Source organism: Bufo bufo, chromosome 5, assembly GCF_905171765.1.
Source record: "Bufo bufo chromosome 5, aBufBuf1.1, whole genome shotgun sequence".
Lineage (NCBI taxonomy): Eukaryota > Metazoa > Chordata > Amphibia > Anura > Bufonidae > Bufo > Bufo bufo.
In genome coordinates, this window is record NC_053393.1 from 218097874 (window position 1) to 218386231 (window position 288358).

The 288358-nt window shown below is 45.3% G+C and overlaps 3 protein-coding genes across 7 annotated transcripts in view; 1 reads left to right on the forward strand and 2 right to left on the reverse strand.

Moving 5' to 3' along the window:
* Window positions 1–8282, reverse strand: part of TMEM42 (transmembrane protein 42) — an 8625-nt gene extending 343 nt beyond the window's left edge. The window contains exons 1-3 of the mRNA XM_040432286.1: window positions 8118–8282; window positions 6963–7109; window positions 1–585 (exon numbers count right to left, since the gene is read on the reverse strand). The exon at window positions 1–585 is cut by the window's left edge and continues 343 nt beyond it. Of these exons, the coding sequence (XP_040288220.1) occupies window positions 448–585; window positions 6963–7109; window positions 8118–8261 (429 nt within the window). The 5' untranslated portion in view covers window positions 8262–8282 and the 3' untranslated portion in view covers window positions 1–447. The remainder of the gene's footprint in view (window positions 586–6962; window positions 7110–8117) is intronic.
* Window positions 8283–16053: 7771 nt separating this feature from the next.
* KIF15 (kinesin family member 15) lies at window positions 16054–159720 on the reverse strand. Of its 2 annotated transcripts, none has more exons than XM_040431884.1 (36): window positions 159536–159720; window positions 156846–156879; window positions 154528–154714; window positions 152571–152647; window positions 151405–151442; window positions 146691–146788; window positions 139521–139700; window positions 138387–138596; window positions 132188–132313; window positions 126540–126662; window positions 108073–108196; window positions 96623–96711; window positions 83385–83594; window positions 76896–77073; window positions 76052–76190; window positions 63048–63189; window positions 62185–62382; window positions 60140–60247; window positions 57454–57559; window positions 56907–57072; window positions 55670–55820; window positions 54393–54478; window positions 54180–54258; window positions 53977–54063; window positions 46118–46222; window positions 45791–45913; window positions 45477–45623; window positions 44265–44351; window positions 43986–44123; window positions 43800–43909; window positions 30084–30159; window positions 21486–21523; window positions 19823–19988; window positions 19173–19304; window positions 17343–17439; window positions 16054–17187 (listed from the first exon to the last, which is right to left on the reverse strand). In XM_040431884.1, exons 1-35 carry the CDS (start codon window positions 159552–159554, stop codon window positions 17377–17379), a joined length of 4140 nt encoding a protein of 1379 aa, XP_040287818.1. In that variant the 5' UTR covers window positions 159555–159720; the 3' UTR covers window positions 16054–17187; window positions 17343–17376. The 2 variants fall into 2 exon arrangements, with proteins under 2 accessions (XP_040287818.1, XP_040287817.1); XM_040431883.1 differs by having other exon boundaries at window positions 16054–17177; window positions 17333–17439.
* A 71-nt stretch (window positions 159721–159791) lies between these two features.
* KIAA1143 (KIAA1143 ortholog) lies at window positions 159792–166970 on the forward strand. Of its 4 annotated transcripts, none has more exons than XM_040431888.1 (4): window positions 159792–159852; window positions 163573–163682; window positions 164527–164665; window positions 165920–166970. In XM_040431888.1, the coding sequence occupies exons 2-4, from the start codon at window positions 163575–163577 to the stop codon at window positions 166132–166134; spliced, it is 462 nt and encodes a 153-aa protein (XP_040287822.1). In that variant the 5' UTR covers window positions 159792–159852; window positions 163573–163574; the 3' UTR covers window positions 166135–166970. The 4 variants fall into 4 exon arrangements, with proteins under 4 accessions (XP_040287822.1, XP_040287821.1, XP_040287820.1 ...); XM_040431887.1 differs by having other exon boundaries at window positions 159794–159852; window positions 163547–163682; XM_040431886.1 differs by having other exon boundaries at window positions 159802–159934; window positions 163547–163682.
* The last annotated feature ends 121388 nt before the right edge of the window (window positions 166971–288358 follow it).

Below are 288358 nucleotides of genomic sequence, written 5' to 3' on the forward strand. Positions count from 1 at the left end.
GCGATCCAGAAGCCGTTAAACGAGTGCCAATCAGCGATATCATCAACCAACGCTTGTCTCTGACCCAGTTTCATGCCATGTAAAAGGACCCTTACTTTTATATAGAAAACAAAAAGTAGTGCCTAGAGTATTGCTTAAAAATACACTAAATGCAGACAATAAAATTCCAGTCTGTTCCCTAACATTTTGGTCCATTTATTTGATTTTTGATAAATAAGGTAACGCTCTTTTATCAGTGAAGAATGAATGGAAAGAGAGTAGTTCTAGTTTAAGGGTAGATTCACCGGTGGCAGATCTGTTGTAGAAACTTCTGCGGCTGAAAATCTTTTCCATTGACGTAAGTGGGGTTATTTGGGAAGGAAGCCCAGGCTTTTCGGCCAGCATATTTCACAATAGAAGGAGGTATCTTGAACGTTTTTCGGTTTGTCTCCAGAGGTCTATAGTCAGTTAGTTCTCCTTTTTTGTTGAATCTTCGGTTTTTGAGGATGACGTGTGAAGTAAAACCAATCCACACAGTGTAATTGAAATTCCAACCCACCAGAGCATAGCGCGCGATTCTCCAAACAGAACTTTGCCAAGGACAGCCTGTCAAAGAGATTTTGTAGATATGGATCACATTCAATTAATAAGACCATATAAAACCCAAATGTTCACAACCTTTCCCATAAAGATGATAGAAATAATTAAATGGCGTTCTAATACTGTCTGTTTATGCTGTTTTTGAGCCAGGAGTGGATGACACATGTTGGGATGTACAGTATATATAAGAGCTTCTCAACTATACATACAACCATTTCGGCTTTAATATAGTATGGAAAATGGAACCCTACTATGACCACATTTTCTCCTAAACGCAGTGCAAACGGCAGGTGGAACTTATTAACCCTGGAATTTCATATGCCAGTCTTAAATTTAAAAAAAGTGCTGAAGTAAGGTGCATGAAATTTATTAAAGGGGTTATTCAGGCAAAGATAATGATGCCCTATCCTCATTTGCAGATGAGCTGTTTTAAGAGCTCCAGTGAACTATGTGGCCTACCGGCAGCTTACCAAGCACGGGGTTGTACATTGTATAGAGGTTGTGCTTGGTATTGTGGTCAGCCCCATTCACTTGAATTAGGCTAAGCTGCAACTAGGCCACGTGACCGATGAACGTGACGTTACTGGCCTAGCAAGAGGCCTCTTCTAACAGCTGATCAGCGGGGGTCCCAGGTGTCAGACCCCCACGATCTGATCTTGACGACAGGTCATCAATATATTCTACTGGATAACTCCTTTAAGTGAGGCAAACCTCTTAAATAATTTGGAGCATCTTTGTGTTATCCATGTGTCAGAAACTGAAATTATGCCAGCTATGGGACCGTTTGCACAAATGATCCCACCAGCAACATGCCAGACCAACATGGGCGACCAGGAAGATAGTTTAAAAAAAAAAAAAATAATGCCGACTGGTCCTTGAGCACAATAGCAAGTGATTGGCTGAATTTGGCTAACCATACCATGAACAAGAAGTTTCGGCTGACAACAGCTAAAATTTTCCACCATGGCTGATTAAATTTTCAGCAGACAAGAGTCTGCCATCGGCCATCACAAACAATCGTTTACGCCTCTTTTTAAAATGACAGTAAACCAAAATAGGCCATTCCAGCCAACTCTTATCTGACGTGTACGGCCAGAATTAAAGGGCTTGTCCTGGCTTTTAATATTGATGACCTATCCTCATATCCTAATATTGATGACACCCGCTACCCCCGCCGATCAGCTGTATGAGGAGACGGTGCGCGCAGTGCGCACGTGCCAACTCCCTTCTCTCTTCCTGCTCATCACTGCTGTCTATGGCAAAGCAGTGGCGAACAGGAAGAGACAGGAGACGGCACGTGCGTACTGCGCGTGCCGTCTCCTCATACAGGTGATCAGCGGGTGTAGAGGGTATAGGACCTTAGCCGATCTGATATTAATGACCTATCCTGAGGATAGGTCATCAATATTAAAAGTCCGGAGAACCCCTTTAAAGCGGTTAGCCCAAGATTATCACCACTTAAGCTGGCAATACACAATAGTTTTTTGCCGAAAACAGTAGGTTTGATTTGCACACTAATGTGTGTGCTGAACTCCTGACTCTCCTCCCACAGATGATAGAAAAACTAAAGGTTACGGCAGCATCTCCGGTATATCCTTTATTGAAGCCATGAGTGTGTACAAGCAAGCGATTGCGACGTTTCGGCTACATAGTAGCCTTTATCAAGTATGTGAACAGTGATTGTAACAGCCATAAATAGTAAAAATTACCTCCTCCCACCAATTGGTGGGACCAAACAGAGTGAAGCCACAACCCACTATCATCTATATAATTAAAAAGTGAACACAATCTGGTATCTAATATAACACATCGGTGCAGGATTAATCCCTGTGTTTACCTGGTGTAAGATGGTCCCAATCAGCCAAAGCAGAGCGCAGCTGGGCTCCATGTCCGCGTGTAGCAGGATGCAATGCGCATGTCAATGACGTCATCACGCTGCTGCCGCAACGTCATGGCGGAAGCGCACCCAGCGGACACTTTGTCGGCGTATTCATGCCGCTCCAGAGGGCACGCGGCTTGCGCGTCATCAGATCGAATCACATGGGGATCACGTGAGGATCACATGATCGCAATGCACTTGTCGCTGCCCGAGTCTATAAACAAATATACATATACAGCCGCATAAAGCCATATGAAATATGTAGATTAAAGATACTATACTTTGGCCTTAAACATGCCTATCTATCAATGATATAATATTCAGCCCCATATTACAACTCCTTATATGGCATGTTAGTTGCCTATCCTTATATGGCATGTTAGTTGCCTATCATATATTGCATATATATGAAGTAAGGCAGTGCTCCAGACTAAAAAAAATACCTAGTAGCCATTGGCTCCTGACCTGAAAAATTTAGGAGCCAAATCGAAACCGAATCAAAATTTTGGTATCGTGACAACGCTACGCCGATCAGATCGGTGTAGGGTTGTTTCAATACCAAAATTTTCATTCGCTTTCGACACCATAAAAAAGTACTGCGATACTCAATAACCACGAAAAAAAAAAAAAAAAAACACACCAAAAAAAGCCGCATGCATTTCGCATTTTAGGAAACGTTCGGCCCATAATAGAACAGTCCTATCCTATTTTCCTATGGGGAATCTGATCGGCGTAGGGTTGTTTCGATACCAAAATTTTCATTTGCTTTTGTCACCATAAAAAAGTATTGCTATACTCAATACCACGCAAAAAAAACAAAAAACACCAAAAAAAGCCGCGTGCATTTCGCATTTTAAGAAACGTTCGTCCCATAATAGAACAGTCCTATCCTATTTTTTGGGGTGACAAGATACTAAAAAATGGCGAATCACATGGTTTTTATTCATTTATTTCTGTTACGGCGCTCATAGCATAGGAGATATTTTTTAATAATTTAATAGTTTGGACTTTTCGGATGCAGCGCTATGTAATATGTTTATTTATTGTTTATATATTTTATATGTAAAATTGGGAAAGGGGGGATTTAAACTTAATATTTTAGGATACTTTCACACTAGCGTTTTTCATTTCCGGCATAGAGTTCCGTACTAGGGGCTCAATACCGGAAAAGAACTGATCAGGCATATCCCCATGCATTCTGAATGGAGAGTAATCTGTTCAGGATGCATCAGGATGTCTTCAGTTCAGTCATTTTGACTGATCAGGCAAAAGATAAAACCGTAGCATGCTACGGTTTTATCTCCGGCGGAAAAAACTGAAGACTTGCCTGAATGCCGGCATTTTTCCCCATAGGAATGTATTAGTGCCAGATCCGGCATTTAAAATACCGGATCCGTCCTTCCTGCATGCGCAGACCGGTAAAAATGTGTAAAAAGATACAAGACGTATCCGTCTGTCCGCATGACAAGCGACATCCGGATCCGTCTCACAAATGCTTTCAGTCAGCGGCAGTTAACCCTTCAGGTGCGGTACCTGAGGGGTTAACTGCAGCGGATCGCAGCTCCCTGTCATAGAGGTCGGGTGCCGGCTATTTGATTCCAGTACCCGCCTCCTGTATTTGTATTAACAGGTCAGTTATCTTCATTGGTGGCGCACTCCCCTCCTCCTCCCGTCTCTTATCCTATTGGCGGCGGCAGCAGCACAGGGGGGAGGGAGAGACTCCTTCTCCTCTGCGCTGCTGTGAAGAACATCGGCGGCGGGGCAGAGAACTATTATCTCCTGTGCCCCGCCGCTGTATTCAACTGCAGAGCTGCGGGTCTAGTCGCAAATGGCGACAAGACTAAAAAGTCTTGTCGCCATTTGTAAATTCTAAGTCGCATTGGCGACCATTTTGGTCGCCATCTGGAGCCCTGAAGTAAGGTGCAATATAATCCCTATCGTGTGTATATAGCTACATGGAGCCCAGGTGTATGACTGGACCTACGACCATCATCAACTTCTATAAAAAAAAAGTAACTTAAACCTACACTGTTGTTTACGAACAAACAACGACAGAATGCCCAAAAATAATCCAAAATAATCATAAAAATTATTCATTTTATTACAAAAAATTCACTGAGGATGCGCTGGGTGCGCTTTCGCCATGACGTTGCGGCAGCAGCGTGATGACGTCATTGACATGCGCATTGCATCCTGCTACACGCGGACATGGAGCCCAGCTGCGCTCTGCTTTGGCTGATTGGGACCATCTTACACCAGGTAAACACAGGGATTACTCCTGCACCGATGTGTTCTATTAGATACCAGATTGTGTTCACTTTTTAATTATATAGATGATATTAGTGGGTTGTGGCTTCACTCTGTTTGGTCCCACCAATTGGTGGGAGGAGGTCATTTTTACTATTTATGGCTGTTACAATCACTGTTCACATGCTTGATAAAGGCTACTATGTAGCCGAAACGTCGCAATCGCTTGCTTGTACACACTCATGGCTTCAATAAAGGATATACCGGAGATGCTGCCGGCGTAACCTTCCGTTTTTCTACGGATCTGCGGTCCTGTTGTGGCTGATGCATTCCGGGATTGGTCGGTGAGGTCCGTTGATGCTGCTCTACTTCTTTGCTTTTTCACTCCCACAGATGATGTCAGGGAAGACAAGGATCGGGCCATATGAACATCCAGTAAAATGATGGCTGTACATGTAAGGTTATCTCTGCAAACTTAGGAGTGATCCCTAGGACAGCATGATTACTGATGTTTTAGACTAGGCGCACCATGTCCATATCCTGCATGTGGTAGCACAATGAATGTTCATAAAAAATACTGAAAAACTTGCTGCATAAAGGCCGGCTTTAGTTTATGGTGGTTTCTTGACTATCCCCCCAACGTCTACCTTTAGGCACACCAGGGGTGGATTTCAAGAAGCATGACCCTTCGTTCCTCCAGGAGATGAGCACTACACCAAGCTTCTCCACGTCTTTCTTTGGCAGTAGACAATAGGGATCGACCGATATTGATTTTTTAGGGCCGATACCGATACCGATAATTTGTGAACTTTCAGGCCGATAGCCGATAATTTATACCGATATTCTGGGAATTTTCATTTTTGAGAAAAAAAAAAATTCCTACACAAATCTGCTGAAAATTAATATGTTTATTGTTAATGTGTATTTTTTTTGTTTATTGTTAATGTGTATTTTTTTTTTATAAATCTTTTTCATTTATACTTAATATTTTTGTGTTTTTTTTTACTAACTTTTAACCCCCTTAGGGACTAGAACCTTTGTCCTATTCACCCTGATAGATCTCTATCAGGGTGAATAGGATCTCACACTGTCCCTGCTGCTCTGTGCATAGTGCACACAGCAGCATGGAGCTGAACATGGCAGCCAGGGCTTCAATAGCGTCCTGGCTGCCATGGTAACCGATCGGAGCCCCAGGCTTACACAGCTGGGGCTCCGATCGGAGGAGCAGGGGAGAGGGGATCCTGTGGCCACTGCCACCAATGATTAATACTGGGTGGGTGGGGGGGGGGGCGCACTGCGCCACCAATGATTAATACTGGGGGACTTGGGGGGGCGCAATGCGCCACCAGTGAAGATAAGTCTCTCGATCATTCATATACAGGAGGCGGGAGCTGGCTGCAGAATCACATAGCCGGCTCCCGACCTCTATCAGCGGTAGCTGCGATCCGCAGCACCTGAGGAGTTAACTACCGCGGACCGCAGCTATTGCTCATAGAGGTCGGGAGCCGGCTATGTGATTCTGCAGCCAGCTCCCGCCTCCTGTATATGAATGAATGAGAGGCTTATCTTCATTGGTGGCGCAGCGGCCACAGCCCCTCCCCTCCTCTTATGTTCTATCCCCTCATTGGCGGCAGCGGCAGTACAGGGGGAGGAGACACTGCTTCCTTCTCCCCTGTGCTGCAGAGGGAACACAGAGAGCGCTGAGAGCAGCGCGATCTGTGTTCCCCATACGTTATCGGTATATCGGCAAAATAGATGCCGATACCGATAACGTTCAAAATCCTCAATATCGGCCGATAATATCGGCCAAACCGATAATCGGTCGATCCCTAGTAGACATGAATGCTGGGCCATTCAGAGCATGGATGTTTATGGGGAAGATCAGCTTTTGGCTAAAGGTCCTCTTCCAGGAGCTGATGCCAGTAATGAGCACCAACATTCAAGTCTAATGGTGCCACGGCCCGATGCAAAATGAATGGGGGCTGAATGATTGTCATTGCGATCATTCGGCACCCATTCACTCTGTATATTGTCAGCATAAGGTGATGTGTTACGGACATACGACAATGTTAGACATCACATGAAAGATACTACAGAGGGTTTTGTTCTCTTGTCGGGCGATCTGCGGCACCTTTACACGAGCCAATTATCTGGAACAAGCTTTGAATGTTCCTTCTCAACAGTAGGTCCGATCCTCAGGACCCTCACAGTTATAGTATCTGTACCTACCACATATTGTTTCTACTCAAATACTCACTGAAGACACAAAATTTGAAGCGGTGGTTGTCACAGTGGCAGCAGCTGAGGATGAAGAATATCTTAAAGCCTTAGCAAAGAAGGTCCACATGGCGGCATTACACAGCAACACCAGGCCGGCACAGCCCAGGCGGAGGACGAGGTGGACCTACAATCAGCACAGGGTAAAGTTTAACTCCTTATTTCATCTCATCACAAGGTTTGTGCTATAGTGAAGAATGACCTTCATCATGTCTGACCAAATGTGAGGTGACCCGAGCCCAAACCAGTGTTAGCAGAAAGTATGATGGCAATATACAAGGAAAAAATATTGTTAGGTTTTATGTACGATACATCTTCCTCTCTGGTAGCGCCCCCTGCGGACCAACATGTTCAGTGGCTTCTCTGCTCATGTAGTGATCCCACAGCAGATGGAGCGGCACAGATACCCTTCATTCATCCCTACTTTTATGCATTGCATACCACAGTGCTATTTCTTTCTTTTTTTGTGGACTTACAAGGACTGTTTTCTATGTAGGGGAGGAAAAGGTTAACTGCAATGCACTCCCGGGAGATGCAGCAGATTGAGGGTCACATCAGATGAGCTGCTGCCCGCCCCACAGAAAGGGAAGAGCCTGGAGCTGCAGAGAGGTGAGTAAAAAAAAAATAATAAAAAATAGAGAAAAGGAATGAAAATTACACTGGAGAGCAGTGCTTTTTTTCGCACTGACATAGTTAAATGATGGGTACATTACTCCAGATTTTTTTTATGTGCGAGACAACCCCTTTAATACAAAATGTAGCTTGACGGGGATCCTATTTATTTGTCTTTGGCCATATAACAGCACCATCACTAGAATCCCCTTAACCAAGCTTTCTCTGGGTTACAGATATTGATGACCTGTGCTCAGGATAGGTCATCTACACTAAATCAGTGGGGGTCCGACACCCCCATGGATCAGCTGTTTGTTTGGGTTAATTCCCCCCCAATAAACTCACACAAAAACAGCTGATCCATGGGGGTGTTGGACCTCCACCGATTTGCTATAGATGACCTATCCCAGGTTAATGCCCTCTGATGAACTTCAGGTCCCCCCATATGTTCGGTTTCCATTAACTCTTTACACCCTGACCGTCTATGTGAACAGACTGGTGGATTCTAAGGGCACTCACTCACCCACTCGCAGACATCTGCCCGCTCCCCTACTGTAACCGCACACAGGTCCCTCATATAATCCGCACCCAGGGCAAATTTAGCGGAGGAGGCGGACAGCGCCCCCAAAAGCCCGGCCGCCGCGCTACAGCCCCAGCTGGACCACATTGAACTGCAGGGAAAAACGCGCTTCCTGTTTAACCACGTGATCAAGGTGCGTGCGCTGGAGACGGGTCGGCCATGTTACTTATGGGCAGCCCGCCCAAATCCCAATACTGTGTGCGAGTGTCCTTATAGGGATCGGACGGCACCGAAATCCAGAATATTTGTGTAGTAGATTAATTAGGGAGTGCAGTAAGCATATGGAACAAAATAGGGGAACCACTACTCATCATGATGACATGTACAAGGTCTAGCCTGGTGACATGTTCACTTAGCAAACCACAGTACCCCCATTGTGCCAACCCCAGGTGCCCCCTTACCCAGAGTCCCCATGGTTGCCAGCCTTAGCCCTCATAAATGCTTTGCATAGTAGTCCGCTAAGTGGCCCCATGTTTGCTAGCCCCAGTGCCCTCATAACAGAGCAGACACAACATATTACTACCTGCCATGTTCAGACCAGACCGCTGGCTACATTGTAAGCGTGCCACCCAGGAGCTAAAGGCTCATGGGCCCTGGTGCAAGAGTTCAGCTTGGGCCCCCCTTCCCTCAGTGCTTTGTGGTCAGGGGGGCATATAGGCTTCCTGCTGGCTGAGTCAAAAATTGAAACAGCACCTTCCCCCCCATGCCAAATTCTCGACCTACCCCTTCCCTCCAGCCAGAGTAACTTGACCAGCATACACTTTCTATAATACTGGTGTCTTCTTATGTGGTACAAGGGTCTTTGGGCCCCCTCAGGCTCCTGGGCCCGGTAGCGACTGCTACCTCTGCACCCCCTGGCGCCACCACTAGATTATAAAGCAATAAAGGACGGACCACTGACCCATTTAAATGGGTCTGGATCTGTCTGCGGCAGCCGCACAGATGTTGCCCATGCGTTTGGGACCGCAAATTGCTGTCCTGCAATGCACGGAATGGCCGAGCAACGGCTGTGTGTATGAGGCCTTAAGTTTTTTTTTTTCACAGTGCTGCTAATAAAAACATCCACAAAACTGACCGATTAAGCTGCAGATTTTCTGCTTCTAATCTATAGCAGAGAGGAAAAAAAAAAAAAAAAAGCTGCAGATTAGACGCAGTTTCATTCTTTGCATTGGAAAGGGTGAAAACCACAGTATAAACTGACATGCTGCAGATTTCAAATCCACACGGCAGGTCAGTTTCTGCTGCCACGTACAACTGAGAATCTGTAAAAGCTCATTCACTTTGCTGGTACTGTACAATGCTGCAGATTTGCCGCATGAAACTCTGCAGCTATAATCAGTCACTTGTGAATCCAGCCTTAGGCCCCTTACAGACAAGCGTGCGTCTCGCTGCGAGTCCGCAGGACAGCTCCCGTCCTGACCTCCCAGCACCAATGAGGGGTCACATAGCATTATATTGATTTATGATGCTATGTAACCCTTACGGTTCTGGAATGTATTGGATAACATTGACAGCATTATGTCAGTGTCATGTAATACATTCCAGAACTGTAAGGGTTACATAGCATCATAAATCAATATAAGTGCTATGTGACCCGCCAGTGCTGGGAGTTCAGGCCGGGAGCTGTCCTGCAGACTCGCAGCGTCGTCTGCAAGGGTGCCTGCACACAAATGGGCACTGACCTGGTCTGCACCGCAAAAATATGTTGCGATTCTGTGGGCTTTCTGTCCATCCCTCTGCACCTCAAAAAAATAGTGCATGTCCTATTTTTTGCAGTGCAAACAGATCACGTACCCATTCAAGGGAATGGGTCTGCATCTGCAGACAGCAGTCACATGAACGGGGAGTTGGGGACAAATTTGCGGTCTGCTGCCCAGGCACCGACAGCCTACGGCCGTGTGCATGACACCTAATTCGGTATTTATTTTACTGACTCTTTGGTTTAAATCAGGGGTCCGGCGTGTGGCCCCCTGCCATACTGTATAGTGAAAATGCTAATGACCACTTCCATTAGCATGCAGGAGGCGAGAACAGCACTGCGCTGGCTATACTCACCTTTCCTAGTCTTCTTCTGGCCCCGCTCTGTGTTGTAGTGCACGTAGGTGTGCGCTGTCAGGTCACAGTACAGGGCGGCAGGAAGACGACCAGGGAGGGTAAGTGAATCTGACAAGTGGCAGCGCAGTTCGGAGCTGGAAAGTTTCTTGAGGGTGGGGATGGTCTGATCTGAGGCTAGGGAGGGGTCTGATAGCAGGCTGATGGAGGTGGGGGGCAGATCTGAGAAAGGGACAAAGACAGGGACAGTTGTGAAGGAAGAGGCAGGGAGAGTGAAAGCTGGGTCAACCCCTCTCTGGACCCCCCTGGGTTTAGCTTGGCTGCCATTAATGCCAGATAAAGAACTAAATAAATAACATTCTGAACTTAAAAATTAGACTGCTATATGTGGTCAAAATAAACAAACTATTTGTAATATATAGTGCAGGCGCCATTTTGTGCTGCAAAAATACAGCGCTCTAGTTTTTTTTTTTATTGAAGCGCAATTTCTGTAACTTACCCCTAAGTCAGTTATATGTTTGACCAAATATAGCAGTCACATTTTTAAGATGAGAATTTTGTATGGCCCACGAATGATGTTACAAATATCTAAATGGCCCTCGGCAGCAAAAAGGTTCCCCACCCCTGGTTTATTGAACCAGTACTGCATATAAAAAATAAAAACTGATGGAGATAGAACATGCTCTAGTTTCGTGAAAATATAGATGGTCCGTGTGAAAACCCCCCCACAAAAAACTGAAATGTGAACGTGAATTTGCCCATGTGTAAATCGCGTGTGCGAATAAACCCACAGCCATAATACAACCTCCAGGGAAGGCTACTGCAAATTTTTTAAATAAGGATTTTTTTTTCAGTACTTGATATCCCCTGCACCTCCGGAAGAGGTTCTTAATTTATGACGAGGCTAGAATGTAATAGACGTCAGCTCATAGTTGGTGTAGATTTTAGTTATCATTTATATCAGGAAACTGGTGTAAATGAAGATAAATCTGCTGGGGACAATGGCCCTGCCTACACCACACCCTCTCCACAAAACATTTTGTATAAATGGCATTTAAAAAGTCGTAAACCCTCTGTGTTCTATATCTTTAAAAGTAAAGCATACAGGTGAAACTCGAAAAATGTGAATATCGTGCAAAAGTTCATTAATTTCAGTAATGCAACTTAAAAGGAGTTGTATTAATGCAACTTAAAATTTGAATTTTGTGAAAAGGTTCAATATTCTAGGCTCAAAGTGTCACACTCCCCCCTGAGCAAAGGGTACCCGAGATTGTGACTTTGGGGTTTCATAAGCTATAAGCCATAATCATCCAAATTGTAACATATAAAGGCTTGAAATATCTCGCTTTGCATGTAATGAGTCTTTCTCATATATTAGTTTCACCTTTTAAGTAGCATTACTGAAATAAATGAACTTTGCACAATATTCGAATTTTTCGAGTTTCACCTGTATATGACCAGCTCCATCCACTGCACAAAGCAAGAAGCTGTGTAGTTCGGACACTGGTGCTAAACAGCTGATTGGTGGGGTGCAGGGTGTCGGTCCCCTGCAGATCAGATAGACCATCACTTGGAGAAATGTGGTAAGCAAGAACAGGAAAAATTGGATTACACTTACCGGTAATCCCCAGGAGAGGCCTCCTCAGGAAAGGAAACCGAACCGCTTTAAAAAGAGGGTCCACCCCCTCTATCCCCAGTCCTTTTCCAAGTACTAAGGAACATAACATCTTAATAAATTATCTACATTCCTATATATAAAAATTTTTATATATTATTTTTGGGGAAGGGAATTGACCGGGTGCTGTCAGAAAACCGATTACCGGTAAATGTAATCCAATTTTTTCCCTTCGCCTATGACAGCAACCCTAGAGACTAGGCGAGAATTTAATCTAGGGTGGAACAACAGCTTGGTATTGCCCATACGGCCTAGGTAGGTTTAGCATTAGGTCCCAAGCTACTTGAGAAACCTTGGCGTGGTGTTTGGACTCAGACATGTCCTCCAAGCAGGATATGTTGGCTAATCTCACAATTTTACACCAGTATGAGGGTTAGTAAGACCGCAGAGTGCACCTGTCTTTGTTTTTGTTATATTATCTCCTGTACACCCCATAAGGCTGTAATCTGATTGAACACTCCCTGGTCTAGGGACCATTCCCCCTGGCACAGACGATGAAGGCTGAGGAAGACTGCTTTCACATGGTTTGTTCCTGAAAATCTGATGACTGAGGGATATAAGGCCCGGAGCTCTGGGTACCTCCCTGCCGGTTGACATAGGCCACTGCTGTCATATTGTCTGAGTAAATCCTCACGTTTCTGCCTCTGATGATCAGGAGACTCTGCACCAAGGCTAACCAGATTGCATTCAGTTCCTTGAAATTGTGAGACTGAAACAGACAACTGTCGTCTCAGCTCCCCTGCAACAGAAGAGACCCCCACATGGGCTCCCCATCTGGATGGGCTGGCATCCGTGGTCAAGGGGAGGACCGCTTTCTTGAGCCAAGGAACACCTCCCTGTAGATTTTTCAGATCCATCCACCACCCTAAAGAGTCTGGGGTGATAGATAGATCCACACATCCAGAGAGAGGACCGTGCGTGTGACGGCAGCCGGACATGCGATTACAGCTGCAGACGCCCAGGAAAGCCGAAACCCCCCTGGACCAAGAAGGAAAACCGAGTGGGATAAGAGAAGGGAGCCCAGTCTTTTGCAGCGGCAACTAGAGGAGTCTTACGCCGCACGGGATAACCCTCCCAATACTATAACAAAGTCAGGGCTCTCACAGCTCAATCTTTAGCAGTTCCGATCCCACCTGTCTCTTAGTACAGGAAACAGAACTGGGGATAGAGGGGGTGGGCCCTCTTTTAAAGCAGTTCTGGTTCCTGTCCTGAGGAGGTGGAGGCGGTCTCTCCAGGCATGCATTCATAGGCGAAGGGGAAATTCAGTTAGACCTACATTCCTAAAGATATTTGAAAAATTCTATTTACCTGAATGCCATCAATGTGGAGATTCCACTCAGTCCTCTACTGAGCACTTCTCTCAGATTTTCCTAGGCCAGTGAAGAGACGTTCTGTCACGTTGCCTAGGCGCAGCTTAGCTCCATTTAAGTGAATTTGGTTGAGCTGCGATACATTATACAATGTATGGCACTGTGCTGGATGAGCAGAGAGAAGGCCCAGGTGTCAGAGGTCCACGATCAGTTGTAAAGAGCTGGAAAATCCTTTTAATAAAAACACTAGTCAAATAAGAAACTTTTCATATAGCAGTCCATGTGCGAGCTCACCCCTGTTATCATTTGGATACGTCAGTTTTCTTGCGTGAAAAAGTTGCAAACTGCATGTTGCTGACTTTTTCAAAGCCACTTGTGCAAAAATAAAATGTTGACGACAAGGGGGCATGCCTGGCAACCCCATCATATTTATTGTCTTCTATGCCAGTTTTCTGGAGCAGAATACTGAAATCTACACCAGCCAGGGGCTGGCATAGATTCAGTTAAGGCGCACGGACTGCATCCAGCAGTGTGCCTGGTTATCATAGTCTGGTGTAAATCTCGCCCAATGTTTCTGACGTCCAACGCTGCTTCGCTGTCTTGGCGGCTGTGGCATTAGCGAGTGCACCATCTCCAACCTACTTTACTCGAATTCCACTTCAGAGCTGGAGAAACTCATGCTCACTTCCTTCATTCCCCTCACAGTGGGTCCTTCCTGTGATCACTGACCCACGCTCAGTTGGAAGTATTCTCATTGACAGGGTGAGTGATACAGAGAGGCAGAGAACAGGCAAAAGCTTTGTGGAACAGTATAAGGGTACTTTCACACTAGTGGTTTTCTTTTCCGGCATAGAGTTCCGTCCTAGGGGCTCTGTACCGGAAAAGAACTGATTAGTTTTATCCTAATGCATTCTGAATAGAGAGCAATCCGTTCAGGATGCATCAGGATGTCTTCAGTTCAGTCTTTTTGACTGTTTAGGACGGAGATAATACCGCAGCATACTACGGTTTTATCTCCGGCCAAAAAAACTGAACACTTGCCGGAATGCCGGATCCAGCATTTTTTTCCCAATAGGAATGTATTAGTGCCGCAAGGCCGGATTGCGCAGACCGAAAAAAAATGGGAAAAAAGTGATGCCGGATCTGTTTTTCTGGATGACACCGGAAAGACGGATCCAGCATTTCAATGCATTTGTAAGACGGATCAGGATCCTGATCAGTCTTACAAATGCCATCAGTTGGCATACGTTTTGAGGGATCCGGCAGGCAGTTCCAGTGACGGAACTGCCTGCCGGATTTCTCTGCCACAAGTGTGAAAGTACCCTAAAAAAGCATCTCTCCAATGCTCTGTCTTGTACTTACAAAGGGTTTGCTTGAAACGTCACTGCCCGACTGGTTTTGCCTTAAAACAGTTTTGATGACCAAGTGTAGCGGTGTGGGTTTGAGTTAACAATTCACTACAGGAAGGACCTGTTTGGTGAGTATATCTAATGTGTATGGCTAGCTTTAGAAAGGTTTGCAAAAAAAAAAAAAAAAAAAAAAGGGGGGGTTAGTCAGCACCTCCCAGTGCGCAGGTGCACGCTGCCATGGCAAAGACCTAGAAGAGAAAAAAAGACAATGCAGCAGCACCCTGCAAATCAGATAAAGTACAACAATGCCATAGTCACAAAAATTATGATTACAAAAATTATAGTGCTAATGCTACGCTTATTTATAAAGTGAGATGCTTGGCCAATGCTGTCTAGCACCAGGAAAGGTATAGAGTGGGCTCGGCATGCATGTTGGTACCTGCATCCCTTGTAATGGAGGCCAATATGGCACAAAAAATGGTAAAAGGCAGAGTGGATCCAACATGCATGTGGATCCAACACTCCCTGAATTTTATGGCGGCCATTATGGCGCATAACCGGTAGTATTTAGTGTTAGGACCTGTCTAACAGAGATCGCCTTGACGTTCGGCAGACGGGCTCAGATGGTTTTGTTCAAAATGCATTGGCCAAGCATCTCACTTTATAAATAAGCGTAGCATTAGCACCATCATTTTTGTAATCATAATTTTTGTGACTATGGCATTGTTGTACTTTATCTGATTTGCAGGGTGCTGCTGCATTGTTTCTTTTTTTCTTCTAGCTTTAGAAAGGGTGATGATGAAAACCATCAACTCAGACCAAGAACCAAAGTCCAAGTTTATTTGTGGTACATGAATATACTGTGATCTCACACTCGGAAACAGTCATCAGACGAACTTCAAAAGAAAATAAGAACATTGATAGTAGACTTATTCATCTGTGCCGTCAACATATGAAATTTTTATTTTCTGATGTCAAAACTTGCGAATTCTTTTCTTAAAACATTACAGGAACATTACAATTTAAAGGTAATTTAATTTTCTCATTTGAGTACTTCACCGCTTCATTATTCAAATGGAAGGACGTAGACAAGATACGATTAATAGCCCCCCACCCCCTCAAACATACAATCTCAGATGCAAAAAAATATAATAATTTGAAAAACTGAACACGGACAGACAAGTACACACTTTACATTTATATCCTACAGAGAAAGAGACACACAATACATATTTACATTTCTACATTATATCGATAGAGCTGCCATTTTGTGGACTTGGGAAATACATTGTTGAAATAGAATTGTACAAAAACTGCGGTAGAAAAAAAAATCAGGCAGAATACACTCTTCAGATTTTCAAACTTCTCATAATGGACAAAGTTGTGAACCTCTTATTACCTATGAGGTTTGGATGCTATCAAGACCTCATTCTCTTCACCCCTCAAGGGAAATACATGTAAAATTTCCACAACACCCGTCCTCCGCTAAAGGGTCTGATCTGTGAACAGTTCTATGCTGCTCCTATAGACCTCAATAGGAGCCAGATTTAGCTTAGTTTGGATCAGTCTCCCAGATTATCACCTACATTTATCCTTCTGGGAGGGGACAGAGATTTGGGGGCTCCAAATGCAACTTGAACTTTTGAAGGGAAAAAAAATAATATGTACACATTATTCGAGATTTTAAAAAGGAAATCTCATCAACTTTATGCTGCTCTAAGTGGCACTCATGAGCTAATATTAAGTGGTTAACCCAGAACCAGCAGTATAATCATTGCAGCCTGGAAAAAAGTCATGGCTGCCTGAGAAGAGTCATGGTTATTTAAGGGCTCCTGCTCTCCCCGCCCACCTGCTGATGATTGACAGCTATCTCCATTTTCTGCCAATGATCTTGAATAACTGACGCTAGGCCAGGCCTGGCCTGTGAAGAATATACTGCTGGTTCTTGGCAGGTACTTATTAGCTCATGACTGACAGACCGCTGAAATAAGGGAGTTTGTCACTACTTTATCCCCCCCTAAGAGCAGCATAAAGTTGATGAGAAGTTCTCTTTAAATTATAGAAATAATTTTTCTTTACAGAAATGTATACCCCGTGCTCATCTATCTTCATTCACTATAAATGGCAAACAAATAGGCTACCAACACACCAACCTTACTCTAAAATCCAGAACAGGGAAAACTTGCACAAAAAGTTGAAAAGAATATTCATCTCAAGTTACACTGATCAAAATGATCTATATTTGAGGCGGCTTGCCCTTTCTTATCGCAAGAATATAGTAGAAACTGAGTTTGAAATCTGTGAAGTCAGGGTACGGCCACGCAGCAGATTTTGGGCATAAAAACCACCGCTGTAGATTTGACTCCGTGCATTCCAAAGGGTGGATTATCTGCAAGATAAGTTGACATGCTCTAGACTTCTGTTCGCACAACAGGTCAATTTATGATGCAGATTTTTCACAAAGGTTGTGGATGAGATTTGTTTCAGTTTCATCCACTTACCTGGTATGGTAAAATACCGAAAATCTGCAGAATTTACACCACGTGGCCATACCCTCACAGCGTAGACTGAACAAACATGGATCTATCTCTAAACTTCTATAGGACCTGGCTGGTTACTATAGAGCAGGCATGCTCAACCTGCGGCCCTCCAGCTGTTGTACAACTACAACTCCCACAATGCCCTGCTGTAGGCCGATAGCTGTAGGCTGTTTGGGCATGCTGGGAGTTGTAGTTTTGCAACAGCTGGAAGGCCGCAGGTTGAGCATGCCTGCTATAGAGCATGTGTACACCTTTCCACCACTGAAAAATCTCCTTTCAAGATATGTCCACACAGTGTTCTTTGAGCAAAAGAATTTCAGCTCGCAACAGATTTACTTCCTAGAGAGAAGAGAGAGAAAAAGAAAAAAGAAATGAAAAAAACAAAACAAAAAAAAAAACAAAAAAAAAAACTGTCCATTCGGTGCAATTCAATCAGACTGCATACACTAAGCAGCTGTAGTTGGCAATACAAGTTAGTAAGTAGCGCTCGCCTTATACGGTCACAGACATATCAGATGTTCACGGTATAATTGCAAGGGTCTGGGCATGGAGACCACACACCAATGACGTAAACAAATGCAACAGTATATGACTTGCACTTAAATGGGTTGTCCAGGATTTTATATTGATGTCCTATATTCAGCATCAGTATCTGATCGGCAGGGGTCTGACACCCTGTATGCCCAATGATCAGTGGTCCTGCGGTAGCTCCAGCGCCAAAATGTACACAGTTACCTCCATTGTGTAGTGAATGGAGCTGGTTACTGCAGTGCTGCTCCCACTGAAGTGAATGTGAGCAAGGCTGCAGTAACCAGCTCCATCCACTACACCAGGGATGCTCAACATGCGGCCCTCCAGCTGTTGCAAAACTAAAACTCCCAGTATGCCTGGACAGCCTGCAGCTTTTAGGGCATGCTGGGAGTTGTAGTTTTGCAACAGCTGGAGGGCCACAGGTTGAGCATTCCTGCACTACACAGTTGAGGGAGCAATGTAGTTCCAGTGCTGGAGGTGCTGCAGAACCACTGATCAATGGAGTGTCAGACCCCTGACAATCAGAGATTAGTGGCCTATCCTGAGGAGAGCTCACCAAGATAAAAATCTTGGAGAATTCCTTTAAGCCTTCTGATAAGTGAAGGTAACTGACTGGCACAGCACTCAGCAGGGTGATGCAGCCTCTTTGTTCAAGCGGTAAGGGTCTTAAATAATAGGGCCCCTAACTATATTTAAAAAAATAAAATAAAAAAATAAAAATAAAAAAGCTACATGTTTCTATAATAAGGAAACCCTTTTAACCTCTTTGTGATCGGTCTATTTTGGACTCTAACGTTTACATTTTTTTTTAATTAATTGTTTTTAGGATTTTCATCTCCACATGCCAAGACATTGTCTTTACTTTTCCGTTGATGGAGCTGTATGAAGGCTTGTTTTTTTTTTTGCGGGAATGGTTGTAGTTTTAACAAAAAATTTTTTACAGCAGGGTGGAGAGAATGAGGTAGAAACATAAAAAGGCAGCAGCCTAGCTTAAGTCTCTTTAGTAAGGGCACTCAAAAGGGGTATTCACAGTCACTAAGGGGTTAAATAAGTTGCACACGGTGTCTCATGTTTGGCTCCTGCTCATGATGGGCAACCAGTTTCCAAATATTACAATCACGCCTCTATGTAGTTGTTGTATGCTGCCTAAGGAGGGAGGAAATCTGGAAATGCAATTTACGGCTGTTGGAAACTCCCATCATTTGTCACAGGCAAGACCAGTGCCAGGCTGCTGCAGAGTCATCTTGTTTGGCCCTGTCAATAAAGGAGAGGCTGGCACAGGAAGCGCAAGGGTGCACTGAGTGGTTGGGCCCACCCTCAGTGCACTTAACTGCTTATTTGCTATGAAATAACAAGACCTTTTCTCCAGCATGAAGCAGTGGATCTCTAATTGAAAGGTGTCATTACATTCAGCTGAGCCATTCCTACAAGTCATGGAGCCTGGTTTAACAGTGAATTTCCTAGTGACACGACTCCCTTTAAATTTCCAAAGAACCTAATGGCAGCCTGTGTTTTGGCCTTTATGCCACGGACTCTCATACCTCCACAAGTTTGTTGTTGTCCCTCTTAAGTTTCACTAGATACTGGATTTTCTGTTGTGGATTCTGGTGTCCAAGAAGCTTCCCATTTTCTTCCACAAGAGAAGCAATCTGCCTTCTTAATAATTCTGACTCCTGTTTGAAATAAATTCTATTATATATATATAAATATATTTTTAGAATATTTTTACAGAAGCCAATGCTGTAGAATTTCATAAAATACGGCAGCAATACTATAGCAAAATTTCAGCAACACATTCTAAGAAATATCATTATGTAGACCAGTAGGCTATATGGGGGCTACAGAAACAGCTTGGCACTAAGGCGAGTCCCGATGACCAGTAGGCTATATGGGGGCTACAGAAACAGCTTGGCACAGCAAGCGATGCTGTTCCCGAGTTTGGTTAATGGCACAGCTTGCTGTACTACACAGTTTCCGTAGCTCATGTGAACTGCAAAGGGAACTTCCGAAAGAACGAGCTTTCGGCTGTTTCCCAGCTTCCTGGCGGTCGGGACTGTGTCTCATCTTGCCTTAGTAACAGCGAGATGAGAAAACCCCTTTAAAAGGAGTTTTATATATTTTTCTATGACTAGCTGGCCCCACTGATGCTGTATTAAAGAGATTCTACTGCATATGTATCATGATCAATTACCTGCAACTTCTTCTCAGTCTCCTCATTTTTTGCCTCTAATAGTGAACGTATTTCTTCTTTCTCCTGGAAGGCTTTAACCTCCAAAGCTCGTGTCCGTTCTATTTCCCTGTTCAAATCTGTGATTGATTGTTCTTTATTTTGCAGCATGGTCCTTACCTCTTCTAGCCTATAGAGATGTACATGGAATAAAAAGACACAAACACCAGAAGAATAAGCAATAGATACGTGTCTATCACATTGTGTATGACACAATGATGTGAACTTAAATCAGGGGTTCCGAATAACTCTCCAGTAGTTTTTATAGGAAATAAGTCACAGTTTGCAGCAATATTCTTTCTGTAAAAAATACTAACGGAGTACATCAATGTCAATGAGGTCTGTTGGTTACTAATCAAAAAGTTTATAGAAATAGGACCCTTAAAATACAATACTTTCTTAGGGTTATTAGGACAGTACGGGGAAACCCCACCGCCAGGAGCTGTCCCCGGGCTGAGGGTAGACCAGGGCTTTTGTTAGGGATAGTTCTCCCTTCCCTGGTCAGCCGGTTACTACCCCGTGTTCTTTTACCTTTAATAATCTATTGGTCCCTACGATAGTGGTTGTGTGTTATTTTGTTTCGGTGTTACTTTTGTTCATCTGTTATTTGTGTACATCAGAGTTAGCCTCTATATTAGGCTTGGGAGAGTTATCTAATTAGAAATAAAGTATTGTATTTTAAGGGTCTTATTTCTATACATTTTTTCATTTGTATTTACACTGATACCACGCTATCTTATCTATATCAATTTACGTTCCTTTCTGTTGGTTACTATCTGACATCTTGTGATGGCTTCAGTAACAAGCAGAAGTTATGACACTAGTGAAGAGTATGGATTACTGTTTAGTAAGCATCCTTATTTGCACCTGTCACCATGAAAATGCAATGTAAGCTACAGGTGCCATGTTATAGAGCAAGAGATGCTGAGCAGATTGATATATAGTATAGCAAAGAGGCGGTCCTATCAGTGATTGACAGCTCTCTCTGTATACACATTGATAGAGGGAAGGCTGTCAATCACTGATAGGACCATTCATAGCCCAGAATAAGCAGGAATTTAAATTAATAAAATACAAGTTTTAGCAAATATTTTCCCATATATATCAGTCTGTTCAGCTCCTCCTGCTCTATAACAGGCTGCCTGAAGCTCAAACAGCATGTTCAACGTGACAGGTTCCCTTTAAGTTTCTTAAAGGGAACCTGTCACCAGGATTTTATGCATAGAGCTGAGGACATGGGTTGCTAGATGACCGCTAGCACATCCGCAATACCCAGTCCCCATAGCTCTGTGTGCTTTTATTGTGTTAATAAAACGATTTGATACATATGCAAATTAAGCTGAGATGAGTCCTGCCCCTGACTCATCTCAGGGACAAGATTCATCTCAGGTTAATTTGCATATGTATAAAATCGTTTTTTTTACACAAAAAAAAGCACACAGAGCTATAGGGACTGGGTATTGCGGATGTGCTAGCGGCCATCTAGCAACCCATGTCCTCAGCTCTATGCACAAAATCCCGGTGACAGGTTCCCTTTAAAGGACCAGAAAAACAAAAAAAAACCAAAAAAAAAAACACACAACACACTACATAGTTTTAAAGAATAAGAAACAATTGTCTAACTTACTCTTTCTGCACCTTTAGAAGTTGCTCCGTTGTCTTGCCCTATTTAAAATAAGATAAGAAAAACATACATAAAAAAAAAAACCCCAGTAACAAAAAACCAAACAAAAATACTTACTGAAAGTAAGAGAAAACGAGATTTTGTAAAACTTACCAGTAAAATCTCTTTCTCGCTCTTCATTGGGGGAGACAGAGACCATGGGTATAGCCATGTCCTCTAGGAGGCGTTGACACTAGTAAAAGCTGTTAGCTCTTCCCCTGGCAGCTATACCCCCTCCAGCCTGGAGAGAGAGCTTCAGTTTGTGAAAAGGAGTAGGAGAAGCAAGTAAACCAACGAAACAATGTGGAACAGCAACAATGCCAAGAACTGAACCAGGTTCTAACCAGCAACAGCCACAACTGTGGCCGAACAACAATACTGGGTGGGTGCTGTGTCCCCCAATGAAGAGCGAGAAAGAGATTTTACTGGTAAGTTTTACAAAATCTCGTTTTCTCGCTCATATTCATTGGGGGACACAGAGACCATGGGACTTCCAAGAGCAGTCCAACAGGGAGGGAAAAACCACAGACCCATGAAGCAAGCGCCCGTGAAGTCAACTAAGAACTGTCGCCTGCAAGACCACGCGGCCCACGCAGTGACCATCGATGCATAAGTATGCACCTGGCAACTTCTTGCGAACATGTGCAAGGAGGACCGGAGCCACCTTACATTACTGTGCAGCCAAAGCGCGATTCCTCCTAGCCCAAGAAGCGGCCACCACTTTGGGGGAGTGAGCCGTGACACCTAAGGGTGGAACCCCGCTCCAAGCGCGGTAAGCTGCAGCACTGCCAGACCGAATCCAATGTGCAATCGCCCTTTGGGGGCCGCCAATCCCCAGCGATGACCCTCCTGAGAGAAAAAGGGGGTCCGTACGCAGAGAGGAACTGGAGTCTGCTAATAATGAGTATAGCACTGACAACGTCCATAATGTAACTCCCTTCCGTAGGGCGCGAAGGAAAGGAACGTGCTATGGAAGTCAGAGACTACCTTCGGGAGAAGAAGGAATGCTGAGAAAACCATATTCAGATCCCAAGGCTGTAAGGACGATACAGAGGAACCATATGTGCCGCTCCTTGAAAGAAAATTCCCACGGGCACCAGGGAACCTGGAAGGCTGCCCAAGACGGAAGCGCCAACACCTGACCCATCAAGGAAACAAGGGCTAAACAAAAGGTCCAACCCTTAAAGTAGAAAGGAGAGAGAAAACCCCAAAGTAAGGGGGACATCTTGGCTTCAGAGAAGCCTCAGAAGGACCTGCAGGTCCCAGAATAGATACTGGCGATGCAGACTTCCTGTCCTGAATCATAGTGAGGAAGGTATCCGCCGAAAAACCCTCTCCACGTTAGAACGGCGGTATCAATAGCCACGCTGTCATTGAAAAGGTCATGCAAGACTGAACCCCTTGAAAGAAGGACGTCTCTGAGTGGCAGTGACCAAGGGACGTCTCCAGGAGAACGAGGTCGGCGTATCACACACGACGAGTCAGTTTCGGAGCGACTAGGATATGTCTGAATGTCCTCCATCCGGACCTTCCATAGAACCCTGAGAAGGAGGGGAAGAAACTCCCGCCAAGGAGAATCAGGACCTCCATGGCGGATGCTTCCGGAACTCTGGCTCTGGAGAGAAGGCGGAAGCCCTTGTGCAGATACTGTTAGCACACCCGGACCAATGGAAGAGTCCCTGTAGGAGGAAGAATGTGAAGGGCGGCACAGCCCACCAGTTAGGACCAGATCGTGTCTGGAATGGAAAGGCACCAAACGAATACCCCATGCAACGCAGGTGAGGGAAGGTAGCAACGTAGGAACTACCAAGGCATACGGGGGGACAATGAACCATGAGCCAGAGGGGGAAAGACAGGAGAAGCAATAGGCTAGGTCTAAGCCCCTACCCTGTAAGAGACCGACGCTATACAGAAGTAGCCAAAGATCAAGCGGCCGTGCCAAAAGAACTCCGCCCGAGAATGAAGCCAGGCAAGGGAAGTCACACTGCAATGCCAGCCCCATATCCCAGCAGAGGAGGGAACACCCGTAGAAGCCACCGATCCGGTGCTAAAGAGTCTACCGCCTAGCGAGGGGCTGTGTAGTAAGAACCCAAGCATGTAGGGAAAATAATACCGTTACCACAGTGGTAGCCAGCGCTTGCCCCGGCAACGCAAAAATTGAGGGAGAGGCCCGATACTATCCGTAGAAACCACGTGCCACACTGCCTAGCTCCAGGGTAGGACCCCTACCAGAGGGGGATCTCCCACTGCAGCGACCATGAATTCGAACATTAGCGACAAGCCGCACCTGTGGAGGAAAACAAGCTGTAGGAGCTAAATCAGTCGCCAGCATAACCACTTCCCCAGAGAATGGTGGATAGAGAATACGGAGTCAGCGAAAAGAGTCGACCCGCTGGAACATACTCACTAGGTACGTACAACGGAGTATGTACTACGTATTGATGCGGACAATAATCAGGACCGACCGGAGCAACAGAGGCCCATGGAGATGGGGGGGGGGGGGGGGGGGGGGGGGGGGGGTAAGAGTGTCTAGTTACTCCCCCCGCTAGTGGATCACTAGCCTAGCGGAAGGGGGAAATGCACGGTGATGTGCAACACTCCGCCTATGGAAGGATAGCGGACAGTCGGAACCGTATTCAATGGTAGAGTAATTAGCTACCTAAGGAAGATGTGAGCATACGGCAAATACTAGTCAGTGGTAGGGAGCATACCCCACCTAAGAAGGGGGGGGGCGAATGCCCACAGCGAACTAGCGCATATGGCGAGTCCTGTACCCCGTGGAGTGCAATAGTGCACCTAAGGGGGTAATGCATGCAGCACATAATGTAACCAGTGACAATGTCATCGCGCCACCGATGGATCTGCATATGGCATGTCCCGAACCCCAAGTCATTGTACTTAGTCCACCTATGGCAGGGGACAATGTATAAAGCAGGCACTGTATCCTGAAGTAGTGCAGTTACACCACCAAAGGAAGTGGGTAATGCATACGACAGTACTGCTGGCCACCTAGACGCAATCTCTGGAAGATTGCTTCGGACTTATATCAGGATCCGAATCAGAGATTCTCCCCTCTTTCTGGACGGACCCGCCCCAGTGAGGTAGGGTGTGTCTGAGCATGATTTTTAGGGAGGAAGAGTAGGGGAGCGGAAATATTCGGAGGAGAAAATTGTCCTGCTGCGGTTCGCTTGCGCGTAGAGCTACCCTTCAGAATCTCGCCCCTGGCAGTTGTGGACTGCGCAGGCGGGGACTGATCAACCAAACCACCCGAGGGTGGAACGGAAACTCCCAGAAGTCTCTCCACCGGATTTGCGAAGGTGGAGCATTATCAACTAAAGAACCCTGGAGGGTGGATGGGAGATTTCAGCGGACCCCACTGGATTGCGCAGGTGGAGAATTATTAACCAACGACCAGGAGGGTGGTTGGGAATCCCAGAGGTCCTCCACTGTATGGCGCAGGTGGAGAATTTATCAACCAAACGGCCCCGTAGGACAGATTGGGATCCTGCAGAGATCCTTCATTGAGTTGCGCAGGTGGAGAATAATCAACCAAACGGCCCCGTAGAACGGATTGGGATCCTGCAGAGAACCTTCACAGAGTTGCGCAGGTGGAGAATAATCAACCAACGCTGCGGTGGTCAGTCACTGGATTTTGCAGGTGGAGAATCATCAACCAAACGGCCCCGGAGGACGGATTGGGATCCTGCAGCGGTCCGTCATTGGATTGCGCATGTGGAGAATCATCAACCAAACCGTCCAGAGGCGGTATTGGGAATTATGCGAAAGTGGCTGAGGAGGGGGACCCATATGGACGGACATGTCCTATATTTTTTTTTTTTTTTATAAAACTAGGAAGCCGGCCTCAATGACAAGAGGCAGTAAGGGGTTAAATCCTCCACTCATGTACAGTGTACTTAGGGGAAGGGCCCCAGATAATCAGGTGCCATCCTAAGAATGGTGGGTGGCCATGAATGGTTAAGGCAGTGGCTCAGCAGGTGACTGGGGGAGGGGTAGAAGGGCAGGAAGAATTCGCGCCAGAGTGTGCACCCCCCCCCTACCCCCTCCCCAGGGACGAAGGCTGCCCCCCAGCGATGCGGTGCACGGCCGATCGTGCTGTAGTTAACCCCTTCCGGAGCAGGGCGGCAAAAAAATTGCGTCCGGAGCACCGAAGCGGTGTCGGCCGAACGCAGGGTGGTTAACCCCCTGCATGTAAATAAGGAATTAGCACTAGGGAGTTACATAGTCCACCTAATTTGGTGCCAAAAACTGAGGGAGAGGCCCCTATTAACCCCCTATGTCCTCCTCAATCAAACCAAACAGCAGCCGGAGGGGAATGCTTCAGGGGTGCTGAACTATGCTGAAGCCCTGTCTGGTCGCAGACTATTGCCACCAAGAGGGAGGGGGGGGACACCAACCCAGAGGGTTAAATACTCACCTAGTCCCGTGTACTCACTTCTCTTCTCTCTCCTGCCGCCATCTTCACCCCTCCTCTGGTCCAGCAGGGCTACCCCTTCAGCTACTGGCACCGTAGTGGCAGGACGCTGGAAGGGGGGGCTTGGATGGGTGACCCCTTGGCTGGCGGGATGCAGGGGAGCGAGGCTGCCCTGGTCCACCCTTGTCTTCTGTGGGGGAGGCAGCAGTGCGGGACACTGGCACTGGCGCAACTCGACCCCGGGAGAACAGGGAGGCGAGACGTCCCTGTTTGCCCATCTGAAAAAGAAGGAAAAAAATTAACTAAAATAAAAAATCTTCAGGAGATCCCTGCAGAGCAGAGAGGTCTTGCCTCCTATTGACACTAGAAAAAACTGAAGCTCTCTCTCCAGGCTGGAGGGGGTATAGCTGCCAGGGGAGGAGCTAACAGCTTTTACTAGTGTCAACGCCTCCTAGAGGACATAGCTATACCCACGGTCTCAGTGTCCCCCAATGAATATGGACGAGAAATTAACTTTTATTTACATAAAACCAATTCATTATGGGCACTGCTGAACAATACATGTAACACATAAAATGAACTCCTTAGTAACCACCCATATGCCCTTAGGCTGGGCCGCCGCCATTTCACAGCGGTTCGGTCTAAGCGCTGCATGGGGGAGGGGCTCTGCTCTCACATGAGAGCCACACTTCTGCCCGGAGTGCCGATCCGTGCGGTTTAACCCCTTACATGCCGCGATGGCAATGGCGCCCGCCGTATGTAAGCAGTGACAGAAGCAGCGGACTCCTTCTGTCTCCCATCAGCACCCCGCAAATACGATTGCTGGGTGCCGATGTGTGTATAGGCTTGCTGTGACCTAGAGCAGGCCCCAAGCCTACCTTGAGTATTTTTCATTGAAAATATGCTTCAATTTAAAAAAAATTGCAAAAATAAAATCTCACCCACGTTTGTTATCATCGCGACCATAATAAACCTGTACTACACAAATATCATGTAAATTGAATGCTGTAAAAAAAAATAAAAAAAGCCAGAATTGTCAATTTATTCTTAGCCGCCACCGAAAAAAACTTAACATCAAGCAATCAAAAAGTGTCATTTACCCCAAAATGATACCAGTGAAAACTACAAGTCGTCCCGCAAAAATCAAGCCCTCCGTAGAAAGAAAAATATGAAAGTTATGGATCTTGGAAAGCGACCATGCAAAAAGATTTATTAAAGGGAGTCTGTCACCTCCATATGGCCATATACAGCGCTTACATTGTCCTATAGCACACCTATACATGAATGTAATGGTACCTTTGTCTTTACACGCAGAAGCTGGAAAAACGAACTTTGATGTGCAAATGAGAACTCTCAGGTACCCAGGGGCGGCGTTCACTGTGTTGGTGCCCAGGCTGCTCTGCCTTTTTTCATTGTTCCCCCGCCCCAGCCTCTGCATATGCCCGCCCTCCTATTCCCTTGCATCATCCTAAGGTCCGTCCGAGATCCCGCACCTGCGCACTGCCTCCGGGCCGGGGCATGCGCACTACAATGCCCATTGTTGGCACGGCATCGCTTTAACTACTGCGCATGCTCCGGCAAACAGCACAAAACCAGCGGCAATGTGGCGTTTGCCGGCCCGGCGAGGCAGTGGACAGTCGCAGGATCTCGGCCGGACCTTAGGATGACGCAAGGGAATAGGAGGGCGGGCATATGCAGAGGCTGGGGCGGGGGAACAATGAAAAAAGGCAGGGCAGCCTGGGCACCAACACAGTGAACGCCGCCCCTGGGCACTTGCGAGTGCTCATTTGCATATCAAAGTTCATTTTTCCAGCTTCTGCAAGTCTAAAGACAAAGGTACCATAGCATTCATGTTTAGGTGTGCTATAGGGCAATGTAAGCGCTGTATATGGCCATATGGAGGTGACAGACTCCCTTTAAGGTTATATTGCACAAAAATATCAAAACGTAAAAATAAAAAAATATGTATTTGGTATCGCTGTAACCGCACTGACCCAGAGAAATGAGATATTACAGTATGTTATTTATGCCGAAAAATTAACGCTGCAAAATTTATAACGTAAAAACTCAATGGCAGTATTGCTGTTTTGTTTCAGCTCTCTCCCAGAAAGAGTTAATAAAAGTTAATGAGAAACTAAAGTTATGTGTACCCCAAAATGGCACCATTAAAAACTAGTCCCGCCAAAAAAAGCCCCTCATACAGGTACATAGATGGAAAAATAAAAAGTTATAGCTCTGGTCATAAGGCATTAAGGTCATAAGGCACAGACTGGTCATAAGGCATTAAAGAAGCACTTCAGGTCATAGACTCTTTGACCCTTATTACAATGGTACCTTTCTTTTCTGTGCCCCTCGTCCAGATCATGAAAAACAACACTTTTTAAACGTATGCAAATGAGATTCTAAAGGTGCCCAGGGGCGGCGTTACTGGGCGATGTGCCCAGAAAAACACACCTATTTCAGCCCTCTGGGCCGCCCTTCTGTCCTATTATTACCTCCTCCTCCTCTGCCTCCAGCCGGCAGACGTCACGAGCGGCAAGAGAAGAAGTCAGGCTGGGAACTGGCCCGCACCTGCGCACTGCTCTGCCCATTGTGGGCAGAGGAACAGCTTTTCATATTGCGCATGCGCCGGCCAACTAAAGACAGCCGGCCTGCCGTCCTCTGGTGCCGCTCGTGACTTTCACCGGCTGGAGGCGGAGATAGGACAGAAGGGCGGGCCAGAGGGCTAAAAGGGGTGTGTTTTTCTGAGCACATCGCCCAGTAACGCTGCCCCTGGGCACCTTCAGAAGCTCATTTGCATGCATTTAAAAAGTTTTTTTTTTTCATGATCTGGACAAGGGACACAGAAAAGAAAGGTACCATTGTAATGAGGGTCAAAAAGTCTATAACCTGATCTGAGCGGTCTAAAACGAATTAAGAAAATACTTATATATTACTTTATTATAAATATAATTTCCAAATACCTTTCACTAGTTATAATGGCTTGTTTAGTTTTTTGAGCAATCATTAGGAGAAATAAAATGGCCGCCGTCCTATTAGTACACAAAACCTGTCCTAATCACACAGAAGGACGTTATTTCACAACCCTGAGGTAAAGAGCTGCCTCATCCTCCTCTCTGCTTGTCAGGAATTATGATCCTGAATACAGCTTATAAGATCTTCAGCTGAATCTCTGTAGGAATGGAGTTCATGAGGAGACCTGAAGTACAGAGAAGAGGTGGGTGTAATGAGCAGCAGCTCTTGTATGCAGTCTCCATTACCACAGTCTGTCCTGTTCGCCTATCTGCACATTATCTCCTCATGAACTCTATTCCTACAGACACTCATCATTCATCAGACATAGATCATGTTAAACTGTGTTCGCTATCATAATCCCTGACAAGCAGAGAGGAGGATGAGGCAGCTCTTTAGCTCACTGCTCTAAAGTAACTTGTCCTGTGTGATTAGGACAGGTCTTGTGTGTACTAATAGGACGGCGGCCATTTTATTTCCCCTGATTGCTCCCCAGCCAAAACAAGCCATTATAACTAATGAAAGGTATTTGGGAATATATTTATAATAAAGTAATATTTAGGTATTTTTATTTTCTTAATTCTCGGAGAACCCCTTTAAGAAAGTAGTAATGAACCGCAGCACTCCTAGGTCTTCAAGCAATATGTTATTTATTCACCAAAATGTGCGACGTTTCAACCTTACATGGTCTTTCTCAAGCTTGAAAAACTATATCTGAGGGGGGAGATGGAAACAAAATGGCTGACAACCCACAAATTGCACCTGTAATAAAAAAGAGGTTTACACAAGAGCCTCTATCTTTTTTTTTATAAATGAACTGGCCTGAATTACATAGGCAAGAAAATCTGGTAATGCTTCTTTAATTAGTTGTCCAAAATTAATAATCAAATATACAGGGTGGTCCAAAAGTATGGAGACATCTGAATAAATGGAAAACGGTGGTTGGAAACGCCATCCTGTGTATGGCAGGTTACTAAGGGAAAGGGGGAAAATCTGAGGGGCTGTATCCAACATTTTTTATTGCCAATCTTTCAGACTTTTTAAAAATTTCCCCAGAAGTGAAATATTCACAAGAGAACAGTTTTTAAAAAAAATAAAAACAAGCTAATACTAAATACCTTTTCCATTCGTTCAGAAACTTCCTTTTCAATATCTTTCTTTAGCTCTAGCATGTCAGATCTTTTATTCTCGTTGCTAGGAAAGTAGGGAAAAAGTGTTATTTTATTATGTTAATTAATGTAATTTTATAATAACATAACAGTCAGTAGCAAGCAAAACATTTTCTGCATTACAGTATGTCAAGGTGAGCTTTTCCTGCAAACCCGCGCCATCACTTGTGGATGTCGGCTTTATTGTGCACACCACACTAATGGCCACGACCAGAGATAGCGGCCATCCCATTAATGTCAAAAGTGATATTTAAAGGGCCACTTTTTACTAATGTGTATGTAAGATGACTATAGGACACTAATACAGCCTTTGTTTGCCAAACTTCATACGTCCCATTGAATCTAGCGAGCGCTGCCATCCTGGTTACTGTATATTACACACACATGCATGTTGTCCAGATATTATATGCTACCAAGCCAACAGTCTGTATATTATTTCAGGGCAGAAGAAAACTGAAAAAGTATCAAAAGAGAACCTGTAATGCAGTCTGCAGGCACCATGTTATAGAGCAGTAGAAGCTTGATATATATTTTTGTGGAAAAAGATTAGTTATTAGCTTGTAATTTATACATTTAAATCCCTGCTCTTTCTGAACTTAAAACCTCCCCCATATGCAATTATCAGTGACTGACAGCTCTCTCTGTATACACACAAACACAGAATGCCATCACTGATAACACCTCTGCCGTGTACAATTATCAGGATAGAGGAACATCCCCCGGAGCAAGGAAACAACCAGAAGATCCAGATAAAAGTAGATTTCCTATATTTATTTTGCAGATATATACAACGCGTTTCGGAGAGTTATCTCCCCTTCATCAGGTAAAAACTGCATATACACTAACATAACACTTCATACACATATATACAAATAAAAACCACTAAAAAACACCAAAAGCAGGTTCAAAGGGTAAAGGGGCTGTCCATAGGTCTCCAACAATATCCTCAGGTGAAGAATACTAAATAGAAATAAAAAGAATTAAAGGGATATTCCCATCACACACAATAGGGGCATATCGCTAGGATATGCCCCCATTGTCCGATAGGTGCAGGTCTCAGAGGATGGAGCGCATGCGCAGCCGCCCTCCATTCATTTCGGCTATTTCCATCTGCCCCATAGAAATGAATGGGAGCGATGTCTGGGGAGATCGCTGTGTTTAATGCAGTCACGTGACTACGGTCCGGTCCATGGTAACAGGACGCAGGGTGCTCAGGCTGGGCTGGATGGAAAATAATGTATTGCCAGGTCTGAGATAGAATAAATAATTCTATAAATCTTCTATCTCAGACTTAATCATCTCTCTCACAGGGCAATTTTTGCCATCCCATCTGGTCATGGCACTAGTATCCCATGGACCCCTGTTCCTCCCCTTTCCAAACAACCCCGACGCCTCCTTCAGCTTCGCCATACATTCTGTTCAATGGCTTAGGCTTTAGCATCTGGTTGCCTCGGTGACGCGGTACCACGTGACCGCAACACATAGCTCCGAGGCACCTCCTCCTCCATGGCAGGCCCGGCAATACATTCTTTTACAACCAACCCGGTCTGAGCGCCCTGTTACCAGGGCTACCGAGAGTCACATGGCCCTGACTGCGGGCACGTGACCGCATTAAACACAGCAATCTCTACAGACATCGCTCCTGACAATTTTTCTATGATCCTTGTGAATTTTCACACCCTACCACTTTTTATTTCTATTAGTATTCTTCACCTGAGGAAATTGTTAGAGACCTATAGACCGCCCCTTTCTCTCTTTAAACCTGCTTTTGGCGTTTTTTATGTCTGTATATGTGTGTATGAAGTGTTATGTTAGTGTATATGCAGTTTTTACCTGATGAAGGGGAGATAACTCCCCGAAACGCGTTGTATATATCTGCAAAATAAATATTGGAAATCTACATTCATCTGGATCTTCTGGTTGGTTCCTTGCGCAGAGGGATGCTCCTCTATCCTGACGATCTCTAATCTTCTTGGGGAATCAGGCATCCCCGATAAGAACAGCATCTGTGACTACAGACCAACTGTTCGCTTAAGGTTAGCACAACCTTCCAAGGTAAGCCTCTCTTTTGTAGCCCAATACTTACCTTATCGGTACGTTCTCACCCCATGGTGCACCTTTTCTTGTTCACCAACAGACAACGCCTGTATCACTGTGTACAATTATCAGTGACTGACCGCTCTCTCTGTATTCAGGCTTAGGCCTCCTGCATACAACCATAGCGCCACAGTGCCCGTGTTTTGGACCGCAAAACATGGGCACCGGCTGTGTGCACTCCGCATCGTCTTCAATAGGTCCATGATCCACAAGATACAGTGAAAGATAAGACATGTCCTATCTTTTGCGGTGCAGAGGAATGGACATGGAAGCCCTTCCGTGTCTCCGCACCACAAAAGATAGGACATGTCCCATTGTCTTCAATGGGTCTGCACCATGATGCGGAGTGCACATGGCTGATCCCCGTATTTTGTGGTCCGCAACACGGGCACGGCGGCAGTAAGGTTGTGTGCAGGAGGCCTTACACATAGAATGCTATCAGTCACTGATAACACCTCCCCTGTGAATAACTGAAGTAACCGGTAATCGGTTTTCTTTGAGCCTATGACAGCACCCCCTGGAGAGACCGCCTCCTCCTCCTCAGGACAGGAAACAGAACCACTTTAAAAGAGGGTCCACCCCCTCTACCCCCAGTCCTTTTTCAAGAACTAAGGAACATAACATCTTAATAAATCTAATAATTTCTTCATTACTTTCTTTCTCTTTTTTTTTTTTTATCTATTACCTCATAGACAAAAAACTTCATTTGTGTTTTTTTTTATTTTATTATTATGATTAATATTAGGGGAAGGGAATTAACCGGGTGCTGTCATAGGCTCAAAGAAAACTGATTACCAGCAAGAGTAATCAAATTTTTCCCTTTCGCCTATGACAGCACCCCTGGAGATTAGGAGAGAATAATCTAGGGCAGGACAACAGCTTGGAGCACCTTACGGCCAAAAGCAAGGCCCTCATTAGAAGGCAGCTGAAGTCTATAGTGTTTGAAAAATTTATGTGGGGAACTCCAGGTGGCAGCCCTACAAATCTGAAATTCTGATTCCCTATCATTTTTTGGAGAAGCACAGAAGGAGGGTAAAACTATCTCCTGGGAACGGTGAAAATGGAAAGAGACCTCCGGTAAAAAAAAGAAAGATCAGGAGAAATCACCACCCAATCCTCCAAGATCATCAAGTAAGGCTGGTCAATGGAAAGTGCAGCAATCTCACTAACTCTCCTAGCGGAGGTAATTGCTAAGAGAAATGCCAGTTTAAGGGAGAGCATCTTTGGGGAAATCGTACTGATAGGCTCAAAGGGATCTGAAGTGAGAGCTAAAAGCACTAAGTTTAAATCCCAGGGAGGTACCCTATTTTTACAGACTGGGGATAACTTAGATACTGCAGTCACAAACCTCTTAACCCAAGGATGATCAGCTAACAAACTCAAATAGGGCACTTAATGCTGAAATCTACACTTTTAAAGTGCTAGGTTTAAGCTTTTTTCTCTATCCCTCTTGTAAAAAATGCAATATAAGTGGAATGTCTGGAACATCTAGCACACCCACTGATCTATTGGCAAATCTGTAAAAAGCCCTCTCAAATAGATATCTAAAGTGACCTTCTTATGACTCGCCAACAGAGTGGTGATAACATACTCAGAGAGCCCTCTTTTCCTCAAAATTTCCTTTTCAACAGCCAGGTGAATATTTTTTACTTCTGGGTGAAAAATTGGGCCCTGAGCCAGAAGTGCCTGGAATTCAGGAAGAACCCAAGTGGTGGCTATAGACATCCTGCGGTGCCAAGAAAACCAAACCCTCATTGGCCAATCACTATCACTATGACGCTTTCTTCTCTGATCTTCCTGAGGACTCAGCTTTAGAGGGGGAAAGGCAAACGGAAGGTCCCGCTCCCACGTGGCAAAAATCTCTCTCTGGGACACCGCATAAGGCTGAAATCTGATTGAATACCCCCTGGTCTAGGGACCATTCCCCCTGGCATAGATGATGACGGCTGAGGAAATCTGCTTTCAAATTGTCTGCTCCTCTTAGAAAGGATAAGAGAGAAGCTTCTGCCAGATTTAAAAATTTGGTGACTGAGGGACAACAGACCCGGAGCCCTAGTACCTCCCTGCCTGTTGATATAGGCCACTGCCGTCATATTTTCTGAGTAGATTCTGACGTTTCTGCCTCCGATGATCGTAAGACTGTGTGTCAATGCTAACCGGATTGCATTCAGTTCTTTGAAATTGTGAGACAGACAGGAAATTGTCCCAGCTCCCTTGAAAAAGAAGAGACCCCACATGGGCTCCCCATCCGTATGGGCTGGCATCCGTGGTCAAAAATCTGTAGATTCTGCAGATCCATCCACCACCCCAAAGAACTCAGTCTGGGGTGATAGAGATCCCCGCATCCACACATCTGTCCCAAACTTGCAGAATTTGAAGCTGGAGGGGCCTTGAATGATACTGGACCTACTCTTCCCCTGGAATAGCGGCTGTCATGAGACCCAGCACAGACATGGCCTCCCTCAAAAAAAAATTACTGATGAGAAAGAAGGATCTGAACCCTCGACCTGATCAGAAGGGCCTTCTGTAGGGGCAACAGATACCTCCGAGATCTGGAATCTAGGATCATCCCTAAGAAGCTGCACTTCTGACTTGGACACAAACTGGACTTCTCCAGGTTTATATCCCATCCTAGTCTCTCCAGAACTTCCCTTAACCAGGCAATTTGTTCCCTCATATCTGACTTGACCGGGCGACAAGAAGAAAATCGTCTAAATAGGGTATGATAACTATGTCCTTCTCCCTCATGTGGGCCATCACCTCTGCAATGATCTTTGTGAAAACCCTCTGGGCCTGGGATAGTCCAAAGGGAAGGGCCTGAAACTGAACATGTAGGATCTCCTCCTCTAGCTGAACTCCTACTCTCAAAAAACACCTCTCTAATAGGGAAAAAACTTCTGAGATAATGGCCGACTGTCTTGGGGATCTGACCGATAATCTGTAATCACGAATCATTCTATAGGCAACCTTTGAAACCTTAACCTTAAGCCCTCTCCTATAACATAAATTATCCACAGGCTGTTGGAGATACTCTGCCACTGACCTGAAAAGAGAAACAGACGACCCCCCCACTGGAGGCCGGCACTTCTTATCTGCTCCCGCAAACTGTCTAGCCCTCTCTTTCCCCTTGAAACCTTCTCTATTTAACCTGGAACGGAAGGATCTCCTCGGGGGCTGCTGACTGGTGAAGGGAAAGCCCTTTTTTCTATCAGAGGCCTTTTCCAGTAAATCATCAAGGATCAGCCCAAATAAGTATCCACCTTGACACGGAATGGCGAAAAGTTTAGCCTTAGAACTAAAATCCCCATTCCAATTTTGTAACAAAATAGCTCTACGAGCAGAGTTAGATAAGGCGGAACTCTGGCAGATAACCTTATCCACCTCAGCTCCCCTAGCTTTAAACCCCCTTAATGACCAGACCACTTTTTACAATTCTGCACTACACCACTTTCACGGTTTATTTCTCGGTCATACAACTTACCACCCAAATTAATTTTACCTCCTTTTCTTCTCACTAATAGAGCTTTCATTTGGTGGTATTTCATTGCTGCTGACATTTTTACTTTTTTTGATATCAAAATTTACCGAAATTTTTGCATTTTCTGTTGTAAAAGTTTTCAAATAAAACTACATTTCTATATACATTTTTATCTAAATTTATTGTTCTACATGTCTTTGATTAAAAAAAAATGCAATAAGTGTATATTTATTGGTTTGCGCAAAAGTTAGAGCGTTTACAAACTATGGTACAAAAATGTGAATTTTCCGCATTTTGAAGCAGCTCTGACTTTCTGAGCACCTGTTATGCTTCCTGAGGTTCTACAATGCCCAGACAGTAGAAACAGCCCACAAATGACCCCATTTTGGAAAGTAGACACCCTAAGGTATTCGCTGATGGGCATAGTGAGTTCATGGAAGTTTTTATTTTTTGTCACAAGTTAGCGGAAAATGATATATATATATATATATTTTTTTTCCTTACAAAGTCTCATATTCCACTAACTTGTGACAAAAAAATAAAATTTTACTTGAACTCGCCATGCCCCTCACGAAATACCTTGGGGTGTCTTCTTTCCAAAATGGGGTCACTTGTGGGGGTATTTATACTGCCCTGGCATTTTAGGGGACCTAAAGCGTGAGAAGTAGTTTGGAATCCAAATGCGTAAAAAATGCCCTGTGAAATCGTAAAGATACTCATTGGAATTTGGGCCCCTTTGCGCACCTAGGCTGCAAAAAAGTGTCACACATGTGGTATCGCCGTACTCGGGAGAAGTAGGGCAATGTGTTTTGGGGTGTATTTTTACATATATCCATGCTGGGTGAGATAAATATCTCTGTAAAAGACAACTTTTCCCATTTTTTTATACAAAGTTGTCATTTTACAGAGATATTTCTCTCACCCAGCATGGGTATATGTAAAAATACACCCCAAAAACGCATTGCCCCTACTTCTCCTGAGTACGGCATTACCACATGTGTGACACTTTTTTGCAGCCTAGGTGCGCAAAGGGGCCCAAATTCCAATGAGTATCTTTACAATTTCACAGGGCATTTTTTACGCATTTGGATTCCAAACTACTTCTCACGCTTTAGGGCCCCTAAAATGCCAGGGCAGTATAAATACCCCACAAGTGACCCCATTTTGGAAAGAAGACACCCCAAGGTATTCCGTGAGGGGCAGTTCCTAGAATATAATTTTTTTGGCACAAGTTAGCGGAAATTTTTTTTTTTTTTCTCTAAGGCTACTTTCACACTTGCGGCAGGACGGATCCGACAGGCTGTTCACCATGTCGGATCCGTCCTTCCGCTATTTCGCGCTCCGTCCGGCGCAGTCCTGCATGTCCGACTTTTTAGTCCGGCGGCTTTCGCCGTGCACCGCCGGAGCTCCTCCCCCGTCCCCATTATAGTCAATGGGAACGGAGCGGCGGTCCGGCGGCACAGCGAAATAGCAGAAGGACGGATCCGACATGGTGAACAGCCTGTCAGATCCGTCCTGCCGCAAGTGTGAAAGTACCCTTACAAAGTCTCATATTCCACTAACTTGTGACAAAAAATTAAATTTTACATGAACTCGCCATATGCCCCTCACAAAATACCTTGGGGTGTCTTCTTTCCAAAATGGGGTCACACGTGGGGTATTTATACTGCTCTAGCATTTTAGGGGCCCTAAAGCGCGAGAAGAAGTCTGGAATATAAATGTCAAATTTTTTTTACGCATTTGGATTCCGTGAGGGGTATGGTGAGTTCATGTGAGATTTTATTTTTTGTCACAAGTTAGTGAAATAGGAGACTAAGAAAAAAAAATAAAATAAATAAATCAATTTCCGCTAACTTGTGGCAAAAAAAAAAAATCTTCTATGAACTCGCCATGCCCCTCAAAAGTGATCTTTATCGCGCCGCAGCGATTTTACTGTGTTTTTGCAGTGATCAGAAAAAAAAAAAAGATTGTCACTGCGGTGGGGCGGACTGAACGCAAGTGTGCGCACAAGATCAGGCCTGATCGGGCGAACACTGCAATTTTTGTAGAGCCTATAGAACATGTCCTATTCTTGTCCGCAATTGCGGACAAGAAAATAAATTTTCTATATAGTTCTGGAAATGTGCGAATACGCAAAATGCGGAAAGCACATTGCCGGTGTCCGTGATTTGATGATCCGTGGATCCGCAAAACACTGACGGACGTCTGAATGGAGCCTTACAGGGGGGTGATCAATGACAGGGGGGTGATCAGGGGTTAATAAGTGACAGGGGGGGGTGTAGTGTAGTGTGGTGCTACTTACAGAGCTGCCTGTGTCCTCTGGTGGTCGATCCAAGCAAAAGGGACCACCAGAGGACCAGGTAGCAGGTATATCAGACGCTGTTAACAAAACAGCGTCTGATATACCTTTCAGGGGTTAAAAAAAAAAAAAAAATCGCATCTACAGCCTGCCAGCGAATGATCGCCGCTGGCAGGCTGTAGATCAGCTTGTTTACCTTCCGATCCTGTGTGCGCGCGTTCACAAGAAATCTTGCGTCTCGCGAGAGGTCGCGCCGATGCGTCCAGGAGAAATAACCCGGCTGCCCGCAGGACGCATCCCTGCGTTAGGCGGTCGGGAGGTGGTTAATGAGTCTGCAGAAGCATCGGCCAGGAAATACAGAGCATTATATATAGTAGGGAAAGAGGATATTAACTGCTCCCTAGGGGTACCCCCTGTTATTTGAGCCTCCAGCTCCCCCATCCACACTTTTAGGGATCTAGCAACAGAAGTGCTGGCAAGAGCAAGTTTAAAGGCCGCCGAGGCTCCCCAATTCTTTTCTAAATAAATTTCTGCTCTTTTGTCCATCGGGTCTTTAAGACAACCCATATCTTCAAAAGGAAGCGCAGCTCTTATTTTTTTAGACATCTTAGCTACTGGGGCATCAAGTTTTGGGGCCCTATCCCAAGGGCAGAAACTTCTTCATCAAAAGGATATTTATGTTTCACAGAGGAAGGAATGAAAAAACTGCCTATCAAGTTTTTTCCACTCTTTAGCAATGACTGCCTGAACATTTTTATGCACGTCAAAGACCTTCCTTCTCTTGGGCCCAGACGCTCAGAGTCCTGAACTGACTGCGGTGGCTTCTGGTCATCTAAGCCCATGGTAGCTCTTACTGCTTTGACTAGGGAGTTAATGTTCTCAGCATGAAAGAGCGGCTTCCCTGCGGATTCGTCATCAGAGTAATCATTAGATCAGTGTTTCCCAACCAGTTCATTTTTTTGGTGATCAGTAGTATGACTCCTTGGGGTCCGATGTTTTTGATATTAATCTGTCCGGTTAATATTGGTTAACTAAGTGAAAACTGGTAAGCCCCTAATCCAGCAGCTATACCCTCAGCCTGGAGAGAGAGACTGCCAGTTGCGTGTCCAAGTAGTGAGAAAAGGCAATGTCCAACAAGTGGAACCAACAAGCCAACTACCCAACGGGGCAAACAAAGTCTGGAAACCGTGTAGAAAAAACAATGAATGGGTGGGTGCTGTGTCCCCCAAGGAAGAGCGAGAAAGATTTTACTGGTAAGTTATACAAAAATCTCGTTTTCTCGCCCATTTTCCTTGGGGGACACAGGAGACCTTGGGACGTTTGAGAGCAGTCCAAGAGGGGGGGGACCACAGCTCCAAGGCGAAGCACCCGAAGGCATCAAGGAACCGCCGCCTGCAAAACCAGGCGGCCCAAGGCAGCATCCGCCGAAGCCCGAGTATGCACCCTGTAGAACTTGGTAAGGCGTGCAAGGAAGACCAGTGGCCGCCTTGCACAATTGCGCGGCCGAAGCCCAATGTCTCAAGCCCAGAAGACACCGACCGCTCTTGTGGAATGAACGGCGACAACGAAGGCAGAACCCTGCCCATGGCGCGGTAAACTCAGCAATAACCATTCTGATGAAGCGGACGAAGGCCACCCTGGAGGTCGTCAAACCGTTGCGCGGACCCCCTGGAACCACAAGAGTCCGAGCGCCGACAAGAGCCGGTGATCTCCAAGTAAAACTGCAAGGGCCGTACAACGTCCAATCGGTGAAGTGTCCGTTCCCGGAGGTGGGAAGGGGAGGACGATGGCCTCGTTGAGATGAAAGACAGATACCACCTTCAGAAGGAACGGGATAGAGAACAGCCCTGTCCTGGGGAAGGACAGAAGGCTCGGAACAAGAAGGGCCGCCACTCAGACACCCGTCTGAGAGACACGACGGTTAAGAAACACAACCGTACAGGACAGAAGGAGTAGAGAGAACTTCTGTAACGGCTCCAAGGGAAAGCCTGGAGTGCCGAGAGCCCAGTATGTAGTTCCCAGGGCGGTGCCGGGGGACAGTACAGAGGAACCAATGAGCACACCGTGGAAGAAGATCTTGACAGGCCCAAGAGGGGCCAGGGAACGCTGGAAGAGGATGGACAGCACCGACACTTGACCCTTCAAGGAACAGAGTCCCAGTCCCAGGTCCAGGCCGGACTGGAGAAGGACAGAACCATGGGGAGAGAAAGGCAGAGTGGGGGAATGCCCAGCTTCCCACAGAACCCCAGGTATGAACTCTAAGTCCGATAATAGATCCTGGACGAAGCACGGCCGGGAGTGAACACTAGCGCGCCCGCTGGAATCGCCTGGGCAAGCGGGAAAAAACCCAACGTGATCAGGCGCAGACCAGTAGTACGAGCAGAAGAGTCCGGCAAAACCTCGGCCCCCGAGCAACGTCGTCCCGTATCCACCCGGAGTGGGGGAGCAGAAGGGCAGACGGAAGGAACCGAAAGGGTCCGCCCAGCATCCGACAGATGCCAGGACAAGACAGGCTAAAGTCCATGTCGATGTTGCCACCAGAGGAAGGGGTTCTACCGTCCCGGTGTGGGAGATCCAAGGACAATCTTGACCGAAGAGTAATCCTCCCAAGTTACCGAGAAGGTAAGTCTACAGCAGGACAATCGCCTAAAATGGAAAACACAATCTGCACCCAAGCGGGAGGAGAGAACGCGGTAGACCCGGTAAATGGGCGCACAGCTAGTACAGCCAGTGTGAACGAGTGAGACGGTACGAGGCCAAGGAACACAGGAACCATCCAAGTGAACAACCATGCTCTCCCCAGAGGGGGAGGGGAGTGAAGGAACAGCCTCTGAAGCCTGGCCGGGGCAGAAGCCACATTGGAGTGATATGCCCCGAGCGAGAGCCAAAACAGAGCCGGTGAGAAAAGGCTACTCTGTGAGACGCCCGGCTCACCGCCTCGCCGAAGGCAAATACCCTAAAGAAACCAAAGTGGAGGTCCCCCGGACCTGGATAATCGAGCACCCAAGAGAAGCTGGGTGACCTTCCTGAGGGGAGCAGCCCGAACCTGGTAGCAGAGCAGAACTGAAGTGATGTGTAACAATCCACCCAACACCGTATTTTGTGAGAGTGCAATTACTCCGCCAATGAAGGGGGACATGTACGAGTCGAGCACAGCATGTACAAGGACAGCCGTGAGTCTCATGAGCGTGCAAAATTCCGCCCATGGAATGAGAGGTGGTCATGCACAAGGCCAGCAGTGCACCGGCGAGAAAACAACCACGGTCAGTGAGAGTATATGTATGCCGCCTGAGGAAAGGAGGCATGCCCATGGCGAGAGAGAGATTCCGCCTATGGAAGGGGGTCATGCACATGGCCGGCAGCGAATCCAGTGAGTGCAGTATTCCGCCTATAGAAGAGGGTCATGCACATGGCCAGCCCGCAGCCAGGGAGAGTGCAGTATTCCAGCACCGTAACTGGAGAGGATGACTAATTCTGCCTATAGAAAGGGCGGGGGGGGGGGCATGCACTTGGCCAGCGCCGTATCCCGGGAGAGGGCAAGGGTCCGCCTAGAAGGGGAACATGCAACTGGCTAGCGCCGCAGCCGGGGAGCGCGAAATGCCGCCTATGGAAGGGGGGCATGCATACGGCCAGCACTACTGATAGCAGGCTGCAGCGTCCTGCGCATCCAACAAGAATCCCGGTATTTTTTTATTAAACACAGCCTCTCTGAGGCAGGAAGGGGGCCACCGTACAGGGGCACAGCCTCTCTGAGGGGAAGGAAAAGGGGCCAGCCCAGATTTTAGAGGGTCTCCTCCAGATGGGAGCCGGCCGGTACCTGAAGGGTTAACAAAGATCCGGGCTGGGGGGCGGCACAGCGATCAGGAAGAAGAATTTGCGCCTGGAGAAGTTCCCGCCCCCTCCAACCAAGGCCAGAACCTTGCGGCCTAGTAGGCCGCGAAGCCGGGGCCTAAATTTTTGCGGCACCCGGCCGACAAGAATGCACCGACGGTCGGCCGGGGCCTGTTGGAGCATCGCGCTCAGTACATGCAGGCCGCGGGTGCCCACCCCGCGGGCCGGAAGCAAGGGCCCTGCGCCCCGGCAGCGTCAAGAGCGGGCCCCTGGCCTAGAGCAGCGCACCGGTAAGGGGATGGGGACCCTGAAGTCCAGCACAACAAACCTTGCCCTTGGTGGACCGGGTGCCCGTGAGGGTAGAGGAGGGTCAGGGGCAGCAAGGCGCGGGCCCCCTGACCCTGAAGCAGCAGCTGGTAAGAGGGAGGGGGACCCTGAGACCGGGTGCCTGTGAGGGTAGAGGAGGGACGCCGGCATAACCCCTCCGTCAGGGGCAGCTAGGTGCGGGCCTCCGCAGCTCCCTAGGCATTCCTCTCGCAGGGATAAGGGGGCAGTGCCAATGTCCTATGAAGGCCAGGAGGGGAGGAGAGGGAGCAGATTGTCGCCCTGCGGCACCCCAGGGGCCAGCCTAGGTCCAGCAGGGACAGAAGGGTCCAGAGGCACCAGTATGGGGGTCAAGCACGCAGGAGACCGGGGTGGGAGAGGGGGGGGACGGGGACGTAGGGCTGGAGAAGCCACTCTCTCACCATCAGCCGTCTTCACCCTCGGTCCATTCCAGCAGGGTCGCCCCTTCAGCTACTGGCACCGTAGTGGCAGGACGCTGGAAGAGGGACTTGGCGTGCGGGCGACCCTTGCGCTGGCGGGATGCAGGGGAGCTAGGCTGCCCTGGTCCACCTTGCCTTCTGTGGGAGAGGCAGCAGTGCGGGTGACCGGCACTGGCGCAGCTCGACCCCGGGAGAAACAGAGGTACAGTGCGTCTCTGTTGTCCCTGATGGTCTGGAAGAAAAAGAAAAAAGTAAAAATCAAAAAAACTAAACAAGGAGAAAACAGGGAGTGTCTTGCCTCCTTGGACACTAAGCAAAAACTGTCAGTCTCTCTCTCCAGGCTGAGGGTATAGCTGTGGAGGAGGGGCTTAACAGTTTTCACTTAGTGTCACGCCTTCACTTAGTGTCACGCCCAAGGAAACTGGGCGAGAAAGGTGGATTATCCTCCCAACACTGTAAACTAGTTGGGTCTCCCGCAGCTCCTCTTCAACTTTTTAGCGGTTCCGATCCCACCTTAGAACAGGAAACAGAACTGAGGGTAGAGGGGGTGGACCCTCTTTTAAAGCGGTTCTGGTTCCTGTTTCCTATCCTGAGGAGGAGGCGGCGGTCTCTCCAGGGGTGCTGTCATAGGCGAAGGGGAAAAACAGGGATTTAAATTTATAAAGTGCAAGTTTTACTGAATAGTTTCCCATAAAACTATAAATTAATCTGCTCAGCTCCTCCTGCTCTATAACATGTCTTCTGATGGCACTGCATTTCATGGTGACAGGTCCTCATAAAAAACAAACAAAAAAAACAAAAACCTCCACAAATATTACTGAACTAATGAAACTGTCCCTATTGCCACTCCACTTTTTAAACATCTGAATGGCAAACTTGCATAGTTACGTACAGGAGGGGCATCATGCCATTAAATCAAGGATAAACCTCCAGCACTCCAATTGTGGTAAAAGTAACTACAACTGCCAGCATGCACACTTGCTTGGCTGTTCATAGAAGTGAATGGGGCATTCTGGGGGTTGTAGTTTCACCACAGCTGGAGTGCTGTTGGTTGCTGATCCCTGTAATCAATAATTAGATTTACAAATCCACCTCTCCATTCAAATGCTTCCTTGTGGTGGTTGGGGGCGGGGGAGATTTATTGAGTGGATTGGTCATGAACGGGTATTCTAGCCACTTCATTGTAAAATCCTTACCTAATAGTGTCTCCTTTTTTACTATTCTCCAGCTGAAGCTGTAAATCCGTGCACTGTCCCTGCAGGTTCTGAATTTCAAGACGCAGATTTTCGGTTTCACACAACTGGGTCTGTAATAGGAATAATTATAATGACAAATACAGCAGGTAACGCAGCAGGTAATTTAAGTAACAGAGCAAGACTTGCCTTGAGTCTGATTATTTCTTCATTCTTGGTCATTCGCTCCTCGTTTAGCTCGGACACAAGCTGTTCCAATATTGAATTTTTATTTGAAAGATGTGTCAGCTCAGACTCAAACTGGTTTCCCATTGGGGTTTTAGGAGTCTACAAAGAAACCAAGACATATTGGGGAGATTTATCAATATGTTGTATATGAAAAACCGGTAAGAGGGTACTTAAAACGGTCATAAAATACAGGATAATCTAAAAATCATAACATTCATTTTAGTAAGGTCTAAAAGGTACCCGGAGAATCAAGGCTGGAGGACTCCTGTTGCTGTTGGGTGGCTTTCCATCATCTTCGGTCTCTCCCATTTCATTCTCTTGTTTTAACTTAAAAAAAAAAAAAAAAAGATGATATTAAAAAGGGCATCTGTCAGCAGATTTGTACCTATGAGACTGGCTGACCTGTTACATGTGTGCGTTTGGCAGGTGAAGGCATCAGTGTTGGACCCATATACTGTTTTCTCTGCAATTGCCGCGTCCTCTCCACTTTGATTAACCAGGCAAGGCAGTGTAAACGTCATCGTGCCTGGCCTTGTCAAAGTTCAGAAAGCACAGCAGTTGCAGAGAAAATGTAGACTCTGGGAGTAAAGGCAATGCTCCCATTGCTCCTATAGGCTCATTTGCATATATTAAAACATTTTTCTCAGCAATGCAGGCACATATGGGACCAACGCAGATGCCTTTAGCTTCCAAATGCACATGCAACAGGCCAGCCAGTTTCATAGGTACAAATCTGATGACAGATGCACGTTAATAAACAAAGGGGCACATTTATTAAGACCGGCATATTAGATATGAAGGGGCGCATCCAGCACCAGTTCTAAATGCAAGACAGCTTCCGAACTGTCTTACATTTAGACCATTTTCTACACCTAAAACAGGCTTGCTGGCCCTTCCATGCCACGCACACAATTTTAGATCCGGCGTAAGCAGGGAAAAGTCGCAAATAGCATATTTCAATATAATAAATGACCCCCAAAGTTTAAAGAAAATACATATGAATGGGAAAATGTTAAGACTTCATGCCATCAAGCACTGTAGTCAAGTATGCTTTGTCATTCCAAATATATATATACATATTATGCTTGATGGCATAAAGTCTTAACATTTTCCCATTCATATGTATTATTTTTTAAACTTTGGGGGTCATTTATTATATTGAAATATGCTATTTGAGACTTTTTATACACACACACTGTAGTTTGTATCCAGCAATAGTCCTCCATGATCTGGAATGGAGGACTTTTGATGAGGAGTCTTCTTTACACTTTAAATAAAAAACTTGATATTAGCCTTATGCATGTTATACTGGCCGTTCTTATAAGGTTAGGAGTTAGGGGGCTTTCATCAGCTTTCCATCAAGTTCAGCTTCTTTGCTTTATTTCCAAAATGAAATTTTATATCGCACAAAACTATGAAAAAAAAAACCTCACAGCCACAATAATCTTTTACCTGGTTAGTAAGTTCTACAATTATCTGTTCCTTTTTCAGCAGTTGTTCTTTTTGGTCTTTAAGCAAAGCCTCCTGCTTGTGAAAGGCCTCGGTTAACTTGCCAAGCTGCTCAGTTGAATGAATCAAGTCATCACATAAAAGCTCCCTCTGTTGTTTAAAAGAAAGCCATGAATTTATCATTACGCATACAGCTCTATAAGCAGCTTCTCGGCTATTGTGCACATGCAAAAAAGCATCCCGAGCTAGTGGACAAGCATCCGTTTTACAACGGAAAACATATCAAGAGAGATGAAGCCCTTTGCGAAGCGACTTACCTCAATGTTATCAGCAGACTTCTTCCTTTCCAAGCTCTCCTTCAGCTCCTCAATTGCTTTTTCTTGCTTTTCGAAAAGCGATTTGCTTTCTTCTTTAGCGTGTAGTGCAGAACTGTATTTGCCCTAAACAACAAGCTATTTCATTATTTAGACAGAGCAATGAATAACTCTTTCTCAAGTCATTCAAAGCAGACAACCGTTCTTCATGGACTGTGCATTTCCTACTTTGGCATTAAAGGCCATCTAAAAAAAAATCTGGTCCAAGACAAAATTTTCAGCAAGCGGAGACCATAAACAGTGGTTATAAAGAAAAGAGGGCACACATACATTTACGTCTTCCAGCTCCTGTGTAAGAACATCTATAGACTCCGTTTTGTGCATGATTGTTGCTCGCAGTCCTTGAATTTGGTTCATAAGGTCGGTCATTATTTCCTTGTGTTGAAATAAAAAATATATATAATATTTTACATAGTTTACAAACTAAAACTCACACTGTACAATAACTAATCACTGTTTGCCACATTGAAGTGGCAGATGAAGTTAGAAACATACAAAGAACAAAAAAAGGAGACTTTTGTATTACTTACCAGTAAAGTCTCTTTCTCGCTCTTCCTTGGGGGACACAGGAAACCATGGGTATAGCTCTGCTCCCTAGGAGGCGTGACACTAAGTGAAAGCTGTAAGCCCCTCCTCCATCAGCTATACCCTTCAGCCTGGAGAAGAGACTGCCAGTTGCGTGTCCAAGTAGTGAAAGATAACCACCAACCGGAAAAAAGAACTGTCGAGCCCCAACGGGGGCAACCAAGCCAGAACCACAACTGTAACCCAAATGAAGGGCGGGTGCTGTGTCCCCCAAGGAAGAGCGAGAAAGAGACTTTACTGGTAAGTAATACAAAAGTCTCCTTTTCTCGCCCATATTCCTTGGGGGACACAGGAAACCATGGGACGTTCCAGAGCAGTCCCAGAAGGGAGGGACCAGAACAAACTAGACCAACACCAGAGGCATCAATCAACTGCCGCCTGCAACACCAGACGGCCTAAAGCAGCGTCAGCCGACGCATGAGTATGCACCCTGTAGAACTTGGTGAAGGTGTGCAAGGAGGACCAAGTGGCCGCCTTGCAAATCTGCTCCGTAGAAGCCCGATTTCTCTGAGCCCAGGAAGCCCCGACCGCTCTAGTGGAGTGAGCGGTAACACCGAGGGGCGGAACCTTGCCCTTGGCGAGATAAGCCTCAGTAACAGCCATCTTGACAAAACGGGCGATAGCAACTTTGGATGCCGCCATCCCTCTGCGCGACCCCTCCGGAACCACAAAGAGCGAGTCAGTACGCCTGAAAGAGCTGGTTACCTCCAGGTAAACCTTGAGCGCCCTGACAACGTCCAGGCGATGAAGCTTCCTCTCCCGCGGGTGGGAAGGGGAAGGACACAAAGAGGGGAGAACGATGTCCTCGTTCAGATGAAAGGCGGAGACCACCTTAGGAAGGAAGGAAGGGACCGGACGAAGAACCACCTTGTCCTGGTGGAACACTAGGAAAGGTTCCAGATAGGAGAGTGCAGCCAATTCGGACACCCTCCGAAAAGAGGTGACTGCTACAAGGAAAATAACCTTGCAGGACAGAAGTCGCAAGGAAACCGTCCGCAGAGGCTCGAATGGAGAAGCCTGGAGCGCTGAGAGAACCAGGTTCAGGTCCCAGGGCGGTACCGGAGGGCGGTACGGGGGAACCGCGTGAGCCACGCCCTGAAGGAAGGTCTTGACAGGACCAAGGGGGGCCAGTGGGCGCTGAAACAAAATGGACAGCGCAGACACCTGACCCTTCAAAGAACTAAGGCCCAGACCTTGGGCTAGTCCGCTCTGCAGGAAGGACAAAACGGTGGGGAGAGAAAAGCGGAGCGGAGGAATCCCCAGATCGGCACAGAACCCCAAAAAGGTCCTCCAGGTCCTATAATAGATCCTAGAAGAGGACGGCTTACGGGCGCGGATCATGGTGCGGACGACGTCCGCAGAAAAACCCCTACGTGTCAGGACGGTGGTCTCAACAACCACGCCGTCAAACGTAGGGACCCTAAACGCGGGTGGAAGATCGGTCCCTGAGAGAGAAGATCTTCCCTGGCGGGCAGCGGCCAGGGCGCGTCTGCCAGGAGCAGCATGAGGTCGGCATACCAAGACCGGAGGGGCCAGTCCGGAGCGACCAGAATCACCGAGACGCCTTCCGCCGCGATCTTCCGAAGGACCTTGGGCAGGAGTGGGATGGGAGGGAATATGTATGGGCGCGCGAAGCCTCGCCAAGGAAGAACGAGGGCGTCGGCTCCGCAAGCTCCCGGATCCCTGGCCCTGGACAGATAGGCGGGGACCTTGTGATTGAATTTGGAGGCCATGAGGTCCACGTCCGGTATGCCCCAACGAAGGCAAATGGCCTCGAATACCTCCGGGTGAAGAGACCACTCGCCGGGGTCGACGGTGGTGCGACTGAGGAAGTCCGCCGCCCAATTGTCCACCCCTGGAATAAAAATTGCAGATAGGGCCGGGACGTGGGCTTCCGCCCAACGGAGAATGCTGGTGACCTCCCGCATTGCTGCAGCGTTGCGAGTGCCCCCCTGGTGGTTTATGTACGCCACAGCCGTGGCGTTGTCCGATTGCACACGAACTGGATGACCCTTCAGCAGATGAGTCCAGTGTCGCAGAGACAGAAGGGCCGCTCTCAGCTCCAGGACATTGATCGAGAGTTTGGACTCCAATGGAGACCAAATGCCCTGGACGGATCGGGGAGGAAACACGCCTCCCCAGCCCAAGAGACTGGCATCGGTTGTAACCACCAACCAGTTGAGTGGCAGAAAGGACCTGCCCAGAAGAGGGGACTGTAACCACCAGCGGAGAGATGACCGCACTGGAGGCGATAGATGGAAGGGATGATCCAGAGACTCCGGCGATTTGTCCCAGGAGGAGAGGATCGCCCGTTGGAGAGGGCGGGAGTGAAACTGCGCAAATGGGATCGCCTCGAAGCAGGCAACCATCTGCCCCAAGACCCGCATGCAGAAGCGGAAGGACGGTCGACGGTGGAGAAGGAGACCCCGAACCGCCCGACGGAGGATCAGTCGTTTTTCCGAAGGAAGACGTACCTCCGCCGCTCCCGTGTCTAAAAGCATTCCCAGGAAGACCAGTTGTCTGGAGGGGGGAAGGGAGGACTTGGGGAAGTTGATGACCCAACCGAACCTCGCCAGAGTCTCTAGAGTGAGATCCACGCTGGCAACCGCTTGAGAAAGGGACGGAGCCTTGATGAGGATATCGTCCAAGTACGGTAGCAGAAAAACACCCCTGGAACGGAGTAAGGCCAAAACCGGGGCCAGGACCTTGGTGAACACCCGGGGGGCTGTTGCCAGCCCAAAGGGAAGGGCGACAAATTGGAAGTCCCCCACGGCGAATCGGAGGAAGCGATGATGACACCGGGCTACCGGAACATGGAGGTAGGCATCCTGTATATCAATGGAAGACATGAAATCTCCCTGCTCCAGGGAAGCCACCGCGGAACGGAGGGACTCCATCCGAAACCGTCGAAGGAGGAGAAAACGGTTGAGCTTTTTGAGGTCCAAAATGGGCCGCACCGAACCTCCCTTCTTGGGAACTACAAAGAGGTTCGAGTAGAACCCTTGGAACCTTTCCTCTAGAGGAACGGGGGTAATCACCCCCATGTCCAGTAAGGCTTGAACAGCCGCGGAGAACGCAGCCGCGCTTTTCGGGTCCCGCGGCGGGCGGGAGCGAAAGAACCGATCTGGAGGGAAGGATGCAAATTCGATTTTGTATCCGGAGGACACAATTTCGAGAGCCCAGGCGTCGGAGACGTGAGCCATCCAGACGTCCCTGAAAAGGAGGAGCCGGCCCCCCACCCGGGTGGGTGGGGGCGCGCCTTCAGGCAGAGGACTGCTTTGCTGCGGGTGTGCGGGCAGCCTGTGGCCTGCGCCAGGAGGGCTGCGCCCGAAAAAAACGGCTTCCTACGCTTATCCTGGGGAGGAGCCGAAGCGGCAGCTGTGGGGGGAGCCCCAGAGGCCCTGCGGGAGGACCGAAAACGAGACGTACCAGGGCGTCCGCGGGGGGCGCCCCTGGCTTGGGGTTGAGGAAGATGGGTGCTTTTACCACCCGTGGCCTCCGAAATAAGCTCGTCTAAGCGGACCCCGAAAAGGCGGGAACCCGCAAACGGTAGCCCCGCCAAGGAACGTTTGGAGGCAGCGTCCGCTTTCCAAACCTTCAGCCAGAGCTCCCTCCTGACGGAAACTGCCAGGGCGGAGGAGCGTGCAATAAGGGCTCCCGCATCAAGGGAGGCCTCACAAACAAAATTCCCGGCCCGAATAATAAGCTGGGCCAAGGAACGTAGGTCCTGGATGGGGACGTCCGAGTCCAACTCCTGTTCCAGCTGCGCGCCCCAAGCAGAGATTGCTTTACCTGCCCAAGCAGAGGCAAAAACCGGTCTGAGAGCAGAACCGGAGGCAGCAAAAATGCCCTTGGAAAGGGTCTCCATGCGACGGTCCTCCGCTGACTGAAGAGAGGACCCGTCGGGAACAGGGATGGCCGTGTTCTTTGACAGCCGGGCCACAGGGGGGTCCACCTTGGGTGGGGACGACCAGGTGGCCACGACATCGGCTGGAAAAGGATAGCAAATGTCCAGCTTCTTGGGGTTGACAAAACGGGCGTCCGGGCGAGCCCAAGCCTTAGACACCACGGAGGAGAAATCAGAGTGGATTGGAAAGACTTTTGAGGCCTGCCTGGGTCTGATAAAGGAGACGCTAGCCGCGTCAGAGCTAGGGGGGTCATCTTGCACCTTAAAGGTGTCAAGAATATCGGAGATGAGTTGACCCATTGCTGAGGCTAGCTTGGACGGCAGGGCCGAGTCCATTTCCAAATCTGAAACCGCCAATTCACCTTCAGAGAGCGAATCCTTTGGAGAGGAGAGGCCCGTCTGGGTGCGCACGCGTGGCGGGGAGAGGGAGGCCTCTGAGGAGGAGGCTCACTCTACTCTAAGACGCTTCTGAGAGTGCCTAGCTCTGGAGGGGTCACTAAGAGAGAGTCAACCCGCTGCAGCGGCAGAAGCAGTGGACCCGGAGGGCGCGACAGTAAGAGTGGCGTCCTGCGGGGTAGGCGGCCTGTCTATTAGGCGGCCCACGACATGAGTGAGGCTTTCCACGGCCTGGGACAGGGATCTAGCCCAGTCAGGCGGGTCAGAGGAAGCAGGGAGCGACACAGCGGGCGACTGAGGCTGCGGTGGAGCTCGGCATGCAGTACAGTGCGGATCAGACTGCCCCCGGGGAAAGGGTTCCCTACAAGCAGTACAGGCATGGTACCAAGGCTTGGCGGCTGCAGAAGGGTCTGACATGGTGGAAAAAAGATGTTGCACTTAAAGTGGGAGACCACAGAGAAAAGCGGAACGGGGATTACACCCAAGCAACAGTACTGGTGGCACGGAGGGGGTTAACAGTCCTACCAGACCCGGATGATGCAAGCGGCAACAGCAAGGGGAACAGACTGAAGGAGGCTGTGGAGGAGAGGCAGCAGCACGGAGATGAATGGCTTCAGGATCGGACGGCAGAGAGGATTCCACGCAGCACTATGAGAAGTGGAGCCCGACGAAACCGGAAGTAGCGGAGCGCATGTAGGAAGCTCCGCCCCCCTCTGCCGCGCTGAAGGAGAAGCCGAGCCGCGCGCGGCAAAATGATTTTAACCCCCAAGGTGATGAAGTGCCGGCCAAGATGAAATGGCGCCGTTCGCGCCAAGTAAGCGGCCCCCGCCGCGCCTGGATGTGGCAGACGGCCTCCTTGCCTGCAGCCGTCCCCTGAAGGCAGCGTCCGTGCCAAGGACCTGCCCAAGACAAAGTCCCCCCCAAATGATGCCCGGTAACGGTCCTGATATGCCATGGGGGGGGGGGGGGGGGGGGGGGGGGGTGTAGCAGCGGTGGGAGGGAGGAAGGGGAGGCTGGAGCAGCCACTCTCACCATACGCTGTCTTCGCCCTCAATCCATCCAGCGGGGTCGCCCCTTCAGCTCCTGGCACCGCAGTGGCAGGAAGCCGGGGGAGGGACTTGGCGTGCGGGCGACCCTGAGCTGGCGGGACGCAGGGGAGCGAGGCTGCCCTGGTCCACCTTGTCTTCTGTGGGGGAGGCGGCAGTGCGGAATTACCGGCACTGGCGCAACTCAACCCCGGGAGAAACAGAGGGGTCTAATGCGCCTCTGTTGTCCCTGTAAGTAGAAAAAAATCGAATTAAAACAACAAATAACGCAAAAAATAAAAAATTATAGGAAAACAACCCTGCATAAGCAGGGGGTGTCTTGCCTCCTTGGACACTAAGCAAAAACTGGCAGTCTCTTCTCCAGGCTGAAGGGTATAGCTGATGGAGGAGGGGCTTACAGCTTTCACTTATAGCTCTGCTCCCTAGGAGGCGTGACACTACCCATGGTTTCCTGTGTCCCCCAAGGAATATGGGCGAGAAAAATAACTTGGACAACCCCTTTAAGCAGAGCTCTATGTAGTATTTGGTGACAAATTTTAATCCATAGGAAGCTCTAATTTATTATAACTATAACTGGCCAGGATACGTACCACAGAATGTTTCAGATTTTACAGACAGCATTTAATGACAGGTTTTCCAGACAGTGACATTAAAGGCTATGAACACCTTTGAACTTAAATGTCGCCCCCCCAATTTACTTCCTAAATGGCAAATTTTTATTTTGCACATTGTGTGCAAGTCCTTCCCCTAGCTGGGGGTGCTTCTAAATCGGACATAAATTCATCAGAGCACTGCTCTTGTTTAGGATATCCCTCTTTCCCTTCTCTTAGTGTTAAAGATAAGAGCAGTGAGAAGGAGATGTTGTACACAGCAGATCGTAATGTGGAGGGGGGATATCTATGGACAGCTCGCACAGGCTAGACAGGGAGAGAAGCACATACAAGGTAGTTTGCAGGTGGAGGATCACATAGGCTGTGCACAAGTGTAGTGAGAGGAAACTCTGTGGAGAGGCGGAATCACAAACTCCTCAGCATCAGTGTCTCACTAACCCTGGGTTCACACCTGAGCGTTCTGAAAGGAGCGCTCTGAATGCGTGATTGTACGGGCGTTTACAAGCGTGCATACAAAGACAAGCGAACGCCCATTGTCACGCGTTCCCGAAAGTCTATGTAGGGGAACGCGCGACAAAACGCCCCAAAGAAGCTCAAGTACTTGTTTGAGCGTCGGGCGTTTTACAGCGCGTTTGTACGCACTGTAAAACGCCCAGGTGAGAACCATTCCCATAGGGAAGCATTGGTTTCTCCTTGTTGTGCGTTTTACAGCGCGTAGGAACGCGCTGTAAAACGCTCAGGTGTGAACTTAGGGTAAAAGTGAGAGGAAATCTCTCATGAGTTGCAGGAGAAGACATCGGTACAGGAATGACACTGTGCTGATAGCAGAGGACTAGTGAATGCAGCAGCATCCTGGGCACACCCCCCACAGCCAGCATGTAATACTTGAAGGGACACATCCACATTAGAAAAGCCTAGGACAGGTTGCAAATGGAGTATCAGGCGGTCTAAAAAAAATGAATGAAGATTGCAGCCTGAAATGCAATACAACTTAGTAACAACTAACATATGTAAAAATCATTTCTCCACGTCAAAGGGTGTCCATAGCCTTTAAAGTTTAAATAAGTCGAGAACATAACCCATATACACTACTGCTGTAACATTTTCACTCTAATATGTACAAATGTCACCTACAAACACTATGAATATTCTAACTTTTCTGCAAAGTTATTTTTATTAAATCTGATCAATCTGGCAGTAAGAGAAAAGTGTGGTACTGGCAAGCCCTCTTCCCTACCCCAAACTGAGAACCAATTTGGCTTTGAGCTGGAAAACGGAGATAGATTGATTACTAAGCATGTGCTGTATGAAAACACCACATACAAGGTGGTAACTGTTAGCCATGTATACCTTGAAGTAACAACTTCTGAAGAAGCCTCCAATGCTGACGTGAACAATGCCTAACCCCATAAAGGGATCTGTCGGCTGTGAATGTTGCAAGAATCGTGCTACATCCTGCACTATAACTGTCATCAAAAGCGCCCGGGAACTACAACAGAGTGCCATAGGGCAGGTGTGAACAAGGCCTGAAATATTTTCATGGTAAAATAATTCTGCTGGTAAACTGTGGCCTAGGCAAGATACCTTATCAGAAGACCATTTTCTCTCCAGTTCATGGATAGTTTCTCGGGAAGAGTTTAAACCGTGTTCTAGTGATTGAAGCTCGGCAACCTGAAATTGGCAACAGATTGCATTGGAACATAAAAGGATACGGATGCGTTATACTGAAGGCAGGTTTTTCCCAAAAGATACATAAAATGCCCAGTATTGACTGAATCATACCATACCTGCAGTTCACACTTTGTCACAAGGTCAGAACACTGCTTCTTCAGATTCACATTCTCCTCTAGAAACTTCACAAGTTCCCTACAAACAGAATAATTTATCCTTACATTCCTGCAAATCCAAATATGCTACTGTAGAATGCTGGCTCAAAGTCTGAAGATTACTTATATCAGCGGATGAGGGTTTTACTAGATCAGTTGTAATGTATCACATACTTTGTCTTGTTCTCCTTATCCTCCTCCAGCTGGCACTTCAGGTTTTGTCTGTGCTCCTTTTCAGTTTCTAAAAGCTCCAGAAGATTCTGTTAAATAAAAAATAATGTTTCTCATGAAAAAGGGATCAGTACGCTGTGTAAAAGTAACTAAAGTGCGCCACAATTTTGCAATGATTGAATTCTTTATAGGAATCAGTTTTTCTGCTGGTATAGAACCCCAACTCCCCTGTTTCCTTATACATTGCCACAGAGATAAAGGGATATTCACATCTGACACAATGGGGGCATATAGCTAGGATATTGCCCCATTGTCTGATAGGTGCAGGTCCCACCGATGGGACCCACACCTATATCGAGAATGGAACGGGGAAAGTGGTAGCTGGAGGACCCCGGGTCCGGTCACCACCAAGCACTATCCCCATAGAAGGGAATGGAAGCTCACTGCGCTTGTACGGCCACCGCTCCCATTCTTTTCTGTGGGTCAGTGCTCAGCTATTTTCGGCAGCCCCATGGAAATGAATGGAGGGCCACCGCGCATTTGTGGTGCGCCCTCTGGGACTTTGCCGATTGCCTTTACGAGATAGGTGCGGGTCCCGCACATATCACACAATGGGGGCATATCATAGCTTCCCAAATACCCTTCATTAGTTAAAATGGCTCATTTTCTAGGGAGCAATCATTGAGAAATAAAATGGCCGCCATCCCATTAGTACACAAAAAACCTGTCAATCAACACAGACGGATATGTTACTTCACAACACTGAGCCAAAGAGCTGCCTCAGCCTCCCCTCTGCTTATCATGGATTATGATCCTCAATACACAAGATCTTTAGCTGAATCTCTGTAGGAATAGAGTTCATGAGGAGACATGAAGTACAGAGCGGAGGGTGAGGATGTGGCTAATGAGCAGCAGCACTTGTATGCAGTCTCCATTACCACAGCCCCACATTACCACAGTCTGTCCCGTCCTCCTCTTTACTTCAGGTCTCCCGATGAACTCCATTCCTACACAGATTAAGCTGAAGATTGTATTTCGGATCATAATCCCTGACACAGAGCAGACAGGAGGCTGAGGCAGCTCTTTAGCTCGGTGTTCTGAAGTAACTTGTTGTCCTGTGTGATTAGGACAGGGGGCAGGTGAAAAGCTACAATCACATGCCTTGAGGGACAAGGATAGATTTGGATTGAATTGCAGGACAGGATAAATGAAGAGATGGATATTACGGCAAGTGTTGCATAAAGCAATATAAGTTCAGCATACACAAGAAATAATCTTACGCTAAGTTCAGCCTTGAGCGTTTCATTCTCCCGTTTGCTGTCAGAAAGCTCCTGCTTCAGTTGGTCGGTCTCAAATTTCATCACTTCCTCTAGGTTATCATAAGCATCTTGGATGGATCGCTTCTCCTCCAACAATGTCTCATGTTCCAGCCTAGTGTTTGTGAAAAAGATAATATAAAATCCATGAATACATATAGATAGGTATGTTTAAGTGACTGTGCACATTTCAGGTGTAGGTCTGCATGATATTTGTGACAGTTGGTCTCAAAGGGTGGTCCACTTTAGACAATCCGCTTTTGTTAAAACAGTCCCACAAAGATAAGCCGATTACAGGGTGTACCATTGCTGGGACCCCCAGTATTCAGCTGTAATATATGGGATAGTGGGGTGTCTGCTGACTGTTCAATTCCCCTGCAGCTCTAACACAGGAGAAATAAAGTATTTAATTTTTTTGCAGCTGCTGGCCAAGGGAGGTGGAGTAGCGGAGGTTGTCCGTAAAAATCGGCACTTGCGTCTATTTTTAAAAGGGTCATAGACACACAGTTTCAGACTTTTTAACGCAACTTTTCATGCACTAATTAAAAGCTAAATCTCCCCAATATATCAGCTTTACTATTTTTGTAGAAAACAAACATCTCCCATTGCTGCCTCATCAGCTATTTGAAGAGGCCACGTTGCCCTGTTGAGCTCTGTGGCCTCTTCCTAGGCCAGTGACGTCACGTTCATCGCTGACATGGCCTGTTTGCAGCTCCCATTCAAGGGATAACACCTGGGCAGCAACACGAAAAGCACAGTCGCTATACAACATACAACAGCTGATCAACATATGCATGCCAGGAGTCAGACCACCACAATCACATACTGATGACCTATCCTTTAACTAAGTTATAGGGGGCAATAAAAATAGGAACACAACTTTGTATTTGTAGTTTCCATATCTGTATCAATAGTGCCTAGATGGCAATATAGAAGGTGTTCTTTTTTTACTACAGTAATCATTAAAAAAACTAAAAACAGCAAGAAACTGAAAAAAATAAAAATAAAATACATTACAGACATATTAAATTTTATGTTTGCAGATTAAAGAGCCAAGTTAATGTAAAGTGTGGCGTCTCTTTAGTGCCTCAGTGATACAATCACTGATCAATGACACAGCGTGTTGTAAAGACTTCCAATAAAAGTGATGAAGAGGAAGCTCTATGGTACTTTTATGCTACTCTGGTTTACTAGGGAATACCTGACATTATCCAGTTGCAGCTGAACATTAATGTGTCGGTCAGACAATTGGCTCATTTCTTTCTCTTGCTTTTCTTTGAACAAACTGTATTCCACCTTCACTGCACGGAGCTCGCGGTCTGCAGACTGAAGAACCACCCGCAGGTCATGGACCTCGCTCTTTAACACTTAAAGAAAGTAGAAAGCATTAAACGGACTAGACCAGGCATGCTCAACCTGCTGCCCTCCAGCTGTTGCAAAACTACAACTCCCAGCATGCCCAAACAGCCTACAGCTATCAGCCTACAGCAGGGCATAGTGGGAGTTGTAGTTTTATAACAGCTGGAGGGCCGCAGGTTGAGCATGCCTGGACTAGACCTTATTAAAATGAATATCATCTAGCTTCAGGTTTATGCATGACGATGTAAAATAAAGCATTTGAGAGAGTCATAATCAGTTCGTTAGTAAGTTTTATAAAGCAGGATCCTAGGAACGTGTCATGGAGACTACACATGTGACCATAGCAGTAGTAAGCAGATAACCCAAGACGTACCGTCTACACAACTTACCATCCTCACTGCTTTTAAAGTCTTGCTGTTGCTTTTGAAAAACATGAATTTGGTCAAGAAGCTCCTGCTGCTTTGTGTTCCATGTGGCCCTTTCTGAAGTGAAGAGCTGTTAGGACCAGAAAGGACACCAGGCCAATGTCACCAATAGACAAAAAAACATTAGGCAAATCGCTTTATATTAGAGCAGCTACACATTTTCCAAATAGAGGTAAATTAGCCAACAAGTCTCAGCAACATCTACATGTAGCGCATGGTACCACCTCCAAAGGACACTTAGAGGGCTGTTTGATATACGTAAAAGCTAGACAACTTCTAGAACAGTAACTTGTAGATCTACTTATTTCATGGGGTATGACCTAGAGATAAAGGTCACAAAATATATACCATGAGCTTAAACTCACTTCCTTATTACAAACTACTGGGCTAGGTTGGTCATTTTTACTCTATTTAAAGAGAACCTGCCATAATGAAAATGCAATGTAAGATGCAGACAGCATGTTATTAAGCATGAGGAGCGGAGCAGTTCGATATATAGTTTTGTGGGAAAAGATTCAGTAAAACATGTCATTTACACATTTAAAGAGGACCTTTCACGGGTCCAGACATTGTAATATAACTAGTGGATTCTGTGGCGCATACTTAAGGCATATTACAGCGCTTACTATTTTCTGTATGCGCTGCTCTGTTTGCCCGTTCACTTTTCCCACCTGGTATGTAAATTCATACCATCGGTACAGGGAGGAGGAGACTGCCTGTTTCTCAATGGGTGTCTTCTCACTATCTGTGAGCGGTCCAATCACAGAGCAGAGCGTCAGTCAGGGAGAAAAAAGAGCTCACCTTCTCCCCGACTGTGACGCACTCTGCTGCAATTGGACCCCCCGAAATTGTAAAACACAAGTTCGCTCATACCCATCTATGACCTTTTAATAATTTAGAGATAGGTATTATTAGTCTACTTTCACACTGGCGTTTTGACTTTCTGTATGTGAGATCCGTTCAGAGTTCTCACAAGCGGTCCAAAACGGATAAGTTTTGCCCTAATGCATTCTGAATGGAAAAGGATCCGCTCAGAATGCATCAGTTTGCCTCCGATCCGTCTCCATTCCGCTTTGGAGGCGGACACCAAAACGCTGCCTGCAGCGGTTTTAGTGTCCACCTGACGAAACTGAACCAAACGCCTGACGAAACTGAACAAACCATTTTCTATTGTGTCAGTGAAAACGGATTGACTTACATTGTGTGTCAGGACGGATCCTTGTTCACTGACACAATAGAAAACGGATCCGCCCCCCATTGACTTTCAATGGTGTTCAAGACGGATCCGTTTTGGCAATGTTAAAAATAATACATCTATTCTGAACAGATGCATGCGGTAGTATTAATCGGTGCGGATCCGTCTGTGCAGACCCATGACAGGTCCGCACCAAACGTGAGTGTGAAAGTAGCCTTAGAAGACTGGCACAAAGTGAAAGTAAGATTCACACAGCTAAACAGTGAACCCTTTCTGACAGAACGGCTCAATATTTTTAATAAAGACCAACTTAAGAAATTATTTTTAGCCCAAAATTAGTAAAATGCAATCATGAAAAAAAATTGCTCCGAAAGATGTACATAGCCTTTCAATCTATGCTCATTAGAAACTCTGAAGTCCAGGAGGCGGTCCTATCAGTGATTGACAGCCTTCCCCCAGTCATTGATTGGACCATCTCCTTGACTTCAAAAGTCCAGAATGAGCAGGAATATAAATGTATAAATTACAGGTTTTACTGAACCTTTCCCTTCGAAACTCCTGCTCTACAACATGCTGCCTGCAGCTCAAATACCGTGTTCAGTGTTACAGGCTCCATTTAACGTTCTTGGATTGCAGTTTAGATATGTAAAGGAGAAATCCATTTATTATCCAGTTTGACACAGACTGCATGACTGTTGTAGCCAATACAGTGGTGACGTGTCACCCATGTGTCACGTTCAGAATGGGCGACAGATCACCCCTGCTGCCAGTGATTGGTTGCAGCAGCCACGTAATCTGCATCAAACAGGAGGTTGATGCGGGAAGAGCTAGGACCTGCAGGGCCTGTGGGACAGCGGTGAAGCAGGAACTCAGTATTGGGGGGGGGGGGGGAGAATCAGGTAAGTATGATCATCACCAGTGGTCTGACCACACTGTGGGATCTGTAGAAAAGCACTAAAGGTGAAAAATCCCTTTAAAAATACATTTCTTTGAAGCTAAACAATGCAAATTAAATATCACGTAACCATTTTGTATTGCTCCAATGCATGAAAAATTACAAGTTTAAAAATCGTATATAGAATCCTTGGAGACGAAGACGAAATTCAGGTGGCAACATGCAGTGGAGGACAAGTTCAGGGGCTACAACAGGTAATCTTTCAGCATAATTTATGCAGGGAAAAGAACTGAACCTGTGAATGAAGTATATTAGTAAGTTTTAACTATGCACTTACACAGTCTGAGGGAAGAGAAACTAATTAAATTAATAATAAAAAAAAGTTTAGTTACTCTTTAATGTTTTCCATGGGTACAAATCAGTGTCCCCTGATCCTGAGACCATCTCTTACTTTGTGACCTATTCTTCTCGCTTATAGCAAGTTCAAGAGGAAGCAGACAGAAGACAGCAACTACATGGCTACACGATCAGACTGTACAGACACTTTGCCTTCGCCTTACCTCTTGTATCTGTGCTGAATGATGTTCGATCTTATTTATCTGTTGCTGGAGCTTCATGTTCTTACTCTCTTCTTCATCCAGCTTGGCTTGTAAAGTTATAACTTGATCCTGAAAAATAAAGCAAAGTACTGTAATGATCCAATCTCTCAAACCGTGGCCATGTCATCCTAATATGCGGCTCTAATTAAAGGCAGCATATTAACAGCTCTGATCAGTCAGCAGTTTACGCTGAGCCATGAGCTCACTGTCCCCCATCTGACACCCCCTTCTCTACATCCTTAGAGCCAGTCTGCTCAGCATTTGGAATATAGCACCGCCTATTTGCTCTGTGCATCGTGGGCAGCCTCACTGGTTGTCTGAGGCTGAATACTCAGTTTTTGCAAGTACAGCGACCCTCTTGTTCAAGAAAAAATATATTCACATATACTGGAAAATGAACATAACACTAACATGGTGACCTCCATTTCATCTTTTCAATAGCAGATCTACTGTAATTCTCGGGTTCCGCTTCTGCCCTCCAAGATGGTCACAGCAATTCTCAGATTATCTGATGCATACTGTGCATCGGTAGCCCAGGACACTCCCTACTAGTCACGTGAGCAGTGCTGGCCAATCGAAGGGTAGCAAGGAGCATTATGGGCTACCAGGGAGGCTGAGAAGCCGTGCGGTAATCTTGAATGGCACAAGAGGAGCCTCGAATCTGACTAATCTTCAGCTAAAAAGGGGAAAAGTTGAGCAATGTTTTAGCAGTTCCTTCTCTGCACAGTAGAATCGTACAGACCATCAACTATACTTGTGCAATACATTATGGCCTAACTGAATAGGACTAACCATAGCTTCACAGACAACCCCTTTAAAGGGATTCTGTCACCTCGTTTTAGCTTATAGAGCTGCGGACATGCACGGCTAGATCGCCGCTAGCATGTCCGCAATATACCTGTCCCATAGCGCTGTGTCCCTTTATTGTGTTTAAAAAATGATTTTATAGATATGTAAATGAGCCTGGTAAGGTGCCCAAGGGGCTGTACTAACCTTCTTGGTGCCCAGTCACGCCCCCCTGTGAAGGAGCCCAGCACCGCCTGGTCCTCCGAATCTCCTCCTTTCTTCACAGTTAGATTGCCGTAATCTCGCTATGCGCGAGCTCACGCGTTCGGGTTCCTTCACAGGGGGGCGTGACTGGGCTTCAAGAAGGTTAGTACACCTTACCAGGCTCATTTACATATCTATAAAATCATTTTTTCAAACACAATAAAAGGACACCGCTTTATGGGACAGGTATATTGCGGACATGCTAGCGGTGATCTAGCCGTGCATGTCCGCAGCTCTATAAGCTAAAACGAGGTGACAGAATCCCTTTAAAGGGAATCTGCCACCAGAATTCTGGACTATTATCTGCAGTAACTTAAGTAGTGCTGCACATAAAGAGTCCAGATTGCCATTTTGTAATTTCCTATTCATTCTCCCTCTGGCAGCGCTGAAAGCTGCACGGAAAACAGTCTGGACTGCTGTGCTGCTGTAACATAATGGAGCATGCACTGCAGTCCTGTGTATTTCAGCGTAGCTTTAAATGCTGACAGCGGGGGAACCAGGGGCAGTAGGAAAATAAAAAGTAGCAATCTGGATTACTTAACTGCAGTACTACTCATGTAGTACTGCAGATAAGGGTCCATTCACACGTCCGCAAAATGGGTCTGCATCTGTTCCGCAATTTTGTGGAACAGGTGCGGACCCATTCATTTTCAATAGGGCTGAAATGTGCTGCCGCATACGCATTTGCGGATCCGCAGAAAAATAGAACATATCCTATTTTTGTCCGCACTTGCGGACAAGAATTTCTATGAGAGTGCCGGCGATGTGCGGACCGCAAAATGTGGAACACACACATTGCCGGTGTCCGTGTTTTGCGGATCCGCAAAACACATACGGACTTGTGAATGGACCCTAACAGTCCACGATTGTGGTAACAAATTTCCTTTAAATGCACAACAAAAGTTTATAAATTTGATAAAACACGTTATTTTACTCTTCCTGATTACTCTGCATACCTGCACCAGTCGTAGTTCTTCTGCAATAGCTTCATAGGCTTGCTCACTCATCTCCGGAGGGATAGGTTCATTCATAATATTGTCCAGATCGCCCCTTGACTTGGGTGTATTCATCAAGTCGTCCTGCAAATTATCTTGGCTCAGACGCGGCACAAGTCGAGACCTCAAATTGTAAGCCCTTGTGGGAGTCGTCATGTTCTAATAGCAGATGATAAAAAATATATAAGACTAGAAAAAGAAAAAAGGCGAGTAAGGTGAGGGACAGAAGTGGGAGCCAACTGGATGCCCTGGCATGTACCAAGCTGCCCACTAGCTGTCTGATAACACGGTGGGGACTCTCATACATTTTTCATAGTAGGGCCTTAGGAAGAGGGGTTGTCTAAAGCAGACATTAGCCTAGACTCCAAGTACCCGATTACTGCTCCTTTTTATTTTCAAATTTAACATACCCTTCCAGTGGCTAGAGCCAAAAGCTAGTCACGGGAAGGGCTCAGTGACCACCTTGCTAGATGGAGCTGCAATTTCTTTAACTTAAATACTATTTAGATGAGAAACATGATGTAGTCTGGCATTCATTGACACAAAACATGGGACTAATGGGACACTGGCGATGGGAACTTCTGTATAGAAAACAGTAGGAAAAAAGATGGAAATGGCCCCAAAAACCAAGAGTCGATTGTTCTACAAAATCAGTAGATTTTACTATAAAGGAAAAAGGATGAGAGATGGAGATTCCGATAGCAGACCACGTGTTATTAACATCATGCATAATTTACCATGACTAATGCACAATTCGAACAAAAAGGTGGAGAAAAATGGAAAAGAGCAGTAAAGCCATCAAGTTTCGATTCCTCTCGGTTTACCTTTATCGTCTCTACGTGCATCTTGTTCAGCTGGGACACTTCATTTCTCTTATGAGATTGGATTGCTTCCAAAATATTTTCAAGATGGTTGTTGGTCTTGTATAAAGACTGCAGTTCTGACTCGAGCTCAACTTGCTTCTTCCTAGATGGAACCACAATCACACAGTTATAGGACATCAACACAGCACTGAATCGCCTGTATTGTTTGGAGGATTTAAAGGGGTTGTCTGATCTTTTTATATTCATACACTATTCTCAGGATACGTCATCAATATCGGATTGGCAAGGGTCCAACACTGTGCCAATCAGGTTTTTTGCATTAGATCCGGCCATTGTAGGAGGTGCACGAGCTGGTGACTGGAGTGCTGCTCCTACAGACACAATGGACAGAGCTGTAGTTCTAGCGCTGAAGCTGATACACATGATGGGGATGGGGTATGGGATGTCAGACCCTCGCCAATCAGATATTGATGGCCTAATCCGAAAAACCCTTTAATTAGTAATAGTAAAAAAAAAAAAAAAGTTTAGAAAAATAGAAAAAACTTCTATAAACGTCAGGCAGTTTCAAGATGGCAATAAGAGATCATGCCATCGCTGGAACAACTATTTGCATAAAACTAAAAAGAACTAGATCACAGGATTAGAGGACTGAATTTTCACAAGAAAGGTACGTTTTCGGGGCATTCTTTATGGCGGTAAATTGAGTCTGTCACCACGTTTCTGCACTATTATCTGCAGTAGCACGAGTAGTACTACAGAAATGGAATCCAGATCGGTACTTTTTAATTTCCCCTGGCCCCCTGTTCCCCTACTTGTGCTCAGCAGAGTTCTCTATCCTCTCTGAGCATTCACAGCACGCAAATGAGGGGGCAGTAGGAAAATAAAAAGTACTGATCTGGACTCCATATCTGCAGTACTCATGTAGAACTGCAGTTAAATTTTCCAGAATCATGGTGACAGTTTCCCTTTAAAGGGGTTCTCCGGGCTTTTAAAGGGTTTCTACCACCACATTTTGACCTAATTAGCTGTCAGACACAAGCGATCTGCTAGTGTCTGCTGTACCTAACCATGCTATTGTAATTCCTTTCTCTGCAGCGGTTACCCTAAAAAACGTAGTTTTATTGCTATGCAAATGAGCCTCTAGGTGCTATGGGGGAGTCTTTTAAGCACCTAGAGGCTCCGTCCACTCACCATTTCTGCCGCCCAGCCCGCCCCTCTCCTCTAGATTGACAGCCTACTCGCCCCTGCGCCGTGTGCTTCTGTATTCGGCGCAGTGACTGTCTCCCTGCGCCGGCATCTTCACTGCGCCTGCGCCGATTACGGCGCAGGGAGCAGTCTAACAGTCACTGTGCCGAATACAAAAGCAGACGGCGCAGGCGCGAATAGGCTGTCAATCTAGAGGAGAGGGGTGGGCTGGAGCGAGCTGGGCGGCAGAAATGGTGAGTGGACGGAGCCTCTAGGGGCTGAAAAGACGCCCCCATAGCACCTAGAGGCTCATTTGCATAGCAATAAAACTAAGTTTTTTAGGGTAACCGCTGCAGAGAAAGGAATTACGATAGCATGGTTAGGCACAGCAGACACTAGCAGATCGCTAGTGTCCGACAGCTAATTAGGTCAAAATGTGGTAGTAGAAACCCTTTAATACTGATGACCTATCCTTAGGATATGTCATTAATATCAGATCGGCGGGGGTGCCAAAAACATATCAGCAGCAGCACGTACAGTCTTCTCATACAACTGATTGGTGTCGGACCCCGCCAATATCCTGAGGAGAGATCATCAATATTAAAAGCCCGGAGAACCCCTTTAGGAACCTGACTTTCAGATATTCAACATTTACCTATGCGCATTACTTTATTATGTGAACCATGTTGTCCCAGTTAGTGCTGTTTTTCTTCTTGTGTGTGTTTCAGTTACTGTGAAAAACGAGATTTTTGTAAAACTTACCAGTAAAATCTCTCTCGCTCTTCATTGGGGTACACAGAGACCGTGGGTATAGCTATGTCCTCTAGGAGGCGTTGACACTAGTAAAAGCTGTTAGCTCCTCCCCTAGCAGCTATACCCCCTCCAACCTGGAGAGAGAGCTTCAGTTTGTGAGAAGCAGTAGGAGAAGCAAGTAAACCAACGAAAAACGTGTAACAGCAACAATGCCAAGAACCGAACCAGGTTCTAACCAGCAACAGCCACAACTGTGGCCGAACAACAATACTGGGTGGGTGGTGTGTCCCCCAATGAAGAGCGAGAAAGATTTTACTGGTAAGTTTTACAAAAATCTCGTTTTCTCGCCCATATTCATTGGGGGACACAGAGACCGTGGAACGTCCTAGAGCAGTCCACAGGGAGGGAAAACCACAGACCCATGGAGCAAGCGCCCCTGCAGACAACTAAGAACTGCTGCCTGCAAGACCATGCGGCCCAAGGCGGCACCCGCCGATGCATAAGTGTGCACCTGGCAGAATTTAGCAAATATGCATAAGGAGAAGTAGCCGCCCTGCACAACTGTGCGGCCGAACCGTGAATCCTCCGAGCCCAAGAGCGCCCACCGCTATGGTGGAGTGAGCCGTGACACCGAAGGGCGGAACCCTGCCCCGGGTGCAGTATGCTTAAGCAAATGCAGACGTGCAATTGCTACCCTGGAGGCCGCCAATGCCTAGCAAGGATGACAAAAAGGGAGAGTCCGTACGCCGGCAGGAACTGGAGGCTGGCAAATAGATCGCCAGAGCCCTGACAACGTCCAAATGACCTAACTCCCTTTCCCTAGGGTGTGAAGGGGAGGGACACAGTGATGGAAGGACAGTTTCTTCATTGAAATGGAAACCAGAGACCACCGTCGGGAGAAAGGAATGAACGGGCCGGGGAACCGCTTATGCCTGTCAGAACCAGAAGGTTCTCTGCAAGAGAGCGCCCCAACCCGGACACCCGTCTGATGGATGTGATAGCCACAAGAAAAAGACCACCTTCCAGGACAGGAGTCGGAGTGACATCTCCCACAAGGTTTAAGGGAAGAATTCCGGAGCGCTGAAAGGACTAAGGTCAGATCCCAAGTCGGTAAAGGAGGACGGTATGGAGGAACCGTATATGCCATTCCATGAAGGAAGGTATTATGGGCCCCGGGTGAGTCAGAGGACGCTGGAAAAGGATACACAGCACCGAACCTGACACAGCAAGGAAATAATGGCCAAACCAAAAACCCAGGACCGCAGGATCCACCCCTGCTAAAGGGAAGCGCTCCACGGAAATGATAAGTGGTCTACCAATGTCCCCCAAGCCGAAAAGGCTTGTGGGGAGACTGAGAAGCTGGCTGATAAACTACAGAGAAAAAAACGCCTGAATGAGGCATGTCCAACCGCAAGCCAAAGGAATCAACACATTGGATAGGTAAAAGTAGAGACGATATGAGAATCACCGGCAGTGGAGTTCCGTCAGCGACCATGTATTGACGGTGTAGCAACACTGCTCAACGGAAATTTCGACCAGACCAAGATGAGAGAAAAAAACTCCTGCCTCGAGAAGGAAGAATAGAAGGGGTGTTCCGTTCCAGGAACGAAACTCCATCAACAGTCGTGACAGCACCCCCGCTCATCCTGGCGTGGTGAGTCTCGTAGTCTAGCCACGGAATGTGCAGTAAAAAGGCATGACTACATCGGACTGACATGGCAGTCACTAGTCAAGTAATGAGAGGGGTAGTTGTAGATACGGGTAGTACACCCAGGACCAACGGGTAGGATTTGGAAAAACATCACAGCCCAACAGTCGGACTTGGAAGAAAAAACCACAGAGCCAATACCCTGCATCAACATAGATGAATGGAAGTAGTAACGTAGGAGCTACCAAGGTTTGCGGAGTGGCCGTGAACCCTGAGCCCGAGGAAAAAGTGGCAGGGCGAACCCTATTCCTCATCTGAGACTGGCACTACACAGAAGTAGCCACCGGATGATAGTGGCGGTGCCATACTCCGCCTAAGGAGGAGGCCATACAGCGTACGCCACCGAATTCAGCGGTAGAAGAATCCGTCACCTGATGAAGGAACCGTGCAGGAGGAGCCAGAGTATGTAAAGGCTACTCCCGGATCCCTGTACCGTAGGAGCCGCAGCGTGCCCCGCCAGCACAAACTGAGTGGCAGACTAGAGGAATCCAGTAGAAGCCATGGTCCCATACTGCCCCAGGGAAGGAGAGCTAATCTTAAACCCTCCACCTGGGAAGGGCGTTGAACAGGAACAACCGCCAAGCCAGCGTCAGGGTAGAACCCCTACCTGATGGAATGCCACACTGCAGCGAACGCTAGTACCAGCGAAAACTCCGCACCAGCAGAGGTGAACACGCTGCAAAGCTGAACCAGAGTGCCAGCACAACCACTTCCCACATCAGGAATGGTGGATAGAGAATATAGAGTCAGTGCAATACTCGACTCGCTGGAACGTAATCACAATATTACGTGCCATGGTGTACGCACTACACATTGTTGAAGACACATATTGGTTCAATGGAGGACCCTGGAGATAGGGGACGCTAGGACACATGAGTGGCGCTGGGCAACCCCGCGAGGAGAGAGGTTGTCATATTAATGCCCCAAACCGACACAGACACCGAAGGAAAAGGACACAACGTGGAAACAGCCACAGTATCCACTGGTGGAATACCATTAGAAGAAGAGTACAGGGCACCAGCGTGTATTGCTACTTGCTACGCTCCACTTGTAGAAGAAGCTAATGCCTCTATAGCCCAGGCGTAGTTGAAGTGCAACATCCAAGATGTGTACTCATTCCCCACAGTAGTGGATAACTGTGGAAAGGGCAATGTTGCAATTATCCCACCAATGAAAGGGGGTAATGCTTAAGGCAAGCAATGCACTCAGTGGTAGTGCAAGTACCCCACCATGAAGGGTGGCAATGCAGTAATGCATCTAGCAGGAACCGAATCCAAGTAGAGAGTATACGCCTCTTACGAAAAGAGCAAGGCATATGGAGAGTCCCGTATGAATACCCCACCTACATAAGGGGGTAAGATATACAGTAAACACTGAAGCAGGGATAATGCCATAGCGCCACCTATGGAAAAGACTAATGCATACAGTCAGTACTGCCCCCAGTGGGAATGCAGTTCCGCAACCTACCAAGAGGGGGAACGCCGACTGCCGGCACTGAAACAGCTGTAGTGCGGTTAGACCCCATGGAGGGAGGTAATATCCAAGGGAGTACTGTATCCAGTAGTAGTGCAAATACTCTGGGTAATGCATACGACAAGTACTGCTGTCTACCTCAGATGCCACCTTGGAAGATTGCACGGGAATCACGGCAGAGACCGAACCAGTGATCCTTCCTTCGGACCGAACCTCTCCAGGGGGGAGGGTGCGTCTGAGCGTGACCCTAGGGAGGAAGTGTGGAGGTAACAGAGGAGGAATATATCCTGCTCTGACCCGTTGTGTGCAGTCTTAACTCTGAGAATCTTGTCCATGGCGGTCGCAGACTCGCAGGAGGGAAATATCAACCAAACTACCCGGGGGTGGAATGGAAACTTCTAGAGGTTCACTCATCGGATTGCACAGGCGGTGCTTTATCAACCAAACGACCCCGGAGGGAGATTGGGAAGTCCAGAGAACCACCATTGGAGTGCGCATGCGGTGCTTATCAATCAAACGACCCCGGAGGGTGATTGGGAAGTCCATAGGTCCATCACTAGATTGTGCAGGTAGTGCTTATCAACCAAACGACCCCGGAGGGTGATTGGGAAGGTCCAGAGGTCCACAGTGGATTGCGCAGGTAGTGCTTTAACACCAACGACCCCAGAGGGTGATTGGAATGGTCCGGAGGACCACCATTGGATTGCACAGGGGGTGCCTATCAACCAAACGGCCCGGAGGGTGGAATGGGAACTGAGAGGTCCTTCTCTGTCTGTGTTAGGACACAGGCCCAGTCTGATACAGACAGGGCAGTCCTGTGGTGATAAGGTCTGAGGGGGCAGGACCCGAAATGGACTTTCTTTATTTTATTATAATTTTTTTTTAAACTGGGATGCCCATCCTCAGGTCACAAGGGCAGAAAGGGGTTAAATTAGAATAAACACATTGCCTTGCGGATAGGCATAATCCTGCGCCAGCATCAAGAGATGGCTGGCCAGGAAGGGTTAATAGCCTTGAAAACCGGGGGCGGGGCTCTGCGGGCTACTGGGGGAGGAGGGAAGTAAGGCGGGAAGAATTCGCGCCAGACCGAAGCGCCTGCAGGAGATAGTGGCCGTACAGTGTCGGCACAGAGGGAAGGGGGAAGGAAATCCACCGGAGGTCCAGGGCTAGAATAAATGAAGCCCGGTGTCTGGCCCAGAGGGAGGGCGAAGGAGGGAGCCCGGTGAAAGGGGTTTTGAACACAGGACACTGGGTATGAGGCAATTGCTTTTACCACTGAGCTATCTGCTATGCGCTCCTTTGCCATACTCACCTAGTCCTGTGTACTCACCTTATCTTCCTCCTCTTCTCTTCACCCTCCCTAAGTGAGCCCATAATGGTACCTTCTCCAGCAGGGTCACCTCCTCAGCAGCTGGCACCAGAGTGGCAGGAGTCTGGTATGGCGGGAGGGTCTTCTCTTTGGCGGACCTAGGTGACCCTTTGGCTGGCGGGAGCAGGGGAGCGAGGCTGCCCTGGTCCACCTTGTCTTCTCTGGGGGAGGCAGCAGTGCGGATGACCGGCACTGACGCAACTAGACACCGGGAGAACAGGGAGGCGAGGCGACCACTGTTGTCCCATCTGAAAAAGAAGGAAAAAAATAAACTAAAATAAAAAATCTTCAGGAGATTCCCTGCAGAGCAGAGAGGTCTTGCCTCCTATTGACACTAGAAAAAACTGAAGCTCTCTCTCCGGGCTGGAGGGGAGGAGCTAACAGCTTTTACTAGTGTCAACGCCTCCTAGAGGACATAGCTATACCTACGTTCTCAGTGTCCCCCAATGAATATGGGCGAGAAATCAACTTTATTCCACGCTCCTGCAGGATGCTCACTAGCATTTTTAAAGTCAAGGAGGCTGGCTCTTGCATCCTTCAAGTCAAGTTCTCAGCGCCCTCCTTCCTCTTGAATGACGTTTCAGAGTAGTCGCAACCTCGTCCTTTTGACTCTCCACAACTCACACAGGCGCACCTGGGTACAGCGCTTCTCTGTGCATGTGCCAGACAAGGGGGACAGTGTGCACACCATCACTGCACACAGTGCTCAAGCAGAGAAACTGAACGCAGGTGCTGTACGACCAGCTTCACTGCGCAGGTGCCCTAGAGGAGACACCTGCGCCAGGTGTGGAGAGGCGAGGGGATGATGTTAGCACTGTTTCGAAACGTCAATCACGGAGCCGGAGGCAGAAAGAGGGCATAGTGAACTTGACTTGAAGGATGCAAGAGCCAGCCTCCTTGACTTCAAAGTGCTCATTTGCGAATGAGCGAGTGTGGCTACTGCGGGAGTGTGGAATAAAAAATGTTGATTTCCTCTGCAACCATGAAACAGAAAAACGAGATTTTTGTATAACTTACCAGTAAAATCTCTTTCTCGCTCTTTCCTTGGGGGACACAGAAGACCTTGGGTATAGCTCATCTCCCTAGGAGGCGTGACACTAAGTGAAGACTGTTAAGCCCCTCCTCCACAGCTATACCCTCAGCCTGGAGAGAGAGACTGCCAGTTGCGTGTCCAAGTAGTGAGAAAAGGCAAAGTCCAAAAAATTGGAACCAACAAGCCAACTACCCTAAGGGTAAAACAAACTCGGAAACAGTCGACTGCCTCAATGAAATGAAGGACCGCCACTCAGGCACCCGTCAGAGACACGATGGCTACAGAAACCCAACCGTACAGGACAGAAGGAATAGAGAGAACTTCTGTAACGGCTCCAAGGAAAAATTGGAGCGCCAAGAGCCCAGTATGTAGTTCCCAGGACGGTACCGGAGGGCAGTACAAAGGAACCCAAGAGCCGCTCCATGGAAGAAGTTCCTGACAGGCCCAGAGGGACGGGGAACGCTGAAAGAGGAAGGACAGGAATGACACTTGATACTTCAAGCAACAGAGTCCCAGCCCCAGGTCCAGGCCGGACTGGAGAAAGACAGAACCATGGAGAAAGGCAGAGTGGGGGAACGCCCAGCTTCCCACAGAACCCCAGGTAAAGCCCTAAGTCCTACCACAGATCCTGGACGAAAACTCGGCTAGAAGCGAACACTAGCGAGCCCACTAGAGTCGCCTGGGCAAGCGGGTGAAAACCCAATGATCAGGCGCGGACCAGTAACACGGGTAGAACAGTCGGTAGAACTGGTCCCGTCGGCCCCCGAGCAAGGTTGTCCCGTATCCCCCCAGAGTGGGGAAGCAGAAGGACAAACGGACAGGAACCGAAGGGTCCGCCCAGCAACCGCCAGGACAAGACAGGCTAAAGCCGAAGCCAATGTAGCCACCACAGGAAGACAGACTACAGTTCCGGTGTGGGAGATCAAAAGACAATCCTGACCAAATGGTAGTCCTCCCAAGTTACCGAGAAGGTGAATCCAAAGCCGAAACATTGCCTAGAATGGAAAAAACGCAATCTGCACCCAGCGGGAGGACAGAAAGCGGTAGACCCGGTAACTAGGCACACAGCTAGTACAGCCAGTGTGGACAAGGGAGACTGAAAAGGAACACCATAACCATCCAAATGAACAAACATGCTCTCCCCAGAGGGAAGGGCAGTGAAGGAACAGCCTCTGAAGCGTGGCCGGAACAGACGCCACATCGGAATGATCTGTACCGAGTGGGAGTCAAACAGAGCCGGCGAAAAAAGGCAGGCGAGACAGAGGCCGGTATAACACCCTCCAACCAAAAAAGGGGGAGTGGGCAACAGAGAGGCCATAGGACAGCTCAAAAGCAGAACACCGCTACACAGAGACGCCCGGTTCACCGCCACGCAGAAGGCGAATACCCTGAAGAACCCAAGGTGGAGGTCCCCCGGACCTGTATAAGCGAGCACCCAAGAGAAGTTGGGTGACCTTCCCAAGAAGAGCGGCCCGAACCTGGTAGCAGATCAGACTGAAGCACCGAGGGCGCCAATCCGGAAAGAATCATACCACACTGCACCAGAATGATCTCCTTAGAGAATAGTGCAAGGCTTGCGGCAATCATCGTATCCCAAGAGAAAAAGAATGTCGCAGGAGGAAGGAGGCTACGTACGAGTAGCCCCGTAAGCAGTGAGAAGGCCAACCCACCCACAGGACGAGAAGGCATACACGGCCCAAACAACGCACAAGAACGTCCGCTCACTGCAAAAATATAACACCGCGAAGAGGGCCAGCCACAGAGTGCCACAGTATCTACGGGAGTGCAAACTGAAAGGAGTTATGCACAAGACTAATATGGAATGCGATGGAACGCAAACTGACCGCCCCGAAAGGGAGGAAATGTACCTGGCAAACTGCAGTGGGCAAGAATGCAAAGGCCTGCCCCAAAAAGGGGGAGATGCCCAAGGCCGGACCTACGTCAGAGAAGTAGGGCATACCATACTTCGCCCAGAAAGGCGCCATGCACATGGCCACACAGTATCCAGCGGAAACGCAGGAGGTCCACCTAGGGAAAAGGGGGACATGCATAGGGCTATCCTAGCATTAAGTGAGTGTGCAACAATTCACCCAACACCGAAATTTCGTGAGAGTGTAACTACTCCGCCAATGAAGGGGAACATGTGCAAGTCCAGTACAGCACATACAAGGACAGCCTTGAATCTTGTGAGCGTGCAAAATTCCACCCATGGAATGAGGGGTGGTCACGCACAAGGCCAGCACCGTATCCAAGGGGAGCGCAAGCGTTCCGCCCATGTTAGAGGCCATGCTCAAGGCCAGCAACGTATCTGGTGAGCGTAGTATGCCGCCCAGAAAAGGAAGAGGGGGGGGGGGGGGGGGATTATGCACAAGACCAGCATCGCATTCAGGGAGAATGCGAGCAGTCGGTGAGAATGTGTGTATGCCACCTGAAGGAGGCATGCCCATGGCCGGCAGCGAATCCAGTGAGAGTGCGTACACCGCCCACGGAAGGGGGGTCATGATGTGGCCGACGGTGGATCCAGAGAGAGTGCATGTATAGGGGTCATGCACATGGCCAACAATGTACAGGCGAGAGAACAACCACCGACCGAGGGAGTGTATGTATGCCGCCACCCGGGAAGGAGGCATGCCCAAGGCCGGTAGTGAATCCAATGAGAGTACATCATATCGCCTATGGAAGGTGGTCATGCACATGGCTGGCAGTGAATCCAGTGAGAGTGCCGAATGCCGTCCACAGAAGGGAGTCATGCCTATGGCAGGCAGCGAATCCAGAGAGAGTGCAGCGTTCCGCCTAAGGAAGGGGGTCGTGCACATGGCCAGCACCGTATCCGGTGAAAATGCAGTATTCCGCCTAAAAAAGGGGGGTCACGCACATGATCGGCAACGAATCCAGTGAGAGTGTAGCGTTCCGCCTATGGAAGGGGGGCACGCACATGGCCGGCAGCTAATCCAGTGAGAGTGCAGAGTTCCGCCTAAGGAAGGGGGTCGTGCACATGGCCAGCACCGTATCCGGTGAAAGTGCAGTATTCCGCCTAAAAAAGGAGGTCATGCACATGATCGGCAACGAATCCAGTGAGAGTGTAGCGTTCCGCCTATGGAAGGGGGGCACGCACATGGCCAGCAGCGAATCCAGTGAGAGTGCCGTGTTCCACCTATGTAAGGAGAAACTGCAGTAGGCCGCCAAAGAAAGGGGGATCATGCACAAGGCCAACCCGCAGTTAGGGAGAGTGCAGTATTCCGCCCAGGAGGGGGGTCCTGCACATGGCAGGCACCATAACTGGAGAGGGTGACGAATGTTGCCTACAGAAAAAGCATGCACCTTGACCAGCGCCGTAGCGCGGAGAGGGCAAAAAAAAACCCCAGAAGGGGAAAAAAGAACCTGGCAGCGCCGCAGCCGGGGAGCGCGACACCATGCCGCCTATGGAAGGGGGGCATGTATACAGGCAGCACTCTGAGATGAGGCTGCAGCGTCCTGCGCAGCCCACAAGTCATATATATAATAAATTTTTTTTTTTTTTTTTTAAACACACAGCCTCACTGAGGCAGATGCCACCTACAGGGCACAGATCCACCCATACAGGCCCATCCTCTGTGGGCGGGGGAACCTCCAGGCGGGAAAAATTCGCGCCTGGAGAAGTTCCAGCCCCCTCCAACAGAGGTCTGAATTTTTGCGGCCTAGTAGGCCGTGAAGCTGGGGCCTAAATTTTTAGCGGCGCCCGGCGAACCGGGGCCGCACAGTATTTAAAGTAGCGGCCGGGCCTACGGAGCGGCACATACCGGCCGCGGGTGCCCACCCCGCGAGCCGGGGACCCGGATAGAGCGGGATCGTCTTGAAGTGGAACACAAGACTTCGGCGCCCGGCCGACCGGAAGGTTCCGACGGTCGGCCGGGGCTGTTGAAGCGCTCCTTTGCAGGCCGCGGTGCCCACCCAGGTGTCCGGAAGTCAGGACCCTGCACCCGGCAGCCATTTTACCCCTGGAGCGGGCCCTTGGCCTAGAACAGCGCTCCATATGATTTCACCCCTGCCGGCAGCTACAACCACCTTTCCCCTGGACCGGTGCCCGTGAGAGCAGGGAGGGTCAGTGGCAGCAAGGCGCGGGCCCTCTGGCCCTGAAGTAGTGGCCGGTAAGAGGGAGGGGGACCCTGAGACCGGGTCTGTGAGGGTGGGACGCCTGCATGACCCCTCCGTCAGGGGCAGCTAGGTGCGGACCTCCGCAGATGTCGACCTGCGGCAGCCCAGGGCCAGCCTAGGTCTAGCAGGGACAGAAGGGTCCATAGGCCCAGGTAAGGGTCAGGCACGCAGGAGACCGAGGGGGGGGGGGGGCGTAGGGCTGGAGAAGCCAATCTCTCACCATAGCCGTCTTCACCCTCGGTCCGTTCCAGCAGGGTCGCCCCTTCAGCTACTGGCACCGTAGTGGCAGGACGCCGGGGGAGGGACTTGGCGTGCGGGCGACCCTTGCGCTGGCGGGATGCAGGGGAGCTGGGCTGCCCTGGTCCACCTTGCCTTCTGTGGGGGAGGCAGCAGTGCGGGTGACCGGCACTGGCGCAGCTCAACCCCGGGAGAACAGAGAGGTCTAGTGCGTCTCTGTTATCCCTGATGATCTGGAACAAAAAGAAAATAAAACAAAGTAAAAATCTAAAATTGAAACAAGGAGAAACCAGGGAGTGTCTTGCCTCCTTGGACACTAAGCAAAAACTGGCAGTCTCTCTCTCCAGGCTGAGGGTATAGCTGTGGAGGAGGGGCTTAACAGTCTTCACTTAGTGTCACGCCTCCTAGGGAGATGAGCTATACCCAAGGTCTTCTGTGTCCCCCAAGGAAATTGGGCGAGAAAGCAGAATAACGGCGCCATCAGGAATAACATGCTTGAGACAGAATGGTAATGCTCATCATTAAATGTTGAATATCTGGATGACAGATTCCCTTTAAAGGGAATCTGACGCCACGAAAATCACTGTAAAAGCAGGTACTGTCTTAGCTTAGCTGAACGTAATGATACCTTTCACTTTGTGATCTGATGCTTCATTCTAGTGAAAAATGACTCTTAAGCCATATGCAACTGCACAGTTAAAGTGCACTGAGGCTGGGCCCAAGCCACTCTACGCACCCATGCTTCACTGCTTTCCCATGCCAACACCTCCATCTCCTTTTTGATTGACAGGGTCAGGTTCCTGCATAGTCATCTCACCTGGCCCCGTCAAGGAGAGGGAGTGGCTTGGGGCGGACCTTGGTACCCTTAACTGCTCATTTGCATATGGATTCAAGGTATGCCTTCTCCAGAATGAAGCAACACATCACCAAGTGACAGGTTCTGGAACGCCTTTTTCTCTGCAGAAAAGACAACTGCCTCTGGAGTTATGGGCAACATACTCTGGAGAGACTGAGCTCTTCTGGAAGAACAGGGCCCCTTAGAAAGCCTCTTTGGCTTTGCCATTACGGTCAGAAAGCAAACTAAAGGACGTGCTGACGGGTCCTAAACTAACTTTGTCAGCTCTTTGAATTCTTCATATTCTTGTTTGGCGGTGGCCAGCTCACTTTGAAGTTCCAACAATTTCTCCTTCAACTTTTCAGTAGAAGCCAAACTATTATCTGAAGATATTGGTGTTGAGTGCAGAGGTCGAACTGTGGAGAAAGAAGACACAAATATAATGTTATGTTAGCAAAACAGTAGGGTCAAAACATCACTCTATACAGTGTATGGGGGTCTCATATCTTTATATACTGTATCCAGATAAATTAGTAAGTGTAATATTTCCCACCTTTATTTACAGTTTTAATAAGTGCTAACAGAGTGGTCAACAGTAGTAACCAGATGACTTCACCCTCAAACCTGAACTGGAAAAATGGCACTTCGAATCTCATTGGTTGCTGCAGACCTTTCTTTTTATTCCTAAAGAAAACCTACAGTGATACCACTGGCCTAGCTCGTACTGAACAGCTTCAAAAGAGCACAGTAGAAAAACAAAACTGCTACGCATATACATGTAATATATTTTCTCTACAAGAGATAGTCTATCCTAAGGATAGGCCATCATTATCTGATTGGAGGCGGTCCAACACCGCAACACCCCGCACCCCTGGCGATCATCTGAAATAAAGTCGCTCGAACCCCAGAACTACAAAGCTCCATCCACTATGTAGTGGACTGAGCTGGTTACTGCAGTGCTGCTCCAACCGAAATAAAAAAGGAGCAATGCGGCAGTAACAGAGCTGTGTAGTTCTGGCAGGATGTCAGACCCCCTCCATTCAGATATTGATGGCTTATCCTGAGGATAGACCATCAATAATAAATACAGGACAACTTCTTTAATACGAAAGATATTTTACCTCCTGTGTCCTTGATAGCTGAAGAAGCTTCCAGGAAAACTCGCTCAAGATCTGCAATCATCTGATTGTTAATCTCTTGAGCCCGTTTTACAGACTGAAGAGACTTCAGACTTTTAATCTCCTCCCTGAGGCTATGATTTTCTAGAGCATACTTTGCTACTCGGGGGTGGTGCTCAATCTGGATATTTGAAAAGAGAAAAACCAGAAACATTAAAGAGAATATACTTGAATACAGGCTATGTAGATGTGCACACAGTCATGTGAATAGTAATCCACATCCAAACAATATTGCTAAAACATGAACGGGTAAAAAAAAATGGCTGTTACATAAGAGAAGTTCTGGATTCTGGTACCAACTTTAAGCACTTGTGAGTAAAGGTTCTTTTGCACAGCCTGATGTGGGGCCATAAAAAAGCACCAATAGACATTATAACAAGTCGATTGGTGCTTGTTAAAACGAGATTTTTGTATAACTTACCAGTAAAATCTCTTTCTCGCTCTTTCCTTGGGGGACACAGAAGACCTTGGGTATAGCTCATCTCCCTAGGAGGCGTGACACTAAGTGAAGACTGTTAAGCCCCTCCTCCACAGCTATACCCTCAGCCTGGAGAGAGAGACTGCCAGTTGCGTGTCCAAGTAGTGAGAAAAGGCAAAGTCCAAAAAGTGGAACCAACAAGCCAACTACCCAAAGGGTAAAACAAACTCGGAAACAGTCAGAGAAGAACAAAGAATGGGTGGGTGCTGTGTCCCCCAAGGAAAGAGCGAGAAAGAGATTTTACTGGTAAGTTATACAAAAATCTCGTTTTCTCGCCCAGTTTCCTTGGGGGACACAGAAGACCTTGGGACGTTCAAAAGCAGTCCAAAGGGGGAGGGACCACAGCACCAAGGCGAAGCACCCGAAGGCAACAAAAAACCGCCGCCTGCAGACCAGGCGGCCCAAGGCAGCATACGCCGAAGGCCGAGTATGCACCCTGTAGAACTCGGTAAGGTGTGCAAGGAAGACCAGTGACCACCTTACAAATGCATGGCCGAAGCCTAATGCCTCCGGCCCAGGAAAAACCGACAGCTCTGGCAAAATGAATGGTGACACCAAAAGCAGAACCCTGCCCTTGGTGCGACAACCACAGCAAGAGCCACACTGAGAAAGCGGAGGAAAGCCACCCTGGAGGCCCTCAACCCCTGCGCGGACCTCCTGGGAACACAAGAGACCGAACGTCGACAAGAGTCGGAGATCTCCAAGTAAAAAACTGCAAGGCCCAAACAACGTCCAAATCGGTGAAGTGTCCGTTCCCGGGGGTGGGAAGGGGAGGACGACTGCCTCAATGAAATGAAGGACAAACACCACCTTCAGAAGGAAGGAAGAGACAGAATGGAGAACAGCCCTGTCCTGGGGGAAGACAGAAGGCTCGGAACAAGAAGGGCCGCCACTCAGGCACCAGTCAGAGACACGATGGCTACAGAAACCCAACCGTACAGGACAGAAGGAGTAGAGAGGACTTCTGTAACGGCTCCAAGGAAAAATTGGAGCGCCAAGAGCCCAGTATGTGGTTCCCAGGACGGTAACGGAGGGCAGTACAAAGGAACCCAAGAGCCGCTCCATGGAAGAAGTTCCTGACAGGCCCAGAGGGTCGGGGAACGCTGAAAGAGGAAGGACAGGAACGACACTTGATACCTCAAGCAACGGAGTCCCAGCCCCAGGTCCAGGCCGGGCTGGAGAAAGACAGAACCATGGAGAGAGAAAGGCAGAGTGGGGGAACGCCCAGCTTCCCACAGAACCCCAGGTAAAGTCCTAAGTCCTACCACAGATCCTGGACGAAAACTCGGCTAGAAGCGAACACTAGCGAGCTCACTAGAGTCGCCTGGGCAAGCGGGCGAAAACCCAATGATCAGTAACACGGGCAGAACGGTCGGTAGAACGGGTCCCGTCGGCCCCGAACAATGTTGTCCCGTATCCACCCGGAGTGGGGGAGCAGACGGACAGGAACCGAAGGGTCCGCCCAGCAACCGCCCGATGCCAGGACAAGACAGGCTAAAGCCCAAGCCGATGTAGCCACCACAGGAAGACGGACTAAATGGTAGTCCTCCCAAGTTACCGAGAAGGTAAATCCATAGCAGAAACATTGCCTAGAATGGAAAAAACGCAATCTGCACCCAGCGGGAGGACAGAACGCGGTAGACCCGTTAGATAGGTACACAGCTAGTACAGTCAGTGTGGACAAGACACCAGAACCATCCACCTGAACAACCATGCTCTTCCCAGAGGGGAGGGCAGAGAAGGAACATCCTCTGAAGCGTGGCCGGAACAGAAGCCACATCGGAGAGATCCGTACCGAGTGGGAGCCAAACAGAACCGGCGAGAAAAGGCAGTCGAGACAGAGGCCGGGATAACACCCTCCAAAAGAAAGGAGGAGTGGGCATAGAGAAGCCATAGGACAGCTCAAAAGCAGAACCCCGCTACACTGAGACGCCCGGTTCACCGCTTCGCAGAAGGCGAATATCCTGAAGAACTCAAGGTGGATGTCCTCCGGACCTGGGTAAGCGAGCACCCAAGAGAAGTTGGGTGACCTTTCCCAAGAAGAGCGGCCCGAACCTGGTAGAAGGAAATAGTAGTAGGCGAGGGGACCATAGTCCCGCCAGAGCCAACATAGAATGCGAAGGGCGCTGCAGACAGCACGCTCGACCATGTGACCACTAGCGCAGGGAAACAATGCTGCGGGAAGACGAATGGGTACGTGTCTAGGAACCACGAACACTCCCCGGCGGAAGGGCCAACGAAATGAATGAGCACCGCCCAGCTCTGAGCAGTAGCGAGCAGGTAGAGGCCGTCTACTTATATATAAGGCATTCATTTGTTTGTTGGACAACACCTTAGGCTTACACAGGTGGACAGAATGATCTCTTTAGAGAATAGTGCAAGGCTTGCTGCAAACACCGTCTCCCAAGAGAAAAAAATATGTCGCAGGAGGAAAGGAGGGATACGTACGAGTAGCCCCGTAAGCAGTGAGAAGGCCAACCCATCTACGGGACGAGAAGGTATACACGGCCCAAACAACGCACAAAAACGTCCACTCACTGCCAAAATATCACTCAGCGAAGGCCAGCCAGAGTGCCACAGTATCTACGGAAGTGCAAAGTGCAAACTGAAAAGGAGTTATGCACAAGACTAGTATGGTATGCGATGGAACGCAAAACTGACCGCCCCGAAAGGGGGGAAATGTACCTGGCAAATTGCAGTCGGCAAGGGTGCAAAAGCCCGCCCCAAAAAAAGGGGGGAATGCCCAAGGCCGTACCTACGTCAGAGAAGTAGGGCATACCATACTTCGCCCCGAAGGGCGCCATGCACATAGCCACACAGTATCCAGCAGGAATGCAGGAGGTCCACCTAGTGAAAGGGGGACATGCACAGGGCTATCCTAGCATTAAGTGAGTGTGCAACAACTCACCCAACACCGAAACTTCGTGAGAGTGTAACTACTCCCAATGAAGGGGAACATGTGCAAGTCCAATACGGCACATACAAGGACAGCCTTGGATCTCGTGAGCGTGCAAAATTCCTCCCATGGAATGAGGGGTGGTCACGCACAAGGCCAGCACGGTATCCAATGGGAGCGCAAGCGTTCCACCCATGTTAGAGGGCCATGCTCAAGGCCAGCAACGTATCCGGTGAGAGTGTAGTATGCCGCCCAGAAAAGAGGGGGGGGGTCATGCACACAGTCAGCATCGCATCCAGGGAGAGTGCGATCAGTCGGTAAGAATGTGTGCATGTCACCTGAAGGAGGCGTGCCCATGGCCGGCAGCGAATCCAGTGAGAGTGCGTACACCGCCCACGGAAGAGGGGTCATGCATATGGCCGGCAGCGGATCCAGTGAGAGTGCAAGCACCCCGCCATGTATGGGGTTCATGCACATGGCCAACAACGTACCGGCGAGAGAACATCACCGACCGAGGGAGTGTATGTATGCCGCCACAGGGAAAATCCAATGAGAGTGCATCATACCACCTATGGAAAGTGGTCATGCACATGGCTGGCAGTGAATCCAGTGAGAGTGCCAAATGCCGTCCACGGAAGGGAGTCATGCCTATGGGCGTCAGCGAAATCAGAGAGTGCAGCATTCCGCCTATGGAAGGGGGTCACGCACATGATCGGCAACGAATCCAGTGAGAGTGCAGCGTTCCACCAATGGAAAGGGATCGTGCACATGGCCAGCACCGTATCTGGTGAGAGTGCAGTATTCCGCCTAAGAAAAAAAAAAGGGGTCATGCACAGATCGCAACGAATCTAGTGAGAGTGTAGCGTTCCGCCTATGGAAGGAGGTCGTGCACATGGCCAGCACCGTATCCGGTGAAACTGCAGTAGTCCGCCAATGAAAGGGGGATCATGCACAAGGCCAAACCGTAGCCAGGGAGAGTACAGTATCCCGCCCAGAAGGGGGGTCCCGCACATGGCAGTACCATAACTGAAGAGGGTGACGAATGCTGCCTACAGAAAGGGCCGCATGCACTTGACCAGCGCCGTATCGTGAGAGAGGGCTAGGAGGGTAAAATGACCCTGGCAGCGCCGCAGCCGGGGAGTGCGACATGCCGCCTAGGGAAGGGGGGCATGTACTGACATGAGGCTGCAGCGTCCTGCGCAGCCCACAAGTTATATATATAAAAAAATTTTTTTTTATATATATATATATATATATATATATATATATATATATATATAACAGAAAGGGGAGCCACCTACAGGAGCACTGGGGGGTTCCATACAGGCCCATCTGAAGCCGGCCTGTACCCAAAGGGTTAAACAGGGATCCGGCCAGGAGGGCGGCGCTGCGATCTCCTGGGGGCAGCCATACAGCCCCATCTGAAGCCGGCCTGTACCGCGGCGCTGCGATCCCCTGGGGGCACCCATACAGGCCATCTGAAGCCGGCCTGTACCCAAAGGGTTAACAGGGATCCGGCCTGGAGGGCGGCGCTGCGATCCCCTGGGGGCGGGGGAACCTCCCGGCGGGAAGAATTCCCGCCTGGAGAAGTTCCAGCCCCCTCCAACAGAGGCCGGAATTTTGCGGCCTAGTAATTGTAGGCCGTGAAGCCGGGGCCTAAATTATTAGCGGCGCCCGGCTGACCGGGGCCGCACAGTATTCAAGTACCGGCCGGGGAACGAAGCGGCGCATGCACATGCCGGCCGCGGGTGCCCACCCCGCGGGCCGGAAGAGCCGGGGACCCGGATAGAGCGCCGGGATCGCGGCCGTAAAGCCTGCGGTGCCCGGCCGACCGGAATGTTCCGACGGTCGGCCTGGGGCTGTTGAAGCATAGCGCTCATATTGCAGGCCGCGGGTGCCCACCCCGCTGCCCAGAAGCGAGGACCCTGCGCTCGGCAGCCATTTTACCCATGGAGCGGGCCCTGGCTTATAACAGCGCACCATGTGGCCAACAGCCACAACCACCTTGCCCTTGGGCCGGTGCCCGTGAGGGCAGAGGAGGGTCAGGAGCAGCAAGGCTCTGGCCCTGAAGCAGTAGCCGGTAAGAGGGAGGGGGACCCTGAGACCGGGTGCCTGTGAGGGTGGGATGCCTGCATAACCCCTCCGTCAGGGGCAGCTAGTTGCGGACCACTGCAGCTCCCCAGGCATTCTTCTTGTAGGGAGAAGGGTGCCAATGACCTATGGAGGCCAGGAGAGAGGGAGCAGAATGTCGCCCTGCGGCAGCCCAGGGGCCAGCCTAGGTCTAGCAGGGACAGAAGGGTCCATAGGCCCAGTATAGGGTCAGGCACGCAGGAGACCGGGGGGGACGGGGATGTTGGGCTGGAGCAGCCAATCTCTCACCATAGACGTCTTCACCCTCGGTCCGTTCCAGCAGGGTCGCCCCTTCAGCTACTGGCACCGTAGTGGCAGGACGCTGGAAGGGGGACTTGGCGTGCGGGCGACCCTTGCGCTGGCGGGATGTAGGGGAGCTGGGCTGCCCTGATCCACCTTGCCTTCTGTGGGGGAGGCAGCCGTGCGGGTGACCGGCACTGGCGCAGCTCAACCCCGGGAGAAACAGAGAGGTCTAGTGCGTCTCTGTTGTCCCTGATGATCTGGAACAAAAAGAAAAGAAAAAAGTAAAAATCTAAAATTTAAACAAGGAGAAACCAGCCCTGCAGAGCAGGGAGTGTCTTTCCTCCTTGGACACTAAGCAAAAACTGGCAGTCTCTCTCTCCAGGCTGAGGGTATAGCTGTGGAGGAGGGGCTTAACAGTCTTCACTTAGTGTCACGCCTCCTAGGGAGATGAGCTATACCCAAGGTCTTCTGTGTCCCCCAAGGAAACTGGGCGAGAAAGGGGCCTCTACATAAACCAATGCAAACTGTCCACAGCAAGCTTTAGCACAAGCAAGCAGCCCCTCCAACTAGGACGTCTACCCCTTGTTTTTGAAGGTTTATTTCTAACACTGTGCAGGTGAAGATGTCTATTTTAGCAGCAACAGCATAACATTTCTTTGAACCCAAAACCTGGACAGCCAAGTACCTGTTCCTTTAAAACAAGCAGCTCTTCCTTTATTTCTGCTATGAGGTCATCATGTTCATCATTTGAAAATGAATTTCGACCCTCTTTGTGGGTCTTCTCGAGTCGAGCAATGTGATCTTCTCTGAATTTTACAATCATTTTGTTGGACTGGATGAACTTCTCCTTTTTGTTGCACAGATCTTCAAGCCGAGCCACCTTCTGTATCAGCGCCTGTGGAACATTACATAAACCATCAGGGTGAAACAGACCAGATTTCGCTCCTTCACAAATTTTATAACATGCTCACACATTCAGCCAGATGATAGAAATAATGAAGAAACCACCATTTGATCCTAAAAACCTATTTTTTTGTAATCTGTAAAATATTTTATTTAGTCCATTTGATGGAGAGACAGCTTCTTCTACATATGAAGTTGACTAACTTTTTTTTTGAACGATAGAGCTCAAAATAATAAAAAGAAAAAACAAAAAAAACTTTATTAAGATTTCTAACTAAAATATCTGTTTCAAATGGTTGTCTAAATAATATACCAATAACAAAGACAGGTGCACTCTGCGGTCTTACTAACCCTCATACTGGTGTAAAATTGAGAGATTAGCCAACATATCCTGCTTGGAGGACATGTCTGAGCCCGAGCACCGCGCCAAGATTTCTCAAGTAGCTCAGGACCTAACGCTAAACCTACCTGTGCCATATGGGCAATACCAGGAGCCAGTGGGCGAATTACAGGAGCGCAAGGTCCGACTCACAGCAATCTCCCAGTAACCTCCAGCATGTGACCATGCATACAATGGGAGGAGGGAGAGAGCTCTGAGCCCCACCCAAGACTGGCAACTTAGATTGCTGTGAGTCAGACCTTGCACTCCTGTAATTCGCCCACTGGTTCCTGGTATTGCCCATACAGCACAGGTATTTATTTATTTTTTTAATTCGTTTTATTGAACAAATAAAATGTGCAAGGTATACAAAGTACACACAACAATATGCACAACCAAAAACAAGCTGTACTATGTCATATCATGTTCATATATATTGTTTGTATTGCTTTTATCACATTTATCACATGAGCTCAGTCGCCGAGACATGATAGCCAAAGAGCTAGACAACTCCTGGTGAGAGTACATTGATTGTGATGAGGAACACCATCTCTCCCATATCTTAGTGAATTTGGGAGCACAACCTCTATTTTTGTATACTATATTTTCATATGGTATGACAGTATTTACCAAATTTTTCCACTGATTTATTGTGGGACCTCTCTCCCCCATCCACCTAATTGCCACCGCTTTTCGGGACAAAAATAAGGCCTCTCTCAAAAATATTCTACCATAATGATCCCAAATTTCTTCATCTAGGATGCCAAAGATACATAATTTATGAGTCATGGGTACTGTATGTCCCATAAGGATAGTTAAGAAATCAGTGACTTTTGTCCAAAACCTCTGGATGTGTGAACACATCCATATTAAATGCCAAAAGTCAGCACCTTCCATAGAGCACCTGTGACAGCAAGAATGTGATAAGGCGCCAATCTTAGCCAGACGCAGAGGGGACAGGTATCCCTGGTGTATTATACACAGTTGGATAAACCTATTATTTATAGCCGGAGATACCAGTAAGGGTGACTCAAGGATTTCCTCAATATCCTCATCAGTGAGGTCTGGTATCAGTGACTTCCACTTAAGTTAAATCCCTTAAGGATTATCCCTAAGTTTAGCATTCAATAGGTGAGTATAAAGCCCTGATAAATCCTTTGGGGCCCTGAGATCGAATCACCCCAATCATAGGAAAGTTAGTAATTAACTCGGTTTGTACCAAAATGTGTTTGCAAAGCATGACTGATTTGTAGGTATTTATGAAATGAACTCCTGGGTAGTTCATATCTAGTGCTCAGTGTGTCGTATGCACAAAAAACATTGTCATCATAGACATTTCCTAATAAGCGGACATTATGTTGTTTCCAAAATTGAATTCCCGGTAAGGATAACAGAGAGGGAAACATGGGGTTATCCCATAAAGGGGTATCTGGAATGTGATCCTCATAATTGTACAGATTTTTGCAGGCTTTCCAAACCTGAATACCCAATCTATGTAATGGTAATAGCTGTCCAGGGAACAGATGTGGCTGTTCTAAAACAGGCCATAGTGTCTTAATATTCAAAAATTCGGCCAAGAGATATTCAGATCTGGGCATCTGGATATTAATGGCCAACCATGCCTTCAAGTAGCGCAGTTGCCCTGCCAAACAGTAAGTATACAGATCTGGCAAGGACATACCCCCATTCCCCCTCTGGCGGCACAAAATATCTACCGAAAGCTTGTGTCTATTAGGTCCCCAGATAAAAGGTGCCAGCATAGATTTGTACTGTTGGAAAATCCTCTTTGGGATAATAAAAGGTGCATGTTCCAGAACATACAAGAATTTGGGCAGAACAATCAATTTGACCAGATTAATGCGACCTGCCACCGACAATGGTAGGCCCCCCAGATCTTGAATTTATCTCTGCAGTAATCCAAGAGAGGTCTAACAATGGAGACATGAAAAGTGTCTGCATCCTTGGTGATGGTGATGCCCAAATATTTGAAGCTGGATACTATAGGTAATTCTCCATTGAGGGGTGCTGAGTCTATAGTGTATAATGGAAAAAGTATTGACTTAGACCAGTTGATTTGGAGACCAGAGAAGAGACTAGAGTTGTTGCGATACCAAATTTTTGATTCGGTTTCGATACCATGAAAAAGTATTGCGATACTCGATACCATTCGATACCACGCGAAAAAAATAAACAAAAAAAGCCACGTGCATTCCTCATTTTTAAAAATGGCGAATCGCGCAGTTTTTATTTTATTTTTTCTGTTCCGGCATTCACCACCTAGATTTTTTTTTTATATTTTAATAGTTTGGACTTTTCTGACGTGGCGATGTAATATGTTTATTTATATATTTTATATGTGAAATTGGGAAAAGGGGGGTGATTTATACTTCATATTTTAGTGTTTTTTTTTTTTTCACTTTTTATTTAATAACTATTTCCCCCCTTAGGGGCTAGAACCTGGGATCTTTCATCCCTTTTCCTATTCACCCTGATAGATCTCTATCAGGGTGAATAGGACTCCACACTGTCCCTGCTGCTCTGTGCTTTGTGCACACAGCATCAGGGATGTTACCATGGCAACCAGGGCTTCCTGGCTGCCATGGTAACCGATCGGAGCCCCAGGCTTACACAGCTGGGGCTCCGATCAGAAGCTGCCACTGCACCACCAATGAGGGGGAGTGGAGAGGTCCCTGTGGCCACTGCCACCAATGATTTTAATACTGGAGGGTTGAGAGGGGCCGGCGCACTGTGCCACCAATGATTTTAATGGGATGGGGGGATTGAGGGGGGGGGGGGGGCACACTGCACCACCAATGATTTTACCCCTTTATACAGGAGGCGGGTACTAGCAGATCAGCGGCAGTTAACTGCCGCTGATCGCAGCTCCCTGTCAGGGGCAGGGTGCCGGAAATGCGATTCTGCTGCCGGCACCCGCCTCCTGTATGTGTTAAAGACTGACTACTGTATATGAGTCCAGACTTTCACTATTAGGCCACACAGAGCGGCGCCCAGCGATGTCTCAGCACTCACCATTTAGTCCTGGGCGCCGCTCCGTTCGCCCGCAGTGCCCCATTACTGTCTCCTCTCCTGCTCCACATGCTGCTGATTACTATCGGAGCGATGGGAGGAGACATCAGCTTCACTAGTGGGCGTTCCTTCTCCCTGGCTGTAGCGCTGTCCAATCGCAGCGCAGGGAAAAGGAACGCCCACTAGTGAAGCTGATGTCTCCTCCCATCGCTCCGATAGTAATCCTATCATTGGGGGCGCAGTGCGCCCGCCCCTCCTCCGCCCCTCTCTTCTCATTGCCGCCCCTCCTCCACCCCCTCTCTTCTCATTGCCGCCCCTCTCTTCTCATTGGTGGCAGCGGCAGCAGCACAGGGGGAGGGAGGACAGCTTCCTTCTCCCCGTGCTGCTGAGAGAGAACATGAGCGCGCCGATAGCAGCGCGCTCATGTTCAGAGATACTAGACTGCGCAGAAGCGCAGCCCAGTATCGAAAAAACGGAAATCCCGGTATCGTATCGATACCGGGACAAAAGTATCGATTGGGTATCGAAATTTCGATACCCGCAACAACCCTAGAAGAGACTGAATCCTTCAATTAGCGATACAGCCCTAGGAAGAGTAGTTTCAACTTCTGACATAAAGAGCACCATGTCGTCTGCATACAGACTTGTTCTGTCTTCACCCTGTCCCAGACTCACACCCATGAAAATGTTATCACCTCTAATACGTATAGCCAGGGGCTCTATGGCCAGGGCAAAGAGCAAGGGGGAAAGCAGGCAGCCTTGCCGGGTGCCTCTCCCAAGGCTAAAACTGCTTGAACACATACCATTCACCATATTAGATTTTGAGTCTTTACATAAAATGGAAATTCATTTAATAAAATTAGGACCAAATCCAAAATGTTCCAGAGTAGCCAATAAGAACGGCCACTATCAAGTCAAAGGCCTTGGCCGCATCTAATGAGGCCAATGCCCATTTTTGTTTTTTAGACAGGCCTATCTGGGTGTATCAACGGGCTAACATCTTTGGATGGATGCTAGTATTTTGGTCAGTATTTTATAATCCAGATTCAGCAGAGATATTGGCCTGTAAGAGCTGTACTCCGTAGGATCCTTTCCTGACTTCAATAAAATCACAATAGTTGCTTCATACAGAGATGGTGGCAAACTACCCTGAGAAAATGACTCAGTATACATGTGTAATAGAAGTGGAGTCAGAGAAGCCGCATATTTGGAATATATTTCCACTGGCAGCCCATCCGGGCCAGGAGATTTCCCTTTCGCAGGTGTAGAGATGGCATCTGAGATCTCCTGAGCCGTTATCTGGGCCTCCAGTAAATTTTTAGATTCTTGCGAAAGTTTGGGAATCTCTCTTTCTGACAAGTAACTCCTAACATCATCCAATGTGTACTCTACCCTACCAGTATAGAGCGATTAGTAGTAATCCCTAAATCTGCAGGTAATGGCCTCAAGTTCTGTTAATAGACCACCATCTACATCCCTTATTCAAAGTATCGGTGGAGAAGCTTGATTTTGCTGAGTTATATGAGCTAATACTTTACTAGATTGGTTCCCCATTTCAAAGTAAAATTGCCTAGTAAAAAATAGCCTGCGCTGGGCCTTCTCCTTCAGAAAGGTTCAGATATTGGCTACCCTTTAAAAGCCAATTCTGTTTGTTCTGGTCAGTACGGTCATCAATGTATAATCTCTCTAAATTAGAGCATTATGATGCCACTTCCTTTTCTAACCTGGCCAAAGCTCGTTTAACAAAGGAGATGGAAGATTTTAAGCATCCCCTTAATTAAGCCTTCAGCGTGTCCCACCTCAGCAAAGGATCGACATTGTCGTCATGAACCTCTAAGAATAATGTGATCATTGGGAGAAAAAAGGGTAAGCCAGAAGGGATGTATCTTCATTGAGTGACCAGCCTTCCTATGCTCGGGTAAAAAGGTCAGGAGTAACTGTGAATGGTCAGAGACTCCTCTCACTCCGTATTCAATCTGGTAGTCAGTAGAACAGAGCAGGATTCCCCATAGCGTAATCTATTCTGGATAGACTATTGTGACTGGCAGGAATAAGTCTTGCCTTCAGGATATTTAAGCCGCCACATATCGGTCCACCCAATCTCTTCCATTAATTTAGCCAGAGAGGATGCAGAAGTATCAATACCATCTGGGATCCCTCTTGGGTAAAACCTGTCCATGGCGTTAGACATTGTCATATTATAATCCCCCATGCACAACACCCTAGCTGATGGATATGATCAGACACCCTGCTGTCTTTGTAAACGCTAGGTGCCGGAGGGTAAGACTAGATGTAAAAGTTAAACATTGAGAAAAACTGTGGCTTTTTTTTTTTTTTTAAATACTGTATTCATTTGGGGACATGGTACAATAACCTGCCAGGTAATCAGATTGATCTTGGTATTCATCACTTGAAAGCCTGCCACCCAGTAAGTGATCAACATACATTGTGGTGACATGGCGGCATATACTGCGCCCCCATATATGCAGCCATGTCACCACAATGCATATTGATCGCTCACTGGGTGGCATAACTTTTATTAACCGTTTCTGGGAGGGAGACGGGAAAAACAGCAATACTGCTTATAAGTTTTGCAGCGTTAATTTTTAGGCATAAAGAAATTTTTTCTGGGTCAGTACGATTACAGAGATACCAAATACAGTTTTATTTTAACGTTTTACTATTTTTGTGCAATAAGAAAAATCTTTTTGCATTGCAGCTTACCAAGACCCATAACTTTATTATTTTTCCTTCTATGGAGTTGTGCGAGGTATTTGGGGTATTTTAAATAACACTTCTTGATCACTTCTGACATTTTTATTTTTTCTTATGGCATACACCATTGGGGATAATTTACATGATATTTGTGAAGTGTGGGTCGTTATAGACACGGCAGTACCAAACATGTGGGCGAGATTTTATTTTTTCAATTTTTTTTCAATGAAAAGCGCATTTTCAATGAAAAAAAAAAGAAAAGCTTTTTATTAGAAGTTTATTGGTCGCAGCTAGCCTATACACACACATCGACACCCCGCGGTCACATTTGCAGGGTGCTGATGGGAGACAGAGGTAGTCCGCTCCCTCTGTCCCCATTTACATGCAGCGGGCGCCCCTTAGTGACCGTCATAAAAAGGCATATGGTTGGTCACTAAGGGGTTAAACTAATGAAGACCTCACAGTTCAGCGAGTCTGTATTAATGGCCGCATGGCACATTCAATACTGCGCAGCCATTAATACAGACACACTGAGGCGAGGTCTTCATAAGTTTAATTAAAGCCTGCTGAGGCCCTTTTGGCCAAGCAGTATTCAAACAGCACGGCCTTGTCACAACCCTGCTGTGCGGTCATAACTAGGGATGAGTGAATAGTCTTCGGATGAAACATCTGAAGTCGATTTGCATAAAAGTTTTGTTCTAATACTGTACGGAGCAGGAGCTCCGTACAGTATTAGAATGTATTGGCTCCGATAAGCTGAAATGATTGCTTTGCGAAGTCTTGCGAGACTTCGTGCAATAACTTCATAAATTAATTTGTACTGTAAAAAAACATTTCCCAAACTCAGGTTCGGTTCAAAAAGGTACCACTCGCGAGACTTCACGAAGCAATAACTTCGGCTCATCGGAGCCAATACATTCTAATACTGTACGGAGCTCCTGACGAATACCGTACCCTGACTGACGTCAGACGTCGAGCTCACGAGACACGGTATGGTCACGGGTTACCAAGGCGTGACGTTACGCCCTCTCGGAGGAGCAGGTAAGGTCGGCTTGGTACAGTTTACACAGACTCCTCCTGTCCACACGGGCACAGAGAGGCAACAAGCTGAGGGAGCCTGGTCACTGCCGCAGTGAAAACAGCGCCTGCTCAGCCCGGGAAATCTACCACCAGCTTCTCATTTGATATAAGCCCGTTCCGCTAACGGGATTATATAGACTGAGAAACCAACCCGCCGTAGCTTATAACTAGGCCGAAACATGGATGTGGGGATTCGTGATCGAGATACAAGATAGCACAAGATTAAATTATATATTTAATCGCCTTAAGGGCACACTAGATAACACACTATACACACAGAATATATACAGTGGTCTGAGGTTACAAATACAGGTAGTATGGTACAAACAGGATTACACAGAGTACAAGTCAGTTACTGGGTAGATGAATGTTCCTTTGGGTTATGATGGTGGAATAGTCCTTGGCTGCGGTCACGTGGGGGCAGTGATGTCAGCAGTTTCCAGGTCTCTCCAAACACATGGCACGATGTGACCCCTTTCAGAGAAAGACACGCCCGCTTGCTGGCACAAGCCTTTTAAACTGTAGCCGGCCCCTCCTCTTCCCGCCTCTTGGAAGGGTCCCCCCCTCCCTGCTGATCCTGGCAGCTCAATGACTCACAAAACCCTTTAGGGTTCATAGCTCCAGACCAGAAGGTCACAGGGAGATTGTTCTGGGACCAACAGACCCGTCTGGGTTCTCGCTACAAGTAGAGTCCAAACATGGTACCGTTATTGGGTGTCTGTGGGGAGATACACTGCGTGCAGAATTATTAGGCAAATGAGTATTTTGACCACATCATCCTCTTTATGCATGTTGTCTTACTCCAAGCTGTATAGGCTCGAAAGCCTACTACCAATTAAGCATATTAGGTGATGTGCATCTCTGTAATGAGAAGGGGTGTGGTCTAATGACATCAACACCCTATATTAGGTGTGCATAATTATTAGGCAACTTCCTTTCCTTTGGCAAAATGGGTCAAAAGAAGGTCTTGACAGGCTCAGAAAAGTCAAAAATAGTGAGATATCTTGCAGAGGGATGCAGCACTCTTAAAATTGCAAAGCTTCTGAAGCGTGATCATCGAACAATCAAGCGTTTCATTCAAAATAGTCAACAGGGTCGCAAGAAGCGTGTGGAAAAACCAAGGCACAAAATAACTGCCCATGAACTGAGAAAAGTCAAGCGTGCAGCTGCCAAGATGCCACTTGCCACCAGTTTGGCCATATTTCAGAGCTGCAACATCACTGGAGTGCCCAAAAGCACAAGGTGTGCAATACTCAGAGACATGGCCAAGGTAAGAAAGGCTGAAAGACGACCACCACTGAACAAGACACACAAGCTGAAACGTCAAGACTGGGCCAAGAAATATCTCAAGACTGATTTTTCTAAGGTTTTATGGAATGATGAAATGAGAGTGAGTCTTGATGGGCCAGATGGATGGGCCCGTGGCTGGATTGGTAAAGGGCAGAGAGCTCCAGTCCGACTCAGACGCCAGCAAGGTGGAGGTGGAGTACTGGTTTGGGCTGGTATCATCAAAGATGAGCTTGTGGGGCCTTTTCGGGTTGAGGATGGAGTCAAGCTCAACTCCCAGTCCTACTGCCAGTTTCTGGAAGACACCTTCTTCAAGCAGTGGTACAGGAAGAAGTCTGCATCCTTCAAGAAAAACATGATTTTCATGCAGGACAATGCTCCATCACACGCGTCCAAGTACTCCACAGTGTGGCTGGCAAGAAAGGGTATAAAAGAAGAAAATCTAATGACATGGCCTCCTTGTTCACCTGATCTGAACCCCATTGAGAACCTGTGGTCCATCATCAAATGTGAGATTTACAAGGAGGGAAAACAGTACACCTCTCTGAACAGTGTCTGGGAGGCTGTGGTTGCTGCTGCACGCAATGTTGATGGTGAACAGATCAAAACACTGACAGAATCCATGGATGGCAGGCTTTTGAGTGTCCTTGCAAAGAAAGGTGGCTATATTGGTCACTGATTTGTTTTTGAATGTCAGAAATGTATATTTGTGAATGTTGAGATGTTATATTGGTTTCACTGGTAAAAATAAATAATTGAAATGGGTATATATTTGTTTTTTGTTAAGTTGCCTAATAATTATGCACAGTAATAGTCACCTGCACACACAGATATCCCCCTAAAATAGCTAAAACTAAAAACAAACTAAAAACTACTTCCAAAAATATTCAGCTTTGATATTAATGAGTTTTTTGGGTTCATTGAGAACATGGTTGTTGTTCAATAATAAAATTAATCCTCAAAAATACAACTTGCCTAATAATTCTGCACTCCCTGTATGTATATCACCCTTCCCTGGCACCTGACCTCCAACCTAATGGGTATGTTCATCTTTGCCCCAGGATCGCATAAATATATTTTACTTATGTCTGGGATGGATGGGCGATTCATAATTCCTTATGAACCGCCGATTCCATGATGTCTGGGGGAAAATGATAGATCTGGGCAAGGGCTGAGACCCCCTACAGAGAGGTTTTCCTGTAGGATTAACTGGCCTCCGTACTGGCTGGTTGAGGTGTGGATTCGTACACATGTGGCCGCCTTGAAGCCAGAACCCCTGTGGAGTTCACTACCTCGGCTTATCTGACAAGCAGATGGTTGGAGTGAGAACTTATTTTGCAGGTACACTGACAAAGGTAAATCAGATGAATATCATGACTGCCATTAAATAATGATCCATATTTCTCACAGGAGCAAATACATTATAATACTGTACGGAGCTCCTGCTCCGTACAGTATTAGAACAAAGTTTTATGCAAATCAACTTCGGATGTTTCATCTGAAGTCGATTCGCTCATCCCTAGTCATAACCTTACTGTAAAGAACAAAAAAGTAATGCAGGTGTGAATCTTAGGAAATCTCTACAGAAATTCTGATAAAAGAAACAAACTTACTCTACAAACATATAGACCAGATTCTGATTATTTTGAGATGTTTCAAATAAATTCCAGAAACAAATGACAACTAATAATGAGATGTATTATTAACAGCGTCTCATATGAGATCAGGATACAGACACAGGGCCCTGTCAAGTGACTTGGGGCTTACTGAGAAGAGGGACAGGACTTAGGTCTACTGAAAGGCTACCAACAGCTCTGTATAATACAAATATATAAATTATATAAATAATATTTTTAAAAAGTGCTTTTTCCTTCTCCAAAGGAAAGGGTGGTGTAATAAATTGTTTTTTCAAGTACTACATGTCACTACTCTTAGGTCAGTAAGCTGAATGAGGGCGTATCCTTCCCAATAAGTCTCCATTCACGCGTCCGCAATTTCGTTCCGCATTTGTGCTGCCCGGACACAGAATTGCGGATCCGCACTTCTGTTCCGCAAAAAAATAGAACATGTCCTATTCTTGGCCGCAATTTTGGACGAGAACAGGCATATTCTGTTAGTGCCGGCAATGTCCGGTCCGCAAAATGCGGAACGCACATTGCCGCTTTCCGTGTTTTGCGGATCCACGGCTCCGTGGATCCGCAAAACACGTTGCGGAAATGTGAATGGAGCCTAATACATGCTCGATCTATGTGTCCAGGATTCTGCTGCTTGCACCATCCTGCACACTGCCTTGTGGGTCCTTTCTTCCCCATATACAACCTGGGTGAATTGCCCTCCTTGGATTTCTATCAACCCTCCCATAAGCATTTTGTATACACAGCTTCCTGCTGCTTTATCCAACACAGAGAAGGGAGGGGGAGAGCAGAGAGCCTTAGGCCTCTTTCACACGGGTGTTGCGGGAAAATGTGCGGTTGCGTTGCGGGAACACCCGCGATTTTCCGCACGAGTGCAAAACATTGTAATGCGTTTTGCACTCGCGTAAGAAAAATCGCGCGTGTTTGGTACCCAAACCCGAACTTCTTCACAGAAGTTCGGGCTTGGGATCGGTGTTCTGTAGATTGTATTATTTTCCCTTATAACATGGTTATAAGGGAAAATAATAGCATTCTGAATACAGAATGCATAGTAAAACAGCGCTGGAGGGGTTAAAAAATAAAAAATTTAACTCCCCTTAGTCCACTTGCTCGCGTATCTGTCTCCTTTGTTGAATAGGACCTGTGGTGAGCATTAAATACAGGAACAGGACCTTTGATGACGTCATTCCGGCCATCACATGATCCATCACCATGGTAAAAGATCATGTGATGGATCTTGTGATGACCGGAATGACATCACCAAAGGTCCTGTTGCTGCACAGAGATCAGATGAAGACAGAAGGAGATGCCGGGCTACGCGATCAAGTGGACTAAGGTGAGTTAAATTATTATTATTTTTTTTTAACCCCTCCAGCGATGTTTTACTATGCATTCTGTATTCAGAATGCTATTATTTTCCCTTAGAACCATGTTTTTCCATTATAACCTACCGGGCGAGATATACAGGCCACTCTCAATTGCTGTAATTTGATTGTTCCCCTTGTGGGTTCCAATAGCCTTGTGGACCTCTTGGGATTCGTGTCTATCTTCCCATCCTCCCACGTCAAGTACCTGGTATTGAGTGGTTTAGTGCTATGGTTTGCATTTCCACCTTATGGTCTCCTTCGGGAGGGACTTCCTCCTGTTTGTAGAACCTTCCTCCTTAGACTGTTGGGCGTACTCTCCTTCTCATCCCATGTCTCTCAGTCCAGTGTGTCCCTGCAGAGATTTCCTGGGCCTGCATCCGGTTCCCTTTTTTCCCTGATACTTCATTTGACCAGAGTTCCTCCGGTCTTGCGCTTCTCAGTGATATTTTGTTTTCAGAGGCTCATTCCTTGTCTCCTGGTTTTGGGATGCAGGTCTTATCTTTTCTTTTTTCCTGGCCTTTACTTACAACCCCCTCCCTTTCCAAGGGTTGGCGGTTTCCCTTAGCGCCTTTGGGGGTTTTCTCCTTTCAATAGGGCGCTTAACTTCATCACCTGCTTTGCGGTGAGGGGAGACCTGCTCCCTTCACATGTGACCCTTACTATGGCTTCCCTCACTCGTTTGGCCTTCAGTGATTCCATGTTTCCTTGCTCCCCTGGCCTGTCAAGGGTTGGCCACAGGGTGTTTGTGCTTTGGCCTGAGACAATTAGAATGTTAGGTAGCTCCAATACGCGGTGCTGTCCTACTTTCTCTCCAGCCTTTGGCTGAGCTGGGTGTTCCCCTTTGCCTTCTTCTTGCATTTGGGACTTTCTCCCAGGCATTTGTCCTGGGGTGCTGCCAGTCTTCACTGTTGCTTCCTTGGGGTTTCTCCCTTGTTATGAGGCTTCTTGCCTATTCCGTGCTTTTCTCCTGTTGGGTCACATGGCTCTCCTGCACCTGTATGCCCAACCGGTGGCATGGCTGTTCATTTCCCACGCTCGCCAATGCCATGCACGAGAAAATTGGATTTTTTGTACTCACTGTACTTCCGCTTCTCCGGGCTGGTCTCTTGATCTTTCCCGGTACGGGAGTTGTTGGTACCTTGCCTTTCTTCTCTCTCCTACTGCTTTTGGTACAAACTGATCAGCCTAGTGCCTGTGGAGAGGGTATAGCCCAACGGGGAGGAGCCAACACTTTATGTCTAGTGTCGCCTCCTAGTGGTAGTTGGACATATACCCATGGGGCTGTGTCCCCCAATGCCTACTACGAGAAAAGGATTTTACAGCGAGTACAAAAAATAAAAATTTCCTGTCCATTAGCGACAAGTCAGATTCCCAAGGATTTGTGCTCCTCAATGAGCTAAAAAACATTGCCTTGGTTTGGTCGATAAATTAATATTTGAAATAAAAGTTTCTTGGTTAATTCCCAACAAAAAGATAACTTTTCACTTCTAAGCGGTTTTATGGCCAGAAAATAAGTAATGGTCAAGCTCACCTTCTTTTCAGAATCTGATTTCTCCAGGAGCATCATGGCTTCTAAAAAGTTATTCATATAGTCTGCAGAGTTTTCATCGGTAGAAGGTGCTGGATAAAAGATTAAAATATTTCATGTTTTATATTACCATATCTGCATGTGTATATGCCCTCAGCTGTGTCACTAACACAATGTATGAAATCTGTAAAACAGAAGACCACTTCTACATCAATAGGTAACAAACATTATAAATAGGATGACATGGGAAGAGTGAAATTCAGTCATTGTTTAATGGGTTTCATTTTATGACGTTCACTGTGCAGTAACAATGACATGTTAACTTTATTCTGTAGGTCAGTACAATTACAGAAATATCAAGTTTATATAGTTTGTCGTTTTTTTTTATACAGAAAAAAATTCAACTTTGCCATATCCTACTCCCATCAGCTGTGAAAGGGCTGTTTTTGCAGGGTGACCTGTACTTTTTACTGAAATTTTGGATTATGTATAATTTTTTGATCTCTTTCTGTTCAGCTTTTTAGGGAGGTGAAGCAAAAATAATTTATTTATTTTTTTTGCCATTTTACTGTTAAGCTGTTGACCATAGGGGGTGAATCATTTTATATTTTTTAAGTGTGGGCATTTTTGGATACAGCAATACCAATGACATTTGTTTTGTATTTATAAAATGAGAAAAGAAGGTGAAGAGAATTTTTTATTCTTTTTTATATAATGTATATTTTTTTAAACACTATATTGCTTATCCCATAGACTGCAATGGTTAACCACTACAGTCCATGTTAAAAGTGTGTGTGTGTTGGGGTGGGTGGGGGGCGGGGGGTTTCAGTCACTGGGGGCTTTTGGGGGCTGGAAAACAGCCATTTTTTGGTCACCTTGCCTCACAAAAAGTCTAATACTAAGTATAAAACTTAAAAATAAATTTAATTTTTGTCACATCACCTTACAAAATACATAATATCGAGTGATCAAAAAGTCATATGTACCCCAAAGTGGTACCATTCAAAATGTCACCTCATCCCGCAAAAAAATGAACCCCCACATAAGACAAGCACTGAAAAAATAAAAGCCAATGGCACCCGTAAACCAATTCATCAAAATCTGCTCTGCAAAAGCCATGTGCCCCCACAGCCATTACCACCACATATGCGGCGTTGCCGTATTCAGGAGAAAATGGGTAACAAATTATGGGGTGCTTTTTCTCCTGTTACGCCTTATGAAAATCCCTTAATATATTCTTTGAGGGGTGTAGTTTCCAAAATGGGGTCACTTTTTGAGGGTTTCCACTGTAGGGGTACGTCAGGGTCTCTTCAAATACAAAATGGTGCCTAAAAACCATTCTATAAAAACCTGCCTCCAAATCCATATGGCGCTCCTTTACTTTTGACCACTGCCATGTGCCCCGACAGTAGTTTACCACCATATATGGGGTATTTCTGTAAACGGCAGAATCAGAGTAATGTATATTGAGGTTTATTTTTTTGTTAATACTTGCTGGGTTGCAAAAAAAATAAAAAATCTATTAAAAAAATAACATTTTTAAATTTCACCTCCATTTTCCTTTAATTCTGTGGAACATCTCAAGGGTTAACAAAGTTTGTAACATCAGTTTTGAATAATTTGATGGGTGTAGTTTATAAAATGGGATCATTTATGGGTGGTTTCCATTATGCAAACCCATCAAAAGCACTTTATAACTGTATTGGTGCTTAACCGCCTCCGGACCGCCTAACGCAGGATCGCGTTCCGGAGGCGGCAGCCCTGCGCAGAGTCACGCATATATGCGTCATCTCGCGAGACTTCCTGTGAACGCGCGCACACAGGCGCGCGCGTTCACAGGATCGGAAGGTAAGCGAGTGGATCTCCAGCCTGCCAGCGGCGATCGTTCGCTGGCAGGCTGGAGATGCGATTTTTTTAACCCCTAACAGGTATATTAGACGCTTTTGATAAAAGCGTCTAATATACCTGCTACCTGGTCCTCTGGTGGTCCCTTTTGTTTGGATCGACCACCAGAGGACACAGGCAGCTCAGTAATATGTAGCACCAAGCACCACACTACACTACACCCCCCCCTGTCACTTATTAGCCCCTGATCACCCCATATAGACTCCCTGATCACCCCCTGTCATTGATCACCCCCCTGTCAGGCTCCATTCAGACGTCCGTATGATTTTTACGGATCCACTGATACATGGATCGGATCCGCAAAACACATACAGACGTCTGAATGGAGGCTTACAGGGGGGTGATCACCCCATATAGACTCCATGATCACCCCCCTGTCATTGATCACCCCCCTGTAAGGCTGCATTCAGATATCCGTATGTTTTTTACGGATCCACGGATACATGGATCGTATCCGCAAAACACATACGGACATGTGAATGGAGCCTTATAGGGGGGTGATCAATGACAGGGGGGTGATCACCCCATATAGACTCTCTGATCACCCCCCTGTCATTGATCACCCCCCTGTAAGGCTCCATTCAGACATTTTTTTGGCCCAAGTTAGCGGAATTATTTTTTTTTTCTTACAAAGTCTCATATTCCACTAACTTGTGTCAAAAAATAAAATCTCACATGAACTCACCATACCCCTCACGGAATCCAAATGCGTAAAAATTTTTTAGACATTTATATTCCAGACTTCTTCTCACCCTTTAGGGCCCCTAGAATGCCAGGGCAGTATAAATACCCCACATGTGACCCCATTTCGGAAAGAAGACACCCCAAAGTATTCCGTGAGGGGCATATTGAGTCCATGAAAGATTGGAATTTTTGTCCCAAGTTAGCGGAAAGGGAGACTTTGTGAGAAAAAACAAAACAAAAAAACAAAACAAAAAAAAACACTATTTCCGCTAACTTCTAACTAAATTCTATGAACTCGCCATGCCCCTCATTGAATACCTTGGGGTGTCTTCATTCCAAAATGGGGTCACATGTGGGGTATTTTTTTACTGACCTGGCATTTTAGGGGCCCTAAAGCGTGAGAAGAAGTCTGGGATCCAAATGTCTAAAAATGCCCTCATAAAAGGAATGTGGGCCCCTTTGCGCATCTAGGCTGCAAAAAAGTGTCACACATCTGGTATCGCCGTACTCAGGAGAAGTTGGGCAATGTGTTTTGGGGTGTCATTTTACATATACCCATGCTGGGTGAGATAAATATCTTGGTCAAATGCCAACTTTGTATAAAAAAAAATGGAAAAAGTTGTCTTTTGCCGAGATATTTCTCTCACCCAGCATGAGTATATGTAAAAAGACACCCCAAAACACGTTGCCCAACTTCTCCTGAATACGGCGATACCACATGTGTGACACTTTTTTGCAGCCTAGGTGGGCAAAGGGGCCCACATTCCAAAGAGCACCTTTCGGATTTCACAGGTCATTTACCTACTTATCACACATTAGGGCCCCTAGAATGCCAGGGCAGTATAACTACCCCACAAGTGAGCCCATTTTGGAAAGAAGACACCCCAAGGTATTCCGTGAGGAGCATGGCGAGTTCCTACAAAAAAAATTTTTGTCACAAGTTAGCGGAAAATGATGATGATTTTTTTTTTTTTTTCTTACAAAGTCTCATATTCCACTAACTTGTGACAAAAAATAAAAACTTCCATGAACTCACTATGCCCATCACGAAATACCTGGGGGTGTATTCTTTCCAAAATGGGGTCACTTGTGTGGTAGTTATACTGCCCTGGCATTTTAGGGGCCCGAATGCGTGAGAAGTGGTTTGAAATCAAAATCTGTAAAAAATGGCCGGTGAAATCCGAAAGGTGCTCTTTGGAATGTGGGCCCCTTTGCCCACCTAGGCTGCAAAAAAGTGTCACATCTGGTATCACCGTACTCAGGAGAAGTTGGGCAATGTGTTTTGGGGTGTCTTTTTACATATACCCATGCTGGCTGAGAGAAATATCTTGGCAAAAGACAACTTTTCCCATTTATTTATACAAAGTTGGCATTTGACAGATATTTATCTCACCCAGCATGGGTATATGTAAAATGACACCCCAAAACACATTGCCCAACTTCTCCTGAGTACGGCAATACCAGATGTGTGACACTTTTTTGCAGCCTAGGTGGGCAAAGGGGCCCACATTCCAAAGAGCACCTTTCGGATTTCACCGGCCATTTTTTACAGATTTTGATTTCAAACTACTTACCACACATTCGGGCCCCTAAAATGCCAGGGCAGTATAACTACCCCACAAGTGACCCCATTTTGGAAAGAAGACACTCCCAGGTATTTCGTGATGGGCATAGTGAGTTCATGGAAGTTTTTATTTTTTGTCACAAGTTAGTGGATTATGAGACTTTGTAAGAAAAAAAAAGAAAAAAAAAATCTGCATTTTCCGCTAACTTGTGACAAAAAATAAAAAGTTCTATGAAATCACTATGCCCATCAGCGAATACCTTAGGGTGTTTACTTTCCGAAATGGGGTCATTTGTGGGGTTTTTCTACTGTCTGGGCATTGTAGAACCTCAGGAAACATGACAGGTGCTCAGAAAGTCAGAGCCGCTTCAAAAAGCGGAAATTCACATTTTTGTACCATAGTTTGTAAACGCTATAACTTTTACCCAAACCATTTTTTTTTTTACCCAAACATTTTTTTTTTCTCAAAGACATGTAGAACAATAAATTGAGAAAAATTTATATATTGATGTCTTTTTTCTTGCTAAATTTTACAACTGAAAGTGAAAAATGTCATTTTTTTGCAAAAAAATCGTTAAATTTCGATTAATAACAAAAAAAGGAAAAATGTCAGCAGCAATGAAATACCACCAAATGAAAGCTCTATTAGTGAGAAGAAAAGGAGGTAAAATTCATTTGGGTGGTAAGTTGCATGACCGAGCAATAAACGGTGAAAGTAGTGTAGGTCAGAATTGTAAAAAGTGGTCTGGTCATTAAGGGTGTTTAAGCTAGGGGGGCTTAAGTGGTTAAAAAAAATGGTTTTGGAAATTTTCTTGAAAATTGGAAAAACTGCTTCTAAAATCCTAAGCCTTCTAACGTACTAAAAAAACATTAAATGACATTTACAAAATGATGCAAACAAAGTACATATATGAAAATGTGAAGTAATAACTATTTTGTAAAGTATCACTATCTGCCATAAAAGCAGGGTAATTTATAATTAGAAAATAGTGAATTTTTCCAAATTTCCTCTAATTTTTTGATTTTTTTTAATAAATAAAAATGTAAAACATATTGACTCAAATTTATCACTGACAATGGTAAGAAACCTATATATAGCCCAAAACCAAAATCCAGGACCCACACCTGAACATGTAAGAAAACCAAATCAAAGATAATGGGTCACTCAATGTACAAAAACACATGTGAAGACAAGGTAATCACAAAATTCTATAATTTTTATTGAAAATTGCATAGAGACATGATTGACACAAGTCACAAGACATTTAAAACATTAAAAACCAAGAGGACCGATGGTGGGCTGTCGGTGTATACTGAAAAAGTGCAAGTGCAATATGAGTGATCAGCCACTAGTAAAAAAGTTCACAGGGATGAACTAGCCATTTATGATGGGTTGGCCATACTCACCTTTCAGTGAACCTCTGGGTTGGTTAGGCCTACAGCATTATCGCCCCCATTATCTGGTGGTGGGGGAGAGATTATGGGTCACAATGCCGGTATGGTTCACCAACCAGCATTGATAATTTGGTGATTTACATTAGTATAGAGGGGATTTTTCATAGGGATCCTGTTTAGAAGCTTATTTGGTATTCTGTATAACACATGTATGTGTGCTTTTTCTTCACAGGTTTTCATTTGCACAATTGCGCACACCTTTTTAGCACATTTTTTACTCATTTATCTAGTGCACATCACTATGAGTCACACATTTTACTAACAGGAAGGGTAAAACTGATTCTCATTCATACACTGATTTTTTGTGTCATTACTAATTTTTAACACATTTTCTATTATCGAGGTCTTCACATTTCACACTTTCCTCTTTTTTTCACATGTTCATACTTTTCACTTATTCACCTTTTTTCACATTTTTGTGTGTAGCATTACTGCTTCACATTTATATTTTTTTTGCATCGTAGGCACATATCACACTTGCGTTTATTCTTCATATGTATTGCCTCCAACATTTAAAGTAAAAAAAACATCATGAAAAGATAATTTATGGTGTAACTCAGTCTCCCCTCTCTATAGGATATTGTATCTTTATTCTAGTCCTATAGGCACCTAAGTTCGGGCGTGATATACAAATGTATTACTATTTTTCATCCACAGGCTTTGCTTGCCCACTTTGCCCTCACCTTATATGGTGGCTGCCCGACTGTCCACGCATGCGCCGGGCCCCGCCCGCCGCTCCTGGATGACAATGGTTGCGAGAATCTCGCGTGGTGATCCTCCTCCTCCTCCGGGCGGGCTCGCGAGTACGGAGTTCATGGTGGAGTGCCGGGCGCCATGTAACGAGCATCCACAGCTTTCATTCGGTTCAGGTGTGGTGCAGCGGAGGCGTGACAGCCAGCCAATAGAGGCACTGAGGTTCAACCTATCAGCAAACATGATGTAGCCTTCCGATTCATTTAAAAGGCCATTCCCACCACACCAGCCATTACCCCCTTGAAAAAGCTAACGAGAAACGTGCGTTGGGGAGTGGACTGGTGGTGGTCGTGTGCGGTGTCCAAGTTAGGTTGGTCAGTATCTGTTATGTGCTCATGATATTTTGCTGCTCTTATGCCTTAGTCACTTTATGTGGTGTGTTACATCACCCACATGGCAATGTGTCCTTTTTTTATGCAATTGAAGACGAATTTTGATACTATTTATTATTGAGCCGTAACTGTTTGGTTATACCAACTTTTTTACTAGTGGCTGCCCACTAATATTGCACTTGCACTTTTTCAGTGTACACCGACAGCCCACCATCGGTCCTCTTGGTTTTAAATGTCATGTGACTTGTGTCAATCATGTCTCTATGTAATTTTCATGGATTTATGGAATTTTGTGATTACCTTGTCTTCACATGTGTTTTTGTACATTGAGTGACCCATTATCTTTGATTGGTTTTCTCAAATTTATCACTAACATGAAGTACAATTTGTCACGAGAAAACAACCTCAGAATAGCTTGGATAAGAAAAAGCATTCCAGAGTTATTACCACAAAAAGGGACGTGTCAGATTTGCAAAAATTGGCCTGGGATTTAAGGTGAAAAGTGGCTCCGTATTGAAGAGGTTAAGCACATCAATCCCAGAGGATTTTGTGTTTTTCTTTGCGTTTGCATTGTTTACACCAGGGCTTCCCGGAGCCATAACTTTATTCTTCCATTCACATAGCCATATGAGGTCTTTTGTGACAGACGAGTTGCACTCTCTAATAGCACCATTTAATATCGCGTACAATGTAGAGGGAATGTGGAATGAAATTCCAAATGGGGTGGAATTGGAAAACAAAAATACATCCTCGCCAGAGTTTTATGGGTTTTGTTTTTATAGACTTTCCTGAACGGTAAAACCAACCCGTTCCCTTAATTTTCCAGGTCAGTGTGATTATGACAATGCCACATTTACGTAGTTTTTCTTGTGTTTGAATATATAAAAATAAAATCTTTGGGAAATTTTTTTTCTTTACATCGCCATATTTTAACCCCTAAGGCCCCCTGCACACGATCAGGATTGCGTGCGGATTTTCCGCGCGGATTTGCGTGCGGAAAATCCGCACCGTAGGTCATGTCCATTGTATTCTATGAGAATTTGAAATTCTCAATGCACACGATGCGGATTTTGACCTGCGGTGCGGATTTTAAAATCCGCGACATGTCAATTAATTTTTTTTTTCCTGACCGGATTTTCTTCATTCACTAAGTGAAATCCGCATGCGGAAAATCCGCACCGAATCCGCACGCAAATCCGTATGCAAATCCGCACCAATTAATGCGGATTGACCGCACAGATTTGCCTGCGAACACCTGCGGATTTCAGTGCGGATTCTCCGCACATGAATCCTGAACGTGTGCATGTACCCTTAAGGACATTTTTTGCAAATCTGACCAGTGACACTTTAAGTGTTGATAACTTTAAAACGCTTTGACTTATCCAGGCCATTCGGAGATAGTTTCTTCATCACATACTGTACTTCATGACACTGGTGAAGACAAAAAAATTCTTTATTATTTATAAAAAAAATACCAAATCTTGAAATTTTTCAGAAATTTTTAAAAACCCAATTTTTAGGGACAGGTTCAGGTCTGAAGTCACTTTACGAGGCTTACATAATAGAAACCACCCAAAAATGACCCCATTCTAGAAACTACACCCCTCAAGGTATTCAAAACTGATTTTACAAACGTCGTTAACCCTTTAGGTGTTCCACAAGAATTAATGGAAAATAGAGATACAATTAAAAAATTTCACTTTTTTGGCCGATTTTCCATTTTAATAATTTTTTTCCAGTTACAAAGCAAGGGTTAACAGCCAAACCAAACTAAATATTTATGGCCCTGTTCTGTAGTTTACAGAAACACCCCATATGTGGTCGTAAACCGCTGTACGGGCACACGGCAGGGCGCAGAAGGAAAGGAATGCCATACGGTTTTTGGAAGGCAGGTTTTGCTGGACTGTTTTTTTTGACACCATGTTCCATTTGAAGCCCCCCTGATGCACCCCTAGAGTAGAAACTCCATAAAAGTGACCCCATTTTAGAAGCTACAGGATAGGGTGGCAGTTTTGTTCGTACTAGTTTAGGGTACATATGATTTTTGGTTGCTCTATATTACACTTTTTGTGAGGCAAGGTAACAAGAAATAGCTGTTTTGGCACAGTTTTTATTTTTTGTTATTTACAACATTCATCTGACAGGTTAGATCATGTGATATTTTTATAGACCAGGTTGTCACGGATGAGGCGATAAAATAAAAAGTATACATATTGGTTATTTATGTAAGTTTTACACAATGATTTCTTTTTTGAAATTAAAAAAAAAACATGTTTTAGTGTTTCCATAATCAGAGCCATAATTTTTTCAGTTTTTGGGCTATTACCTTGGGTCGGGAATGATTTTTGCGGGATGAGATGACGGTTTTATTGTGATGTAAGGTGACAAAAAAAATTGCTTTTTTTACACCGTTTTTATTTATATTTTTTTACAGTATTCACCTGAAGGGTTAGGTCATGTGATATTTTTATAGAGCAACTTATTACGGACGCGGCGATACCTAATATGTATACTTTTTTTTTATTTATGCAAGTTTTACACAATGATTTCATTTTTGAAGCAAAAAAAAAATCATGTTTTAGTGTTTCCATGAGAGCAGAGTCTGAGAGCCATAATTTTTTAAGTTTTTGGGCGATTACTTTGGGTAGGGTATGATTTTTGCGGGATGAGATGACTGTTTTATTGGCACTATTTTGGGGTGCATATGACTTTTTAATCGCTTGCTATTACACTTTTTGCGATGTATTTAGCACACTTTTTATTGTTTATTTAGCACACTTTTTATTTTTTATGGTGTTTATCTGAGGGGTTAGGTCATATGATATTTGTATAGAGCCAGTCGATACGGACGCGGCGATACCCAATATGTATACTTTTTTTTTTATTTATGTAGGTTTTACACAATAATATTTTTGAAACAAAAAAAATGTTTTAGGGTCTCCATATTATGAGCCATAGTTTTTTTTATTTTTTGGGTGATTGTCTCAGGTAGGGGCTAATTTTGGTACTATTTTGGTGGGCAAACGCCTTTTTGATAGCTTGCTGTTGTACTTTTTGTGATGTAAGGTGACAAAAAAATGGTTTATTTAGCACAGTTAATTTTTTACGGTGTTCATCTGAGGGGTTAGGTCATGTGATATGTTTATAGAGCCGGTCGATACGGACGCGGCGATACCTAATATGTATACTCCCCCCCCTATTTTTACCAATTTTTTGGGGGAAAATGATGTTTTTGTTTATTTTTACTTGAAACAGAATTTTTTGGGGGGAAAACTATTTTTTAAACTTTTTTTACACTTTATTTTTTGTCCCACTTTGGGACTTCAACTTTTGGGGGTCTAATCCCTTTTACAATGCATTCCAATACTTCTGCATTGGAATGCATTGGCTGTATGAGTAATAGTGTGTATTACTCATACAGCTTCCGGCCTGTGAGATCCAAGGGGCTGGATCTCACAGGCTCGTCACCGGAAGGCAGCGCGATGCCTTCCTTAGACATCGCGCTGCCTTCCATGCCATCGGGTCCCCCCTACAGCCGCATGGGGACCCGATGGCACCGCCGCCCGCAAACGCCGGATAAGGTAAAAGCCGCAAACCGCAGGTCTGAATTGACCTGCGGTTTGCGGCGATCGCAGACACGGGGGCGTTGCGGCGATCGCCGACACATCCGGCGTTGTAACAGGATGCCCACTGAATGATTTCAGCGGACATCCTGTTGCGATTAACCCCCGCCGCGCCGCAATCGCGATTTAAACTTAGGACGTACCGGTACGCTTTGAGTCCTTAAGGACTCAACCTCCATAACTTTTTTTTTTTTTTTTACACATCTACGGAGCTGTGTGAGGGGGATCTATATTTCTCAATAATAGCATTTTGGGTTGTGTATGACTTTTTGATCACTTTTTATTCATAATTTTTTTGGGAGATGAACAAACAAACAAAAAAAAATAATACATAAAATCAACCATTTAATTGTTTTCTCCTATTACACAGTTCTACGCATGGGCTAAATACTTTTATATTTTAATAGTATTTTTATGATGTTTAGTTTTTATACCATTGGTTTATTTTAATCTTGGGTAAAGGGGGTTGGTTTGAATTTTTAGTTTTATTTATATTTTTGAAAACTTTTTTTTTTTTTTTAAGTCACCCTAGGTGACCATAACAAGCAATCATTAGATTGCCATTTATATTCTGTAATAAATTTTTATCCATTACAGAATTCTGTTTATTCCAAAGTGGTGCTGCCACTTCCAGGCCGTTTACTGGTATGTTCCAATGCTGACCTGTAAGCCTACATGCTCAGGCCTATTACTACCACCGATCTCAGCCAGGGAAAGCTGTCCCAGGTTGGGAAGAAAGAACACGCTTCCAGATTGCAGATATTAGCCCTGCGTGTCTGCTGCTTATAACCGGCACCTGCCAGGCTCAGGAGTGGGCGCCAACTTTAAATCCCGCACTTCTGCCGTACATATATGGCGCTAGGAGTGAAGGGGTTAAACAACTCAAGATGCTCCTACTCAGATAAAGTTTTAAGAAACTGAATAAGTTTGAAAAATATTAATAAAAACCCATATAATAAAAAATTGACTTAATTAAAAAGTCTAATAAAAATGTCACTTCCAGGGAATCTGACATTTACCGCTGTGACAAATTATTTATGTAGTGACAGCTAGAAGCCATCATTACAATGCCAAGCACAATGTGAAGGTGAAGGAGTTAAGCAGGTAATAGGAAATGCTTTTGATTTCTCATCTCACCCCTGGCAATTGAAATATCCTGTGGCATCTGTCCGGAAAGGAGCTGAGAAAGCTGTTCCTTCAGTTTCTTCACCTCTGCTTGCAGCTGACTCACATTCCCCTGGGTGTCTTCATTAACTACAGCCTGGAGGTGGGAAATGACATGAAATTAGAATTAACTCTAAAGAAGAACTGGACACAAACCAGCAGCAGTGCAGGCGAGAACGAAACACATTTTGGGGTATCTGAACTCGGAATGCCCTGGATGCAATGATTTTACCATTTGGGTCACATCAGTTTATCATATGTATCAACATTTCATAACAGACAGGGGTCCAGAAAATGCTTGAAGAGGACATCTGTGCCATTCTTGAAAACCGCTCAACACTTTTGTCACTTCTAACAAGGTGTGTATTTTTAGCCTTTTTTTTTTAGCTGGTGCGTAGGATTTATGAATGACCCTTGCCAAGATTTGTGGGTGCAATTTAATGTTGAGCCTACTAGAGTAAGATGGACCTAATTTATTAAGTGGACATGCCCCTCAAAGGCTATGTACACCTTCGGAAGGCAATTTTTGTTTATGATTGCATTTTACAAATTTTTGGCAAACTTAAAAGCTAGTGTGAAAGTACCCTTAAAAATATTGAGCCATTCTGTCACAAAAAGTTAATGTTTTTTTGTTTTGTTTTTATGTGTGACAGGTACTTTCACTTTGTCATTTAATAAACCTTATCTCTAAACTACTAAGAGGTTATAAAAACTTATTTATGCCACATTCTTAGGGCTCATGCACACGACCGTTGGTGTTTTGCGGCCCATTTTTCACGGATCCTTTCTTCCGTATCTGAGGTTTTATTTCTCCGATTTAAGTCCTCTTCCGTTATTCCATAAAATAGAACCGTATGGTTTCCGTATGCGATCAGTTTTTTTGCGGATAGGAAACTGAAACAGTAACTTATTAATCACCAAACACATGAGCAATATGGGCTGGGCATAGCATTTCTACAGTATGGATCCGCAAAATACGGATGGGTTTCATGTGTGTTCCGTATTTTTTGTGGACCCATTGACTTGAATGGGGCCTCGGACTATAAAATTTGCGGACAATAATGGGACATGTACTACTTTTTTGCGGAATGGAAATACGGAAACCGAATGCACACTGAGTACCTTCCGTTGTTTTTGCGGACCCATTGAAGTGAATGGTTCCGCATATGGTCCACAAAAAAAAAAAAATATGGAACGGAAGCAGAAAGAAAATAAGTTTGTGAGCATGAGCCTTTATCAGTAAGATAAGCTTAGCTATAATGAGTGTTTATAATGTCAGAGCAGAGATAAGGAGCCAGTCAGCTCCCCAACTGACTGAAAATCCACAGGCTGCAACTGCAGCATTTCAGCTCTGTACACAAAAAGGAGACTTTTGTATTACTTACCAGTAAAGTCTCTTTCTCGCTCTTCCTTGGGGGACACAGGAAACCATGGGTATAGCTCTGCTCCCTAGGAGGCGTGACACTAAGTGAAAGCTGTAAGCCCCTCCTCCATCAGCTATACCCTTCAGCCTGGAGAAGAGACTGCCAGTTGCGTGTCCAAGTAGTGAAAGATAACCACCAACCGGAAAAAAGAACCGTCAAGCCCCAACGGGGGCAACCAAGCCGGAACCACAACTGTAAACCCAAATGAAGGGCGGGTGCTGTGTCCCCCAAGGAAGAGCGAGAAAGAGACTTTACTGGTAAGTAATACAAAAGTCTCCTTTTCTCGCCCATATTCCTTGGGGGACACAGGAAACCATGGGACGTTCCAGAGCAGTCCCAGAAGGGAGGGACCAGAACAAACTAGACCAACACCGGAGGCATCAATCAACTGCCGCCTGCAACACCAGACGGCCTAAAGCAGCGTCAGCCGACGCGTGAGTATGCACCCTGTAGAACTTGGTGAAGGTGTGCAAGGAGGACCAAGTGGCCGCCTTGCAAATCTGCTCCGTAGAAGCCCGATTTCTCTGAGCCCAGGAAGCCCCGACCGCTCTAGTGGAATGAGCGGTAACACCGAGGGGCGGAACCTTGCCCTTGGCGAGATAAGCCTCAGTAACAGCCATCTTGACAAAACGGGCGATAGCAACTTTGGATGCCGCCAACCCTCTGCGCGACCCCTCCGGAACCACAAAGAGCGAGTCAGTACGCCTGAAAGAGCTGGTTACCTCCAGGTAAACCTTGAGCGCCCTGACAACGTCCAGGCGATGAAGTTCCCTCTCCCTAGGGTGGGAAGGGGAAGGACACAAAGAGGGGAGAACGATGTCCTCGTTCAGATGAAAGGCGGAGACCACCTTAGGAAGGAAGGAAGGGACCGGACGAAGAACTACCTTGTCCTGGTGGAACACTAGGAAAGGTTCCAGACAGGAGAGTGCAGCCAATTCGGACACCCTCCGAAGAGAGGTGACGGCTACAAGGAAAATAACCTTGCAGGACAGAAGTCGCAAGGAAACCGTCCGCAGAGGCTCGAAAGGAGAAGCCTGGAGCGCTGAGAGAACCAGGTTCAGGTCCCAGGGCGGTACCGGAGGCCGGTACGGGGGAACCGCGTGAGCCACGCCCTGAAGGAAGGTCTTGACAGGACCAAGGGGGGCCAGTGGGCGCTGAAACAAAATGGACAGCGCAGACACCTGACCCTTCAAAGAACTAAGACCCAGACCTTGGGCAAGTCCGCTCTGCAGGAAGGACAAAACGGTGGGGAGAGAAAAGCGGAGCGGAGGAATCCCCAGATCGGCACAGAACCCCAAATAGGTCCTCCAGGTCCTATAATAGATCCTAGAAGAGGACGGCTTACGGGCGCGGATCATGGTGCGGACGACGTCCGCAGAAAAACCCCTACGTGTCAGGACGGTGGTCTCAACAACCACGCCGTCAAACGTAGGGACCTTAAACGCGGGTGGAAGATCGGTCCCTGAGAGAGAAGATCTTCCCTGGCGGGCAGCGGCCAGGGCGCGTCTGCCAGGAGCAGCATGAGGTCGGCATACCAAGACCGGCGGGGCCAGTCCGGAGCGACCAGAATCACCGAGACGCCTTCCGCCGCGATCTTCCGAAGGACCTTGGGCAGGAGTGGGATGGGAGGGAATATGTATGGACGCGCGAAGCCTCGCCAAGGAAGAACGAGGGCGTCGGCTCCGCAAGCTCCCGGATCCCTGGCCCTGGACAGATAGGCGGGGACCTTGTGATTGAACTTGGAGGCCATGAGGTCCACGTCCGGTATGCCCCAACGAAGGCAAATGGCCTCGAATACCTCCGGGTGAAGAGACCACTCGCCGGGGTCGACAGTGGTGCGACTGAGGAAGTCCGCCGCCCAATTGTCCACCCCTGGAATAAAAATTGCCGATAGGGCCGGGACGTGGGCTTCCGCCCAACGGAGAATGCTGGAGACCTCCCTCATTGCAGCAGCGCTGCGAGTGCCCCCCTGGTGGTTTATGTACGCCACAGCCGTGGCGTTGTCCGATTGTATACGAACTGGATGACCCTTCAACAGATGAGTCCAGTGTCGTAGAGACAAAAGGGCCGCTCTCAGCTCCAGGACATTGATCGAGAGTTTGGACTCCAATGGAGACCAAATGCCCTGGACGGATCGGGGAGGAAACACGCCTCCCCAGCCCAAGAGACTGGCATCGGTTGTAACCACCAACCAGTTGAGTGGCAGAAAAGACCTGCCCAGAAGAGGGGACTGTAACCACCAGCGGAGAGATGACCTCACCGGAGGCGATAGATGGAAGGGATGATCCAGAGACTGCGGCGATTTGTCCCAGGAGGAGAGGATCGCCCGTTGGAGAGGGCGGGAGTGAAACTGCGCAAACGGGATCGCCTCGAAACAGGCAACCATCTGCCCCAAGACCCGCATGCAGAAGCGGAAGGACGGTCGACGGTGGAGAAGGAGACCCCGAACCGCCCCACGGAGGATCAGACGTTTTTCCGAGGGAAGACGTACTTCCGCCGCTCCCGTGTCTAAAAGCATTCCCAGGAAGACCAGTTGTCTGGAGGGGGGAAGGGAGGACTTGGGGAAGTTGATGACCCAACCGAACCTCGTCAGAGTCTCTAGAGTGAGATCCACGCTGGCAACCGCTTGAGAAAGGGACGGAGCCTTGATGAGGATATCGTCCAAGTACGGTAGCAGAAAAACACCCCTGGAACGGAGTAAGGCCAAAACCGGGGCCAGGACCTTGGTGAACACCCGGGGGGCTGTTGCCAGCCCAAAGGGAAGGGCGACAAACTGGAAGTGGAGGTCCCCCACGGCGAATCGGAGGAAGCGATGGTGACACCGGGCTACCGGAACATGGAGGTAGGCATCCTGTATATCGATGGAAGACATGAAATCTCCCTGCTCCAGGGAAGCCACCGCGGAACGGAGGGACTCCATCCGAAACCGTCGAAGGAGGAGAAAACGGTTGAGCTTTTTGAGGTCCAAAATGGGCCGCATGGAACCTCCCTTCTTGGGAACTACAAAGAGGTTCGAGTAGAACCCTTGGAACCTTTCCTCTAGAGCAGGGGTGCACAACCTTTTTTGGTCTGAGGGCCGCATTGTCACATTGCTCTATTTCAAGGGGCCACAATGTACACAGGCCGATGTAAAGTGACTGGGGGGGGATGATCGTTATAACAGTCATTCCTCCTTCATTTAGTTACATCAGTGCTTCTCAAATAGTGGGGCGCGCCAGGCTCCGTAAAGGGGGGCTCGTTCAGGGCCTGGAGCTGGGGGCCGGCAATAACGGTGGGGGTGCGGTCACTGTACTATAGCCCCGCCCCACCGCTCCCTCCGGTATACTAATATATGTGTAAAATTAATAATGACTCTATTCATGAGGCCCCCTCTGTAGTAGAACATTCAATATATCCATCCTACTCACAGGGCTGTTATCGTAATCCAGGCCGGCCGGGCAGACGAGCGGCAGCGTCACTGACTGACGTCACGTGCCTGCCCGGCATACTTTATGAATGAAGCAGGCGGCGCAGGCACGTGACGTCAGTCAGTGACGCTGCCGCTCGTCTGCCCGGCCGGCCTGGATTACGATAACAGCCCTGTGAGTAGGATGGATATATTGAATGTTCTACTACAGAGGGGGCCTCATGAATAGAATCATTATTAATTTTACACATTCTATAACTGTACTGGAACGGCAATGGGGGGGTCTGTGGATGGCACTGTTATGGGATGGGGGGAGGGTCTGTGGATGGCACTGTTATGGGATGGGGGGAGGGTCTGTGGATGGCACTGTTATGGGCTGGGGGGGGCACTGTGGATGGCACTGTTATGGTGTGGGGGGTCTGTGGATGGCACATATATAACAGTGCCAGCCACAGATCCCCCTGTAACAGTGCCAGCCACAGATCCCCCCCATAAGTGTCCGTCATCCACAGATCCCCCCATAAGTGTCCGTCATCCACAGATCCCCCCATAAGTGTCCGTCATCCACAGATCCCCCCATAAATGTGTGTCCGTCATCCACAGATCCCCCCCATAAGTGTCCGTCATCCACAGATCCCCCCCATAAGTGTCCGTCATCCACAGATCCCCCCATAAGTGTCCGTCATCCACAGATCCCCCCATAAGTGTGTGTCCGTCATTCACAGATCCCCCCCATAAGTGCCCGTCATCCACAGATCCCCCCATAAGTGTCCGTCATCCACAGATCCCCCCATAAGTGTCCGTCATCCACAGATCCCCCCCATAAGTGTCCGTCATCCACAGATCCCCCCATAAGTGTCCGTCATCCACAGATCCCCCCATAAGTGTGTGTCCGTCATCCACAGATCCCCCCATAAGTGTCCGTCATCCACAGATCCCCCCCATAAGTGTCCGTCATCCACAGATCCCCCCATAAGTGTCCGTCATCCACAGATCCCCCCCATAAGTGTCCGTCATCCACAGATCCCCCCATAAGTGTCCGTCATCCACAAGCGGCGTCCCACGCGGCGGCGGTTGCTTAGCAACTCTACGGCTGGAGAGAGGGAGCCCCCGGCCCCCGAAAAATGATACTATTTACAGTCGCGCGGGGGGCGCGAAATGTTTTCTTCTTTCTAGGGGGGCATGACAGAAAATAATTAAGAAGCACTGAGTTACATTGACTATGAGTAGCACATTCCTAATAACACAGAGAGATGTGCGGCACGATTATACTGCAATTATCATGAGTGAGTGTCCCTATGAAGACTTATTTCCAGTAATTGACCTGAATATCTCGCTGCTGGCCCAAGAAAAATACTAACAGTGGCCCCGTTTTGTAGTCGGGTACAAATTGATGGAAGTCCGGGCCAGCAATACCATATTGTGGCACATTATACCGCCCCACAGTTCATCACACAATACTGCCCCCATAAGCACAAAATACATCCCCAAAAACTCTCACTGGTTGGCCGTGAGGAGGGCCCAGACGGCCCCCCGGGAAATTTCCCTGTGAGATCTATGGCTAATCCACCCCTGGCTTAAAGGGATTTCCCAGTAAATATGAATTTTTAACAAGTTCTTGCAGCATGGCCCCTGAAACTGAAGAGTTATACTTACCTGCTCCCGGCACTGATTACACCTGTCAGTGCATGGCCATGGTCACATGTAACTCTGCAGCCAATCACTGGCTTCAGCGGTGATGTGGTCACAAGCAGCGTGTCACTGCTGCAGCCAGTCATTGACTGGAGTGGTGTATGTGACAATGGTCATGCACGGACAGGTGTAACAGTGCAGGAACCGGAAGATGGAGGCAGCTGGGGCATGGAGCAGGTAAGTATGCTTCTTCTGGTTCAGGGGCCACGCTGCAGGAACTTGTTCATAAATCAGTGATTTCCCTCACTGCAGAGGCCGTGCTCCCTGGTTATTACCACCTCCTGCCAGTTACAGGCGCCCTGCAATAACCAGTAAGCACTTTCTCTTTCTAGTGGGTAAAGGGCTTATTGGTTAATACTTTAATAATCAGGCCTGAAAATACACTTTTTTTTGTGTTTTTGGGCACCTGGTGGTTCGAACGGTTTCACATGAATGGGGCGATAATGGCAACGGTTTTGGTTGGTGTGGGTGTTTTTTCTTTTATGTATTTTATTAATTTTTTATCTTTAACTTAATTTTTAATATATTTCTGCTACAAATAATATCCCCCAAGAGTTCATAAAAAGACCTTTGGGGGACATTAACACTTTTTGTGAATTTTTCACTGTTTCCTTTTTATTTATTAGTTTTATTTGTATTTTAATAATATTTTATTGTATTCTTTTTTTTATAATTGGTTTATTATATTATTTAAATATATTTTTGCCACATAATATCTCCTCCAAGAGGTCATAAAAAGACTGTTGGGGGACAATGAACACTCTACTATTTTGCACTTGAAATTTTTTTTCTTTTATTTGTATTTTATTATTTATTATTTTTTTTATTTTCTATTTTTCTTATATATATTTTTGCCACATAATGACAAGGGATCATAAAAAGACTGTTAGGGGGCAGTGAACACTCTTTTACTTAGCAACTTTTCCTTTTTTCCTTTTATTTGTATTTTTTTAATATAATTTTCTATTTTTTTGCCACATCATATTTTATTTTATTTTTTCTTTTATTTGTGATTTATTATATTTTTTTAAATATTTTTTTTTAACTTATTTAATATATTTTTTCCACATCATTTTTCCCTAAGAGGTCACTGAAAGACCTTTGGGGACACAGACTTTTTTTTATGCACTATTTCCACTGTAACTGGAGCATTCAAAGGAGCCCCAGTTACAGGGGAAACCAGCCTGCGGTGGGGGATTTGAACACAGGCATAGCTGATCAGGTCTCCTAACCCTGCAGCTCTGCGCTCCTCTGCCCCCAAGCCGGGTCTACCCTACATAGTGCTCACCTGTGTGAGGAGAAGGCAGAAGCGCTGATAACTGCTTCTGCCTTTTCCTCGGCTCCCCCGCTGTCACTGACAGCCGACGACCCGTCCTGCTCCTGCTACAGTGCAGGGGCAGGAGCTGTAATGATCCATCGTGCGGCGCTGCTGGCAGATACACAGCTGATTTACGATCAGCTGTGTTTCTGTCCAGGAGGACGGGGGCCGCAAATCTTGGCTCTGGGGGCCGCATGCGGCCCGCGGGCCGCAGGTTGTGCACCCCTGCTCTAGAGGAACGGGGGTAATCACCCCCCTGTCCAGTAAGGCTTGAACGGCCGCGGAGAACGCAACCGCGCGTTTCGGGTCCCGTGGCGGGCGGGAGCGAAAGAACCGATCTGGAGGGAAGGATGCAAATTCGATTTTGTATCCGGAGCACACAATTTCGAGGGCCCAGGCGTCGGAGACGTGAGCCAACCAGACGTCCCTGAAAAGGAGGAGCCGGCCCCCCACCCGGGTGGGTGGGGGCGCGCCTTCAGGCAGAGGATTGCTTTGCTGCGGGTGTGCGGGCAGCCTGCGGCTTGCGCCAGGAGGGCTGCGCCCGAAAAAACGGCTTCCTATGCTTGTCCTGGGGAGGAGCCGAAGCGGCAGCTGTGGTGGGAGCCCCAGAGGCCCTGCGGGAGGACCGAAAACGAGACGCACCAGGGCGTCCGCGGGGGGCGCCCCTGGCTTGGGGTTGAGGAAGATGGGTGCTTTTACCACCCGTGGCCTCCGAAATAAGTTCGTCTAGGCGGACCCCGAAAAGGCGGGAACCCGCAAACGGTAGCCCCGCCAAGGAACGTTTGGAGGCAGCGTCCGCTTTCCAAACCTTCAGCCAGAGCTCCCTCCTGACGGAAACTGCCAGGGCGGAGGAGCGTGCAATAAGGGCTCCCGCATCAAGGGAGGCCTCACAAACAAAATTCCCGGCCCGAACAATAAGCTGGGCCAAGGAACGCAGGTCCTGGATAGGGACGTCCGAGTCCAACTCCTGTTCCAGCTGCGCACCCCAAGCAGAGATTGCTTTCCCTGCCCAAGCAGAGGCAAAAACCGGTCTGAGAGCAGAACCGGAGGCAGCAAAAATGCCCTTAGAAAGGGTCTCCATGCGACGGTCCTCCGCTGACTGAAGAGAGGACCCGTCGGGAACAGGGATGGCCGTGTTCTTTGACAGCCGGGCCACAGGGGGGTCCACCTTGGGTGGGGAAGACCATGTGGCCACGACATCTGCTGGAAAAGGATAGCAAATGTCCAGCTTCTTGGGGTTGACAAAACGGGCGTCCGGGCGAGCCCAAGCCTTAGACACCACAGAGGAGAAATCAGAGTGGATTGGAAAGACTTTTGAGACCTGCCTGGGTCTGATAAATGAGACGCTAGCTGCGTCCGAGCTAGGGGGATCATCCTGCACCTTAAAGGTGTCACGAATATCAGAGATGAGTTGACCCATCGCTGAGGCTAGCTTGGACGGCAGGGCCGAGTCCATTTCCAAATCTGAAACCGCCAATTCACCTTCAGAGAGCGAATCCTTTGGAGAGGAGAGGCTCGTCTGGGTGCGCACGCGTGGCGGGGAGAGGGAGGCATCCGAGGAGGAGGCTCGCTCTACTCTAATACGCTTCTGAGAGTGCCTAGCTCGGGAGGGGTCACTAAAAGAGAGTGAACCCGCTGCAGCGGCAGACCCGGAGGGCGCGACAGTAAGAGTGGCGTCCTGCGGGGTAGGCGGCCTGTCTATTAGGCGGCCCACGACATGAGTGAGGCTTTCCACGGCCTGGGACAGGGATCTAGCCCAGTCAGGCGGGTCAGAGGCAGCAGGGAGCGACACAGCGGGCGACTGAGGCTGCGGTGGAGCCCGGCATGCAGTACAGTGCGGATCAGACTGCCCCCGGGGAAAGGGTTCCCTACAAGCAGTACAGGCATGGTACCAAGGCTTGGCGGCTGCAGAAGGGTCTGACATGGTGGAACAAAGATGTTGCACTTAAAGTGGGAGACCCCAAGGAAAGAAACGGGGATAACACCCAAGCGACAGTACTGTGGCACGGAGGGGGTTAAAAGTCCTACCAGACCCGGATGATGCAAGCGGCAGCGGTAAGGGGAACAGACTGAGGAGGCTGTGGAGGAGAGGCAGCAGCACCGGCTTCGGATCGCACTGCAGAGAGGATTCCACGCAGCACTGTGCGATGAACCCGGAAGTAGCGGAGCGCATGTAGGAAGCTCCGCCCCCTCTCTGCCGCTCTGAAGCAGAGCCGCGCGCGCGCGGCAAAATGATTTTAACCCCCAAGGATGAAGAAGTGCCGGCCTGAAATGGCGCCGTTCACGCCAAGAAAGCGGCCCCCTCCGCGCCTGGATGTGGCAGACGGCTTGCTTTTTTCCCTGCAACCGTCTCCTGAAGGCAGCGTCCCTGCCAAGGACTTGCCCAGATAAACTCCCCTGCCCGGTAACGGTCCCGATATATGCCAGGCTGCCCTGGTCCACCTTGTCTTCTGTGGGGGAGGCGGCAGTGCGGAATTACCGGCACTGGCGCAACTCAACCCCGGGAGAAACAGAGGGGTCTAATGCGCCTCTGTTGTCCCTGTAAGTAGAAAAAAAAAACGAATTAAAAACAACAAATAACGCAAAAATAAAAAAAAAATCATAGGAAAACAACCCTGCATAAGCAGGGGGTGTCTTGCCTCCTTGGACACTAAGCAAAAACTGGCAGTCTCTTCTCCAGGCTGAAGGGTATAGCTGATGGAGGAGGGGCTTACAGCTTTCACTTAGTGTCACGCCTCCTAGGGAGCAGAGCTATACCCATGGTTTCCTGTGTCCCCCAAGGAATATGGGCGAGAAAAAAGGATTCCATATTTTTAACAAAGACCAATTAAAAAAAAAAAAAAAAAAAGATTTTTTAAGCTTAAAAGAAGTACAATGAAATTTTTTAAAAAAAATATAAAATAAATTGCCTCCAAAAGGTGTACATAGCCTTAAAGAAATCTGGGGCATCTTTGGATTATTGTTCATTTAGTTGGGGAAGATATCTGCTATAATCTACACTAATTTCTGTCATAAATTAAGGCAAATGGACATTTATTAAGCCCTTTACACCACTATTGTGACCTAAATTATTAAAAGGCACTAGCCTCTTAAATTAGGCGCATCTCACGCCAGTTCAGGGATATCAAGAGTGGCGTCTGGGAACACCAGTCTTGATAAGGGCTCTTTCACACGAGCGAATGCGTGAAAGACAGCCAAGCCCCGTTCCGGACAGCAGAGCATTAACATGATTAATAATGCTCCATACCTTTGTGATCTTTTTACTACAAAATCACAGTGAGATAAAGTGGTCACCGTGATTATGTAGAGAGGCAAAGAGCAATATTAATCATGTTAATGCTCCGTGTCTCTGCGGTCCGGAAAGGGGCTTGGCGCTCTTTCACGCAGTGGATTCCACGCATGGCATCCGCTCGCGTGAAAGAGCCCTAAAAGTCCCTCAATGTGTCAGGATGCGGGCAGCCCCTCCCCCTTTTACTAAACCCCACCCACTTCCTTAAAAAGTGATGTGAGCAACAGAAAAAGTCCCCCCTTTTTGCACAGAGGGAGTTGTAGTGCAAGTCACTTTTTGTGCACAATTATGGTGCCCAGCCTTTCAGAAATTCCACTGGTTACCTGGAACATCCACTCACACTGATTTATCCAATGTTTATCAGAAAAGCTCACATAAAATGTAGATTAGAGACGCCTAATGAATAAACACAATGGGAACTCCGGTCAGAGTTTCCCTTTAATCATGAGAAATTCAGAAATTATACTGAAGAAGTTAGCAACAGTTTTGCTTGTGGTGCCACAGCATCCGTGGTTGTCAATCATCGTGTGTGGGGTAAGCAGGATTCTGGGGGTATGACCACACAGCACAGTCGTGAGCCGTTTGGGGCACAGCCAGCCACAGTTGAGAACCGTGCGGCCAATTACCTAATGAAGACTTCACCGTATAGCCGGTCTTCATCGTCAATGGCTGCGCAGCCATTGGCAATGAAGACCGGCTGTACAGTGTGGTCTGTAAATAATTGGCCGCGCTGTTCTCAACCGCACCCCGAACAGCTTATGACCTCGCCGTGTGGTCGTAGCCTTACTTAGGGGCATGTATCGAACGATTATTAGCACCATTTGTGACTTTTCACCTCGCTTGCCACTTCTTAAAAGTGGTGCGAAAAGTGGGTGGGATGTGTCCTCTCACAGCCTGAAGGTTTTACTATCATTTACGCCAAAAACTGGTTTAAATGATAGTTGAAATGTACGCCAGCTAGCTGATGTACACTTGAAAGCCTGGTACATGGACTGCCTGGAAATGCGGCAAATATTAAGAGGTATGTGCCTCTTAATAAATTTGGTGTATTCTGCGCCTGTGGACTTCATACTAGGACTACCTGCTATGGTTTCTGCCCCAGTTACTCTCCCTAAATGCCATAGACCGGTTTTCAGCTTCTCTCTAATTCAATGGCGCTAAGCCACGAGTGGACAGCCGCTGTGGTTTCATGTTCCTTCCTGGCATGGCTTTAATCCGCTGCTCCCTGATCTTCAGCTCTGCCTCACTGTTTCTACTAGGACTCCTGTTAGGAGGTATAGGAAATACTGCTCCAAATTCTATAAACCTATATATCACACAGATCAGCTTATCTCCCTCAGTCATAGGCTGCAAAAAAAAAAAGTTGTCCCATCTGGACATTTATAGCATATCAATTGGCTAGCTAGGATAGTTTCGGAAGTTCCATAGAACTTTAGGGAGAAAGCTGGCCCCATTCTTCCAAAACAAACAGGTCCCAGAGTTGACTTGCACCTACTGGACATTTCTGGTATAGGATACAGTTATGCCATAAGTGTCCAAATAGGACAACCACTTTAAGGCCAGTAGGAGCTGTTTTGCCATCAGTCATAACTTTAGGTCTACATACTTGTTTGATGATGGATTTATGCGGGAGGAGTTTTCTTCTTTTAGGCATGTCCTGCCTTTGAGATTTATATTATTTGTATATTTGCACTTTATCTACTTATCAACTTGTGGAGCAGTGAGGATATAACCAGCGTGTTCTTCCTCTGTGATGTCTTGTCCCTGCACTTGTTTTTGTGATGTAATTTATGGTATGTAATACAAATCTTTGGTATTTCATGCGGTCTGGTAACTCTCTTGTAGGTTATATTTCTTTTAGGCATAGTTTTAAGATACATTTAAATTATTTTTTTTATGTAAAGGGTTACTTTGGTTACCATAAATATAACTTATGTTTTAGACTAATTCACCATCAGTAATTACCTAATATAATGTAAATTTCACATCTACTGTTCAGTAGTTATAGAAGTAGTTTTCTTCCTCTGTTACCCTCTGTGTTTCCTCATAAATTACCATGGCATCGACCTGTAGTTGAGCCTTTGTTAGGTCGAGCATGCTCAGTGTGTTTCTGTAGCTAAATGTCTTGTGGAACAATGGGCGTGTTAGTGTGCTGCTGATTACTGAGGGGGCGTGGCCGGACAGTATACCAGGCAGCCAATCAGTAAACAACATTCACAGCAGGAAAGCTAGGGATTGTGGGGATTGTAGTTCTGTGAGGGAAGATCAGGCGCCATCATACTCTCAGTGTGCTGCAGGCTCACACAGGAGCTAGACAAAGGGATTGCAAGGTAAATTGAAGCTCTGGTTATATGTATAGGTATGGGTTCAGCTTGCAGCCTTAATGCAGTTTTTCAAAAATTTTGTTACTTTACTGGAATAGCCCTTTAAAAGGGAACCCATCGTCATGTGTATATTTGATTATAATCTAACTAATTATATACAATCATTAACTACTAAAAAGTGCCTTAGATGTATTCACTTACTGGTGTGACAGATGGTTATCTCATAATATGCACACAAAGATGCTGCATGCTAATGAGCTGATTGGAGTCCAGCGTGATGTCATGGAGTCCAGCGTTTTATTCATTCAGAGCTATAGCCACTCCCCTGCCCACCTGCTGCCGATTCATATGGAAAATAACTGTCAATCAGCAGCAGGTGGGCAGGGAGAGTCAGTAGCTCATGAATATTCATGACTTATCATTATCAGCTGGAGCTTTTCAATACAAGATGTTGGCAGATTGACTGGGTCAATTAAAGAAAGTGACCCAGCATTTTGCTAAGAGAATCAGTCACTTATTTATGTTGCCCTTAGTTAGGACACCATAAAACTGGCGACAGGTTCCCTTTAAATATTTTTTGTTGACGGTAGATTGTCTGGAAAAAAGTTATTTTTTCATTGATATTTTAATTAATTTGACATCATTTACTTTTCACCTAAAATCGACAAAGTAACTTTTGTCAGGAGTTCATCCAGCCAAATTACCATTTATTGCTGTGCTGGATAGGTTGCCAGACCAATAAGACTTTTGACTGTGTCCCATACCAGAGCTAGACAGGGGATTTAAAACTGCCGATTCCTAATAGACTTCCCTGGGATTGTGTTTTCATCTGGGCTTTACACCGAGAGATAGCCTATTGACTCTCCTGGTGAACCGACACTGGCTTGTATCTGGACTAACCCTGTAGCTGTTGTTCCTGCTCATATTGACTCTTCGGGTGACTGGCCTTGGCCTGTCTATTAACCCCTCAATGACTGCACTATGTCTGTCCCTCCTGCTTTTGACCCTGCTTGCTGACTTCTCATTTTACCTCACTGGTCATTCTGGAAGGTCTACTACTAGTGTGCCCATACTAGTTTTCAACTCCACAGATGAAACCTGGGTCCCAACAGCGGGCTCTGGTAAAGACTTTAGGGGGTAGCTTTAGCTTCCAACCATCCAGATTGGTTCTGAAAGATTGGTTGCAGTTTTGGGATTCACTGGCTGCATTCCTACCAACTTTATTGTACAAGTCATTATGAGTACAAGGATTTCACAATACTCCTTTAATAAAAATGTAAATAAAAAAAATGTTTTTTTTAGTTCATTTTAGGGTTATCCTATGAACCATTTTCATACCAGAAGTCCTGTAGGCTGTCAATAGTGGTTTTAAAGTAATTTGCAGTGTTTCTAGCATACGATAAATTACTCATCTTTTTTTGCTGCCATGTCCCTTTTGGTGCAGCTACTAATTTGTGCTGCTGGTGGCTGCCTCCTCCTACTCCTTGGCAGGCAACAATATAGTCCCCTCACCTTCCAGAGAAATAAATGTGTACACTGTGTGACACAGCATGCAATGCCAAGAAACCAGTGAAAACATAATAAAATGAAACAATAGTTGCCATTTGCAAAGTTCATATCAGGCGTTAGGATGCAAAGCTCTACAATCCTAGCAAGCTTAGGCTACTTTCACACTAGCGTTCGTGGCTCCGCTTGTGAGTTCCGTTTGAAGGGGCTCACAAGCGGCCCCGAACGCATCCGTACTGCCCTAATGCATTCTGAGTGGATGTGGATCCGCTCAGAATGCATCCGTCTGCCAGCGTTCAGCTTCCGCTCAGCAGGCGGACACCTGAACGCTGCTTGCAGCGTTCGGGTGTCCGCCTGGCCGTGCGGAGGCAAGCAGATCCGTCCAGACTTACAATGGAAGTCAATGGGGACGGATCCGCTTGAAGATGACACTATATGGCTCAATTTTCAAACGGATCCGTCCCCCATTGACTTTCAATGTAAAGTCTGGACGGATCCGCTCAGGCTACTTTCACACTTAGAAATTTTTCTAAGTTATAATGTAGACGGATCCGTTCTGAACGGATACAAACGTCTGCATTATAGGAGCGGATCCGTCTGATGAAACATGTGTGAAAATCAGACGGACCCGCTCCGAACGCTAGTGTGAAAGTAGCCTTAGGCTACTTTCACACTTACGGCAGGACGGATCAGACAGGCTGTTCACCCTGTCGGATCAGTCCTTCCGCTATTTCGCTGTGCCGCCGCTCTGTCCCCATTGACTATAATGGGAACGTGGGCAGAGCTCCAGCGCAGCACGGCAGTTCACGGCGAAGGGCCGCCGGACTGAAAGTCCTGCATGTCCGACATTTTAGTCCGGCGGCCTCTAACTGCGAACTGCCTACATTATAGTCAATGGGGACGGAGCGGCGGTCCGGCGAAATAGCGGAAGGATGGATCCGACAGGGGGAACAGCATGTCGGATCCGTCCTGCTGCAAGTGTGAAAGTACCCTAAGGCTACTTTCACACTAGCGGCAGGCCGGATCAGACAGGCTGTTCACCCTGTCTGATCCGTCCTGCTGCTATTTTCGCCGTGCTGCCGCTCCGTCCCCATTGACTATAATGGGGACGGGGGCGAGCTCTGGCACAGCACGGCAGTTTGCGGTTAGAGGCAGCCGGACTAAAAAGTCAGACATGCAGTACCTTTATTCCAGTGGCCTTTCGCTGTGCTGCGCCAGAGCTTCGCCCCCATTATAGTCAATGGGGACGGAGCGGTGGTCCAGCGAAATAGCGGCAGGACGGATCCGACAGGGTGAACAGCCTGTTGGATCCGGCCTGCCGTTAGTGTGAAAGTACCCTAAGGCTTCTGGCCTATACAGCCATGCTACAGCACAGGCTCTGGTCCTTCCTGGACATGCAGAGCAGAAAGCTATTTTTTTATTAGACCTGACTGTGGGAAGAGTGACTGAGCATGTGTGACCACCAGCAATTAGGTGGACATGTACATATCAATATATTATGAACACCAGGTAACTCCATACTACGCAAGTATGCCATAACTCTTCGCTAGATTTTATTTTTAGAACAAAAATAAATAAATATATATATATATATATATATATATATATATATATAATCACATATAGCTTAGTTGTTAAAGGGGGTTCTCCCTCCGAGTTCAGGGCTGAACCCCTATATAAGCTCTTCTTTATTCTTTTACTACATATGAATGGGTTATCGGAGCATTTCCTTGCTCCGATGTTGCCCTTTGCCTTGCGTTTCATTGTGCAGGGCAAAGTCTGTTTACTGCCGGTGATATACCCGGCATCTCCTCACTATGCTAAGCGGAGACTTTCGTCTAGTAGTGAGCCCAGTGATATCACCGGCACGAACGGGTGGTCTATAGCGCTGCCCTAGGCTGTTTTGGAGACGGGTACTATACAAAGTAGCATAGCACTCGCCTCTAAAACAGCGCTATAAACCACCCATTTGTGCCGGTGACATCAACAGGCTTACTGCTAGGTGGAAGTCGCCGCCTAGCATAGTGATGTGAAGTAGGGATCGACCGATTATCGGTTTTACCGATATTATTGGCCGATATTGAGGATTTTGAACGTTATCGGCATCTATTTTGCCGATATACCAATAACGTATTGGGAACACAGAACGCGCTGCTCTCAGCGCTCTCTGTGTTCCCTCAGCAGCACAGGGGAGAAGGAAGCAGTGTCTCCCTCCCCCTGTGCTGCTGCCGCCAATGACAGGAGAGAAGACAAGAGGAGGGGCGGGGCTGTGGCCGCTGCGCCACCAATGAAGAGGAGTCTTTCATTAATTCATATACAGGAGGCAGAAATCACATAGCCGGCTCCCGACCTCTACGAACTGTAGCTGCGATCTGCGGTAGTTAACCCCTTAGGTGCCGCGGATTGCAGCTACCGCGGATCGCAGCTACCGCTCAGAGGTCGGGAGCCGGCTATGTGATTCTGCAGCCAGCTCCCGCCTCCTGTATATGATTGAGAGACTTATCTTCATTGGTGGCGCAGGGCGCCCCCCCCCCCCCCAGTATTAATCATTGGTGGCGCAGTGCGCCCCCCACCCCAATAGTAAAAACATTGGTGGCGCAGTGCGCCCCCCCCAGTATTAATTGGTGGCAGTGGCCACAGGATCCCCTCTCCCCTGCTCCTCCGATCGGAGCCCCAATCCTGGTTACCATGGCAGCCAGGACGCTATTGAAGCCCTGGCTGCCATGTTCAGCTGAAATGATCTCATATATAGTGAAAGAATCAAGAAGAGCTTATATCCCTTAATATTTTATACAAATGTGTGAATTTTAGTTTACTTAAAGAAATTTGCTAGAATGGTATTTGTGGCATGGCCCTCGTACGGTCAGGCAGAAGCAGTATTTTAGACAAAATGACCCTTGCAGTCACTGATGTATTTAACCCTTGCTGTTTTTAACATGTAAACAGAAAAAATAATAATAATATGATCTACACAATAAATATGATGCTTAATGGTGGGATAACCTCTTTAATTTTAACAACCATCTTTAGTCTCAGTCAGGGGACATGTACACATTTTTAAAATGTAATGTCATATGTCTAAAGGCATGCCTAAGGTATGTCCTAACAGGCGTTAATACTGGACAGCCCGGGGATCATAATGAAAGGGGCCGTCTAGGAAGCCCGCTCCTTTTGTCAGTACTAAGTAAATATGGGTTTTCCTATTAGAACACTTATAGATTGTGTTTTTTTCATGGAGAGTATCCCTTTACATGCAGAAAAATAACACTAAACCATGTATAAATGTGCAGATTAACATAATAGGAATTAGAAAATACATATCACCAATTGTATGGATTTGTTCTTGGGTTCAATAGCTAGCAATACTGAATACCAAAGACAATCTGAAGAATTTGCAAAGGTTTCGTGTAAGGTGTTCGGTTTGAATAGTGCTGAAAATGCAAGTCAAGATGAAATGTGCCCATCGTGTCTCTGCGGTTACCTTGTTCTTAATGAGCTTTGCTCTCTGTGCGAACTGAAGAGTAGACAAGGTCTCCCCAAAACTCTTGGACCCAGGATGAACATTAGCAATAATAAAGGTTTTTGCATTTCCTCCAAGAGAGTCCTGTCAGCAAAAAAACAAAAAAAAACTGGATTAAAATATCTGCATAAAACATTACAGAAGTTGAGTAATAGCGTATATGGAAGTGTTATTAAGGCTACTTTCACATCTGCGTTTTTCTGTACGGTTTTGAGATCCGTCACAGGATCTCAAAACCGCAGCAAAGTGCTTCAGTTTCTCCCTATTCATTTCCAATAGGGCAAAACTGACTGAACTTCAACGGAGTGCATCAGAACGTTCCCATTCCACACACAAAAACGCTGCTTGCATGGGATACCGAGCATTGTAAAACATAATGTAAGTCAATGGCGACTGATCCGTTTGTTTTTTTTTGCGGACACACAAAAAATTTATTAAGGAAAAAAAAAAAAAAACGGATCTGGCGCCCATTGACTTACAATGGTTTTAGTGCCGCCTTGTTCATTTTGGAGACAATACAACCAAATCTGTTCTGAACGGATACAGATGGTTGTATTATTGACCGGATGAGTTTATGCTGATCCGCTGCCAGATCCAGCAAAAATGCAGACGTGAAAGTAGCCTTACCCTGTTGCCATCAAGCACTAGAACCTACAAGCTTTATATGAAATGGGGAAAAAAAAAATAGATTTTTATACTTACCGTAAAAATCTGTTTCTCTTCCGTTCATTGGGGGGGGGACAGACTTGACCTTGGGTATAGCTGTTGCCACTAGGAGGCAACACTAAGCACAAAAGTGTGAGTTGCTCCCTTCAGCTATACCCTTCCGACAGGGACTAAGCTAAAACAGTTTGTGCAAAAGCAGTAGGAAAAAACAGGAAAACCAAACAACGTACAAACCCAGAATCACACAGGCCACAACGAGGCCCGTAACCAGTGAAAATGGGTGGGAGCTGTGTCCCCCAATGAACGGAAGAGAAACAGATTTTACGGAAAGTACAAAAATCTAGTTCTCTCATCCGTATCAATGGGGGACACAGGCTTGACCTTGAGATGTTACAGAGCAGTCCCAGGGGTGGGTCATAAATGAAGAAGCCATCCGGCCAATCAGAGAACCGCCTTGTGCAGATAGATGCGAATGGCCCAAACAAAATCCAGAGTGTGGAGCAACTGCTCACGAGGATGAGACAGGGCAGGACAAAAGGAAGGGAGAATGATCTCTTAATTGAGATGGAATGCCAGCACAACCTTGGGAAGGAAGAACTGGACCGGACAAAGGACTTCCTTGTCCCGATAGAGAATAAAGAAAGGCGACTGACAGGAAGGAGCTGCTACTTTCCGACACCCTACGGATGGAAGTGATTGCCACCAAAAAAACCACCTTGTAGGACAGGAAGCAAAGGGACACCTGCTGCAAAGGCTCAAGCGGAGAGGACTGGAGAGCGCTGAGCACCAGATTAAGGTCCCAAGGATTCAACGGAGGCTGGTAAGGGGGCCCAGCGTGTGCCACCCCCTGCAGAAAGGTACGAACCACAGAAAGTGAGGCCAAATTTCGCTGAAAAATAATGGAGAGGGACGAAACTTGCCCTTTGAGGGAACTGACAGCCAGCCCCAAGTCCATGCCCGACTGCAGGAAAGACAAGAGTCACAGCAATGAGAACCGAATGGGAGACAACTGGTGGCGTTCGCAACAACTAAAGTAGGACTTCACGGTCTAGACAACAGCGTCCGAGAGACCCCGAGCCCTTAGTACGGCGGATTTAACAGCCATGCTGTTAAATGTAGTGACCCTAAATTTGGGTGGAATATCTGTCCCTGCAACAAGAGGTCCTCCTGAAGGGGAAGACGCCAGGGTTAGTCAGCGAGGAGGGAGACTAGAGATGCGAGCCATAGTCTGCGTGGCCAGTCCGGTGCCACAAGAATGACGGGCAGACCTTCGGACCTGATTTTCTGGAGAAGATGCGGAATGAGCGGAAGAGGAGGGAACGGGTAAGAAAACGTAAACTGCATCCCTGGGATCACAAGGGCGTCCGACGCCCGAGCCAGAGGATCCTTAGACCTTGCAACGAAGTTCTCTACCTTGCGGTTGAAGCGGGTGGCCATGAGATTCACATCGGGCCGCCCCATCGCTTGCAGATCGCGAGCAAGACCTGTTGATGCAAGCCCATTCGCCAGGATCGAGTCTCTCTCGGCTAAGAAAGTCGGCGATCCAGTTGTCGACGCCAGTGATATGAACTGCCAACAGAGCTGGAACATGGCTCTCATCCCAGGAGACGATGAGCATTGCTTCCGACATGGCTGCGGGGCCCCTGGTGCCGCTCTGGTGATTTAGTTATGCGACTGCCATGGAGTTGTCGGATTGAACCCGAACTGAACACCCCCGGAGACTGTCCATCCAATGAACCAGAGAGGTGAATCGCCCGCAATTCTAGAATACAGATCGGAAGGAAGCGTTCCTCGCGGGAGCAGGTGCACTGGACCGAGAGATTGTGCAGAACTCCCCCCAAACCCGGAGACTGGCGTCAGCAGTCGTCAACACTATCCAGCGGATGGGAAGGAAGGAAGGCCTGATGTCAGCATCAGAGACATCAACCATCACCGAAGGTCTTGGTGCGTCGGGGCAGGGAGACGGATGAGTCGATCTAGGGAGGCCAGGGAACGGTCCCAAATGGTCAAAATGTGCCGCTGAAGAGCCCTGGTATGGAAATGCGCGTAGGGCACTGCTTTAAAGGAAGAGACCATGTAGCCCAGAGCCCTCATGCACTGGCAGATGGGAAGTGGCTGAGGCCGCAACAAGGAGAGGATCTGACGACAGAGTGTAGAGTTTGTCCTGGGGCAAGAATATCTAGGCCCGATCGGTGTCGAACCACATGCCCAGAAACATCAGCTGTTGAGATGGGTGAAGACATGACTGACAGGTTTAGAACCCACCTGAAGAGTTCAAGGGTGTCCCGGACGATGGGTAGGCTTGTCCACCGTTGTCTGGAATGACAGACCCTTGATCAGGATATCATCCAAGTACAGAATCGTCACTATCCCCCTGGCATGAAGCAGAGCCATGACTGAGGCCAGAAGCTTGGTAAAGACCCTGGGAGCTGTGGCAAGATGGAAGGTCCCACTGCAAACCGAAGATATTTCTGGTGACTGAGGCAGATGGGAACATGAAGATCAGCGTCCTTAATGTTTATTAAGGACAGGTACTCCCCTGGGTCCATGAATGCAATGACCAATCGCAGGGACTCCATCCAGAAACGGCGGAGCTGAAGGAAGCCGTTGAGGGCTTTGAGGTCTAGGATGGGATGGACCGTACCCTCCTTTTTGGGGATCACAAAGATATTGGAGTAGAATCTGTGAAACCGGTCTTGAAGCAGAACCAGAACAATCACACCCCGCTGCAGAAGGGTGAGATTAGCAGGGGTGGGGACCGGGACTCCAGTTTGTAACCCTCCAAGATGACTTCTCGTACCCAGGCATCCAAAATGTGAGCTAGCCAAACATGCTGGAACAGATGAAGACGACGTCACACTGGACTGGGGGGCGCCAGAGATCACACGTCATGCACAGGAGGACTTGGGGGTATAGTGCTTGGAACCCTGCTGGCGAGGACGAGGCTTGAAAGATGGCTTGGCTTGAAAGATGGCTTGTGCTTCTGCTCTGGGGCAGATGTGACGGCTGGCCGCTTCGGGCTGGAGGAACTCCGAAAGGGCTGAGATCTGCGCTTTTTAGACCTGTTGAAGCGTGTCCTACTCTGAGGAAAATGGGTTCTTTTACCCCCTGTAGCATCAGAGATGGCGTCTCATCCAGACGCTTGCCGAAAAGCCTGTTACCTGCAAAGGGGAGACGTCAAGAGCCGTTTAGAAGCATTATCCACCGCCCAGCAGGATAGCCACAGGGTACAGCTAATAGCCACCAAAAGGGCTGAAGAGCGGGCCAAAAGCCTGGTCACGTCCAGAGAGGCCTCACAGATGTAAGAGCTGGCGTGGGAAAGTTGCACTGCAATATCCGAAAGTTCCTCCAAGGAGTCCCTTGAGGTGAGACCCTTGTTTGCCCACTCGGTCATAGCCTTGCTGACCCATGTAGAGGCAAAAAACAGGCGTAGCTGCTTCAAAGGCAGATTTGGCAAAAGATTACAATTTCTGATCCCTGGGGTCCGAGAAGGAAGCCCCATCTACCACAGGCAAGGTGGTATTTTTAGTCAGGCAGGATACCGGAGGGTCAACAACAGGAGAGGAGGACCACTTCTTTGTCAAATCCTCTGAAAAGGGATTTAAGATGTCTAAGCGTTTCGGCAAAGCAAACCTCCTGTCAGGGAAGTTCCATCAGGGTCAGAGCAACTTGGCGGTGGAGCAGAGCAAGAGGAACAGAGGGGATCCAACTGATTGGATGGGAATTTTGAGCGACAAGAAGCACATGCAAAATGTCACACGGAAGTGACCGCTGGCTTTGGGGCCTGGGATCTGGGTTTGGACATAGTGAGTATCTGTAGTGAAAGGTAGGAAGGCTAAAGTTAGACCCTGTAGGAAGGGGGGAAAAAGCTTACCCGGCCTGTGTCCCTTACTGCAGCCTGTCTGGTAAAAACCTCCTGCCAGAGTCCACAGAGGCCGTCCTAAGCAGGAGATGGGCAGAGTCAGAGAACAAGCGTGAATAATTCGCGCCAGGAAACTAGATGAAAGAGCGGGGAAACGGGGAGAACTCATGCCCTATTCCCCTAATGGAGGCGGCCATCCGCAATAATTAAAAGGAGCGCTGGCACACCCACTGGAGGTCTTTCCTTCTCACCCTCGGTATCGGCCGGGTGAGAAGTACCTGAAGTAGGCCGCAGTAAAAGCCAGGGCCTCAATTTACAAGCGCCCCTGGTGGAGGAGAGAGAAACAGGTGGGGTGGGGGTTTACGGGGTGGAGTCTGTGACAGAAAGAAGTCTGGCAAGCACAGGGGGCTACCACTCAACCTCACCCCCCCCCCCCCCCCAGAAGAGCTGCCATGCAGCTGTTAACCCTTTCCCGGCCTGCGGGGGACAAGGCTTTGTGGGAGTCATCCACAGCAAGTAACCAGAGAAGGGGGAGAGTGGGGTTGGAGCCAGGAATACTTACCCGTCGGGCGTGTTCTGCCCCTGGTTCCAGCCAGGTCACCACCTTCGGTGTGCGGCCCCTTGGGGAGGGCTGCTACACTGGAAATAGAGGGGACTTGTCGTTGGTGGCCGTGGTCACCCAAAGGCTGGCGGGATGCAGAGGCTTTAGGAACCTCTGGTCCTTCTTGTCTTTTGGAGCAGTGGGCTTGGGGACCCCCTGGTCTCCTGTCTCCTGGGTGGGAGTGCAGGCAGCTAGGACTGTCTGTAATCCCGCTAGAAGAAAAAAAAAAAAAAAAAAAAGAAATCTGCAAACCAGGGAGGTCTACCTCCTACGGACACTAAGCTAAGACTGTTTTAAGGGTATAGCTGGAGGGAGGAGTTCACACTTTTGTGCTTAGTGTCGCCTTCTAGTGGCAACAGCTATACCAAAGGTCAAGCCTGTGTCCCCCAATGATACAGATGAGAAAAAAAAAAAAAATCATAATATTCCAAAAACAAATATTATATTTGGGTACGATGCATTAAATCAGTGGATACATACCCGCAGCAAGAACGTAAGCTTGGAGTCTCTGTAACAGATATGCCTTTGCCTTCCATTGGCCACATCTACCAAAGCCATTATCACCTGACCCAGGCAGCTCAGCGACCTGTTTATGCTACCAGCTTCCTACATAAAAGAAATATACAAGTAGAAAGTCACTCAACTGAAAGATAAAAATCACACGTAAGGTTGCTTGTAATCTGCAAAAGGGGTTATTAAGCTTCTAAAAGTCCCCATTTAAAAGGGTTTGTCCCACAAAAAATATTCTACATTTTTAAAAGCAGCACCTGGATGTGAATGCTTTAGATGTAATAAAAAGTTTTGCAATAAAATAAGAATCTGTGCAGCGCCACCTGCTTTTTATTCTTTCTTATTTCTCTGTCCACCTTGCTAATGTGGACGCACATGCTCCATGCAATCCTTCAGCTGCCAGCAGCCATATTTTCTGTTAAAGCTGTGATAGTTATAGTGAGAGCTGCAGCAGAAAGAACTCGAATCCTGAGCAGTCGTCTAGAAATAAATCTAGCAGAGCAACTGGAGCAATGAATGTGGAGATCCCTGGATCCATGTGCAGTACAGGGCTGGTTCTAGCTTTTTTTAGAAAGATTGTCATGTAAAAAATAAAAATCACATATCGTATATTAACCCCTTAAGGACCAGGTCATTTTTTGAAAATCTGACCAGTGTCACTTTATGTCGTGATAACTTTAAAACGCTTTGACTTATCCAGGCCATTCTGAGATTGTTTTTTCGTCACATACTGTACTTCATGACACTTGTAAAATTGAGTCAAAAAAAATCATTTTTATTTATAAAAAAAATACCAAATTTGCCAAAAATGTGGCAAATTTCCAAGTTTTAATTTCTCTACCTCCATTAGGCTACTTTTACACCTGCGTTAGGTGCGGATCCGTCTGGTATCTGCACAGACGGATCCGCACCTATAATGCAAACGCTTGTATCCGTTCAGAACGGATCTGTTTGCATTACCATGAATAAAAAAAAATTCAAAATAATTTTTTGGTTCATGATAATGCAAACAGATCCGTTTTGACTCACACAAAGTCAATGGGAGGTGGATCCGTTTTCAATTGCACCATATTGTGTAAGTCAGGACGGATCCGTTTGACTCCGCAGCGTTTTGGTGTCCACCTCCAGAGCGGAATGGAGGCTGAACGGAGGCAAACTGATGCATTCTGAACGGATCCTTATCCATTCAGAATGCATTGGGGCTAAACTGATCCGTTTTGGGCCGCTTGTGAGAGCCCTGAAACGGATCTCACAGGCGGACCCAGAAACGCCAGTGTGAAAGTAGCCTAATACATAGTAATACCTACAAAAATAGTTACTTTACATTTCTTATATGTCTACTTCATGTTTGGATCATTTTGTGAATGACATTTTATTTTTGGGGGACGTTACAAGGCTTAGAAGTTTAGAAGCAAATCTTGAAATTTTTCAGAAATTTTCAAAAACCCACTTTTTAAAAGGACCAGTTCAGGTCTGAAGTCACTTTGTGAGGCTTACATAATAGAAACCACCCAAAAATGACCCCATTTTAGAAACTACACCCTCAAGGTATTCAAAACTGATTTTACAAACTTTGTTAACCCTTTAGGTGTTCCACAAGAATTAATGGAAAATAGAGATACAATTTAAAAATTCACTTTTTGGGCAGATTTTCAATTTTAATAATTTTTTTCCAGTCACAAAAGCAAGGGTTAACAGCCAAACTAAACTCAATATTTATAGCCCTGATCCTGTAGTTTACAGAAACACCCCATATGTGGTCGTAAACTGCTGTACGGGCACACGGCAGGGCACAGAAGGAAAGGAATGCCATATGGTTTTTGGAAGGCATATTTTGCTAGACTGGTTTTTTGACACCATGTCCCATTTGAAGCCCCCCTGGAGTAGAAACTCCAAAAAAGTGACCCCATTATAGAAACTACGGGATAGGGTGGCAGTTTTGTTGGTACTAGTTTAGGATACATATGATTTTTGGTTGCTCTATATTACACTTTTTGTGAGGCAAGGTAACAAGAAATAGCTGTTTTGGCACCGTTTTTATTTTTTGTTATTTACAACATTTATCTGACAGGTTAGATCATGTGATATTTTTATAGACCAGGTTGTCACGGACGCGGCGATACCTAATATGTATACTATTTTTTTTATTTATGTAAGTTTTACACAATGATTTTTTTTTAAACAAAATGGGGTGCGTATGACTTTTTGATCGCTTGCTATTACACTTTTTGTGATGTAAGGTGACAAAAAAATGGATTTTTTTACACCGTTTTTACTTCGTTTTTTTTACGGTGTTTACCTGAGGGGTTAGGTCATGTGATATTTTTATAGAGCAGGTTATTAGGGACGCGGCGATACCCAATATGTATACTTTTTTAAATTTACTTAAGTTTTGCACAATAACAGCTTTTTTAAAACAAAAAAATAATAATGATGTTTTAGTGTCTCCATATTCTGAGCCAGTGTCTTATTTTTGGGTGATTTTCTTAGGTAGGGGCTAATTTTTTTGCGGGATGAGGCGACGGTTAGATTGGTACTATTGTGGTGGGCATACGCCTTTTTGATCGATTGCTGTTGTACTTTTTGTGATGTAAGGTGACCAAAAAATTGTTTATCTAGCACAGTTTTTTTTTTTTTTTTTTTACGGTGTTCATCTGAGGGGTTAGGTCATGTGATATTTTTATAGAGCCGGTCGATATGGACGTGGCGATACCGAATATGTCTACTTTATTTTTTCAAATTTTTTTTTTTTTACTTTATTTGGGGAAAATGACGTTTTTGTTTATTTATTTTTTTTGGGGGGGGGGGGGACTTAATTTTTTAAACTTTTTTTTTTCACTTTATTTTTTGTCCCACTTTGGGACTTCAACGTTTGGGGGTCTAATCCCTTTACAATGCATTCCAATAGTTCTGTATTGGAATGCAATGGCTGTATGGGTAATACAGTGTGTATTACTCATACAGCTTACTGCCTGTGAGATCCAGGGGGCTGGACCTCACAGGCTCGTCACCGGAAGGCAGCGCCGATGCCCAAGAAAGGCATTGCGCTGCCTTCCATGCCATCGGGTCCCCCTTACAGCCGCACGGGGGGGCACCGCCGCCGCAGCAACCTGTACAAGCAGCAAACCGCAGGTCAGATTGCAGACACTGGGGAAGATGGGGGTCACAGGACCCCCCTGCGCATGGTCCCCGGGTGATTTGAGCAGGCACCTTGTTCCGATCACCGCCCGCCGGTGATCGGAACTACACATGACGTATCGGTACGTCATGTGTCCTTAAGTACTGGGACATCATAAAAAAAAAAAATATTAACAATTTTCAACATTCTTAACAGATGGGGAATCATTTCGACAAAGTTTTCCAGTCCGATGCAAATAACATGACTTTTTACCAGATACCATTGGGATGACACATATGATGACACATATGATTAAAGAATAAAGGAGATAGGGTCCAACTTCTGTTCTTTCAACCCCTCTTCCCATTGAATACAGAACACCTCAGTGGAGGAAAATCTGTCCACCCACACACTGCCAATTACTCATATAAGCATCCCTCAGATCCTACCAATCAACATGTCCATTTCACTGGTAAACCTTTGTTAAAGATGTGTGAATTTTATTCTATATTTAGTATCTCTAGGACTGTAATGAGTTAAACTTTTTCTTCTCCAAGTGCCTCCCTCCCACCCCTCTTTGTCTCAAGCAGGAGAGGAAGGGGGGCAAAGTGCTGTGCTGTGGGCAGTGTCTGATTTCACACCTTTCTGCAGGTGTCCCATAGAGTATGGTGGAATGCGTAAACCAATCACATGACTTGATGATATATGTTGTTCACTGCCTATAGAGAAGCACCTCTTTGAAGTGTCACATATGACGTATGCAGTAATATTGTTAGACTGTCCACCATTACAAAATGGAGACCCGTAGATGTTTACATTAGCTTAACATTCCAAAGTGGTACCTACTGCGCAGATGTTAAGAGTGTTATCTCTGTTTCTCTTATCTCTTTGACCAATGAAACAATGGTTTGTGTCTCAGTGAGGACTGCCCTCTTCTGAAGATATATATATGCTTACCTCATGTAATAAAAGTTAGAGATTGCTTTGACCAACTTCTGTGTCAGTGTTCAGTCTCTCAGCCATTAGTGGATATTAACCCCCTGAAGGGGGAAGGTACATTGATTCGGAACACCAGAGTGTATCTTAAATGCCCTAATTTAGGGCTGCTTTAACACCTTTACTGGTTGTCTAGTAGGTGCTCTGCTGTACTATATGGCCTGTACTGCCCCCTGTCTGTGCCAGGATGAGCTGCTCTTTTGGACACTAGGTGAGTTGCGACTTCACTTTATTTTTCTGGTACATGTATGCACTTATGCAAAACCCTGAAGAAGCTCCTGCCCTCACCATAGATACTCATTTACAGCTTCCATCATCTATTCCTGTCTTATTTACATAAGGACTTGCTTTATCTGTCTTGGTTACCTTCCTATTTTTCTTAAAACTTCACTTTTTCCTGTTTTGGGATGACATTTTGGGGCTTTGGAACCAATTACTGATTTTCAATAGAGTTATAGACTCAGGTTACAATGGTCGTCTCGGAACTAGGGTTGTTGCGGGTATCGAAATTTCGATACCCAATCGATACTTTTGTCCCGGTATCGATACGATACCGGGATTTCCGTTTTTTCGATACTGGGCTGCGCTTCTGCGCAGTCTAGTATCTCTGAACATGAGCGCGCTGCTATCGGCGCGCTCATGTTCTCTCTCAGCAGCACGGGGAGAAGGAAGCTGTCCTCCCTCCCCCTGTGCTGCTGCCGCTGCCGGCAATGAGAAGAGAGGGGCGGAGGAGGGGCGGCAATGAGAAGAGAGGGGGTGGAGGAGGGGCGGCAATGAGAAGAGAGGGGCGGAGGAGGGGCGGGCGCACTGCGCCACCAATGATAGGATTACTATCGGAGCGATGGGAGGAGACATCAGCTTCACTAGTGGGCGTTCCTTTTCCCTGCGCTGCGATTGGACAGCGCTACAGCCAGGGAGAAGGAACGCCCACTAGTGAAGCTGATGTCTCCTCCCATCGCTCCGATAGTAATCAGCATGTGGAGCAGGAGAGGAGACAGTAATGGGGCACTGCGGGCGAACGGAGCGGCGCCCAGGACTAAATGGTGAGTGCTGAGACATCGCTGGGCGCCGCTCTGTGTGGCCTAATAGTGAAAGTCTGGACTCATATACAGTAGTCAGTCTTTAACACATACAGGAGGCGGGTGCCGGCAGCAGAATCGCATTGCCGGCACCCTGCCCCTGACAGGGAGCTGCGATCAGCGGCAGTTAACTGCCGCTGATCTGCTAGTACCCGCCTCCTGTATAAAGGGGTAAAATCATTGGTGGTGCAGTGTGCCCCCCCCCTCAATCCCCCCATCCCATTAAAATCATTGGTGGCACAGTGCGCCGGCCCCTCTCAACCCTCCAGTATTAAAATCATTGGTGGCAGTGGCCACAGGGACCTCTCCACTCCCCCTCATTGGTGGTGCAGTGGCAGCTTCTGATCGGAGCCCCAGCTGTGTAAGCCTGGGGCTCCGATCGGTTACCATGGCAGCCAGGACGCTACAGAAGCCCTGGTTGCCATGGTAACATCCCTGATGCTGTGTGCACAAAGCACAGAGCAGCAGGGACAGTGTGGAGTCCTATTCACCCTGATAGAGATCTATCAGGGTGAATAGGAAAAGGGATGAAAGATCCCAGGTTCTAGCCCCTAAGGGGGGAAATAGTTATTAAATAAAAAGTGAAAAAAAAAAACAAACACTAAAATATGAAGTATAAATCACCCCCCTTTTCCCAATTTCACATATAAAATATATAAATAAACATATTACATCGCCACGTCAGAAAAGTCCAAACTATTAAAATATAAAAAAAAAATCTAGGTGGTGAATGCCGGAACAGAAAAAATAAAATAAAAACTGCGCGATTCGCCATTTTTAAAAATGAGGAATGCACGTGGCTTTTTTTGTTTATTTTTTTCGCGTGGTATCGAATGGTATCGAGTATCGCAATACTTTTTCATGGTATCGAAACCGAATCAAAAATTTGGTATCGCAACAACTCTACTCGGAACCAATTAATATTGTAATTTGAGGGACCACTGTAGAATGAATAAAAAATAAAAAAAAAGCCAACCTTAAGTCTGACTCCATCCGTATGTGTGTCTTTTTGCCTCTCGGATCCTGCAAGATCTACAAGATTCAGTTGTGAAGATCTAATATTAACTATTTCATTGATCTTTTCCATTGATTCAATGGTGACTGTGAATACAGCATGCGATCGTGACGACTCCCTGTTCATTGAAGTTGAGGCCACACGCCTGTTCCGCCATCCAGTTGAAAGAACCTTAGGAAAAAAAATTTAAAATGTATTTCTTAATAAAGCATGGTCAGGTACATCCCATAAGGCAGTGAACGCACAAACTAAAAATTCTATGTAAACTACAAGAGAAACCAAGAAGTGAATAGTCTCTCTTCATAGTAGACGTGATTTGAAGATCAGCTTGTACTGTAGGTCCTGTTACCTGCAATTTTTTTTTTAAGGGAATTAAAGGGGTTTTGTGTATATTGATGACGTGTCGGACCCCTGCCGATCTGACAATAGTGACCAATCCTGAGGATAATCAATATTAAAAGCCCGGACAACCCCTTTATTCTAGGATCCTTTATCATTTTCCCTCTCTGGTATTCATTCCCCCTGTAAGTTAAAACGTGTATTGCCAGCCCTATTCACTTCAATGAAGCTGCACTGGAGCTACACCAGGGCGGCATCTTATTCATTCTCAGGGTCAGGATCGGGCCCAACCAATCGTGATGCTACACCCAAGCATTATGCCATCCCTTTAATAGGGAAAACTTCTTTTAGGACCCATTCACATGTCCGCATGTGTTTTGTGGTCCGCAAAACAAGGACACCGGCAATGTGCGTTCCGCATTTCTCGGACCGCACATCGCCGACACTATAATCAAAAATTCCTTTTCTTATCCTCATGTTCTAATTTTTTTCGGGAACGGAATTGCCAAACCGGAAGTGCGGATGCGGACAGCACTTAGTGTGCTGTCTGCATCCGTTCCGGACCCATTGAAAATTAATGGGTCCGTACCCGTTCCCAACTTGCAGACGTGTGAATGGAGTCAAATGGGGTGTTCCGGCCTGCTGCTATTCCAGTTATATTCAGCCCCACCTAACAGGCCAATGTGAGCAACGCCAACTTTTTCTTTGCGTTTGTTTTTAAACTTACAACCCCCCCCCCCCCTGTTACAAGCATACCTGATATGCCTCCGCTGCAGAGGTGACCACCTGCTCCACGGCTCCCACAACAAAGACCCCCTTCTTAATATGCTCCCTGAGACAAAGGCCTGCTGATGCAGACTCCAGAAGGTCAAATATCTGCTCATTGTAGATTTCAATAAAAGAGCATTTACACAAAAAGCTTTTCCCATCTCCAGCCTGAAAATATAATGAAAACATGATTAATAAATTGTATTTCACAGCATTAATTGTAGGTCAAAGTCAGGCACACAAAACGTCATTGCTATTTTGTTATAGACCATACTAACATTCATTTCCATCGTCTATATGGCCTATAAGGGTCTATGGACATCATAAATGGGGTCTTATAATACAGTCTGCTACAGACATCACACATCCATAGATTGCAGAGCAATGCTGACTGCAAAGCAACCAATTAAAGTGAATGGGGTGGCGTTGTAAGCCACAAGTAGCCGCAACCACACCAAGGGGACACTCGCTCTAAATCCAACGAGACTCGCTTTCATTACCTGCAATGCAGTCAGCGCTATTCTTTATTGTGTCAAGCAACATGAGTTGTGGGCAAAGCTGCAGTGTAAAGCCAGCCTTAGGCCTCTTTCACAAGAGGGAGTTTTCTGTCCGGATGCTTTGTGTGTAGTGAACGCATAGCATCCGGACTGAATCCTGACCCAGTCTTTTCAATGGGTCATTTTTCCCACATCATGTCTGCGTTCAGGGAAAATTAGAAAAAAAATATATAATAATAATAATAACAATAATAATAATAATCACAGCGTGTTCTATATTAATAGTGAATTTTTTCATCAATGGGGCTTGCGTGAAAAACAGAATGCATCCGGATGTAATGTATTTTTTATTGATGGTTGCCAGGAGATGTAGATGGTTATTATTCAGGATTTTTTTTTACGTGCGTGAAAAACGCATCAAAACTGATTGCACCCGCGTGGAAAAAAAACTGAAACACTGAGTGCAATCGCAGACAAAAGTGAAAGTTTTGCAGGGAAGTTCAATCAGTTTTTCCCTGAACAGATCCTGACACAATCCGTATTGCTCGTCTGAAAGAGGCCTTAAAGAGCATCTATCACCATGACCAACTAGTAAACCAGGCATACTGCGTGCACAGTTTATTGCTACCTTCCTTTCTGCAATCGGATGCTCCATTGTAAAATAGATATTTATTTATTTGAATGTGCTAATGAGATGCTCTGAACAACCAAGGGGTGGGCCTCTCAAAGCACATCTTTACCTCCTTCACTGATTGACAGGTGCAAGAATTCTCATTTCTCCAACGCCTGGCCCTGAAGTCTCACGCAAGTGCCAGCATGCGCTGTTACCTCCCTGGGGCATCAAAAGATTTGAGGGCATTTGAGGTACTGATAATCCGTGAACTTTCAGGCCGATAGCCGATCATTTATACCGATATTTTATATCTCATAACATATATTAGTTGGTAGTCACTGAGGTAGTGGAAATTTGCATTTGGCACTAGTATATTATAAATGTAAATTATAAATGAATAGAGCCCTTAGTTGGTAGTTAATTTATAATTTACATTTATAATATACTAGTGCCAAATGCCAACACCGACTTTATTAACCCCTATCAGACCTCAGATCAGCCCTTTATTAACCCCTATCAGACCTCAGATGAATAAAATAAAAAACTCCTCGCCTCTCCTGCGTCACGGCTCCTTGCTCCCCTGTGGTCTCCGACCAGCGCTGCACTGTCACCTGACATCGTGCAGCGTCAGGTCATAGTGCACGCACTACATCCTGACGCTGTATGGGGTCAGGACAGTGCAGCGCGGGCGCCATCAAAGAAGACCAGAGAGGGTGAGTATCAGAAGCACTTGCTGCGCTTCTTCCCCACTCCCGGCACCCGATGCATACTAGTGCGCGCTTCCATAAGGGAAGCGCTCACTAGTACTCGCTTTATACGCATTATCGGTATATCAGCAAGGTTAGATGCCGATAATGTACAAAATCCTGAATATCGGCCGATAATATCGGTACTTCCGATAATCAGTCGATCCCTAATTTGGAGGCATTGGAGCAGTGCCTAGCCCTGTCAATCAGAGTGGGATGGCATTGGCGAGAGATGAGGAGGAGAAGCGTTTCTCACAGGGCTAGGCGTGCCCTGGGTGCTCTGAGCACCTCATCAGCATATGGATAAAAGTTAGGATTTCTCTGCCACGGAAAAATCAAATAGCAAAAAAGAAGGTAGAGTGAAACTCAGTATGATCAACCATTCCAGGCAGTATGCCTGGTTTAACCCCTTAAGGACACAGGGCGTACCTGTAAGTCTTGTGTAGTTCCAATCACTGCCGCACGGCTGGCAGTGATCAGAACGGGTTGCCTGCTGAAATCACTCAGCAGGCACCCTGTGACAATGCCTAGGGGTGTCCTGTGACCCCCCCGCATTGCCGATCGCTACAAACCGCAGGTCAATTCAGACCTGCGGCTTGTAGCGCTTATGCACGTTTCTGATCCCTGCGGCCTATATTTCAAAGTTAACGGGCGATCTTCCCCCGCCCCCCCCCCCCCCCGTTTATTCTCAGGATGATCGAGCGATTGAATCAGAGTGTCAGCTCATTGCTGACACTGATTCAAACGGCTGACATCTGTGCAGATGTCAGCCGTTTTAACCCCTTCCATGCCACGGTCCGTAGGGACAGCTGTATGGAAGTGGTGAACAGGGAGGGTGCTCCCTCCCTCTCCTATTGGGGGGCTGCTGTGCCTTTGCAGCCCCCGGACAGGATGGAGTCACAGAGGGAGGGAGCCCCCCTCCCTCCCCTTCCCGTCTGATCAGTTGTGGTAGACGGGGAAGGTTCCCATGGCAACAGGACGCCTTCTCAGGCATCCTGCTGTCCATGGTGCTGAACAGATCTGTGCTAAAGGCAGAGATCTGTTCAGACAAAGTGTAAGTGAAATACAGTAGAGTACACTATATAGTGTACTGTACTGTATTATACAGACATCAGACCCACTGGATCTTCAAGAACCAAGGGGTCTGGGTAAAAAAAAAATATATATTAAAAAGTGAAAAAAAGTAAAAAATAAAACACACATTTATCCCTGATTAAAAATTAATAAAATTCCCTACACATGTTATATATCACCGCGTCCGTAACGACCCGATCTATAAAACGGTGTACGCCATAAAAAAATTAAATGATGAAAACTATGATGAAATTTAAATTTTGCCCACCTTACTTCCCAAAAAGGTAATAAAAGTGATCAAAAAAGTCGTATGTACGCCAAAATAGCACCAGTCGCCTCATCCTGCAAAAAATGAGCCCCTACATGAGACAATGGCCCAAAAAATAAAAAAAACTATGGCTCTCAGACTAAAACATGATTTTTTTGTTTCAAAAATGCTTTTTTTATGTTAAACGTAAAAAAAAAACAAAAAAAAAAAACGTTGGCATTAGGTATCGTTGCATCCGGAAGACTCTGCTCTATAAAAATACCACATGACCTAAACCCTAAGGTGAACACCGTTAAAAAAAAAAAAAGGAGTGTCAAAAGTGTCACCTTTTTGGTCACCTTACATCACAAAATAGTGCCAATCTAACAGTCATCTCATCCCACAAAAATGGTACCCAACCTGAGACAATTGCCTAAAAACTGAAAAAACTATGACTCTCAGACTATGGAGACACTAAAACATGTTTTTGTTTTATTTTTTGTTTCAAAAATAATTAGTGTAAAACTTAATTTTTTTTTAAATAAAATATACATATTAGGTATCACCACGTCCGTAACGACCGGCTCTATAAAAATATCATATGACCTAACCCCTCAGGTGAACACTGTCAAAAAAATAAAATAAAAACTGTGCTAAAAAAACATTTGTTTTGTCACCTTACGTCACTAAAAGTGCAACACCAAGCAATCAAAAAGGCTTATGCCCCCCACAATGGTGCCAATCTAACAGTCATCTCATTACGCACAGACTGATACCCTACATAAAACAATTGCCCAAAAAATAAAGAAACTATGGCTCTCAGACTATGGAGACATTAAAACAAGTTTTTTTGGGTTTCAAAAATTATATATTATTGTGTAAAACCTTAATAAATAAAAAAAAAGGTATACATATTAGGTATTGCCATGTCCGTAAGAACCTGCTCTATAAAAATATCACATGATCTAATCCCTCAGGTGAACAATGTAAAAATAAAAACGGTGTCAAAAAAGCCATAATTTTGTCACCTTACATCACAAAAAGTGTGTTAGCAAGCGATCAAAAAAGGTATATGCACCCCAAAATCATACCATTAAAACAGTCATCTCATCCTGCAAAAAATGAGACCCTAACTAAGACAATCGGCCAAAAAATAAAAAAAATATGGCGAACAGACTATGGAGACACTAAAATGATTTTTTTTTTGTTTAAAAAATGATATTATTGTGTAAAACTTAAATAAATGTAAAAAAGTAAACATATTAGGTATCCCTGCGTCCGTAACAACCTGCTCTATAAAAATAGCACATGATCTAATCTGTCAGATGAACGTCGTAAATAATAAAAAATAAAAACGGTGCCAAAACTGGTATTTTTTGGTAAATTTTCAATTTTAATCCATTTTTTCCCCGTAACATAGCAAGGGTTAACAGCCAAACAGAACTCAATATTTATTGCCCTGATTCTGTAGTTTACAGAAATGCCCCATATGTGGTCGTAAACGGCTGTATGGCCACACGGCAGGGCGCAGAAGGAAAGGATTGCCATATGGATTTTGGAAGGCAGTTTTTGCTGGACTTGTTTTTTGACACCATGTCCCATTTGAAGCCCCCCCGATGCCCCCCTAGAATAGAAACTCCAAAAAGTGACCCCATTTAAGAAACTACACCCTTCAAGGTATTCAAAACTGATTTTACTAACTTTGTTAACCCTTTAAGTGTTCCACAAGAGTTAATGGCAAATGTAGATGAAATTTCAGAATTTCTATTTTTCGTTACTTTGCTTCACAAAACGTGTAATATAGAGCAACCAAAAATCATATGTACCCTAAACTAGTACCAAAAAAACTGCCACCTTAGGCTACTTTCACACTTGCGTTAAGGGTTCCGCTTGCGAATTCCGTTTGAAGGCTCTCACAAGCGGCCCCGAACGGATCCGTACTGCCCTAATGCATTCTGAGTGGATAAGGATCCGCTCAGAATGCATCAGTATGGCTCAGTTTCGCCTCCGTTCTGCTGAGCAGGCGGACACCCGAACGCAGCTTGCAGCGTTCGGGTGTCCGCCCTGCCGTGCGGAGCCAAACTGATCCGTCCAGACTTACAATGTAAGTCAATGGGGACGGATCCATTTGACGTTGACACAATATGGTGCAATTTCAAACGGATCCGTCCCCCATTGACTTTCAATGTAAAGTCAGGACAGATCCGTCTGACTAACAATTAGACTTAGATTTTTTATTTTTTTTAATATAATGCAGACGGATCCGCTCCGAACGCAAGTGTGAAAGTAGCCTTATCCCGTAGTTTCCAAAATGGGGTCACTTTTTGGAGTTTCTACTCTAGGGGTGCATCAGGAGGCTTCAAATGGGACATGGTGTAAATAAACCAGTCCAGCGAAATCTGCCTTCCAAAAACCACACGGCGCTCCTTTCCCTCTACGCCCTGACGTGGGGCCGTACAACCACATATCGGGTGTTTCTGTAAAGGGCAATAAATATAGAGTTTTGTTTGGCTGTTAACCCTTGCTTTGTTAGTGGAAAAAATTTATTAAAATGGAAACTTTGGCAAAAAATTGAAATTATGAAATGTCATCTCCATTTGCCATCAACTCTTGTGGAACACCTAAAGGGTTAATGATGTTTGTAAAATCAGTTTTGAATACGTTGAGGGGTGTAGTTTCTAGGATGGGATCACTTTTGGGTGGTTTCTATTATGTAAGCCTCACAAAGTCACTTCAGACCTGAACTGGTCCCTAAAAAGTGGGTTTTTCAAAATTTCTGAACATTTTCAAGATTTGCATCTAAAACTTCTAAGCCTTGTAACGTCCCCAAGAAATTAAATGGCATTCCCAAAATGATCCAAACATAAAGTAGACATATAGGGAATGTAGAGTAATAACTATTTTTGGAGGTATTACTATGTATTATAGAAGTAGAGAAATTGAAACTTGGAAATTTGCTAATTTTTCCCAAATTTTGGTAAATTTGGTATTTTTTTTTTATAAATAATAATAAAAAAAAATTTGGACTCCATTTTACCAGTGTTATGAAGTACAATATGTGACGAAAAAACAATCTCAGAATGGCCTGGATAAGTCAAAGCGTTTTAAAGTTATCACCACATAAAGTGACACTGGTCAGATTTGCAAAAAATGGCTTGGTCCTTAAAGGGCTTCTGTCACCCCACTAAACCGTTTTTTTTTTTGTTTTGTTTACTAATAATCCCTATACTGCGAGCTCTGCATACATAAGTTAAATAATCATTTTGGTTCAGTAGAATTTGATAAAAAGCGATTTTTAAAATATGCAAATTACCTTTCTACCAGCAAGTAGGGCGGCTACTTGCTGCTAGCAGCCGCATCCTCCGATCCTAATGACGCCCCCCCTCCGCATTGTGATTGACAGGGCCAGCGAACGGAATCGTTCTCTGCTGGCCCTGCCTGTTAGCATTCAAAATCTGGCTCCATCCTCAATGCGCCTGCGCCGATAATGTCACATCTACACCCGACGCAGGCGCATTGAGGAGCGAGCGGCCGCCTCTCAGTGCGCCTGCGCAGATTGAAGATACGTACGGTCGCAGCGCAGGCGCCAGATTTTGAATGCTAACAGGCAGGGCCAGCAGAGATCGATTCCGTTCCCTGGCCCTGTCAATCACAATGCGGAGGGGGAGTCATTAGGATCGGAGGATGCGGCTGCTACCAGCAAGTAGCCGCCCTACTTGCTGGTAGCAAGGTAATTTGCATATTTTAAAAATCGCTTTTTATCAAATTCTACTGAACCAAAATGATTATTTAACTTATGTATGCAGAGCTCGCAGTATAGGGATTATTAGTAAACCAAAAAAAAAACAGTTTAGTGGGCTGACAGAAGCCCTTTAAGGTGAAATAAGGCTGTGTCCTTAAGGGGTTAATATGGCAGATCATGGTAACAGATGTTCTTTAAAGTCATGTCTTGCATTACAACGCATATTAAAGTGTACATGCCTTTTCTTTTTCCCGATTGATCAGGAAAAACAGGTATTCAAAACTTCGAGGAATAACACCTCTGAGGTTGTGTGTAAAGTTGTCAGAATCAGATGGCCCTAAAAGACAAAGACACATTTACCTTTATCCTTTAAAAAGAAACCACACGAAGCAGAAATTAAGGAATTATTTACAGTCCAATACAAAGATGCTCCTTCCATCCACAGTGCGCACAACGCTGCTGGAAAACCCCAGGACGATGCATGACCATATGTACATACTGGGGAGACACTACTTTTGGAGAATTAGGGTAACAAGTTCTGCATAAATGTCCCCGTAAAATACAGTCACACAGAAGGGATGATGGAAACATTGTTTATACAAGGTTGGTCTTCCTGGATTTTTCTACAAATGGATCAGACACAATACTGATGGTTACTGACCATTTCATCGCCATTGTAAGTCATCCGTGTACATGGAGGAATGCTGAGAAAAGACCTAGCTCTCCCAATACCCAATCTGCCCTATGCGACACTGCGGAGCCTGTAATGTCGTTGATACATCATTGGGGGTGATATTCAGACTAGCGTTTCATACACCAGTCTTAATAAGGTATGCTCTGGAGTACGATGGGGTGAAATTCAGAGAGGGGTGGGGGTGGGGAGGGGGGGGGGGGAGTGAATTTGGTGCATCTTTCTGGGAAGTGATGTGCGTGTAAAACTGTATGCCTTTTTGGACACTACTTTTGTGGTGCAGGGGTCTTGATAAAACCCCCCTGTGGGTTTATACAGAATCACCATGTGACAGGGAATATTTTATCTCTGTGTCACTGCAGTAGAATTGCACTGCCTAATTTCTGTAACCAGGGGCAGACTGGCCGTGGACCCTACAGGAAAATTTCCCGGGCCGATGCCTAGGGGGCCATCTCAGTCCTCCTCACGGCCACTGGCTGGGTACAGAACGATCTGATGCTCTAAGCACTAATTTATACTAGGAGCATCAGGTACTTAGGCACCTGGCTGGTACTCACAGGTGCTGAACCTGAATTAAACTGTATTACTGTCCTCAGGACAGTGGGCAATTCCATTTGTGACGGAATCACTATTTAAGTATGTGCTTCCACATTTGACGGTAAATAAGTCTGCTACTAAAGTATATGCTATATGCATTTTGGCATTGTGTGACAAAGCATAAGACTGTACAGTTAAGCAAAAATACTTAGATTTTTTGCTTCTGTTACATTGTCTAAATTGTCCATAACATGTTGTGACGGAATCACTTTTCATGGACACAAAGAGATGAGTTTGTTTCAAAAAGAATAAATCTCTGTGAATGTAAAAGAAAAAGATAATATTTCTGTTATATATGTTATACATTACTTTGTATATAGCCTAGTAGCAGATATCATTTTTCTCACTTTGTTATACAACATGGCTTACCATCGATTTCAGCACTGTGACGGAATCACCAGTTGTCCTTAGCATTGTAAGGAAAGATTTTATTCAACTTCAGTTTTCTTTAATGAATATTTAAAAGCTTATCATTTTCTTTTATACAAGCAGCGCTCATTCTGCATTAACAGAGTTCGCAAATACATATTTCATTCTGTCATAGGACAACTTTAAAGTTGGCTGCGGTATATGTATAACATCATGTTCATCAACCCAGCATTGATTTTCTTTTTCTGGGAACACAAAAATCTGGCCTGCTTCATCATTCTTTCTCAAGTTGAGAACTACAAATTGGGAGTCTGCTGGTTGTCCAACGTATGATTGTTTTAATTTTTCCCATAGTATGTACAGAGCACGAAACTACCAACATTTAACAATGATGTAGTCCTTTAAACCAGGTGACATCCAACTGATATCGCTTTTGTAGAACTCTTCCCCAACAGCATTGACCTGCTGATTACTTGCCCTGGGACTTAAAGATTGGGATGGAGAGGGAAACTGATCACTGAGGCATTGTACAACTTTTATGATTTTCCGTGGACTGTGCGGAAGACCTCTCTTGAACCGCTTAAAGGGGTTGTCCGGGTTCAGAGCTGAACCCTGACATACCTCCATTTGCCCCCCGGCAGCCCCCCTGACATGAGCATCGGAGCAGTTCATGCTCCGATGCTCTCCTTTGCCCTGCGCTAAATTGCACAGGGCAAAGGCATTTTTTGGAGATCCGGTGACGTACGGGGACTCTCCATGGGGCTGCCAGGCACTGATGGGCGGGATTTAGCTCTGCCCTAGCCAGTAAAACTGCTAGGGTAGAGCTAAAGCCCGCCCCTCAGAGCCGGTGACGTCACCGATCACACTGCCAGGCGGAAGTTTCTGCCCGGCAGTGTGTTATTGAAAACAAAAGAGCCCTTGCCCTGCACGATTTAGCGCAGGGCAAGGGAGCGCATCGGAGCATGAGACGCTCCGATACTATCCTCAGGGGAGCTGTCTGGGTGAAAATAAGGGTATGTCCGGGTTCAGCTCTGAACCCGGACAACCCCTTTAAGTGCTTTCCAAAGACTTTGCCTACTATTGTATGGAAATGATGAAGGTAAAGCATATTCATGACTGCATGGAGTATCGGCAACTGCTGTAGATGTAGAAGCTTTATCTTTTGAACTGTCTTCTGCTTGTCTCTGTATCTTCTTTGAGCAATATTATGCTGTTTGTTGAATTTTTTAAGTGTCTTGGTGTCATTGCTGTCCGCTTGTCTTGCTTCCGATCCTTTGCTTTCATTGCTTCATGCAGGCCTGCATCTTTTTGTCTTTGTCGACTTTCACGTCGTCTCTCAGCATCAGTTTTGCCCATCTTTCTCACAAGTTGCTACAAACTCAAAGACCTAAAATAAATTGGATGCTACATAGACCTATACTACCACTCTAGTTAGCATGAAATAGCCTTATGGACATTCAGGTGATTCCGTCACAGTGCCATAACTGTCCTAATAACATGTGAAAATTTGTGACTTTTTACAGTAATAATCCTGGTAAAGGTAGTGCTTTGCACAAAACTTTTTACTGACCTGTATAAAATACCGACCCGTATAGCAAGAAAAATCTCGGTTATCGTGATGGAATCACATGCTCATGCACACCATCTTTAAACAGCTAGTGGTTGACTTGTAAACATCGTGGAAAGTCTCTATCTATTAATATCAAATCTCTAATGCATGCTACAAGTGACTGCACTTATCAAACAAATGTCAAAACGTCCTGGCTTACTTGATGGTATCACAAACTTGACAAAGAATGCGCCATCTGTGCAAGCAAATCGGCCATCTTGGTTTACAATGTTGCTACATCAAGGCGCCTTTTTTTAAAAGTTACAAAACAATATTTCCTTGAACTTTAGATTGTGTACATTAATATTACACACATAGTGTTTTTAAATACAATTTCATTTTTGTGTGATGGGGTTGATATTTCCATGGAATTGCCCAGTGATACAGCTGAATACTAAGGCACGGGCAGCAGTATTTTGTGCTGCATTGTGGTATTCGGCTCTGCTGGGGTGGTATTTCGTGCTGCACTGAGATACAGCTGCCCCCTGCCTACTTCTGTTGTCCTGCCTTCTGTCAATCTGGATCCACCTACAAAATGTGGGCTCTCTTAGGTTTTATTCCAGGACCACTTAAAGTTCCCAGTCTGCCCCGGTCTGTAACGGTAGATAGATCTGTCGCTAAACAATACGCCATCTATTTAGCGATACGTTTCTGGGTAAACATGTATACAGCCTACTAATCACCACTGTGTGCGATGGGCAGAGCAATCCCCTCATGAATATAAACTTCAACATCCCTGGTAGCTAAATGGCATTAAATGTTTTTGAGCAGGTTCAGCTAATAGTAGAACAGACCTGTCCCCATTACATATTTAGAGGACAGAAACTCATTAAGGGCGAGTTCACATTACCGTTATGGATTCCGTTATTGTTTTCCATTATAACGGAAAGTAACGGAATCCATAAGACGGAAGTCAAAACGGAAGCCTTTAAGAGGCGTTCCGTTTTGATCCGTCATAATAGAAGTCTATGGGCAATCATAACGGATCTGTCTGGATTCCGTTATGCAAGACGGAAAACAAAGTCCAGTCGACAGGACTTTTTTTCCGTTCTGCAGAAACCATACGGATTCGTTATGCTTCCCATAGACTTCTAGGACGGAAAGCAAAACGGAATGCCTCTTAAAGGCTTCCCTCTTATGGATTCCGTTTTTACCATGTTATAACGGAAAACAATAACGGAATCCATAACGGTGATGTGAACTCACCCCAAGAGGAATTTTCTCTATTGTTCTCAAAATGCAATCAAAGTAACTTCAAACAGTAATAGGCAATTTCAGAAAACAGTGGCAACCATAAAGTCTGTAATACACTGGCCGATAATCGCTAACAAGCGCTCGCATGAACGCTTGTTATCAAACATCTTGCAGTGGAATACTGCAGCCAATTGCCCGATGATAAAGCAAACGCTCATTTATTGGGCAATTGTGATTTTTTTTAAGCATGCTTAAAAATCTGCACTTGCTGGCGGCATCTAATAGCTGTCTAAAATCTGCATCTGCCGCCGGCAAACCACTAGACAGCATGGGCATGAGCGATGGCATAGTGGTCGCTCGTCCGCTAGCTAGCAAGCAATTGCCAAGAGGGATCGCTTCCCTCCCGACGATCGCTTGCTGATCTGCCTGTCTAATACAAGCTTAAGAGATGCTACCATATGTATTAAACACAAGGCTAACAATCGGGTCTTACCTAGCATTGTAAAGGTCTTCCCTGAACCTGTCTGGCCACTAGAAGAGAAAAGGAATAATATTACCATACTTTGCTGAATGCATTGGTGATTATAATAGTGATTCTGTGCCAGAGTATTAAAAAAAAAAATCTCTAAAATTGTTCCATATCATTCACAAAGTTGTCAACTGCACTGAATTTGCAGAGACTGCCCTTGATTTCCAGAAGCAATCACAGCAAATTCAGGCTGTCACAGGTGGGGCTTAAATGCCAGGAATTTACCAATAAGAATGTTGTAAGTATGCATTCATCCTTCACTACACTTAGAGGGGTTATCCTGGAGTTTATATTGATGACCTATCCTCTGAATAAGTCATCAATATCAAGTCAGCGGGGACCAACACCTGGGACCGCGCCGATCAGCTGTTAGAAGAGGCCGGCGCTCCGCCAGCACCGCAGCTTCTTCCTAACACACGTCTAACAATGACAATGCCAAAACTGATCCTCATCATCACAAATGACTGTAAATGGCTTGGAAGATCCCTAATAATAGCATATATAGGCTCTGAATGCTCTTCCGTTCACTGGATATACAGACTTCAGTGGCAATAACCAAGTAGCTAAACTAATTCTTCTTCTACCAATGTATGTAAATTGTACCGTTTCATGCTTGCGCTGTGCAAAGATTAGAAATTGTAGGTGTACTAAAGGGCTTGTCTCACTTCTACTACATAATAAATGATATTTGCTGAAGTTAATACAAGGCACTTACTAATGTATTGTGACTGTCCATATTGCTTCCTGTGCTGGCTGGATTCATTTTCCCATCACATTATACACTGCTCGTTTCCATGGTTACAACCACCCTGCAATCCAGCAAAGTTTGTCGTGCTTACACACTATAGGGAAAAAGTACTAGCCTATATGCGGTCCCCATGGTCCCGGCCACCAGAGCTTTTGTTCTATAGTGTGCAGGCACGGCCACTGCCGACAGATTACAGGGTTGTCGTAACCATGGAAACGGACAGTGTATAATGTGATGGAAAAAAGAATCCAGCCAGCAAAGGAAGCAATATGGATAACAATACATTAACTTTCCCTACATAATAAAAGCCACTTGCTGAAGTGAGATATCCCTTTTAAGCAATTGGCAAAATGAAAAGCCAATCAGATCGAAGTGAACTTACTAGGCGAAGATGGTGCCGTTGTAGCCATTCATACAAGACTCCACAATGTTCTTTGCCACGCTTGAGAACACAGATTCCTGGAACATGATGAGGAAGACACGTCAAATATCAAGCACACCAATCACCGTCAGACAGACAGCCACATAAAATGAACCACTGGGCTCCAAATAATAGACATGGCACCAACGCAAAGATGAAACTGATGGTGCTCAAGCTTTGGAGTCCGCTTTATATGGGTCCTTACACACACATCTGCATGCGCTTTTTTTGGCCACCTGCATTTTTCCAACTACAGATTATTTTTATTTTTTTTAAACAGCTTTTTTTTTCTTCTCTTAGGGTACTTTCACACTTGCGGCAGAGGATTCCGGCATGCAGTTCCGTCGCCGGAACTGCCTGCTGGATCCGGCAATCCAGACGCAAACGGATGGCATTTCTCAGACAGATACGGATCCGTCAGACAAATGCATTCAAATACCGTATCCGTCTCTCCGGTGTCATCCGGAAAAACGGATCCGGTATATATATATTTTTTTGTATTTTTAAAGGTCTGCGCATGCGCAGACCGGAAAAGCCGGATCCGTTTTGCCTGAACACTTAATGCCGGATCCGGCACTAATACACTTCAATGGAAATTAATGCCGGATCCGGCAAGTGTTCAGTATTTTTGGTCGGAAAGAAAACTGCAGCATCCTGCGGTATTTTCTCCGTCCAAAAAAACGTAAGAGGGACTGAACTGATGCATCCTGAACGGTATGCTCTTCATTGAGAATGCATTAGGATAAAACTGATCAGTTTTTTTCCCTGTACTGAGCCCCGAGGACGGAACTCAATACCAGAAAACAAAAACGCTACCAAAAACACACCAAGAGCTAGAGCAGGCTGCATTTTTTAAAAGAAGCCAGAAAGACAAAACACACCACCTATTGACCAAAAAACTTTTGTAGAGTATGTCCTATGTTTCATATTTCTCATAGACCTTCAGCTAATATCTGAAGCTGGTGGTTTGTACCACAACAACCCCAACCCCCTCCCAGAAAAAAAAAGGTGCAAAAAAACACCACTAAAAATTACCACTGGTACTCTGTTCTCCATTTGGATTTCCAGTAACCAGTTCCACTTGATGCATCAAGTTCCAGTAACCATTTACTATACCATAAATGTGCTGGGTGTGAGATTAACTCTTTTGTGATTGGGGCCGTTTGTGCCTTCAAAGCAAAACTTTGAGGGTCATTCATTAAGACCGGCATTTTAGACGGCGGTCATAATAACCCCGTGCGCTGGATCCACCAAAGTTATGAAGAAGCACCGGCCTGTACATAACTTTGGGGCATCCACCGCCGGTCTAAATCTGCATCGGCTCCCTTGCTGCCTTAAATTTAGACCATTTTGTCCGCGTAAAACATGAATAGAGAATGATAAATTACCTTCGCCACCCTCTTTTTTAGACCAGACGCGAGTGGGAAAGAGTCGCAGATTGCAGAGCAAATAACCTTTACACCGCAATCTGCAGCAGAAGTACAGCAAAAATAGGGGAATTTCTGTTAGTAAATGACCCTCATCATCTTCTGGAACGCTGCGTTGTTTTTTCTCATCTATTTCTTGGTCCATCTTTTGCAGGACACACAGCATGACATGTGACTACATCCATTTCTTTACCGTGTAGTCCAGCAGCCTGGATATTCCTGTAGAGCTATGTTCACATCAGCAGCTCCATTACTTTTGAAACCACAGGTAGCACACTGCCTGCGTGGCCGTTCTTGCCGTCAAGACGACAGAGGCAGTGACGGTACTCCAGTATAAGTCAATGAGGCCCGCTGTGACAGCAGAGTGGTGTCCAATACGAAAGTAATGTAAACCATGACATAGATGTGAACAGAGCCTAAGATTTCTATCCAGGACCCCTACACCAAGTGCAGAAACCACTGAAGGCATCAATACTAGACCTGGCACTGACCTGAGTTGCATCCATATTCGCCACATGATCAAAGGTAAAAATTTTCGGCTCAGGTTTAGAGTGCAGGCGGATCGTGTTCGGAGTCAGCACAGAGAGACACAGTCCCTGGTCCCCATCACCTCCAACAAGACTTCCTTCTACAGGAGGCCGAATCCTCACAAAAACTTTGATGGCATCACCTTCAGGGCTGTAAAGTGAAGAAGAAAGATTTGGTTACCCGAGACAAAAGTCACCATGCTAAGACCAAGCCAAACTGGAAGGATGCTGCACTCATGACAACTATGGACAAGGTGGCAGAAGCTAAGCCGGACCTCACTGATGAGACACCACGCAGTTAGTGTAGAGCTCAAAAGCCATAAAAATCACCAGGCCTATTTTCTAAGGGCTCTTTCACACTTGCGTTGTCCGGATCCGGCGTGTACTCCATTTGCCGGAATTACACGCCGGATCCGGAAAAATGCAAGTGAACTGAAAGCATTTGAAGACGGATCCGTCTTCAAAATGCGTTCAGTGTTACTATGGCACCCAGGACGCTATTAAAGTCCTGGCTGCCATAGTAGTAGTGGGGAGCGGGGGAACAGTATACTTACAGTCCGTGCGGCTCCCGGGGCGCTCCAGAATGGCGTCAGAGCGCCCCATGCGCATGGATGACGTGATCCATGCGACACGTCATCCATGAGCGTGGGGCGCCCTGACGTCACTCTGAAGCGGCCCGGGAGCCGCACGGACGGTAAGTATACTGCTCCCCCGCTCCCCACTACACTTTACCATGGCAAACAGGACTTTAGCGTCCTGGCAGCCATGGTAACCATTCAGAAAAAGCTAAACGTTGGATCCGGCAATGCGCCAAAACGACATTTAGCTTAAGGCCGGATCCGGATCAATGCCTTTCAATGGGCATTAATTCCGGATCCAGCCTTGCGGCAAGTGTTCAGGATTTTTGGCCGGAGCAAAAAGCGCAGCATGCTGCGGTATTTTCTCCGGCCAAAAAACGTTCCGTTCCGGAACTGAAGGCATCCTGATGCATCCTGAACGGATTTCTCTCCATTCAGAATGCATTAGGATAATCCTGATCAGGATTCTTCCGGCATAGAGCCCCGACGACGGAACTCTATGCCGGAAGAAAAGAACGCAAGTGTGAAAGAACCCTATGTTGGTTTTTTTTTTATACTAGAGAGTTGTGCTGCAGATAACAGCAAAGGGGTTTCTTTGAATAACTAAGTCTACTTTCACACTTGCGGCAGAGTGATCCGGCAAGCAGTTTCGTCGGCGGAACTGCCTGCCTGATCCGTCTAAACGTATGCCAACTGATGGCATTTGTAAGACTGATCAGGATCCTGATCCGTCTTACAAATGCATTGAAATGCCGGATCCGTCTTTCCGGGAAAACGGATCCGGCATTTATTTCTTGGGGTTTGCGCATGCGCAGACCGGAAGGACGGATCCGGCATTATGGTATTTTGAATGCCGGATCCGGCACTAATACATTCCTATGGGAAAAAAAAGCCGGATCCGGCATTCCGGCAAGTGTTCCGTTTTTTGGGCCGGATATAAAGCCGTAGCATGCTGTGGTATTATCTCCGTCCTGAACAGTCAAAAAGACTGAACTGAAGACATCCTGATGCATCCTGAACGGATTGCTCTCCATTCAGAATGCATGGGGATATGCCTGATCAGTTCTTTTCCGGTATTGAGCCCCTGGGACGGAACTCTATGCCGGAAAAGAAAAACGCTAATGTGAAAGTACCTTAACGTCAATGACATCGTGCATGAACGATTCTGTGCGTATATGACGATGACATTAAAGGGGTTGTTCCATCTTGGATATTGGGAGCATATCACTAGGATGAACTCACCTCCGAGACCCTCAACTATCCTTAGAACATACTGTGGTGGGCCCTCTGTCACTTTGCCGGCTCCGTTCTAAGGATAAGTGCAGGTCCCAGAAGTGGGACCTGCACCCATCAGACATAGGGGGCATATCCTAGCGATATGCCTCCAATGAACCACTTTAAAGGGGTTGTGCAGGCAGTATTTATTAACCCTCAGGATAGGTCATCAATATCTGATCTGCGGCAGTCCGACACCTCCTCCAAGACTAGGCTACATGCGAGCGCAGCTTCCACCTTATTACACTACATGCCGTCTCCCCTGTAGTGGCAGCGTAGTGCAATTACGCACCTCTGAGACGATGGGCAGTGTAAAGGAACAGGAAGCAGCATTCGCATGGAGCGCCACCTCCTCCACTGATCAGATATTGATGACCAGTTTTAAACACAAATTCAAGTTGATATTTTACAATTCAATTACATAGATACCTTGATAAACACGTGGTAACATCAAGCGGGTCGCCTAAAGAAATGAAAAAAAAAATAAAATAAAATAAAAAAAAAATAATGAAAAAAGTTAGAAGCAAAGAAGATAAAACACCAAAGTTCCCGCAGGGCTATGATCATTCACTACCCTGACCTTAAAGGGTCACTTCTCACACAACGTCACGTAAATCAATAGTACAGGCAAATTTAACTCCTTAAAGAGGACCTTTCAGTAGTTTAAAAACTAAAAACTAACTATATCAGTGGGCAGAGCGGCGCCCAGGGGTCCCCCTGCACTTTCTAGTATGTCTGGGCGCCGCTCCGTTTGCCCGGTATAGGCTCCGGTGTCTGCAGCTCCCTCTTTTGTACTGGGCAGAGTTTTTGTATTAGGGTTGTCCCTTGCTGCAGCGCTGGGACTCCCAGGCTATGAGCTGTGCGCTACGATTGGCCAGCGCTGCAGCAAGGGACAACCCCAATACAAAAACTCCGCCCAGTACAAAAGAGGGAGCTGCAGACACCGGAGCCTATACCGGGCAAACGGAGCGGCGCCCAGACATACTAGTAAGTGCAGGGGGACCCCTGGGCGCCGCTCTGCCCACTGATATACTTCGTTTTTAAACTACTGAAAGGTCCTCTTTAAGGACCAGGCCAATTTTTCGTTTCCAAGAGCCATAACCATTTAAATTCACGTAACCCTATGAGGGCTTATTCTTTGTGGGACAAGTTGTATTTGTATTGGCACTACTTAGGCTACTTTCACAACTGCATTCGGGTGTCCGCTTGTGAGCTCCGTTTGAAGGGGCTCACAAGCGGCCCCGAACGCAGCCGTCCAGCCCTGATGCATTCTGAGTGGAGGCGGATCCACTGAGAATGCATCCGCCTGCCAGCGTTCAGCCTCCGCTCCGCTCAGTGAGCGGACACATGAACGCTGCTTGCAGCGTTCGGGTGTCCGCCTGGCCGTGCGGAGGCGAGCGGATCCGTCCAGACTTACAATGGAAGTCAATGGGGACGGATCCGCTTGAAGATGACACCATATGGCTCAATCTTCAAGCGGATCCGTCCCCCGTTGACTTTCAATGTAAAGTCTGGACGGATCCGTCTGAAGCTACTTTCACACTTAGAAATTTTTCTAAGTTATAATGCAGACGGATCCGTTCTGAACGGATGCAAACGTCTGCATTATAGGAGCGGATCCGTCTGTGCAGACATCAGACGGACCCGCTCCGAACGCTAGTGTGAAAGTAGCCTTAAAGGGAACCTGTCACAGGGATTTTGGGTATAGAGCTGAGGACATGGGTTGCTAGATGGCCGCTAGCACATCCGCAATACCCAGTCCCCATAGCTCTGTGTGCTTTTATTGTGTATAAAAACCGATTTGATACATATGCAAATTAACCTGAGATGAGTCCGGTCCCTGAGATGAGTCCTGTACATGAGATGAGTCAGGGACAGGACTCATCTCAGGTTAATTTGCATATGTATCAAATCGTTTTTTTTTTACACAATAAAAGCACACAGAGCTATGGGGACATATATTGCGGATGTGCTAGCGGTGATCTATGACAGGTTCCCTTTAAAGGGAACCTGCCACCATGAAAATGCAGCAGGTTATAGAGCAGGAGGGGCTGAGCAGATTTCTATATACTTTTATGGGAAAAGGTTTGGGAAAACCTGACGGACATTTAACCCCATAGTGACCAGCCTGCTTTGGGCTTTAATGACCCAGGGATTTTTTTCATCACTGCCTAACAAGAGCTATATATTCCCCTCCCATCTATGTAGCTATATAGGGGCTTGTTTGTTTGTGTGGGACAAGTTGTAGTTTTGAATGGTGCCATTTTGGGGTACACAACTTACTGACTAGCCGTTATTAACCCTTTCTGGGAGATAACAAAAACCAGCAATACCGCCACTGAGGTTCTTAACGTTCTAGAGCAGGCATGCTCAACCTGCGGCCCTCCAGCTGTTGCAAAATGACAACTCCCAGCATGCCCGAACAGCCTACAGCTATCAGCTTACAGCAGGGCATTGTGGGAGTTGTAGTTTTACAACAGCTGGAGGGCCGCAGGTTGAGCATGCCTGTTCTAGAGGGTCAGGCAGCAGCACTATGAGGATGTCAGTCCCGGGAATGGGGGCAGGTGTAAGACCGGAAGACAAAGGAGCGCATCGATTACAGCTAGAATAACTCAAGAACGTCACAACGGATCTGGCTAACGATTAGCGGTTTCATCTGCAGAATCTACCCTGTGCCTGATCCTGCTGAGGGGTCTTCTTTAAGAGAAAATGTTAAAAGTCCCCATTCTCCTTGTGGATTTATCTGTAGAAATTTATCAGATTACTTTAACCAGTTTTCCTTTACATCAGTTTTAAACAATCCCCCCCCAATGTCTGTGTTCTTATATGTGCATTATTACATGTATGTATGTCAGGTAAAGCCCAGTGACCTCTTCATACATCTATATATATAGCATGTATGGCTCAATATATATATATATATATATATATATATATATATAGTATGTGATGTGTAATATTACACGTATGTATGTCAAGTAAACATATAGATGTATTATTTTACATATTAATCAGTGCCCTCAGGATCACATCTATAGTATGTGTTGTATGTATGGACAGCTGCCAGTCTACAGGTGACACTGAGTGACATTACTACAACAACCCCAGTCCGTCCGTACCCTTGGTGCCCGGTGCCATCCTCGTCGTCCTCTCCGTTATCGTATATACTGGCTCTTCGCTTTTTACCTTCTTCCAAAATCCAAAATGGCGGAGACTTCAAATTTGGCGCTTTAACCTAAGAAACATTCAATAGCTGTCACGAAGTCACGCCCACTTGAGGAAACTGTGAGGCTCCGTCCGCCATCTTTGCGTAGCCCTCAGAATGTCAGTCTGTGGATTGTCCCTCTAGAGCCGCCGTCTGGCGCCCGCTGCATTGTGGGTAAGGCGAACTGTTGTGACTGAGGCGAGGTACGGTCAGATTGCTGGGATCACAACAGCAGGCTGAGGCTGGACCCCGAGTGAGCCGCTCCGTGCCCGCCCCTCTGTGATGTCTTTAGGTTGTTGACACCCGGAGCGCGGTAAAGTACCTGCCCTGTATTTGCTTTTGTATATCTCACGTGCTTCTCCTGGGTCCTCCTGCCCTTCTCTTTACTTGTTTAACCCCAGCACTGCCAGTCACACTATTACTAGGCTGGGTGAGAGGTCAGAAGGAAGCAGCACTGTGCATGATGGAGCGGAGCTGAGGTGACCGCTGTGCTCAGAGTCAGACAGGAGCCTCAGCTCTGCTTACTGTAGTGCTGGATGCTCCACATAGACTACCTCTAGGCTGGGAGAGAGGTCAGAAGGAAGCAGCACTCTGCATGGTGGAGCAGAGCTGAGGTGACCGCTGTGCTCCGAGTCAGACAGGAGCCTCAGCTCTGCTTACTGTAGTGCTGGATGCTCCACATAGACTACCTCTAGGCTGGGAGAGAGGTCAGAAGGAAGCAGCAGCAGCACTCTGACCACAGCGGTCACCTCAGCTCTGCTCCACCATGCACAGTCAGACAGGAGCCTCAGCTCTGCTTACTGTAGTGCTGGATGCTCCACATAGACTGCCTCTAGGCTGGGAGAGAGGTCAGAAGGAAGCAGCACTCTGCATGGTGGAGCAGAGCTGAGGTGACCGCTGTGGTCAGTCAGACAGGAGCCTCAGCTCTGCTTACTGTAGTGCTGGATGCTCCACATAGACTACCTCTAGGCTGGGTGAGAGGTCAGAAGGAAGCAGCACTCTGCATGGTGGAGCAGAGCTGAGGTGACCGCTGTGGTCAGTCAGACAGGAGCCTCAGCTCTGCTTACTGTAGTGCTGGATGCTCCACATAGACTGCCTCTAGGTGACTAAAATGCTCCGCTCTGCTCCCTGTTAATAACAGAGGGAGAAGCTGAGCTGTGACAGATCTAATGCTGCGGACAGCCCTGCTTCAGGAATTAACCCTATAGGCTCTCCTCTCTTTTAGGCTAGTTTTACATTAGCGTTAATATTTTCCGGTATTGAGATCCGTCATAGGGTCTCAATACCGGGAAAAAAACTGCTTCTGTTTTGTCCACATTCAATGTCAATGGGGACAAAACATAACTGAACAGAATGGAGTGCTCCAAAATGCATTCCGTTCTGTTCTCATACCGGAGAGGAAACCGCAGCATGCTGTAGTTTGCTTTCCGTCCTGGAATGCGGATGAAAGACAGATACGACATGACCCCCCCCCCCCCCTCCCCAAATGCAAGTCAATGGGGACGGATACGTTTTCTCTGACACAATAGAAAATTGATCCGTCCCCATTGACTTTGATAAAGACGCCCTAAATTAGGGCATTTTAGATACACTCTGGTGTTCCAGATCAATGTACCCCCCCCCCCCCCCGGGGTTAATATCCACGCGTGGCTGAGAGACTGAACACTGACACAGAAGTTGGTCAAAGCAATCTCTAACTTTTATTACATCAGGTAGACATATATATATATATATATATATATATCTCTTCAGAAGAGGGCAGTCCTCACTGAGACACAAACCATTGTTTCATTGGTCAAAGAGAAAAAGATAAGAGAGAGGAGATAATACACCTGCATCTGCGCAGTGAATACCACTTTGGAATGTGAACTAATGTAAACATCTCGTTACCATCGCCATTTTGTAATGGCTTTTATTCTAACAATAATACTGCATACGTCATATGTGACACTTCAAAGAGGTGCTTCTCTATAGGCAGTGAATAATATATATATCATCAAGCCATATGATTGGCTTATGCATCTCCACCACACTCTATGGGACACCTGCAGAAAGATGAGAAATCAGACACTGCCCGCAGCACTTTGCCCCCCCTTGGTCTCCTGCTTGAGACAAAGAGAAGGATGGGGGGGGGGGGGAGGCACTTGGAGAAGAAAAAGTTTAACTCATTACAGTCCTAGATATACAAAATATAGAATAAAATTCACACATCTTTAACAACTTTCAATGGAGTTCATGACGGATTTGTCTTGGCTATGTTACAGATAATACAAACGGATTTGTTCATGACAGATGCATGCGGTTGTATTATTGTAACAGATCCGTTTTTGCAGATCCACGACTAGTGTTGAGCGAACTTGTGTTTTAAGTTCGGCGTCTAAAGTTCGGGTTATCGAAGAGTCGCGTTATGGATTCCGCTACCACGGACCAGCTAACAGAAGGCTGACAGCTTACCACCAGACTATAGCCTTATCATATTAGCAACTGTGGTTTTTCTATACTTAGAAAGCTAGGACTATTATTTGTGTCTTTATAATGATATATTGTGTCTGTGAATAAATCAGTATCATGTATTAGCTTTCTAAATGTAGGAATCCACTCTTCTCAACATGGTAAGGCTATAGCAAGTAGTGTATATGATATGTAAATTCTAGGACACAGCTGTGTCCTAAGCATGTCTATGTCTAGCCCTGTCAAAGGGAGAGGGGTGTGCAGAGCACAGGGGATGATACTCAAGCAGTGCTCCAAGGATTCAGCCCCGCCCCCTGGTGCTCCAACGTGCTCATTTTTATCATACAGACAATGGAAAGCTATCGCTTTAGGCTACTTTCACACTAGCGTTGTTTTAATCTGGCGTTCAATTCCGACACCGGAACTGCCCGCCGGATCCGGAAAAACGTGTGAAAACGGATTACATTTGAATCCTGATCAGGATTTTGATCACAATGACAAAATGCATTGGAAAAAACAGATCTGCCATTTATAGACTTTAACTTTTTTTTCACATTTTTCGGGTTTAACATGCAAAAGCCGGATCCGGTTTAACTGAACACACGGCGCCGGATCTGGCGTTAATGTAAGTCAATGGGAAAAAGACCGGATCCGGGCTTCAGTCAAAGTGTTTAGGATTTTTGGTCGGAGGTAAAAATACAGCATGCTACGGTTTTCTGAAAAGCCTGATCAGTCAAAAAGACTGAACTGAAGACATCTGCATCCTGAACGGATTACTCTCCATTCAAAATGCATGGGGATAAAACTGATCAGTTCTTTTCCAGATTTGAGCCCCTAGGACGGAACTCGGTGCCGGAAAAGAAAAACGCTATTGTGAAAGTACCCTTAATCGGCATGATCAACCCTACCAGGCAGTATGCTTGGTTTAATAGCATTGATCATGCTGACAGGGGATCTTTTAAATGAAGTGGTTTAGAAATTTTCTAGCTACACTATTCTCTATTAAATGAAATTGTGTAAAAGGACAATGACTTTTTAGATCAAGTATTACATTAGTGTGGTTGCAAACCGACCTTCTGATGTGATGCGGTGTCCTAAAAGTGGTGAAGTTGAGTGAAGCGGCTCGAGGTGACGATACAGAGACGCATACAAGATGTGTTCCTCGTAATGGCCTTTTTTATTGTAATGAGCAGTGCACGTATTTCTACACAGACAAACGCAATAAGTGTCCTCGTGTAGAGAAGATTCGAGGTACTATGATTGGTTTGAGATAAGAAATGGAATGGTCAGCATAGGTGGATTAGGGGCCCACTATGGGATTTGTACTCCTGCCTTCCAAGCCTAAACCCCCCTCTTTTATGTACAAAATGGACACCTTTATGCTTTCCCTCACATTAACTTCTTATATAGTATATCGTTTGCTTTTGTCACATTGTGGATTATTCTGCACATACGGTATTTCTCATTCTGTTAGGACATGGTTTCATGATTGCCTTTCAGCCATGAGTAAAAGAAATCAAGTGTCGTATGTGAAGCCTGCGGAGCCTTCCTTCCTGAAAAAGTTTAAGAAGGATGTTGGCTACAAAGAAGGGCCAACCGTGGACACCAAGGTATGCGTTCTCTGCGTTCTCTTTACAGTATGCTTACTTGGTAGAAATATGGCATGTGAACCCTGAGCTTTCTATGAGAGGGCTGAGCGCCAGACCTCGCACATCTTTTCTTAGAACTAGAGTTGCGCCATTCCTCCTATTATTCCTCTTTATGAGTAATTTGACAGTTGGGTGTTATCTGATGGAGATGGGTCTCTACATATTCAGACGCTGTCCAGTCAATGTTGCCAGTGTGAGACTGTGTAGGGACAAGGGAAATGATGACACCAGTTGACAATTTAATGTTTCGAGGAGGAATAATAGAGTCCCCAGAGTGTTAATAAAAGGTGCTGTTAGAGGTCCTCTGCCAGCCAATAATTTAACATCTACTGGAACAAAAAACAAACAGGATTTATGATTTTCTTTGCACTACATACAAACAGTATATACTTTATTCTTTTTGCTCATTTATACATAATAGACAATGGATTTATCATCTCCTTTGCGCCTAAAAAGTGGGGTTAAAAATGGTAGCATCTCACACTGTTCCACTGTCCTTGCCACTTTTATAAAAAAGGGTTGTGACAAGGAAGGGGCCGTGACCTCCTCAAATTTATCTTCGTTTATGCCAGATTTCTGTCGTAAATGAAGCCAGAAACCTACGGCATCTCAGAGCTGTCATATATTTCTGTTTAGGCGCATGGACTGCAGGAGGATGCACCTCATTTATGACTAGGGCTGCACCTTGTCGTAAATTGGGTGCTTCCTTCGGCAGTGCAGGGGATATCTCCCCCTATGTGCTTCATTACTTGGGAATGGTGAAAGGTGACAGAATAGTAGTCTAATGTGGTTTCCTCCACTACAGCGAGAGAATCTTCCAGTGATGGACGACAGTGATGGCAGTGATAAGGAGGATGAACTACCTCAGGTTGTGGTGCTTAAGGAGGGCCACCTGTCGGCAGAAGAGGTGATGAACATTAAACAGCAGCTCAAAAGTTCAAAAGGTTTGTAAACTGACCGCCTCTACTGCTTGGAGAAGTCCAAATCTATAAACTGTGTTTTCAGAAGAATCAGTGCTTCCAAGGATTGATGGCATTCCGGTAAGTAAGGCTTTTATGGTACTTCGGTGTCACCTAGAGCTGAATTTTTTGCTTTAACCTGGAGTCAGACTTTATATGGGTTTTCTAGGATGTAATGATTGACCAATACCTAGGATAGGTCATCAGTATCAGATCGGCGGGGGTCCGACACCTCACACCCCCACCAATCAGCTGTTTGGCAGCGGAACTACACAGCTACTGTGATACTCCCATTCACGTCAATGGAGCAGCGGTGCAGTATCCATCTGACCACTATGGATCTGTGTACTTCTGGCGCTGGAGCTGCTCCCAAGCAGCTGAGTGGTGGGGTGTCCGACCCCTGACCATCTGATATTGCTAAATCCTGGAGAAACCCTTTAAGTTAAATGTTTACACATACATTATGGCACATAAGTGTAATTTTGTGGGAAAAATGAGAGGGATGCTTAACTTACAAATATGGGATCGTGCGCATGACTACAAAAGCTTATATGGGGCCATATAGACTTCCCGCGGGTCTGTATGCCTCCATACTGTTCATTTGTCAGGCACCATAGTCTTCTATACAAGCTTTTTTTTAAGGGGAGAACACTCCTCTTAAGCTACTTTCACGTCTCCGGTTTGTATTCCAGCAGGCTGTTCCGGCAGAGAACAGGCTGCTGGAATTCTACGGATCCGGTGCTGCTGGATGCAGACAGAATGTCCGCCAGACCCATTAAGTGTAATGGGGTCCGGCGAAAATCCGTACGCATTCCGGCAGACAAGCGGAGGATCGGCTGGCCACAAACCACTGCATTCACCGGAGGTGTAAAAGTAGCCCAACTGATCCCCTATAGTCTTTGGCAGGGGACTTAGCTGGTTTGGACACCATTGCATACAATGCATTAGAGGAAATTGCCTAAGTGCCTAAACATATAAGGGGGGCTATTTATCAAAACTGGTGTAAAGTAAAACAGGCTTAGTTGTCCATAGCAATCAATAAGATTCCACCTTTCATTTTCCAAAGTAGCGCTGAAAAAATGAAACCTGGAATCTGATTGGTTGCTTTGGACATCTAAGCCAGTTTTCCTTCATACCAGTTTTGATAACTCTCTGGCATGATTGTGCATGTGCTAGCACTGGAGTGACGGAGAAGAGGTAGACCAACTTGACTTGTTTAAATCTCAATTATTTCTACAGATGAGGAACCAGCCCCCGCAGATGGAAAAATTTTGTTCAAAAAGCCGACCAAGCGTTCCACTGGTGAGAAGTTTACAGGTATAAATGCATCCTCCAGCAAGAAGCAGAAGAATGAAGAAGTCAGGGAATCGTCCTCGGCTAAATCCAGTCAAAAGCATGTGCGGAATACCAGCTTACTTTCATTTGATGATGAGGAGGAGGAGGATGAAGATTAGATAATAAATGAAAGATCACTGGATTTTCACATTTTATTTAAGAACTGTTACTCTGTTATGAAAAGAGTATGTTCAAACATTTACGTGATGAGCTACCGTATTTTTCGCTTTATAAGATGCAACCCCCCCACCCCCCAAAAGTGGCCGTGCATCTTATAAACCGAATAGACATAATAGGCGAGCGTGGCGGTATGACGTGAACAGGGGTGTGCTGCGGTCTCCACCCTATCCGCCCACGTCTCCTGCTTGTCTGCGGGTCTGTGCCGCTTGCGATGCCTGGACGGCGGCTTGGTTCTGTCTCTGCCCCCGGCTGCTGTGCCCTGTGTCTGCTCCTAGCCCCGCAACATCTGCAGTTACAATCCTCCCAGGTCTCGCTCCAGCCTCCCCGAGCCGGCTACATACGCCCAAACCACATCCTCCTCTTGCAGGCTTCTCTGTCTCCATGGGAACCTCACAGGGCTAAAGTGTAGTGTTGGATCTGAGGTTTACGATCACACAAACGTGATCCTACACCTCAAATTAAGGGCCTATATATTTCTTATTATTATAGATTTCCCATCCCCAGTCAATCTCTATTTCATCATGGTCTCCTATTTTAATATGACATATCATATGCATAGTGAGTACTGCAAATAAGCCATTACTGCTACGGGCTGCTGCATACACTTTATATGTGATGGCTGGGCTGCTATAACTGGGGCCCAATGTAATGGTGTCAGATTCCCCCCCCCCATAACAGAGTCATCCACAGATTCCCCCCCCCCCCCCCCCCCAATAAGTGTCCTCCACAAAGCCCCCATAACAGTGTGCCATCCACAGACCTCCCATTAGTTCAAAACCACACCATTTGGTTCAAAATATTTTATTTTCTTATTTCCGCCACAAAAACCTAGGTGCGTCTTATCATCAGGTGCGTCTTATAAAGAGAAAAATACGGTATATTTCCTGTTTTTTTTTGTTTTAGTGATTATTATATATTTTTTTTAAGCTATGTTATTGGGCGCTTTGTATACAGCTGTGGGCATGAGCTCACTTAAGGTGTAAGTAGAATAAATAGATTTTCCAAATTAATTTATGTGTATTAATGAAAGGGGGGGGGGGGGAAACAACTTCTTTCACTTAAAAACCTTGATATTTATACTATGAACTGCTTCCACTGAGAATATCGCTTTGCAGTGGATGAAATATGCAGCGGATTAGAAACTCCTCAGTAAGTTCTCCATTCTGCACCAGTTTCTTCCGATGGTTTGTAAAAACCCCACCTTACTTGCATAGTACTGTAAATTTCTGTACAATTTTGGTACGGAATTTGCAGCTATTCAGTAACGTGTAAATTAATCCTGATTATTCTTGACATAGCTGTAGGACCCACACTTATCGGGCATTTATGGGTTCCTGCATGCTTTGTACTGTGTATATTCCAAAAAGGTCCAGATTAGGGTTGTCGCAATTTCCAGCATTTGGACTTCAATACTGATACCGTGTGTGGTGGCATGATTCTCGATACCAAATTATACTTTGCCCAAATTTTTTTTTAATGTTTCACCAATGGAACCGCTTGTCCATTAAACATCTGACTTGCTGCTCTCGAACCTATACGGCCATTACCAAACATTGTGATAGATGTGTTGTACCCTTTAGGGAACAGCAGCTGAATGTGGTAGGAGTACCTCCACCAGCTTGAGCTTCTTTGAAATGGGACAACCTAGTAAAGGGGTTTTCCAGGATTTTTATATTGATGGCCAATCTTTCAAGATAGGTCATCAATATCCGATTGGCAGGGTCTGACCCTTTGCACCCCCACTGATCAGCTGTTCAAAAGTAGCTCTGGTGTGAGAACTACAAAAAACAAAATGGCTGCACACCGTTATATATACAAACAATAGAACTAAGAAATGGGGGTCATTCTAGATAAAAGTGGTACAATACCGACTATAAATGAGTAATGGAAGCTCTTAGTGCACATACGTGTCGGGCCCATCTACCAGGCGTCAAGGTGGCTTCCACAGATGGGTCCCTGGCACCAAATAAACTGCCTTACTTTGGACTTGCCCAAGCCTACAGTATTCAGGGCAGTGCAGGAACCAGCCACAAACGTACTCTGCTCAGAAGTCCCAGGTAGATGGGCGTGTCCAGCCTAAAAGTGGTGCCACCCTCAATATATTGCAAGAAAATTTAGACTAAAACTTTCAGAATCACAGGTGCATATCCATGAAGCAAACATAATTACAAAAAATAAAGGCGGTATATTTGGTGCTGGGGACCCATCTGCGGAAGCCACCTGGACGCCTGGTAGATGGGCCCAACACGTATGTGCGGTAAGAGCTTCCATTACTAATTTATAGTTGGTATTGTACCACTTTTATCTAGAATGACCCCCATTTCTTATTTCTATTGTTTGTATGTATAACGGTGTGCAGCCATTTTTGTTTTTTGTAATTATGTTTGCTTCATGGATATGCACCTGTGATTCTGAAGGTTTTAGTCAAAATTTTCTGGTGTGAGAACTACACATCTCCCTCCATTATGTAGTGCAGTGGTACCCGACGTTTTTTGCACCAGGGACCAGTTTCATTCCAGACAATTTTTCCTCCAGACCCGGGGCGGTCTGATTGGGAGGTGATCGCTAATCACGCACCTAATAAAACACAATAAAGTGTATATTTCAGAATCCGTGGCCTAACTGTACATTACCAATAATAACACTACATAAAAGCCAAATAATACCGCTCCACAATGACCATACCCATTTAGGTACCGGTCATTAACCCCTTAGTGACCACGTGCATTTAAAAAAAAAAAAAAAAAAACTAACTTTTTTTTTTTTCATTAATATACTTGTATGAGGTCTTTTTGCAGGACAAAAGTTATAGTTTTTAATGCACCATTTTAAGTACATGTAATGATTGATTAAAGCAAGCTGTTTGTCAGTAAAAAGGCGCATTAGTGGTCACTCAGGGGTTAATAATCCTGTTTAGGCCTCCACTAAGTGACTTACAGGTGATGTCTCCTCTCACTGGAGTCGTTCTCTTTCCTTTTTGTCCTCTGTCCTGCACAGATCACTTTGATGTCTCCTGACCACAACTTTTTTTTCTGCATTAGGACTCTTGCTCCCAGTTGTTGCCTGGCTGTGCCTGTATTGAGGCCCGCAAACATCATGGCAGTACTGCATCGATGGGGGTGCTGGGAGTCAGCCCCCCCACAATCAAATATTGATGGCCGAGGACAAGCCGTTCAGGCCCCAGGAGCGCAGCTCCCCTGGTTAAAAGCCCCTCAAATGCTGTTATCACAATTGTCTACAGCTTCTGAGGTGTTAAATGTCTGTAATTATTGCTGATCTCAGACATTAGCTCAGGGTGTCAGCTGTTTAAAACAGCAGAAACCCGGGAGCTATGGCCCCTGCTCGGCTTCTGAGCGGCGGAGGTTAGGAAGGGGTTAACACTTTAATTTGCTACTTTGCCCTTTGCACAGGCCGACAATAGAGCAGATTATCGCTAACGAGCATTTCTAGTAAATGCACCGCGAAATACACGATCAACGGGCGAAACGCTCGTTCATCGGGTAATTGGATCTTTTGTGCAGCACAAAGGATCATCGTTTCCCTTCTGGAAACGTTTGCTGCTGGGAAACAACAAGACCGTATTGGGAAGAGCAATGGCATTAGTGATCGCTCCTCCTAATACTCTGGAGGAGATCGCTGCATGTAAATGCATCGGTCTCCTCCGCTAGCGATCAGCGGATTGTCGGAAAAGAACACTTCCTTCCTGACAATCTGCTCGATTATCGTTCCGTGTAAAGAGCTCTTTAATTCCGCATGTGTTCCTTCCTCATTGTCATGTCTTCATTGTGAATCTACAATGTAGAAGTTTAAAGAACAAGAAAAACCATGAAATAAAAAGGTATTTCCAAACTTGCGACCAGTACTATGTAGTCTTTCCTTTATAATTCTCCTTACTCCTGACTATGGCTAAAAGAAATATGCATGATTGATTCAAGCTTTACAGGGCATTTTATTTGAATGAGTAACTGCAGTATGTAAAGCATGGTCAGCTCACGGCCACCGTTTGCGGCTCTCCTCTCTGGCCAGTAGAGGGGATCTGGAGGACCACCTCTAATAGATTATATGGAGAGCGGTTGTCTAAACCTTTAAGATCCTCATCTATAATTTAGAAGTGTGAGTGATGCTTCATATATCTTTTTAATTTGAGATCGCCCAGTCTATTTACAGCTAATACTATGAAACACATTAACGAATAAAAATTTAAATTGTGTCAAGCCAGGTGGGATTAAGTACGATTCATCCTGGAACTGCGGTGATTAAGTTCTCTTGTATTAAACATTGGACTTAAATTGTTCAGTAGTGTGAGAGAAATCTCAATCTCTTGAGTGAGACATGCAGAGTTTTCTTTCGCTACATATTCCTACATTTCAATGAATGTGTTTGCAATCTTTCCCCATTGTATTGTGTAGGAGAAGATCTTCCTTATAAAGAAAATGAGATTGTAAGGTCTACTGGGGCAACGAATGATGTGCATAGTATGATGAGTCCTAGTGTCAGTGGAGTGTGGGGGATCTTTGTTATAAAACCACAATAAAAATGAAACCTGATCAGGGGGGTAACAAAAGGAGGTGCACCTTGACCCTGGGTCTAACAGCTTCTCTGCCAGAGCTTCAGCTGTGGTGGTTCTTGTCCGTCTCTGTTTACATGTCCTGCGGTGATGATGTGATGTACCGCCATGTAACCGCTGCAGCAAATCACTAAACTCAGCGGTGCCAGCATCACCACTGAGGCCAATGATTGACTTTTCTGCCATTTTCCAACGTAATTTTTTTTTTTACTCCTGGAGCTTAAAGGGCATCTGGGTATTATGATTGTGGTGATGCCGATTATGTGTAATTTTTTTAAATTGTTTTTGTAAACACTTTATGGAACGTAACTTTTTTACATTTTATTTCCACAATGGGACTTAGGGTCCATTCACACGTCCGTAAGTGTTTTGCGGATGCGCAAAACGCTGACACCGGCCATGTGCACATGGCCGGCGCTATAATAGAAAATGCCTATTCTTGTCCGCTATTGCGGACAAGAACAGGACATGTTCTACTTTTTTGGGGAGCTGCGGACCAGAAGTTCGGGGCCGCGAAACGGAAGTGCGGATGCGGACAGCACACTGTGTGATGTCTGCATTTTTTCCGGCCCCATTGAAAATGAATGGGTCGGCACCCGGTCCGCATAATTGCGGAACGGATCTGGACCATTCATATGGACGTCTGGATGGAGCCTTAGGCACTAATTTGATCACTTCTATAATACTTGGCTGTCCCATGACAACGACTTATTGCCCATCAACAGGATAGGGGATGTATCTGATCGGTAGGGGTCCAACTGCTGGGGCTCCCAGTAATCAAAAGAACAGGGGCTTGTATTCCACATTGGAATGGAGTGGCAAAGACACGTGTGACTGCCACCGAGACAGCCAAGCCCTTGCACTCGGCTATCTCCAGCAGTCCTTCAAATGTGAACGGAGATCTACATTAAAAATGGGAAACACAGTTCCCCATTCTAGTGAAAGGCAGGGGCCCCAGTGATCTTGCCTTGCCAATCAGACACTCCCCCCCCCCCCCCTATCATATAGATAGGGCATAAGTTGTCATGGGACAACCCCTTAATACTGACCATAGTATCTAAGAGGTTAAATAGCTGGGATTGGAGGTTCCTCCAATCTTAGCCATTGGAGCATGTTTTTGGCTCCTGCACCATCCAGTATATTCTGTGACTCCATATAAAGGGCAGATGGAGCTGAAAAAAGCCCCTTAGTGGCCAGCATAAAAAGGCTGTGCTGGTGATCACTAAGGGGTTAAACCTGGCACATGACAGAAATGTCAAGTTATTATGGCTCTAAACCTGATCACTAATGGTTACAGTATGTAGTACTCACTGCATAGAATGAATTGAATAGTTCAGATTTCATTGATTTCAGCTCGTTAAAAAGACTATGCTTTCCCAAGCCATCAAGGAGTTTAATTGCCAGTATAACGCACTGTATGCCTACCGTACTATTTTGCTGTGTTTTTTATATTTTGTCATCTCATCTGGGGCGTTTAGGTTCAAATTAGCAGTAGGAAATCTAATCTATATTGCCTATTTTCCTTCTTCATTCAGAAGGCTCCTCTTCCTGCTGTTTGTCTGGTCCTGCTCTTTTGTTCCTGTTGATAGCTTAGTCTTGCTTCCCCCCTCTTCACGTTTCCCTGCACGCTGAGCTTATTTTTACGCTCCACAGTTTAGCAGCTTTGTAATTGGAACATTCTCCAAATAATACTATATGATCGATAGGAAAGCAGCAGGGTGGAGGACCACGAGCATCTAGATTGCATCCTACACTGCCATGTGAGGGTGAGCAGAAACCGTTCCTGTCTGTTAATGGGCATCAGGGCAGAGGCGCACAGTGGTATATTTATTTTTTAGATTGGCATAATACATTTGTGTGGTTTTGATAGCTAGTTATGATGTTTTTTCATATAAACATGACAGATTATAGAAATATATAGTTTTTGTGCTGTGTACACTAAGGCATAGAGGGCATGACCACCTGTATTATAATGTTGGAGGGAAGCTTGTACACCTTCCCCTCCCTGTACAATGATTGACCTCTTCACATGGCACATGCCCACAGGTCAATAGATAATTATTTTACTTAATGTTCTTATGTCTGCTTAGTGACTGTCCTCATAATCTTGTAAAGAAAATAAAGATAAGACTACAGATGGTATATAGAAATAGATTGGAAAAATTAGGTGGTCTCTAAATATTGTAACATGGCAACTCGTAAAGTACCTGAGGGGTTATATATGTCCCCCAGAATCCTCAGATGGGTGAGGAAAAAGAATCTAGTAAAGCTGGGTTGTTTCAGCAAAGGGTAGTTTGCTGAGACACTTTTCTTTCAAGTGTTTTATGAGCTGGATTTTTTTTTAATGGAATGGTTAGGTTTGTAGTGGGACCTGCCATTCCCTCTCCACTCCAGTGCTGCTCTTTCCCCTAGCCTGAGGCAAACTCAGGTGTAGCTGTTGGGATCATTACTGGGGGAGTAAATACAGGGGTGTCAGTGTCAATGCCTGGAAGCTGCAAGACCTGCTTGTTGCAAAGTCTGATCTAATGTTGATGCTGAGAGATAGGTGATGTCATTGCCAACCCCACACCCAGATCGCAACAATATACAGTGAAAAGAGACTCTTTACCTGTATGGAGTCTTTGTCATTTGCAGTTGTATTTGCACTAAAGGAAAGGAAATGCACAATAGTGTGTATATGTATATATGTATGTGTGTGTGTGTGTATATGTGTATATATATATATATATATATATATATATATATATCTTATTACCATTAAAAACGATATAAAATATATGAAGACATTTTCTCTGTGTCCCAGCAGATCAACCTTGCACCCTATCCTCCTCTACATGGCTGTCAGACAGCTAGCTGACGCAGAAGCCTTTCTGTTGTGCCCTGTCTGCAGTAGGACAAACTGAGTGCTAAGCTCTGCCCTTCAGTCCAGATGAAGATGGCAGAGATCATACGTCAGGATCATGCAGAAATTGATGCACAGTGACAAACTGAGGGCAACTCTATTTCTTGTTTCATTTTAGCTTTTATTTCTATGTTTAGTGTTCCTTTAATTGGAGTTATCACTGCTTTCCCGGTGTTGAAAGAAAATATACGGTAATATACTATTATATACTGTGTTGTAAAGGTATTTTTTAAGTGCCAATTGGTTCTGTCCTCTTTTTAATTCTGTCCTTTTTATATTATCTTCTATATTCTGTGTTTTGATATTGTTTGTAATGTAGTTAGTTAGGAATAGATAACATACACAAACCCCCCAACCGAACGCCCATTGTACTGAGAGCCAAATTCTTGACCTGCATGCTGAACACTGGAAGAGGGGCTTAAAGGTATAGACCTGGCACACACAGACATCTAATTGGCACTCCATTAAAGAAAATCACCATGGGGTATCTACCATGTGCTCGACATGGTGGCTGGAGTCCCCCCCCATATTGTATCAGGCAGGCATGTGATTACTATTTATTCTGTATGTGATTTGTCTGTTTTTTACCTTTATATTTAATCACACTTAGTAAATATTTTTATCACTAAGCCTGTTAAGCCTATTTATTCTCAAATTGTCGAATTCGTTTTAAAACCTATACATACACAACAATGTAGTAGTAGTTATTGATGTTATTAAAGACAAGCGATGGTTAATACAGATAATACAACCTCGCAACAATTAACACAAGCCTAGTAAGCCTTTTTTATAATCTGCTATGTAATTAATATAAGCAGTACGTACACAGATCAATTTTTATGGATCATGTACTAGTCAAGCAATCCTTATGAAAGGATGAATAATCAGCTTGGTGTTGATGGTTATTGATATTTCTTTTTTGCAATCATTGTTATAGAATTGATGACAAAACCACTTAATTACAATTTGTTATAAGCTCCACTTTGAATCAGAAAAATGGCTTTATCAATAAAATAAACAATATGTGATACTGTTAAACAGGTATCGGGTACTATATCTAAAGGGGTTGTCCGGGTTCAGAGCTGAACACGGACATATCCCCAGTTTCACCCAGGCTGCCCCCCCTGACTTAAGCATCGGAGCAGTTCATTCTCCGATGCTCTCCTTTGCCCTGCTCTAAATCGCGAAGGGCAAAGGCATTTTCTGGAGTTCCGGTGACGAACCGGGCTCTCTATAGGGCTGCCAGGCGGAGGCTTCCGCCCAGCAGTGAGCACGGTGATGTCACAGGCACTGATGGGCGGGCTTTAGCGCTGTCCTAGCCTGTAAAAAGGCTAGGGCAGCGCTAAAGCCCGCCTAATAGAGCCGGTGACGTCACCGAACACACTGCTGGTCGGAAGCCTCCGTCCGGCGGTGTGTTATTGTAAACAAAATAACCTTTGCCCTGTGCGATCCAGCGCAGGGCAAAGGAGAGTATAGGATGAACATATATGTTAGGTCTCCTGCACACAACCGTATCCATTTTGTGATCATCAAATTGCAGATCTGCAAAATATGGATGCGGTCCATGAGCAGGACCCTCTGTAAGACTGATAAGAAAGGACAGGTTCTAGAATTTGTGGCCTGGCCATACAGATGACATCCATGTGCTGTCCGTTTTTTTTTGTTTTTTTTTGCAGACCTATAGAATTGAATGGGTCTGTGTGCGATCCACAAAAGAATGGACACAGACCAAAAATACAGTTGCCACAGATTGGCTCTTCCGACAGCCTCATGTGTATGGAGCTGTTCAGGAGTCTCCTGACATCTTCAGGGAAAAGAAGATTTGGTCGTGCAGGATTTCAACATACCCCATCGTTTGCAGCAGCTTATTTCAAGCAGGCATTTTTGGGGGGTAAACCAGAAGAAATAACTTTTGAGCCCAATTGAACAGATTAGAAAATATTCAGTGTGTATATTCACACTTGTCTAAGGGTACTTTCACACTAGCGTTTTTCTTTTCCGGCGCTGAGTTCCGTCCTAGGGGCTCAAATCCGGAAAAGAACTGATCAGCTTTATCCTAATGCATTCTGAATGGAGAGTAATCCGTTCAGGATGCATCAGGATGTCTCCACTTCAGTCTTTTTGACTGATCAGGCTTTTCAGAAAAACGTAGCATGCTGTATTTTTACACTTTGACTGAATGCCGGATCCGGTCTTTTTCCCATTGTCTTGCATTAACGCTGTGTGTTCAGTCAAACCGGATCCGGCTTTTGCATGTTAAACCCGAAAAATGTGAAAAAAAAGTTAAAGTCCATAAATGGCGGATCCGTTTTTTCCAATGCATTTTTTCATTGTGATCAAAATCCTGATCAGGATTCAAATGTAATCCGTTTTCACACGTTTTTCCGGATCCGGCGGGCAGTTCCGGTGTCGGAATTGAACGCCGGATTAAAACAACGCTAGTGTGAAAGTAGCCTTAGTATTGTTTTTTTTTGGGCAGATTTTCTACCTTTGTGCATCAAGCATGAACTAGAAATTTTACTCACAGCCTTAAAACAAATTACCGTTCCCCCTCGCTAACTACAGGACAAGCTCTTTTGGATCCAGAGCCATCTCCCGCTTATCGCCTACATTACTTTGTTCCGCATTCCAGGCCTCCCATCAATTCCACTTGGTTCTGACTGCGAAGATGTTTCTCAATGGAGGGGCTAAGAAGTTGTAATCACAAGCACTTAGCAATGGTGACCTACTGTAGATATAGAGGTTAAATATAACCGCTAAAGCTGCTGTATATCGATCGGATTGTTCACTTCCAGATAGGCAGCTTTTTGTGCTGCAGACATGCAGGGAAGCGATTTCCCGGTATCAGTGTTCAGTCTTCAGCCAATCACTAGACCACTAGTTGGAAACTCCTGTCTTGCAGAAGTTAAGCACCTATTTTTCTGCATATCTCAGTATTAGGAAGCATAATTACCTGGTCACCACCACTCATTCCGCCTCCTTCAATTTGCAGCACTCCAATCTCCTACATGGATGGGTGTCACATGTGCTGCTGCAGCCAGTGACTGTCTGCAGCAGTGACATGGTCCCCAAGAGCACATCATTGGATCTTGATTCCTGACCAGTCACTGGCTGCAGCAGCACATGTGACTTCCACCCATTCAGGACGTTGACAAGCAGGGGCTGGTGCGGCATGAACAGAAGGCGCCAGAGCCCAGCGTTGGGGAGTAGGTCAGTATGCTTCTCTCCACGGAGGGAAGCGTATCCTTAGTCCAGTGGAGAAATATCAATAGTATTATAATGCGATGAATAGGAAATAGTAAATTAAGTAATATTGCAATATACATGCAATAAAATACTGTTCTATTTTTCATGGCTCCTCTGCTGTTTATCGGCCCAGACAACATTAATTCATCCCTACTTCTAAATTCATAGAATTATATATCTCTCTAGACAATGGAGAAGGTAATTTTGGGGGCATTACATACCATATGTTTCTCGGGGGATATATGTGAGGGACTATTTTTAATGCAGAAGAGGAAGGGGTTAACCAAAGTTGCAGCTCCTTGATGAGCTGCTGCCCATTCACAGAAAGGTAAAAAAGTCCTCCAGACATGTGAGTAAAACATACTGTTTGCTGAGCTTTTATTATCAGGAGTAGTCTGAAGATACATTTTTATTCTGCCAGGGTCCATTCACACGTCCGCAACTGTTTTGCGGTCCGCAAAACACGGACACCGGCCATGTGCGTTCCGCATTTTGCGGACTGCACATGGCCGGCACTATGATAGAAATGCGTTTTGTTGTCCGTGGCTGCGGCCAAGAATAAGACACGTTCTATTATTTTCCAGGGCCGCGGAATGGAAGTGCGGATGCGGACTGCGCACGGTGGACTGTCCGCATCTTTTGCGGCCCAGTTGAAAATTAATGGGTCCGCACCCGTTCTGCAAAATTGCAGAACAGATGCAGACCCATTTTGCGGACGTGTGAATGAACCCTAAAGGGGTTATCCAACATGTAAAACATGCAACCACCCCCCACTGATCCCCGCCGATCTGAAACTGATGACCTATCCTAGGGAAAAATACTCATTAAAGAGGTTATCCAACGTGTAAAACATGCCCCCCAATGCCTGGGCCCCTCATGTAGATTATACTTACCCTGCTCCCTGGCACCCATGTAGCTCCTGCTCATGGTATGGCCGCCACTGCATCTTCCCGTCGCGCAGATCAAAACATCCGGCAACAGTGGGGGCAGCCGATAGCAAGCCGCGACAGGAACGAGCCTCCCTAGCATCACGGGTGACGCTAAGAAGGCTCCTCCCTGTCACGGCCTGCTATTTATTGGTTGGCACCCCCCTAGTCAGCGGATATTTTGACTGCTCCCAGCAGCGGCCGTGCCGGGAGCAAGAGCTACGTGAGGAGCGGGGTAAGTATAATTTATATGAGGAGCCCGGCTGTTCGGTGGGTATATTTTACACATTGGATAACCCCTTTAATGAGTTCTCCAGTATTTTTCCCTAGGATAGATCATCAGTTTCAAATCGGTGGGGGTACGGCACCCGGCAGTACTTCTTTACACCTACACCTGTCTAAGGACAATAGATGTCTAGAGACATTTTGTGCTATTTCTTGATGCCCACATTTTGCCCCCTTTTACCAGGAAAATCTATGTAATATGCTGCATACAGAAGCAAAATCAGCTTCCCTTGTATATCAGTCTAGTTTATAAACAGAATGTAGCGCTCCTGTCAGCAGTTCATTGCCTGATATATATTGTAATGCTCTTTCATATCTGTCCTGGAGCAGATCAATTCACATTTTAGCCTGCAGGAGGCAGTATGGGACCGTTGAAAAACCATCCATAAGGGCCTGAAAATGATTAGCTCTAAAATAAGAGTTTCTTGCTGCAGACGTCACTGCAGCAGGGGAAATATGACTGTCTGTATTTGTTTTTAAATGGATTATATCTTCTTTTTCTCTATGAAGGATGCTAACATCTGGCATTCAAAGAAAATAATCACTCCGGACTATCGGCTTGGGCACTGACTCGCATTAAATTTATCTTGCCAGCAAAATACCTTACCTCTCCTCTCCTCTCTCTGCCTCCTCCCATCCCCGCTCTCTCTTTTCTGACCTTTTATCTCAGCAGGGGGCCTGACTAGAAAGAAGCTTCTGGTAACTCAGTGTGTTTTTCATTAGATTTTTAAAGCCGAGAGTTGCATGCGGCATTTTTTTTTCTTTCTACATATCTATACCAGCACCTGCTGTTTAGGTTTTATTTCATTTTAAATGCACAAAGCTCTGGAAAAAAAAAAATATATCTCTGCAGATTTTCTTAACCGTTTCTATCCCTAGTCTAAGCAATACTGGTTTGCCAAAAAGTTTCCCGTGTTTATGTTTTTAACATCTTTTTTTTTAACCTTTCTCTATCCGCCAACGTTATAATGTCATTTTGTGGTTGGAATAAGCAGCTGGTGCATGTTTCTGCCTACTAACCCAATTAACCGGTCCCATTTGGTGTGAAAGCTATTCCAAGACAATTTTGAATGGAAGAAATTAATACAAGACTAAAAGACGTTAGTGATTTCGGCTATAGGCCCACAGAAACGATTTTGGGAAGATACTGTTTTGCACGTATGTGATGCTTCCGCAGTTGTAAAACAGATGTTCTTTTATTTCTGTGCTCTCACTTTTTTGAGAAGAACCTGCTGTTCTGTACCCTGATTGCAAGTATCATTAGACGTTTCTGTCAGATCTTTCAGCTTAGCCATCAGAACACTGAAGAACAAATTCTATCAGCACCGTCTAAGCCAGCAAGATGGGAAACCTTGTCTTTCCACCAGTAAATTTTACTCCACAGGAAATGCTGACCTCTTTAAAAAATAAAATAAATTTACATGTATGTGTGTGTGTGTGTGTGTGTGTATATATATATATATATATATATATATATATATATATATATATATATATACACAACATATTTATTGTGGGCACACAGGACCGCACATAAATCTGTTATAAATCTCGAGTTATATGTTGTTATTTCAGCCTTATTATATTCTTGGCTGGTGTCACACAAATACCGGTAGATGATTGATAAAATAGAACATAAACTCAAAGGAAGTAAGAAATATTCCTAATTGAGCCAATTTTCTATTGCAGGGAATAAATACTTGTAAACCCTAGGAAGAGAAATGTTGTTAAGGAAATATATATATTTATTTATTGTGGGGTTTTGCTCTGGTAGACAGGGTAAGCGGGCGCAGTAGAGAGGCAAAAGACAAGTTCTTAAGGCAAAACTTCAGTGTTTATTCACACTTGAGGCAAATGCACAAAACAATGCGTTACTTTGCAGTCTTGGTGTTTACTTCGCACACAATGGAAAGTACATCTTGGTGTTACTTCACACAAATTGGAAAGTTCATAAAAGACAAGTCACCTTGATGTCAGTTCTGCCTCCAGCAGTCCACGGCAGGCTTTAGGGGGCCTTTTTCCTCGGCCCATGGGTATCAGCCCTCCAACCTGGCACCAAACTTCAGATCCCAACACATATCCTGCTGCTGAGCCCAGCTGCCTATTTAAGGACAGCCAGGTTCTGCCAAAAACCCGGACGGCAATTAAAATCCAGTCCGGTATTTGTCCCCACCTGGCTGCAAATCAGCCCAGCAAGATCATTCCCCTCACTGTGTCACTATATATATATATATATATATATAGAGAGAGAAGAAAAAGTCCAGTGGGAGCACCAGCCAGCATGTGGGTGCAAAGTCCAACGTAGGGTAACGGCAATCCGCAATGGTATAGAGAACAAAGAAGTAGGACTGCACTCCAAGATAGTGATAAAATCAGCAAGTGGTTTATTCACCCATAATATGGCAAGTCTTGCGACGTTTCGGCTCACAAGAGCCTTCCTCAAGCATGGTAACAGTGAAAGTGAGAGCATTATGAAGGCATTTACAAAGTGTCCAACCCATAAGGGTGTGGTTACAATCAATTACAATTGCAAACATACGATGCATAGCAATACAAATAAAGTGCATGTGCATAAAGTGAGCAGTGGTATACAATTCATGACTAAGGGATGCCATCCCTACAAAGTGTATTAAAATGTATGTGATACTTCATCTAAGCTAAAATCACAATTATATAGGTGATAATATGATGAAGGTGGATCACAGAAGTCAAACCGTAGGAAGCAATGGGGCCCGCACATACCATGGCGTTCTTTGTGCGTCTCCAGGTCCTCATTGCGCATGACCACACTGACATCATCCGATGCATCACAGTGTAAAGGTCAAGCGCTCGCGCTCTGCCTGGGTCGACATGAGAGCGCCATTTTACATAAGGGAAAGACACCTAAAGGTTACGTACAGGTTATTTATTTAACTGTTGTCCACACGGAACAATCATATCTCCGACCGCTGCAGGGATCTCCTACATATATCAGCAAATGGACAGGGGTCCCGTCCAAATGGGCGGGACAACTGACCAAAGCGCCACTACAAGCACAATTGCCAAAAAAATAGCAGTCGTAGAGGGATGATCCCTCAATTGTACCAACAACCTTATCTTGTTAAAATATAATGACATATCTGGAGTAACGCATTAATAAAAGAACGCTGATGTCCACCTCGGGTCGCATAGCTTCCAAAGGGTCTGATTCTAGGATCCACATCCAATTTAGTGAAAATATAAAATCCTAAAAAGCAGAGAAAAAATATTTTAGTTTCAAAATAGATCTTTTTCATAATTGTAGATAAATCTTTCACGGTTATCAAGCACCAATATACAAAAATGAGAAAGACAAAGCGCAAACATGCCAAGGGAATGGGGGTCAGCCACAGATCCTAGGTCTCTCACCTGAACTCAATATTGAGACCCCTGGGATGCAGGCTATCCAGATCATATATCCAGCGTAACTCTCTTTTCTTCAAGAGTGTCAGGCGATCACCACCTCTTCTAGGAAGCCTGACCTGATCAATGATCCAGCATCTTAGATCACGCTCGGAGTGTCCGAGGGATCCAAAATGTCTGGACACTGGTAGGTCAGTACGTTTCTTCCTTATTGAATTCCTGTGGTTATTCAACCTTACTTTCAATTCTGTGGAAGTTTCCCCGACATATAATAGGTTACAGGGACAAGCCAACACATAAACTACATATGACGAGGAACAGTTTAGATGGAACTTTATCGGATACTCTTTGTTGGTAAGCGGGTGTGTGAAAGATCTAGTTTTACATATATATCGACAATTGACACAACCGAGACACGGATAACATCCAAGTCCCGGCTGTGTCAATGTCCGCTGTATGCTGGTTTTCTTTGGACCTGCATCCGCTCTGACCAAGTGGTCTTTAAGATTTTTGTTTTTACGGTACGATAAAAGGGGCGGAAGCTTAAACTCTGGTACATCTTTAATAGACCTGCTTAGGATACCCCAGTTGTCCTTCAGGATACGTCCTATCTCCATACTACATCCAGAATATGTGGACATAAATGGTATCCTCTGAGTTTTTTTAGAGGTGGTATGTGTTATTTCAGTATTCATATGTAGGATTTTGTTCTTATGTACATCTAATAATCTGCGAGGATAACCCCGCTCCCTAAACTTATCTGACATCGTATCCAGTGTAGTCTCCAACTCAGTGTGGTCTGAAACAATGCGTTTCGTACGGAGGAACTGCGAATGGGGGAGGTGTTTAACCAGGCTGCGTGGATGATTGCTTTCATAACGTAGGATAGTATTTCTATCTGTCGATTTGACATATAAGCCTGTGCCAACCATACCATCAATTAGCTTGACGTTCGTGTCTAGAAATGACAATTGCGTTTTAGAGTATGATATAGTATACTGAAGATCAGGATCTATATCATTCAAATATGTGTGAAACTCCCTCAATTGTAGTTCAGTGCCCGACCACAGGAGGAAGACATCATCTATGTACCGCCACCATCTAACAACATGTTGAAAGTGGTGGGATACATAGATAAAGTCCTCCTCCATGTGGCGCATATAAATATTTGCGTACGTTGGGGCCACATTGGACCCCATCGCAACGCCGCGTTTCTGATTAAAGAAGATATCTTGAAACAAGAAATAATTGTTTTCAAGAACCAATCTCAATAGGGTATTTATAAAACATTTTGCATTCTGTGTTATGGGTGAACCATCCAAGTATTTATTGATTGCAGAGATGCCCTTCTCATGCCCTATTGACGTGTATAAGGAAACAACGTCAAAGGACACGAGAGTGACACCGTGCAAGTCACCAGCTTCAACTGACCTCAGTTGTTGTAGAAAATCGCCTGTGTCTTTAATGTAAGACTTTCCGGCCATTGAAAAATCCCTCAATATCCTATCAAGAAAGATGGATATTCTACTGAAAACAGAGTCAGAACCAGATACGATGGGGCGACCGGGGGGGGTCCACAAGACTTTTGTGGACTTTAGGTAGTACATATATTACAGGAGTGATGGGGGATCCCACCGTCAAATACTCCCTTAATCCCTCATCTATGATACCCCCGGCCACCGCATCGGAAAGACTCTTGTTGATTATGTTCATAATGCGAAATTTCGGATCGCTCTGCAATACACTATATACATTTATATCATTCAATTGTCGTTCAATTTCTCTGATGTATTTGTATGTGTCAAGAACAACTACCCCGCCGCCCTTATCAGCTGGCTTAATGGTTAATAGGGGGTTGTTCTTGAGTTCGGAAAGGGCCTCAATCTCTGCAGTGGTCAGATTAGGATTGCATAATCGTGCCTCATCCCCTGATGTGGATTTCAGCATTCTGACGTCTCTCTGAACTGCAGAGATGTAGGCCTCAACCGCAGGTTCATCTATATTAGGAAAAAAAGCACTTTTGTTAGTTAAATTCAATCCTTTGAGTGAGAATTCGCTGGAGCATATTTGTGTATTTGCAAAACGTCCCTTAAAGAACACTTTCAATTTAATCAAACGAAAAAAATCATTCAAATCCATCTCTAGATCAAACCAGTTTACCTTAGTGCTCGGGCAAAAAGAAAGCCCCTTGGATAAAACACTTAGCTGGGCATCTGTTAATTCGACTGATGATAAATTAAAGACTATTGTCTCTTTCTCTGTGATGGTGTCTTTGTTGATTGTTGTCTGGTTCTGTTGTAACGTTGTTTTCCCTTGTCTTCTGTACCGGCGACCTCCTCTCCTGGTTCTGGATCTTTTCTTTTCTTTATGTCCGAGTCCACCCCTAAAAAAGCTTTATCTTCATCTATAGGGAGTTGTGTAAACCTTCTCCTTGACTTATTGTCACGATTAAAACTCGTAGATGGCTGATCAGTTTGCCATGTATAAATGTCACCTCGCTTATAATCATCTGCATCACGTGACCATTTGTTTCTTTTCCCCTCCTCCAGTTCCATCTGAAACTTATTAAGCTGATTTTTGACTTCCTCTTTATATAGTGCGAGGTCATCAGCAGGTATTTGTAAACATAATGTCCGTTCAACCTCCACCAGATCATCAGAGAGTGAAGCGACTTCTGTTTGAAGAAACTCAATGTTTAATAAAATATAATCAAGCGAATATCTGTTTGATAGTGTTTCAAAACGTTTACAAAACAGATCATTATTCGGAAACAGATTTGGGCGTAAATTTGAACGCATTCCCCTCGGGATTCTTTTATCTTTATAGTACTGTCCTAGAATCAGACCCTTTGGAAGCTATGCGACCCGAGGTGGACATCAGCGTTCTTTTATTAATGCGTTACTCCAGATATGTCATTATATTTTAACAAGATAAGGTTGTTGGTACAATTGAGGGATCATCCCTCTACGACTGCTATTTTTTTGGCAATTGTGCTTGTAGTGGCGCTTTGGTCAGGTGTCCCGCCCATTTGCTGATATATGTAGGAGATCCCTGCAGCGGTCGGAGATATGATTGTTCCGTGTGGACAACAGTTAAATAAATAACCTGTACGTAACCTTTAGGTGTCTTTCCCTTATGTAAAATGGCGCTCTCATGTCGACCCAGGCAGAGCGCGAGCGCTTGACCTTTACACTGTGGAGGACCACAGGACCTGGAGGACCTGGAGACGCACAAAGAACGCCATGGTATGTGCGGGCCCCATTGCTTCCTACGGTTTGACTTCTGTGATCCACCTTCATCATATTATCACCTATATAATTGTGATTTTAGCTTAGATGAAGTATCACATACATTTTAATACACTTTGTAGGGATGGCATCCCTTAGTCATGAATTGTATACCACTGCTCACTTTATGCACATGCACTTTATTTGTATTGCTATGCATCGTATGTTTGCAATTGTAATTGATTGTAACCACACCCTTATGGGTTGGACACTTTGTAAATGCCTTTATAATGCTCTCACTTTTACTGTTACCATGCTTGAGGAAGGCTCTTGTGAGCCGAAACGTCGCAAGACTTGCCATATTATGGGTGAATAAACCACTTGCTGATTTTATCACTATCTTGGAGTGCAGTCCTACTTCTTTGTTCTCTATATATATATATATACCAAAAAAAACAAAGTTAGACCAGCACCTCCAAACAATCTAAAAAAAAAGGGTTCGGGTGCATGCTTGCATGGCTGCAATGCAAAAGCAAACAAGTGTGTGTATGTATATATATATATATATATATATCCTAAATATATTGCCTTTCAGTGGCTTACTATGCAGGGCGAGGCTGCTGCTAACCTCTTCTTCTTATAACAGAAAATGGATGTCCTCAATAAAGAGTAGAATAGCTGTTATTGGGGTGACTCTCGTGAAAGTATACATTTGGTATTTGTCATTTGCACCCTATTTGCTGCCCTCTGTATATGTACATGTAAGGCATCATGCACACGACAGTGTTTTTTTACTGTCAGTGATTTGGCTTCAGTGGTCCGTGTCCGATTTTGCTTCAGTTGTGTTTCCTTGTGTTTTCCTTTTTTTTTGTCTGACAGGGGGTAAAAAAGGAAGGTTAATGAAAAGTGTAATTTTATTGCACCAAGGTCTTGTAGAAAAAAACGGACACGGATGACATACCAGTTGTGCATCTGTTTTTTTTGACAGACTCATTGACTTGAATGGGTCCGTCCTCCGTTTTCCACTGACAAGAATAGGACAGGTTATATTCTTTTGACGGCCTGGAATCGCAGATCACGGACGCGGAGAAAAAACTGAGGACTATCAGTTTTTTTCACAGCTCCATAGAAATGAATAGGACCTCCGCTAAACTGTGAAAAATGACGGAACGGACGCGGATGCACACAACGGTCGTGTGCATGAGGCCTAAGACATAATGAATTTTTGGCAGATCTGTATAATAGTGAATATTGGATCTTTTTGATTAGACACTTTAACATTTCGTATTTGCGTATTCAGAAATTGGCAGCATACTTTTATAAGGACTCACTTTATCACACACACAATGTATAATGAATTTATTTCATTATTAATAATTAAATTCAGACGCATCCCAGGTTTAGCTAACAGAAAAAAATAAAATAAATGAATTTCTACTAATTAACCTTCCCTGGTGGTTTAATGAAGTGGAGAGGTCAGGGTCACTAACCTGGGGGTCTAGGGAATTAAGATTTGTGATCGGTTCCTGTTAACCTTAGTATGTCATCTGCTGATCATTGTAACAACCAGCAATGGTGCATGTGGTCACCTCATTAAATGCACCTATCCAAGTAAATGTGTCTCCTGTCAGTGCGCTGTAGTGTCAGCCATGCTTGTTCTGCTAGATTATTTATTTTTTAGGATTTATTTTTGTACTCTTCATTATCATGACCTTATACAATACACACACAGCTGTACAGTGTGCATAGTATACACACACAGTTCTGCAGTATACATATTATACACACAGTTCTGCAGTATACATACACACACAGCAGTGCAGTCGCACATTATACACACACAGCTCTGCAGTATACATATTATACACACAGTTCTGCAGTATACATATTATACACACAGTTCTGCAGTATACATATTATACACACAGTTCTGCAGTATACATATTATACACACACAGAAGTGCAGTCGCACATTATACACTCACAGAAGTGCAGTATACATACACACACACAGCTCTGCAGTATACATATTATACACACAGCAGTGCAGTCGCACATTATACACACACAGCTCTGCAGTATACATATTATACACACAGCAGTGCAGTCGCACATTATACACACACAGCTCTGCAGTATACATATTATACACACAGCAGTGCAGTCGCACATTATACACACACAGCTCTACAGTATACATATTATACACACAGCAGTGCAGTCGCACATTATACACACACAGCTCTGCAGTATACATATTATACACACAGCTCTGCAGTATACATATTATACACACAGCTCTGCAGTATACATATTATACACACAGTTCTGCAGTATACATATTATACACACAGTTCTGCAGTATACATATTATACACACACAGAAGTGCAGTCGCACATTATACACTCACAGAAGTGCAGTATACATACACACACACAGCTCTGCAGTATACATATTATACACACAGCAGTGCAGTCGCACATTATACACACACAGCTCTGCAGTATACATATTATACACACAGCAGTGCAGTCGCACATTATACACACACAGCTCTGCAGTATACATATTATACACACAGCAGTGCAGTCGCACATTATACACACACAGCTCTACAGTATACATATTATACACACAGCAGTGCAGTCGCACATTATACACACACAGCTCTGCAGTATACATATTATACACACAGCTCTGCAGTATACATATTATACACACAGCTCTGCAGTATACATATTATACACACAGTTCTGCAGTATACATATTATACACACAGCAGTGCAGTCGCACATTATACACACACAGCTCTGCAGTATACATATAAACACAGCAGTGCAGTCGCACATTATACACACAGCAGTGCAGTCGCACATTATACACACACAGAAGTGCAGTCGCACATTATAAACACACAGAAGTGCAGTCGCACATTATACACAGTTCTGCAGTATACATATACACACAGCAGTGCAGTCGCACATTATAGACACAGCAGTGCAGTCGCACATTATACACACACAGAAGTGCAGTCGCACATTATCCACACACAGCAGTGCAGTCGCACATAATACACACAGCAGTGCAGTCGCACATTATACACACAGCAGTGCAGTCGCACATTATACACACACAGAAGTGCAGTCGCACATTATACACACAGAAGTGCAGTATACATATTATACACACACAGTTCTGCAGTATACATATTATACACACACAGCAGTGCAGTCGCACATTATACACTCACAGAAGTGCAGTATACATACACACACACAGCTCTGCAGTATACATATTTTACACACACAGCAGTGCAGTCGCACATTATACACACACAGCTCTGCAGTATACATATACACAGCAGTGCAGTCGCACATTATACACACAGAAGTGCAGTATACATATTATACACACACAGAAGTGCAGTATACATATTATACACACACAGCTCTGCAGTATACATATTATACACACACAGCAGTGCAGTCGCACATTATACACACACAGAAGTGCAGTTGCACATTATACACACACAGAAGTGCAGTATACATATTATACACACACAGCTCTGCAGTATTCATATTATACACACACAGCTCTGCAGTATTCATATTATACACAGCTCTGTAGCACATACATTATATGCACAAAGCTCTGCTACATACACACACTGCACTACTGCTTCCACATACAACTCTTCTGCATGCATATACATATACACACAGACATACACAAATTTATCTTAAGTAAGAGCTCACATTTCTGCCCTTCCTGGTCTGGCCAACCCACTGGTGATATCATGAAAGTTTCTCAAGTTGCAGTTAGTTGGAGGTTCCATCTCTTCACTGCAGCTCGGAGACCTTGAGAATGGAGAGGGCTGTGCTTCTTAGGCCTCATGCACACAACCTTTTTTTTTCACGGTCTGCAAAACGGGGTTCCGTGATCCGTGACCATTTTTTCGTACGTGGGTCTTCCTTGATTTTTGGAGGATCCACGGACATGAAAAAAAAGTCGTTTTGGTGTCCGCCTGGCCGTGCGGAGCCAAACGGATCCGTCCTGACTTACAATGCAAGTCAATGTGGACGGATCCGTTTGACGTTGACTTTCAATGTAAAGTCAGGAGTTAATATACCATAGGATCTGAGTTTTCTCCAATCCGATGGTATATTTTAACTTGAAGCGTCCCCATCACCATGGGAACGCCTCTATGTTAGAATATACCATCGGATTTGAGTTAGATTGTGAAACTCAAATCCGACAGTATATTCTAACACAGCGGCGTTCCCATAGTGATGGGGACGCTTCTAGTTAGAATATACTACGAACTGTGTACATGACTGCCTCCTGCTGCCTGGCAGCACCCGATCTCTTACAGGGGGCTGTGATCCGCACAATTAACCCCTCAGGTGCCGCACATGAAGGGGTTAATTGTGCGTATCATAGCCCCCTGTTAGAGATCAGGGGCTGCCAGGCAGCAGGGGGCAGACCCCCCTCCCTCCCCAGTTTGAATATCATTGGTGGCCAGTGTGCAGCCCACCCCTCCGCCCCCCCTCCCTCCCTCTATTGTATTATCATTGGTGGCCAGTGCGCCCGGCCCCCCTCCCTCCCTTTATTGTATTATCATTGGTAGCCAGTGTGCGGCCCCCCCCTCTATTGTATTATCATTGGTGGCCAGTGTGCGCCCCCCCTCTATTGTATTAATATCATTGGTGGCCAGTGTGCGGCCTCCCCTCTCCCCCCCCCCCCGATCATTGGTTGCAGCGGAGAGTTCCGATCGGAGTCCCAGTTTAATCGCTGGGGCTCTGATCGGTAACCATGGCAACCAGGACGCTACTGCAGTCCTGGTTGCCATGGTTACTTAGCAATATTAGAAGCATCATACTTACCTGCTGCGCTGTCTGTGACCGGCCGGGAGCTCCTCCTACTGGTAAGTGACAGGTCTGTGCGGTGCATTGCTTAATGATCTGTCACTTACCAGTAGGAGGAGCTCCCGGCCGGTCACAGACAGCGCAGCAGGTAAGTATGATGCTTCTAATATTGCTAAGTAACCATGGCAACCAGGACTGCAGTAGCGTCCTGGTTGCCATGATTACCGATCGGAGCCCCAGCGATTAAACTGGGACTCCGATCGGAACTCTCCGCTGCCACCAATAATCGGGGGGGGGGGGGGAGAGGGGAGGCCGCACACTGGCCACCAATGATATTAATACAATAGAGGGGGGGCCGGGAGGGGGGCGCACACTGGCCACCAATGATAATACAATAGAGGGAGGGAGGGGGGCCGCACACTGGCTACCAATGATAATACAATAAAGGGAGGGAGGGGGCGCACTGGCCACCAATGAAATTAAAACTGGGGAGGGAGGGGGGTGTGCCCCCTGCTGCCTGGCAGCCCCTGATCTCTTACAGGGGGCTATGATACGCACAATTAACCGCTTCAGGTGCGGCACCTGAGGGGTTAATTGTGCGGATCACATCCACCTGTAAGAGATCGGGTGCTGCCAGGCAGCAGGGGGCAGTCATGTACACAGTTCGTAGTATATTCTAACTAGAAGCGTCCCCATCACTATGGGAACGCCTCTGTGTTAGAATATACTGTCGGATTTGAGTTTTTCACGAAGTGAAAACTCAGCTCTGAAAAAGCTTTTATGCAGATGGATCTTCGGATCCGTCTGTATGAAAGTAGCCACGGACACGGATGCCAATCTTGTGTGCATCCGTGTTTTTTCACGGACCCATTGACTTGAATGGGTCCGTGAACCGTTGTCTGTCAAAAAAATAGGACAGGTCATATTTTTTTGACGGACAGGATACACGGATCACTGAGGCGGATGACAAACGCTGCATTTTCCGAGTTTTCAACGGACCCATTGAAAGTCAATGGGTCCGCAGAAAATCACGGAAAACGGAACAACGGCCACGGGTGCACACAACGGTCGTGTGCATGAGGCCTTACAGTCCTCTCCATGATCGCTCACCCATCTCTCCTGCCTGCACTAATCGCACAGATTGGTCTTAGGCTTCTTTCTCACTGGCGTTAGGATTGTCCGGCAGGCTGTTCCTGCAGGGGAACAGCCTGCGGGGTCCGTACTAAGGTTTGCACACGTGTGCTGCCGGAAGTCCGCCACAGCCCCATTCACTATAATAGGGACAGGCCGGAACAGCCGGCCAGACAATCCTAATGCCTGTGTCAAAGAAGCCTTAGACAGAGAGAGAAGTGTGCAGGCACCCGGCTCTCTCATTGATCCAGTAAAGTGCAGTATGAGCGCTCTGCCGGATCATTAAAGAAGCATTCAGGGAGTTCTGGCACCGCTGCACTACCCTGAGTGTGGAGTATAAGACGCAGGCACTTTTTAACAGGACCTCTTCTTTCTAAAAAAAAAGTGCATTTTATAGTCCAAAAAAATGTAGTAAATTTGTAGATGTGAAACACTGCATCAGATTTATTAATACTGAATTAAATAAAGATAATCTAAACCAAGAGGAGCTAGGCTGATGGCTGAAGATGCACCAATTATCTCTGAGGTGAATGCTGTATTGGCAAAAGTTAGACACCTTTCTTTATGCAATCTTTGGGGTGATTTACTTCAGAACAGTATTTTGCAGCTGGTGCATGACAATAACAAATCTGGGGCATTTTATGACTTCATAAAGCCACACTCCCTTTCCTAGGCACCTGAAAAAGGTCCAACAAGGCACAAAAAAGCATTTTTTTACACCATTTTTTTTTTTTTTTCTGCATTACAACACAGAATACTGGGTCACTGACCTTAGCAAATCTGCTCCACTGTGTGTGTGTTTTTTAAGATGGCATTTTTTTATTTTATTTAGGATGGCTAAATTGAAGACACTTGCATTCTGCATTGAGTGTTTAGATGGCTGCAATGTATAGCAGTAAAAAGAGAGAAAAAAGTCTACAAGAAGTGACGGTATGTAACCCTATTCCTGAGACCAGGACATGGCATACCTAGTCTTAGGTGTATGTATTTTGTTGCTATCCTGCCTTATCTAGGCCTGCAGCAAAACAGTAGTTGTCACTATATCTTCTGCTGACTCTGTCTGAGTCTACACAGCAAAGCTGACAAGTGAACTTTAGAAAACACACGTCAGCCTATTGTGACTGCACTAGTAGCCAAATCATAGGGTTTTGACTGGTGTAAAAAAAAAATTAAAATGAGACATCATATAGTACATGACAATGTTTTAGTAACAAAGCTAAAACCATCCCTGTACTTCACATGGAACCAGAGATCTTGTCATTCATTGCTCCAATTCTTCTGCTACAGTTATTTCAGGCTGGGCTTGTCCTTTCTTAGGAGGCGTGTCCTGTCTGCTGTTCTTTCCCTGTAACTGCCACAGCTTCTAATAGAAGATATGGCTGGTGACAGCTAAAAATTTTAACTGAGCACGTGTGTCCAGCTTAGTGTGGTGGACAAGAAATAAGGAAAGACCAAACAGCAGGTAGCGCTATACTGATACATTTTGGCTATACTAGATTTTTAATTGTATGCAGTTACAAAAGTATTCAGATCCAGGTGCTGTAGAATATTTTTCATGTCACACCCCTTTTAAAGGGGTTTTCCGAGACTTCAATACTAATGACCTGCCGCTGCCTTCTCAAACAGATCATCAGTGTTAAGGTCTCAGAAAACCCCTTTAAATTGTTGTTTTCTGATGATATGTTCCATTTATTAAGAATGTATTATGCCAATTTCCAATTAAGTCTCAAAATACTGATATATGTACATACTTATTACACACTTCATGTAGGCTTTACAAATGATGCCACAATGGAATGCATTGTATGAATGATCTTAACTCAGCTTTTCTTATACTAACCTTCATTATCATATAATTCTGTAAATGGAAAATATGATGCAAGCCAACGTGTACAGACTAAGGTCTGATTGGTAACTATGAGTAGTACGCATGAGTGTATTATGGCTTTGTACAACCCCTGACATACACTGCTCAAAAAAATAAAGGGAACACAAAAATAACACATCCTAGATCTGAGTTAATTAAATATTCTTCTGAAATACTTTGTTCTTTACATAGTTGAATGTGCTGACAACAAAATCACACAAAAATTAAAAAAATGGAAATCAAATTTTTCAACCCATGGAGGTCTGGATTTGGAGTCACACTCAAAATTAAAGTGGAAAAACACACTACAGGCTGATCCAACTTTGATGTAATGTCCTTAAAACAAGTCAAAATGAGGCTCAGTAGTGTGTGTGGCCTCCCTGTGCCTATATGACCTCCCTACAACGCCTGTGCATGCTCCTGATGAGGTGGCGGACGGTCTCCTGAGGGATCTCCTCCCAGACCTGGACTAAAGCATCTGCCAACTCCTGGACAGTCTGTGATGCAACGTGACGTTGGTGGATAGAGCGAGACATGATGTCCCAGATGTGCTCAATTGGATTCAGGTCTGGGGAATGGGCGGGCCAGTCCATAGCATCAATGCCTTCGTCTTGCAGGAACGGCTGACACACTCCAGCCACATGAGGTCTAGCATTGTCTTGCATTAGGAGGAACCCAGGGTCAACCGCACCAGCATATGGTCTCACAAGGGGTCTGAGGATCTCATCTCGGTACCTAATGGCAGTCAGGCTACCTCTGGCGAGCACTTGGAGGGCTGTTGTCACGGCTGAAGATGGGGGAAATCCTCAGCCGTGTGCCGAAGGATGATGGTCGCTGCTTGACCAGGACAAACAGGATTAGGGAGCAGGTCACCTCCTACAGCGATGGGAAGAAGATAGAGGAGCTGAGAGCATTATACATACTAGCACTATAGGGGGGCATTATACTACAGGGGGGTGAGAGCATTATATTACAGGGAGACTACAAGTGGGGTGAGAGCACTTTACATACTAGCACTACAGGGGGCATTATAGTATGGGAAGGCAATAGAGGAGCTGAGAGCATTATACATACTAGCACTATAGGGGGGCATTATACTACAGGGGGGGGAGTGAGAGCATTATATTACAGGGCGACTACAAGTGGGGTGAGAGCACTTTACATACTAGCACTACAGGGGGCATTATAGTATGGGAAGGAAATAGAGGAGCTGAGAGCATTATACATACTAGCACTACAGGGGGGTGAGAGCATTATATTACAGGGGGACTATAAGTGGGGTTAGAGCACTTTACATACTAGCACTACAGGGGGCATTATAGTATGGGAAGGCAATAGAGGAGCTGAGAGCATTATACATACTAGCACTATAGGGGGCATTATACTACAGGGGGTGAGAGCATTATATTACAGGGAGACTACAAGTGGGGTGAGAGCGCTTTACATACTAGCACTACAGGGGGCATTATAGTATGGGAAGGAAATAGAGGAGCTGAGAGCATTATACATGCTAGCACTATAGGGGGGCATTATACTACAGGGGGGTGAGAGCATTATATTACAGGGAGACTACAAGTGGGGTTAGAGCACTTTACATACTAGCACTACAGGGGGCATTATAGTATGGGAAGGCAATAGAGGAGCTGAGAGCATTATACATACTAGCACTATAGGGGGGCATTATACTACAGGGGGGTGAGAGCATTATATTACAGGGAGACTACAAGTGGGGTGAGAGCACTTTACATACTAGCACTACAGGGGGCATTATAGTATGGGAAGGCAATAGAGGAGCTGAGAGCATTATACATACTAGCACTATAGGGGGGCATTATACTACAGGGGGGGTAAAAGCATTATATTACAGGGAGACTACAAGTGGGGTGAGAGCACTTTACATACTAGCACTACAGGGGGCATTATAGTATGGGAAGGCAATAGAGGAGCTGAGAGCATTATACAAACTAGCACTATGGGGGGCATTATACTACAGGGGGGGGGTGAGAGCATTATATTACAGGGAGACTACAAGTGGGGTGAGAGCACTTTACATACTAGCACTACAGGGGGCATTATAGTATGGGAAGGCAATAGAGGAGCTGAGAGCATTATACAAACTAGCACTATGGGGGGCATTATACTACAGGGGGGGTGAGAGCATTATATTACAGGGAGACTACAAGTGGGGTGAGAGCACTTTACATACTAGCACTACAGGGGGCATTATAGTATGGGAAGGCAATAGAGGAGCTGAGAGCATTATACATACTATCTCTGGGGGTGTGTAAAAGCATTATTCATACTAGCACTACAGAAGAGCATTATATTACAGGGTAACTTATTTCTACTGTGGGCTCTATAAGGGGTGCCTTACAGAGGGGCCTTATTACTGCTGGGGGCACTATAGGTGGAACTTATTTGTATTAGGTGCACCAATTAACACTTGGGGTACTGTAGGGGTATTATTATTATTGGGCACAATAAGGACGGCATTACTACTAATGAGAGCACTCTTGGGGAGCCTTCTTACTGTTGGAGATACTGTAGGGGGCGCTATTATTATTGAGAGCAGTCTAGGAGCACTATTACTATGGAGAGGACTATCTGTATGGCACCTATTATTTCTGCAGTATAGTATTTGGGGTAATTGTGGAGCACAGCGGGCACAATATTGAGTGTAGCAGCAGGATACCAAGAGAGGTGGGGTAAGATGGAAAAGTGAACAACCTAAGACTTCTGTGTGGAAAACTTTGCAGAGAAGCAGCTGAAAGAAGTCAAGAAGGTGGTCTAGTCCGAATGGAGAAGATGAGGAAAGATAATGTCTACATCACAAGAGACATCACTAGATGTGAGGTATGTAGTGCTGTATGTACTGTAATGTCAATCTAAATACATCTTTAGCAGTAGACTGAGGGGGTAGAGTTTGGATTGAGAATTTGGCATGGGGGGACATCACTTCAATTTTCGCCTCAGGCAGCAGAAAAGTTAGGTGCATCTCTCGTGGCAGGTGCTAGCTATGTACTACAGCTTGATACCCGGATGTGATTACCTGGATTAGACATAAACAATATCCCTATCATTTTAACCCTCAGATGCTGCAATCAATAGAGATCGCAGCATCTAAGCAGTTAAACAGAGGGAGGGGACTCCCTCTGTCTTCTGATTGGAGTTCACAAAATTGCAGGGTTCCGATCAGTTGCTGTAACAGCCTTGAACCCCATTAAGCCTCCAAGGCCTGCTATAGAACGCAGTCCGTCAAAATCCCATAGACTGCAATAGTATGCTTTTGCAGTCTATGGTAAAGCAATCAGAAGATTGCATATTCAAGTCCCCTAAGGGGACTAAAAATGAACACAAGAACACAAAAATATTACAAATCAGATCACCACAATTTTACATATAAAAATAAATAATGAGAAATTATCATTATTGGTATCACCATGTCTGAAAATGTCCAAATTAATACAAAATCAAAACATCATGCATGGTGAATACCATAACGTAAATTGTTATTGCTAGGATCGCACCACAGAATAAGGTCGTCATGTCATATTTGGTGCACAGTGGTTAGCGGTATGCAATTGTTGAAAAATGGTCCAAACAGCGACAATGGCAAACGGTAGACCTTTTATTGTTATTGCTGATTGCTGTGAGTCAATATGAATAGAAACAATAGTTAAGATGTCGCACTAAGGAAACTTAGACACCAATGAAGGTGCACCTGTCCAGACGAGAACACTCTCTCGAATAAAGGGGGGAAAAAATGAATAGTAATGGGCAGAGCACTCAAGAAAAACGGGACCATGTGATTGAACAGATTTTACACTATTATTTATTTGTGCTATTGATCAGCAATCAATAAAACAATAAAAGGGTAGCAGCATAGAGTGTAAACAAATATTTGACTCTATATAGTTATAGCAACACAGTAAAAATATCAACAATTCATAGAATAGCAGCCCAAATAGCAAAGAAATGAGACAGAAAAAATGATCCAAAATAGCAGATAATATTCGATAAAATATTCGACCCAATGTCCATATAGAGGGTATAACAACCTTAGAGAAAGTCAATTGAAATCAATCCTATCAAAATTCTACAAAGCAACGTTCGATTAGCGCCAATAGATTTCGAGACCAAGACCAATGTTCATATAATGGTTACCCCACACCTGAAACCAGCGGCGTGCCGCTGAGGCAGGGTGGGTAGCGGCGTCCCGCTACTAAACAACTTGCAAGTGATTTTTACCTTTAAATCGACTTAAACCTTCGGCCAGACCTCAGGATATTATCGCTCCCCAAACGTGTCTCCGTTGATGCAGCACTGTCTTATCGGGAGCACAGTGGGGGATGTAGCACCAGACGCGTTTCGGGGTCCTAGTGTTCACCCTTTCCTCAGTGGTATGTGGATACCACTGAGGAATGGGTGAACACTAGGACCCCGAAACGCGTCTGGTGCTACATCCCCCACTTTTGAGCGCTGAAAGACCCATTACCAATTATCGACTGCCATTGACCAGAGGTGAGCTGTTTGAATCGACGAAAGTCAACAACACAGCACTTCCATGGACTAACCAACAGAAGGCCGGTAACCATTGGCCCAGGTGGTGACGAAAAATCCACCAGTATAGTCCTTACCACCAAGAACCTCCCGATAAGACAGTGCTGCATCAACGGAGGCACGTTTGTGGAGCGATAATATCCTGAGGTCTGGCCGAAGGTTTAAGTCGATTTAAAGGTAAAAATCACTTGCAAGTTGTTTAGTAGCGGGACACCGCTACCCACCCTGCTTCAGCGGGACGCCGCTGGTTTCAGGTGTGGGGTAACCATTATATGAACATTGGTCTTGGTCTCGAAATCTATTGGCGTTAATCGAACGTTGCTTTGTAGAACTTTGATAGGATCGATTTCAATTGACTTTCTCTAAGGTTGTTATACCCTCTATATGGACATTGGATCGAATATTTTATCGAATATTTTATCAAATATTATCTGCTATTTTTGATCATTTGTCTCATTTCTTTGCTATTTGGGCTGCTATTCTATGAATTGTTGATATTTTTACTGTGTTGCTATAACTATATACAGTAGAGTCAAATATTTGTTTCCACTCTATGCTGCTACCCTTTTATTGTTTTATTGTTTTATCGATTGCTGATCAATAGCACAAATAAATAATAGTGTAAAATCTGTTCAATCACATGGTCCCGGTTTTCTTGAGTGCTCTCTCCATTACTATTCATGAATAGAAACAAGCTGCTATCTTCAATGTAATTGTCCACAATAAAAAATATTCCATATATTTTTATAAGATTTATTGATAGACATTCATAACAGTATTTGCCCTTCATAATGTGCCCATTTGCCGCCTGCTCTTGATTTTTTTTCCATGTCTGAAATATCATGTCTTCTTTTCTTCCCTTTTCTTACACTTTAAGCAAAGCAGTGTGAAGATTTGACAGAAACCTCATCTAATGGGTGAGGTGGATACAAGTTTCTTCTGTTCAGAATAAATGTACTTAGATAGAAAAGCCACTGGAAAGGTGCTGTCAGTCTGCTGCGATCTGCTATGTATAATGAAACCCTTTTTCATATTTCAAAGGAATCTTGCTTGTCATGTTTTCAACTATATTCTCCTAGTTAGTATTTTTAAAAATGGTCATTTTTCAGTCTAAAAGCATTTAGTTATAGAAAAGGTGCCAAGATTTGTTTTGGGGTTTATTCAAATGTTCTTCTTATTGTGGCTTGATTCACAGGTTGTTCCTCATTTCAGTAAAATAGTCATCTCTCTATGCCTTGCCTTTAAAGTCTACCAAATGTGTATAGTTTTGGTATGTTTTAATACTTAAAAAAATTGAAAAAACCCTGTGCATTGTGGTATTCTGACAACCATAAGTTGGCTAAGTGCTCTTTCTAGTGAGCTGATTTGTAGTTTGTATTGATACCATTTTCAAGTATTTACAATTTTTTGGGGCAGGCGAAGCAAATAAAAAACGTGATTTAGCAATTTTCTTTTTTTTTTTATGGTGTTCACTATATTTTTAAAGTTCATGCATTTTCAGACGCGGCGCTACCAATGATTTCTTTTAATATTTCTTATAATATGTAATATGAGGAAAGGGGTGATTCGGCTTTTTAATTATTTTTGTTTGATTTTTTTTTAGCTTTTTTAATATTTACATTTTTTTGATCTTTGTAAAGTCCCCTAGGGTACTTAAACATGTTATCATTAGATTGCTTATACCATAGAATGCAATAGTTTACTATTTCTGTCTATGGGAAAATTGTTCTGTTCCTATTAAACCCTATCTAAGGCAGGACTCAATAGGAACTTTACAATGGCAGCTGAACAGCTCCCTCAATCTCATTGTGGGTGAGCCGTTTGGGCATTGGAGGTATTCCCCTCCAAATGACTATTCAGATGTCATGGTGGCAATTGAGGGGTTAAACGTCCATGACTGGAATTGCTTCCGTATTTCTATGGCACTTAAATGAATGCCAAAGTGCTTGGGTCTACTTCAATGTTGCAGTCATGATAATAATAAACATGCAAACTGACAAAAGTTTAGCTAAAATAATAATAATACCGTAATAATATTTCAGATGAAAAAACACAAACTATAGCAAATGCAAGTGTGAATCCAACCTTAAGGTGGGAATGAAAATTTCCAGTATTGTGAAGCAATGTGTCAATGTCAGAATTTCTGCAAAGGTCATATGAATCAATGACAAGGGAAACTGCTGTGTCAGCAAGATACATTTGTTTAATCATATCACACCAAGGAAGACAAGGTCAGAGGACAAGTCAATGTGGTACAGAGAAAATGGTATAAAACAAGTAAAAATGAAAATCTTGTTTTGACCATTGTGCCAACCTGTTTTCACCATAAGGGCTCATGCACACGGCATTTGCCATTTTTGCGGTCCGCAAAAAATGGATACCAACCATGTGTGTTCCGCATTTTGCGGACCGAAATGTCCTGCCATCTATAGAACAGTCCTATCCTAATCCGTAAAACGGACAAGGATAGGACATGTTCTATTTTTTTGCGGGGCCACGTAACAGACACACGGATGGGTGAATGAGTCCGCATGCGTGATGCGGGGAGCACACAGCCGATGCCCTCATATTTGTAGACCTGCTGTTTGTGGGCCGCAATAGGGCCAAAGCCGGGCAACGGCCGTGTGCATGAGGCCTAACTCAGTCAATGGAAGCTATGCTTTTTCTGTAACTTTTGAGTTATGCAAACAGTGTAGCTTACTGTGCTGAGCTGTGTGAGTAGCTCCTTTTCACTGCTATGGAAGTTACAGAAACAACTGAGTGTCGAGTGCCATTTCCCTAGCCCTGCCTCCCATGGTTGCTGCTTACTGTGATTATTGCCGACTTGGCCCTGAAAGGCCAAGATGGCCAACCCCTTTAATAAAGTTGGTCTGCTGTTCCGGACTGTAATCTATTAGCCCTAATGGAGGGCCACTGAAAAGAGTGTCTCTCATTGTGGAGGACTCAGTCTTTCTGGGAACTAAATGGACAGCCCGTTGATTTCAATCAGAAATGTGTAATACTTTATTTAACCTGCAGGTGGAATTGAACGCTTGGATTCAATCACATATTCCAGCTGATCACTGTTGAAAAAAAGTCAAAATACATATAGTATACAATATACAGTTGCAAGAAACCCTTTGGAATGATATGGATTTCTGCACAAATTGGTCATAAAATGTGATCTGATCTTCATCTAAGTCACAACAATAGACAATCACAGTCTACTTAAACTAATAACACACAAAGAATTAAATGTTACCATGTTTTTATTGAACACACCATGTAAACAATAACTTCAACCAAACGTTTCCTGTAGTTGCAGATCAGAGGTGCACAACGGTCAGGAGTAATTCTTGACCATTCCTCTTTACAGAACTGTTTCAGTTCAGTAATATTTTTGGGATGTCTGGTGTGAATCGCTTTCTTGAGGTCATGCCACAGCATCTCAATCGGGTTGAGGTCAGGACTCTGACTGGGCCACTCCAGAAGGCGTATTTTCTTCTGTTTAAGCCATTCTGTTGTTGATTTACTTCTATGCTTTGGGTCGTTGTCCTGTTGCAGCACCCATCTTCTGTTGAGCTTCAGCTGGTGGACAGATGGCCTTAAGTTCTCCTGCAAAATGTCTTGATAAAATTGGGAATTCATTTTTCTTTCGATGATAGCAATCCGTCCAGGCCCTGACGCAGCAAAGCAGCCCCAAACCATGATGCCCCCACCACCATACTTCACAGTTGGGATGAGGTTTTGATGTTGGTATGCTGTGCCTCTTTTTCTCCACACATAGTGTTGTGTGTTTCTTCCAAACAACTCAACTTTGGTTTGATCTGTCCACAGAATATTTTGCCAGTACTGCTGTGGATCATCCAGGTGCTCTTGTGCAAACTATAAATGTGCAGCATTGTTTTTTTTTTTTGGACAGCAGTGGCTTCCTCTGTGGTATCCTTCCATGAAATCCATTCTTGTTTAGTGTTTTACGTATCGTAGATTCGCTAACAGGGATGTTAGCATATGCCAGAGACTTTTGTAAGTCTTTAGCTGACACTCTAGGATTCTTCTTCACCTCATCGAGCACTCTGCACTGTGCTCTTGCAGTCATCTTTACAGGACGGCCACTCCTAGGGAGAGTAGCAGCAGTGCTGAACTTTCTCCATTTATAGACAATTTGTCTTATCGTGGACTGATGAACAGCAAGGCTTTTGGAGATACTTTTATAACCCTTTCCAGCTTTATGCAAGTCAACAATTCTTAATCGTAGGTCTTCTGAGAGCTCTTTTGTGTGAGGCATCATTCACATCAGGCAATGCTTCTTGTGAAAAGCAACACCTCCAATCTCATCTCATTGATTGGACTCCAGTTGGCTGACACCTCACTCCAATTAGCTCTTGGAGATGTCATTAGTCTAGGGGTTCACATACTTTTCCCACCTGCACTGTGAATGTTTACATGGTGTGTTCAATAAAAACATGGTAACATTTAATTCTTTGTGTGTAATTAGTTTAAGCAGACTGTGATAGTCTATTGTTGTGACTTAGATGAAGATCAGATCACATTTTATGACCAATTTGTGCAGAAATCTATATAATTTCAAAGGGTTCACATACTTTTACTTGCAACTTTATATACGATAAACAACACATTTTGAAAAATAAAAACCGTTCTTTTTATTAGAAATAGAAGTGAACACAACAGTAAAATATATTTTCCCTCATCCACAAAGATATAGGTTGAGAGTAATTATTATGACATTTCCACATGATAAATGAGGCTTCTGTGTGGTTCAATATCTTCTTGCCTGCGTCCCATGATGTTTCCGAATGTTAGCTAAGCAAGGCAGCGAAATGATTCAAGATGAAGTGAAATGCATTTCTTCTCCAGATAAAACATATGACACGTAATAAAAAATAATATATTATAGAGTTTCTACCTTATAGGGCTTAACATTCTGGTAGAATTTGATAAGATGGCTTAAGAATTGTTACCAATAAGCTTAATTAATAGTGGAATAGGCTAAAATGAGATCATATATACATAATAGGTGTAACTTCAAACATTTCCTTATCACAGCGATTATAGGAAAAGATTCCAACAAATCCAAGCTTTACGACTCCCATCACTATTTTATGGGGCTTGAAAAATGGATTTAATCCTGTAAAAAAGAACTGAACAAAGTCTTGTGCAGCTACATAAGTGAGACTCGGCTAGGAGCAGTTTTTAGCTGAACTCTTAGGCTACATTCACACGTCCGTGGTGTGTTGCGGACCCGCAAATTGCGGGTCTGCAACACACCAGCCCGTCACCCCCATAGAAATGCCTATTCTTGTCCGCAAGCTGCGGACAAGAATAGGACATGCTCTATCTTTTTGCGGAGCTGCGGACCCAAAATCGGGGCCGCGCTCCGCAATTGCGGCTGCAGACAGCACACTGTGTGTTGTCCGCATCCATTCCGTCCCCATAGAGGATGAATGGGTCCGCACCCGTTCCGCAAAATTGCGGAACGGATGCGGACACATTTTGCGGCCGTGTGAATGGAGCCTAAGTCTTTTGAAATCCAATGTAATTGTGCAGTGGAATACAACATGGGACTACCAACTGGTCGCATCACCCCCTCACTGTCCTTTATTTAAAAAGGACCTGTTAACTCTCCTGACACGTATATTTTAGTATCTAATTTCATTCCCTATTAAATAACAATTCTGAAGCATCGTTTCCATTATTCCTACTATAAATATATTAATAAATTGCCAACTGGGTTTTACAATTCCCCTTGTCAAAGGGGTGTGTCATCGCACAATCTTTCAGTGCCAGCACTTACTGGACAGTGTTGGACTGTGCAGGGACACCCCCCCAGTTGGTAGCACCTAGTTGTTAATTTATTTATTAATTTCTACTAGGACTAATAAAGGACCAGCACAACATAGAGTTATAAGAATAGATGCTCCAGAATTGTCATTTCATATGGAATGCAATAATTTACTAATACAGACATGTCATGAGAGGTGGCAGGTATTTTTTAGGGAGTTTTGGAGTTAGCAAAACCTATCCAACTCCAAAGTTACCAAATGTCTCAATACAAGCATTTTTTCCACTTGAAATATACCATGCCTAGCACTAACCTCAATCTTAGGGCTCATTCACACGAATGTGTGCCGCCTGTTCCGTGCATTGGGGACCGCAAATTGCGATCCACAATACACAGCCCTCTCCGTGTGGCTGGCACAGACAGATGCAGACGGGTGATCCGTCCGCACTGCAAAAAAATAGTTCCACTCCGTAATGCTTCCGTGGGGTTCCATGCCTCCATTCCGCACCACACTTTCCGGATTGCGAACCCATTCAATCGATGCGGTGCACAAAGGGCTGGTGCCCATTTATTGTGGACCTGCTGTTTGCAGGCCACAATACAGGCACAGCCAACAACTGTCGTGTACATGGGCCCTAACTTAATATAATCTAACAGTCTTGGCTTTTGCACTCATATTCCAGGACTCTGTAAGGCAGACTGCACTATTCTTGTCTGTTCCATCTGAGGATGAATAATTCATGTGTATGGGCGCAGATTAAAATGGATGCACGGGGATTACATACTAACATCCACACAGATTTTTATTATTCTCCTAGAACCTCCCCCCCCCCCCCCCAATAACAGTGGATGAGAACGCCTAGGGGAACATTTATGAAGACCAGCCTTATTTTCACCAGTCTTGATTCCCCCTGTCCCGCGACAAAGTTATGTAACATGCAGTGAGTTTCCTGGCACAGACCCTTGGCCTGTGCTGCTAAAAATGTTGGTATGAATAGCACCACATGCTCCTATGGGTCTGTGCCGGGAGGCGATTGGCCATAGACCCTACAGGAAATCCCGGTGGGCCAATGCCCAGGCTGCTGCCCAAGCCCTCCTTATGACTGCTGGTCAGGTACATCTGATCTCATACTCTCAACATTAAATAATTTAGAAACATCAGGTACTTATGCACCTAACTGGTGGCACTGTGTTATTTGGTGCTGCTGAGGTAGTATTTTGTTCTGCACTGTGCTATTTTGTTCTTATGGGGCAGTATTGTGTGCTGCATTATGGTATTGTAGGCCCCAACTTATATGTGTTGGCCCGCCTTTTGTCAGTTTGGACCTGCTTACAACATGGGGCTACTTTTAGTATTTTTTCCAGGGCTGCCTTAAGTTCCAGGCCAAACTCTGGGTTCACATGCAGCCTGTTATACACACAGATAAAAAATATGATAGTTTGAATAAGCTCTAATACTCTGTTGGAACAGTTGATTTCATGGTAGGCAATGCTCTGTGAGCTTAACCCCTTAATGACCAGCCTGTTTTGGGCCTTACTGACCAAGTGTTTTTCTTCCTTTTTCCATCATCGCCTTCCAAGAGCTATAACTTTTTTTTTATTTTTCCATCTATGTAGCTGTATGTGGGCTTGTTTTTTGTGGGAAAAGTTCTAGTTTTTAATGGCGCCATTTTGGGGTACACATATCTTTTTAAGGGAGGGAGATGTGAAAAAATAGCAATACTGCCACTGTTTTTACATGAAATTTTGTGTTCATTTGTCTGCATAAATAACATAATATCTCTATTCTCTGGGTCAGTATGATTACAGAAATACGAAATACATATAGTTTTTTTTTATGTTTTACCACTTTTGTGCAATAAACCTCTCTTTTTTTTTAAAAAAGAAGAAAATATTTTTGCATCGCCGTATACAAACACCCACAACTTTTTTTTTTTTTTTATATGGAGTTGTGGGAAGGCTTGATTTCTGTGGGACGACTTGCAGTTTTTATTGGTATCATTTTGGGGTAAATAACTCTTTTTGATTGCTTGTTATTACGTTTTTTTGTTGGCGACTAAGAATAAATTAGCAATTCTGTCTTTTTCTTTTTTACAGCATTCACCGTAGAAGATAATTTACATGATATTTGTGCAGCAGAGGTCATTACGAATGCAGTGATCACAAACATGTGCATGTGGGGGAGATTTAATTTTTTCATTGAAAAGCATATTTTCAATGGTAAAAAAAAATGTTTCAATGTTCTTTTTCTTTCTTTTTTTTAAACTTTTTTTTAACCACTTAATAGTCCCACAATAAAAAAATATGTTTAGTAGCTAACTGCATTGTTTCATGCATATACAGTTGCAAGAAAAAGTATGTGAAACCTTTGGAATTACCTTATATGGATTTCTGCACAAATTGGTCATAAAATGCGATCTGATCTCCATCTAGGTCACAACAATAGACCATCACAGTCTGCTTAAACTAATAACACACAAAGAATTAAATGTTACCATGTTTTTATTGAACACACCATGTAAACATTCACAGTGCAGGTGGAAAAAGTATGTGAACCCCTAGATTAATGACATCTCCAAGAGCTAATTGGAGTGAGGTGTCATCCAACTGGAGTCCAATCAATGAGATGAGATTGGAGGTGTTGGTTACAGCTGCCCTGCCGTATAAAAAAAGCACACCAGTTCTGGGTTTGCTTTTCACAAGAAGCATTGCCTGATGTGAATGATGCCTCGCACAAAAGAGCTCTCAATTTCAATGTTCTTTTTCTTTCTTTTTTTTAAACTTTTTTTTAACCACTTAATAGTCCCACAAGGGGACTATAACAGGCAATCTTTTTATTGCTTCTAAAATACAATGCACTATCCCTATAGTGCATTGCGTTTTAATGTCAGCGCTAGAGAGGGGCAGCCTGCTGAGAAACACTCAAGGCAGGCTTGAGGCCTACACACATCGGCACCCCTACAAATTTGAGTCCGCTCCCTTTGTCACCACTTACATGTGGCGGGTTCCCCATGCAGTGCTTAGACCGGGCTGCCGTGAAAAGGCAGCGGCCCAGCCTAAGGCCCTTTAAAGGGGTATTCCCATCACAATGATCACTGTTAAATCTGTTAATGATTTGACAGTGATCATTTTTGTAAATACATTTAATTACCCAATTCCCTCCCTTTTTGAGAAAATAAGTCCCCTCTTACCTGATCATTTTCTTTCGTCTCCCCTGGTTACGGCCACCTCTCCTGTCGAATCCCGCCGGGCCGTGCTTGCGCAGAAGACTGAAGATTTTCTCCTGGCCGGGCCACGCAATGTCCTGAACGCGCACGCCGCCGCGCATGCTCCATGATGACTTCTTCCTGGCCTGTATAGTACAGAGCCACGAACGCGCACGCCGGCTCTGTACTATACAGGCCAGAAAAAAGTCACCATGGCGCATGCACGGTGACGTGCGCGTTCAGGACATTGCGCGGCCCGGCCGGGAGAAAATCTTCTGCGCGGCCCGGCCAGGAGAAGAATCCAGGAAGTGAACGTCGCGCTCAACAAAGGTAAGTATAAAAAGTGAAGAGGGGCATACCTCTTTAATGACCGCCGTAAAAAGGCATATGGTCACTAAGGGGGTAACACATCAGAAGAAGCATCATCAATCTCTCAGACTCAATACAACTGCGTCCACTTCGCGTAGGAGAGCAGGATTAGCTATGTACATAAGGGAGCAGGGCTAGCTATATACAGTTTTGCTACCTCAGAATGTAAAAAGATTGTTCTAAGGCCTCTTTCACACTTGCGTTGTTGGGATCCGGCATGCACTTCCGTTGCCGGAGGTGCCTGCCGGATCCGGAAAAACGCAAGTGTACTGAAAGCATTTGAAGACGGAACCGTCTTCCAAATGCTTTCAGTGTTACTATGGCACCCAGGACGCTATTAAAGTCCTGGTTGCCATAGTAGTAGTGGGGAGCGGGGGAGCGGTATACTTACAGTCCGTGCGGCTCCCGGGGCGCTCCAGAATGACGTCAGAGCGCCCCATGCGCATGGATGACGTGATCACATGGATCACGTGATCCATGCGCTTGGGGCGCCCTGACGTCACTCTGGAGCGCCCGGGGAGCCGCACGGACGGTAAGTACACTGCTCCCCCGCTCCCCACTACACTTACCATGGCTGTCAGGACTTTAGCGTCCCGGCAGCCATGGTAACCACTCAGAAAAAGCTAAATGTCGGCTCCGGCAATGCGCCGAAACGACGTTTAGCTTAAGGCCGGATCCGGATCAATGCCTTCCAATGGGCATTAATTCCGGATCCGGCCTTGCGGCAAGTGTTCCGGATTTTTGGCCGGAGCAAAAAGCGCAGCATGCTGCGGTATTTTCTCCGGCCAACAAACGTTCCGTACCGGAACTGAAGACATCCTGATGCATCCTGAACGGATTACTCTCCATTCAGAATGCATTAGGATAATCCTGATCAGGATTCTTCCGGCATAGAGCCCCGACGACGGAACTCTATGCCGGAAGAAAAGAACGCAGGTGTGAAAGAGCCCTTATTCAATGACAGCACCAAATACATTGAAATATTGAGGAGCTTAAGCAGAAAGTATATTGGAGAATTGAATAATGTTGCATTTATATATTGATTAATATTATTTATATATAACTGTAAAACCCATTTAATACATTATATATATGGGAAAGTACAATATCGTATTACAATTTGCTTTTGCTATTACTGCATGTAAGCCATAAATGATGATATCATATAAACCGCTATCTGTTTGACCTAAACCCATCTTTAAATTTACACATGGTGATTTAGTCCTTATTATAAATATAAAAAAAATCTTTAGTCTCTGCACGGGCTGCTTTGCAATGAGCAAAGTCAATAAGAAGAATCAATGTTAGGGCAGGGAGATTGCCAATAAAATATAGCACCGTTTAGGTCTTTTAGAAAACAATAAAATCTATGAGGCAAATGAAAAACTAATGTGCAGTCAGAAAAATACTGTCTGGCTCTGCCTTGAATAAAGAGAGGAAATATCTATATATTTTCTTTATCCTCGAATAGCGTTTCTTTCTGACATTGTTTAGCGTGTGGAGATTCAGTAATATACGTGCGGTGTGAGATATCATTTAACCCCTTCACGACGACACAGACTTTGGCCCAACTGATGGCTATAAACCTGTTCCTATAAATGAAATGGCAATAGATCAAGCTACCTGCGGGTTAACAGTCTTCTGAAGAGTACAAATAAATAACAGCGCTGCAAAAATCTACAAAGGTCCAAATAATAAAAAAAACTAAGATTTATTTTTTAAATAATATATCATACAAATAGCCAGTAATAGCGTGGTATTGGTATGAAAAAGTTGGTGCCCCTTTCCAGATGCACACTATTAGCAGTGTATTACACACATGCATACTACTGAATGATTTCTGATCTTTAACCACCTCAGCCCCCAGTGCTTAAACACCCTGAAAGACCAGGCTACTTTTTACACTTCTGACCTACACTACTTTCACCATTTATTGCTCGGTCATGCAACTTACCACCCAAATGAATTTTACCTCCTTTTCTTCTCACTAATAGAGCTTTCATTTGGTGGTATTTCATTGCTGCTGACATTTTTACTTTTTTTGTTATTAATCGAAATTTAACGATTTTTTTGCAAAAAAATGACATTTTTCACTTTCAGTTGTAAAATTTTGCAAAAAAAACGACATCCATATATAAATTTTGCTCTAAATCTATTGTTCTACATGTCTTTGATAAAAAAAAAATGTTTGGGTAAAAAAAAAATGGTTTGGGTAAAAGTTATAGCGTTTACAAACTATGGTACAAAAATGTGAATTTCCGCTTTTTGAAGCAGCTCTGACTTTCTGAGCACCTGTCATGTTTCCTGAGGTTCTACAATGCCCAGACAGTACAAACACCCCACAAATGACCCCATTTCGGAAAGTACACACCCTAAGGTATTCGCTGATGGGCATAGTGAGTTCATAGAACTTTTTATTTTTTGTCACAAGTTAGCGGAAAATGATGTTTTTTGTTTTTTTCTTTTTTTTTCTTACAAAGTCTCATATTCCACTAACTTGTGACAAAAAATAAAAACTTCTATGAACTCACTATGCCCATCACGAAATACCTTGGGGTCTCTTCTTTCCAAAATGGGGTCACTTGTGGGGTGGTTATACTGCCCTGGCATTCTAGGGGCCCAAATGTGTGGTAAGGAGTTTGAAATCAAATTCTGTAAAAAATGACCTGTGAAATCCGAAAGGTGCTCTTTGGAATATGGGCCCCTTTGCCCACCTAGGCTGCAAAAAAGTGTCACACATCTGGTATCTCCGTACTCAGAAGAAGGTGGGGAATGTGTTTTGGGGTGTCATTTTATATATACCCATGCTGGGTGAGAGAAATATCTTGGTCAAATGCCAACTTTGTATAAAAAAATGGGAAAAGTTGTCTTTTGCCAAGATATTTCTCTCACCCAGCATGGGTATATGTAAAATGACACCCCAAAACACATTCCCCAACTTCTCCTGAGTACGGAGATACCAGATGTGTGACACTTTTTTGCAGCCTAGGTGGGCAAAGCGGCCCATATTCCAAAGAGCACCTTTCGGATTTCACAGGTCATTTTTTACAGAATTTGATTTCAAACTCCTTACCACACATTTGGGCCCCTAGAATGCCAGGGCAGTATAACTACCCCACAAGTGACCCCATTTTGGAAAGAAGAGACCCCAAGGTATTCGCTGATGGGCATAGTGAGTTCATGGAAGTTTTTATTTTTTGTCACAAGTTAGTGGAATATGAGACTTTGTATGAAAAAAAATAAAATAAATAAAATCAGCATTTTCCACTAACTTGTGACAAAAAATAAAAAATTCTAGGAACTCGCCATGCCCCTCACGGAATACCTTGGGGTGTCTTCTTTCCAAAATGGGGTCACTTGTGGGGTAGTTATACTGCCCTGGCATTTTCCAGGGGCCCTAATGTGTGGTAAGTAGGTAAATGACCTGTGAAATCCTAAAGGTGCTCTTTGGAATATGGGCCCCTTTGCCCACCTAGGCTGCAAAAAAGTGTCACACATGTGGTATCGCCGTATTCAGGAGAAGTTGGGGAATGTGTTTTGGGGTGTCATTTTACATATACCCTTGCTGGGTGAGAGAAATATCTTGACAAAAGACAACTTTTCCAATTTTTTTATACAAAGTTGGCATTTGACCAAGATATTTCTCTCACCCAGCATGGGTATATGTAAAATGACACCCCAAAACACATTCCCCAACTTCTCCTGAGTACGGCGATACCAGATGTGTGACACTTTTTTGCAGCCTAGATGCGCAAAGGTGCCCAAATTCCTTTTAGGAGGGCATTTTTAGACATTTGGATACTAAACTTCTTCTCACGCTTTGGGGCCCCTACAATGCCAGGGCAGTATAAATACCCCACATGTGACCCCATTTTGGAAAGAAGACACCCCAAGGTATTCAATGAGGGGCATGGCGAGTTCATAGAAATTTTTTTTTTTTGGCGCAAGTTAGCGGAAATTGATATTTTTAATTTTTTTCTCACAAAGTCTCCTGTTCCGCTAACTTGGGACAAAAATTTCAATATTTCATGGACTCAATATGCCCCTCACGGAATACCTGGGGGTGTCTTCTTTCCGAAATGGGGTCACATGTGGGGTATTTATACTGCCCTGGCATTCTAGGGGCCCTAAAGCGTGAGAAGTCGTCTGGAATATAAATGTCTAAAAAATTTTACGCATTTGGATTCCGTGAGGGGTATGGTGAGTTCATGTGAGATTTTATTTTTTGACACAAGTTAGTGGAATATGAGACTTTGTAAGAAAAAAAAAAAAATAATTCCGCTAACTTGGGCCAAAAAAATGTCTGGAGCCTTACAGAGGGGTGATCAATGACAGGGGGGGGTGATCAATGACAGGGGGGGTGATCAATGACAGGGGGGGTGATCAATGACAGGGGGGTGATCAGAGAGTCTATATGGGGTGATCACCACAGTCATTGATCACGCCCGTGTAAGGCTTCATTCAGACGTCCGGATGCGTTTTGCGGATCCGATCCATCTATCAGTGCATCCGTAAAAATCATGCGGACGTCTGAATGGAGCTTTACAGGGGGGTAATCAATGACAGGGGGGTGATCAGGGAGTCTATATGGGGTGATCACCACAGTCATTGATCATGCCCCTGTAAGGCTTCATTCAGACGTCCGGATGCAGTTTGCGGATCCGATCCATCTATCAGTGGATCCGTAAAAATCATGCAGACATCTGAATGGAGCTTTACAGGGGGGTGATCAATGACAGGGGTGTAATCAATGACAGGGGGGTGATCAGGGAGTCTATATGGGGTGATGACCACAGTCATTGATCATGCCCCTGTAAGGCTTCATTCAGACGTCCGTATGCGTTTTGCGGATCCGATCCATCTATCAGTGGATCCGTAAAAATCATGCGGACGTCTGAATGGAGCTTTACAGGGGGGTAATCAATGACAGGGGGGGTAATCAATGACAGGGGGGTGATCAGGGAGTCTATATGGGGTGATAACCACAGTCATTGATCACGCCCCTGTAAGGCTTCATTCAGACGTCCGGATGCAGTTTGCGGATCCGATCCATCTATCAGTGGATCCGTAAAAATCATGCGGACGTCTGAATGGAGCTTTACAGGGGGGTAATCAATGACGGGGGGGGTAATCAATGACAGGGGGGTGATCAGGGAGTCTATATGGGGTGATCACCACAGTCATTGATCACGCCTCTGTAAGGCTTCATTCAGACGTCCGGATGCGTTTTGCGGATCCGATCCATCTATCAGTGCATCCGTAAAAATCATGCAGACATCTGAATGGAGCTTTACAGGGGGGTAATCAATGACAGGGGTGTAATCAATGACAGGGGGGTGATCAGGGAGTCTATATGGGGTGATAACCACAGTCATTGATCACGCCCCTGTAAGGCTTCATTCAGACGTCCGGATGCGTTTTGCGGATCCGATCCATCTATCAGTGCATCCGTAAAAATCATGCGGACATCTGAATGGAGCTTTACAGGGGGGTGATCAGGGAGTCTATATGGGGTGATCACCACAGTCATTGATCACGCCCCTGTAAGGCTTCATTCAGACGTCCGGATGCGTTTTGCGGATCCGATCCATCTATCAGTGGATCCGTAAAAATCATGCGGACGTCTGAATGGAGCTTTACAGGGAGTTGATCAATGACAGGGGGGTAATCAATGACAGGGGGGTGATCAGGGAGTCTATATGGGGTGATCACCACAGTCATTGATCACGCCCCTGTAAGGCTTCATTCAGACGTCCGGATGCGTTTTGCGGATCCGATCCATCTATCAGTGGATCCGTAAAAATCATGCGGACGTCTGAATGGAGCTTTACAGGGGGGTGATCAATGACAGAGGGGTGATCAATGACAGGGGGGAAATCAATGACAGGGGGGTGATCAGGGAGTCTATATGGGGTGATCAGGGGCTAATAAGGGGTTAATAAGTGACGGGGGGGGGTGTAGTGTAGTGTAGTGGTGCTTGGTGCTACTTTACTGAGCTGCCTGTGTCCTCTGGTGGTCGATCCAAACAAAGGGGACCACCAGAGGACCAGGTAGCAGGTATATTAGACGCTGTTATCAAAACAGCGTCTAATATACCTGTTAGGGGTTAAAAAAAACACATCTCCAGCCTGCCAGCGAACGATCGCCGCTGGCAGGCTGGAGATCAACTCTCTTACCTTTCGTTCCTGTGAGCGCGCGCGCCTGTGTGCGCGCGTTCACAGGAAATCTCGCGTCTCGCGAGATGACGCGTATATGCGTCCAGGCGGAATGAATCAACCACCTCCAGGACGCGTCTGTGCGTACAGCGGTCCGGAGGTGGTTAAAGGGGTTGTCCCACAAAAAAAATTCTACAGTTTTCAAACCAGCACCTGGATCTGAATACTTTTGTAATTGCATGTAATTAAACATTTCGTATAGTCACTGAGTTGTTCAATAAAATGTATCTGTATAGCGCCATCTGCTGTTTTTTTTTTCTTATTTCTTCATCCTACTCACTGAGATGGCCGCACATGCTCAGTTTCATCCATCCACTGCCTCCTGAGCTGTGATAGGGAGAACATGGACACGCCCCCTTAGCTGCAGCAGAAAAGACACTCCCCTTGAGCTTTCAGCTTGGCCTAAATCTAGCAGAGCAATGCATGGAGAGATGTGCAGTAAAGGGCTGGTTTTAGCTTTGTTAGAAAGAGATTGCCTTGTACTATATGATGAGTGATTTTCATTTTTTATATTAGTTATGGGATAAGCCCTTTATGCAAAAAGTCAAATTACAGTATATTACAGAAATGTTGAGTTATTGCTGCATATTTTTCCATATTACTAAATGTGTAACTGAGAACACCTTTGATATACAGTTGCAAGAAAAAGTATGTGAACCCTTTGGAATGATATGGATTTCTACACAAATTGGTCATAAAATGTGATCTGATCTTCATCTAAGTCACAACAATAGACAATCACAGTCTGCTTAAACTAATAACACACAAAGAATTAAATGTTACCATGTTTTTATTGAACACACCATGTAAACATTCACAGTGCAGGTGGAAAAAGTATGTGAACCCTTGGATTTAATAATTGGTTGAACCTCCTTTGGCAGCAATAACTTCAACCAAACGTTTCCTGTAGTTGCAGATCAGACGTGCACAACGGTCAGGAGTAATTCTTGACCATTTCTCTTTACAGAACTGTTTCAGTTCAGCAATATTCTTGGGATGTCTGGTGTGAATCGCTTTCTTGAGGTCATGCCACAGCATCTCAATCGGGTTGAGGTCAGGACTCTGACTGGGCCAGAAGGCGTATTTTCTTCTGTTTAAAGAGGACCTTTCACTACTCTGCAAACTAAAAACTAACTATATCAGTGGGCAGAGCGGCGCCCAGGGGTCCCCCTGCACTTTCTAGTATGTCTGGGCGCAGCTCCGTTCGCCCGGTATAGGCTCCGGTGTCTGCGCTCCCTCTGACTGATTTTTTGTATGAGGCGTGTCCCTTGCTGCAGCGCTGGCCAATCACAGCGCACAGCTCATAGCCTGGCTATGAGCTGTGCGCTGCGATTGGCCAGCGCTGCAGCAAGGGACACGCCTCATACAAGAAATCACTCCAGTACAGCAGAGGGAGCGCAGACACCGGAGCCTGTACCGGGCGAACGGAGCGGCGCCCAGACATACTAGTAAGTGCAGGGGGACCCCTGGGCGCCGCTCTGCCCACTGATATAGTTAGTTTTTAGTTTGTAGAGTAGTGAAAGGTCCTCTTTAAGCCATTCTGTTGATTTACTTCTGTGCTTTGGGTCGTTGTCCTGTTGCAACACCCATCTTCGGTTGAGCTTCAGCTGGTGGACAGATGGCCTTAAGTTCTCCTGCAAAATGTCTTGATAAACTTGGGAATTCATTTTTCCTTCGATGATAGCAATCCGTCCAGGCCCTGACGCAGCAAATCAGCCCCAAACCATGATGCCCCCACCACCACACTTCACAGTTAGGATGAGGTTTTAATGTTGGTGTGCTGTGCCTCTTTTTCTCCACACATAGTGTTGTGTGTTTCTTCCAAACAACTCAACTTTGGTTTCATCTGTCCACAGAATATTTAGCGAGTACTGCTGTGGAACATCCAGGTGCTCTTGTGCAAACTGTAAACGTGCAGCAATGTTTTTTTTGGACAGCAGTGGCTTCCTCTGTGGTGTCCTCCCATGAAACCAATTGTTGTTTAGTGTTTTACGTATCGTAGATTCGCTAACAGGGATGTTAGCATATGCCAGAGACTTTTGTAAGTCTTTAGCTGACACTCTAGGATTCTTCTTTACCTCATTGAGCAGTCTGCGCTGTGCTCTTGCAGTCATCTTTACAGGACGGCCACTCCTAGGGAGAGTAGCAGCAGTGCTGAACTTTCTCCATTTATAGACAATTTGTCTTACCGTGGACTGATGAACAGCAAGGCTTTTGGAGATACTTTTATAACCCTTTCCAGCTTTATGCAAGTCAACAATTCTTAATCGTAGGTCTTCTGAGAGCTCTTTTGTGCGAGGCATCATTAACATCAGGCAATGCTTCTTGTGAAAAGCAAACCCAGAACTGGTGTGCTTTTTTTTATAGGGCAGGGCAGCTGTAACCAACACCTCCAATCTCATCTCATTGATTGGACTCCAGTTGGCTGACACCTCCCTCCAATTAGCTCTTGGAGATGTCATTAGTCTAGGGGTTCACATACTTTTTCCACCTGCACTGTGAATGTTTACATGGTGTGTTCAATAAAAACATGGTAACATTTAATTCTTTGTGTGTTATTAGTTTAAGCAGACTGTGATTGTCTATTGTTGTGACTTAGATGAAGATCAGATCACATTTTATGACTAATTTGTGCAGAAATCCATATAATTCCAAAGGTTTCACATACTTTTTCTTGCAATTGTATATGCATGAAACAATGCAGTTAGCTACTAAACATATTTTTGTGGGGTGATCTGTACTTTTCAGTGGTGTGGCAATGCTTTTGATTTTTTTTTAACTGTTGATTTTTATTTTTATTTTGGGGAAAGGGGGTGAATTTGAGCTTTTATATTTTTAAAATACTTTTATTTATTTTTTTACCTTTTTTTTTTTTTTTTTTACCATGGGTGACCATAACTAGCAATCAGATTGCCAATTGTATTCTGTGATGGGTATTTATCCATCCCAGAAAACACCATTCACTATATACCAATACAGTGCTGCCATCTGCAGGCCTGTATTGATATATACCAGTGACTGGCATCTGAGCCTGCTTAAGGCTCTGAGCTATCACTTGCATACTACAGATTCCCTGATCTCAACCAGGGGACGCTGTTACGGGTGCAGGATCTTCCGCCTCCTGCATCTTCACAATCACTTACTAATGTAGTGTGATTGTCCATATTACTTCCTTTGCTGGCTTGATTCATTTTACCATTGCAATATACACCGCTCGTTTCCATGGTTATGACCATCACTGCAATCCAGCAGCGGTGGTCATGCTTGCATACTACAGGAAAAAGTACTTGACTATGTACACTCCCACGGTCCCAGCCACTAGAGAGGCCAGCGCTTTTTCCTATATTTTGCAAGCATGGCCACTGCTGCTGGATTACAAGGTGTTTGAAAACAGGAAAACGAGCAGTGTATAATGTGATAGAAAATTAATCCAGCAAAGGAGGCAATATGGACAGTCACAATATCTTATTAAGTGCCTTGAATTAACTTTCTCTACATGATAAGTGCCATTTGTTGAAGTTAGTGCCCTGGAGCAGGGGTACTTTGAAGTCTGGACATTTGTGGAAATTTGCCTGTTACCCCTATGCAAAGTCATCAACTCCTTACTTTATTTCACTTTAAAGGGTTAACCTACATTGACTTATACTATTTAAAACTTTGTTACTGCATATTATATTTTTGCTGTGATATACAGTTGCAAGAAAAAGTATGTGAACCCTTTGGAATGATATGGATTTCTGCACAAATTGGTCATAAAATGTGATCTGATCTTCATCTAAGTCACAACAATAGACAATCACAGTCTGCTTAAACTAATAACACACAAAGAATTAAATGTTACCATGTTTTTATTGAACACACCATGTAAACATTCACAGTGCAGGTGGAAAAAGTATGTGAACCCCTAGACTAATGACATCTCCAAGAGCTATTTGGAGTGAGGTGTCAGCCAACTGGAGTCCAATCAATGAGATGAGATTGGAGGTGTTGGTTACAGCTGCCCTGCCCTATAAAAAACACACACCAGTTCTGGGTTTGCTTTTCACAAGAAGCATTGCCTGATGTGAATGATGCCTCGCAAAAAAGAGCTTTCAGAAGACCTTCCAATAAGAATTGTTGACTTGCATAAAGCTGGAAAGGGTTATAAAAGTATCTCCAAAAGCCTTGCTGTTCATCAGTCCACGGTAAGACAAACTGTCTATAAATGGAGAAAATTCAGCACTGCTGCTACTCTCCCTAGGAGTGGCCGTCCTGTAAAGATGACTGCAAGAGCACAGCGCAGACTGCTCAATGAGGTGAAGAAGAATCCTAGAGTGTCAGCTAAAGACTTACAAAAGTCTCTGGCATATGCTAACATCCCTGTTAGCGAATCTACGATACGTAAAACACTAAACAAGAATGGATTTCATGGGAGGATACTACAGAGGAAGCCACCGCTGTCCAAAAAAACATTGCTGCACGTTTACAGTTTGCACAAGATCACCTGGATGTTCCACAGCAGTACTGGCAAAATATTCTGTGGACAGATGAAACCAAAGTTGAGTTGTTTGGAAGAAACACACAACACTATGTGTGGAGAAAAAGAGGCACAATACACCAACATCAAAACCTCATCCCAACTGTGAAGTATGGTGGTGGGGGCATCATGGTTTGGGGCTGCTTTGCTGCGTCAGGGCCTGGACGGATTGCTATCATCGAAGGAAAAATGAATTCCCAAGTTTATCAAGACATTTTGCAAGAGAACTTAAGGCCATCTGTCCACCAGCTGAAGCTCAACAGAAGATGGGTGTTGCAACAGGACAACGACCCAAAGCATAGAAGTAAATCAACAACAGAATGGCTTAAACAGAAGAAAATATGCCTTCTGGAGTGGCCCAGTCAGAGTCCTGACCTCAACCCGATTGAGATGCTGTGGCATGACCTCAAGAAAGCGATTCATACCAGACATCCCAAGAATATTGCTGAACTAAAACAGTTCTGTAAAGAGGAATGGTCAAGAATTACTCCTGACCATTGTGCACGTCTGATCTGCAACTACAGGAAACGTTTGGCTGAAGTTATTGCTGCCAAAGGAGGTTCAACCAGTTATTCAATCCAATGGTTCACATACTTTTTCCACCTGCACTGTGAATGTTTACATGGTGTGTTCAATAAAAACATGGTAACAGTTAATTCTTTGTGTGTTATTAGTTTAGGCAGACTGTGATTGTCTATTGTTGTGACTTAGATGAAGATCAGATCACATTTTATGACCAATTTGTGCAGAAATCCATATTATTCCAAAGGGTTCACATACTTTTTCTTGCAACTGTATATCCTGTTGATCTGCGCTGTATTTGTACAGCACTATGGAAATGGTTAATGAATACTGAGAGACTTTTGGGACTTTCTAGCTAGTAATGAGAAGCTAGTAATTTCCCACAGCTACCATAAGGTTCAAAAAAGAGCATGTTTTGGAGGGAAAAAGCCAGACAGACTGACCTTTGAATGCCAGAGGCTGCTATGTTATTTTGTCTGAAACCCTAGTTTTGTCTGGAAAAACTGCAGTGTAATTGCCATTGAGTATCATTGGAGCTCTAATGCAATTCTATGAGAGATGGAAAATGTAACATTGTATTTGTTTGGGCAGATTTTTTCCACTTCACCCCTCCCACTACACTAGAAGATTCTAGTTTAGCAATAAACTGTATATAAGGAGAGCATTCAGAGCCCCTAGTATTCTGTAGTTAGGGATAACTGCTTAGAAGGAGACTCATGCCAGACTGCATGAGTTACCTAAAGAAGATGCTGACATGTGGGGTCATCCCAAACCTGGCCACTGTATATATTGTTCACATTTAAAAAGCAAAATAGCATTTGTGTTTATTGCTGCATCAATTTGGTAACATCTAAGCAAAATTTGAAGCAAGTCCTAAATTTGTTACAAGACATGAAACAATATTCCAGTCAGCCAGAATTGATCATTTTAGTACTGTTCACAAAATAAAAGGGTGGAACAATCATCTTTTTTCAACAATCTTTACTATGTGTAGACGCAGCAGCAACTGGGGCAAAATAGTTGCTCTTGTTGCATCTTGTTGGATAGGTTCATTTTTTTCTTATAATTACGGTGGAGCATTTTCTATTCGATAGGCCAGTTGGTTTGTAACTTAAAAATGCAAGCAGAAGCTGTTGAAGGACCCATCATCACATGACTAGGCCAGGAAGATTCTCAAGTCACAGCAAGAGAAGAGAGCTGTTTTTCTTCAGACACATAGGGGAAGTGTGTTCCTGAGAGGCACATGTGCAGAGCAGAAGAGAAAAGATCCAGTCTTCAGAGTGCAGTCGTGTGCAGTGATGTGAACTGGCCACTGGACATCCTCTGCAGTGCCCTTACAGAAGCACAAGAACTGTGTTGCCAGGTGAGTGTCTGTCAGAACCCAGAATAGCTTGGCACAGGATAAGACATCCACATCTCAGAGCAGCACTGTGGACTGCAAGTTAGACTAAGGATCAGAGGTCTCTGAAGAGATAAGATACAGTACGAGTACAACACCTGTGAAGAAGCCAATTGTGTGTGTGCAAGACACCTGATGTATTAAACTATTAATATGAATTACTATATAGTGCATACACATTCATTGATTAAAAAAAATATGAACACACCAAGACTGAGTGATTGTATTCTAATACTATGTCTGAATGCAATTATGATTTATGTAAGTGATTACAATATAGGAGTGAAAGGATAATTTTATTGGTGAAAACTTCACAATTGAAAGGAGGCTTCAGAACCCGGTTGGGCCAGCTCTAGTCTGGATACAAGATGCAATATGGTTGGGAATGGAGGCATACAGGTTTGATCCTGTGGCTCATTTGCCCACAGATGTTGCAGCTGGGCATGTAGATCCTGCATACTCATAGGTCCCATAAATGTTTGAGAAATTCCTGGGAAACCCCATGTGTAGGTGAGCATTATTCTGTTGAAATATTCCAGTTAGAAGTCCTGCTATGAGAGGCAACACATGTGGCGGCAGGTTCTCCTGCACATATCATTGAACTTTCAGTGTCCCTCGTATACCTGCTAGGGATGACTCAAATAAAATGAGTGATTGGAAACAGTACATCCAGTTACTTTATTCCAGATGCAATATTTCAGCTAAACAGCCTTTGTCAAGCATTGCTTCATTTTATTTGGGTTATCTGTATCTTTGATTCGTTGCTAAAGATGATATGGTTCCATTCCATAGCAGTCCAGGTTTCTCGTTCACGACACCACTGCAAACAAAGATGATGGTGGCTGTTTGTCACGGTCCCTCCTGTGACAGAGGTTAGAAGATCTGAGAGACTGGCTGCACGTTAGGTTATCTGACAGCCTATCTGTTTTCACTTGTTGCGGTGTTGTTGGTAATGACCACACCTCTTGTCTCAGGTGTAGCTTGTGGTCATTACTGCTTCTCTATTTAGTCTGGACTCACACTTCATACCATGCGGTTGATATTATCTGCCTGGAGTTGGAAGAGCTGGTGTGTGGTCCTCATCTGAGTTCCTGCTCATCCATTTTCTATTGAAGATAAGTGTACTTCCCTTTGTATTTTGTTGTTCCCATTTGCTCGTTGTTTACTAGGCCTCAGGGAGACGTTCATCTGGGAAGGAACCAGTGGTCTCAGACCCTGTCACTACTCCTAGGGCTTTTCCGGGTTACTAGGGCCTAGGTTTGCGGTGTATGAATATTCCCACCTTCAGGGTCTATTCATACTGACAGGAGTCAGGGCTAGGTTTAGGGTTTCCTAGGTGGTGACCTTTTCCCTTTCCCTAGCTGTGAGGCCTTGTTTCTGGTCATTTTCCTTCTGTTGTCATTCTATGTACCTCCCTTCCCCTACATTGTGACATTATCAACCGCTGAAAAACCGCCATTTTGTTTGTGTCATTGCAGCGATGGATACTATTTCTGCACTGGTCGAACAACTGCACCTTTGGAGGTAGCTGACCTCTGCACGACCGTCTCACAGATCCAGAGACCACAGGTGGCCGGGGGAAGTGACAGTTTTATTTGGTTCAGGGAGTCGTGCAAATTATATTTTAAACTATGTCCTAACTCTTCTGAGGACGAGAGTCAAAGAGTGGGTATAATCATTTTGTTACTTAAAGGTGACGCTCAGTCTTGGGCTTTTTCGTTGCCAACCGGATCACAGTCCCTCCGGTCGGTAGATTAATTTTTCAGAGCTCTAGGTCTTATCTACGATGACTCAGATCGGATCTCTCTGGCCGAGACCAAGTTGTGTGGCTTACGGCAGGAAGAACGTTCTACTGAGACCTATTGCTCTGAATTTAGGAGATGGGCTACGGATACGGAGTGAAATGATCCAGCTCTCCGTAGTCAATTCTGTCAAGGGTTATCCGAGAGCCTGAAGGACGCGTCGGCGTTTCACGAATATCCTGAGTCATTGGAAGCGGCCATGTCCCTTGCTGTATGTATTGATAGATGCCTAAGGGAGAGATCTAAGGTTCATAACTCTCAGGACGTACTATCATATAAGGTGGCGGCCTCCTTCGACACTTTGGGTAGAGAGACACGTGAGTTCATGTCTGGTGATGAACCAATGCAGTTGGGGGGAGCTACACCTGGACCTGGTGATAACAACTTTAGGCTTAAGAAGGGACTCTTCTTTTTCTGTCGAAAAAGGGGACATTTTGTTAATGTATGTCCTTAGGTTCAGCGTCAAGGTGAAAACAAAAGAAAAATGTTTAATCCTCATCTCACTCTTGGTGGTGTGGGTGGGGAATCTGAGGATTTACTTTTGTCATTTACCGGTAGTACCCGATTTCTCCTGTCTGCCGAGGTGGCGCTAGATTCCAAAACTGTGGGAATTTAAGTGTTTATTGACAGTAGGGCAGGGGTTAACCTAGTTGATGGTTAGTTTGTCCGTATGCATGGGTTGACAAGTGCATTAGACAAAAATATTTCGGTGTTTGCAATTGATTCCACTCCACTCACACAGAAATGTTTGTCACAAATGGTGCAGGACATCCATTGAAAAGTGTGTGATTTTCATCAAGAATCCATTTCGTGTTTTGTGCTAGAGGGTCTGCCTACTCCCTTGGTGCTAGGTTTACCATGGTTAAGCAAACATAATCCTACCATCAATTGGCAAGCGAGACAGATTCTTGATTGGAGTGATTATTGCATAGACAACTGTCTTAGCACATCGCTTTCTGTTGTAACCACTAAAGTTGTACCTTCATTTATTTCTGATTTTTCTGATGTATTCTCTGAAAGTGGAGACCAGGAGTTACCTCCACATCGGGAGTATCATTGCCCCATCAACCTTATTCCCAGAGCTAAATTGCCCAAGTCTCGGTTGTATAGTCTTTTTGAACCCGAAAGAACTGCCATGGGAGAATATATCACCGAGAGTTTGGCTAAAGGTCATATTAGACCATCTAAATCCCCAGTGGCTGCAGGATTCTTCTTTGTTAAGAAAAAGGACGGAACTCTTAGGCCATGTTTGGACTTCCGTGAGCTTAATGGCATTACTGTCTGTGATCCTTACCCCCTTCCTTTGATGCCGGATTTGTTCAATCAGATTGTCGGTGCCAAAGTGTTCTCTAAGTTGGATTTGAGTGGGGCATATAATCTGGTAAGGATCAAGGAGGGGGACGAATGGTAGACGACCTTTAATACCCCTGAAGGTCAATTTGAGAATATGGTCATGCCTTTTGGGTTAGCCAATGTTCCTGCGGTTTTTCAACATTTCATCAATGACATCTTTCATCATCTGGTGGGCAGGTTTGTGGTGGTGTATCTGGATGATATTCTAATTTATTCTTCTGACATGGAGACGCATCAGGATCACATGAGACAAGTGTTACAGATCCTAAGAGAGAATAAATTGTATGCTAAGATGGAGAAGTATGTATTTGCGGTTCCGGAAGTGCAATTCCTGGGTTACCCACTCTCATCTTCAGGTTTTCATTTGGATCCTGAAAAGGTCCGTGCTGTTTTGGACTGGGATCAACTTGAAAATCTGAAAGCACTTATGCGATTTTTGGGGTTCACCAACTACTACCGTAAATTTATTTTGAACTACTCGACTGTGGTCAAACCTTTGACGGACATGACTAAGAAAGGTTCTGATGTCTCAGTCTGGTCTGATGCGGCATGTGGGGTTTCGCTCTGGTAGACAGCATTAGTGTTGATCACGAATATTCGAATTTCAATTTTTTATTGCGAATATAGGTACTTCGAAAATTTGCAAATATTTTGAATATAGTGATATATATTCGTAATTTCGAATATTCGAGATTTTTTTTAATCAGTACACATGATCCCTCCCTGCTTCTAGCTTGTGGGCCAATGAGAAGGCTGCAGTATATTTGACTTTAGGAGTAGTGTTTGCGAATTTTCGTAATGCAAATTTTTATCGCCAAATTTTCAACTTAGAACTATTAGACAAAGAAGATTATAGCACTTTATTAGCTAAATTGCTCCATATTTATTTATTTTTTCGAATATTGACTATATTGCTATAACTTCGTAATATCTATAATATTCGTAATATTCTAAAACAAGAATATATAGCAATATAGCGAATATTCAAAAAACGAATGTAGAGCAATTTAGCTAATATAGTGCTATAATCTTTTTTTTAATAGTTGTAATTTTTTCCAATCTGAACTTCAGATGAGAAAAAAATTACAAGTATTAGACAAAGAAGATTATAGCACTATATTAGCTAAATTGCTCTATATTCGGGTTTTTTTCGAATATTCGCTATATTGCTATAAATCCTTGTTTTAGAATATTATGAATATTCAAAAAAACTAAGTTATAGCAATATAGCGAATATTCGAAAAAAAACTAACGAATATAGAGCAATTTAGCTAATATAGTGCTATAAGTTTCTTTGTTTAATAGTTGTAATTTTTTTCTCATCTGAAGTTTAGATGAGAAAAAAATTACAACTATTAAAAAAAAAGATTATAGCACTATATTAGCTAAATTGCGCTATATTCTTTTTTTTTTTAATATTCGCTATAGTGCTATATATTCTTGTTTTAGAATATTACTAATATTCGAAAAAAGAAGTTATAGCAACATAGCGAATATTCGAAAAAAAAAATGAATATAGAGCAATTTAGCTAATATAGTGCTATAATCTTCTTTGTCTAATAGTGGAAAAATCCGCGAGAAAAATTTGCATTACGAGAAATTCGCATATTACGCGATCATTATCTTGCCGATTTTTAGAGTAGGAAATCGTGGAATATAACGAATATTCGAATTCGCGAATATTCTACGAATATTCTACAAAATATTCGCGAAATGTCGCGAATTCGAATATGACCCCTGCCGCTCATCACTAGACAGGATTAGTGGATGCAGTATAGAAGCAACAAGTTCTTTGGATCAAACAGTTCAGTGTTTTATTCACACTTTAGGCAAGTGACAAAACAAGCAGTCATAAACAAGCAAAAAGTCACCTTGCGGTGTTGGTGATAATTCACACCATGTGGCAATTCTGCCTCAAAGAGTCCTTGAGCACAGCAGCACCAACCTATTTTCACGCCAAACAGGTAACAAGCCTTCATCCAGACACAAGGTTCCCAGATCCCAACACAGAGACCTCGCTTCTGAGCCCAGCTGCCTATTTAAGGACAGCCCGGTGCTGCCAAAACCCGGACCATCACTTAAAATCCGGTCCGGTATTTGACCTCACCTAGCTGTAAATCAGCCCAGCAGCACATGCTGAGAGGATGTTTTCCCAGACCAAACCTCTCACTGTGTCACAGGCATTACCAGCCTTTTCTGCGGTGAAGAAGTGTTTTGCTTCTGTTCCTATACTGGTGCAACCTGATGAGTTACAACCATTCATTGTGCAAGTTGATGCATCCGAGGTAGGGGTAGGAGCAGTTTTGTCGCAGGGTCCTTCACCTAGTAAATGGCGCCCATGCGCTTTCTTCTCTAAGAAACTCTCGGCTGCAGAGAGGAATTATGACGTGGGTAATAGAGAGTTGCTGGCCATTAAGTTAGCTTTTGAGAAGTGGCGTCATTGGTTGGAAGGAGCGATTCATACGATTACGGTGATTACCGATCACAAAAATCTGGTTTACCTTGAGTCAGCTAAACGTCTGAACCCAAGGCAGGCCAGATGGTTGTTGTTTTTTACCAGATTTAATTTCGTTGTCACCTATCGCCCTGGGATTAAGAACGTCATGGTGGATGCATTGTTGCGTAGCTTTCCTGGGGGGGGGGGGGGGGTGATTCAAAAGATCCTGGTCTGATATTGGCTAAGGGGTGGTAATATCCGCCCTTTATTCCGACCTTGAGGTAGAGGTGTGGGAGGCCCAAGGAGATGCACCGGATTCCTGTCCTCTGGTGAAGTTGTTTGTTCCTTCCGAATTACGACGGAAGGTGTTCAAGGAACATCACTGTACAGTTCTTACAGGACACCCTGGGAGCAGATCCACAGTCAATCTAATTTCTCATAGATTCTGGAGGCCGTGGTTGCGTAAATGTGTTGAGGTCTATGTGTCAGCTTGTGGTACTTGTGCACATGCTAAGGTGACACATACTCGGCCTTCATGATCTCTACTTCCGTTGTCCATCCCGTCCTGACCTTGGACTCATTTATCCATGGACTTTATCACAGATCTGGTTGTTCACTTCACTTCAGCAAGATGTCGCACTTTATAACATTATCAGGTCTACCTAATGCTAAAACTCTCGCACAAGTGTTTGTCGATAACATCGTGAAGCTACATGGTATTGCCTCTGATGTAGTGTCTGATAGGGGGACTCAGTTTGTTTCCAGATTCTAGAAGGCATTCTGTACTCGCCCGGGGGTACAATTGTCCTTCTCTTTGGCCTTTCATCCTCAGTCGAACGGACATACTGAACGCACTAACAAGAATCTGGAGACTTATTTGAGATGTTTTGTCTCAGAGAATCAGGAGGAGTGGTCTTCATTTTTGTCTTTGGCCGAGTTTGCCATAAATACCCGTAGGCATCAGTCCACTGATAAGTTGCCGTTTTTTGGGGCATATGGGTTCCATCCGCAGTTTGGCACATTTTCTGGTACTGAGACTTCTGGTATACCTGAAGAGGAAAGATTTTCCTCTTCTTTGTCATCTATTTTACTGAAAGTTCAAAATAATAAATAAAAAAATGGGCAACAAGTATAAACGGATGGCTGACAAGAAACATATGAGTGGTCCCGACCTGAGAGTGGGTGATTCTTTGTGGCTGTCCACAAGAAACATTAAGTTGAAGGTACCTTCTTGGAAGTTGGGTCCAAGGTTTATTGGTCCATATAACATCTCTGCCATTATTAACCTGGTAGCCTTTCGTCTTGAACTTCTGCCGGCTTTAAAAATCGATAATGTTTTCCACAAATCATTGCTGAAGAGATATGTCGAACCTGCTGTACAATCTGTTAAATTTGGAGTACCGCACACCGTTGTTGCTGGTGCCAGCAAGGACTTGTTAGTCGTAATCAAGTAGTAGAAAATTGCAGCACACAGTATTTTTCTTTGCTGTTAGGTTTTAATCTTGTATCCTCATATCATCATCATGATCCAGTGCAGTTACAGGGTATATAAGGCTGGCATATACAAATCAATATGGCGACCGGACGTTTCGGCCTGTCAGGGCCTTCTTCAGCGGTCTTAATCTAAAATAAAGCAATACGTACTTCCGTGAGCAATGGGGTACATGCATAGAGATCAAAAATTGATGATGATAAAAATTATAAAAAATTATTTTTTATATATGGAACACAAAATCAGAACATAGTGAAGAAATATAAAGGTGTGAAGGAACTAAAAGCAAGAGACAGCTTGTTAAAGTCTGAGAGTGAACCAAATTGTATAACCAACTATGGTATAGAAGTTGTAATAATGGCATGGTAATATACAGGAATGCGGTCTGTTGTTCTCATAGTAGGTCACAGGATCTTACTGACTCGTAACCTAGTTTGGCCAATATATACAATACAGACCAAAAGTTTGGACACACCTTTTCATTTAAAGAGTTTTCTTTATTTTCATGACTATGAAGGCATCAAAACTATGAATTAACACATGTGGAATTATATACATAACAAACAAGTGTGAAACAACTGAAAATATGTCATATTCTAGGTTCTTCAAAGTAGCCACCTTTTGCTTTGATTACTGCTTTGCACACTATTGCCATTCTCTTGATGAGCTTCAAGAGGTAGTCCCCTGAAATGGTCTTCCAACAGTCTTGAAGGAGTTCCCAGAGATGCTTAGCACTTGTTGGCCCTTTTGCCTTCACTCTGCGGTCCAGCTCACCCCAAACTATCTCGATTGGGTTCAGGTCCGGTGACTGTGGAGGCCAGGTCATCTGGCGCAGCACCCCATCACTCTCCTTCATGGTCAAATAGCCCTTACTTTCAAAGTTTTCCAATTTTTCGACTGACTGACCTTCATTTCTTAAAGTAATGATGGCCACTCGTTTTTCTTTACTTAGCTGCTTTTTTCTTGCCATAATACAAATTCTAACAGTCTATTCAGTAGGACTATCAGCTGTGTATCCACCTGACTTCTCCTCAACGCCACTGATGGTCCCAACCCCATTTATAAGGCAAGAAATCCCACTTATTAAACCTGACAGGACACACCTGTGAAGTGAAAACCATTTCAGGGGACTACCTCTTGAAGCTCATCAAGAGAATGCCAAGAGTGTGCAAAGCAGTAATCAAAGCAAAAGGTGGCTACTTTGAAGAACCTAGAATATGACATATTTTCTGTTGTTTCACACTTGTTTGTTATGTATATAATTCCACATGTGTTAATTTATAGTTTTGATGCCTTCAGTGTGAATCTACAATTTTCATAGTCATGAAAATAAAGAAAACTCTTTGAATGAGAAGGTGTGTCCAAACTTTTGGTCTGTACTGTATGTATAAGTAGTATATATGTATGTATATACTGTATATCTGTCTGTGTAGCCAGTAGAGGTCTAATGAACTAAATAGCACTAGCAGGAGCAGCAACAAGGTAGGCATATTGCAGAGGTAATATTATAAGATACATATTCAAATAGTTATATATTCTCAAATGGTGGGAAGGTTGTTCGGGCAGCAAGGGGTTAAGGCACCATCAGTATTTACCTGTAGCTGGCTCCCTGTAGTACGTGGCGCTGGATGCTGGGGAATATCATAGTAAGCGCGCATTTAAAACAACGGGGGACCCGGGCACGCTGGACACGTGCGGCGTGAGTCACGTGACACGGACGGAGCCGACGTGCGTTCCACCTGCGTGTCAAATGCTCAAGCCGGACGTGTGCTGCGCTGTCAGATCTGGAGAGGCGGGGAATGCCGGGTCATGTGGTGTTTATGTCACATGTCTCGGGGGAGGTTCTATTATCGTCTCTTGCCAGCATGCCAAATGTGGTGGATTATAGGGACAGACATTATATCAAACATAGGGGAGAAATTTATACATGCCATGTGTGGATATCATATAGGTATCTAGGCACAATAGAGTCAATGATGTCACTATAGATAATATTTGATGACCTATAGAGAGACGCATATTTAGCCATGTAGAATAAAGTAATGAATCATAATAAGTGATACATCAGAAGATGGGATAATTGGTACATCTATAGGGAAGAAATATATAATCATTAAACAATTGATGATGTTCCTGGACTCGTTGATACATAAACAATTACATCATATCCCTAATTTAAGGTTATAGTAGGTAGAGCGGATGGGAGGATAGGAAGGGGAGGGAAGATGGGGGCGGGGGAAAGGGAAGGAGAGGAGGGGGGAAATTTATCTCACCCGTACAAGTCGTAATTTCAACGGGTCTGAAAAGGAAATAAAAAAAACCTTGTTAGTTTCCTTGAGTCGATAATTTTTTCACAGTCACATTAAATATTAATAGAGAAATCGCATTCCCGGTTGAGGCCGTGCAGTGAAAGAGTTCCCAATGTGTGGATACAGTATGCCTCTCTTTGTTTTAAGCGCAAGATCGGTTACCGCCGCGTCTTGGGGAATCAACTTGCTCCAACATTTGAAAACGTAATTGCGAGACCCGGTGCTTTTTTTCGCTGAAGTGATGTGGAACGGGTAACAGAGTGTGTCCAAGTCTGATTGTAGATTTATGTTTGCTAACTCGATCGCGGACATGTTGTGTTGTTTCTCCCACATATGCCAGGCCGCATGGGCACTTCAGTACATAAATCACAAAACTGGAATCACACGTATAGAATCCCTTAATCGGATATAATCGTCCTGTTCTTGGCTGAGTGACATGTTCACCTCTGATGACACTAGAACATTGTGCACAATGTAGACAAGGGAATGTCCCTTGTTGCTGGCTCCTCAAGAATGTCTGTTTGGGTGATTTGGTAAAGCTCCCTATGTCGGCCTTAACTAGTTTATCTCTGATGTTATGGGTACTTTTGTAGCAGGTGAGAGGGGCTTGGCTAAACTCTACGATATTGGGGTAGGCTTTTGTTAATAATGACCAGTGTTTTCTCAATGCCTGATGAATTTTGGGAACAAGGGGATGATACGTTGTTACTAGGGATGAGCGAACCCGAACTGTATAGTTCGGGTTCGTACCGAATTTTGGGGTGTCCGTGACACGGACCCGAACCCGAACATTTTCGTAAAAGTCCGGGTTCGGGTTCGGTGTTCGGCGCTTTCTTGGCGCTTTTTGAAAGGTTGCAAAGCAGCCAATCAACAAGCGTCATAATACTTGGCCCAAGAGGCCATCACAGCCATGCCTACTATTGGCATGGCTGTGATTGGCCAGTGCACCATGTGACCCAGCCTCTATTTAAGCTGGAGTCACGTAGCGCCGCACGTCACTCTGCTATGATCAGTATAGGGAGAGGTTGCAGCTGCGACGTTAGGGCGAGATTAGGCAGATTAACTCCTCCAAAAGACTTCATTCTGTGATCGATCTGCAGCTGTGGATCATTAAAGTGCTATTATTGACTTGCTCACTTTTTTGAGGCTGCCCAGAGCGTTTTTAGATCACTTTTTTTCTGGGGTGATCGGCGGCCATTTTGTGACTTGTGGTGCGCCAGCACGAGCTATCACCAAGTGTATTTAACCATCGATAGTGTGGTTATTTTGTGCTATATCCTACATCAGCTGCAGGCTGAGCCTGTGTCACCGAAGTGCATTTAACCATCAACAGTCTGTTTATTTTTTGGCCATATACTACATCAGCTGCAGGCTGAGCCTGTGTCACCCAAGTGCATTTAACCATCAACAGTGTGGTTATTTTTTGGCCATATATTACATCAGGGGCAAGTTGAGCCTGTCACCCAGCGCCTAAAAAATAGACCTGACATTTCTATTCAACCAAATCTGCACAGTTTTAGCTGGTCAAGTTATTTGTAGTGACCGTAAAAGCAGACTTTTTGTTCTGGGTTGAAAAAGCATTCCCAAATTTGCCATTCTGAAAATAACTAGTTTGTGGTATTTGAGGCCTACTTGAAATCTATCCCAAAAAGAAAATCTTACATTGAAGGTATTGATAGTGTCATTCAGAAAAACCTAAGACACACGCTAGCGTGCTGATAGAAGTGTCATTCTGTGATTAAACCTATAACTGTCACACAGCGCAAAAAAAAACCAGGTCTCACATCTCTATTCAACCAAATCTGCACAGTTTTAGCTGGTCAAGTTATTTGCAGTGACCGTAAAAGCAGATTTTTTGTTCTGGGTTGAAAAAGCATTATCAAATTTGCCATTCTGAAAATAACTAGTTTGTGGTATTTGAGGCCTACTTGAAATCTATCCCAAAAAGAAAATCTTACATTGAAGGTATTGATAGTGTCATTCAGAAAAACCTAAGACACACGCTAGCGTGCTGATAGAAGTGTCATTCTGTGATTAAACCTATAACTGTCACACAGCGCAAAAAAAAACAGGTCTCACATCTCTATTCAACCAAATCTGCACAGTTTTAGCTGGTCAAGTTATTTGTAGTGACCGTAAGAGCAGACTTTTTGTTCTGGGTTGAAAAAGCATTCCCAAATTTGCCATTCTCAAAATAACTAGTTTGTGGTATTTGAGGCCTACTTGAAATCTATCCCAAAAAGAAAATCTTACATTGAAGGTATTGATAGTGTCATTCAGAAAAACCTAAGACACACGCTAGCGTGCTGATAGAAGTGTGATTCTGTGATTAAACCTATAACTGTCACACAGCGCAAAAAAAAACAGGTCTCACATCTCTATTCAACCAAATCTGCACAGTTTTAGCTGGTCAAGTTATTTGTAGTGACCGTAAAAGCAGACTTTTTGTTCTGGGTTGAAAAAGCATTCCCAAATTTGCCATTCTGAAAATAACTAGTTTGTGGTATTTGAGGCCTACTTGAAATCTATCCCAAAAAGAAAATCTTACATTGAAGGTATTGATAGTGTCATTCAGAAAAACCTAAGACACACGCTAGCGTGCTGATAGAAGTGTGATTCTGTGATTAAACCTATAACTGTCACACAGCGCAAAAAAAAAACAGGTCTCACATCTCTATTCAACCAAATCTGCACAGTTTTAGCTGGTCAAGTTATTTGTAGTGACCGTAAAAGCAGACTTTTTGTTCTGGGTTGAAAAAGCATTCCCAAATTTGCCATTCTCAAAATAACTAGTTTGTGGTATTTGAGGCCTACTTGAAATCTATCCCAAAAAGAAAATCTTACATTGAAGGTATTGATAGTGTCATTCAGAAAAACCTAAGACACACGCTAGCGTGCTGATAGAAGTGTCATTCTGTGATTAAACCTATAACTGTCACACAGCGCAAAAAAAAAACAGGTCTCACATCTCTATTCAACCAAATCTGCACAGTTTTAGCTGGTCAAGTTATTTGTAGTGACCGTAAAAGCAGACTTTTTGTTCTGGGTTGAAAAAGCATTCCCAAATTTGCCATTCTCAAAATTGTGGTGAACGGGAACAATGAGGAAAACATCTAATAAGGGACGCGGACGCGGACGTGGACATGGTCGTGGTGGTGTTAGTGGACCCTCTGGTGCTGGGAGAGGACGTGGCCGTTCTGCCACAGCCACACTTCCTAGTGAACCAACTACCTCAGGTCCCAGTAGCCAGCAGAATTTACAGCGATATTTGGTGGGGCCCAATGCCGTTCTAAGGATGGTAAGGCCTGAGCAGGTACAGGCATTAGTCAATTGGGTGGCCGACAGTGGATCCAGCACGTTCACATTATCTCCCACCCAGTCTTCTGCAGAAAGCGCACAGATGGCGCATGAAAACCAAGCCCATCGGTCTGTCACATCACCCCCATGCATATCAGGGAAACTGTCTGAGCCTCAAGTTATGCAGCAGTCTCTTATGCTGTTTGAAGACTCTGCTGCCAGGGTTTCCCAAGGGCATCCACCTAGCCCTTCCCCAGGGGTGGAAGAGATAGAATGCACTAACGCACAACCACTTATTTTTCCTGATGATGAGGACATGGGAATACCACCTCAGCACGTCTCTGATGATGACGAAACACAGGTGCCAACTGCTGCGTCTTTCTGCAGTGTGCAGACTGAACAGGAGGTCAGGGATCAAGACTGGGTGGAAGACGATGCAGGGGACGATGAGGTCCTAGACCCCACATGGAATGAAGGTCGTGCCACTGACTTTCACAGTTCAGAGGAAGAGGCAGTGGTGAGACCGAGCCAACAGCGTAGCAAAAGAGGGAGCAGTGGGCAAAATCAGAACACCCGCCGCCAAGAGACTCCGCCTGCTACTGACCGCCGCCATCTGGGACCGAGCACCCCAAAGGCAGCTTCAAGGAGTTCCCTGGCATGGCACTTCTTCAAACAATGTGCTGACGACAAGACCCGAGTGGTTTGCACGCTGTGCCATCAGAGCCTGAAGCGAGGCATTAACGTTCTGAACCTTAGCACAACCTGCATGACCAGGCACCTGCATGCAAAGCATGAACTGCAGTGGAGTAAACACCTTAAAAACAAGGAAGTCACTCAGGCTCCCCCTGCTACCTCTTCTGCTGCTGCCGCCTCGGCCTCTTCTGCTGCTGCTGCCGCCACCGCCTCGGCCTCTTCCTCCGCCTCTGGAGGAACGTTGGCACCTGCCGCCCAGCAAACATGGGATGTACCACCAACACCACCACCTGCGTCACCAAGCATCTCAACCATGTCACACAGGAGCGTTCAGCTCTCCATCTCACAAACATTTGAGAGAAAGCGTAAATTCTCACCTAGCCACCCTCGATCCCTGGCCCTGAATGCCAGCATTTCTAAACTACTGGCCTATGAAATGCTGTCATTTAGGCTGGTGGACACACACAGCTTCAAACAGCTCATGTCACTTGCTGTCCCACAGTATGTTGTTCCCAGCCGCCACTACTTCTCCAAGAGAGCCGTGCCTTCCCTGCACAAACAAGTGTCCGATAAAATCAAGTGTGCACTGCGCAACGCCATCTGTGGCAAGGTCCACCTAACCACAGATACGTGGACCAGTAAGCACGGCCAGGGACGCTATATCTCCCTAACTGCACACTGGGTAAATGTAGTGGCGGCTGGGCCCCAGGCGGAGAGCTATTTGGCGCACGTCCTTCCGCCGCCAAGGATCGCAGGGCAACATTCTTTGCCTCCTGTCTCCTCCTCCTCCTACTCAGCTTCCTCCTCCTCTTCTTCCACCTGCTCATCCAGTCAGCCACACACCTTCACCACCAACTTCAGCCCAGCACGGGGTAAACGTCAGCAGGCCATTCTGAAACTCATATGTTTGGGGGACAGGCCCCACACCGCACAGGAGTTGTGGCGGGGTATAGAACAACAGACCGACGAGTGGTTGCTGCCGGTGAGCCTCAAGCCCGGCCTGGTGGTGTGCGATAATGGGCGAAATCTCGTTGCAGCTCTGGGACTAGCCGGTTTGAAGCACATCCCTTGCCTGGCGCATGTGCTGAATTTGGTGGTGCAGAAGTTCATTCGCAACTACCCCGACATGTCAGAGCTGCTGCATAAAGTGCGGGCCGTCTGTTCGCGCTTCCGGCGTTCACACCCTGCCGCTGCTCGCCTGTCTGCGCTACAGCGTAACTTCGGCCTTCCCGCTCACTGCCTCATATGCGACGTGCCCACCAGGTGGAACTCCACCTTGCATATGCTGGACAGACTGTGCGAGCAGCAGCAGGCCATAGTGGAGTTTCAGCTGCAGCACGCACGGGTCAGTCGCACTGCGGATCAGACCCACTTCACCACCAATGACTGGGCCTCCATGCGAGACCTGTGTGCCCTGTTGCGCTGTTTCGAGTACTCTACCAACATGGCCAGTGGCGATGACGCCGTTATCAGCGTTACAATACCACTTCTATGTCTCCTTGAGAAAACACTTAGGGCGATGATGGAAGAGGAGGTGGCCCAGGAGGAAGAGGAGGAAGAGGGGTCATTTTTAGCACTTTCAGGCCAGTCTCTTCGAAGTGACTCAGAGGGAGGTTTTTTGCAACACCAGAGGCCAGGTACAAATGTGGCCAGACAGGGCCCACTACTGGAGGACGAGGAGGACGAGGATGAGGAGGAGGTGGAGGAGGATGAGGATGAAGCATGTTCACAGCAGGGTGGCACCCAAAGCAGCTCGGGCCCATCACTGGTGCGTGGCTGGGGGGAAACACAGGACGATGACGATACGCCTCCCACAGAGGACAGCTTGTCCTTACCTCTGGGCAGCCTGGCACACATGAGCGACTACATGCTGCAGTGCCTGCGCAACGACAGCAGAGTTGCCCACATTTTAACGTGTGCGGACTACTGGGTTGCCACCCTGCTGGATCCCCGGTACAAAGACAATGTGCCCACCTTACTTCTTACACTGGAGCGTGATAGGAAGATGCGCGAGTAGAAGCGCACGTTGGTAGACGCGCTACTGAGAGCATTCCCAAATGTCACAGGGGAACCAGTGGAAGCCCAAGGCGAAGGCAGAGGAGGAGCAAGAGGTCGCCAACGCAGCTGTGTCACGCCCAGCTCCTCTGAGGGCAGGGTTAGCATGGCAGAGATGTGGAAAAGTTTTGTCAACACGCCACAGCTAAGTGCACCACCACCTGATACGGAACGTGTTAGCAGGAGGCAACATTTCACTAACATGGTAGAACAGTACCTGTGCACACCCCTCCACGTACTGACTGATGGTTCGGCCCCATTCAACTTCTGGGTCTCCAAATTGTCCACGTGGCCAGAGCTAGCCTTTTATGCCTTGGAGGTGCTGGCCTGCCCGGCGGCCAGCGTTTTGTCTGAACGTGTATTCAGCACGGCAGGGGGCGTCATTACAGACAAACGCAGCCGCCTGTCTACAGCCAATGTGGACAAGCTGACGTTCATAAAAATGAACCAGGCATGGATCCCACAGGACCTGTCCATCCCTTGTGCAGATTAGATATTAACTACCTCCCCTTAACAATATATTATTCTACTCCAGGGCACTTCCTCATTCAATACTATTTTTAATTTCATTTTACCATTATATTGCGGGGCAACCCAAAGTTGAATGAACCTCTCCTCTGTCTGGGTGCCGGGGCCTAAATGTGTGACAGTGGCCTGTTCCAGTGGTGGCTGACGTGAAGCCTGATTCTCTGCTATGACATGAAGACAGATTCTGCGCTGACATAAGGCCAGATTCTCTGTTACGGGACCGCTCTCCTCTGTCTGGGTGCCGGGGCCTAAATGTGTGACAGTGGCCTGTGCAACGTACTCAAGTTAGGTTTAGAAATGTTGCTGGGTGTTGTAGTGCAATAGACACTAACCTGAGACGGCTGACTCTCTGCAAGGGCAGGTGATGATGAGAAATGTTTGTGACGCCAGTGCCAATTAAACGGTGGCACGCCGTTTGCTGATAGCTGGAATAACTGAGGAACCACGTGATGTTAAAACAGAATTCAAACTTTAGTAGTCATCATTTAGGGACATTGACGGAAGCGCAGTTCCTTTGAAGACAGTTGATTTTCAATACAGTTGATGCAGGCAATATATATATATATATATATATATAGCAAGGTGACTTTAGAGTGTTAAACACAGGACTTGCAGTACAGGCAGCTTGCACTCTATTCCTGACTGATCCTGGAACATAGAAACTCTTCTCCAAGGTCCAATGCCCTAGCTCTGGCGTATATCCTTGGTTTTAGCTCTATCAAGTACCTCCTCTGTTGTCTTGAGTACCTCTTGCTTTTCTTGACTTGCCTCTGTCTCTCTCAGCTCTGACTCTAGAAACTTCCTGCTTCTGCATATATATATTTAGGAGGGGAACCTTCTCCTTGGATCTGGAACCCGGTTACAGGGACTGCAATACCCTCTCCTGGTCTGCAGGCTTCAGGCCTGGACTTGACTCTGACATTGTCTAATCTCTGGTTAGACTAGACTATCAACCTTAGACTGACTTTCCCTTTCCTGTCTGGGCCTTATATAGACTAGGGCTCCCTAGCTCCCTCTAGTGACTAAGAGCTGGAATGACACCCCTAGCAGGCCTGTACATGCAAATTTCACAGCAACAGGGAAGTACATAGCATTACATTACATTACATTCTATAAAGACGACTTATACCAACTTCCCCATAGATAAGGGGGACGACAGCACACAAGTGACCCTTCTGTAGTGACGGGCATTACAGTCCCCGTACACTACATACCCCACTGCTTTAAGCTGAGTACGACCTCGTACTCCATCAGGGCTCGCCCAACTGGAATCTTCACCTGAAACAGAAAAAGACACATGCAGGCATACATATATGTAATTCATCTGCATTTACATTCATATCAGGTCCAATTGGCAAAGGTGAAGGGTGGTGACAAGGGGCGTCGTTCTCTTCTCTCAGGATAGTGAATGGAACTGGGGCGCTGACACAGCGTGACATTAATACCAGGATAGTCCATGACAATGAATAAGTCCATATTAGAACAGCAAGAAACGGTAAAACAATATAAAAGTTCTTGGAGGCTCAAAGAACAATTATGAGTCCGTACCCAGGTTATTTTCCTATAAATCACAGAGGCTCTCATGCGGTGGAGTCCATCTCTGGGCACATTTCCTTTTAAAAGAGCAAAAATCTCAGAGGCTCAGGTGCTTTTGAGTCTATCTCCGGGCACGGTTCCTTAGTATCAAGTTGCACAATAAAATTGTATAATAGAAAACAAGTGCTGTAATACCCCTTATCAACCTGAAAAGGGGGGTAAGGGTAAAAGGTGCAACAACGGAACAGGCACAACGTGGTGGAAAATAGCAAAAGCAGGCAGGAGATCCTGGAAACAAACTTGGCTTTGTTGAGTTTATTATTTCAGTGAGTGACACCTACCACTGAGCCGTGGATGAACTGGCAGCAGCAATAAAGGACCAGAAAACATAGGACTCCTGTCCTGGAAGGGTTAACAACATCATTCTTTGGTGAAATAAAGCAAAGGCCTAGCAGGCTGATTCACAGGGGTATGTCCTAATTACCCGGCTCTGCTGGCAAGTACGGCCTGTAGTAGCCCTCTACAGGAGGATGTGCCCACATAACGGTGTCAGGGGGCAGCTGCAAGGTAAAGGGGCCCCTAATAGGTATTGGCCCCATGGGCCTAGGGGTAGACCCTCGGGTGGACCGTACCGGTCCCGGCATAATGATTGTGGGTGGTGCTGCATTGGGTACCGCCGCCGCAAGCGGTCCGGTGGGCTCTGTGCAGCAGTTCACAGCAATAGCGGGTCCTCTTTGGGGCCGCAACGGAGCAGGGGTGACAGAAGGTGGTCTACGGGTGGTGACAGGCACCCTTACCTCATCCTCTTTAGGTGGCGTCCGGATCCTGGCGGTGGCAATCTTGCGCAGCTCCCGCAACTTTTCCTCCAGCCGGACGATCTGGTCACCAATGCTCTCTGTGTCGGAATCGCCGTCCTCTGCTGGCGCCGCCGGCGCAGGTACAGTCAACGATGGCTCGGACGCGGCCTTTGCAGATTCCGGTGGCGCATCGGGTCTCCTACCCTTCCGGATATTCTCCAAGGTAACCCGAAGTCCTTTTAAATTCTCCATGTCTTGTACGGTCTTCTCCCGACGAGGCAGCTCGGGGGAAGGATAGGGGCTCACCCATTTTTCCAACACAGTTGGCTGCCAGAAGACATTAGGCCCAATGAAGGAGCCCCGCTCTTGGAAGGCGTGATGGGCCGGCTCTGGAGAGCGTTCAGGTTCCCGCTCGCAGCCAGAGTAGTCTTCTTCTGCCTCCCAGTCCTCAGGTTCTCGCTTGGGACGGGTCACGGCAGTTGCATAAGGGACTCTCAGGCTCTCGGCAGGGGTGAACTCCACTTCCTCTCTCTCGCGGAGGCTGTGCTGATAGGAAGGGAGGTAGTCTCTCTTGACAGATCTTCTGTTAACATACAAGTCTCTGCCAGTTAGATAATCTTGGATGAACCCGTAGCCACGGGTTTTGTCAAAGGACACCACCAACCCCTTTCTCCTTTCCAGGCGGGGTTGGGTGTTGGTGTGTCGTTCATGGATAGTCTTGGTCAGTTCCTCATAATATATTTTAGTCTTGGTATTCCGCTTTATAGCGGCCTCCCGGATCTCTGCCATTAATGAGGACCACTTGAAAGAGGGCTGAAAGAAGTCTCTCCAAGAGCCATAGCAGGGCTCTGGTTCTTTCTCCCGTGGCAGGCAGGCGGGTCTCTCCGGTACCGGAGAGTAGGCCGGTGGAGCCTCCTCTGGCTCAACACCAACATTATCCATTTTTGATATTTCAGGCGCGGACGTTGCAGCAACGCAGTGCTCACTCTCCAACATGCTCGATCCTTCTCTGGAGAGCGACAGGGTGGCGCCAATAAGATCAGCCAGATCCTCCCATTGCACTGGGAGGCCGCCCCCCAGGTATTCCAGTATGGGGAAGGCGGAGTCCATGCTGGCAGACATGCAAATGTCCAGATAAGCAGTGGCGCCTGACCTTGAACTCCTTCGCGCTATTTCCTCAAAAAGGCGCCAATTTTTCCCGCTTTTTCGGGATGAAGATGACGCAGCAGCTATTTCAGTAGCCTCAGCGGCCATCTTTGGTAGAAGCACTGTCTATTCACTGACAGCAAGCAGGATGATGAAAAGTCCACAAAACCACACTCCGATGTGGCGATTTCTTTCCTCTTGATAGCGCAACACTGCACAGCGCTTTTTGGAGGTTTTAGGCACACTTTGGGTATGTTTTTCAGTCCACAAAGTCCACTTTAATAAAACAGGCAATATGTCACTTTGGTCACAGGGCAACTGTATAAGGCACAAAGTTCACGCTTCTTGCACTAGAAAGCGTGCGCATCCTGTTCGTGACGCCAAAAGAGAGGTGCAGCGTACTCAAGTTAGGTTTAGAAATGTTCCTGGGTGTTGTAGTGCAATAGACACTAACCTGAGACGGCTGACTCTCTGCAAGGGCAGGTGATGATGAGAAATGTTCGTGACGCCAGTGCCAATTAAACGGTGGCACGCCGTTTGCTGATAGCAGGAATAACTGAGGAACCACGTGATGTTAAAACAGAATTCAAACTTTAGTAGTCATCATTTAGGGACATTGACGGAAGCGCAGTTCCTTTGAAGACAGTTGATTTTCAATACAGTTGATGCAGGCAATATATATATATATATATATATATATATATATATATATAGCAAGGTGACTTTAGAGTGTTAAACACAGGACTTGCAGTACAGGCAGCTTGCACTCTATTCCTGACTGATCCTGGAACATAGAAACTCTTCTCCAAGGTCCAATGCCCTAGCTCTGGCGTATATCCTTGGTTTTAGCTCTATCAAGTACCTCCTCTGTTGTCTTGAGTACCTCTTGCTTTTCTTGACTTGCCTCTGTCTCTCTCAGCTCTGACTCTAGAAACTTCTGAACTCTCCCAGTGTCCTCAGGCTGATCAGCTGTGGTGTTCCTGCTTCTGCATATATATATTTAGGAGGGGAACCTTCTCCTTGGATCTGGAACCCGGTTACAGGGACTGCAATACCCTCTCCTGGTCTGCAGGCTTCAGGCCTGGACTTGACTCTGACATTGTCTAATCTCTGGTTATACTAGACTATCAACCTTAGACTGACTTTCCCTTCCCTGACTGGGCCTTATATAGACTAGGGCTCCCTAGCTCCCTCTAGTGACTAAGAGCTGGAATGACACCCCTAGCAGGCCTGTACATGCAAATTTCACAGCAACAGGGAAGTACATAGCATTACATTACATTACATTCTATAAAGACGATTTATACCAACTTCCCCATAGATAAGGGGGACGACAGCACACAAGTGACCCTTCTGTAGTGACGGGCATTACAGTCCCTGTACACTACACCTGTTCCAGTGGTGGGTGACGTGAAGCCTGATTCTCTGCTATGACATGAATACAGATTCTGCGCTGACATAAGGCCAGATTCTCTGTTACGGGACCTCTCTCCTCTGCCTGGGTGCCTGGGCCTAAATGTGTGACAGTGGCCTGTTCCAGTGGTGGCTGACGTGAAGCCTGATTCTCTGCTATGACATGAAGACAGATTCTGCGCTGACATAAGGCCAGATTCTCTGTTACGGGACCGCTCTCCTCTGTCTGGGTGCCGGGGCGTAAATGTGTGACAGTGGCCTGTTCCAGTGGTGGGTGACGTGAAGCCTGATTCTCTGCTATGACATGAATACAGATTCTGCGCTGACACAAGGCCAGATTCTCTGTTACGGGACCTCTCTTCTCTGCCTGGGTGCCTGGGCCTAAATGTGTGACAGTGGCCTGTTCCAGTGGTGGGTGACGTGAAGCCTGATTCTCTGCTATGACATGAATACAGATTCTGCGCTGACATAAGGCCAGATTCTCTGTTACGGGACCTCTCTCCTCTGCCTGGGTGCCTGGGCCTAAATGTGTGACAGTGGCCTGTTCCAGTGGTGGGTGACGTGAAGCCTGATTCTCTGCTATAACATGAATACAGATTCTGCGCTGACATAAGGCCAGATTCTCTGTTACGGGACCGCTCTCCTCTGTCTGGGTGCCGGGGCCTAAATGTGTGACAGTGGCCTGTTCCAGTGGTGGGTGACGTGAAGCCTGATTCTCTGCTATGACATGAATACAGATTCTGCGCTGACATAAGGCCAGATTCTCTGTTACGGGACCTCTCTCCTCTGCCTGGGTGCCTGGGCCTAAATGTGTGACAGTGGCCTGTTCCAGTGGTGGGTGACGTGAAGCCTGATTCTCTGCTATGACATGAAGACAGATTCTGCGCTGACATAAGGCCAGATTCTCTGTTACGGGACCTCTCTCCTCTGCCTGGGTGCCTGGGCCTAAATGTGTGACAGTGGCCTGTTCCAGTGGTGGGTGACGTGAAGCCTGATTCTCTGCTATGACATGAAGACAGATTCTGCGCTGACATAAGGCCAGATTCTCTGTTACGGGACCTCTTTCCTCTGCCTGGGTGCCTGGGCCTAAATGTGTGACAGTGGCCTGTTCCAGTGGTGGCTGACGTGAAGCCTGATTCTCTGCTATGACATGAAGACAGATTCTGCGCTGACATAAGGCCAGATTCTCTGTTACGGGACCGCTCTCCTCTGTCTGGGTGCCGGGGCCTAAATGTGTGACAGTGGCCTGTTCCAGTGGTGGGTGACGTGAAGCCTGATTCTCTGCTATGACATGAAGACAGATTCTGCGCTGACATAAGGCCAGATTCTCTGTTACGGGACCGCTCTCCTCTGTCTGGGTGCCGGGGCCTAAATGTGTGACAGTGGCCTGTTCCAGTGGTGGGTGACGTGAAGCCTGATTCTCTGCTATGACATGAAGACTGATTCTGCGCTGACATGAAGCCAGATTCTCTGCTATGGCATGAAGAGACTGATTCTCTGCTGACATGAAGCCAGATTCTTTGCTATGGCATGAAGAGACTGATTCTCTGCTGACGTGAAGCCAGATTCTCTGCTATGGGACCTCTGTCCAATTGATATTGGTTCATTTTTATTTTTTTTATTTTAATTCATTTCCCTATCCACATTTGTTTGCAGGGGGTTTACCTACATGTTGCTGCCTTTTGCAGCCCTCTAGCTCTTTCCTGGGCTGTTTTACAGCCTTTTTAGTGCCCAAAAGTTCGGGTCCCCATTGACTTCAATGGGGTTCGGGACGAAGTTCGGTTCGGGTTCGGATCCCGAACCTGAACATTTACGGGAAGTTCGGCCGAACTTCTCGAACCTGAACATCCAGGTGTTCGCTCAACTCTAGTTGTTACGCATGCCAGTCGTTGAGGTTCATTCCTCCGTGGTGGAGTGGTGTCACTTATGTTATTTATTGTGGAATCAAGGAGAGATTGCGGATACTCTCTTATCTGGAATTTTTCTGTCATTTCTTTAAGTCTAGTTTCTTTCACGTCGTCAATGGAGACGATGCGGTTAACTCGTATGAATTGTGACTTTGGGAGGGAATTTTTGGTGGCCCTGGGATGGCAACTATTATAATGGTGGAGACTGTTACGTTCTGTTGGTTTGTTAAAGAGATCCAGCATTATGTTGCCCATTGGGTCAAGTTTGACCATCGTGTCCAGGAAGCTGATTTCTTCCTGGTTAGCATGCATAGTGAAGCACAATTCTGGGTAAATTTTGTTGAGGTCCTGAACAAATTCCTCAATGGTGACAGTGGGGCCCCTCCATATGCAAAAGATGTCATCAGTGAAGAGAAGCCACATGACAGAGAATTGGTGGAATAGGGGGTGTGTATATACGTGGTCTTCTTCGAAAGCCATCATATAGGCATTTGCATACGGAGGGGCCACATTGGACCCCATGGCGGTACCCTTTTTCTGGCCATAGTATGTATCACCGAACATGAATTATTTTTTTGGTTTTTAATAACTCAATACAGAATTCCTGTTGTACCAAGTGTAATCCGGATTGCTGTACAGTCCTCCTTGCCTCCCGCTCCTGTCATGGTGAACAGTAATTTTGAATTTCAGATCGCCAGGATAGTGGACTCATAAATTCTCTGTAGATCCCTCCAGTATCTCCTTCACTGGAAGGGTTACGGTCCAGAGGAGAGAATGTGGGTTCCAGCGGCCGACGTTAATGCCAGTCACCTTGTGAAAGCCTTTCACAAGGCTCATCCAGATAAGTTCGGTCCTGTGTGCACGTTAGGTTATCTGACAGCCTATCTGTTTTTACTTGTTGCAGTGTTGTTGTTGGTAATGACCACACCTCTTGTCTCAAGTGTAGCTTGTGGTCATAACTGCTCCTCTATTTAGTCTGGACTCACACTTCATACCATGCGGTTGATATTATTTGCCTGGAGTTGGAAGAGCTGGTGTGTGGTCCTCATCTGAGTTCCTGCTCATCCATTTTCTATTAGAGATAAGTGTACTTCCCTTTGTATTTTGTTGTTCCCATTTGCTTGTTGTTTACTAGGCCTCAGGGAGACGTTCATCTGGGAAGGAACCAGTGGTCTCAGACCCTGTCACTACTCCTAGGGCTATTCAGGGTTACTACGGCCTCGGTTTCTGATGTATGAATATTCCCACCTTCATGATCTATTCATACTGACAGGAGTCAGGGCTAGGTTTAGGGTTTCCTAGGTGGTGAACGTTTCCCTAGCCGCGAGGCCTTGTTTCTGGTCATTTTCCTGTGCTTTGTTTTGCAGCTGAGGCGCATTCACTTGAATGGGACTGAGCTGTGCCTACGCCACGTGGCCATTGTATGGTGACGTTACTGGCCTAGGAAGAGGCTTAAGTGCTCACATAGGGCCAAAGCCTTTTCTAACATCTTATCAGTGCTGGTGTGGGGAGTGGGATCCCCGCAGACCTGATATTGGTGACCTATTTTGAGCATATGCTATCAATATCATCTTCACAGATAACTCCTTTAACCCCTTAGGGCTGTTTCACACGAGCGGATGCCGTGCGTGACATCCGCTCCGTGAATGACAGCCAAGACCCGATGCAGACTGCAGAAGCACGGAGCAGTAACATGACTGACAATGCTCCGTGCCTCTCTGTGATCTCTTTACTACGAAATCACAATGACAACTTTATCTCACTGTGATTTCGTAGTAAAGAGATCACAGAGAGGCTCGGAGCATTATCAATCATGTTAGTGCTCCGTGCTTCTGCAGTCTGCATCGGGTCTTGGCATGCCGTTTGCTGATAGCAGGAATAACTGAGGAACCACGTGATGTTAAAACAGAATTCAAAACTTTAGTAGTCATCATTTAGGGACATTGACGGAAGCGCAGTTCCTTTGAAGACAGTTGATTTTCAATACAGTTGATGCAGGCAATATATATATATATATATATATATATATAGCAAGGTGACTTTAGAGTGTTAAACACAGGACTTGCAGTACAGGCAGCTTGCACTCTATTCCTTACTGATCCTGGAACATAGAAACTCTTCTCCAAGGTCCAATGCCCTAGCTCTGGCGTATATCCTTGGTTTTAGCTCTATCAAGTACCTCCTCTGTTGTCTTGAGTACCTCTTGCTTTTCTTGACTTGCCTCTGTCTCTCTCAGCTCTGACTCTAGAAACTTCTGAACTCTCCCAGTGTCCTCAGGCTGATCAGCTGTGGTGTTCCTGCTTCTGCATATATATATTTAGGAGGGGAACCTTCTCCTTGGATCTGGAACCCGGTTACAGGGACTGCAATACCCTCTCCTGGTCTGCAGGCTTCAGGAACGTCCATTCAGAGATAGAGAACCACCTCCCGGACGTTTTTAGTCAATGGGCGGACGGGAGGAGGTTAAGGTTAAAAAATGGCAATGTCCTTAAAGGGTTAAGTTAGAAGTAAAAATGAAAAGATGTTAAGACAGACTAGATCAGGGATCAGCAACCTTTGGCACTCCAGCTGGTGTGAAACTACAACTCCCAGCATGCTCCTTCCACTTGTGTGGGAGTTTACAGAACAGCCAAGCAAGTGTGCATGATGGAAGATGTAGTTTCACAACACCTGCAGTGTGGAAGGGTGCTGACCCCTGGACTAGATGGTCTTTTTCTACTATCAATATTCTGTTTATATACGTACCCTTCCATTTAGTTGTGGCTAATAATGTACACATCACTAAAGGTGTGAATAAACAGTAGTGCAAAAGTTTATCAAAATGAACAATTTCAACCAAAAAGAACATTCATCGGCTGAAATTTAATAATGAATGATTGTTTTAGCCAACTGATGATAGACCGTTATTGTCTAAAAAGAAATCAGCTGTGTTTAATATTTTCATCTGATAGACGAAAGATCTTTACTTGAAATAACTTTCCCAGAAAGATCTTTCGTCCTTTGTCTGGTTTCATTGAATGTGTATGGGAACTTTGAACAACTTTCACAGCCAATATAGACAAAAAAGTGTATTGTTGTGTGAAATGAACGTTCACCAGATGATTGTTTGTTCAACTGCTGTTCAACCATCTTCTATCTAATGTGTATGTCCACCTTAAAATACAGAAACAGTAATTTACACGTACCTAAGGGTTACCTGTGAAAATAACTGTTGCCCATTTAGTTATGCAGAAGCCAAGCTCAGGACCCTGAAAGTTCATGCATCTTCTACGTGATTCCTTCCAGAAAAGACAAAGGGGGTGATTGAACTGCTTAGTTGCCCATATCAACTCTACCTTTCATTTTTCACAGCTTCTTTGGAAAATTAAAGGTAGAGTCTGATTGGTTGCTATGGGCAACTAAGCCAGTTTTCCTTTACACCAGTTTTGATAAATCTCTCCCAAAGGCTTTCAATGGGTTACAGTTGTCCAAGATAGTTAACGTTGACGATCCCATGAAGATGCAGTATATTGTAAGACAGGTAGGAATGTAGAATAAAAAGGTAGACATGGTACTACTAGAACTACTTAAATTTGAGAAAAATACAGTATCCCATATTTTGTGCCCAATTGTAGAGGCGAACCTTACATTTGCATTAGCTTTATGCTAAATGGATTTTATTTTACTAAGCCAAACACACCTTTTCTGCTCTTCGTTCCATTTTTAATTCACTGTATGTACTGCTAATAATAGGTAGCACTTTTATACTATTATTTTAAACTATAATACAGCCTATTTACCTTACACCAGTAGTTGCATACTCTGCTAGTCTCACTATATAACTGCCAGCTAAGTCAGAAGCGCCACCATTCAAAGACAATTAGAGGCATAATTTCCCAGCAGAAGTTGACAGTAGGCTCTTATGTACTGCACATTTGTCCCAAAAGGATTATATTTCACTTTGAATTGAAGTTATAATCACAAAAATGTTACAGTCATGTTTATTAAAACAGGTAATGTAATGAAATCTCTATCTCATTGCCAGATAGAAATTTACAGATTTTGCTTAGTTTGCATTACAGTTAATACATTTTTTGGAATGATATATTTAGTGAAAGGTGCTTAAGCATCTGCCTCTAATGTAGTATAGTTTAAGGAGTACATTTCCCCAAAATATTGCCAATATTAAATTTCAGTATAACTGTGAGGATTATTGAAAAGTGAAAGTGTTTAGGAACTAGAGCAACTCAGCCACTAAGTAGCAGACCACGTAAAGAGACAAACAGTGCATTAAAGTCGTCAATGCTCTGCAGTAGGGTTGTTGCGATATCAAAATTTTGATTCCATTTCGATACCATAAAAAATTATTACGATACTCGATACCATTCGATACCACGCGAAAAAAATAAAACACCAAAAAAGCCACGTGAATTCCGCACTTTAAAAAATGGCGAATCGCGCAGTTTATTTTTTTTCTGTTCTGGCGTTCACTGCATAGGAGATTTTTAAAAATATTTTAATAGTTTGGACTTTTCGGACGTGGCGATATGTAATATGTTTATTTATTGTTTATATATTTTATATGTAAAATTGGGAAAGGGGGTGATTTATACCTAATATTTTGGTGTTTTTTGTCAACTTTTTTTTACTTTTTATTTAATAACTATTTTCCCCCTGGGATCTTTTAATCCCTTGTCCTATTCACCCTAATAGAGCTCTATTGTGGTGAATAGGACTTCACGCACTCCCTGCTGCCCTGTGCATAGTACACACAGCAGCAGGGAGGTTACCATGGCAGCCAGGGCTTCAGTAGCGTCCTGGCTGCTGCCATGGTAACCGATCAGAGCCCCAGGATTACACTGCTGGGGCTCCTATCAGAAGCTGCCACTGCCACCAATGAAGAGGAGGGGAGGGCACCCTGTGAGCGCTGCCACCAATGTTCTTAATACTGGGAGGGGCTGAGGGGGGGCGCACTGCGCCACCAATGATAATTAACCTTTAATACAGGAGGCGGGTTCCGGCAGCACATCAGCGGCAGTTAACCCCTCAGGTGCCGCACCTGAGAGGTTAACTGCCGCTGATCACAGCTCCCTGTCAGAGGCAGGGTGCCGGCTATGTGATTCTGCTGCCGGGACCCGCCTCCTGTATTAAATTTTAAAGAGGACCTTTCATGGGTCCAATCATTTAACAGGATATGTCAGGCACCCAGGGTCTCACTGCACTTCCTATTATTCCTGGGCTCCGATCCGTTCGCCCGCTGTGGCCCCCGGTATATTCTCCCGCTCTGTATGCTAATTGCTAGCATCGGAGCATTAGGGAGGAGACTGCCCTTTTTCTCAATAGGCGTTCCTTCTCCCTGGCTGTAGCGCTGTCCAATGAAAGCGCAGAGTGTCACAGCGAGGGAGAAGGTGAGGTTTTTTTTCTCCCCTTGATTGGACAGAGCTACAGTCAGGGAGAAGGAACACCCTTTGAGAAAAAGGGAAGACTCCTCCCCATTGCTCGGATGCAAGCAATTAGCATACAGAGCGGGAGAATATACCAGGGGCCACAGCAGGTGAACGGAGCGGCGCCCAGGAATAATAGTAAGTGCAGTGAGATCCCTGGGCGCTGCTCTACATATCCTTATAGTTTACAATGTTTGGAACCATGAAAAGTCCTCTATCATTGGTGGTGCAGTGCGCCCGCCCCTCCTCCGCCCCTCTCTGTTCTTATTGGCAGCACGGCACAGGGGGGAGGGAGAGAGTGACTCCTTCTCCCCTGTGCTACTGAGGGAATATGAGCACGCTGACAGCAGCGCGCTCATGTTCTGTGATGCTAGGCTGCGCAGTAGGGCAGCCTAGTATCAATAAATGTCAAATCCCGGTATCGTATCGATACTGGGACAAAAGTATTGATTGGGTATCGATATTTCGATACTCGCAGCAACCCTACTCGCAGCAACCAGACTCAATAACTGTTTTTTAAATCTCCTCTGGCATTAACATGTGCACAATAAAGGTCTATTCACACGTCAGTGGTGTATTGTGGATCCGCAAAATGCGGATCCACAATCCACCCAGCCGGCATCCCCCATAGAACTGCCTATTCTTATCCGCAATTGCGGATAAGAATAGGACATGTTCTATTTTTTGCCGGAGCACTATGTGCTCTCCGCATCCATTCCTGCCCCATTGAGAATGAATGGGTCCGCACCCGTTCCCAATATTGCGGAACGGATGCGGACCCATTTGCGGACGTGTGAATGGACCCTAACTGTGCCCCAGGAGCCTCATGGCTTAGCAGTTGCTTGCAAACCTTCCATCACCAAGCATAATGGCAAGTAGAGATGAACGAATCGAAGCTGACGAAGTGGAATTCGTTCTGAATTCCAGGAAAAATTTGATTCACACTGAATGCGAATTTCTTCGTGCTTCGTGGTAACGAATCACATTTTTTCCTAAAATGGCTGCTGCACGTGTGAGCACATGGGGAAAGTAACTCTCGGAAGGCGGGATCACCCACAATGCCATGCATGCAGCCAATCCGCAGCCAGCCAGCCCTGTTATGTCATCTTGGATTCTGCCATTTACCAGTGTACTTAGTGCAGGGAGAGATGTCTGCAGGCGCTAGGGACAGTGATAGAAAAAACGTCTTTGTGCTAAATAAAAACGATTTACAAGTGTAGGGAAAGATTCTTCAAGGTGTAGGGAAAGGATAGGGAGGAATCAATCCACATCATTTCTGTTGAGCAGGGTTCATTCGGGGAGGTGACAGCCTGGGTAATAGGAACATTCCTATTACACCTTGCAGCACTGACTGGGGATCCAAATTGCCATTATACAGCTCTGTAATTCTATCAAACCGGTCTTATTAGGGTGCAAGTGCTGTTTTCAGGCATTAACAGGGGTTATTGCAAGGAAATATTTATACTTTATTTTACTTTATTTTAATCTAATATTTCTACTTTTATTTTATTTGCCCTAATGCGGTGCAGTTATATGTTCTAAAGCATTTTTTGGCTTGTATTAGTGGGAAAAAAGGGCTTATTAGCCATTGTGTGGTGAAGTGCGAAAATTACAGCCCTTTTTGTCGTGTATTAGTGGCAAAAGTAAAGTATATTTGCCGTTCAGCGGTGCAGTTATTTGTTTTAAAGCCCATTTTTGCATGTATTAGTGGAAAAAGGAAAAATATTGTTGCCGCTCAGTGGTGCAGTTATCTGTTTTAAAGCCCTTTTTTGCGTGTACTAGTGGAAAAGGAAAAATATACCGTATTTTCCAGTGTATAAGACGACTTTGTGTATAAGACGACCCCTAACTTTTCCAGTTAAAATATAGGGTTTGTGCTATACTTGCCATATAAGACTACCCCTCCAACGCTATTTACTTTGGCATCAAGCTCTGCAGGTAATTGTTGTGCAATTTTCTTCTTTTGCCTCAGTACAATATTATGCCTTTCCAAGAATCTAGTACACCAGGATACAGTGGCCTATAGGCTACTTTCACACTAGCGGCAGGACGGTTCCGACAGGCTGTTCACCCTGTCGGATCTGTCCTGCCGCTAAGCCGCTGGACCGCCGCTCTGTCCCCATTGACTATAACGGGGACGGGGCGGAGCTCCGGCGCAGCACGGCAGTGCACGGCGAGAGGCCGCCGGACTATAATGTAGGACATGCAGTACTTTTAGTCCGGCGGCCTTTCGCTGTGCACTGCCGTGCTGCGCCGGAGCGCCGCCTCCATCCCTATTATAGTCAATGGGGACAGAGCAGCGGCACGGCGAAATATCGGCAGGACAGATCCGACAGGGTGAACAGCCTGTCGGATCCGTCCTGCCGCTAGTGTGAAAGTAGCCTAAATCTGTTGCTGTGATCTGGGTTAGATTTGGCCCACTGAAGTGCAAACAAACGTATTTTATTTCGTGTCACTACATGACCGTTTTGGCGATGCACATTCACCATGTCTGCTACATGTTTTTCGAGTTCTGGCCAATGTGGGGTGCCTCTTCTTAATGCACACTTACCCCTTGGCATACTCTTTAATGCTTTTTCATTTGCTTTCCAGTCCCGAACCATCTTTTCTGTTACTCCATATTGTCTTGCAGCAGCGCAGTTATTATGTTCCATGGCAAAGTTTACAACTTTAAGTTTGAAACTGGCTTCATATTTCTTTCTTCTTGCTGGTAGAGTCATGATGGGGTCTTGACAGTTAGCCATTTGTATACTGTACTGTATGTACTGGTGCTGTACTGTATGAACCGGTACAGATACTGGTGCTGTACTATATTCACCACCACATGTATCTGCTCCCCAGATAGACAGTTTTTTCACCACAGATAAGTAGCACACCAAACTTTATTAGAGATCTGCCGTTCCAACATTAGAATTGGCTGAAGTGCAGATGCTCCTGCTTCCTCCTGCCTTCCCTCAGAATCGCCAATCCAATCCAGTATACAACAACCAGCCAATCACGGCAAGCGATGTACCGGTATTTTCTGTGCACACTGCATACAAAGCCGGCTTGGATTGGGTGGGTCAGCTCTCCCTGCCTGCCCAGCCCTCCTTGTCTTCCAGACGATCTGAGCGGTAGTACGCAATGTGATACTGCCGACACGAGAAAACCACTGAGAGCAGGGAGAGGGGGCTGCTTCATGAGCGGCTGGCTGGGATGCAGCGCACGGTGGCTCAGCTAGAGGGCGCCTGTCACTGAAGCTGGAGAAGGACAGCTTCTCCAGTCCTGCTAGGAAGTACCGTATTTTTCGCTTTATAAGACGCACCTAGGTTTTTGATTAGGATAATAAGAAAAAAATATTCTGAACCAAAAGGTGTGCTTTTGGTAGGTTTTGTTCTAATGGTGGTCTGTGGATGCCGCACTGTTATGAGGGATCTGTGGATGACGCACTGTTATGGGGGATCTGTGGATGACGCACTGTTATGGGGGGATCTGTGGATGACGCACTGTTATGGGAGGATCTGTGGATGACGCACTGTTATAGGAGGATCTGTGGATGACGCACTGTTATGGGAAGATCTGTGGATGACGCACTGTTATGGGAGGATCTGTGGATGACGCACTGTTATGGGAGGATCTGTGGATGATGCACTGTTATGGGGGGATCTGTGGATGATGCACTGTTATGGGGAGATCTGTGGATGACGCACTGTTATGGGAGGATCTGTGGATGACGCACTGTTATGGGAGGATCTGTGGATGATGCACTGTTATGGGAGGATCTGTGGATAATGCACTGTTATGGGGGGATCTGTGGATGATGCACTGTTGTGGGGAGATCTGTTGATTACACTGATGGGGAATCTGTGGATTAAACTGATGGGGGATCTGTGGATGACACTTATGGGGCTCTATGGATGACACTTATGTCATCCACAGATCTCCATAAGTGTCATCTACAGATCCCCCATCAGATGCATCAGTGTCGAGGGAGGAGGCGGAGATACTCATGGCGGGCCCCGGTGCAGTGATTCTACTCTAATACACCGGGCCCCGCAGCTGTTAAGTACATTCAATCCGAATGGGTCCGCAATTACTGTACTGTACTTACTGTAGTACCTTATGTATAGCATTAAGACGGTGCAGACCGGCAGCTCCCTCAGTCATGCGCCGCCTGCCCCGCCTGCCGCAGCTCCCTCCTCATGCGCCACCTGCCCGAATGCCTGCTTATCTCACTTTATGAATGAACAGGCAGGCGGCGCATGAGGAGGGAGGAGGGAGGAGGGAGCTGCGGCAAGCGGGGCATGGCGGTGCATGACCGAGGGAGCTGCCGGTCTGCGCCGTCTTAATGCTATTCGGATTGAATGTACATTCGGATTGAATGTACTTACCAGCTGCGAGGATCGGTGTATTAGAGTAGAGTCACTGCACCGGGCCCAGCCATGAGTGTCCCCGCCTCCTCCCTCCACACTGATATTTCGCTGGCCACGCTGTGCAGCATAGCGGCCAGCGAAGTATCCGCTTTATAAGACGCACGGCCATTTCCCCCCCACTTTTGGGGGAAACAAGTGCGTCTTATAAAGCAAAAAATACGGTAAATTTCAGCACGCCATATACCGGCATATAAGACGACACCCGGCGTATAAGACAACCCCCGACTTTTGAGAAGATTTTCATGTGTTAAAAAGTAGTCTTATATGCAGGAAATACTGTATGTATTTGCCGCTCAGTGGTGCAGTTACCTGTTTTAAAGACCTTTTTTGCATGTTTTAGTGGAAAAGGGAAAAAAATCTTTGCACTTATCTGTTGAAAAGCCTTTTGTGTAAAAGTAGAAAAAAATTTGGGCGTAATTGCCATTCAGCGGTGCAGTGAGATATTTTACAGCCCAGTTTGCCGTGTATTAGTGGCGAAATAAAAGTATATTTGCCGTTGATCGTTGCACTTATCTGTTGAAAAGCCTTTAATGTAAAAGTAGAAATAAATTAGGGCGTAATTGCCGTTCTGCGGTGCAGTGATATATTCTAAAGCCCTGTTTGCTTTATATTAGTGGCGAAATAAAAATATATTCGCCGTCCTGCGTTGCACTTATCTGGTGAAAAGCCTGTTGTGTTCTATAAAAGTGTAAAAAAAAACTAGGGCCTAATTGCCCTTGTGCGGTACAGTTCTATACTCTAAAGCCCAGTTTACCGTGTATTAGTCGCAAAATAAAAATATATTCGCCGTTCATCGTTGCACTTATCTGTTGAAAAGCCTTTTGTGCAAAACTAAACAAAAAAAAGGGTGTAATTGCCGTTCTGTGGTTCAGTGAGATATTTTACAGCTCGAACTGGATGGACAAATGTCTTTTTTCGGCCTTATGTACTATGTTATGTACTATGTTAGTTTGCTGTGTATTACTGGCAAAATAAAAAAATATTTGCCGTCCTGCATTGCACTTATCTGTTGAAAAGCCTTTTGTGTAAAAATAGAAAAAAATTAGGGCGTAATTGGCGTTCAGCGGTGCAGTGAGATATTTTAAAGCCCAGTTTGCCATGTATTAGTGGCGAAATAAAAATATATTCGCCGTTCATCGTTGCACTTATCTGTTGAAAAGCCTTTCATGTAAAAGTAGAAATAAATTAGGGCGTATTTGCCGTTCTGCGGTGCATTGATATATTCTAAAGCCCTGTTTGCTTTATATTAGTGGCAAAATAAAAATATATTCGCCGTCCTGCGTTGCACTTATCTGGTGAAAAGCCTGTTGTGTTCTGTAAAAGTGTAAAAAAAAATAGGGCCTAATTGCCCTTGTGCGGTACAGTTCTATACTCTAAAGCCCAGTTTGCCATGTATTAGTCGCAAAATAAAAATATATTCGCCGTTCATCGTTGCACTTATCTGTTGAAAAGCCTTTTGTGCAAAAATAGAAAACAATGATGGCGTAATTTCCATTCAGCAGTGCAGTAAGATATTTTACAGCCCAGTTTGCCGTGTATTACTGGCGAAACAAAAATATATTCACCGTCCTGCGTTGCACTTATCTGTTGAAAAGCCTTTTGTGTAAAACTAGAAAAAAATTACGGCCTAATTACCATTCTGCAGTGCAGTGATATATTCTAAAGCCCAGTTTGCCGTGCATTACTGGCGAAATACAAATATATTCGCCGTCCTGCGTTGCACTTATCTGTTGAAAAGCCTTTTGTGTAAAAATTAAAAAAAATTAGGGTGTAATTGCTGTTCAGAGGTGCAGTGAGATACTGTACAGCCCAGTTTGCCGTGTATTACTGGCAAAAATATATATATATTCGCCGTCCTGTGTTGCACTTATCTGGTGAAAAGCCTGTTGTGTTCTGAAACACTTAAAAAAAAAAGAGTGCCTATTTGCCATTTAGCGGTGCAGTTATATGTTCTAAAACCCTGTTTGCTGTGTATTAGTGGCGAAATAAAAAATATTTGATCTAACATTTGTTTATTTGATCTAACAGTATGTCAGGCAGAGAAGTGCTAGGCCCTGCACAGGGGAGTGGCAGAGGCCTAAATGTTTCTGACGCAGGCAGAGGTCACAGCAGAGCAAGGGGCCGTGGCAGCAGGGGTAGCTTCGAGAGGCCTGAACTCCCAGTGTCAGCTAGCGGTCATGTCGTGACCAGCAATCCAGCGGTTCTTGAAGGGTTGACTTGATCTTCGACTCCATCGCAAATGACATCAGACACCCCCAGCCAAGAGTCAGTGGGTTCGTCACACGCAACCCTTAGTTGGCATGGCCCGGGAGCAGGCCCTGTGCCCTCACCTGTCCTCAGCCTGCCTCTGTCCTTTTCTGTTCCCTCACTGCGAGAAGTATTATATGCTGTAGGCTCAGCTCTACTTTTCAGCGAGGAAGAGCTACTAGAGGACAGTCAGCAGCTACTGCCCAGCCAAGATGTGGAGGAGACATCCGCCGCTTCCTCCGCTAGGCGGGCAAGTAGTGATGAGGAGAGTGGCGTGAGAGCTGGTGTTGAGAGGGGCCAGGTTCCTGACCCAGAGACAGTTGAGAAGGACATCAGTGATGTGCAGACAGTACTCGAGGATGATTGCACTTTGGAGGCAGGTGAACTAGGGGCTTCATCATCATCGGGAGAAGAGGGTGGCAGCTTGCCTGTGAGCCAGCAAGTCGCTAGCATGGGCGGGAGTCAGCAGGGTGGCAGCAGTGGGAGGTCAGTAGCCAAATGCACCCGGGTAGACCATCCGTTTCGCGGGAGCCTACCTGCCCAGGAAGTAGCGGTGCAGGGGCTCAAGGAGGCAGTAGCAGTAGTGCGTAGTGTTTGGTGTAAAATCACCTACTCGGCGGTGTGGCAGTTTTTTTTTACCCGCTGGAGGAGGTGAACGTGGCCATATGTAGAACCTGTGGGCAGAGGGAGAAGCGTGGCCAGGGTGCCAATGTTGGCACTACGGCCCTGCGTCAACATATGCAGCATCATAATAAAGTGGCCTGGGAGAACCGTGGCTCCGATGTGGTGGTCTAGCCTTCTGCAGCAACTGCTGCATCACCCACTGGCATGCACCCGGTTTCTAGCAGTCAAGGCTCCACCACCTCAGCCGAAGGGAGCTGTCTGTCCTTCCCATCATCTGCCGGTCCTGATGCTCCTCCGACTCCTTGTCACGCATTCCGTCAGCAATTGATCACCAAAGCAATTGCCAAGAGACAACGGCGCAGATGCTGAATGTACTCCTTTCCAAGTGGTGGAGTCTGCACCTTTCAGAGAACAGATAGCTTGTGCCAAGCCGAGGTGGAGAGTCCCAAGCCATCATTTCTTTGCCAAAAAGTCAGTTTTTGAATGGTAACACTACAAGAATACATGTATCAGCATACAGTATGGATGGCATGTAATATAACATTACATTAACTCTGAGCATATGTCCCCAGATGGCTGTTGATACATTGGATTGCATAGCTAACATCTACCAGATACAACATCTTCCCTGAGTAACACTACAGCTAGCTAAACATCACTGCATAACATAATATCCCTGAGACAAGGTAGATCTCACATCAGATATACTTGCACAAAGATGGTGGAGTTTGAGAAGGAGAGCTGCATGAAACAGCTCTGCTGATGTCCTGTAAAATGAAGACTGGGATTCTCTTTCCCAGAATACATTGCACTACCCACAATGCTTAGCACCTCCCAACAATGCAATAATCTTTATTAACAAGAAAACAAAACGCAGTACATTTTTAACACCGCTAGATGGTGATGTTACCTAACTAATAACAGGAATAAGCAAACTGAAAACAGAATTGATTTGTAATGATACTGAAATGAATCTCCCAGTGCTGGGACAGAACAGACAATGTCCGCCTCTGCCTCCTCATCCTCCACCATGTCCTAGGCCTCCACTGCAGGGACAATTCACAGTGCCTCTCCAGCATAGCACATGTGCAGGGCATGGCGGTGTCATGCTGTTCTGCACCTCGTTTGCCTGGGCGAACGGAGTGACACAGGGGAGGAACAGCTCCATGTCTTTCAGTATGAAAACGAATCCTGGCTTTCTCCACGACAACTGAAAATTGGAACCATGGTGACCGACAATGGGAAGAACATTGTGTTGGCGCTGCGTCAAGGAGGGCTGAGCCAGGTGTCCTGCATGGCACACGTGATCAATCTTGTTGTCAAGCGGTTCCTGAAGTCTTCCACCCATCTGCAAGACATCCTAAAAATGGGCAGGAAACTTTGCATGCACTTCAGCCACTCGTAAACCGCAAAGCACACCCTTCTTGAGCTGCAGCGGGAGAACGGCATCCCTGAACATAGGCTGATATGCAATGTTTCCACCAGTTGGAATTCCACCCTCCATATGTTGGACCGACTGTACGAACAGAGAAATGCCATCAACGATTTCCTGAGGATCCAAGCGGATCTTTGATGTCAGCCAGTGGCAGCTCATGCGTGACACCTGCCGTTTGCTCCTGATGCTGCCGCCACCTCCACATTCTGTCATTGTGTCACTCTGTGGCCTCCTGATGCTGCCGCCACCTACAGACTCTGTGATTGGTCCACTCTGTGGTCTCCTCATGCTGCTTCCACCTCACCAGTATGTCACCTTGCCACTTTGTGGTCTTCTGATGCTGCCTCCACCTCCACACTCTGTCATTGTGCCACTCTGTGGCCTCCAGATGCTGCCACCACCCCCACACTGTCATTGTGCCACACTGCGGCCTCCTGATGCTGCCGCCACCTACAGACTCTGTGATTGGTCCACTCTGTGGTCTCCTCATGCTGCTTCCACCTCACCACTATGTCACCTTGCCACTCTGTGGTTTCCTTATGCGGCTGCCACCTCCAGACTATGTCACCTTGCCACTCTGTGGCCTCTTGATGCTGCTGCCACCTCCACACTATGTCACCTTGCCACTCTGCCGCTTCCTGATGCTGCCGCTACCTCCACACTCTGTCATTGTGCCACTCTGTGGCCTCCTGATGCTGCCACCCCTACACACTGTCATTGGTCCACTCTGTGGTCTCCTCATGCTGCTTTCACCTCAACACTATGTCATAGGGCCACTCTGTAGACTTCTCATGCTGTTCCCACCCTTCCTGCTTTGTGACTGGGCCACTATTTAGCCTTTTTGGCTTGGCTGACATCATCATTTATTTGACCCTTCCTCTGATCTGTCAGAAGGAAGGTAAAATGAGATGCACAATGGATCCTTTCTGTGTAGCAGCTGTAAGGCCTGTATGGTCCCATCAGAATTGGCTTGTGATTTGGTAACCAAAAGCAGGAGTGGGTATAAAACACAGAAGACTTGCAAATATTCCATTCATGTGTCATCTCTGTTTTGGATCAACTCCTGTTTTTTTGGGCATTAGCAATACTGTTGGGTTACTGACCAAATGCTGACCGAGTGAAGGTGGATGCTCCACAGACAGGATCCGTTTTTGTGGGTTATTGTTCTGATGGATTAGCGGAAGGGAAAAATAATCAGTCACGTCAAAACATACTTACTGCTGACACCCTTGCCACTCTGTCGGGGGGCTCTACTTGTATAAGCATTTAATAGAACAGGTTTTGTAGACATCTATGTGGAATCAGCTGATAATGTTGTAAAAGCAGTGCGTTTCTTCTTGGTGCTAACATCGACCTGTAAGGCTGAGGTCATGCTGGAGTTTTTTGGTCAGTTTTGGCCCCGTCACTGCCTAAGTAAGCGAAGTGTGCAGTGATTCTAAGAGTGACGCCTGTCATCTGCATCTCATATGGACTCACAATATTATTTCACTACCAAAGCAGACTCCCTATGTGTGTTACTGCAAGCCACAGTGTTCTACACCACTATAGAGGCTCTCTGCAGCGAATAAATTCGGATCGAACCAAAATTTGGCGAACCGGCGAATGGAATTTTAAAAAAATTCGCTCATCTGTAATGGCAAGTGTTGGATGAAGTGGTGTGAAACATGCCGCCACTAGAATCTTTAGCAGTAGAAATTGGTCCTGTGGACTGGTGAATCCCGCTTTCCTATCCTGCAGTCTTATGGGCAAACTTGGGTTTGGTGAATTCCAAGAGAAAATTACCTGCCTGACTGCATTGTAACAGCTGTGATGTTTGGTGGTATAGGGATAATTCTATTTCTATTTCTATTTTTCAGGGCTTGGCCTACACCTCTTAATTCCACTGAAGGGAAATCTTAATTTTATAGCATACCAAGACATTTTGGACAATTCCAAAACTTTGTAAGAACAGTTTGGGGAAGGCCCTTTTCTGTTCCAACATGACTGTGCCCCAGTTCACAAAGCAAGGTCCATAAATGCATGGTTGGAAGAGTTTGGTGTTGAAGTATTTGACTGGCTACACAAAGTCCTGACCTCAACCACACTTAACACCTGTGGGATAAGGCTACTTTCACACTCGCGTTTTGTGTGGATCTGTCATGGATGGATCCGTTAAGATAATACAACCATCTGCATCCGTTCAGAACGGATCCGTTTGTATTATCTTTAACATAGCCAAGACTCAGCGTTTTGGTGTCGATCTCCAAAGCGGAATGGAGACTGAACTGATGCAAACTGGTGCATTCTGAGCGAATACTTTTCCATTCAGAATGCATTAGAATGCAAACTGATTTGTTTTGGACCGCTTGTGAGAACCGTGAATGGATCTCACAAACGGAAAGCCAAAACGCGAGTGTGAAAGTAGACTAAGCTAGATTGGAAATTATGATCCAGGCCCCCTGTCAAACATCAGTGTCTAACCTCAGAAATGTTCTTCTGGATGAATGGGCAAATAATCCCACAGACAATGTCCACAATCTAGTAGACAGCCTTCCCAAAAGATTGGGAGCTGTTTTAACTCCAAATGGAGGGGGAGAAGGGGGGGGGGGTCGTCTAGCTTCATATTAATACCATTGAATTTAGAATGGAATGTCATAAAAGCTCCTGAAGGTGTAATATGTAGTTGTCCCAATATTTTAAGTACATATAAGATAGGAGTGCAGATAAGTTGCTAGGGGTGTCATTTGACAAGTTTGTAAACTACTTCCAATAACAACCAGCAGCACGGGAAATGCAGGATTATAAAAAAAATGAAAAATCAATTAAAATTACCCTTTCTAGCACAGTGTTTTAAGGGTTATGTATGTACTACTGCAATTAGATTTTTAATTATGTACTGTGAATTGCTTTAACCACTTCCCATCTGGGCCCTTTGCCCCCTTCCTGACCAGGCCAAATTTTGCAAAACGGACATATCTCACTTTATGTGGTAATAACTTTGGAACGCCTTTATTTATCCAAGTCATTCAGAGATTGTTTTCTCGTGACACATTGTACTTCATGATAGTCATAAATTTGAGTCAAAATATTTCACCTTTATTTATGAAAAAATCCCAAATTTACCCAAAAATTTAAAAAAAATCGCAATTTTCTAAATTTCAATTTCTCTGCTTTTAAAACAGAAAGTGATACCTCATAAAATATTTATTATTTAACATTCCCCATATGTCTACTTTATGTTGGCATCATTTTGGAAATGTCATTTTATTTTTTTAGGACGTTAGAAGGCTTAGAAGTTTAGAAGCAATTCTTCAAATTTTTAAGAAAATTGCCAAAACCCACTTTATAAGGACCAGTTCAGGTCTGAAGTCACTTTGTGGGGCCTACATAGTGGATACCCCCATAAATGACCCCATTGTAGAAACTACACCCCTCAAGGTATTCAAAACCGATTTTACAAACTTTGTTAACCCTTTAGGCGTTCCACAAGAATTAAAGGAAAATGGAGATCAAATTTTTAAATTTCACTTTTTTGGCAGATTTTCCATTTTAATCAATTTTTTTCTCTAACACATCGATGGTTAACAGCCAAACAAAACTCAATATTTATTACCCAGATTCTGCGGTTTACAGAAACACCCCACATGTGGTCGTAAACTGCTGTATGGGCACACGGCAGGGCGCAGAAGAAAAGGAACTCCACATGGTTTTTAGATGCCATGTCCCATTTGAAGCCCCCTGATGCACCCTTACAGTAGAAACTCCCAAGAAGTGACCCCATTTTGGAAACTAGGGGATAAGGTGCCAGTTTTATTAGTACTATTTTTGGGTACATATGATTTTTTGATCATTCAATATAACACTTTATGGGGCAAGGTGACCAAAAAATTGGTTGTTTTAGCACAGTTTCTATTTATTTATTTTTACAGCGTTCACCTTAGGGGTTCAGTCAAGTGACATTTTTATAGAGCAGATTGTTACGGACGTGGCGATACCTAATATGTATCCTTTTTCTCATTTATTAAAGTTTTACACAATAATAGCATTTTTGAAACCAAAAAATTATGTTTTAATGTGTCCATGTTCTGAGAGCTATAGTTTTTTTATTTTTTGAGAGATTTTCTTATGTAGGGGCTCATTTTTTGCGGGATGAGGTGACGGTTTTATTGGTACCATTTTGTGGGACATACGCGTTTTTGATCACTTGGTGTTGCACCTTTTGTGATGCAAGGTGACAAAAATTGCTTGTTTTGACACAGTTTTTTTTTTTTTTTTTTTACGGTGTTCACCCGAGGGGTTAGGTCATGTGATATTTTTATAGAGCTGGTTTTTACGGACGCGGCAATACCTAATATGTATACTTTTTTTTATTTGTTTCACTTTAACACAATAATAGCATTTTTGAAACCAAAAAAATTATGTTTTAGTGTCTCCATGTTCTAAGAGCTATAGTTTTTTTATTTTTTGAGAGATTTTCTTATGTAGGGGCTCATTTTTTGCGGGATGAGGTGACGGTTTTATTGGTACCATTTTGTGGGACATACGCGTTTTTGATCACTTGGTGTTGCACCTTTTGTGATGCAAGGTGACAAAAATTGCTTGTTTTGACACAGTTTTTTTTATTTATTTTTTACGGTGTTCATCTGAGGGGTTAGGTCATGTGATACTTTTATAGAGCTGGTTTTTACGGACGCGGCAATACTAAATATGTCTATTTTACTTTATTTTTTCTATTTTAATTTTTTTTTTTTTATTCCTAACTTGGGAACTTTTTTTTTTTTTACATGTGAAACTTTATTTTATTTTATTTTTTCAACCCTTTATTTTTTTTATTTTTTTTTACACTTTTCGTCCCCCATAAGGTCATACAAGACCTCTGGGGGACATTTGCTTCACTTTTTCTTTTTTTTTTCACAGTTGATTTCTCCTGTAACTGGGGCTGAGATAGTAGCCCCAGTTACAGGACAAATGCACCCCTAGAGAGGCTGTACAGCAGCAATCCTGCGCTGTACAGCCTCACAGCAGGGCTGATCGAGGTCTCTGAGAGACCTCACACAGCCCCTGCACTCTCCGGTCACGGCGGTCACATGACCGCCGGGCCGGAACAGGAAGCGCACAGCGCTTCCTGCTCTGCAGACACAGCGCTCGGTGAGCGCTGTGTCTGCAGCGATCGTGAAGGCAGGGACACCTGGGCACTGTCCCTGCCTTGTCTTAGGGTTGCCCTGCTGTCACTGACAGCGGGCAACCCGATCAGCAGCTGCACGATTAGCGTGCAGCTGCTATTTCTGACAGGACGTTTTAAAACGTGCTGTCAGAAATAGACGTCCACCCATAGGACGTTTATATCCTATGGGCGGACGTGAGGCGGTTAAGATATAGAAAAGTAATTGGAAACAAATATTCATGAAAAACAATGTCTGTTGTAAGAATTATTTCACTAACTATGCTGCATATTCCACCCCAAGTGATTATGACATGATCGATTTAAAAAAATTCAATCAAACATAATTGTACATGACTATCTTTTTCTAACAAAGCTAGAACCAGCCCTGCACCTCACATGGATCCAGTGCTTCCCCAATTTATTACTCCAATTGTTCTGATAGATTCTGCTAGTTTCTCTTTAGGCTGGCAGCCCAGGGGGCATGTCGTTTTTCAGGGGATGTGACTCTTACAGCTTCTAACAGAAGATAGGACTGATGGCAACTGAAGGATGCAACTAAGCATCTGCGACCCTCTTAGTAGGTGGATGTGCACATTAATATACAGATTAAAGGGGTTATCCAATATCATAAACAGCCCCCCCATGTGCCGGGTTCCTTACAGGTAATATGCTTACCCGTTCCCTGCGCCGTTCCTGGTCCCCACACCGCTGCTGTTGCTTCTCCCTGTACACGGATGAAAACATCCGGTGTTGGGGGGGAGCAGCCAATGGCAGGCGGGGACGAGGATTAGCCTCCCTAGCCTCCGTGCATCATGTGATTTTTAATAAAAACTTTTTTAATGATATTTTTATACACAATAAATATTTATTATATTTTATGGGTACTGTTTTGGGCTTGTTTCTTCTTTGTAGGTTGTTTGCAATTTTGAGCTGGTACCTTGGTTACCATTAGGGATGAGCGAATCGACTTCAGATGAAACATCCGAAGTCAATTCGCATAAAACTTCGTTCCAATACTGTATTGAGCAGGAGCTCCGTACAGTATAACAAAGTATTGGCTCCGATGAGCCGAAGTTATTACTTCGCGAAGTCTCGCGAGACTTCCCATAATAACTTCATAAATTAATTTATACTGTAAAAGACCATTTCCCGAACTCGGGTTCGTTTCCAAGTGGTACCTTGGAACCGAACCAGAATTCGGGAAATGTTTTTTTACAGTATAAATCAATTTCTGGAGTTATTATGCGAAGTGTCGTGACACTTCGCGAAGTAATAACTTCGGCTCATCGAAGCCAATACTTTCTTATACTGTACGGAGCTCCTGCTCAATACAGTATTGGTAGTGCTTAAGCACAGTGTATCGTACACCTGTGATTCCTATAGGTGTTATTAGTGCTTGGCCTGTTTGGTTCTTTTTGTGTAGACTTTGGTGAATACCTATGGGTAGCCTTAGCTTCTCACCAACTGGAGTGGTTAGCAGTTTCTGAGGTCACTGGACAGTAACCATAGTATATAATTAGAATACATTTGCTTTAATTGACAGAATTTGATAAAAAGAAATAGAAAAAATAAATCAACTCTATACTCAGTATAAGGCTACATTCACACGTCAGTATTTTTCTATAATCCGATTTTCTGTCCGTTTTTTGCTGATCCGTTGTTCCTGAAAATGTTTCCGTATGTCATCCGTTTTTTGCGGATCCGCAAAAAACGGAAAGATGTCTAAATTTAAGAAGCAAATAAAGTTGTTTGGATTTCTTTGAAAAAAAGTGAAAAAAAGTGAATAAAAAGACAAGATATGATTACCTCAGGTGCCATTTTCTTTGGTTCATCGTGAGGTAAAGAGCTCTGTGTGGAAATTTTGCTGTATAGCCATTTTTCCGTGCATACTCTACTGCGATAACATGCCGAAGGATATTTGTGGAGTTCTGTTCCATTGGGTCCTATTTCGCTTATTTGGACAACAACCAGCAATGTTGGAAGAAGAACCGGAGAGGAGGAGGAGGAGACACTGGATTCATCCCATTGTTGCGCAGAGAATTCAGAAGGGACAATTTCATACACTTTATAATGATCTGCGTCAAGACCCCTTCAAGTTTCACAATTTTTGCCGTATGTCCATGGAGTCATTTGATCACCTTTTGTCGTCTCTCCACCCTGACCTTAACTTCATGGACACTAGCATGCGGCGCAGCATCTCTGCCGAACAAAGGCTTATTGTCACGTTGAGGTAAGTTTTTATCGGTAATGTGAATATTTTGTGTATTTTAATTGAACTAAACTAAAAAAAAATTTTCCCACAGATTCCTTGCAACTGGAAATTCGTTTGCATCGCTGCACTGTGAATTTTTGCTAGGGATCTCAACTATCTCTGGGATTGTCTGCCATACGTGTAAAGTCATATGGCAGCGACTCAGAGATGCGGTGATGCCCACCCCCAAGGCGGAAGATTGGCTTCGTATCGCCGAGGGTTTTTTCCAATCCGCGCAGTTTCCAAACTGCATTGGGGCACTGGACGGAAAGCACATCCGTGTGAAGAAACCGCCTCACTCAGGGTCCCGGTTCTTCAATTACAAACAATATTTTTCTGTGGTGCTGATGGCCTTGGTTGACAGTAACTACAAGTTTGTAATTGTGGATATCGGGGCCTACGGGAGCACTTCAGACAGCCGCATCTTTAGTGTTTCCAGAATGGGTGAACGGCTTTGTGAAAACCAGCTTGCCCTGCCAGAGCCAAGAAGACTACCCGGATCTGCAGGTCCGCCGGCTCCATTTGTGATCGTGGCAGACGAAGGATTCGCATTGTCACATCACCTGATGCGGCCCTTCCCTAGACGCGATCTGGATGACAGGAAGCGCATCTTCAATTATCGATTGACTCGCGCCCGTCGGTATGTGGAGTGCGCTTTTGGAATACTGTCCAGTAAGTGGAGAGTATTCATGTCATCCATACAAATGAATCCGGACAATGCCACCCTGGTGATACAGGCTTGTGTACTGCTGCACAACTTCACCAGGATACATGATGCCTCCGCTGATGCTGATTTTGGTCAAAATGTGCCATCTTCAGTCAATTTTGATCTCAGTCGGACTGGAAGACCGGGAACGGCTGGGCTAGCTGTTCGGGATTTCTATGCCGACTTTTTCAGCAGTCCAGAGGGGGCATTACCGTGGCAATTGGAAGCCATCCGTGGAAGTCGTTGATTTCAGCTTGAATCTGGTTTCCAAATTACTTTCCAAATTTTCAATTTATTAGTTTAGTTAGATCCCCAGTTGTTAGTTTAGTTTAGGGACTCGCAAGAATAAAGAGGACCTTTGACGTGGGCTTGCGAGCTGAGGTATTTAATATTTGACAAATGACTATCATTCTCTCAAAATTAGGTGATAGTGTTTTAATTTTTTGTGATTTTTTTTTTGCTATTAAATACCTTCAAATACCTCAAAATAACATTAGTCAAAAAATGATCAAAATGTTTTTTTGAATTGTGTTTTTGTAACCCCATTTTTTTTTATTTTTTCAACCAATAAAAATGTTAAAAAATTGTGTTTGCGGTTAATTTTTAGAACTATATGTTATTAACGTTAATTCTATAAATAAAAATTAATAGACTTATTTAAATGAAAAATGTCATTTATTTTGGCAAACAATTTTTTAGGAAAGGAAAAAATTTAAGGTCAAAAAGATCCCTTGTAAAAGGGCCAGGGTTGGAACTTGGGAGACGAGTTGCCTGAGAAGACCTGGGGTGTCCAGCCTCGAATTGAAAACTCCCCAGGGATGAGCTGTCTCCGTGATGGAATCGAGATGGGGGTGGATTCTGTGAAAACGTTGGAGCATATGGCCTCCAATTCAGCATTACATCTCGGTCACGCTCTAAATTGTGCACAGTTTCGATTGGTTCTTGTGGACCTGCAAATAGGTCCATCAACAGTGCCACAGCAGATAGACACCGAGCTTTTCGTTCCTCGGGTATTTTTTTTAGTAAGGGCACCAGACTTTTAACCATCGTTTCATCCGCACTCTCACCACGATTCTGGTTTAAATAGTCCATAACCCTAGCTTCAACAATGGCTCGAGTATCTAAACCAGAATCGTGGGGAGGGGGACCCCTACGTCTACCCGAGGAACGAGGCTGGGTGCTTATCTGCTGTGGCACTGTGCGATTTTCCGGGTCATCCTCCATGACTGTTTCTATTGGGGGAGTTTCATCCGTGGATGGAGGGGCCGAGGGATTTTCTTGTGAAGCTGGCCCAGATGGTGCTTGGTCAACCTCTGGAGCATTGCTGAGGTTATCAACGGTCCTGTAAAATATTTTCAGAAGTATTATTAAAAAGTTAATTATTCAAGAAAAACAAAAAAGTTAAAATGATTATTATTTGACAGACATGCAGATCTGGGAAACGTCAAGCAGTTTCCGACCTACATTTCCCATCATTTCCGAACGGCATACAGAAATCCTCTTAATAGGAGCATTGTGGGAGTTGCTAGTTGCCAACAGTTTTATGCATGACGCAGGGTCACTATCCAACCTATTGGATATGAAAAAACCATAGGCCCACTGCTGACGAGAATAACTGATTCTGTCTGGATAGATTGACTATCTAGTTCAACTAAACCCACAGGATTCCTCACTCAATGAGTGTTGTCCAACTAAAACTCCCACGTTGGCCTGCTGTAAGCTGATAGCTGTATGCTGTTTGGGCATGCTGGTAGTTGTAGTTTGGCAACAGCGGGAGGGCCGCAGTTGAGCATGCCTGGTATTTTATAACATAGAGGCTTTCTCATGGTGATGTGGACGTTTCAAGATAAAAAATACCATTGGATAGGTGAAAAATCTGATCAAATGGTATATTAATAGGGACTCCTGACTTTACAATGAAAGGCAATGGGAAATGGATCCGTTTACAATTGCACCATATTGTGTAACTGCAAAAGGATCCGTTCACATTTACTTACATTGTACCTCAGGACGGATCCCTTTGGTTCGCCACCTCCTGGAGCACACCTAAATTCGTCATACATCATTTAGGCCTCTTTCACACTTGCGTTGTCCGGATCCGGCGTGTACTCATCTTGCCGGAATTACACTCCGGATCTGGAAAAACGCAAGTGTACTGAAAGCATTTGAAGACGGAACCGTCTTCAAAATGCTTTCAGTGTTACTATGGCACCCAGGATGCTATTAAAGTCCTGGTTGCCATAGTAGTAGTGGGGAGCGGGGGACCGGTATACTTATAGTCCGTGCGGCTCCCGGTGCGCTCCAGAATGACGTCAGGGCGCCCCATGCGCATGGATGACGTGATCCATGTTATCACATGATCCATGCGCTTGGGGCGCCCTGACGTCACTCTGGAGCGCCCGGGGAGACGCACGGACGGTAAGTACACTGCTCCCCCGCTCCCCGCTACACTTTACCATGGCTGCCAGGACTTTAGCCTCCCGGCAGCCATGGTAACCACTTTGAAAAAGCTAAATGTCGGATGCGGCAATGCGCCGAAACAACGTTTAGCTTAAGGCCGGATACGGATCAATGCCTTTCAATGGGCATTAATTCCGGATCCGGCCTTGCGGCAAGTGTTCCGGTTTTTTGGCCGGAGCAAAAAGCGCAGCATGTTTAGTAAAAGAGGCATGAAGCCGGTCAAATTTATGCATTCTAAATGGATCCATATCCAATCAGAATGCATTGGTCCTTATCTGGTCATTTTTGGGCCGCTTGCGAGAGCCTGAAAACTGAATTCACAGGTCGACCGAGAAACGCCAGTCTGACAAGAACCAAACTATACTCATCAAGATGACATTGAAATATAATATTATTAAAACATTACTTACGGTCTAGTTTCCATTATAGGCCTTAGAAATTGCAAATTTTCTGTATATAGGTAAGGCTTTTTGGCCAACGACCCATCACCACTTTTATGCCGCAGGTTCAATTCCCTCTTAAACTGGTCACGGCAAGAGTACCAGCGGTTTTTTATTTTGCTGACTAGGATAAAAAAAGAAAAAAGAATAAACTGACATATATTTTAAATTTGCAATCATAAAAAAAAAAAACATATCTGAGATTTACACACTATCCAAACACTAATCTACTCAATTTAAAGTTTTAGCTGTAAGGCTGGCATGCAGTACCTCAGGCCCTCATGCTGTTTCCAAACTACAACTCCCATCATTTCTGCACAGGCTACAGCTATCAGCCTATAGCATGGCATGTTAGGTGTTGTAGATTGTCCGAAGCAGGATGGCCACAGCTTGAGCGGCCATGATATAAGGAGTTAACATGTATGCAAGGCCAAAAAAAAAAAAGTAGCCATATGCAGCGGTATTAATAATGCCTTGCTCTGCCCAGGTTTGCAAAGCAAAAATCTGGGACTGGGGGGTTCAAATGTTTGCAAACCAGTTCCAAAAGCATGCATATGCAGATGTATATGAATGCCTTGCTATGCACAGGTTTGCAAAGTAAAAATCTTAGACGGTGGGGTTCAAATGTTTGCAAACCAGCTCCAAAAGCATGCATATGCAGATGTATATAAATGCCTTGCTATGCACAGGTTTGCAAAGTAAAAATCTTAGACGTAAGGATTTTTTAAGTTTGCCAAGCAAAAAAAACTGGATAGTTATTCTATATGGAATGCATGGTCAGCCTGCTGCTCTCCAAATGCTGAAAAACTACTACTCTAGACAGCACGTCATAGGAGGAGTAGTAGTTAGGAGAGCCATAGTTTACACCTTCCTGAGTACATGCATTTCATACAAGAAATATGACCAGACATATATACATATATAAATTACTCACTGATGATGTGACGCTTCTTGGCATCTGCTTTCGCAAATTCTGCCCCATCAAGTTCCTTTGCAATCTCCTCCCAGGACCTATCCTTCTGCGCTCGGTCATGGTATGACTCCAGGCGTGTATCCCATAGATTGGGACGCTCTTCAATCAAAGTTATCAAACGTTCCACATCGTACAGTGGCATCTTGTCAACTTCTCCAGTCTGATTTCCAAAAATCTGGATCCAGCTCTGCCAAGCCCTTCCCCTTTGTTTTCTGTGGGCAGGATTTAATTTCCAGGAACGGATTCCGTTTAAAACGGATGACATAGGGAATGACATCCGAATGTCATCCGTTTTTTGCGGATCCATTGACTTTGTATTGTACCAGGATCCGATTTTTCAGGACAAGAATAGGACATGTTTTATATTTAAACGGACATGCGGAACGGAACAACGGAAACGGACAGCACACATTGTGCTGTCCGATTTTTTCCAGCTCCCATTGAAAGTGAATGGGTCCAGATCTGGTCCTGATCTGTTCCTGAAAAAACGGAACAGATCAGGAAACAAAAAACGGACGTGTGAATGGACCCTAAGTGTAAAAATTGTCACTCAAAAGTGTATAACACTGCCATTTTTGTACTAAATTTAAAGATTTTAAATGATTACATTATGAGAAAATTGTTTTGGATTGTATTAAAATGCATTATATGTAACCTAGTTTTTAAAATGGTAGCATTTCATTTATAGAAAACATATGGAGTTCCCTTTAACGATGAATAAGTAAAGCTGAAAATCAAAGAACATTGATATAAATATAGTCACTTGTGCTGCTAAAGGTACCCCAAACACCTTCTGGAAAACATGGGATGTATTATATCTGCATGGCTTCAGGGGAAACTGCAGCATATGAGCTGGATAACTAAACCATCCCTATTAAGTGGAAATTAGCGAGTTTCATCTATTTTGTGACTCCTCTGGGGTAAGCAGACTACAGGGATTTATTCCCTGTAACATATTTATCCTAAACTGCCTTGTCTGCTGCAATTCTATAGTACACACTCAGCAATTTTGCAAATTAGTTGACTACTACTGTTTTTTATTTTTCTGACAAAACTTTTATAAAACCTACTGTATATATGAAAAATTCATACCAGGCACAGTTATTTGCATGAACAAGTCGCTCAGTCATTGTAATCAATGAAGTTCCTTCACTGTATCGATCAATACAGTGAAGGAACTTCATTGATTACAATGACTGAGATCAAACTCCAACCAAACAAACATTAATGGCCTATCCTAAAGATACATAGTTAATGTTAACCCCATCTCAATAGAAGTACTTTCCACAAACTTCCTTACATTTAACATACAGCTAACACCCTGCTGCAACAGCGAAGATTGGCAATAACACAGATCCTGTTGTTTAGTGCCTTAGTTGCTGAGGTAAATAGCAATCTGGGCATCTAGGTGCCTAGCTCCCTCTGTCACTCAATTGACCCACTACTTTAGAGAGATCATGGAGTGCTGATGGGTCTAATCAAGGTCTGCTACAGGTCTGCCATCTTTGTGCACTAATAAGGACCTGTCGTGTTATGCTGACAAACATAATACACTGCAATAGAGTAGTATTGCAGTGTAGTAAGTGTGTAATCCCATAGCAAGACAAATTAAATTAAAACATAAAAAACCTATACATACTTGGTATCATTGTGTTCGATATAACCCAAATAGTGATGAGTGAATAGATTCTGAATGAATCGGATTTGTCACAAATTTCATAAAAATTCTTCTTCCAAAGAAATCAGAATTTTTGTGATTTGCTTTGTATGAATCACGCAAAATGGCTTCCACCATTTTACTGTTAAAATTCAGTACGCTAGCAAGGGAAACAGGACAGGAAGGATGAAGATGAGGATCACATGACAGCAGGTGGGGCCCTGGCTGGCAGGCTTGCCGATGGTGCTTTCCAGGCAGCCTCACAGACAGAAAAGAAGCATATTGGGTGTTATACTAGGCTTTTTGCTAGTTGTGAAGCTTACCATTGTGCGCTCAGTCACTAATGTGGGAGGATGTGTCTGCCACGTCTCTGGTAGACACCAATTACAGACACAAGTCAGCCATCTTACGGTCTTGCAGGAACAATGTAGTTGTTCTGTCTTCATACATGTTCACACAGTGTGCAATCTGACATTCAGCATAAACCATTCCTGTCTTCCAAATAAGAGGACTGTTCTTTGTAGTCTAACTTGTTTATTGGTAAAACAGGATTGTTGATTGGTAAAACTACAAGAATACAAATAACATGTATAAGTATAATGTATAGAATAGCATGTACTGTAACATTTGCATAACACTGAAGCACATGGTAAAATGACTGCCTAACATAGGACTACATGTTTAACTAACAGTAGTAACAACTCCCAGAGTAACAATTACAACTGACTGTCCCTGAAACAAAGGTAGATTTCTCACCAGATCTGCTTTTACAGGGATGGTGGAGTTTGAGAAGGAGATATGCAGAGGACAGCTCTGCTGATGAGTCCTGGTGACTGGAGACTTCTCTTTTCTAGGATGCTTTGCACCACCCACAATGCTGCAGTCTTTGTAACAGAGAAAACAAATTGTAATACAACTTAACACCGTTTGATGTGCTATAACCACACTAAACACTACAGAAATACCAAAACTGACGCAGGCGTTATCTGTAATGATTCTCAAACTCGGCTGGGCAGAACAGTAGTTATATATTTAGATTGAATTACTCTGTAGAAAGTCAGGTTTTTTGAGTAGGGAGAGCATAAGGTCTGTTGTACTAAAACTTGGTGTCTTACAGTAAGGACAGCTGCTAGAGCTGTTCATGTCTTGCACTGCCTGCACAAAGATCATTCAAAGAGACAGTAATGTTTTTCATCTGTGCATAAGCCAGTCTTTTTTTCTCCAAGAAAAAGCTTCTACAGTTCATAAGTGTTTTATAGGCATATTCTCAGCACCACCAGCAACAGATATTTTGCAGCATACACTGCACAATTGCACCTTTTTCTTTTCAAAATCCCATTGCAACTTTTCTACAGTTTATGACTGTGCAATTTAGCACATTTTTGTGCCAGTATACAGTATTTTTGTAGCAGGGAACATTAAATTACACCTATGTTTATTACCAAAAAGCCTTTTGCAATTTTGCTACTGTTTATAAGTGCGCAATTTAACACATTTGAGTTTGCCAATACCAGTGTACAGTGTGTTCATTGCAGGGGATGTTTAATTGTGCCTTTGTTTATTACTAAAGAAAACTATTGCTCTTTTGCTACTGTTTATAATTGCACAATTTAGTGCATTTATTTTTGTAAATATCAGTGTACAGTGTGTTTGTAGTGTGATGTTTAGTTGTGACCTTATTTCTTCTTGCTAAAGTTGTACCGAACCTGTGACTTGTCATTGTTTTAAACAGGCCTCATAATACAATGTCTGGTAAATGAGGTAGTGCAAACAGCAGTAGCAGCACAGTAGGCACCACCCATCCAGCCAGTACTTGTAGCGGCAGACCACAGGACTCCCTTGCTTCCAGGAGGTGACAGATTATTATTTAGGACAAAGAGGATGACATCGTGGACTGGATGGCTCATCCTCTCAGTCAGAGCAAGATATTGTCAATGTCACCACCCTGTGACTCAAGTTTTGTCATTTACCTGATAAAATGCCCATGCGGACTCGCCTATGTAGGAGAAACGACGCAACACATACGGGACCGCATAAGCAAGCACAAGTCGACCATCAGACTTGGGCACACTTTTTTACCCATACCACATCACTTCGTGGACAAAAAACATCAAATCTCACAACTCCGTTTCCAAATTTTGGACCAAATTGACCCATCCAGGAGAGGAGGCAATCGGATACTCCTCTTAAGACAGCATGAGGCATTTTGGATCAATAAACTAATGGACTGAACCGCGAATGTGACTTTTTCATCAATGTATGAATTAATTAGATGATGATGGGTATATGGTCTTAACATTACTTTGTTTTTCTTCCCACAGACCCGCTGAGAAAATATATTATGTCTACATCTGGTGAGGATGAGATTATCTCTTCCCCTACTCTTCCACTAACTCTTCTTTTATCCCCATAATCCATATATCTCTTTCATTTCTTCCCTTTATTGATTTTGAATCGTTAATCCTTCATTTTCCCTCTCCATGTCCCCTTTTCCATCTATAAATACCCCCTCCATTTAATCTCCTATAATAGATCAGGGCCATATATCACATAGCAAGATATATATAGCTTTTGTGTAACGGTCGCGTACACACACACACAGGGGGGAGGGAAGTGACCACTGCGCTCCACCCTTACCCCTGGCCCTGCCTACTTGCCTCGCGAGTCCTAATGACAGGGGACAACTGGACGGCAATCCCTAACTTGGAGTAAGTGCAGGGATGACAGACAGACAAACAACAGGACGTGAACGGACCGAGTCAATACCAGGAAAGCTGCAAAGTACAAATGGAGCAAGCAGAGAATTGTCAGGAGAAGCCGGGGTCATAAATACCAGGAGAGCAGAGAAGTACAAGAGGAGTCCTAAGAGAGTAGTCAGGTGGGAGCCGAGGTCACAATACCAGGACGGAAGCGCAGTACAAGAGGAGCAGGCAAAAGGATGGTCAGGAACAGGATCAGGTAAGTATTCAGCAGTCCAACAAATAGCCAGGAACCTATAAATTAACAGGCAACCTGTAGCCAGCAGGCTGCCTGTATTTATAGTGGGGAGTGAGGGTCATGTGACGTGGCCAGCGTCACATGACCGACAGACCAACCAGTCGAGCACCGAGTGATCAGCTCGGCGCTCAAGGCAGACTAGGAGCAGGGAGCCATCCAGCTAGTAAAGCCGCCCTGGGAATGAGGTCAAACACAGAACCTCATTCCAAAACCTAAGCAACAGTTCTGCGGGCAATGGGGGACCGAGTGCACCTTCGGAACCCCGTGACAGTACCCCCCCTTTTACGAGGGGCCACCGGACCCAAGACTTCAGGCGATGGCTTTTCAGGGTGTTCTAAATGAAATTTACGAACAAGTCTAGGAGCATGAACCTCCCTGGCACGTACCCAAGATCTCTCTTCAGGTCCATACCCCTTCCAGTGAATCAGGTACTGCAAGGAATTACGCACCTTCCTGACATCCACTATTTTAGACACCACATACTCGACAGCATCATTAACAAGAACCGGCGGAGGCGAGGATTTTGATGGTACTACCGGTTCAAAATATTTTTTAAGCAGAGATTTATGGAACACATTATGAATGTGGAATGGCTCAGGCAGCTCCAACCTAAAAGATACTGGGTTAATCACTTCCGTGATCTTATATGGTCCAATAAAATGAGGAGCAAATTTTTTAGAAGTTACCTTGAGAGATAGATTCTTGGAGGACAACCATACTTTATCCCCAACCTGAAAGTTTACCCCCCTTGAACGTCTCCTATCGGCCTTGAGTTTTTGAGAACATTGAGCCTTTTCTAGGTTCGATTGAACCCGGGCCCAAACTGTGCACAGTTCGGAGGAGAGTTTATCCGCTTCAGGGTTAGAGGAGGAGACGGACGACCCAGAATGAAAACGGGGATGAAAACCATGGTTACAAAAGAAAGGGGAGACCCCAGCAGAAGAATTGACACGGTTATTCAAAGCAAATTCAGCCAACGGAAGGAATTTGACCCATAATTGCTGGTCATCAGCAACATACAACCTCAAGAATTGTTCCACAGACTGATTAAGGCGTTCAGTCTGCCCATTACTCTCAGGATGGTAGGCGGAAGAAAAAGACAATGAAATTTTACATCTTTGACAGAAGGCCCTCCAGAATTTGGACACAAACTGCACACCCCTGTCAGAAACAATATTTTCCGGGATGCCATGTAAACGAACAATCTCTCTCACAAAAATAGATGCCAGGGTTTTAGCATTCGGAAGTTTAGACAGAGGAATGAAATGAACCATCTTGCTAAACCTATCGACCACTACCCAAACCACAGTCTTACCCTCCGCCAGCGGTAGGTCAGTTATAAAGTCCATCGAGATATGGGACCAGGGTCTACTGGGAATGGGTAGGGGTCGTAGGTTACCAGCAGGGCGAGTCCTAGGTGTCTTGGACCTGGCACAAACCTCACAGGCTGACACGTAGGACTTGACATCCCTAGTTAGAGTGGGCCACCAATAAGATCTAGAAACCAGATCCTTAGTGCCCTCAACAGCCGGATGTCCACAAAAGGCAGAATCGTGACACTCACCCAACAGCTGGAGACGAAATTGTACGGGAACTAACAACTTATCTGTTGGGGTGGATACCGGTGCCAGATGTTGTTCAGACCTAATGCGAGCCGAGATATCCTGGGTAAGAGCTGCTAAGAAGATTTTTGCTGGTAGGATGGATTCAGGTGGTACCTCAGTAGGTTGAAAAGCCTGGAAGCTCCGAGATAATGCGTCCGCCTTCACATTTTTACTTCCCGACCTGAACGTGATGGAAAAATCAAAACGAGTAAAAAACAGAGCCCATCTGGCTTGACGGGGATTCAACCTCTTAGCAGACTCGAGAAACATAAGGTTTTTATGGTCAGTGACAACAGTTACACAATGTCTTGCCCCCTCCAGGAAATGCCTCCACTCCTCAAATGCCCATTTAATGGCCAGCAGCTCCCTATTCCCTATGTCGTAGTTTCTCTCCGTGGGAGAGAATTTCCTGGAGAAGAAGGCATATGGTCTCAGATTAGTGAGGCTAGCAGGACCTTGTGAAAGGACTGCTCCTACGCCGTCCTCGGACGCATCCACCTCCACAATAAAAGGTCTCTCCTGATCAGGCTGGATCAGAATGGGAGCGCTACTAAATGCCTCTTTTAATTTTTCAAATGAAGAAATGGCCTCAGTAGACCAATTCTCCAAATCCGCCCCTTTCTTAGTAAGGTCGGTCAACGGTTTAGCAATTACGGAAAAATTCATAATAAATTTACGATTGTAATTGGCGAAACCTAAGAACCGTTGTAAGGCCCTTAAGGATGAAGGTCTTACCCATTCCTTAATTGCTAGTGCCTTACCAGGATCCATCTTGAAGGCGTGAGGAGTCAGAACATGCCCTAGAAACAGAATCTCCTGTACACCAAAGACACATTTCTCTTGTTTAGCGGATAGCTGATTCTCCCTCAACACCTCTAATACTTGTTTAACATGAGACACATGGGATTCGAAGTCAGGAGAGAATATCAAAATGTCGTCAAGATAGACAATAACAAATTTACCTAAGAACTCCCTAAGAATGTCATTCATGAAGTTTTGGAACACAGCTGGGGCATTGCTGAGTCCAAAAGGCATCACTTGATATTCAAAGTGTCCTACCGGAGTATTGAACGCTGTCTTCCATTTGTCTCCCTCCTTGATTCGGATTAGATTGTATGCCCCTTTCAGGTCAATTTTGGAAAACCAGGTTGCCCCCAGAACCTGGTTAAATAAATCCGGAATCAATGGGAGGGAGTATCTATTCTGGACAGTGATTTTATTTAATCTCCGGTAATCGATACATGGCCTAAGACCACCATCTTTTTTCTTAATGAAGAAAAACCCCGCCCCCATAGGAGAGACAGAAGGTCTAATATGCCCTTTACCAAGGCTCTCCTTAATATAATCTTCCATGGCCTTGCGTTCGGGCATAGAAAGATTATAAATTCGTCCTTTAGGAAACTTGGCCCCCTCTACTAACTCTATGGTACAATCATAAGGTCTATGGGGGGGTAGAACCTCCGGGGTTGGTGATGAGAATACATCAGAATATTCTTTAACAACAGAGGGTAAAGTATCAGACTTTACTGAGACCCCAGCCTGTACCACGGACAAGCACGAGTCACACTTAGGCCCCCATCTCACCAACTCCCCATTGGACCAATCTATAGTGGGGTTATGTAGTCGGAGCCAAGGCAACCCTAGTACCACCTCAGCAGGTAGGTTCTCCAGGACTAGAAGCGAACATCTCTCTGAGTGGCACACACCCACGGTTAGAGAAATCTCTGAGGTACATAAGCTCACCGTACCACCAATAAGAGGAGTAGCATCAATAGCCATGACATGGATAGGAGTTGGTAAGGCAAACATAGGAATAGCCAATCTTACAGCATACTCAGAGTCAATAAAGCTAGCCGCTGAGCCAGAATCAATAAAGGCCTTACCCGGCCATTTATCTACTCCCAGAGAAATCGTAATGGGTACCGAAAGCTTACATTTAGAAAATTCAGGGTGTACCTGGTCTTTAGGTTGCCTTATCTTAGGAGACTTGACAGAGAGGACCTTCTTAGGACACTGGTTGATCCAATGGTCAGGATCTCCACAGTAAAAGCATTCTCCACGTCTGCGGTGAAGATTCCTTCGGGTCATGCCAACCTGCATGGGTTCCTCGGTGGAGACCTCAGCATTGTCTCTGGGATAGGACTCTGGCTGCACCACCATCTGGGAAGAGAACTGTTGTTCCTGTCGTCTCTCTCTAACCCGTCGGTCAAGTCGGACAACAAGGGTCATCATCTCCTCTAAGGTCTCTGGAAGTTGATAACTGACCAGAAGATCCTTTAATTTATCAGACAGACCTGACCTGAACTGACTCTTCAGGGCTGGTTCGTTCCATCCTGAGGGGACACACCACCTTCTGAATTGGGTGCAATAATCCTCCGCTGGTAAATTGCCCTGAACCAGTGCCTTTAGAGCCGTCTCGGCTACTAGAGCCCTGTCTGGTTCATCATAGAGGGTACCCAAGGCCTGAAAGAACCCCTCCACAGAATATAAACAACTGGTGCCAGCAGGTAAAGAGAACGCCCAGTCCTGGGGATCACCCTATAATCGGGAAATGATAATGCCCACGCGTTGACTCTCGGGGCCAGAGGACAGTAAAGGAAGTAAAGTTTGCAACTCTCCTTAAAAGAGAGAAACTTCCTCCGGTCTCCAGAAAAGGGTTCTGGGAGCTTAATCTGGGGTTCAAAATGCGGACTGGAGGCCTGAGGAGTGGAAGAACCTTGCCCTAACTCAAAAGAACTGAGTTTTTCCCCTAACTCCTGCACCCTCTGCGTCAGATTAGAGACATGGTCAGTCAGGGTCACCAGAGGATTCATAATACAGTGGTTATTGGGCCTGTTAATCTGTAACGGTCGCGTACACACACACACACAGGGGGGAGGGAAGTGACCACTGCGCTCCACCCTTACCCCTGGCCCTGTCTACTTGCCTCGCGAGTCCTAATGACAGGGGACAACTGGACGGCAATCCCTAACTTGGAGTAAGTGCAGGGATGACAGACAGACAAACAACAGGACGTGAACGGACCGAGTCAATACCAGGAAAGCTGTAAAGTACAAATGGAGCAAGCAGAGAATTGTCAGGAGAAGCCGGGGTCATAAATATCAGGAGAGCAGAGAAGTACAAGAGGAGTCCTAGGAGAGTAGTCAGGTGGGAGCCGAGGTCACAATACCAGGACGGAAGCGCAGTACAAGAGGAGCAGGCAAAAGGATGGTCAGGAACAGGATCAGGTAAGTATTCAGCAGTCCAACAAATAGCCAGGAACCTAGAAATTAACAGGCAACCTGTAGCCAGCAGGCTGCCTGTATTTATAGTGGGGAGTGAGGGTCATGTGACGTGGCCAGCGTCACATGACCGACAGACCAACCAGTCGAGCACCGAGTGATCAGCTCGGCGCTCAAGGCAGACTAGGAGCAGGGAGCCACCCAGCTAGTAAAGCCGCCCTGGGAATGAGGTCAAACACAGAACCTCATTCCAAAAGCTAAGCAACAGTTCTGCGGGCAATGGGGGACCGAGTGCACCTTCGGAACCCCGTGACATTTTGCCTCCATAGAAAAATAGAGTGATAAGGTGACCATGCCTGATATCATATATAGAGTTGAGCGAACCCGAACTGTAAAGTTGTAACTGTAAACTTTAGGTTTTTCGGCACCCGCACCCGAACCCGAACATTTGCGTAAAAGTTAGGGTTCGGTGTTCAGCGATTTTTATGGCGCCTTTTGAAAGGCTGCAAAGCAGCCAATCAACAAGCGTCATACTACTTGCCCCAAAAGGCCATCACAGCCATGCCTACTAACTGCAGCATGTCACCCAGCCTCTATTTAAGCTGGAGTCACGTAGCGCCGCCCGTCACTCTGCTCGGATTAGTGTAGGGAGAGGCTGCAGCTGCTGTGAGGGAGAGATCAGGGAGCGATCTTATCAAGAACTGGTTTATGTACTCAGCGATCTACAGAAAAAGTGTTTTGTGGGTGCAGTGCACAATTTTTTTAAGCCTGCCCTGAGCCAACTACTGCTGAAAACGAACTTTTCTTTCTTCCTTTCATCAATATCAATACCTGATCGGCAGCCATTTTATGCAACGATAGTGCACCAGCATAGGCTATCTGCAAGTCCAGAAATACAGCTTTGGCATACTGGGGTGAAAAAACCCTCTAATATACTGCACATCTGGGATTAGACAAGCATAAGTGACTGTCACATTTAGGACAGACATACAGCTTTTTGGTTAGGGTGAAGAAAGCCTCTAATATACTGCACATCTGTGATTACACGTGCATAAGTCACTGTCACATTTAGGATAGAAATACAGCTTTTTGGTTACATACTGCACATATGTGATTACACGTGCATAAGTCACTGTCACATTTAGGACAGAAATACAGCTTTTTGGTTACTGGGGTGAAAAAAGCCGCTAATATACTGCACATCTGTGATTACACGTGCATAAGTCACTGTCACATTTAGGACAGAAATACAGCTTTTTGGTTACATACTGCACATCTGTGATTACACGTGCATAAGTCACTGTCACATTTAGGACAGAAATACAGCTTTTTGGTTACTGGGGTGAAAAAAGCCTCTAATATACTGCACATCTGTGATTACACTTGCATGAGTGATTGTCACATAAAGGCCAGAAATCCTGCTTTGGCATACTGGGGTGAAAAAACCCTCTGATATACTGCACATCTGTGATTACACATGCATAAGTGATTGTCACATTAAGGCCAGAAATACAGCTTTTTTTCATACTGGGGTAAAAAAAAAACTCTGATATACTGCACATCTGTGATTACACGTGAATAAGTCACTGTCACATTTAGGACAGAAATACAGCTTTTTGGTTAGGGTGAAAAAACCCTCTGATATACTGCACATCTGTGATTACACGTGCATTAGTGATTGTCACATTAAGGCCAGAAATACAGCTTTTTTCTTACTGGGGTGAATAAACCCTCTGATATACTGCACATCTGTGATTACACGTGCATAAGTGATTGTCACATTAAGGCCAGAAATACAGCTTTTTTTCATACTGGGGTAAAAAAAAAACTCTGATATACTGCACATCTGTGATTACACGTGAATAAGTCACTGTCACATTTAGGACAGAAATACAGCTTTTTGGTTAGGGTGAAAAAACCCTCTGATATACTGCACATCTGTGATTACACGTGCATTAGTGATTGTCACATTAAGGCCAGAAATACAGCTTTTTTCTTACTGGGGTGAATAAACCCTCTGATATACTGCACATCTGTGATTACACGTGCATAAGTGACTGTCACATTTAGGCCAGAAATATGGCTTTTTGGTTACTGAGGTGAAAAAACCCTCTAATATACTGCACATCTGGGATTAGACAAGCATAAGTGACTGTCACATTTAGGACAGAAATACAGCTTTTTGGTTACTGGGGTGAAAAAAGCCTCTAATATACTGCACATCTGTGATTACACGTGCATAAGTCACTGTCACACTTAGGACAGAAATACAGCTTTTTGGTTACATACTGCACATCTGTGATTACGCGTGCATAAGTCACTGTCACATTTTGGACAGAAATACAGCTTTTTGGTTACTGGGGTGAAAAAAGCCTTTAATATACTGCACATCTGTGATTACACGTGCATAAGTCACTGTCACATTTAGGACTGAAATACAGTTTTTACTTACTGGGGTGAAAAAACCCTCTGATATACTGCACATCTGTGATTACACGTGCATAAGTCACTGTCACATTTAGGACAGAAATACAGCTTTTTGGTTAGGGTGAAAAAACCCTCTGATATACTGCACATCTGTGATTACACATGCATAGGTGATTGTCACATTAAGGCCAGAAATACAGCTTTTTTCTTACTAGGGTGAAAAAACCCTCTGATATACTGCACATCTATGATTACACGTGCATAAGTGATTGTCACATTAAGGCCATAAATACAGCTTTTTTCTTACTGGGGTGAATAAACCCTCTGATATACTGCACATCTGTGATTACACGTGCATAAGTGATTGTCACATTAAGGCCAGAAATCCTGCTTTGGCATACTGGGGTGAAAAAAACCTCTGATATACTGCACATCTGTGATTACACATGCATAAGTGATTGTCACATTAAGGCCAGAAATACAGCTTTTTTCTTACTGGGGTAAAAAAAAAACTGCACATCTGTGATTACACGTGCATAAGTGATTGTCACATTAAGTCCAGAAATCCTGCTTTGGCATACTGGGGTGAAAAAAACCTCTGATATACTGCACATCTGTGATTACACATGCATAAGTGATTGTCACATTAAGGCCAGAAATACAGCTTTTATCTTACTGGGGTAAAAAAAAAACTCTGATATACTGCACATCTGTGATTACACGTGCATAAGTGATTGTCACATTAAGGCCAGAAATCCGGCTTTGGCATACTTGAGTGAAAAAACCCTCTGATATACTGCACATCTGGGATTACACATGCATAAGTGACTGTCACATTTAGGACAGAAATACAGCTTTTTGGTTACGGTTAAAAAAGCCTCTAATATACTGCACATCTGTGATTACACGTGCATAAGTGATTGTCACATTAAGGCCAGAAATCCTGCTTTGGCATACTGGGGTGAAAAAACCCTCTGATATACTGCACATCTGTGATTACATGTGCATAAGTGATTGTCACATTAAGGCCAGAAATCCTGCTTTGGCATACTGGGGTGAAAAAACCCTCTGATATACTGCACATCTGTGATTACACGTGCATAGGTGATTGTCACATTAAGGCCAGAAATACACCTTTTTTCTTACTGGGGTGAAAAAACCCTCTGATATACTACACATCTATGATTACACGTGCATAAGTTACTGTTACATTTAGGACAGAAATACAGCTGTTTGGTTAGGGTGAAAAACTCCTCTGATATACGGCACATCTGTGATTACAAGTGCATAAGTGATTGTCACATTAAGGCCAGAAATACAGCTTTTTTCTTACTGGGGTGAAAAAACCCTCTGATATACTGCACATCTGTGATTACACATGCATAAGTGATTGTCACATTAAGGCCAGAAATCCTGCTTTGGCATACTGGGGGAAAAAACCCTCTGATATACTGCACATCTGGGATTACACGTGCATAAGTGACTGTCACATTTAGGCAGGAATACGGCTTTTTGGTTACTGGGGTGAAAAAAGCCTCTCATATACTGCACATCCGGGATTACACGTGCATAAGTGACTGTCACATTTAGGACAGAAATACAGCTTTTTGGTTAGGATGAAAAAAAACTCTAATATACTGCACATATGGGATTAGACAAGCATAAGTGACTGTCACATTTAGGACAGAAATACAGCTTTTTGGTTAGGGTGAAAAAACCCTCTAATATACTGCACATTTGGGATTAGACAAGCATAAGCGACTCATATTTAGGCCATAAATACGGCTTTTTGGTTACTGGGGTGAAAAAAGCCTCTCATATACTGCACATCTGGGATTACATGTGCATAAGTGACTGTCACATTTAGGACAGAAATACAGCTTTTTAGTTAGGGTGAAAAAACCCTCTAATATACTGCACATCTGGGATTAGACAAGCATAAGTGACTTCACATTTAGGACAGAAATACAGCTTTTTGGTTACTGGGGTGAAAAAAGCCTCTCATATACTGCACATCCGGGATTACACGTGCATAAGTGACTGTCACATTTAGGACAGAAATACAGCTTTTTGGTTAGGATGAAAAAAACCTCTAATATACTGCACATCTGGGATTAGATAAGCATAAGTGACTGTCACATTTAGGACAGAAATACAGCTTTTTGGTTAGGGTGAAAAAACCCTCTAATATACTGCACATTTGGGATTAGACAAGCATAAGCGACTCATATTTAGGCCATAAATACGGCTTTTTGGTTACTGTGGTGAAAAAAGCCTCTCATATACTGCACATCTGGGATTACATGTGCATAAGTGACTGTCACATTTAGGACAGAAATACAGCTTTTTAGTTAGGGTGAAAAAACCCTCTAATATACTGCACATCTGGGATTAGACAAGCATAAGTGACTGTCACATTTAGGTAATAAATACGGCTTTTTGCTTACTGGGGTGGAAAACCCTCTAATATATTGCACATCTGGGATTACACGTGCATAAGTGACTGTCACATTTAGGCCATAGATACGGCTTTGGCATACTGGGGTGAAAAAAGCCTCTCATATACTGCACATCTGGGATTACACATGCATAAGTGACTGAGACATTTAGGACAAAAATACAGCTTTTTGGTTAGGGTGAAAAAACCCTCTAATATACTGCACATCTGGGATTAGACAAGCATAAGTGACTGTCACATTTGGGCCAGAAATACGGCTTTTTGGTTACTGGGGTGAAAAAGCCTCTAATATATTGCACATCTGGGATTACACATGCATAAGTGACTGTGACATTTAGGCCATAAATACGGCTTTGGCATACTGGGGTGAAAAAAGCCTCTCATATACTGTACATCTGGGATTTGACGTGCATAAGTGACTGTCACATTTAGGACAGAAATATTCGGCTTTGGCATACTGGGGTGAAAAAAGCCTCTCATATACTGCACATCTGGGATTACACGTGCATAAGTGACTGTAACATTTAGGACAGAAATACAGCTTTTTGGTTAGGGTGAAAAAACCCTCTTGAATACTGCACATCTGGGATTAGACAAGCATAAGTGACTGTCACATTTAGGCCATAAATACGGCTTTTTGGTTACTGGGTTGAAAAAAGCCTCTAATATATTGCACATCTGGGATTACACATGCATAAGTGACTGTCACATTTAGGCCATAAATACGGCTTTGGCATACTGGGGTGAAAAAAGCCTCTCATATACTGCACATCTGGGATTACACGTGCATAAGTGACTGTCACATTTAGGACAGAAATACGGCTTTGGCATATTGGGGTGAAAAAAGCCTCTCATATACTGCACATCTGGGATTACACGTGCATAAGTGACTGTAACATTTAGGACAGAAATACAGCTTTTTAGTTAGGGGAAAAAAAACTCTAATATACTGCACATCTGGGATTAGACAAGCATAAGTGACTGTCACATTTAGGACAGAAATACGGCTTTTTGATTACTGGGGTGAAAAAAGCCTCTCATATACTGCACATCTGGGATTACATGTGCATAAGTGACTGTCACATTTAGGACAGAAATACAGCTTTTTGGTTAGGATGAAAAAAAACTCTAATATACTGCACATCTGGGATTAGACAAGCATAAGTGACTGTCACATTTAGGACAGAAATACAGCTTTTTGGTTAGGGTGAAAAAACCCTCTAATATACTGCACATTTGGGATTAGACAAGCATAAGCGACTCACATTTAGGCCATAAATACGGCTTTTTGGTTACTGTGGTGAAAAAAGCCTCTCATATACTGCACATCTGGGATTACATGGGCATAAGTGACTGTCACATTTAGGACAGAAATACAGCTTTTTAGTTAGGGTGAAAAAACCCTCTAATATACTGCACATCTGGGATTAGACAAGCATAAGTGACTGTCACATTTAGGTAATAAATACGGCTTTTTGCTTACTGGGGTGAAAAACCCTCTAATATATTGCACATCTGGGATTACACGTGCATAAGTGACTGTCACATTTAGGCCATAAATACGGCTTTGGCATACTGGGGTGAAAAAAGCCTCTCATATACTGCACATCTGGGATTACACATGCATAAGTGACTGAGACATTTAGGACAAAAATACAGCTTTTTGGTTAGGGTGAAAAAACCCTCTAATATACTGCACATCTGGGATTAGACAAGCATAAGTGACTGTCACATTTGGGCCAGAAATACGGCTTTTTGGTTACTGGGGTGAAAAAGCCTCTAATATATTGCACATCTGGGATTACACATGCATAAGTGACTGTGACATTTAGGCCATAAATACGGCTTTGGCATACTGGGGTGAAAAAAGCCTCTCATATACTGTACATCTGGGATTACACGTGCATAAGTGACTGTCACATTTAGGACAGAAATATTCGGCTTTGGCATACTGGGGTGAAAAAAGCCTCTCATATACTGCACATCTGGGATTACACGTGCATAAGTGACTGTAACATTTAGGACAGAAATACAGCTTTTTGGTTAGGGTGAAAAAACCCTCTTGAATACTGCACATCTGGGATTAGACAAGCATAAGTGACTGTCACATTTAGGCCATAAATACGGCTTTTTGGTTACTGGGGTGAAAAAAGCCTCTAATATATTGCACATCTGGGATTACACATGCATAAGTGACTGTCACATTTAGGCCATAAATACGGCTTTGGCATACTGGGGTGAAAAAAGCCTCTCATATACTGCACATCTGGGATTACACGTGCATAAGTGACTGTCACATTTAGGACAGAAATACGGCTTTGGCATATTGGGGTGAAAAAAGCCTCTCATATACTGCACATCTGGGATTACACGTGCATAAGTGACTGTAACATTTAGGACAGAAATACAGCTTTTTAGTTAGGGGGAAAAAAAACTCTAATATACTGAACATCTGGGATTAGACAAGCATAAGTGACTGTCACATTTAGGACAGAAATACGGCTTTTTGGTTACTGGGGTGAAAAAAGCCTCTCATATACTGCACATCTGGGATTATATGTGCATAAGTGACTGTCACATTTAGGACAGAAATACAGCTTTTTAGTTAGGGTGAAAAAACCCTCTAATATACTGCACATCTGGGATTAGACAAGCATAAGTGACTGTCACATTTAGGACAGAAATACAGCTTTTTGGTTAGGGTGAAAAAAGCCTCTGATATACTGCACATCTAGAATTAGACGTGCATAAGTGACTGTCACATTTTGGCCAGAAAAACGTCTTTTTGGTTACTGGGGTGAAAAAAGCCTCTGATATACTGCACATCTAGGATTAGACGTGCATAAGTGACTGTCACATTTAGGCCAGAAATACGGCTTTTTGGTTACTGGGGTGAAAAAACCCTCTGATATACTGCACATCTGGGATAAGACGTGCATAAGAGTAAAAAATAAATATATGGTGTGCAATACCCTACATCAGGGTTTATATTGGCAGTTAATTATTTTTAACATACTTAACCACTTTTTACTTTGCTTTGTGAACGCTAACTATGAGGCAAACATCTAATAAGGGACGCGGTCATGGTCGTGGTGGTGGTGTCGGTGGAGCCTCTGGTGCAGGAAGAGGACGTGGCCGTTCTGCCACAGCTACAAGTCCTACTAAACCTACTACATCAGGTCCCAGTAGGGTTTGGTCTGGCCTAATGCCGTTCTAAGGATGGTAAGGCCTGAGCAAGTACAGGCGCTAATCAATTTGGTGGCCGACAGTGGATCCAGCACGTTCACATTATCTCCCACCCAGTCTTCTGCAGAAAGCGCACAGGTGGCGCCTGAAACCCATGCCCATCAGTCTGTCACATCACCCCCGTGCATATCGGGGAACCTGTCTGAGCCTTAAGTCATGCAGCAGACTCTTATGCTGTTTGAAGACTCTGCTGGCAGGGTTTCCCAAGGGCATCCACCTAGCCCTTCCCCAGGGGTGGAAGACATAGAATGCACTGACGCACAACCACTTATGTTTCCTGATGAGGACATGGGAATACCACCTCAGCACGTCTCTGATGATGACAAAACACAGGTGCCAACTGCTGTGTCTTTCTGCAGTGTGCAGACCGAAAAGGAGGCCAGGGAGGAAGACTGGGTGGAAGACGATGCAGGGGACGATGAGATCCTAGACCCCACATGGAATGAAGGCCGTGCCACTGACTTTCAGAGTTCGGAGGAAGAGGCAGTGGTGAGACCGAGCCAACAGCCTGGCAAAAGCGGGAGCAGGGTGCAAAAGCAGAGCAGCCGTCGCCAAAACAGTTCGCCTGCTACTGGCCACCGTCACCAGGGACCGAGCACACCAAAGGCAGCTTCAAGGAGGTCCCTGGCATGGCACTTCTTCACACAATGTGCTGACGACAAGACCCGAGTGGATTGCACGCTGTGCCATCAGAGCCTGAAGCGAGGCATTAACGTTCTGAACTTTAGCACAACCTGCATGACCAGGCATCTACATGCGAGACACGGGCTGCAGTGGAGTAAGCACCTTCAAAATCAAGAAAGGGCTCAGGCCCCTCCTGCTCCCGCTCAGTGCCGTCTTTACCAAGGGGCAAAAGGGGCAGCTGCCCCGGGCCCAGTTGCTCCTGGGGGGCCCAAGGCAGCTGCCTCTTGAGCCCTGCTAGCTACTGCCCCGGGTGTCAAGCTGTCAGCTACACAGGCATCGTACTGTGTTAAAGTTGTGATCAAGGACCTTAATGACATCATCACCATGTGACCAGTAACCTAGCAATTACTGGTCACATGGCTATGAGGTCATCACAGGTCCTAGCAGGAATTAACTGTGGAGCTTTTTTGTGTGAAGATTACATCAGAAAAAGGTGACAGGGGCTGTTATGTTAATATACTGTAAACTACTGTATAGTGGGTGCTGTATACTGTGTGGGGGCCTGTATACTGTGGGGGGCTGTATATTGTGTGGGACTGTATACTGTGGGGGGCTGTATACTGTGTGGTGGGCTGTATACTGTGCGGGCCTGTATACTGTGGGGGGGCTGTATATTGTGTGGGGGCCTGTATACTGTGGGGGGGGGCTTATACTGTGTGGTGGGCTGTATACTGTGTGGGGGCCTTATACTGTGTGGGGGCCTGTATACTGTGTGGGGGGTTGTATACTGTGTGGTGGGCTGTATACTGTGTGGTGGGCTGTATACTGTGTGGGGGCTGTATACTGTGTGTGGGGGCCTGTATACTGTGGTGGGCTGTATACTGTGTGTCTGGAGTCTTCAGAACTGGAAGTATTTACATTCATTCACTGGACTCTACCAGCTGTGTGGATTTTTTATGTGTGTGTTGTGGTGGAGGGCGTGATTGCCTGCTAAGGTGTGTGAAGGCAGGATCCAGGGGGCCCAAGTAAATTTTTGCCCAGGGTCCAATCAATATTAAAGACGGCCCTGCTCCCGCTTCTGCTGCTGCCTCGGCCTCTTCCTCCGCCTCTGGAGGAACGTTGGCACCTGCCGCCCAGCAAACAGAGGATGTGCCACCAACAACACCGGCTCCGTCACCAAGCATCTCCATGTCACACACAGAAGCGTTCAGCTCTCCATCTCGAAAACCTTTGAGAGAAAGCGTAAATTCCCACCTTGCCACCCTCGATCCCTGGCCCTGAATGCCAGCATTTCGAAACTGCTGGCCTTTGAAATGCTGTCATTCAGGCTGGTGGAGGCGGACAGCTTCAAACAGCTCATGTCACTTGCTGTCCCACAGTACGTCGTTTCCAGCCGCCACTACTTCTCCAGGAGAGCCGTGCCCTCCCTGCACAACCAAGTATCGGATAAAATCAAGTGTGCACTGCGCAACGCCATCTGTGGCAAGGTCCACCTAACCACAGATACGTGGACCAGTAAGCACGGCCAGGGACGCTAGATCTCCCTAACTGCACACTGGATAAATGTAGTGGCGGCTGGGCCCCAGGCGGAGAGCTGTTTGGCGCACGTCCTTCCACCGCCAAGGATCGCAGGGCATCATTCTTTGCCTCCTGTTGCCTCCTATTCCTACTCGGCTTCCTCCTCCTCTTCTTCCACCTCCTCATCCGGTCAGCGATAGACCTTCACCACCAACTTCAGCACAGCCAGGGGTAAACGTCAGCAGGCCGTTCTGAAACTGATGTGTTTGGGGGACAGGCCCCACACTGCGCAGGAGTTGTGGTGGGGTATAGAACAACAGACCGACGAGTGGTTGCTGCCAGTGGGCCTCAAGCCCGGCCTGGTGGTGTGCGATAATGGGCGAAATCTCGTTGCAGCTCTGGGACTAGCCGGTTTGACGCACATCCCTTGCCTGGCGCATGTGCTGAATTTGGTGGTGCAGAAATTCATTCACAACTACCCCGACATGTCTGAGCTGCTGCATAAAGTGCGGGCTGTCTGTGCGCGCTTTCGGCGTTCTCACCCTGCTGCTGCTCGCCTGTC

Bases quoted from the DNA above. Each gene is read 5' to 3' on its own strand.
- KIF15 (XM_040431884.1), bottom strand. The intron at 62,383-63,047 runs GTAAACCGAGAG...ATCTGCTATTAG, and splicing joins TGCACGTAGAGACGATAAAG to AACATGACGACTCCCACAAG. The intron at 46,223-53,976 runs GTATCTTGCCTA...TTTCAACACAAG, and splicing joins GAAAATGGTCTTCTGATAAG to GAAATAATGACCGACCTTAT.
- KIAA1143 (XM_040431888.1), top strand. From the start codon at position 163,575: ATGAGTAAAAGAAATCAAGTGTCGTATGTGAAGCCTGCGGAGCCTTCC. The intron at 163,683-164,526 runs GTATGCGTTCTC...CCTCCACTACAG, and splicing joins GGCCAACCGTGGACACCAAG to CGAGAGAATCTTCCAGTGAT. The intron at 164,666-165,919 runs GTTTGTAAACTG...TTATTTCTACAG, and splicing joins GCAGCTCAAAAGTTCAAAAG to ATGAGGAACCAGCCCCCGCA.